Below are 281,879 nucleotides of genomic sequence, written 5' to 3' on the forward strand. Positions count from 1 at the left end.
CTCTAAGGCGTCGGCTAATCTAAGGCTGCACTCAACAACATTCTAGCTATAAGGCGTCAGCTAGTCTAAGGCTGCACGCAGCAACATTCTAGCTATAAGGCGTCGGCTAGTCTAAGGCTGCACGCAGCAACATTCTAGCTATAAGGCGTCAGCTAGTCTAAGGCTGCACTCAACAACATTCTAGCTATATGGCGTCAGCTAGTCTAAGGCTGCACGCAGCAACATTCTAGCTATATGGCGTTGGCTAGTCTAAGGCTGCACTCAACAACATTCTAGCTATAAGGCGTCTGCTAGTCTAAGGCTGCACGCAGTAACATTCTAGCTATAAGGCGTCGGCTAGTCTAAGGCTGCACTCAGCAATATTCTAGCTATAAGGCGTCGGCTAGTCTAAGGCTGCACGCAGCAATATTCTAGCTATACGGCGTCGGCTAGTCTGAGGCTGCACGCAGCAATATTCTAGCTATAAGGCGTCAGCTAGTCTAAGGCTGCACTCAGTAACATTCTAGCTATAAGGCGTTGGGTAGTCTAAGGCTGCACTCAGCAATATTCCAGTCACATGGCGTCGGCTAGTGTAACCGCTGTCAGCAATATTCTAGCTATAAGGCGTCGGCTAGTGTCAGGCTGCACGCAGCAATATTCCCGTCATATGGCTTCGCCTAGTCTAGAGCTGCCCTCAGCAATATTCCAGCTATAAGGCGTCGGCTAGTGTAACCGCTCTCAGCAATATTCTAGCTATAAGGCGTCGGCTAGTTTAAGGCTGCACGCAGCAACATTCTAGCTATAAGGCGTCGATAGTCTAAGGCTGCACTCAATTACATTCTAGCTATAAGGCGTCAGCTAGTCTAAGGCTGCACGCAGCAATATTCTAGCTATACGGCGTCGCCTAGTGTAAGGCTGCCCTCAGCAATATTCCAGCTATACGGCGTCGGCTAGTGTAGCCGCTGTCAGCAATATTCTAGCTATACGGCGTCGGCTAGTCTAATGCTGCACTCAGCAGCATTCTAGCTATAAGGCGTCGGCTAGTCTAAGGCTGCCGCAGCAATATTCTAGCTATACAGCATTGGGTAGTGTAAGGCTGTACGCAGCAATATTCTAGCTATAAGGCGTCTGCTAGTCTAAGGCTGCACGTAGCAATATTCTAGCTATAAGGCGTCGGCTAGTCTAAGGCTGCACGCAGCAGTATTCTAGCTATAAGGCGTCGGCTAGTCTAAGGCTGCACGCAGCAACATTCTAGCTATAAGGTGTCGGCTAGTCTAAGGCGGCACGCAGCAACATTCTAGCTATTCGGCGTCGGCTAGTGTAAGGCTGCACTCAGCAGTATTCTAGCTATATAGCGTCGGCTAGTGTCAGGCTGCACTCAGCAATATTCCAGTCATATGGCGTCGGCTAGTGTAGCCGCTCTCAGCAATATTCTAGCTATAAGGCGTCGGCTAGTGTAAGGCTGCACTCAGCAATATTCCAGCTATACGGCGTCAGCTAGTGTAGCCGCTCTCAGCAATATTCTAGCTAAACGGCGTCGGCTAGTCTAAGGCTGCACGCAGCAATATTCCAGTCAAATGGCTTCGGCTAGTCTAAGGCTGCACGCAGCAATATTCTAGCTATACGGCGTCGGCTAGTGTAAGGCTGCACTCAGCAACATTCTAGCTATACGGCGTCGGCTGGTGTAAGGCTGCACGCAGCAATATTCTAGCTATATGGCTTCGCCTAGTATAAAGCTGCACTCAGCAATATTCAAGCTATGCGGCGTCGGCTAGTCTTAGGCAGCACTCAGCAATATTCCAGCTATATGGCGTGAGCTAGTGTAAGGCTGCACGCAGCAATATTCCAGTCATATGGCGTCGGCTAGTCTAAGGCTGCACGCAGCAATATTCTAGCTATATGTCCTCGCCTAGTATAAAGCTGCACTCAGCAATATTCCAGCTATACGGCGTCGGCTAGTGTAACCGCTCTCAGCAATATTCTAGCTATAAGGCGTCGGCTAGTCTAAGGCTGCACTCAGCAATATTCCAGCTATATGGCGTGAGCTAGTGTATGGCTGCACGCAGCAATATTCTATATGGCGTCGGTTAGTCTAAGGCTGCACGCAGCAATATTCCAGTCATATGGCGTCGGCTAGTGTAAGGTTGCACGCAGCAATATTCCAGTTATATTCCCATCTACAGGCGTATATGGTTATATCGTGCTTCGAGTTGATGGCAGCGTGAGCAAAGGCACTGATTTCGAAAAATACAGGGGACGTTTCTGATCGTCAGAGCAGTACTGACGGGACGTTTCTGATCGTCAGAGCAGTACTGACGGGACGTTTCTGATCGTCAGAGCAGTACTGACGGGACGTTTCTGATCGTCAGAGCAGTACTGACGGGACGTTTCTGATCGTCAGAGCAGTACTGACGGGACGTTTCTGATCGTCAGAGCAGTACTGACGGGACGTTTCTGATCGTCAGAGCAGAACTGACGGGACGTTTCTGATCGTCAAAGCTATACTGACGGGACGTTTCTGATCGTCAGAGCAGAACTAACGGGACGTTTCTGATCGTCAGAGCAGTACTGACGGGACGTTTCTGATCGTCAGAGACGTACTGACGGAACTTTTCTATTTCTGTTTCTTATCTTCAAGACGTAACCTGCTAACATCCTATGGTGATTTTTCACTTTTACACAGTAACATGCGACTTGAAAGTAAGTTTCTGTTTCAAATATTGTTCCTTTCAGCGAGACGTACATGTAGACAATGCCTGGACACTTCACATCCTTTCTTCTCCTCCTCAACACCATAACGAGGCTGTTCTACCCATCAGTCAGCCTGACAGTCATCGCGGACTATGCCGTACGTCAGGACAGCTTCAGAGACCGGCTGGTGTCCCGTTTCCTACTGTCAAGCTCCGTGCAGCGAAGTAAGGCGTTCTGTCTGCTGTACTGTGTCCTAGACCAGCGCTGTGTCAGCTTCACGTTCAACATGGCAGACAGCAAATGTCGTCTTCTCGGGGTTAGTTTCTCCAGCCCGAGCGCAGCCCCAGTATCATCTGGAACAGAATTGTTCTATATTTCCAAGGGTGAGTTTTTGAACGATCAGCAGTTCGAATTTGTACAATTTAGTTATCGGTGATGTTAGAGAAATGTGTTAATCTGTGCTTTATATGCATTTTGAAAGGACGGTGTTGGGTAACTCAATTGACAACCAAGGCATGTTTCGTCAAATCAGAGACTATAATTGATTATATTATATCTATTATATGGTCTCTGGTAAAGTCATACAGGATACCCTTTCTTTGCCTGATATTGAGATACTGCTTGCTCCAACTGCACAGAAACAAGTTTTTTAAAGTACACGGGGGCCATTAACACTGTTAAGGCTTAAACTGGAAGTGAACAAACAATGATGAATGATGAATGATGAATGTTGAATGATGAAACAGGGCCTGAATGTGTGAATACGGTCTTCTACACTCTTAAATAAAATATTTCAGAATTAGCGGTTATCTACGCTAACCTTCCATTAAATGTTTGTTTCTTGTTTAACGCTGCATTCGAGATATGTGAGGGTGTAAATAATTAAGAACTGAATGTCAGTTTGTGTGTTTGCACTGAAAAATGAACGATGTCAAAGCGTTGTTCAAAGTCGTGTGAACGAGCGAGTATATGAGCGAGTTCACACGAGAGTTTGAACAACCCTCGTTGTTGTATTCTATTTATTTGTGATTGTTTACTGTGAAATTTAATGAGCAGTGTTTAAACAGATCACGGGGCAGAACCCACAAACCGCGAGAGATTAAACTTTTGTGATAAGGAACAATGCTCGGCAATTGGAAATCCGTTTGGTCGTGAAGAAGTGACAGTGCCAAAATTTGGGTGACTTGAAACAGGATCGCTCGCTAAATTGGCATCACCAAATGCAGCAAGATCATTGGGGTTCCTTGAAACTGTAGCGGAAATTTGAAAATTAGGTCGCAACGGCTGGGACTTGCAAAAGATTTTGCAAAACTGTGCTCAGTTGGTGCTTTTGTTATATACAAAAACAAGTAAGTGATATGTATAAATTAAAAGGAGTGTGAATGCAAATGACTTATTTTACGTCAAGCTGGACAGCGAGTATCCTGGGGAAACCCGGGAAGTAGTTCCGGCAAAAGTTCACATGACCCAGATCGGCTCGAAAACGTTCACACACGTATGAACTATGTTTACACACGCATGAACGATTTGAAGGGTTCAAGGGAAATGAACCTTGAAATTTAGATCACATGATCGCTCTCTCAACCAACCAACGTTCAGGAATCTGTGTAAACTTCAAAGTACGAAATTATTGTTGTTTGTACAGTATCGACTTGTTGGTTTTACGAATTCGACCTAGATGAGTGAGTGAGTGAGTTTGTTTTACAACGCTTTTAGCAATATTCCAGCAATATCACGGCGGGAGACACTAGATATGGGCTTCACATATTATGCCCATTTGGGAATCGAACTCAGGTCTTCAGCGTGACGAGCGGACGCTTTAACCACTAGACTACCCCACCGCCCACGGCCTACATGGATTTTGTCTCTCAGTCAATTGGACTCGCCCGCATGTATGCGATACACGGTTCCAGTGACCTCAACACTCACTCACTCACTCACTAGCAAGTCTATACTTAATCGCAAAAGAAACTCCACACTGACAGAGGTTTCTTCAAGCACACACTTTAATTTGGTCTAATTAAGAATCAAAACGGAGGATTGATTTCAAACTTGACAATTATGGTTAACACATCTTCGGGAACCACATTTAGTGTTCACACAAACAAAATCACACAACAAAGGGTACCATTAGGAAGCCTCAAAGTCAGTATCGTGTGTGGCCTCCATGGACATCGATGACGGAGTTGCATCGTCTGTACATGGAATGAATTATCCGGTTGATGAAGGCTATAGGCATTTGGGTCCATACTCTGCCTGAGTTCATACAAATGCCTGTTTGAGTCCAGCCGCAGTTGTCTACCTGGGTTGGTGCACATTCAGTCTTCTTTGAATCTCGTCCCAAAGTCTATTGGACTTAAATCCAGACTTAGTGCAAGCTATTGTAAGGTTTGGATGCTATGTTGTCTTAGGAAGTCCAATGTTGCTCTGGCAGTGTGGGCACGAGCATTGTCTTGCTGGAGTATGTGATTTCTGTGATGTCCAAAATGTGGTACAGCGTGGATTCTTATGACTTGGTCAATTAGCGAGCAGCTGTCACGCTATGTCCTCGACCTGGACCGAGATTTCGGAACACCACGGGGCCAACGTTCTGGTTCAGACCGATTGCACCGCATACCATGATGCTTGGACACCCCACGATTCTCTTTCAACAATACACTCATTGGAAAACCGATTTACCACGCCTTCGTCATACTCTCACTTTGCCGTCGGCTGTCGAAACACAATATCTGCTTTCATCAGAAAAAAGCACCGTTCCCCATTGTCGATAACTCCAATATCGATGCTGAGTTGCCCATTGCATTCAGTTTGGGCGGTGACGAGCGGTGAGGACAGGACCACGATATGGTCTGTGACAGCAGAGGTTTCTTCTGCACAAATGTCGACGCACTGTATTGGCACTAATGGGTCTGTTATGAGTCCTAATAGGGCCCTGTTTCACAAAGCTCTAGTAAGTTTAAGATCTCGTAACTTTCCTCGTAGCGTTCGTACCTCCTATACCGTAACATAGGAGGTACGACGCTACGAGAAAAGTTACGAGAACTAAGGCTTACGAGAGCTTCGTGAAACGGGGCCCTGGCCTGCTGTTTCCGTCGCTCTGGTGAAGCGATCCTGCAGATGGTTGCGCACAATCTCTCGGCATTGACGTTGTGGTGTTACTGAAGGTCATCAACTGCGTGGATGCCGTTAGTTGTCTGATCCCTCTCCTGCAGTCAGTAGACTGTCCTAACCTAAACATTAAACTGATTGGCTACCCTCCGTGTAGTCTGGCCAACTTTCAATCGTCCCAAGGCTTGGTTCCTCTGATCTCTAGACGTGGCATGGCGATTGTGTCAAAAAGGAATGATTTCAGGCGAGCTTTGGGACCGCTTTCATATGTGGGGTTGTCACGGTATGCACGTACATTTTCAATTTCAATAATGTCATACGGAACCGTTTACCACGTCTGGCTTTTTTAGTTGCGTTCGGTCAATATGGTAATAACTGTCAATTTGGATTGAAAAAACATGTTAACAAAACAGTACTATCATGATAAAAACACCTCCACGAAATTTTGCATCCAATTTTGAAAAGTGGCGTTTCTTTTGCGGTTCAGTATATTTGTAAACTCTCTTCTACTCTTCAGCCTTCGGATACATCGGCTACCCATGTGTCACCGACGCTGATTGTAAAACACCCATTAGCGCCTGCAACGCTGGTGTCTGTGACTGCATGATTGGCTACAGCTTCTCCGTCAACGACAGAGGCTGCGTCCGACGTAAGCATCGAAAATATTCCACTACCCGTTTTATCACATCAGAACTAAAAAGTTATTTTTAGAAAACCATTAACATCTGCACCACCGATAACCGTTCACAAACACACGCAAAGGCCAGTCGATTGTTCAGAATGGTGCCATCCTTTTCTGTACCGATAGGGCAACGAATATCATTTTCGTAATGCGCTACACATGTCTTCCATAAAACCTTTTGAATTTCTTACTGAGGTCTCTATGTTGTTTCCTTTATAAACAATTTATGAGAAAAATCGCATAAAGTTCTCCTTTGGTGAAAGATCTTAGGTGAAACTTGGGGATAGGTGACTTTTGGAAAGTTGAAGTCATCCCTCGTGTGAAACAACCTTGCATTTATTTAAACATAAAACAAACGATGCGGTCATTTATTTGAAACATTTAGCATTATAAAACTGATAAAATAACAATAAGTAACAAGGAATACTTGTCCATTAACGCTAACCACAGTTAGAAAGAACATACAAAGTATTGCTATTCAAAATACTTGGTAACATACCACAGTATGGTATCATACAATGGGAGGTTCTGGGAAGTACTGAACACATGTTATTGTGTACGACCGTTCAAATATGCATAAAGAACATTGGACCCGTGAAGATCCGGGTTAGAATTGATCTTCAGTAACCCGTGATTGCCGTAAGAGGCGACTAACGAGATCGGGTGGTCAGGCTTGTTGACTTGATTGTCATCGTATCCCAATTGCGTAGATCGATGCTCATGATGTTGATCACTGGATTGTCTTGTACAGACTCGATTATTTACAGACCACCGCCTTATAGCTGGAATATTGCTGAGTGCGGCGTAAAAGTAAACTCCCTCATTCACACACCAGGGCCCAGTACACACACAGTACTAATGTGTATATCGTCTTACATAATATATTTAAGTTAACTACATGAAAAGCATAGACCATCATATATAATGATACAAAACTGTGCAGGTGATGGGCTACTACAGCTTGTTCAGCTTGACCTGATCAAGTGAATACTAATGCATTACGTGACCGTGTCACAACTGGTTGGGTCTATTATTGTGAAGGGGTGCACCTCTGTCAGTTGATTGTCAAATAAAATAAAAAAAACATGTCCGAACAGCCGAGACAAGGTCGCCCTTTAACATTCTCTGCTCCCCTATTTATTGAGGCTAACTCGAACTGCCGTTGTGCCATTTGACCTCCTTGGTCATGCATATGTAGAATAGCTCAGGTCAAGCTCAACAAGCTTTTGTACAGCGCTGTGTCACTTTCACGTCCAACATGGCCGACAGCTAATGTCGCTTGCGTACTGACCATTCGTGTTAATCAACGATTTCAAAACCCCAATGACTAAATGTAAACTGAAAGTAAAATTCCTACATGGATGAAATCTTGTAATAGTTATGCTTTGTGATGGGAAACACATCCACACAGCCAAGCAGGGCATGTTTGCCTGACTGATTCTTTCATTACAAGTGATACATTAAGGAGTACTGAGAAGAAGAAATAAAGGAACACAGGAGAAATTCAAATGTTCCTTTAATATTTTCCACTTTCCACCACCAGCCTTGAATAGCGCTGTGGGAGGAAATCTGAGACTAGATAGAGGAACACTTCCATGACGTGGTGTTCCCTTATTTGTTTCCTACGGTATATTTACCCGAGTGTATCGTGAATGGCCAATACAGGCTTAAAATGACCACCCAGGTAGGTTTGATTTACTACTTGGGTGTCTCACTTCTCACATCCCTCACGTAAGATCTAACCACGGGTTTATAATCATTGTACGGGGTGAGACTTGTGGAGTGCAGCTTTTGGAGCAAAAGCAGCAGCCATTGTGTTACAAGGTATTCCACGAGTAAGGTGATCAGACAAGAATATGTTTAAGTTCAATTGAAACAGGGCCGTTTAATTGTCTGAAGACAAGATACTGAGTCTGGAAACAACTAATTCCATATATTTGGATTGTTGACTAATGTACTTTAGTGCCTTTTATTCCACCGTTATCTGGTAATCGTGAAGATATAGTCCTGAATCCAATGGCTGTGGCACTGGCAACATCGTCACCATCTTTGGGTCCATCGGCAAACACAGATTTATGTGTAACATGTGTATGACTTAAATTATTATATTCTTGCTGATAATTGAATGGATTTTTCTCTGAATTCCTACATTTACTTATTGTTAAGTCAACCCTGGCTTTACTAATCGCCATGGTGGTGAAGACAAAAGTTGGGTGGGGACTGTATTTTCAAGATCTATTTTAGCAGCAGATATTTGAGATTGCATTGGAATTCCAAGGGTTGGCGGAAGAGATTTTTTTGTTTCTTCATAGTGAGTGAGTTTAGTTTTACTCAGCAATAGACCAGCTATATGGCGGCGGTCTGTAAATAATCCAGTCGGGCCAGACAATCCAGTGGTCAACGGCATGAGCATCGATCTACGCATTTGGGATACGATAGCGTGTGTCAGCCAAGTCAACAAGCCGGACCACCCGATCCCGCCTTTTTACGACAAGCATGAGTTACTGAAGATCAAATCTTCACGGGTCGCTTGATGATGAACTGAATCTGGTTTGTGTGCATTACCTTTACACGTCTCACCACAAATAATGAAGCTGTAAAGAGTTTTTAACCCCCTTTGTTGGTCTTAGCTTTTGAAAATGTCACCATTTTTATTAATATTATTTAAACCTTCCAATAGTAGTTTACCGCGACAAGAAATATTAAAATCATCCCTAAGTATATTATCCATCAGTGGAATCATTTAAAATGATGAATTATTCATCCTAACCCTAAACAATACGACAGACAAAACAGTACCTTGTGCAACACCCTGATCCTGATTGTAATGGTTAGACAGGGTAGATCCCACCCGAAGTAGCAGTGTTCTCAAAACGCAGCAATATATTTGAGCAACGGACTCTCAAACCAAAGTGAGGAAGATCTTTTAATTTTCCACACTTTTTTGTGATATCACGTGCCTTTTCGAGATCGAATAAGATCAACTTAGCCTGTGGTATATTTATAACAGGTTTGCCATGACTGGTGCATATTTACCTTAAAGTAGGACGAGATTTGGCATTTAAAATTTGAAACTGATTTAACTTATGGACTGTTGGAGAGCGACGCAAATATTTCGTTGCTTTCATCCAAGCCTTTCTGTTTAACCATGGTTCACATATTTGTATAACTGTAGAGGACTTTTGAATACATTCATCAGCAATTATATTAAAGGCACTATATCACACTATACTTCTCAAAAAAATAAATACGGAAGGAAACAAAACATTTTCATGAAAATCTGAATGCTAAACCAGAACCAAATAACATAGCTTTAGATAAATTGTTTAAAAATCAAGATATACCCAAACTAAAAGAAAAAAAAGTTAATCAAATCACTCAATTTAGGGTATTCCAGAGGTGAGCTTTCATCTAGCCAACAGCAAGGATTAATTACATGTTTCCCAAAACCATGTAAATCTAAATAATATTTATAAAACTGGAGACCAGTAACTCTGTTAAATGTTTCATATATAATTGCGTCAGCAGCGATCGCAAATAGAATTAAACCAATGCCACACGTTACTATCACTGAAGATCAATAGGGCTTTGTGCCAAACAGATATTTTGGTGCGTGTACATATCTCATATCCGACATCATTTATTACACAGATTGCATGGAAATACCAGTAATCTCACTTTAAATTGATTTCAAAAAGGCATTCTTCATTGAATGGGGCTTTATTTCGAAAGTACTGGATTTTTTTAATTTCGGAAGTTCATTCAAACATTGGATACATCAAGCGTATTAGTAAATGAATTTGTAACTAACTATTATAACCTGAATAGAGGCTGCAGACAGGGAGATCCCTTATCCCCGTATATCTTTCTTTTATGTGCAGACATACTAGCAAACATGTGAAGGACTAACCCAAAAATGAATTACCTTTGGAAATGCGGAATTTCTTGTATCTCAATTTGCAGATGACACAACACTGATATTAGATGGGACATATATTTGCCTTAAGAACAATCTGCAAATCTTACGACACTATGCATCATTTTCCGTTTAAAAATCAACAGGAACAAAACGCAAGTAGTAAAAACAGGATCCCAGACAAATTCAAAAGAATTTAAATCTTGTCCAAAAATGGAAATTAAATGGGAATGAAACTGAATCTACACTCCTTGGCATCATCTTCACCATTCTCTTCCCACTGAGGTTACTTAAGTCGTAGGAAGATATGACTTGAGTAACCGCTATTGGATTTATGCATTTTCACTCGTAATTTGGCAGAAATGGTGGAAAGAAACTACAAACCTAAATTGAAATAACTACGACTGTTGATGAAGAAATGGTCAGCAAGAGCCCTTTCACCTGTCTGAAAAGACTTATACTACTTAAACTGAATCATTTATTTTCATCTCTCCCCAATTCAAATAAAACCTTTATAAGAGAATTAAATTCAGACTTCTTTAAATTTATTTGGCAAAAAACCCCAGATAAGATAAATAGAAAAACACTTCAAATCAATCGAAAATGGGGGACTGAGAGTACCAAACATAGAAAATACAATCAAATCTAAAAAAATTGCATGGATTAACAGGTTGTTCAAAATCGATTCAAACCTAAAAACATTATTTTAAAATAACATTAAAACAAGCAATATGAATTGAATTTTGTACCAAAGTCAAAGAAAATGTACTGACGAAGCGAACCAATGACTTTTGGACATATGTTTTATTCTCATGGGGAAATAACATCAATAGAAAAAGACAAAGCATTAAGGATGAAGATGATATTCTCACACAACCACTCTGGCACAATGACAACTTACGTATGGGCAACAAGCCAATATGCTATAGACACTATGAAAAGGCAGGAATATATACTATAAACGATTTGGTAGACGACAAGGGAAACATTAGAACAGTTTAAAAATATGTATAACTGCAAAACAAACTTTTTGGAATATGTCTGAATTTCAAAAACGATAAAAATAATATTATATCTTAACAAATACCACAGTACATAAAAATCTTGAATGCAGAATATTTTATGATACACTACAGGTAACTGGAAATCCAAATAATAGCAATACATAAAAAAGCAAGTGGGATTTAGAAGTAAACGAATATCTATCTGATAATGATTGGAAATATGTCCATAAAATACCTTTCAGGGCGCTTTTTGATGTAAAACATCAATGGTTTCATACAGTATCGTCACAGGTGTATATCAACTAACGAAATGCTATCAAAAATGAATTTGATTGAAACCAGCACTTGTACTTTCTGTAAAGCGAGTGTTGAAACCGTTATACACATATTCAATGAATGTGATCTTGTCAAAGAGATTTAATGTTGCGTGGATTCAACATAACTTCCGAGAAAAGACATGATGTGCTCAATCGCATCATAATTATCAAAAAATGCAATATTTTCACATAAAGATTAGCAAATAGACATTCTAACATTTGACATATCAGAAAAGATGTCGAAATTTCACATAATTAGATCAATACAACGCGAAGATAAATTGTAGTGTTCCATCATTTCCACAATTTGTGTCTTCATCCAAGATGTCTTTGTAGTTGAAGATGTTATCTATTTAGCTTATATCGTATTCTCTGTACATCTGGAAGATCATTATCAAAATCCCAGGAAATGTCTGGAAATAGTGGACTATTCACTGTATGTAAACTTTGTACGAAAATAATATTAAAAAAATCAAGATGGATGGTCATGGTCATTAGGAAAGTCCTCCCCTCTGAACTGACGGCGACAGATAAATTTTTATGTCAAGAGATTCATAGCTGTTATGAACCTCCACAGGGCATGTCAGTGGGGAAGGCAGCTCTACATGACACTTTGATTCTCTCCCCTTTATTGTTTCCATTCATTACTGGTACGTTTTGCAGTTGCTTGTGATTTCTTTACTGTCATTTTCAGTTTCAAACCTAGTGGTGGTTGCTCCTTCAAAGTGAAGAAAGTGACTGCATGCGAGACCCAGCAGATGTCTGTCTGACATGCTCGGTTAACTTTGCAGTTTGAAGACAAACCTACTGTAGAGTCAGAGATTGAGGATGGAACCTATCAACATGCGATTGATTAGCCAGTAATTGAAATGTTTTAGTGTACTTAATTTTGATCAGAAACAGTCACGAACTGGCAGAACTGTGAAGAAGACACGTGTTAAAGCAAGTGAATGGGAATGGTTTTACGCCGCTTTTAGCAATATTCCAGCAATATCACGGCAGGGGACACACATCGTACCCATGTGGGGAATCGAACCCATCACTTCGGCGTGACGAGCGAACGCTTTAACCAAGCGTTGAAGTTTGCACATCCTTATTGTAACGGGAGCTTAACAAGGAGTTCCTTTTTTCCTTTTGAATCTTTTCACAGGTGTGAGTCTTCGGAATTAAGATATTTGTGAACAGAGGCAGCAATTTCAGAATTTCCATAATGATGAGCTTTAAATAGATTAATTGACTGTTGTCAACGTGATTGATTGTTTGTTTAACGCCGCACTCAGCAATATTCCAGCTATATAGGTCAATATGAGCTGTTGGTACCTTGAGTTGAGTTGAAAGGAACAGGACGAGAAGTGCATAGGGAAACATTGTTATTTTCAAAGACAGCTGAGATTGCACTTATCAGAAACATAAGTTCTTGAGTTTAACAAGATGAAGTGAGCATGTCAATCATGATTTCTGTTTATTGCTTCGTATTTGTCATGTATAATGGCAGTTATTTGCTGAATACTGTGTGTCATGTCATGTGGTTGTATAAGAAAGGGAGAAAGTTATATGGGAAATAAGGTGGTAGAGTTGGTCTTTTAAATCTGATGATTGCAGCATTTCTTTGGAAAATAAAAAAGGTGCATTCACTGAGTGTCTGATGTAAGAATTTTGTTTCATGCTACGAACATTACTTTGGAATCCAAACATGATGGAAGATGTTCTGAAGGTATGTCTCATGCGGCTGAAACCAACTCACTCATACAAAGTTAACTGACAGTGATGGCGATACGAAATCATGGCTTTGTTACCACATTGATGTGTTCAGAAACAACTTACATTGTCAGGTGTGGTTATGTTGGAAAGTATGGAGATCACCTATTAAAAAAATTGGACACGTTTAGATTTTCTTGGTGATGAAAAGGTCATGTGTGGAACTAATGTTTTTACGCGTTTGACTGTTTCAATAAGCGTTGACGTGACATCCGTATGAATGGAAAGGGGAGGTGCGTCTATACTATTCGAGGCGGTGTGTGTTCCACTCAGCATGACATTTTATTTTGAATGGCCAGTTCAAACGTATATGGAATAAAAGTTGTACACGTCTAGCGTCGCGACATCAAGGAACTTTTATCAACTGCGATAAGATCTGTCCAAGAAGAACTAGACCAAGCACATACCAAGCTGACACAACAAGAACTGCAACAAGAACAGAACATCTGCACAAGCAACTAAAAAGGGAAAATAACTACAACTCAAGCAGCCTTAACAGCCAACCAAATACAAAGGAGACCTATCCGTATCAATATGACTCCATTACTTGCCCTGCAGACACTGTCCGAATTATATGGCGAGAAACAAGACAGTGGCACAACCTGGCCCAACACCTTCAATCAGTTGGCCGTGCCACAGCTTGGCCCAACAGCTTCCATCAGTGGGTCGTGCCACAACCTGGCCCAAAAGCTTCCATCAGTTGGTCGTGCCACAACCTTGCCCAACAGCTTCCATCAGTTGGTCGTGCCACAACCTGGCCCAACAGCTTCCATCAGTGGGTTGTACCAAAACCTGGCCCAACAGCCATCAGTTGGTCGTGCCACAACCTGGCCAAATAGTTTCCATCCGTTGGTTGTGCCACAACCTGGCCCAACCGAGTGGGCTTCCATCAGCGGGCCGTGCCACAACCTGGCCCAACACCTTCCATCAGTTGGTCGTACCACAACCTGGCCCAACAGCTTCCATCTGCGGATTGTGCCACAACCTGGCCCAACAGCTTCCATCTGCGGGTTGTACCACAACCTGGCCCAACAGCTTCCATCTGCGGGTTGTGCCCCAACCTGGCCCAACAGCTTCCATCTGCGGGTTGTTCCACAACCTGTCCCAACAGCTTCCATCAGCGGGTCGTGCCACAACCTGGCCCAACAGCTTCCATTTGCGGGTTGTTCCACAACCTGTCCCAACAGCTTCCATCAGCGGGTTGTGCCACAACCTGGCCCAACAGCTTCCATCTGCGGGTTGTTCCACAACCTGTCCCAACAGCTTCCATCAGCGGGTCGTGCCACAACCTGGCCCAACAGCTTCCATCTGCGGGTTGTTCCACAACCTGTCCCAACAGCTTCCATCTGCGGGTTGTGCCACAACCTGGCCCAACAGCTTCCATCTGCGGGTTGTTCCACAACCTGTCCCAACAGCTTCCATCAGCGGGTCGTGCCACAACCTGGCCCAACAGCTTCCATCAGTTGGTGATGCCACAACCTAAGTAGGACGAAACCTCTTAGACGGGTTCCAACCACTCATCACGGAGATTGTTTTGATGCATGACTCCCAGTAGCCCGGATGATTCAGATGCAAAGAGTCAAATGGAAGAAGCAATCATAAGCAATAAACAGCACAACACCAAAGGTCAACAAGACCCAGAACATGCATCAAAAACTAAAGGGAAGAACTAAAACATTTTCGACACGTAAGCATATGCTCCATCAATATATTACAAAAGAGTCCTATTCATAATAATATGGCCAGTATCCTAGCCCTGCAAACACTACCCAAACACTATTCTAAGGAACAAGACTGTGCCACGACCTGCCTCAACAGATCTGTTCAGTTGGCCCTGCTAAATAGTGTGGATGATGTCTAAAATACAGATAATTGCCGTTAGGTTGTGCATATATGTGAATGAGTTTAGTTTTACCCCGCACTCAGCAATACTCCAGTTATTTGTAAATAATCGAGTCTGGAACAGACAATCCAGTGATCAACAGCATGCACATCGATCTAAGCAGCTGGAATACTATGAAATGTGTCAACCAAGTCAGCAAGCCTGACCACCCGATTCTGTTAGTAAGCCTCTTACGACAAGCATAGGTTGCTGAAGACCAAATCTAACCCGGATCTTCACGGGTACTCCCCTAATTAATGATACCAGCTATGTGTGTTTTATTGCGCCTCACGAACGTCTGGCCTTCTCTTGGTGTTACTACGAGAATAACTATAGAGCTTCCAACCCCGAGAGAGTTAAAAGCTTGAGATGCCGGGATCCAAAAGCCGCATCCTGAAGCCCCGCTGAAGCCAACTCATAACCGCATATGAACCGCAAGAAAAGTCACTGAAAACGATTTATTCAGACCTATTTGTGTGGTTTCTAACGGGGTGTTTTTTGCATTTTTCACATGAACCCAGTTCGGCTCGAGATTTATCAGTCTTGTCGTGATTCACTCTTTCTTAGCTGCAGTGTAAGACCATATACCGAAATGTCAAATCATAATATACTGAGTCAAAAAAGAAACTTCACAAAATGTAATTTGAAAAATAATGAATAATTTTTTCTTCATATGCACGTGTTTGCATTGGCCTCAAGAATTGAAAAAACACTTTTAAACCACAGTTCTAACGGTACTTGAAATGCCACGATTGTCAAAAGAAAGAATGTGAAGTTTCTGTTTTTGACTCAGTATATAATAAAGAATTGGCACCCATAAAGTGCTAATCAGGCGTCGTCTAACTGCGGCCAGGCATGCTAAATGACGCACTAACGATGACTAATTGTTACTGACCTCAGTTACAAACAACCCGTGAGGTGACAAAAGCGCAGTGTTACTGTGCAACGCCAACCGACAGGACCTGACAAGACTATTCATTCTCTTCACAAAAGAAGCATGGACGAATACAATGGACTGACGGTAATGGATCTTTACTGTGGTGTCCACTGCAATGAGAACACTGAAAATGAAACGGAAGTTAAACCTAAAAAGAGGACAAATATGCCCAGGAAGACAAGCAAGGTCCTGGAGGTCAAGAGGACTTCCAACACTGAGGAACTCAATCCAAAATCAAGAAGTGTAAGGAAGCTGTCTCCTGCCAACGGCTCTAACTGTAAGTATGTACAGCACCAAAGACCACGTCGTTACAGCGCTGTCGGATTGTCTGCCTTGGCCAACAAGGGACAGAACAGGAGGAAATCGTCCCTTACAGAAGCCGTCCGGGGTCTATCACTTGTCCAACAAGAAACGCTTGTCAAAGTCGAGCGAGATGGTACGTTCAACAAGCCTATGTAGGTACAGTGAGCACAGGAAGAACTTATTGTGCAGCTATTTCCCCTGGATGGCTTGCAGCTTACTGCTTTCTCAGGTGACATTTTCACAGATTGCACGATCTCTGGGCGCAACACATGCTCTGGGCGCTACGGAAGTTGCGAACCAGTCAGGAATTCTGTGATCAGCCGCGTACGAAAAAAACAAAAACAAAAGCACATTGCTCTTGATCAACGAATCTTTAAATGCACAGTGATGCATATTTCACTGTGACTATGTTCTTGTTAATGCACGTGTGTTTTTTCCTTGTTGCGTGCTGCTTCAACACATTTAGATCAGGCACCTTGAGTGAGTGAGTGAGCATGTTCAATGTTCAGGTTTTACAACTTTTGATGATAGAATTTAAAATGTTTTATTGTCGGACTGAAGACAGTGAGTCTACAATGTGTTAAGTCGGAGAAGTCGTGTTTTTTATGTTTATAGTTGTTAAGGGACGTTCATTATTTATGGCTGGGGGGTGATGATGACGTATGGAGAAGCACGTACAATGTGAATGACCCCCATAAGAGGTATATATATACACAGTAAGTGACCCCCACTGCTTGTCATGTTGAAAGTCAATTAACAGTCAATTTTGCAATCGTGGCTGTTCATGTTTTTCTTTCTCCATAAAAGTTTGAACCATGTCTGTATTTTCCCTGGATCAAGTAAAGAATTCACAGAGAGGTTAGCAAAGTCCCTTCCCAAAACGATCTTATGAGTCATGTCTGTGTACTGCTTACAGGAATAAATGGTAATAAATGTCACTGTTATATTTTCACTTCTGAGTTTGATTCTTTGTCATCTGCCTTCAGAAGAATGGTAAAAACTGTAAAACAATTAGGGCCTTTTCAGTTTACGTTTGAAATCGAAATAGATTCAAACTTGTATCATCAATCCTGTCGCTTTCTAATGTTTGTTGAATATGTACTAGTCAGTCTGATATATGCCTGGTCAAAATGGACAAGCAGCTGCTTCTAGTTCTGGTTCTGACCAAGGTATAGTTTCAGACTGTGGGGTCAAAATTGACTTGTATCTTCTGTGCGTCCGAATACGGGTTAATGTTACTTACTTATCCCTGTTACACCCATCGGCGTGTAGAGCAGCAACAAATTAGGATCGCCGCTCTTGTCTGTTCTGAGCTAGGTGCTGTATTGTACCCCAGATGTGGGTTAGGGTCTTCAGTTCGCTCTCCACTGTGCGTGTTCCTTCCTTGCTTCCGTCGTCCTTCTGGGGTCCAGTGTAAAGCAGTGCGTGTAGTATTGCCGGTCTCCATCCTGGGAATATGGCCAATCCATCTCCACCTTCTGGTAAAGATGGTATTTATGCTTTCCATTTTGCAGGATGTTAGCAGTTGCTGATTTGAGATTTTGTTGGACAGGAAGACTTTTAGGATCTTTCGTAGGCTTTTGGTGTGAAATGTAGCCCATGTAATAAATGCAAAACCATTCGGAGATAAAAACAGCAGTTTATTAAGGTAATATGCATTTAATATCACACTGAGGTGTACGCAGTTAACATTATCACAGTCAATAATCAACAGTTGGACAAAATAGGTAGACGTTCTGATAACAAAATACCACCAATGTACACAAACAAACCAAATGTTGTAATTTGGTTCATTTTGGGGTCATCAGTTCCACTTACCAAAATATTTACATCGAAAGATTATTTGCTCAACTTTAACACTTATGTACATTTTGTAGAAAGATGACCATCAACACAGAAGAACACTGGCAGTGACATGTTTGTGTTGTCTCCATTGTTTCCTTGTGCATTGTGTGGATGGGTCTTCTTAACCAGCATGAATCTATTGTTCTGTGCCTAACACAGAAGTAGAGAATACAATGCCGTAGTTTTAGTTGAACAATCGATTCCTCATAGTTCGTTTGTTTTAGTTCTTGTTGTTGTTTTGTTTTTTGTTTATTAATTTTTATTTTTTTTAATTTATTTTTTAATTTTTTATTGGGGGTGGGGGTGTGTTTCTTTTTCGGTTTTATTTTGGGGTTTTGTGGTTTTATTGTAGCGGGTACCAAAACGTAGTGGGTTTGATAGTGCCGTTACCATGGTTATTTCACAGCAATTCATATGTAAGTAGAATTGTGCAATTGGCAGTGTTATGAGCTGAGATTCAGTAGGACTATTTTATCACTCTGCTTTTGCAACGTGTTGTGTAAATCATATGTTATACCACTGATATACTACAAAAACCTTATTTTATGTTTGTATTGTATAAACTGAACACCTAATTCTTTCTGAGGAGTGACAGAGTGTTCATTGTTCAACACCGCGTGAGCATGTCCTCCAGACATAATGGTTCTGAATCTTAATGAGTAAAATGAAGATTGGTTATCTTGTTCTCTCCATTGGTGAAATGTAGCACACCTTCGTGTATTTTTCATTAAAAAAATTATAATGCTTACACTGTAAGCTGATCAACACATATTTATGATACTATTTAAGTGCTTGATTTTATGCAGTGTTGAGAAGCTACCATAATGTTTTCCTGTAACGCGTGTGTGAGCACTAATGCAATGTGCAGGTCCATGTACGTTGGAGGCGGCGGTTAAAGCGTTCGCTCGTCACGCCGAAGCCCCGGGTTCAATTCCCCCCATGGGTACATTGTGTGAAGCCCGTTTCTGGTGCCCCCCTCCGTGATATTGCTGGAATTTTGTTAAAAGCGGCGTTAAACCATACTCAATCTCATGTGCGATGTGCAAGTCTGATATCTTATTTAGCATTATATTTTTCAATTATCCATGGGGTAAGGATAGGAGAGGAAGTATCTGTGCAAGGTTTTAATGCAGTAAAACATGTCCAGACCTCAAAAACTGAATAATCGAAAAGTAGAACACGCTGTGCGTAAGTACCTATAACTAATGAAGCTTTTAACAAGTTGCTAACACAAATAGTTCAACAGATATTTTGTTATTAACTGGTCATGAATGTAGCAATTATGTATAGAAAATTCTTAGATCGTCTTGTTTTAGTACTAAATAGTAATATGCACATGTGAAAACTATCCAAATACACACCCTTGACATCCAGCATGATGCTTTGGTTTCTAAGGCATGAAGCCATATGCAAATTTACAAATGTGTGTGCACCTGAGGAAACATTCATGCTTCCAACCCTAGAAAACTTAGAAAAGATTAGGAAATTTCCGCACCTATATATTAATATTGGAAGGAATGTGTTGGAAATACAGTGAGACCCCGCATAACGGGACACATTCGTTTTTGCGTAAATCGTCCGGATAACTGAATATCCGGATATCTGGACTTCTGTCTTCCAGTCTTAGGTGTTGAATATAAAGTGGACTCTGTGCGGATAAGTGAGTCAATTTTGTGTTGATTTAGCCGGTTGGTTTGAAAAACTTACCGACCGGGAACGGAAAGCGCATATCCGTTAAAGACAGTCACTTTTATAACATAAGAGATGGGGTGTTTTTTTTGAAAATTGACCGGAAGGCGAGGTTTCCGGATATTTGGGGTACCCGGGGTCTCACTGTACTCTATGATTTCATGAGCATTTCATGAGGTATCAAGCTTTTTAATTCATATTTGGAAACGATGAGAGCATGAACAGGAACGACATGCATGCATAGACAACTTCTTAACTACAATAGATGCGACATTTCAGTGTAGATGCCGACAGCGTCAAGCAAGTGATACAGACAACAATGGACTTGGAGAATATATGTGTGAAGGATAACAATTGTATTTGCGAGGAAAATAACGTTTGAATAACTATTATATTGTATTTCTTTCTCTCAACCACAGAAACGTAATTTATGGTAACTATCCACATAATTGTAGTAATTGAAATAAATCTGAACTCATCACCAAACTGTCGATCGGGGTGCAGAGTTACCCCCCTTTCCTTACACGTCCCTTACTCTCTTACTGTTTTGATTGGTCCATGGGATTGGTTTTCTTCCTCCTGATTGGAGGGTACGGGTGGCAAGGCTGTCTAAAGTTGCATCTGCCATATCAGAACCCATGATCGTGTGTTCGAATCCCAGATGCGCAATGATAATGGTTTGCGAGTGTCATAGCTATGTTCGTGGGTTTTGCCAAGGTATTAAAAATCTGCAAACGTCTGGTAATCCCACGCGAACTTTAGTGTCTTAAACTTGGAATCATATGCGGAACCTAATCATTAACCGCACATGTGTGCATATCGTAAATGTATACATTATTAGAGATACGACAAATGTATTACGTTCCAATAATTGATAAAAGAATTACATGAAATGCATAATTTTGCAATACTGAAACACTTTCGGGAAATATTTTCTGTAGAAGTGCATCACTGCATCAGGTTTTCATCCAACATCAAGTTGACAACCCGCGATGAGTGAAAAGACTGAACAGGGATAAACCCATCTTACTCACTCATTCCAGATTGTTCTAGCTACGGCACCGACTTCACCGGCTACATCGAACGTGGTCTGCAGAACAACAACAACTTCCGCGACTGGGGCTACAGCGAGGAGGACTGTTTGGGTTTGTGTACGTCCCAGACTGAGTATCTGTGTCTCACCGTGGAGCGCTACCCAGCCGACGGCTTCTGCACCCTCACCACCGCAACGTGGTTCGACGTCGCCGCCACCGACCGCGACACTGCAGCATACGGCTACGTAATGTACCACAGGAACTGCGCCCTTTAAAACCTCATACCAGTACTGGGAGCACAAGGTCCATCTTGATGCCACGTCGTGGAGGGAATGTTCCCTATCCTGCGGAGTAGTGCTCTGGATGCCATGAAATGTTAAACTGGCACCTAGATGCCAGTGCTAAAATACATTCTTCATGTAAAGATTTCCATGTAAAGAATGGCAAATCAATAAAATAATTGGCATTCTTATGAACACACATGTTCATGGATTCTACTTGAAATCAAAATCTAAGTTACATATACCAGTGTGTTAAATAAGGCACGTCCGACCGCCCGAGACGTTTTGAAGTTACCAGCCCTGGCTGGAGTTTTGGCTTATACCAGCTGAGAAACTGACTCGGAAACATTTTAGTTAGATTCAAAGGCAAACTAGGTGGTATGCTGGACCCCGAGTTTGTTTGTTTGCTCGTTGGTTGGTAAGTTGGTTGGTTGGTTGGTTGGTCAACGCTGCACTCAGCAATATTCCAGCCATATAGCGGTTGTCTGTTAATAGAAAATCCACCCGATCCCGTTATCTCGCCTCTTACGAGAAGCATCGGTTGGTTAAGACCAATTCTAACCCGGATCTTCATGGGTTATTCTGGATGAAAAGCAGGAGAAAGTTCACCTAAATTTTGCATAGATGGGTTTCACTGTAATATTTGACGGCCCAAATGTCCCGAAGATGTCTGTTATATCAAGATCTGGAAAAGGATCAGGATTGACACTTTGACGTATGCATTCCACAACGGCTAAGCTAGTGGTCTGTGAGGTCTAGTTTGATCCTCGTCGATGACCAGAGGTCAGGATACCGTTGTCCAAAGCAAGCCCTGCGCTGAGGTGGTTTCAACTCCTGGGTCCCGATACACGAAACTTTCGTAACGTTACGGCCTGTCGTAACTCTATAGTTTATCATAGGCTTACGTTACGGCTTGTCGTAACTCTATAGTTTATCATAGGCTTACGTTACGGCTTGTCGTAACTCTATAGTTTATCATAGGCTTACGTTACGGCTTGTCGTAACTCTATAGTTTATCATAGGCTTACATTACGGCTTGTCGTAACTCTATAGTTTATCATAGGCTTACGTTACGGCTTGTCGTAACTCTATAGTTTATCATAGGCTTACGTTACGGCTTGTCGTAACTCTATAGTTTATCATTGGCTTACGTTACGGCTTGTCGTAACTCTATAGTTTATCATAGGCTTACGAATGTCGTAGCGCTACGTAGGCTTTGTGGATCGGGACCCTGGGCCTGGATTTTCGAAGCTCACTTAGCGCTGAGATTGTCGTACGTTAATGTATGGACCTTAACATGGACTAAGGCAGCCGGAGCGCTTTGATTGTTCTGTACTTCGTCACCAAGGTGTAGAAACTGATTATCAACTTGGTGGATGGCGGTCTTCTCTAGATGTCATAACTTATACCAACTAACAGTGTTAGTGTATCGGTAAAATCAGGAGGGATAGATCCGACCCGACCATCGAAAATAATCACTTTCTGTCTTGTTTCGGTTTTTTAATGTAAAATTCATTAAAAGTAGATCATATGGAACAAAGGTTCACAACCATCTACTGGAGCACATTATTTTTTTTTTAAAAAGCCGCTGGCTCCGCCTCTGTTTTGATGTGTAAACCGGTATAGCCTTACAAACCTCTGGAAGTGAAACTCGCGACTTGAGAAGGGGCGAAACATTGTCCTAGATTATGGTAAACTGCACTTGAATTCAAGGCTTGGTCGTTTTGACATTTTTATCAGCCTTTGACGATCTCAGTAAATTGGAACACGAACGGTTCCTTGACATGCTGAAGAAGGACATACTCCTGGGTTCAAACGACCAGCAGATGATGTATTTTCTTGGTATCCTTGTATTTTCCTCTTCATTTACCTACATTAAGTTAATCATGATTTTACTTGTTAGCCATTCATTACAATGTAGTTACAAAAACTGGCTACAGAATGAAAGGATTTATTGGGTAAAATATGTAAAATATGCATCACGACTCCCTGTATTCGAAGACTTTCCAGAGATAATTTGCCTTCCTCTCAACTCTAAGTAAATCGAGATTCTGGTTAAATTTGTTGTTTTAAAGCCTCTCTCATTCAGATGGCTAATAGTTACAAAGTTGCCATGAGACAGTAAGTGTGAACATCTACATTTTAAGAGAATTCATAACACATTCCCTCGTCATGAATATTGGTTTAAAATCAGTATTGAAGATTGTACAAATTGTGGTAAAAGTAATACAGTAGACACATTGAACCATTACATGTTCTTCTGCCCTAGTCTAGTGGTTAAAGCGTTCGCTCGTCACGCCTTGACTCGGGTTCGATTCCCCACATGGGTACAATGTGTGAAGCCAATTTCTGGTGTCCCCCGCCGGATATTGCTGGAATATTGCTAAAAGCGGCGTAAAACCATACTCACTCTCATGGATACTGCATTATAAATCCACGGGGTGGGGAAACGAGAGGAGGTATCTGTGCAAGGTTTTAATGCGGTAAAACATGTCGAGGCCTCAGAAACTGAATAATCGAAAAGTAGGACACGCTGTGCGTAAGTACCATGATTAATGTAGCTTTTAACAAGTTGCTGACACAAATAGTTCAACACATATTCTATTGTTAACGGAATGCAGCAATCATGTATAAAAGATTATGTGATCATCTTGTTTTAGTACTAAAGAGTAATATGCTCATGTAAAAACTATCCAAATACATACACATGACATCCAGCATGATGCTTTAGTTTCTAAGGCATGAAACCATATGCAAATTTACAAACGTTACGAAGTTGCCACGAGACAGTAAGTGTGAACAACTACATTATAAGAGAATTCATAACACATTCCCTCGTCATGAATATTGGTTTAAAATCAGTATTGAAGATTGTACAAATTGTGGTAAAAGTAATACAGTAGACACATTGAACCATTACATGTTCTACTGCCTTAGTCTAGTGGTTAAAGCGTTCGCTCGTCACGCCGAAGGCCCGGGTTCGAATCCCCGCATGGGTACACCGTGTGAAGCCAATTTCTGGTGTCCCCCGCCGTGACATTGCTGGAATATTGCTAAAAGCGGCGTAAAACTAAACTCACCCACTCGACTGCCGTAAAGTACTAGCTTTCCGTTTAATATCAATAAAATGCATATAAAGTTCATTAACGCCAAAGAGTTAGAGTGAGTGAGTGAGTGAGTGAGTGAGTGAGTTTAGTTTTACGCCGCTTTTAGCAATATTCCAACAATATCGGCGGGGGACACCAGAAATGAGCTTCACACATTGTACCCATGGGGAATCGAAGCCGGGGCTAAACCACCTCAAACCACACCCCCACCCCACCCCCACCCCCACACACACAGAGAGAAATGCTTAGATGTAACTAATGGTGCTGAGGCCATAAGTCTTAGTTTTGTCTTCACTGTAGCTGGATTTTATGTTTACAAATGTAATGTAAATTAGAACCTATACTTATTGTTTTTAAAAGTGAATTTGATTAAGTAATGAAAACTAAAGACAAAGACGTGATAAGAACTATAGAACTAAAAAACTATATAAGTTGACTAATGCTGAACACGGGGCTACTCCCAACCCGGATCAGTCTGCCTTGTATTGCTATTAGCACCACTAACAGCTGCACCTCGGCCCACTAGACCATCCTTGTTCAGAACTGGTTGACTGATTATTGCTATCAGCACCACTAATAGCTGCACCTTGGCCCACTAGACCATCCTTGTTCAGAACTGGTTGACTGATTATTGCTTAGTGCCATGGTCAGCAACATTCCCACTTTACTGCAGGTTTAAAAATAATCAAGTCTGTGGCAGCATTATTATATTTTGTGTTTCTCATCGCCGGACCGACCCTTATTCATTTTATTGCCGACCCTTCAAAAAACTTTATTTTTTTCATTCCAACATCGCCGACTCGAACCTAAAACGCACCGCCTCGTCATATAAAATGTTTATCTTTTAATCAGTCGCTGCCACAAGTCCAAAGAACGAAAGAAATTGTAATAAGAATTACAATAAATGATTATTCAGATAATTTTGTCTTAATTGAGATTTTTTTCCACCGACCGACCGACCCATGTTCAGAATTTGGTGGCTACGTGAATCACATAAAAAAATTATGTCTCATGATCAAACCATTGGTTGATATTGATTAAGAGTAACGGATATGATCGATTGAGTACCGTCTCACACTCTCTAGATGCGAGTGAGTGAGCTTAGTTTTACGCCGCTTTTTAGCAATATTCCCGCAATATCACGGCGAGGGACACCAGAAATGGGCCCTACACATTGTACCCATGTGGGGAATCGAAGCCGGGTCTTCGGCGTGACTAGCGAACGCTTTAACCACTAGGCTACCCCACCGCCCCTATAGACGCGAGGACAGTCATCTTTCCTCTGATTGGTCTCACCATCACCACTTCTCCCATCCACCCAAGACAGACTGAGAACAACAACAACAACAACAGAGAACAACAATATGGATCAACAAACTTTATTACAAGTGTCCTATAGTAGCACTGTAGCAGCAATCACAGGTCAAGGTCACGCAACAATCCTCTATACACAATTTAACAAGTCACATGGCCTGAAAGATTACCTACATCTTATCAAGTTGGATATATTCCAATAGTTCAAGTTAGGCAGGCTGGAAATTTGCTTTCCCAGGCTGAAAAAACCCCCAGGAGAGTTAATAATATTGTAGACTGCTTTAGTCAATCTTATTCTAGGCTGCATTCAATCAATAATATTTCAGACTGCGTTTAGTCAATTATATTTCAAACTGCTTTTCCTCAATCATATTTCAGACTGCTTTAGTCAATCATATTCTCGACAGCTTTTTCCAGAGAGAGTCAATCCTATTCTGGACTGCTGTAGGCGACACTGTTACTTATGCTTGTCCCAACTTCTGCTACCTGAACACGATCACTGTAAGCAGGGTACGCTGGACTACACATCCATAATTAGGTATCAACACGCCCATATGTCGCCACTCAATCCCACTCAGTGTCAGTCTCAAACCTCTATTAACATTGACACTCAGAGGCATTTTCAGCAAAAGAAACCCCAAAACCAACAGAGACGACTTCATATTTGATACCGAACTGGTAACTGGTTCATTGGTTTTGATGGTATAATGTATATTCCTGGTAGCCTATGTAAAATACACTAAGGAACCAATAACAAAATGAAATAAAAAAGAAAACATTCGGCTCATAACAGAACAGAGACATACATCCTTCTCCGGTCAGGTAACAGCCTCCGTGGTGTAGTGGTTAGAGCGTCCGCCCAGAGAGCGGAAGGTCGCGGGTTCTATCCCCGACCACGTCATACCAAAAGACGTTAAAATATGGTACTTGTTGGTCCCTGCCTGGCGCTTGGCATTAATGGGTACAAGAAGGACTGGTCGGCTCGGAGTCAGTATAATGTGTCTGAGTGGGGTATTCATGCTTCACTGCGGCATGGTATCTCAGTGGGCTAGCACTATAAAACCAGCTTAAGTCTGGGCTAGTACAAGCAGCCGCACATACACATACACACGCATGCACGTCGTCATATCAGCGAAATATTCTCAAGCACAACGTAAAACCCAATTTCACCTCACCTCACCTCACCTTTGGTCAGGTTTGGAAATAGCCACCGGCCCGCTAGCCAGTGGCTAGTAACACTCCAGTCAGGCCAGTAAATCTCCAGTCACTGGACCGAATGGCTAATTAATTTTCATGGGGTCATTTTGTAAATACATGTATATCACTCTCTCCGACTGTTAAGTTATAATACACTTTTAAACCATGCAATATTTTGGCCTAATAAAAATGTTAATCATAGTAGCAGTGTAATGACGGAACCCGTGTCTACATTCAAATTTCGGGCCAGTGAATAATTTTGTGGGCTAGTAACTTTCAGGCATTGCTAGCCTGTTTGGCTAGCAAAATTTGAAAACTATTTCGCACACTGTCCATACATGGTGATGACTGTAACATCAGGAGCAGGTCAAGCGGTCAAGTTGCTGGTCTGCTAGGGACATACGCCCTGCCTAGGTCCAGAAGTTGAAGTAATGACTGAAATATTGTATAGTAAGAATAACAGTCTCTGACTCGAGTCAAACTACTGATTGTTATGAGAATAGAATTTTTCATAAGGAACCTATACCTCCTGTTCTCCTTTTAATATATAGGTAGGAAGCTGTTTAATGTTCGGGCCGTATGCTATCTTTTTAAGGTCGGCGACCCGAGCTGTCCATTAAGGTGGAGCCTCTAATAATGCTCTTCCTTTGAGATGATGTTGTCACTGGGTTTAAACATTTCTTGTGTCAGCAGTTTTACCTGACAGAGGCATCTACTCCTTCACAGAAATTTCAATGAACGGTCAGTTTATTCAGGTCTTGACTGGACAGATGCATACTGATAATGAACCATTACATTTTGGTCAAATTAACTTGTTACATAGCAATAAAAATGAAGTGGATCGTATCTTTTACTCATCTTGAGACAGGACCAGTTGATTAATTAAAGCATGGAGGAAATTTGATCATTAGGGCTTACTTGCGGGTCTCTTAGAGTTATCTCCCTTCTAAAACACCATTTCTTCTACCTGGTACAGTCAACAGTTATACCTGTTGGAAGAGCCACAGCCCTGAGTCCATGGGAATAACTCTTAGAATCAGCAGCTTTCACAATAAATGTAGTTGACATGCAGACCTTCAAATTAGTTCTGTGCGACTGGTTGGGGCACCTCTTGAATCTATCATTGTGATGTATGCCGCCAACTAGCTGGAATATTGCTGAGTGCGGTGTGAAACTAAACCACTCACTCACTATGATGAATAAAAGTAGTTGGAAATCTAAGCAATTAAACTTTTTTCTAACTGACAATATCCAAAACTAGTCAGTACCCTCTCTGATCCTGCAAACAAGAATGGAAGTTTGTAGTTATTACAGTTGTATTCATTCATTGTTTAACTAAAAGTGTTGTTTCTTAAAGCCAAACATTTCAAGCATGTCCAAGTTTCCACCTTGCAATTAGTCAAAAACATGAGCAAAATGTGTATATATTATTCATGTCTTGCAGGTTAGAGCTCCATCAATTTATGATACAATCTTGGATACATGTGCTTGTTTCCTGACAACAATTCTTATCTTGTATTAACATTCATTACAAGATTTACATACATGTGCTTGTTTCCTGACAACAATTCTTATCTTGTATTAACATTCACTACAAGATTTACATACATGTGCTTGTTTCCTGACAACAATTCTTATCTTGTATTAACATTCATTACAAGATTTACATACATGTGCTTGTTTCCTGACAACAATTCTTATCTTGTATTAACATTCACTACAAGATTTACATACATGTGCTTGTTTCCTGACAACAATTCTTATCTTGTATTAATATTCATTACAAGATTTACATACATGTGCTTGTTTCCTGACAACAATTCTTATCTTGTATTAACATTCATTACAAGAGTTACATACATGTGCTTGTTGCCTGACAACAATTCTTATCCTGTAGTGACATTCATGCCAAACTTTACATACATGTGCTTGTTTCCGGACAACAATTCTTATCTTGTATTAATATTCATAACGAAACTTACATACATGTGCTTGTTTCCTGACAACAATTCTTATCTTATAGCGATATTCATAACAAGACTTACATACATGTGCTTGTTTCCTGACAACAATTCTTATCTTGTATTAACATTCATTACAAGAGTTACATACATGTGCTTGTTGCCTGACAACAATTCTTATCCTGTAGTGACATTCATGCCAAACTTTACATACATGTGCTTGTTTCCGGACAACAATTCTTATCTTGTATTAATATTCATAACGAAACTTACATACATGTGCTTGTTTCCTGACAACAATTCTTATCTTATAGCGATATTCATAACAAGACTTACATACATGTGCTTGTTTCCTGACAATTCTTATCCTGTAGTGACATTCATACCAAACTCTACATACATGTGCTTGTTTCCTGACGACAATTCTTATCTTGTAGCGATATTCACAACAAGACTTACATATATGTGCTTGTTTCCTGACAACAATTCTTATCTTGTATTAATATTCATAACAAGACTTTTACATACATGTGCTTGTTTCCTGACAACAATTCTGTATCTTATATTCATATTCATAACAAGACTTGCATACATGTGCTTGTTTCCTGACAACAATTCTTATCTTGTAGCGATATTCATACTTGAGACTTACATACATGTGCTTGAGCCTGACAACAATTCTTATCTTGTATTAACTTTACATAATTGTGCTTGTTTCCTGACAACAATTCTTATCTTGTATTGTTTCCTGAGACAACATGTGCTTGTTTCCTGATCAATTCTTATCTTGCTTAGATATTCATAAAGAAACTTACATACGTGCTTGTTTCCTGACAACAATTTTATCCTGTAGCGATATTCATAACAAGACTTACATACATGTGCTCTCGTTTCTGACCCATCATCACACGGCTGTCTACTAACTATGAATTCCACATCATATAATTTAATGGTTATTCCCAAGCAGTACACACTTTATTCTATGGTTATGTATACAGGCAAACTACTTGGGGGCAAACAATGTCCTCTTCATGAAAAGTGAGCTGAAGTCATTGAGGCTTGGTTTGGGGGCTAGTCCCAGCATACTGGACAGTCTGGCCGCCAGGCTGGCTGGCTTGGCTACCTGCAGCTCCTCGTCTGTCATAACCTGGGGGAAAAAACAACACCTGGATATGGAGTCCACAGTTTTTGAGTGAGCTTGGTTTTATGCCACTTTCAGCAACATTCCAGCCATATCACGGCGGGGGACACCACAAATGGGCTGCGTATGGAGACAACAGTTGGAACTGTAGCTCACCTGGATATGGAGACAACAGTTTAATCTGTAGCTCACAGGGACAAACAAAGGCAAAAAACTTCAATATCACAAAAATTGATGTGTTGAAAACTACGCACCTTCCAAATTTGAAAAATATATGACCGAGTAAAGAAAAAAATAAGAATCAATTTCAAATATGGTTGAAATGTTTAATTTATCTGTAATGATGGGGGCTAGCCACTGGGTTCACTCCCAAAAGACAGACCTCCCATAAGACAGACTCAATGAGTACACTAATTAGCTGAGCCATGCTGCCCACCCCTATTTAATTAATGAGCTGACCCAGAGTCACTACAGGGTAAGTATAGTAACAACACCTCTATCTCCTGTGCCCTTCACAAAACATATTACAAATCCTTTTACTGAACAGAACAGAATAGAACAGAAATTTTATTCTAAAAAAATCACATATAGTGACACAGAGAACATACAGCATATTGACACATATTACAACATTGAACAAAGTCCAGTTTTGATTAACCACTTTTCATTAGATAAGCAATTTTTTCAATAGTAGGATGTTTACACAACTAATAAAAAATGAAGTTCATCACAGACATCTAACTTCACGCTATGCATAAGCTCACCTCAATAAGCTTATGTTCGAGGCCAGTTACATCATGTTCATAAAGACTGACTGAGTTTGGTTTTACGCCGCTTTAGCAATATTCCAGCAACATCACGGCGGGGGACACCAGAAATGGGCTTCACACGTTGTGCCCATGTGGGGATTCGAACCTGGGTCTTCGGCGTGATGTTCATAAAGAAAACACTCAAGATCATACAAGTATAAATATCTGGGGATAGGACGTTTTTAGTACTTAAGATTATTTGAAGATGAAAGTGAAATAGTATTTATAAAATTCAGTGTAAAACAAAGTATATAACTGGAGAACAGGATGTTTTCTAATAGTTATTTTTCACATGACTTTTTTTCCGATCACCCTTCTAGATGGCTTCCTGTATGCCAAGAACAAGGTGAAAGGAAAAAATGATGATGTTAAAGTGACTTTCTAATAAGTCTTATCTGTGCACTGACAAACATGTGTTGTTAAATAATATGGTGCTTGGTATCATATGTTTGATAGGTACATAGAGAATCTCACCCAAGTGTCTTCTGATATCAATTATATCAACACGAGTTGTTAAAGTTACAAATATCCGAGGCTTGCCGAGGATATTTTTACTTTATCAACGAGTGTTGATATATTTGATATCAGAAGACACGAGGGTGAGATTCTATTTATCATCCAAAATCACTCTTCATTAATTTTCAATGAAAAATGTACATCTCTGAGCATGGTACTGCCATTAGACTTGCAGTGCAGCGATGTCATAGCATTGTGGCGCCATCAAGTACATGACGCCATAGCATTGTCAGGGCATTGTACAAAATATACTGTCAAAGCGATATCTCCTAGAGATATCGTTTGATCTCACACAAGCGATATCTCCTGTGGAACACAGTTTTGGATGATAAATGTATATAAATGATTATGTTTTGATAATATTCACAAATAAATGTGATCTGGCAAATATATGTGTACATATATGTTGATGCAATATGTCTTAATTTAAAAATCATAATTGATTACATGAATTGATAAAACTATAGTTAATGCCTAATGTTGTGTTTTTTATCTGGGCACATACCATTATTATCAAGGGTACAGCTTATTTAAGCCTTATGCAACCAACCATAAAATGTTTTGTTTTAAGCGGTCTGTCTTTTGGGAGGTCTGTCTTTTGGGAGGTCTGTCTTTTGGGAGGTCTGTCTTTTGGGAAGATACCCTAGCCACATTGAATTCCTGTTTTGACTGACTGAAAAAGCTTGAACCACATTAAAATAGTAAATATCCTAGTAAAGTTATATCATTCCATGTTTTACTTCTGTTGTCAGTTGTTTCAATACAATCCTGCAATGGACTGCCCTCATTTGTGACATCAATATTTGGCTACAATTAAGGGTATCTCCCTTGATATACGCTTCACTGACAACGTTAACGTAATTCTTTTCAGTGACATGGTGCAGCTACTATTCCCTCTTCATAACATGGCCGAGAACAATACAGTTAAAACATTGTAGTTCTTTTTTTTATTTAAAAAAGCATATTTTACATGTTTAACTTCTTGCCAAATATTCAGATAGAAACAATTGATGTTGAGTGAGTGAATGAGTTGTGTTTTACGCCGCTTTTAACAATATTCAAGCAATATCACGGCGGGGGACACCAGAAATGGGCTTCACACATTGTACCCATGTGGGGAATCGAACCTGGGCCTTCGCATGACGTAATTAAAGCTTTAACCACGCAGGCTACCCCACTGCCCCAAAATATATATTTATCAATCTGAAGGAGTATTTAAATATAAAGAGTATTTAAAAGTTAACAATGGTATACTATAGCAAAAACCAATAAGAAAACACATGTAGTGTGAGCGGAAAAAAGGCTGTCTCTAATTTGTTGTCCCAGAGGACTATGATTTAAGTTTCTTAACTGAAAATGTTTCTTCAATCATAAACCAAAATACAAGTTTATGTCATGAACAAAACGACTGACTTGAACTTGACCAAATCTTTAATACTACCATGGTTATTCTGCAGGGGTTCAAAAATCCCATCGCCCGACACCCGGGACAAGTCAGTTTTCATTTCGGGCAATCAAATAATGATATCTTACTTGTCCGTGGGCTACTAGATAATTTCCACTTATGGTTTCAAACTGCAAAAAAACTTGGATTTAATTTCATATCTGCTCAAAATGTAGCTTTTAAATTTCACAATGATGATAAAGTAGAGTTATCTTACTTTGCTATTTATCACTTTTCAATAAATAGTCCAGTAAACATTAACATCAAATACCATGTTGATTTATTCTTTCATAATTACATCATCATGATTATGTCATAAAATCAGGGCAAGTGGAAAATTAGTCAGGACAAGTTACTTTCTTAAAGTCACTTGCCCTGTGGCAAATGGCTTTTTAAAATAATTTTGAACCCCTGTATTCTGTCATGTTGTTTGAGTAGAACATATGACACACATTTAGCCATTCTTCTCTATATATCACAGCCAACATTGCTATGGGTACTTGGATCAACAACAGCTTTTCAATCAACTCACCCTGTCAACTCGTGTTTATGTAACTGCCGTCAGAACCAACAGTAAATATGGAAAATCCATCAAATTGCCACCTGTAACCATGGAAACAACACTTTTGTGAATATCATCAACGAAACAAAATACTGTTAAAAACAAGTGAAATCATGAAGCTACTACATACGGGTGTTCCACTAGTGTTGGAAATTGGTTCAAATCTCACTATTGATGACTGTTTCATTACAACTGATCAATCATCGAAAATAATTGGTTAGCGTCATTTGTCAAATTCTCCTGGTCAGGTTTGTTAATGCACAAAAAATATAGAAAAAACATGTTGTTCTTTTGGGCTTTTGCAAATTTCACATCTTAAAGGATGACTAGTATGTTAGGAACATACATTTCCTGGAATCTTAAAGATAAATTCAATCATGACAAGGAACGAGCTTGTAGTGCTTATGAAATGTAACAGACAAAACCAACCTTGTGAAAAATATTGTTAAAGCAAACAAGTGGTCCAAAATTGTTTGTGTTCGATCATGAGAAAACATGATCGATCACTTGGTCGTCTGGTCATTCCGACCAATCTGCGATTATTTCAATTAATCGGACCACCACTATTAATTACAATGATCTCATTGATTTAACATGTCTTACTCCCAAACAATGCTTCTGAATGAAGATCTGACAACAGCTACATAGCATGTTGAAGCAGGTCAACCATGTGCATATTTTCACAGCTAGTTCTAAAATGAGCGACCGCGTAGGCTCTTGAGTCAAATTTGCCTGATGCAACAGTCTATGGACATGACAGAGTTGTACTTACATCTTCCAACAAACAGCTATTAAATACTATAATTCTAGGATAAAGATTAATTCACTCCTAATCTTAACAGTCCCATTTTAAAAAATCCTATATTCAATTGATGTAAAGATCTGACGACTCATACATGGAATGTAGCCTAAGGCGAACCCCAGTTCTGAATGAAGGCTGAGTAGGTTATGGCAGTGTATGAAATAAGGCCCATCTGACCTCCCAACACGGGCTAGATTTCTGACGGATCGTCTAAATTTACAGCTAGCCAGCCCGATGGTCTGGTAAAAATTGTAGATGTTCCATACACAGGGATGGCAACAGGAAAATCTATTTTCAGCGGAAAACTTTATATTGTGTCATCAAATGGGGGTTTCTCAATGGATTTCGATGATTCACAATTGAACAATTTGAAATAAAATCCGTGGATCATCCCTGCGTAAATTCACGATATCTTGGTGTCTGGTCAGGTTAAATTCAATTTGAGTTGGTAAGATTTTGCAGTTACCAGCCCTGATGTTGACCTGGGTTTGGGGCTTATTTCATACAGTGGTTATGGTCCCAAACCAACCTGATGCAGTAGCAGAGCTGGCTCGAAAGATTGATAATCAGAAATGTCGTTGATAAGAAAATATTTAATGCTTAGCAATGAAAATAGTGTCAACAATAGCATCAAACATAAACAAAGAAAGAATAAACAGGGCTCCAGATAACATTTGGGAGTGTGAGTGTACTTACACATCATATTGCAAGTGGAGGTGTACTGAGAATTTTGAAGGAGTACTGACATGTTTTTGTGAGTGAGTTGGTGATGTGGTCTGTCTGGACGATTCATCGATCACTTTTTCCAACCATGTATTTGTATTTGAACATGCGTGAGAAATAACTGAGCGACAGTGTGATGCGCGAAATGTCAGATCCGACTGGATATAAATAGCAAAATTGTAGTTTTTAGCCAATCGAAAAATGGTGGCGCATATCGTTGCATGGCAACGCAAATGATTCCTACTGTCGGGGTTTCCTCATGTGTCAAATTGTGTTTCGCAAAAGAAACTTGACAAGTATTTATCCAAAATATATTTCCATTTGCACGATACGCACGGAAATTAAATGTTTGACGTACAAAGGTATTTATGTGCGTACACGATACGCTTGAAATCTTATATTATGTCGTACTTAATTGATTTTGAGGCGTACATTACGCCCGTCACCCCTTATCTGTAGCCCTGGAATAAAGTATTAATTTATTAACACACAGTACACAAAGAAAATATATTATTTTCTTTCTCAAGTTCTTTTGCATTTTGCTCTAAATTGCAATATTCATAGATAAACAATCGATGTTCAATTAACGATTATCAGTCTCTATTATCTCTATCGGTGGCCAGACACTTAAAATATTCTGCCAGTTCCTTAAAACATTAACTGGACACAGAAAACATTTAATCAGACGAGTTCCCACGGGGTCATTTATAAACAACAATTCTACCACGACTTCAGTAAATACTGGATTGTGATTGGTTAAGTAAAGTTATTCAGAGGTATATAATCATAATCACATTATATACCTCTGATTTTACAATACAGAGTATGTATTTTTTTTAAAATCTTAATAACGTGGTTATGGTAGAATGAGATAAACATATTGAGTTTTGAAAATGACAGGTATATAACAAAATGTTTTAATAGCTCTAAATTTGATCAGTGAAAGCATTTGCTGTCACTGCTCCACCTACTCGGAGTTAGCATCTCGGTTTTTCCGATAGTTCCACGGCATGAACTTCCAGATGAGGAGAGTCTTGAGCTGTGGAAGACCGCTGATCCGCCATCGGATGCGGACTGTCCCGTCCTCTGGGTGACGAGTAATCTTCAGCACATTGAACTGAGCATGTGCGTACATGAAGTGGGTCATGATCCGGATCTTCGTCACCTGGGTTACGTACGCCGTTATTCCCCTAAAGAAATGTACACAAGAAAACGCTCATTCCACACAATGACATGTCATTCTTGAATAAACACTTCAGGTAAAAAGTGTGAACATGGTTTTATCCCAATTTGTGTACTATGCCAGAATTATCATGATGGAATCAAACTCGGACCTTCAACCTGATTAACACAGAACAGAGTAAGACACTTGTTTTTTTCACTGAGTCCTTTAATTAAGGTGTAAACATATTTAAGGGCACACACAAATTCAGCTGCCCTACTTCTTCATCAGCCGTTGCAAAAGACAAAAGATAAAGGCATCTGGATTTATGTTAGTTTTGAAAAGATTTCCTAGAAACTGCATTTGACCATTGTTGGCTGCGTGATTAGCTCAAGATACCATGGTTACCGATGTTACAAAACAATATCATAAATAAAATATTTTTTTCAGTTACTATGGCTACTAGAAAGAAACAGTTTTTCCTCGTTGATTGTTACACCAAATATCATCAAAATGAGTAACTGACAGTGACACCACTTACCGAGTTGAAACATTTTTCCCAAAGTAATTGTTCTCGAATATTATGTCTTTGTGATAAATCCTGTAGTCCTGCTTTGATTTCAAGAAATCTGGCAACTGAAAAACAGAGGAAGATCATTATCCTATACATTCAAAACAGCAGTAAGCATGGTTCTCAGTTGGCTGTTTAAAGCTATGTGACAACAGTAATTGGTTGGTTGTTGTTTAATGCCGCACTCAGCAATATTTTAGCTATATGGCAGCAGTTTGTAAATAATTGAGTCTGGACTAGACAATCCAGTGATCAACAGCATGAGCATCGATCTGCGTAATTGGGAGTGAGTGAGTGAGTTTAGTTATACGCCGCACTCAGCAGTATTTTAGCTATATGGCAGCAGTTTATAAATAATTGAGTCTGGACTAGACAATCCAGTGATCAACAGCATGAGCATCGATCTGCGCAATTGGGAGTGAGTGAGTGAGTTTAGTTATACGCCGCACTCAGCAATATTCCAGCTATATAGCGGCGGTCTGTAAATAATTGAGTCTGGACCAGACAATCCAGTGATCAACAGCATGATCATCGTTCTACACAACTGGGAGTGAGTGAGTGAGTTTAGTTATACGCCGCACTCAGCAATATTCCAGCTATATAGCGGCGGTCTGTAAATAATTGAGTCTGGACCAGACAATCCAGTGATCAACAGCATGAGCATCGTTCTACACAGCTGGGAGTGATTGAGTGAGTGAGTTTAGCTATACGCCGCACTCAGCAACATTCCAGCTATATGGCGGCGGTCTGTAAATAATCGAGTCTGGACCAGACAATCCAGTGATCAACAACATGAGCATCGGGCTGCGCAATTGGGAGTGAGTGAGTTTAGTTATACGCCGCACTCAGCAATATTCCAGCTATGTGGCAGCAGTTTGTAAATAATTGAGTCTGGACCAGACAATCCAGTGATCAACAGCATGAGCATCAATCTACGCAACTGGGAGTGAGGGAGTGAGTGAGTTTAGTTATACGCCGCACTCAGCAATATTCCAGCTATATGGCAGCGGTCTGTAAATAATCGAGTCTGGACCAGACAATCCAGTGATCAACAGCATGAGCATCGGGCTGCGCAACTTAAACTGATGACATGTGTCAACCAAGCCAGCGAGCCTGACCACCTGACCCCTTCAGTTGCCTCTTACGACAATCATGGTAGCAATATCAACATGGATCATACGAAGCCACACTACCAACCATGCTAACAAGCCTTGTCTCCCTTCGCAGGTTATTACAATGTTTGAAATATGCTAACCTACAAAAATATTCAGCAACTCATAAACATGAAAAACATTTGGTAAATTCACCTTGAGTGCATTAATGATAATGTTGAGTGTGTGAACTTGATATGACAAACGAGTGAAGCCCATTTCTGGTGTCCCCTGCCGTGGTATTGCTGGAAAATTGCTAAAAGCGGCGTAAGACCGTACTCAGAGCTCCAGATAAGCCTTTGGCCATGTGGGTATGATCAGGGGTGGAAATAACTTTAAAATTGCTAGTGTACTCCGGTACAGTGGCACATGTAAAATCACTTGCCCTGATAATTTGTCCACTATACCGGACGATTTTCTTGTTGATTCTTAAAATAAACAACATAATTAACATTGGAACGTCAACTGGACAACGGTACAGCGTGATATACAAATTTTCTTGCCTGACAGAAAAAAACACTGGACTGGGACGTCGGGCAATGGGTTATTTCCACCCCTGATGATACCAATACTTTAAAAAATAAGTCTGTATTTCCAATTTCAAGTGGGTATCCAGTGTTCGAGGTAGGAAAAAAGCTTTGCGATCCTAAAACACATTGCCCCACGAATCTTACGTGTGCATGCACCGCAGGTGTATGCCCGAGCCAGACAGCGGCGATGTCTCTAGGGGGGTGCAGGATCCCCCTCTAAAATATTTGAAATTAAGGCATGTTGTCATCATTCGCAAGTCAGATTAGCTGAGAGAAACTCTATTTTATGTTGTTGTTTCCTTGGGCAAAAGATGTTTTTCGGTTACTTGTTCCCAGAACACAAAATGCTTTGCCTGCAGAACACGCAGGTAGAAAATATCGTTTGTGAAATGTAGATTTATTTGTGTGAAACACGCAGGTTTTTGCATCAACGCGAACACTGGTATCTGTACTTTTTGATACCCACCATATTTTTAAGATCTGAGTATTCAATCAAATAACAAATGTAAGAGGTGTGACTGACACAAACCAGAACATGACCTCATAAGACAAAATTCAAAGCCTCATATTCAAAATTAACCATGGATATGTTTCCACGTAGCAAATGGGTTTTTTCAAAACCTTGTTCCCATCATGTTGTTTCACTTCCACGCCGCGAATAGCTAATGTTACAAGTTTATTTAAGATATCACCGGCAATTGATCCTGATTGTGAAACACAGCATAATATTAATTCATCTAGCAGGCCTCTAATGAAATTGTTTTCTGTTTGTAGCGCAAAGAAAACCTAAAGTACTGTCGGAAATGCTAGAAAAATGCTTTTTGACCTATATTTAAAATTCAGAGGTATTACAGTTACTTAAATAACAAATATCACTTCAAGAAACATCTACCTAATGTAGACCGAGGGAATAAATTTTGAGACATGCTCTAAAATGTGTTTTTACTGATTAAAATACCAAAAACTTAGAAAAATAAGGGGTAGTGGGACGTTATTTGATACAAACATTAACTGCCTGTGTTACGTCATCAGCATCCACGGTATCGACAGGTGAAATCGACACCTGAGCACACGCTTGGGCCAGGGGTCATATCAATAGGTGTTTTCTGCAAATTGTTGAATATGTGTAATGCATTATAGCATACATGATCGGTTATGTAAGGGATAATTTGTGTATGTGTGTTTGTTTTGAAATAAGCATACTTAATTACTGTACATTGGAAAGAATCCTATCACTTGTGTTATCTTATCGATTGATTGTAGAAATGTGCAGCGTTTTAATGAATGTTTTGCATGTCAACAGTATATTTCATTGAAAAATATGGATGTAATTAGGTCAGTTTAATCTAGTTGTGAACATTGGCCAAAGATTTAACGAAGTCACTGGTGTAGCTTCTTTAGAATATATATATTTTTCTTCTCATAAAGTTTGTAGACTGCCCGTCTAAGTACTCCCTTGTCAAAGTTGTCAAGGATGGTTTTACGTCGCGGTTTTGCATTTGAGACGGTCCCTGTCTTGTCTGATTTGTTTACAATATTGTAAACTTGTTGGTAAGACATGCCAACAGCTCTACAAGTTCTGTAATAAACCCTTTCTAAACTAATGAAAGGTTTACCTCTGTCTTTTTTAAGCAGAAAAAACTATAAACCTTTGCAACAATCGACTACAAATCGTTGGCCATAGTGGACGGCTGTGATAAAGATGTGCATGCATGACGGAAACTTATTTATCAAGACTTAACATTTATATTATATTTCTTCAATAAAGAAACGATAATTAAGTAAAGTAACACAAACATTCAACATTTATTTGTTTAAAAACACTTTAATTCATATTTTTACACCACCTGTATTAGCATAAATGTAAAGACTATTTCAGATTTCTGTTGTTGAACTCTGAAAAAATCTTAAGTTGCTGTTTTGGTACCAAATTCTCTCCTGTAAACTGCCCTTTAAATGCATGGGAATGATAAATCAGTTGCAATAAATATTAGGTAGACAATAGGCGAGTTGATATATTGACAACATAGTACATTTATCACCTTTATAAAGATATTAAGGCTAAAAAGCATTTTTCTAGCATTTCCGACAGTACTTTAGATCTTTTACTTTGAGCATGTGGAAGCTTTCGACCATGCTTGGTTTGTTCACAGGACATGTACATTGGTCACTATTGATAGACTGCCCAATCAGTGAAGGGTTAACAAACCATGACTGGTACTTCTATCTGCCTTGCGCATCTTAATTGCGTTTAGAATCATTCAAGAATATTTTAATCGCGAATATTTGGAGATGGAAAAGTTTGTTTTAATTGACTTGAACTGATACGATACCAACATAATTTTGATGTATTGGGTAAATAGGCATTCTTATTTTGACTCAGCGTAAATGTAAATATTTAGTGTGTTTTCATACGCTGGAAAAAAAAAAAAAATTCTTGCATATTTCAATTTTTCTATAGCGTATTATACGCAAATACGCAGCTCATCTGGAGCTCTGCATACTCACTCTCTCACTCACTAACAACACAAACCAGTGACTGACATCATGAGCAACAGCCAAGCTGCATGCATTTCATTACAAGCAATGATCAAAGCTACCCAGCCTGATCACCCAATCAGGGGTTCAAAAATCCCATCGCCCGACGCCTGGGACAAGTCAGTTTTCATTTTGGGCAATCAAATAATTTTATCTTACTTGTCTGTGGGCTACTAGATAATTTCCACTTATGGTTTCAAACTGCAAATAAACTTTGATTTAATTTCATGTCTGCTCAAAAGGTAGCTATTAAATTTCGCAATGATGATAAAGTAGAGTTACCTTTCTTCGCTATTTATCACTTTTCAATAAATAGTCCAGTGAACATTGACATCAAATACCATGTTGATTTCTTCTTTCATAATTACATCATCATAATTATGTCATAAAATCAGGGCAAGTGGAAAATTAGTCAGGACAAGTTACTTTCTTATAGTCACCTGACCTGTGGCAAGTAGCTTTTTAAAAAAAATTTGAACCCCTGCCCAATCCACAGGTTACCGGGCATGCTTCCCTCTCCTTAATCCAGGGAGTGGTGGGGTAGCCTAGTGGTTAAAGCGTTTGCTCATCACGCCGAAGACTCTGGTTCGATTCTCCACATGGATACAATGTGTGAAGCCCATTTCTGGTATCCTCTGCTTTGATATTGCTGGAATATTGCTAAAAGCGGATTAAAACAATATTCACTCACTCTTTAATCGAGACACCCAGTCAGGATTTACTTATCAAGATTTACTGACTAAATAAATATGATCAACTCTGTTATTGGTTTGGTTTGAGTTGTTGTTTAAGGCTGCACTAAGCAATAAATAACTGTAAATAACGAAGTCTGGACAACTCTGTTTTTTATCACCTGTATGTCCGTCTACAAGTGGTGGTCCGATTAATTGAAATTATCGAAGATTGGTCGCAATGACTAAACGACCAAGCAATCAATCATGTTTTCTCATAATTGAACACAAACAATTTTGGACCACTTGTTTGCTTTAACAATATTTTTCACAACGTTGGTTTTGTCTGTTACATTTCATAAGCACTAGCAGCTCGTTCCAATTCAGGATTGAGTTTATCTTAAAGACTCCAGGAAATGTATGTTCCTAACATACTAGTCATCCTTTAAAGATGTCAAATTTGCAAATGCATTTTGTTGAATTTGCAAAAAACTCACCAGAACTACTTGTTTCTTCTTTATTTTTTTGTGCATTAACAAACATAACCAGGAAAATTTGATAAATGATGCTAACCCATTATTTTCTATAATTGATCGGTTGTAATGAACCAATCATCAATTATGAGATTTTAACTTATTCCCAACACTACCATGTACACAAATCAGAGATTAGAAACCCAAATTGAAGAACATGATTAAATATTAACAAAATACTCACAGTTCGTTCAAAGAAGTTATGAACAACAAGAAGCTGTTCCTCTGATGGCCCTTGACCTTGACCTTTGTTTGCCTCCTGACCAGCTCCATCACAAAACACTGTGTGGACATCAGACATTGACCTACAACTAACTTTGTCCTGAAGAACTGTTACATCATGATTTTCATGACTAATAATGTCCCTGGTCATTCCTTGTGACCTGTTCCGGTGGTTTTCGAAAGCAAGAATGTCATCCGCGGAGTATGAAACAGCTTTGACAAAATCGGTGATGCACTGATTTTCCGCTTTTTCAACATCACTGCTCTTGCTATGACCCTGAAACAGGTTTTGAAGGTCAGTCAAGGTCATAGGCAAAAGAAACTCTTTTCTAGACTTACTTCAGGCAAACAAGCCTTTCGTCCTTCAAGTGACCTTGCTCCTTGATCTGAAGGACAAGGAAATGACCTTGACCCACATTGACAACTTTGGCTGAACTTTTCACCATCTTGAAAACCAATGTGATAAACTGATAGCAACAAGCTTGACAATGTGTCACTATGAAGTGACCTTGCTTTGTCTTCTGATGACTTCGAGCTCATTGTATCATGTTGAGGTCTTGTCATATACAGGTGTTTGTGACGCAGTGAGGCACCTTTACGTACAGATGCTGGACATGTTTTCTGAAAGGAACAAGAAGCAGTTATCAGTTTGAAACCTAACTCAAATTTGATATCATGTCCATTCATACTTCCAATCTGCCCACTTGAACAATAAATCAAATGTCGCCCATGCGTATTTAAACGCTTATTTTTTTAAACATTTAACCTTTGATGAAGAAGTGAAACAACATTAAATTATAAATCACTTGACATTATTTAACTTGTATTAATATTTTGTCTAACTGCTTTAATACATTGGAGTCTTTGGCTGGGACTCAAACTACACCTGATCTGATGTCAGACATCTTGTCTACAGAAAGGACGTCTTCAGTGGTGTGACTTTGTGCCAAGAAAAATGATACAGTTAGACAATTTAGCCCTTCTTTTAAAAGCATTTAAGTTATACCATGGTATTGTATGGTCACATGTTTTTGCTTGACATGTTTCTGCTCTGGCATTTTGAATCGTGTTTTTTCTGATATTTTACACGATGTAACTTCACTGGCAGGTTGTTTGTCAACAAGCACTTCACTTCTATCGCTCCAGTGATACATTACTGACAAGCAAGCTACAAAACATACATTTTTATTAAATCTGAGAAACACATCAGTTGAAACACAGATGACTAAGACATATATAACAGCTCACGAAAACATGGTATTATGAAATGTTTTAAGAAATATTAAAACCGAGTGATGGATGGTCAACTTGGTGTTGATATCTGCTATCAGAAAATTACATTGAAGCAAGAAAAACATATGAGTGAGTGAGTGTAGTTTTACGCCGCACTCAGCAATGTTCCAACTATATGGTGGCAGTCTGTAAATAATAGAGTCTGGACCAGACAATCCAGTGATCAACAGCATGAGCATCGATCTGCGCAATTGGGAACCGATGACATGTGTCAACCAAGTCAGCAAGCCTGACCACCCGATCCCGCTAGTCGCCTTTTACGACAAGCATAGTCGCCTTTTACGACAAGCATAGTCGCCTCTTTTGACAAGAATGGATCTTCACGGGTCAGAAAAACATATGTCAATCAAAAGTTTTATGGCCAATCTCTGAAATTCAGAAGAGATCGATACAGACTTTCATATTAAACATCCAATAACTATATCAACATGTAGATAGTACCATAATATAACTATATAAATATTTGTTCGCATTTCATGAGCATGTGTGTCTTATAGGAGCAAAATGATGCCAGAATATGTCAAGTGAATGTGCATGGAATCCTTAAGTGTTGCAGGAATTAAACATTGAGTATTATTAGAGCGAATCAGCAAGCTGGATGATTATAAACAAACACTGGAAACTTCGAAATTCAAACCCCGATCACGTGTGCGAAATAAGTAAAGAATAAACAAGTGAATATGACAACATATTGTCTTTAAAAGCACGAATTACTTCAGTGTCCTAATTGCTTTGACGATGTTAACAGACAACGATGTTGTCAAAAACACCACGAAATAACAAATGTGTAAATAACAAATTAGAAGTGCTGGGCTTGACGTGGGCTTGATCTGACAAGGTAACCTGTCGACACCTTTATTAACACGCCCCGAAATTAACACCTCGTGCAAATAGTACTTGTAGTGTGCAAAATGTAATGTCACCGTTGATCTGTATTTAAAATATAAGCCAAAGATCGATGTTGAAAGGAAACACGAGAGGTCAGCGCGCTGCAAAGTCAACGGCTAAGATTCCGATAAATTTTGATCGACTCTTACATAAACATGCTCTGTAGAAGGATCGGCTTGTCTTCGTTCGAACACTTTGTCATCTGCCTGTGTTGAAAAGGGTAAGGCCCTGATTTTGGACAGTTTCAACAGATTATGATTTGAAAGTCGAACGTGAAATGCCATTTTTCGAACACACTTGCATGCTCTTCCCGAAAGCAGACAAACCGGATATCAAAGTCACCCAGGTTTACATGCGCACAACTGATGTAGACTGGTCCTTTGCTTTATCAAGCTTTGTGCGTAAAAAGGCAGGGACCAGTCTAAGTACTGATTCCATTTCCTTAACAACATATCCTAATAAAGTGAAATTCTAAGGTACTGAACTGAATCTTTAAAATAATCTTCCGCAAAATATTACGAATATGTCAAATTTCTCTTACGGGTTAAATTTACGCGGCACCAGGTGATATTACATCCCAAATAAAACGGACCGGACTAAAACGACTCCGCGATAAAACGGGTACTTATACCGTATTTCCTCTAATAAGCGCCGGGGTAAAGCAGCGGTTTAAGAAATAAGCGCCAGGTCTCTAATGAGCGCCGGGTACGTATTCCCTATTTCATTCATGTATTTTCCCTTGATCCCAAAATAGATCTATTGAATACAGAGTTATTGCTGTTTCTTTGATTATGTTGTAGTTTTCACATAAAACATATAAATTTCAGAAATTGTTTCGGGAATTGTTTTTCGATTGAGTAACTTTAACTTTAGCGCTTATAAAAAAACATGCATTGACACTTGTCTGCTGCTCCCCTAACGCTAACTTCGACGTAACGCTCACTATAGTACTGTCGGAAATAGAAAAAAACTGTATTTTCTCATTTATCCCTACAATTTATGTAGTTGATATGTGAAAGTGTCAAATATCTGTTAAACTAAGTTCAGCCTAACTACAGTCCAAAAAGACGTATTTGGAACAGACCATGGCTTTATGCAAATTAGTGTGCGACGATATTGTATTACAAAGGACACTTTTTAAATGCCCAACTTGAAATTAGACGTAGATTCATTATAAACGATAGCTGACGTAAAAAATAATAACTGTTATGCCGAAACTATTAAGGATGTAGCTACCATGCAGTCTCACTGTCACTATAAAAAGAAACATATAGGAGGGGTCGCCTCAAAAGCAAAACCTGGGGTCGGGCTTGGGGATAGAGATATCAGCTAAGATAAGATAATCCTTTAGGGCAATTATACTGGGGAGGTACACGGCACGTCATAACAATTTACAAATAATATCCAGTCCTGTCGATCTTCGGGTGGTCATGCCACCTATATACTACGATGCGTTTCTATGGTTTTCGGGTATCATACTCTCTTACATATCTCAACATAAACTTTATGAAAGAAAGACACGTAAGATGTTAATCAGTAGATGAGACATAGTCAACACACATGAAAAAGCACAAAATATCTTTGAGATGACCCCTTGCACATGCATTTCATACCAGGTGAGTCGGCGGTCACTAACAATTAATTACTCCCAGTAAGCGCAATAAGTGCCAGGTGTCCAATAAGCGCCGGGTCTGGAAGTCTGTTGAAATAATAAGCGCCCAGGCGCTTATCAGAGAAATACGATACTCCTGTGTGTAAATCGAAAACAACACCCGACCATGAGATTACAGAAATACAAAGCGGTATCGCGTGATGACGATGTATGGATACCAGAAAAAGGAAGGACTATCAATATAACAGGACAACAGAGACCGTACAATTAAATTTAATGAAATTTAAGTGAGTTTGTCGACTTCCCTTGGCACAGTCCCAGTTCGGTTGACACAGCGGGTACCACTTGCTGGGGTGTACACCTCTCTACCATGTAAACTATTCCAAGAGATCACCTTTCACACATACTTTTAGAAAATTCATGAGGTTTAACATTTAATTTGGAGTGAGTGAGTGAGTTTAGTTTTACTCCGTTTTTAAGCAATATTCCAGCAATATCACGGCGGGGGACACCAGGAATGTTTAATTTGGATGAGATAAATGTATTTGTACACATAGTTTACAGGAGAGACTTATCAAGGAATAGTTAAAGTTTTTTACCCCATACACAGTCTCTCTCTCTCTCTCTCTCTCTCTCTCTCTCTCTCTCTCTCTCTCTCTCTCTCTCTCTCTCTCTCTCTCTCTCTCTCTCTCTCTCTCTCTCTCTCTCTCTCTCTCTCTCTCTCTCTCTCTCTCTCTCTCATCTGGACTTAGCTGAGAAACAAACAAACATATTATGACACATCTGACCACTTTATTTTATGTACTGAAAAAGTTTAATATCTAGAATAGGCGGTGTTTCGGCTTTAAATGATCTGTTAGATCTGTTTCGGTTAGAATTGATCTTCAGTAACCCATGCTTGTCATAAGAGGCGACTGACGGCTCGCTGACTTTGTTGACACATGCCAACGGTTCCCCATTGAGCAGATCGATGCTCATGCTTTTGATCACTGGATTGTCTGGTCCAGACTCGAGATTATTTACAGACCGCCGCCATATAGCTGGAAGATCGCTGCGTGCGGCGTAAAACTAAACTCACTCATTCAAATTATCCATGCTTCCTGTAATATTTATGGAATCTTCGGCATTATTGCGTAAATTTAGTTACATTTTGAACATTAATATGTCATATCTTATAATTGTCCATGAAAAGATCAACATTTTTATTCTCAGAGATTAAAAGTTCTAATTTCCCATCTTTGTGCATGAAAAATAATCATTTATAACATTCATAGCATCAAAACATGATACAATTGCAAAATGTAAACGATACATAAACATATTTACACCGATACTTTCAAAACTAAATATCGATACAGCTTTGAATGTATCGATAATTGTATCGTCTTAGAAAAATGTATCCATGTATCCATGTATCGTGGCATCCATACTAAAAGTACTTTAATAAGTCGTCTTAAGCATGAACAACTATCAGGAAACATGTCCCCGAATCTGACCATCCGATTTCCATTTATCTGCTGTTTACATTGGCTCTTACAACAATCGCATCAGGCACTATTGCCAAAATAACTTTCATTTCACACAGCGAATATCCTTGGGATACTTGCCCTGTCCTTAAATCGTTCGTTTAAGATCTGGTATAAATTGTAATGATTGCGAGTAGGCGTAAGAATATAGTACGGGAGAACATGCCACGTACTTTCTCGCGAGACCTGTTTCACTTCTGACATGGCAGGCCAGAATGAAAACATTGAAATGACAGCCTCAAAGTAATTGAGCATACAGTCTTCCATTAATAAGGACCGGTATTCCCACGACCCGGTCGGTTAGGAGAAACATGGATCGACAACATACAGTCATGTTTCTGATGTTTATGGCTGTTGTAATTATTTTACTGGATGATTCTGCTTTGGCTTTATCATCGACAGAAAAGAACAGTGTGAAGTAAGTCCCAATAGTTATGAATATTGTTCGCAATGATTTTGTATTCATTATTATTATTTAATGTAGCATAACGTGATTGGTTTGGAAAGCGTCACTTGAAGCCACTTAGTATCGTAAAGTGGATCTCTTGTGGTCTCCTTAAATAGGTTTTGTGACAAATTCAAAACATGTATTTGATTAGCATGATAACTCAGATAAGATACCTTGCAGCTACCGTTTTGTCATAAACTGGTTATCTAACCTAACATGGTTCTCGTCATCAACGACAAACTGTGGAGATCCAGTAGTGCCACACAGAGTTTATTTCGGTTTAAAGGCCAACGGCCCATGTTAAAAAATAACATACATTAACTTAATAACAATGACAAGATAACAAGAAATTCATTTTAACCAGTAATTACCCATTCAAGAACATTTTCCTTTTACATAGTGATTCGCGAATCAGTTTTGCACAATTGTTGAGTAAGGTTCAAGTAAGAACACTCGTTTTTAAAATATTGGTGAATATTCAGTTCCAGTGATCACGAATAATGTGAAGTGAGCATGTTGAGGGGTTCTGGCTTCTTGTTAATGTCAAGTTGAGGAGTAGTGGTGTGTTGTCATCATGATCATTAAAACGTAATTTTGTGAACATGGTGAATATTCTTGTTTACTTGATTTAGGAAATGAAGTCTATCTGCACCTGGTGCAACCTTTAGGCAATAACCTTGTTGCAATTGACAAACACATTTTGCACCTGCTGCTTAATATAGCATTACACAGTGTAGGAACACATTTATCCCACGTCTACAGTGAGATTTTGTAAAAATATCTAGTCCGTCCTCATGTCAGTCAACCAATTATATATATAATTAATATCTTTTGAATATTTACTGCGAATGTGTTTTATTTATATTTGGAAGACAGGCTAGTTTGGCAGAACACAAAATTTGACCTGCCAGTCCTGTGGTAGACACTCTCCTACACTGATTACATGAGCATCATTTTATTCATACATTAGCCATTTTGATACAATGCCAATTTTTTGTTAATTATTCATTTGTCATTTATGTTATGTGAAGCTGTCTGGGTTAGAATGACACCTCTCAATAGTCAAACTCTCATGAGAAGGGGCTTGTCCGTTTTCATGTTAAGGACAGGGTAGGTTGGGTTTGTTTTGTTTTTCTTTTTTTTTTTTTTGGGGGTGGGGTGGTGAAGGAGGGATTTGTCCTTGAACATAATGGTATCAGGTGGTCAGGCTTGCTGGCTTGGTTGACACATGTCATCGGTTCCCAATTGTGCAGATTGATGCTCATGCTGTTGATCACTGGATTGTCTGGTCAGACTTCGATTATTTACAGACCACCGCCATATAGCTGGAATATTGCTGAGCTGGCGGGTTAACAGTTAAAACTAAACTCACTCACTCACTCAGTTCCTCATCATTCTGTTTCCCATCTGTAGTCTGTGTTCTTTGAACAGCAACATATTAACATGCACTAGGTGCAAGTTGGTAAAAGTATGACGTTGCATTTTGCAGTTTCTGGTTGCACCAGTGTAAGTTCTAAATATTTTAAATTGAGCCCTGACTTATGATGATATTTTCTTCTCTTACAGATTAAAAGTATTAGAGATGTTCGACCATGCTTATGGATCATATATGGTAAGTGGCATTCTTTCAGTATCCATTAACATTTATGGTCATTGATTAACCAAATAATCTTAAGCAGATCTTTGACAATATATACATTTTAGGATTTCCATACATCTACAGGAGACAAGTATGTGTTACTGGGGTCTTATTCTAACCAGGAAGCGTGTGTCAGTCCAAGCAGATTCTGCCTAAAATAACTATGAATTATTACTATATGCACAGCCCAATTGATTATAAATTATAATCTCATGTAAAATTCTTGTTTTTACATGCTTACAAATTAAATAGGAATGAAACAATACAGCCAGGTCATGATAAGATGCATATTACAATACACAGGTCATGATCCATGGCTTGTTGTGATACATATATGTACATCAAATGGTTCATTTCCCTAGCCTCGTCATACCAAATCCTCTGATTAGATGGCACATCTTACCTGTCTAGCATTCTGCATCAAGGAAATGAAAGAAGGATTGGTCAGTTCAGAGCCTGTATACTCTCTCAGTTGGGTACCCGCGAAGAACCGAGTTAGAATTTCAATAACTCATTCTTATCGTAAGAGGTGACTAACGGGATTGGGTGGTCACTGGCCAGGCTCGCTGACTTGGTTCACACATGTCATCGTATCCCAATTGTGTAGATTAGTGCTCATGCTGTTGAACCCTTGATTGACTGGTCCAGATTCGATTATATACGGACCGCCATATAGCTGAAATATTGCTGAGGAGGTGTAAAACTAAACTCACTCACTCAATGGGTTTCCATGTTAATTCTTTCATGGGTTTGCACCATGAAACAAGTGGTCATCATGGCACATGTCATCATCACATCTTTTCAAAACATTTATATGAAGACAAAATTATGTTTTACATTATGATGTATGTTATAGGAAGACATTGATCCAAATTTTAAGAGAAGCTAATCTGTGCAAAGATTTAGAATTAACATATTAAGCATGTTAAACATGTTTAACATAATGTTTAAGGTGCAGAATAATTCTTGAAATAATTTCAAAAATTGATTAGCATTCGAAATACCTGGTGTTATCAGCGGGTTATTTTGAAATACCTGCCTGATTCATCTGGTTAAAATTTAGACATGTACATTAGTATTTATTTGTGGGCAGGTAAGTTTTGGTCAGGGCTGGCAAGTTTTTACATCTAACCAGCCCTGTGGTCTGGCTGAAATTTTGGGACTTTCATACCCTGGTGTTAATCAGTCTATGTAAAAGTGTTAGATTACCATGATTATACCACTAATACATTAATAATCATGATTATCATATACACATGACCTTCAATTGGATTTGGAATGGGGGAGTGGGGTAGCCTAGTGGTGGTTAAAGCGTTTGCTCTCATGCGCCAAAGGCCCGGGTTCGATTCCCCACATTGGTACAATGAGTGAAGCCCATTTCTGGTGTCCCCAGCCATGATATTGCTGGAATATTGCTAAATACGAGGAGTAAAACCATACTCAGTCAGTCAGTTCAATTGGAATGAACAGAGATCAGATTTCTTCTTGGTGAATGCTAAAGTTAAATTCCCACTCTTAAAAATAAACACATTTCTATATCTGTGAGATACTTTTGTTGATGATGTTATTCTTAATTCTTGACTTGAGTCTTTGTTTTCTAAAACAGTTAAATATTTTAGAAAATTCCTGAAGTTTAACATTAAATTTGGGTGAGATAAATGTAGTTGTACACATGGTTTTACAGGAAGCGCTTGCTTATAGAGGAGTTAACATGTACAAAGGTTGACCCAATATACACAGTCCATACTCCTGTCCATACTCCTGTCCATGTCCGGGCTCTAAGTCATCACAGATTAACTCAATCATGTGGATAGAAAAACTACACTTTCCACTCAGGTTTGCGCTCTGAACCTCCCTAGCATTTAAACTATTTCCCATGACACATGCATGAACACACTCTCTCTGATTTGAAGAGAGCTCTGAATTTATGTGAAAACACCTACCATGCTATATTAAAACATTTAAAAGTTTCATGCCATATGCCTGTGCACACAAACACAAGTACATACATAGTTATGTTCAGATATACTCAGTGCCAATACAGTACAACACTGCAATACAGTCAGGTGATAATTATGTAGTCAACATTCTCACTCAGTGTTAGTAGTTATAGATAGCAGAGCTGTGAAAAATCTAATGTAAATGTCGCGGTATTAGTTGTTGGAGTGGCAACAGCTGTTGAGGGTGAGGCAAACTTGGTCAAATTAGTTCCGAAGATCAATATCTGTACACAGTGTAGTATAGCTGAGTTATTGCATCAGCAATGAACCTGAACAACATTTTGATTCTCTGTGGTACAAATTTACCAGAAATGTCTTCTGAATATTGCTAGGGCCACCCCTAAAATGACCCTGCACATAATCATGCTATCATATTTAGTCAACACTGCTATGTCAAACTGTGATGTCTCAAACTTAGGCAAGCCGTAAAGATCCGTACTTGAATTGATCTTCAGTAACCAATGCTTGCCGTAAGAGGCGACTATCGGGATCGGGTGGTCAGGCTCGCTGACTTGGTTGACACATGTCATCGGTTCCCAATTGTGCAGATCGATGCTCATGCTGTTGATCACTGGATTGTCTGATCCAAACTCGATTATTTACAGACCGCTGCCATATAGCTTGAATATTGCTGAGTGCAACTAAACTAAACTCACGAGTCACGAGTCACTCACACATTGGATAACTTGAAGTACTTGTGTAGGTTCCTTCAGCTTTGGTACAACTGTGTTTGACTGTATGTATTCAGCTTACCATGTCATAATGACACTCACTATTTGTAACATGCTAGATCCACCCACTCACATGTTGAACAGCATTTCATTATTAATGCATGTTCAGGAGATCAGCGTGCACTCAAATTTCATTTTCTGCTCCATAGAGCAAATTTTCAACAAAGAATTTTCCATATATAGAAATTATTATGTATTTCAGATTTAGTTCAGATAAAAACTTTGAATTGCTTGTTTTTTAATTTGATTAAATTTGTATAAAAACTGATCCATCAAACAAATAGGATGTTCAATATTTAGGCCAATCTCACTAACTTATTTAGATAATGAAAGATGATAAATAAAGAGAACAACAGTTAAAACAAAAGGACAACTAGTTTTACTTCAGAATTGCCGTGTTAGTTATTTCTTCTGTCAGGCATTAAATTATGGGGGCGGTGGGGTAGCCTAATGGTTAAAGCGTTGGCTCGTCACGCTGAAGATCCAGGTTCGAATCCCCACATGGGCACAATGTGTGAAGCCTATTTCTGGTGTCCCCCGCCGTGATGTTGCTGGAATATTGCTAAAAGCGGCGTAAAACCAAACTCAGTCAGTCAGTCATTAAATTATGAGACCATGGTGTGCAACAAAATAACAAAATTGTTCACTGCATCACATATATTATCTTGAACATAACGAAGTAAATACAGCCATACACATTTACACACAGTTGCTTGCCACTAATGAAGAAAACTGTTATTTTCCTTCAAACAGTGGTTGAAATAATGCTGTTAGGATTTCTCCTGTATTTGGTGAATCAAAAGTAATACCTTCTTTTCTTCAGTTTGCAATTCATTGTCACTAGAATCAAATATCTATGAATCTTTTTAGAAAGAATGTTTTATTACATGGAACTTGTCTATTATTTATCAAAATAAGATATGCGAATTGAATGTTTACAAGCCATGCAGTAGTGTATCTTCTTTTTGAGCCGACCTACCACAGTAGGCTAAAAGTAACTTTGTCACAATGTATAGCTTGTTTGCTTAACAAAACACATCCCTGAAATGTTTCAACGTAAGCAGTTACATGGCATGTTATTTTAATGCCTTCATAGCAAACAAAGTATTCATGAATAAATGTTATTCATTACCTTTTATTCGTGATGCCTCATAGCATGTTTGATTCAGCCCCAGGTTGAAAGATAGATCAGATTTAGAGTTGTCACAATTTTATAATGTCAATTAATCTAGTTTGCTGAAATGCCAACTCATACAATTTTATCATATTCATTACGAATAAACAACACGAAGTATGCGACTACGATGGCAGTAAAAATATACACATTTTCAAAAATAATACATTAAATTAAATTATCAATAGCATACGTACCATACACAATAAATTGCAACCCCATTTTATTCAGTATCAAGCTATATGTGGTAACTTACTACTGATTTAGATGAGTACAATGTTAATAACAAGTTCTTAGATAAGTTAGAATATCTATATATTTTTTTATTAAATATGAAAATTCTTGAGGAAAGGTTAATACTAAGTTTTTGCATCAGTTTTTTCCCAAATTCTAATTGGGCGAAATTAGGGTTGGCATCTCTGAGTTTATCACTTGACTTTATTTCTTTATTTGTACGTTGAGAACAGCCATACAGTGCTGCAGAAGGTTTCATTGGCTCATTACTTACACATGAGCAGCTCTGGGATTAGTCTGTCTCAAGTTCCGACGACCGCAATAATTTCCCTTTCTCCCAACCCATTCTGTAACAGAAACATCCTAAATTAAGCATGCCTAGATTTCTTCAGGTTCAGTTTCCGCACCCATTAGGACTCTTTTTTCATTATTCCAGACGAGTGCTGCATTAAACATCAACCAAAAGAATACTCAATGTCTTTTCGAGAGTGGTCAATGTAACAAATTTTATGTTTGAGATTCTAAGATGCTTCACTAAAAGATCAAGGATTTATCAGGCGATAAAGTACACTTTTTGCTTTACATCACACTGTATTGACGTCACTACTCTATTATATCGTCTGCCCCCTCGTAATGAAACGTACACTTGGTAACCGACGTCACGATGAATGTCATCACCTTGTACAGTCTCATACAATAAACTACTCCGTAGCGCCCATTTCTTGGTTTACAGTTGCTTCACTCGGCTACCATCACAGGTGGAACATTACGTTTAATGTTTTCGATGGAACAAATGTCTTTTGGGTTGAGACAAATTTCATGTTTGGGATTGCATTTTGTGAGTGAAGTACAAATTCTAGTACTTTTCTATTTACTGAATGATGAAATTCATATTTTTTTAAGAAAGTGTAATTGCAGTTATACCACTTGTTTCAAAATTTGAACATATCATTTTGCCTCGTAGACTTTGGCACAGATTGCATGCGGTAATCAAAATGAACATTCATACCTAATGGTCCCTGTACATTAGACATACACCACCACACAAGACTGCACCATAAATAAAATATGAGTTTCTTTGATGCACCCAACACTCTGCTGCATCTCAAGTTGCAGATGACTTACGAGTGATTAAAAGTTTCATAAGAGCAAGCTGTAAGTGCCAGCTGATCTAGAAGTGGCACAGCTCATGATGAAGCAAAGCTGAATGTGCTTGAGTCGTTGAAATTGCTGACATTATTACCCCCATCATTGGATCAGTGAGCACAACAACCCAAGCTGCCTGTGAGGCACTAAAGAAGGTTAACCGTCACATGACCATCTCATCCCACCGGGTACCCTTTCAATGCTGGGTGATCAGAAGTATTAAATGATTTATGATTGAACTCACTTGCCTACGGTGAGACTACATGTGTTACATGTGTTTCGTTGTGGGGCAGGACTGAAGTCCTAGAAACACACAGGAGTCAAGCTGCCAAACACGGTCACCCATCCAAGGACTCTCCGTGACCAACGTTGCTTAACTTCACAGGACCAATCACAACCAGAACTCTTAAAGCATGTTATTACCAATTCATCAATGAATCTGATGCATGAAATACCAGAAACTGCTTCAAGATTTTTCAAACTGATGTACCTAAAATCAAGTATTTTAGGGCCACATGCCATAATGTAACTGAAATACCATTAAAAATGGCAGACTTTTGATGTTAAACAATGGAGACATCAATGTACAAATCTGGATTCTACAAATTTCCCTAGACTGAATGACATGGCTTTGATCATAGTTAACCACTTCTGTTGTCTGAAGTGCCTGCCCAATGGCTGGAAGGTCAATAGTTCAATGGCTGGAAGGTTCAAGGTGTGTCGTACCAAAGGACATAAAAGTAAGCTGTTTTTGTTTTCCTGGGACTTGGCATTAATGAACAGGCCAGCTTAGTGAGTGAGTGAGTTTAGTTTTACACCACACTCAGCACTATTCCAGCTATATGGCAGCAATCTGTAAATAATCGAGTCTGGACCAGACATCCAGTGATCAACAGCATGAGCATCAATCTGCGAAATTGGGAACCGATGACATGTGTCAACCAAGTCAGCAAGCCTGACCACCCGATCCTGTTAGTCGCCCTACGACAAGCATAGTTGCCTTTTTTGGCAAGCATGGGTTGCTGAAGACCTCTTCTACCCCGGATCTTCACGGGTCAGTCAAGGTGAGAGTCAGTAAACTGTAACTGAGTGGTGAATTCAACATGCTCCAGCAGGGTTTTACCTTGACTCACAAACATGGGTGTACAGGAACCCCCAATTGTTAGTCTTAAGGGTAATAGCGGGCCAAGTGAGGGGCCTGTGAAGGAACAGTGTCGAGAACTGTATGCTCTGGTATTATCTTTAGAGCCTGGAATAAATAATTGAAAATGAGGACTGATGGATGAAATGTACGTAACTGCTCTGAAAGACTCAACCTGAGTGATGTATTCAACATGTTCCAGTAAACTTGGAGGATTGCTTTATCAAACCAGTATTAGACTGATAGAGTTCCAGAAGGAACACATTCATGCATGCACAAGGTATACATACAAGTGCAATTACCTTTCACCAGCATCTTACCACTTTTCATTGGCACATCAATGCGCAGATTGTCATTTTGCTATCATACATTATTGAAAACAAAAAAATCACATATCTTATTCATTCTGTGTTAGAAATATAGAATCAATGACATAGGGTTTGTTACCATGATTACCATTAAAACTTAATGGAATCGTACTTAGTTACAGGAAAAATTCTAATCCCAGATCACTCAGCTTATGTTCCAGGTTTGTCAGCTCCTTACCCTGTTGTTGTCTGGAGTGGTAAACATCTGAGACACATCAACATTAGGCTTTGTTCCCATGTTCAGCTGACTGGCCATCATGTAACCAGTGTGTGAAATAGTTTCCAAATTTTGCTAGCCTGTCCGGCTAGCTGTGCCTGAAAGTTACTAGCCCACAAAATAATAATTATTCACAAGCCCGAAATTTGAATGTAGAAGCTAAGCAAAATATTACAAAAATAGATGAGAATAAGATATTGTCGGCATGAGACGGGTTACATCATTAAGCTGCTAATATGATGAACATTTTAATCAGGCCATAATTTTGCAGGTTTTAAAAGTGTATTGTAACTTAACAAGTCGGAAAGTGATATATTTACAAAATGACACCATGAAAATTCACTAGCCAGTCGGGTCAGTGATTGGAGATTTACTGGCCGACTGAATTTTTGCTAGTCATGGGCTAGCGGGCCAGTGACTTTCACACACTTCATATTATAACTTGAATACTGTTGAAAGAAGCATTAGGTGAGGTGAGGTGAAATTGGGTTTTACGTCGTGCTTGAGAATATTTCGCTCATATGACGACGTGCATGCGCGTGTATGTGTATGTGCGTCTGCTTGACCTAGCCCAGACTTAAGCTGGTTTTATAGTGCTAGCCCACTGAGATACCATGCCGCAGTGAAGCATGAATACCCCACTCAGACACATTATACTGACTCCGAGCCGACCAGTCCTTCTTGTACCCATTAATGCCGAGCGCCAGGCAGGGACCAACAAGTACCATATTTTAACGTCTTTTGGTATGACGCGGTCGGGGATCGAACCCCCGACCTTCCGCTCTCCGGGCGGACACTCTAACCACTACACCACGGAGGCGGTCGAAAGAAGCATTAAAACCAACTAACTCACTGGTATTGGTTGCTGTTAGTTAGATTGAACAGTAATAATGTTTCTTTTTCATCGTTTTCATCTTTTTGTATTCGTTAAGAAAGAATAAACTGCTTTTAATGCAAAAGAACTGATATTTGTACAGTAGAGTGCAACAAACTTACACATGTGTACTACAGGCAATACTGTGATGGTGATTCACTGTGTGGTGCAACCGAAGGTGGATCGTTTAGGGTTTGAATCTCAAGGTTTTGGAGAGGATTGAAACCTGAAATATGCATTTTATTTGACCGGATGGAAGTTTGTGGAAGAGCATGATTGCGATGATGTTTCCTGTTGCAGAACCATGCCTACCCCGGGGATGAGTTGATGCCTCTGAGTTGTAAAGGCCGATATCGGGGAACCCAGCCCAGCAGGGGTGACATCGACGACTCCCTTGGCAAGTAAGTAGAAATCTATGGTGCCTGACATGTAGTTGGTGTGGTCGTATCTTTATACGTATATCCTCAAGCATTTTCATATTTGCCCTGTGACAAAAGAACATGCGTGCATAGCATAGTAAGTAGGATTTTAGAGTTCAGAATGTTTGTTGGGATTTAGGAAAAATCCAGCTTTGTATATGATTTAACTTTCAAGTCTCTAGCTAGTAAAATGTTTTTCTGTCCAGTAAGTCAGTTCCAAGAAACCCATATATTAACTTTGTAATGTTGCCAGTAGACACCAAATGGATATGTATGAGCTAGTTAAAACAAAGATGGGTACAGACTCTGAATTAATTCAAGAAACAGGGGACATAGATATCCCCCATCATCTCAGGCTCATTTCGATGAGACCCAAACACATGATGTCATCTTAACATCAACAATGTTGTACTTGTCATGTTTGAATAAATGTGTGTCTTTATTATGTGATCAGTAGGAGGGGAAAATGATATTTGAGATCTTTGTACATCTATCAAAATATGCTGTTTGTTTTTTTCAGTTTCACCCTGACCCTCATTGACAGTCTGGACACTTTGGCGGTGAGTACAACAGGCAACATGTTCATTGTGTGTACATGTACAAGCGACCACCTCCGTGGTGTAGTGGTTAGAGCGCCCGCCCGGAGAGCGGAAGGTCGGGGGTTTGATCCCCGACCGCGTCATACCAAAAGACGTTAAAATATGGTACTTGTTGGTCCCTGCCTGGCGCTCGGCATTAATGGGTACAAGAAGGACTGGTCGGCTCGGAGTCAGTATAATGTGTCTGAGTGGGGTATCCATGCTTCACTGCGGCATGGTATCTCAGTGGGCTAGCACTATAAAACCAGCTTAAGTCTGGGCTAGTACAAGCAGCCGCACATACACATACATATGCATGCACGTCGTCATATGAGTGAAATATTCTCAAGCACGACGTAAAACCCAATTTCACCCCACCTCACCTCACATGTACAACCACCTTCAACACATGGTGTCCACATGTACCCTTTGGTTGTTGCAGTATCACAAGGTTGGTTGGCTGGTTCATGTTTAACACCACACTCAGCAATATTCCAGCAATATGGTGGCGGGTCGTAAATAATCGCGTGTGGACCAGACAATTCAGTGATCAACATCATGACCATAGATCTATGCAATTGGGATACGATGAGATGTATCAACCAAGTCAGTAAGCCTGACTACCCGATCTTCTTAATAACCTATACGACAAGCATGGATTGTATCACAAGGGTATAGGTGTTCTCAGGTTTATATAAACCTGCAACTGGAATGCCCTTCATAACCATGATAACACCATCATCATCATCATCATCATCATCATCATCATCATCACCATCATCATCATTGTGCAGGTCCTCTATTGTTGCCCTATGTACAGGTCCTTTATTGTTTCTATTCTACAGGTACTGGGCAAGATAGAGGAGTTTGAGCAGGCTGTCAGACTAGTTATTCAAGATTCTCGCTTTGATGCTGATGTTGTTGTCTCGGTCTTGAAACCAACATCCGGGTTCTCGGGTAAGCCTTGGTTATTCATGCCCCATCACACGATGCCCCTGGTACTAGTGCAGTAAGCAAGTACATCGTCTGAAAATAGAACAGCTTTGTAACAGTTATTCAAACATAAGAAAGGCATTTCATGAATAAATACTTTCGTCTTTTACATGTAACTTTGGCTATGGTTTATTGTGTTGAAAATATATGTGTGTTTGGTCATGAAATCATGTCTGATAATAATTTTGAATACCATTTCAACACATGCTAAATTGTATCACTATCAGCAGGGATTGGTTGATTGTTGTTTTACGCCGCACTCAGCAGTATTCCAGCTATATGGTGGCTGTCTGTAAAAAATCCAGCCTGGACCACACAATCCAGTGATCAACATAAGCATTGATCTACACAACTGGGATACAATGACATGTGTCAACCAAATCAGCGCGTCTGACCAACCAATCCCGTTAGTTGCCCCTCACGACCAGTATGGGTTGCTGAAGATCAATTCTAACCCAGATCTACATGGATCTTATCAGCAGGGGAAGCCAGAGATGTCAGAATAGGTCACAGAAGCACAGAACTGCAAAATCTCAATGTTCAATGGATTATTTTATTCAACACATATTTTCTGCATTTAATCTGACCATGCTGTCTCACAAAAAAATGATAATTCTACACTTGTACATGTAATCTGATCATTATGATTTGTAGAAAATCACCTAAAATTCACTTGAAGAATTATCCGGGTCTAAAATGAATTATGTCTAATTGTATTGAAGCAGAACATGCTAGCTGGCGAAGGTGTTGAGCCATTGAACTGATTATACTAAGCCACTGTTAAATATTGATATATCATCCATCTCCACTGGGAGCGGCTATTGATAACTACCTGATGCTGTAGCGTTTAATGCTAAATAAAACAGTCCACTGAAAAGAATAACAATCTTGTTTCCTACACTGATTCCAAACCTTGTGTTGCCAACAACAAGAGTGTGAAAGCTTATACTGGAAGACTGGCAAGCCTTCAGGGACACACAACATATTCAAAAGAGAATTTTAAAAATAAAAAGACAATAGTTTGAAATGTCATTTAAAAAAAAAAAAGACAATGCTGAACAACCAAGACTTGATCCATTATATATTTAAGCCAAGAAATATAAGAGAGTGGCCTGACCTGATTACGACAGACGGTAGTTAATAGTTAATGACGAGGCAGGTGTGATGAGGCTGGCACTCCTTCAGATCAGGATGCTGAAACAGGATGTTGTGTTAGGATGAGGAAATGGTGTACTGTCAGGCAATGTGGAGTCATGGGTAGAACGGTGAAAGGCCCTGTTCATGGTCATACTTTGAGATGTGTAGGTGTGGGGCTTGTTTATAATCTGATCATGATGAGGTTTGCTGGGATTGTTTTGAAAACAATATTTTGTTCCAGGAAGTGTGGGAAATTATCATTTGGCCTCCACTTTTAGACACATTCACAAATAATTTATCACTGAACAAATTTTTGGAAAATATATGGAATACCAGGTGGAATTGTTTTTATGATATTGCACACTCTTAAGGAAAATAGTTATGTGACTGCTAGCAGAAAAAGGGGGGTCTCTCAGCAGAACCCACACATCTAGCAGATTATTCAATGGTTTCTGCATCAGACGTGAATTTTAGGAATTGCATTAAAATTTAAGTGTATTCTAGTAATATGATTCAGATGAAAAATATATAATTGAATAAATCATTGATACTTGTTTCCGTGATATGTGTTGGCATGAAGAGAGTGGTGAGAGTACTTTGCTAAACATTCATCTTGTTAGTATGACTGGTTACTATAACAGTGATAATCTAAGAATATATGAAAATATATGAATAGTGTTGAAAAATAATATGGATCAGCTGGAACACACTCTAATAGAAGCAAGTTACCTATCCACTAGCTTTGTGTCAGCACGACTAGTTGCCCAACGTAGTGCCTCTCTGGCCATCAGACCAAGATCTCTGAAGATAGCAACACAATGTCACAGTCAGTTCTTCAGAAAAAATATATATTTTGACGTGCATGTGTATGTGTGTGTTGCAGAGGGCTGCTTGGTGGCCATGTTGTGGCCTCCTACCTCTTGAAGAAGGGGAAGGCCTTGTTGTGGTACAACAATGAACTCCTAGAGATGGCCAAGGAAGTCGGCGATCGTCTGCTACCTGCCTTCAATACCACCACTGGCATTCCATACCCCAGGGTAGGTACACACGAAATGAATACCTCCAGTGTAGGTACACAGGTACACAGGCATTTTGAATATCCCCAGGGTAGGTACACAGGCATTGAATACACCCAGGGTAAGTACACAGGCATTTTAAATACCCCCAGGGTAGGTACACAGGCATTGAATACACCCAGGGTAGTACACACACACCACACACACACACAACACAGGCATTTTGAATACCCCAGGGTAGGTACACAGGCATTGAATACCCCCAGGGTAGGTACACAGGCATTGAATACCCCTAGGGTAGGTACACAGGCATTGAATACACCCAGGGTAGGTACACAGGCATTGAATACCCCAGGGTAGGTACACAGGCATTGTATACCCCTAGGGTAGGTACACAGGCATTGAATACCCCTAGGGTAGGTACACAGGCATTGTATACCCCTAGGGTAGGTACACAGGCATTGAATACCCCTAGGGTAGGTACACAGGCATTGAATGCCCCTAGGTATGCAACCCCTAGGTAGGTACACAGGCATTGTATACCCCTAGGGTAGGTACACAGGCATTGAATACCCCTAGGGTAGGTACACAGGCATTGTATACCCCCAGTTACACAATCATCAGTGTAATGTACTGTGACATGTGTTCCAGGTGAACCTGCTGCGTGGAATGGAAGGCAACATCCTGTCACAGCACAAGGACACGTGTACTGCTTGTGCTGGCACTATGCTGTTGGAGTTCGCTACGCTCAGTCGTCTAACAGGAGAACGCATATATGAGGTGGGAAATCATTTTTGCCTATGAACAGGCTACATTGTATACAGAAAGGCTCAGTGGGAAAGGACCAGGGAGATGGGACTGTGATGAAGCCAGGGGCTGGACTAGGATGCAAGGGACAAGGGCCAGAGGGCAGGGACAATGATCAGAGGGCATGGACAAGGGCCAGTGAGCAGGGACTGATTGGTGGTAGGACTTGGATCAGGGGCAGTGACACGGAACAGGGGTGCAGACAAGGATCAGGGGTGGGGACTAATGACAGGGAAAAGGACCCAAGGTGAGAGGCAGGGGCCAGGCCAGGTGGGAGGGGCCAGGCCAGGTGGGAGGGGACAGGACAGGTGGGAGGAGACTGGCCAGATGGGAGGGGACAGGACAGATGGGAGGGGACAGGACAGGTGGGAGGGGACAGGACAGGTGGGAGGAGACTGGACAGGTGGGAGGGGACAGGACAGATGGGAGGAGACAGGACAGATGGGAGGGGACGGGCCAGATGGGAGGGACAGGACAGATGGGAGGGACTGGCCAGATGGAGAGGGACAGGACAGATGGGAGGAGACTGGACAGATGGGAGGGACAGGACAGATGGGAGGGGACTGGCCAGATGGGAGGGGACAGGACAGGTGGGAGGGGAGAGGACAGGTGGGAGGAGACTGGACAGGTGGGTGGAGACTGGACAGGTGGGAGGGGACAGGACATATGGGAGGGGACAGGACAGGTGGGAGGAGACTGGACAGGTGGAAGGAGACTGGACAGGTGGGAGGGGACAGGACAGATGGGAGGGGACAGGACAGATGGGAGGAGACAGGACAGGTGGTAGTTATAATTTTTCCTTATCCTGACTCATGATTATTGCTTATCTCCCTTCTTCTTCGACGGTTGAGTGAAAACCTTGAATCCTATTCAAATTTACTGAAACGCTCGTACAATCACTCGACCAGAGTTACCTCCCTTGTTCCCGCCAAAACCGGTCCCACGTGACCTAAGCCAGTCTCTTTCCACTCGCTCCTTCATCGCCCTAGTCGACGGTCGGGCGGTCCTTACGAGTCCTAATTGCGGCATATATCCTTCATTTTTCGTCCTTACATTACAAATTGTGGCCGCAGATTGTATTTTGATCCATATTGGATGCTTCTAGATGTATAATATCATGTAAATTTCTACTAAAATTCCGTTGTTTTCACTCCGTTGCTGGTGGGGTTTGCTCAATGGTGGCATGTCAACAATGCAGATTGAGACTATCTGCGTTTGATCCACATCCTGTTTGCTCCTCTTGTCGCCTTCATACGTTTTCTTTTGTATCACGATGTAATATTGTAATAATTTATCACCACAATTGTTTACTAAATATTTATCAGCCTGCTTACGCAGGTCAATAGATAAACAGCATCGTGTCAACAAGTCAGCAGTAAGGGGTTGCTCTGATATAACAAATAGTAATATGTCACAACGCGATATGGAGAAAATTCCAAGAATTTCTGCTGTTTCTATCACGCTTTCAGAAACAGCTGCGCAGTCGACCTCCAAGAAAAAGTCACCTCAGATAGAGGAGACTGAACTACAACTTTTAGCAAGGAAGAAACGATCGTCTAGATTGTCTGCAAAATCTACATCTACAAAATCTACATCATCTATGTCTACTAGATCATCTGATACAACTATGACATGCGCTAATGCCATATCTCTCGACTTGATAGATCACCACCGGTTTTAGAACCCAAGAGATCATCTTGACTTCATCTCAGAGAACATCTACTAGTACTCCTAGAGAGTTAGCGAAGCTCAGGTTCGCAACAACATTCATCAAAAATCGCCATCGTCGAGAAAGAAACATTCGCCCCAGCGTGATCATCCACCACCTCATCAGGGTTCGCGAACCCTCGGACAGACAATCAACATAGATCGCCACAAGCCGCCTCTCACACTACGAAAACATCTACTGACCATTCAACCTCTATGAGGTTGGCGGAAGGCTCGTCAAACCAAGCAACTGTTGCACTTGAGACAGACAGAGCTTTTACATCGGACGGAAGGTTCACGAACCCTCAACAACAGAGATACAAATCAACCTTTCGCGAACTCGTCACGCTCAACAAATCCATCAGTCGATCAAGATTTTGTAGCCAGTATTACACGCCAAGTAGTTTTAGCTATGCAACAACGATCATCATCAGATAATCAACAGACAACTACACATGTTACATCAATGGATGATAACATTCAGGAAGAGACACACACACTTCAGAAACGAGTTTTCAAGAAACAGAGGAGTCTACAATCTATCCAGACGCGGAAGTATTATCTTGGATAACAGATGGGTTACCAATCGCATCACCAATGCACAACGAGAATTCAGAAGAGACTTATCGCATTATAGATGGCGATCTTGAAACTTTAACTATACCACCTTTTAAACCTGTATCGCAGGTTTCATCGAACCTCAAGTTAGCATTTGCGAATGCTACAAGACATCAAGGTCAACACAAACCAGCATTTAATGCGAGCTTGTAATCCACATGAAATAAGAGCATTAGCATCAACGCTCGCATTACATGGAAATTGCTTGTTATCATCTATCATGGAAGGCTGTTTTTGGAGATCTGACACGGTGTTTGCGAATCACTATCTACGAGATATTGCTACAGAGGATGTATCAGGCATTGACCAGTTCGGGACCACTGATAGTGGCTCAACAGCTCACAAATCCAACCAGACATTGAGAACCCTAAATATCACGCTGACTTGTAGACGCTAGGCAACTCTTCAATTGCCACCAGCAGAAAGTCCATGTCAATTGTCTTATTTCATAAGTCAAAACATGAGTGATATAAACCTTGTTAAGTAATAGTCCTTACTTAACGTATGGGTTGCGATTCCAGTTTAGATAATAGTCCTTACGTTTACATATGGTTCGTTCCGAAATATCTGGAATACTAGATGATCTAAAACCACAAAATCTATAAGATTACTTCTCTTAATCACTTAAGAGTAGGTGGTCCCCCTATATGATAAATTGACAACTGAATGCGGCAACAGGAGTTATCAGGGGTTAAACAATCAGACTGTATATAGACAGCCACAGTGAATCCCGTAGGTGGCTGACCCACCACCTATTACGTGGGATTTCATAAGCAATAATCATGAGTCAGGATAAGGATAAATAGGTTATTTTTATGATAAAATTAATATATTTTTCCTTATCCTGACTCATGCTCTTTTGCTTGTCTTCTTCTTCTTGCGAACATAGTGGAACACTTGTATCTCCTTATTTGAAGCTCCCTTCAAAATAAAATCACTAATTGGTACTCACCACGAGTTGCTCCCCTTTGTCTCCCCTGGCGGGAAAAGGTGTCGCCACCCTCTGGCCATGTGCTCCACTCTCTCCTTCTTCGCCCAGTGAGCAGGATGTGAGAGCGCCTTGTGTCTCCTTACACACATATCCTTTGATAATCTCTTAGTTTTACCTCTCATAGGTTACTATAGAGGTATAGCTAGTATCCTTTACTATTTGTATTGATTAATTATCGTGATTTCTACCGTTTATTCACACGTGTATTCGTGATTGTTCAGCTAGCTTTACGCTCATGAAAATCTGTACGATTTGTAGATTACGCTTTTTCTGCCTCCCATCCACATGTAATATGCCCTAGTTGTTCTCGCCCGGTGTGCGTTTAATTCACGCGTTGCAGTTACTGCATTAATTTATCTCATTCTGCATTTAATAAATATCATCTTTATGCCTTTAAGACGTGCTGCAGATAGATCACGCAAAACAAGGGCAAAACATGGCAGAGAGTCCAGATATTCCTTCCAGTCAGCTGCTATGATCGACCCTCTCCGCCTGGTGTTCTGCTAGAGACCCCTGCGCAGAGGAACGTGGACGCAGTCCGTTACTCGAAGAAACGACCGCCTCCCCAGACATCCCTGGCCATTGCAGACTAAGTCTAAGAGGGCCTCATCGCCGCCTCAACGCAGATTGAGGATTACCCAGGGCAGCGCCAGACTTCCAAAGGAAATCTACGAAGACAGCAAGAACTTTTCAGCCGAGATCGCTCCAGCAGCAGAGTTGGGCCTCTACGATGATCAGCCGATAATCATCCCCGACTTACGCAGAAGAAGCGACCGTGTCAGCGACTGTGACTTCTGCAGAGATCTCCATGCAGCCTGATGCCTCTACACCGACGCCAGACGCCATTGATGTGAACCCATCGCAGAAAAGACGACGACGACTTCGCCACAGATCATCCCAGAAGACATGATGCGGCAGATTATGAACATCATGGAGGACCACTACAAACTGCGCCAAGCAGGGTCCGAAGCCAAGGCTCCAACGTAGACAGCACCCCAGAGGCACCCCCGTCAACGTAGCAGCCAAGACGATGTCACCTTCGCTCAAGGAAGTCCCGCACCACCTTGACGAAGCGACCTAGATGTACAGCCTTCAAGGGCTAAGGCTGGCACGGGAGAGATCATCACCATCTTCGATTTCATCTCTAGATATGGACTCAGACCATCAGACATCACGGAAGCTTCGAAGGTCATATCATCGATCCCCGGACCGACGCTAAATGAAGCCGAAGGCATTCGCGAAAGACATATGATTCCAGATCTTCATCGTCTAGAAGAACATCGAGGGATCGCCGAAGAGCTTCGGGCTAAGCTATCAACATTCACCTCACAAGTCTCCAGAAGATCATCCCATAGACGATCTCCACACGCTCATCACCAGGTCGATCACCCATCAGATCTCCACATAGAGCGGCGCGACAAGTCAACTAGATCGCCACAAACCTCATCAGATATTCAGATAGCTACACGCAGTCCCTAAGAGCATCTACAATTTATTAATGATGATGGTTTTGAGGATGATGGAGGAATCATATTTTCTGATGCAGAGATACGGTATTGATGGTCAATAACCTAGATCTCACATCACCATCTAAAAGTGGCAATACAGCTCAGACATTATTTGATGAAGGAAGATGATCCAGATGCAATCACTCTACCCCGACGAATCCGACATGCGGCAGTGCCACAGAATCTAGATGCAGCTTTCCAGAAAGCTCACGAAAGTTCAGATACCACATCTACCCAACTTTCAAGCCAAGAAGTTCTCCACGATAACATGGACTCCTTCTACAAGGCCCAGGACATCGATGAGAACTATAAGATCATCAGCGTATGTAAAGAACAAGATTTACAAGATGGATGATCGCAAGTTGGCTCATATAGAAACCATGAATCAGGACATTATGTTCTTTGGGTTAAATAGATCTAGGACGCATCAATGAGACTCTTATTACTAGATTCGGGATTCCACGACGGAAGATGATAGAATGATTTATTCTGCCTTACTTATGCAAAAAGAAAGATCAGCAGTTTTTAACGGATCATCTTACATCTGTTTCAGCAGCATTCGACCTTAGCTTCGTCGCCGCCAAGGCCTCCTCGCCTCCTGTAATTGGGGGAGAACTTTACAGTCCCCACTTTATACAGCCCCGTGGTCGACAACATCCATCTTTGACGGAGAAATCGACAAGGTCGCCAAGGAAGTCTCTAAGGATTCCAGGGAAGTCCTTATGATTAGATCGATGGACACACTAACCAGCGCCATTCGTCCAGACTTCACAAAGATACTCAGGCAGATCTAAGTTCACGGGCCTACAAAGAGCAAGAGACAGGAAGATAGCCAGCTCTAGAGGTAAGATTCTTTTCGTCAGCCCATATGGCAACTATAGAGGAGGATCAGGAAGAGGCAGGACACCCAGAGGTTCCCGCAATTATAGACGCTGAAACACAGGTTCGAACGACTGGAGTCTTCCACCCCAGCCGCTCCAGTACAACCAGCTCAAGTGGGTGGACGCCTTCAACTACACTGGGAAAACTGGGGAATACTGCAAGATCCTTACGTCTCCAACATTATTCAACACGGATTTCAGGGATCCTCTACAGGACAAGCTCCGCTGACAATCAAACCCCCAAGTTAGGTTACAAAGCGCCAACAACTACCAAAGATAAAGAGGCTGTCTCATCACTCCCTATCCAAACAGGCCATAGAAGTAATAGATCAAGCAAACATTCGAACCAGGTTTCTACTCCCCAGTTTTCCTAGTTCCCAAGAAAAACTCCACGAGAAATACAGACTCATCTACAACATGAGCTTTTTCAACAAGAACTATCTCACCAAACCACCGAGAGTTTTAGCATGATACATTTACCTCAGTTACGCCAGATGATTCGGCCCTATGGACTACATGGGCAGCATAGATCTACAGGATGCCTTACTTGCACATCCCCATTCATCCCGATTCCAGGAAATACCTCCACGATTTACTCTAGAAGGGCTACATTACCAGTGGAAAGTACTCCCATTCGAATATCATCAGCCCCTGGCTATTCAACGAGGATAACGAAACCGACATCAAATTTCTACATCGTCCATTAAGGGCTACGAGTGCGTTTTACCTCGACGACGGGATACAAGTAGATCAAGATCCACTCGCGTCTCAAACTACAGTTAAATTACATCATAAAGCTACTAACACAACTAGGTTGGTTAGTAAACTTACGCAAGTCGGACCTAGTACCATCGCAGAAGACCTACAGTTCCCTAGGTATTCGATTCATCACAAATCGCGAACCGTATTATGGTACCAGAAGACCGCTGGCTCAAGATACAACAGACCATTCCACCAGCTCTCTACTCTCCGCTACCACCGCGACAATGGCAGAGCCTACTAGGTCTTCTCACATCAGCCCAAGACATGACTGTCACAGGCAGATTACAGTTACGCCCCCCTACAGGTCCTCATCAAAGCGCACATCTCAACGATGTACAACCATTCAGTCTACCGAAACAGCTCAGACCACATCTACTATGGTGGACCAAGAAATCGAATGTCTGCGAAGGATTTGTTTAGCAGAGCAGGAATACAAAACCCATCTGTATGTAGATCGCCAAGTTACTCCAAGGTTGGGGAGCTCATCTCACCAACCACACGATATCAGGGTTATGGAATCAGCAAGAATGCAAACTCCATATAAACAGTCTAGAAATGAAAGCTGTAATCAACAGCCATTCTACATTGGAGCACATTTCTACAAAATGCGCCTAATGATCCATACAGACAATTCGACAGTGGCGTTTCTAATATAAACAAGCAAGCTGCTCAACGAGATCGATGAACCTTTTGAACCTAAGCTTTTCAACTGTTCGATTTAATACAAGATCTAAATCTACATGTCAAAGCAGTGCACATTCCCGAGCCAGAAATATACCACTTGAAGACGCCTCTCGGCCTCATCTACCATCACCCCATAGAGTGGATGATCAACCGGGAAATTTTTGCACAGATAATCAAGCAATTAGAGCTACCGCTAATAGACCTATTCGCCACGCCGATTCAACAATCAGCTACCTACATTCGCGGTCACCAGTCCCAGACCCCCGCTTGGGCAACGGACGCTTTTAAGTCTATCATGGAAGGCCTCACGCGCATCGCCAAGCTCACCACCAGCAATAATACCTCAAGTATTACAGAAAATCCAGACAAACACAGAGCTCTACTAACTCACTTTGGTCGCTTCTACTGGCCGTACAGAACGTGGTTTCTATACTAATTCAAGAATCGGGTCAACCAACACTGGAGCTACCCAAGCTGCAAGAAACCTGTTAATTCATCCTCACACCAAACAAGTGCACGGAACCCAGCAATGTTCCAACTACACGCATGGACTGTATACAAATGTGTTTAAACAAGAGGATATTTCTGCCAGGGCGCAAAAGCAGCTCACGCTTTGCTTTACGCTACTCAACTCAGAACTTGTAATGACGATAAGTGGCACAGTTTCAAAATTATGCAACAAAGAAAGGGTTTTACAGCAAGAGAGGCTTCACAACCTCAAGTGGTGACTATTTGTGTTACCTACGCCAAAACAAACATTTAAAAGGTTCAACGATATCAACATATCTTGCCGCTGCTTAGCTCTGTAATCACCATGAGAACGGGTGTCAAATTGACAAGATCTCCAGAGTTACTGGCCTTACTACGAAGCTTCCATTGAGGACCAAAAGCGAAGTTCCACTTCCAGCTTGGGATCTGAATGTAGTGTTACAACACCTCACGAAAGTGAGGTCTTATGAACCCTTGAATCGCATACAAACTTTGAATTTCTCTCACAGAAAACATTGTTTCTGCTATCGCTAGCCACAGCAGCAAGAATGTCTGAAATTCACGCTTGGATTACGAGGATACAGTTTGATGACAATCATAACACAGCTAATTCCTCGATTAAGATGGGATTTCATTGTAAAGAATCAACTGCCAGGTCAACCAGACAGATTATTCCACATCCCGGCGCTATCCTCTATTCTCGATCACAAGATACACAAGACCTATCACTGTGTCCGTAAGAGCCCCCAAAGTTTATTTTACGACGCATCCAAAACAAGGAGAAGATTTTCAAACGCTTATTCATCCCATTATCTACTACCTAATCAAACAGAAGTGTCACATGACCACACATCTATTTGATAAGGATCATGGCCTCCTGCGCTCACAAGGCAAGCAGGCTTGGACCCACCAACAGCATCAAACCACATGAGATCAGGGCACTGGCCTCACTCCCGGCCTCCCATAACTGCAACTGTTCCTTGAACACGATTATGGAAGGATGCTATTGGAAATCTAACATGGTATTTGCTATTACCACTACTTAAGAGACATCACTACAGAAGATGTCTCTGGCATTCACCATTTCGACCACTGGTCCTCGCTTCAGCAACTGACAGTCCCTGTGAGGTGTTAAAATATTAGCCTCACAAGATTAATATGTATTTTATACATACTCATCTAGCTTATAAACTCTAAGGAGTTTTAGGGCTATGTATATATGTTCAGCTTTAAGCATTCTACCTTAAGCATATACTTGATATAGTCAATTTCAGTGCCTCTATCAGAGTCAGTATATATATATATATATATATAATTTATATGTATTGTTCAATATATTCATAATGTAATTCCCCTTTAATGGCTTTATATAACCTATATGTTTTCTTTATACAGGATACACATCCTAAATCTAAGACTTCATGAAGTTCCCTGTAGGGGATATTACAGTATATCTATACAAAAATCACTAATGCTATAACCAAAGTATTCTGTTTACCCACCTCCGTCCTCGTAGGATGCTACAAGTAAAAGATATAGTATATATATGAGTCAGGATAAGGAAAAAATATGTAACAATTTTAGAGTAAAATTGATATTTTATACTTATCCTGACTCATGAGGTTATCCTCCCATCCTCCCCACATAACACTTTGGATTTCCCTGTAAGGGTCAAGTGTTGGGCCTGCTAAATCAGGAGAGAGTGGAGCACATGGCCAGAGGGTGGCTTACACCTTTTCCTCGCCAGGAGACAAAGGGAACAACTCGCGGTGAGCACTCACTAGTGATTTTATTTTGAAGGAGCTTCAAATAAGGAGATACAAGTTCCACCATGTTCCAAGAAGAAGAAGACAAGCAAAAGAGCATGAGTCAGGATAAGTATAAAATATCAATTTTACTCTAAAAATTACATTTTTATACTTATCCTGACTCATGAGGTAAGCCCTCCCGACCGTCCCCACTCTCAGCATTACGGTCTTCACTGTAAGTCGCAATGCGGGCATATTCGGAGAGAGTGATAAGAGACAGGCTTAGGTCGATGGGATCAGTTTGCGTAGCGAGGGAACAAGTTTGCAGGGAACTCTGGGTGATTGATTCTACGAGTGTTTCAGTGAATTTAAATAGGATTCAAGGTTTCCGCTCAACCGTCGAATGGAGAAAGGAGATAAGCAATAATCATGAGTCAGGATAAGTATAAAAATAATAATTTTATCATAAAAATTACATGTTTTAGATAACATATTTGTGGAAGATGTTTTGCCATTAACATTATTATGTTATTGTTTTTGCTTTTGTGGATGCAGGATAAGGCTCGAAAAGCAATGGACTATTTGTGGAAACAGCGCCATCGAACAAGCGATCTCATGGGGCTTGTTATTAACATACACAATGGAGACTGGATCCGCCGAGGTCAGTGTAATGGACACATCATCATATCATTTTGTCTCATAGCATACTTACCATTTCAATTTTCCAGATTTTACAAACAAAACAAAAGCAATACTTGGATTTAGTTATGATGTAAAATAATGTTTGCTCTTAGTTTGATTTATATGGATATTTTTGTGCGACTGGAGTGGACAGTAAGTGAAAATATGTTTTTTCCCTCCACACAGAGAGTGGCGTAGGTGCTGGCATCGACTCGTACTATGAGTATGTGTTGAAGTCCTACATTCTGCTTGGGGACGAAACCTACCTGGATCGTTTCAATAAGGTGAGCTGCCTCACTGTCCAAAGCCTTTGTATTTTCCCATGAAGGTCCGGGTTAGAATTGGCCTTCAGCAACACATGCTTGTCGCAAGGAGTGGTCAGGATCAGGTGGTCAGGTTCGCTGACTTGTTTGACACATGTTATCGGTGCAGATCGATGCTCGTGCTGTTGATCAGTGGGTTGTCAGGTCCATACTCAATTATTTACAGACCTCCGTCATATAGCTGGAATATTGCTGAGTCCGGTGTAAAACTAAATTCACTCACTCACTTGTGGCCAAGGCTTGATTATTTACAGGCAGTTGTCATACAGCTAAAAAAGAGCTGAGTTAAACAACAACAAAACATATGTATGTGACGTGGTTTAATACAGTGTAGCTGTCCTCATCATTACAGGGGATTTATATACACTTGTTCAAAAGAACATATTTTGCCCCAAATTAGAATTTATCATTTTTCAGTCTATTTTGGTATATGCAATGAAAATATGATTTATGGCTTTGTATAGATAACGTGTATTCATTGATAACTGGAGTACAACAGAGGAAGAAGTTACTGGATTGAATACCATCTGAAAATGTGTGGTAAAATAGCTCTCAATTAAATAAATTGTAAATTTTAACTGGTTATACTCTGTGTACCTGTGAGGAAAACTTAGGACAGGATCCTGACTTCTTTAAAAACATTTCACTCTCCAGTGGGAGACCATCCTTTGGACATGCATATCAATATACCTTGGGCCTTGAATTCAAGACCATTCAACTCGGAAAGACCTGTTAAGCCCTGTCAACTCACAAGTCATGTTTGACGATAGAATCTGGTCTGCAGGAGACTAGAAAAGACTTTGGGTTGGAGTTTTGGTTGTTGTTGGTGTTGGAGTTGGTTTAGCTTTCATTGATGTAGCTATTGTCATATGTAGACGATGTGCAGAGTTTATAGCTGTTCCATAAACATGTGATGAGGTACTGTCATATATAGACAATGTGTAGAGTTTATAGCTGTTCTGTATACCTGCAGCATTACAGTGCCGCGATGAGGTACTGCCGTATATGGACGATGTGTAGGGTTTATAGCTGTTCTGTATACCTGCAACTCTACAGGGCCTCGATGAGGTACTGTCGTATATAGACGATGTGTAGAGTTTATAGCTGTTCCGTATACCTGCAGCTCTACAGTGCCGTGATGAGGTACTGTCGTATATAGACGATGTGTAGAGTTTATAGCTGTTCTGTATACCTGCAGCATTACAGTGCCGTGATGAGGTACTGTCATATATAGACGATGTGTAGGGTTTATAGCTGTTCCGTATACCTGCAGCACTACAGTGCCGTGATATGAGGTGCTGTCGTGTATATGAGACGATGTGTAGAGTTCATAGCTTGCATACCTGCAGCACACAGTCGTAATGAGGTACTGTCCTATAGAGCGATGTGTAGAGTTTATAGCTGTTCGATATACCTGCAGCATTACAGTGCCGTGATGAGGTACTGTCGTATATAGACGATGTGTAGAGTTTATAGCTTTTCTGTATACCTGCAGCATTACAGTGCCGTGATGAGGTACTGTCGTATATAGACGATGTGTAGGGTTTATAGCTGTTCTGTATACCTGCAGCATTACAGTGCCGTGATGAGGTACCGTATAGCATAGACGATGTGTAGAGTTTATAGCTGTTCTGTATACCTGCAGCACTACAGTGCCGTTATGAGGTACTGTCGTATATAGACGATGTGTAGAGTTTATAGCTGTTCTGTATACCTGCAGCATTACAGTGCCGTGATGAGGTACTATGCATTATATAGGCGATGTGTAGGGTTTATAGCGGTTCTGTATACCTGCAGCATTACAGTGCCGTTATGAGGTACTGTCAGTATATAGGCGATGTGTGTAGAGTTTATAGCTGTTCTGTATACCTGCAGCACTACAGTGCCGTTATGAGGTGCTGTCGTATATGAAGCGATGTGTAGAGTTTATAGCTTTTCTGTATACCTGCAGCACTACAGTGTCGTAATGAGGTACTGTATGCATTATAGAGGCGATGTGTAGAGTTTATAGCTGTTCTGTATACCTGCAGCACTACAGTGCCGTGATGAGGTGCTGTCATGATATGAGGCGATGTGTAGAGTTCATAGCTGTTCTGTATACCTGCAGCACTAATGAGGTACTGTCCCGTAGACGATGTAGAGTTTATAGCTGTTCCGTGATATATTGCGCAGCATTACAGTGCCGTGATGAGGTACTGTCGCGATATAGACGATGTGTAGAGTTTATAGCTTTTCTGTATACCTGCAGCATTACAGTGCCGTGATGAGGTACTGTCGTATATAGACGATGTGTAGGGTTTATAGCTGTTCTGTATACCTGCAGCATTACAGTGCCGTGATGAGGTACTGTCGTATATAGACGATGTGTAGAGTTTATAGCTGTTCTGTATACCTGCAGCACTACAGTGCCGTGATGAGGTACTGTCTTATATAGACGATGTGTAGAGTTTATAGCTGTTCTGTATACCTGCAGCACTACAGTGCCGTGATGAGGTACTGTCGTATATAGACGATGTGTAGGGTTTATAGCGGTTCTGTATACCTGCAGCACTACAGTGCCGTTATGAGGTACTGTCGTATATAGACGATGTGTAGAGTTTATAGCTGTTCTGTATACCTGCAGCACTACAGTGCCGTTATGAGGTGCTGTCGTATATAGACGATGTGTAGAGTTTATAGCTTTTCTGTATACCTGCAGCACTACAGTGTCGTAATGAGGTACTGTCGTATATAGACGATGTGCGGTAAGTTTATAGCCGTTCTGTATACCCGCAGCATTACAGTGCCGCGGATGAGGTACTGTCGTGATATGGATCGATGTGTAGAGTTTATAGCTGTTCCCATACCTGCAGCATTACAGTGCCGGATGAGGTACCGTCGTATTATGACGAGACAGCGTAGGTTTATAGCTGTTCTGTATACCCGCAGCATTACAGTGCCGCGATGAGGTACCGTCGTGATATAGACGATGCGTAGGGTTTATAGCTGTTCAGGTATACCTGCAGCACTACAGTGCCGTTATGAGGTACTGTCGTATATAGACGATGTGTAGAGTTTATAGCTGTTCTGTATACCTGCAGCACTACAGTGCCGTTATGAGGTACTGTCGTATATAGACGATGTGTAGAGTTTATAGCTTTTCTGTATACCTGCAGCACTACAGTGCCGTGATGAGGTACTGTCGTATATAGACGATGTGTAGAGTTTATAGCTGTTCTGTATACCTGCAGCACTACAGTGCCGTGATGAGGTACTGTCGTATATAGACGATGTGTAGAGTTTATAGCTGTTCCGTATACCTACAGCTGTTCTGTATACCTGCAGCACTACAGTGCCGTGATGAGGTACTGTCGTATATAGACGATGTGTAGGGTTTATAGCTGTTCTGTATACCTGCAGCATTACAGTACCGCGATGAGGTACTGTCATATATAGACGATGTGTAGAGTTTTTAGCTGTTCTGTATACCTGCAGCACTACAGTGCCGTGATGAGGTACTGTCGTATATAGACGATGTGTAGAGTTTATAGCTGTTCTGTATACCTGCAGCATTACAGTGCCGTGATGAGGTACTGTCGTATATAGACGATGTGTAGAGTTTATAGCTGTTCCATATACCTGCAGCACTACAGTGCCGTGATGAGGTATGTGAGTCAGGGCCCCCTGCTGGTGGATGTCCACATGCACAAGCCAATGGCAGCCTCCCGGAACTTCATGGATGCTCTGCTGGCCTTCTGGCCGGGACTTCAGGTGGGTACAGTGTATGACAGGCTCTGATCCCTTCCACAAAGTGATCTTATCAGTTGGACAATCGTAAGTCACATATGGTTGTTGTACCACTAAGATTGCCTTGTTAAACCAGCTCTGCATTGCGTCCTTTAGGTCTTCAGTTGTCTGGAATTATGGAAAGAGTCAAATTATACTGTATAATCAGTATTGAGTCAGCATGTTGAAACAGTTGTAATCATGAAAGGGTAACATATGTTATTTTTGGGATTACACTTTCTTAGTAAAGGACAGATTCTAAGACTTTTGTTGGGTTAAGTCCCATCCTGGATTCGAACCCACACCCTCAGAGTCAGGCACCTAATAGTCAGCACACAAAGCCAGACGCCTAACCCACTCAGCCACCGTGAACACAAGTCTGACGTCTGGTAGCTGAGACCACATACTTTGTGTACACTACCAGTTGTCCGACTTCCATTTTTGCGGAAGAAGCCACTGTGACTGACGGGATCGGGTGGTCAGGCTCGCTGACTTAGTTGATACATGTCATCGTATCCCCATTGCGTAGATTGATGCTCATGCTGTTAATCACTTGATTGTCTGATCCAGACTTGATTATTTACAGACCGCCGCCATATTGCGGAAATATTGCTGTGTGCGGCGTAAAACTAAACTCACTCACTATTTCATATACATTCCTGCTTTTGTATGTCTCCTATCATGATAACGAGTAAGTTATATCTTGTAGCTGATTCCTTGAATTAAAAGTTTTCTATTAAATAATGGAATTGCTTTGTGGGATTGTAGTTACCTTTAATTTGACTACCAGTGCCTTGAAAAAGTCTAGACATGTCCTTGGAAGCAGTGTGGGTGTTTTCTAGGTGCTGAAGGGAGACATCCGGCCGGCCATCGAGACACACGAGATGCTGTACCAGGTCATACAGAGACACAACTTCCTGCCTGAGGTATGGAATACTGCTGGTAGCACAACTAACATTAAACTTAGCCAGCAGACAGCCAGTAGAAGTCTAAGTTTGTTTTACAGTTTGCATTTTTAGAATGACAATTACTACATCATCAAGTTTATTTTTAACCTTTTGTATACATATCAAGTATTGTCTTTCCCTAATAAATCAATTCTCAGTCTTGCCTACTTGTATTCAGTTGAAATCATGATACAGATTTGGATAATAAATAGAGGAGGAGAAATTCCAAAAGAAACACCGACCTGTAGATCCATGTTAGAATTGGTCTTCAGCAACCAATGTTTGTCGTAAGAGGCAACTTACGGGATCAGGTGGTCAGGTCAGCCGACTTGCATGATGCATGTCATTGTATCCAAATTGCTTAGATCGATGCTCATGATGTCAATCACTGGATTGTCTGACCCAACTTGATCATTTACAGACTGCTGCCATATAGCTAGACAATTGCTCTATGTGACATTAAACCACAAACAAAAGCATTTTTGGATTTCGAATCATATGATTTCAGTACGTTCACATTAACATTTATATACTTTCTAGGAATATTACCAACATCTTTTCTTGGAAATTTACTTTATGTATGTTGGAACATTGATTCTGTTTATGTATTGCACGTTACTGCTGCTTGCTGTTACTAACTGGAAATGAATGACAATCTAAGCCCTTCCCCTATAAAATATGCCTTCCTCTCTGATGTACCATCTGCTTGCACTTTAAGTCTTTGATAACTGTATATGCACAAAAGGGAAATGTATGAACACCCAGGATGTTATTTCTTTCAGGCTTTCACAACAGATTTTCGAGTTCACTGGAGCCATCATCCTTTGAGGCCTGAATTTGTGGAGTCCACCTACTTCCTGTACAAGGTAGGCTCGGCAGCTTTGCCTGAAAATCTACCCCAGTACCTCTCTGTGTACAGAAATATACCCCAGTACCTCCCTGTGTACAGAAATATACCCCAGTACCTCCTGTGTACAGAAATATACCCCAGTACCCCTGTGTGTACAGAAATATACCCCAGTACCTCTGTGAGGTCAAACACTGTGGTATCTGTGATGAAGACCCACACTTCAATCACATTTAGTGTTTGAAAGTCTCGATATGAAAATTTACAATGCTATGTCTGGTTGAGAATTGCTTTGTGATGCGTTTAAAGAAATATATACCCCAGTACCTCTCTGTGTACATAAATATACCCCAGTACCTCTCTGTGTACAGTAAATATACCCCAGTACCTCTCTGTGTACATAAATATACCCCAGTGTCTCTCTGTGTACAGAAATATACCCCAGTACCTCCTGTGTACAGAAGTATACCCCGGTACCTCTCTGTGAACAGAAATATACCCCAGTACCTCTATGTGTACAGAAATATACCCCAAGTACCTCTATGTGTACAGAAATATACCCCAGTACCTCTCTGTGAGAACAGAAATATACCCCATAGTACCTCTCTGTGTACAGAAATATACCCCAGTACCTCTCTGTGAACAGAAATATACCCCGGTACCTCTCTGTGTACAGAAATATACCCTAGTACCTCTCTGTGAACAGAAATATACCAGAGTACCTCTCTGTGTACAGAAATATACCCCAGTACCTCTCTGTGAACAGAAATATACCACAGTACCTCTCTGTGTACAGAAATATACCCCAGTACCTCTGTGTGTACAGAAATACTCTCTGTGTACAGAAATATACCCCAGTACCTTTCTGTGTACAGAAATATACCCCAGTACCTCTATGTGTACAAAAGATACCCCAGTACCTCTCTGTGTACAGAAATGTACCCCAGTACCTCTCTGTGTAGAGAAAAATACCCCAGTACCTCTGTGTACAGAAATATACCCCAGTACCTCTCTGTGTACAGAAATATAACCCTAATTACCACTCTGTGTACAAAATATTCCCCAAGTACCTCTCTGTGTACAGAAATATAACCCAGTACCTCTCAGTGTACAGGAATATACCCCAGTACCTCTATGTGTATAGAAATATAACCCAGTTCCCTCTATGTGTCTAGAAATATATCCAGTACCCTGTGTGTACAGAAATATACATGTTAATAATCAGTGTGCAAAATAGCAGTGGACTATGGACATACAGCTGGGATATTGCTGGGTACAGTTGAACCATAACAGACAACCATTATTGTTATGATGTGTGTTCTTACGTGTTTGTTTGCAGGCCACAGGTGACCCCCACTACCTTGAGGTCGGCAAACAGGTGGTGGAGAATCTGGACAAGATGGCACGAGTACCCTGTGGATTTGCTGCAATCAAGGATGTCACCACACTTGACATGAGGACCAGTAAGTCTGGATACAGCTACAACTATTACTCATCTAGGCCTCAACTACAACTCAACTACTACTATACTACTGCTGCCACCAACACCGTCCTCCTCCACCTTTTCCTTTTTCTTCTCCTTTTCTCATTTTTTTTCATGTAATTCTTCTTTTCTTCTCCTTTTTTCTTTTCTGCTTTTTCATAATCCTCACTTTTTTTTTTTTCTTCTTCTTTTTCTTTTTCTGTTCCTACTCTTCCTCCTACCACCTCCTAGACATTCAAAGTATCTGTACTGTTGTTGTATGTGATAGAATGGACTTGTATGTGTTTGCGAAGACGTTCAAGTATCTGTACCTGTTGTATGTGATAGAATGGACTTGTATGTGTTTGCGGAGAAGTTCAAGTATCCTTACTGTTGTTGTATGTGATAGAATGGACTCGTATGTGTTTGCGAAGACGTTCAAGTATCTGTACCTGTTGTTGTATGTGATAGAATGGACTCGTACGTGTTGGCGGAGATGTTCAACTACCTGCATAGATCTGCCTTTCTTGTTTGTGGGGTAGCCTAGTGGTTAAAGCATTCGCTTGTCACGCCGAAGACCCGGGTTCAGGTGTCCCCTGCCGTGATACTGCTGCAATATTGCTAAAAGCGTAAAACTAAACTCACTCACTGTTCTTGTTTGTAATAGAATGGACTCGTACGTGTTGGCGGAGACATTCAAGTATCTGTACCTGCTATTTGCCGAGAAGGAGGAGATGACTCTGGACATTGATGACTACATCTTCACCACCGAAGCCCACCTCTTGCCCCTTACATTGTCTGTACAGAACACGTCCAGTGTCCCCAAGGTGAGTGAATAGAGATCTAGCATTATGACATCTGGCAGTCTTTGATCTCAAACTATTGTCCCATTCAGCATTAACAGATGCCAACAGAGACCGTCCATAATCAGAAAAATAATTACCTTGAGCAATTTCTTACTTCTAGGCATCATGTTATGAGGTAGATGTATATTTAGAGAGGCTGGTCTTGAGACAGTCAATTCTTTGACCAACAGCGTACTTTAACTTCTGACATGTGACAGATCAATCCTGAGGCATATCGCAATCTGGAGAAGACATTTCGCACAGAGCAGACCACTGAGCTTGACCCAGCCCAGGTAGTGAGTGAGACAGATGACGAGGATGATGAGTACAACACGTGCCCCAACTTCCAGGTGCAGATCCCGGGTGGCATCACGTATGCCCACTCTCTGCGCAGTCAGATGAAGAACCTGGTTGACAGAGTCAGCCCCAGACCACGCAGGTATGTCTGGACACAGACCCCGCTCCATGTAGTCTTATAGCTGTGTTTACAACACAATCTTTCTACTCCCGACATTGTTCTTGACACCACTCCTGACACTACTCCTAACAGTACTCCCAACACTACTACTGACACTACTCCTGGCACTACTCCCAACACTACTACTGGCACTACTCCTGACACTACTCCAGACACTACTACTGGCACTACTCCTGACACTACTCCTAACACTACTCCACACACTACTCCTGACACTACTCCTAACAGTACTCCCAACACTACTCCAGACACTACTCCCAACACTTCAACACTACTCCAGACACTACTCCCAACACTACTCCTGACACTACTCCCAACACTTCAACACTACTCCAGACACTACTCCTGGCACTACTCCAGACACTACCCTAGACACTACTCCAGACACTACTCCTGGCACTACTCCAGATACAACTCCAGACACTACCCTAGACACTACTCCAGACACTACTCACACTACTCCTGACACTACTCCAGACACTATTCTCCTACACTACTCTCGACACTACTCCTGACACTGCTCCTGACACTGCTCCTGACACTACTCTCGACACTACTCCTGACACTTCTCCAGACACTGCTCCTGACACTACTCCTGACACTACTTTTGGACACTACTTTTGACACTGCTCGACACTGCTCCTGACACTGCTCCTGACACTGCTCCAGACACTGCTCCTGACACTACTCCTGACACTGCTCCTGACACTACTCCTGACACTGCTCCTGACACTACTCCTGACACTACTCCTAGCTACTCTCGACACTACACCAGACACTGCTCCTGACACTCCACCTGACACTGCTCCTGACACTACTCTCGACACTACTCTCGACACTACACCTGACACTGCTCCTGACACTGCTCCAGACACTGCTCCTGACACTGCTCCTGACACTACTCCTGACACTGCTCCTAACACTACTCCTGACACTACTCTCGACACTTCTCCCAACACTTCAACACTACTACTGGCACTACTTCCAACACTATTCCAAACACAACTCCCAACACTACTCCAGACACTGCTCCTGGCACTACTCCAGACACAACTGCCAACACTTCAACACTACTCCAGACACTACTCCAGTCACTACTGCTGGCACTACTCCAGGCACTACTCCGGCACTACTCCAGACACAACTCCCAACACCCCTCCCAACACTTCAACACTACTCCAGACACTACTCCAGTCACTACTGCTGGCACTACTCCAGGCACTACTCCGGCACTACTCCAGACACAACTCCCAACACCCCTCCCAACACTTCAACACTACTCCAGACACTACTACTGGCACTGTGCCAAACACAACTCCCAACACTACTGCAGATACTACTCCTGGCACTACTCCATATTCTGCTCCAGACACTACTCCCAACACTACTACCTTCACTACTCCCAACACTACTTTTGGCACTTCTCCAGACACTACTCATGACACTACTGTTGCCTGGGTTTGTCCCTCATCTCGAACTCTTCCACTTCCACAACTTTCTTCTCTCCTCTAAACCAGTATGTGACTGTTTGTGATTACCCTGATTAATATGTCCCTTGTAGCTGTTTGTAACAGAGAGGATGCTGAGGAATATTTGCTATTTCCTGGGATAGTGTTGAAGACTAGTTGCCAGGATAATGTTGATGACTGTATTTGCAAGGTTAGTGTTGGTGACCGTTTGCCACTATAACGTTGATGAATGTTCATATAATAGCAGGAACCAGCCTAGGCTGCAGGCGTCCGAGTTCATCGCAGGTAACAAAGCTCACCTTGACGTCCTCCACAAGATGGGCATCCGCATCGCCACCATGTCAGATGGACGCATACAGCTGCTGCACACAGCATCTGAGGTAGGAGGCAGCAGGGGCACTAGGCAGGGTCCTGAACCTATCCACAGAGCATTCGCAGCTCCTTTACTGTTGTTAGGTGATGTTAAAGTATCAGGATCTCAAATAACTTTGGTGCTGGGAGTACCAACACCACACTTAAAACAATTTATTGTGTAACTCCATGTTATGTGTGTTTTTCCCGGAGGAAAGATATGGATCTGCTTGATGATTTGGTTCATTGCTTGCCATATATGATCACTAGATTGTGTGGTCAAAATTTGATTGTTTACATGTGCCCTCATATGGCTTGATTATTGTTAAACTACATAAACATAACTGCAACCACATCTTGAGGTTGTAAATTGCTACATATCTGGAACTGTTGCATTCTCTCTTTATCAGGATGGTGATGATATACAGTATAGAGTTTGAGTAGGCAGATGTTCATTTTGTAGAAGTTGAAACCATCTTCATGTTGTGTTTCTCCAGGCCGCCACCCCTGAAGATGCTGAGGATGGGATGAAGTTTATGCAGGAGATGATTGAACTCTCGAAGACACAGTCACCAGAGGGTAAGCGTTGGAAGAGCCGTGTGATAAGTGTGCTGGTATATACAGGGGGTACAGCATTGTTACAGCTGTGGTACATACAGGGTACAGCATTGTTACAGCTGTGGTACATACAGGGGTACAGCATTATTTTACAGCTGTGGTACATACAGGGTACAGCATTGTTACAGCTGTGGTATACCGATATATGACCGTCCTATAAGCCCGAATTTTGAGGACCAAAAAAAGCAGTCTGTAGAAGGGGTGCGTCTTATCCATGGGTTACGCTTTCGTCAAACTTTTTCCAGGGGTAAGAAAACAACATCGTATCACTTCAGCGTGAACAAACAACAGAAGGCGACTTTGTCAGTAGAGGCGTCAAATTTGCAATTAAACATCACTAGACAAGATTATTTACCTTTTAAGTTATAAGTTGTTTTGCTGGGCATTGTATTATTTGCAGGGATTAAGATTACCGTGCGTATTTGTCTAGTACACAAAGCCGGAAATAGCAATCAGCTGTGCACACGTTCCGGTGAACAAGTTCAAACAGGCACAATAATATAGCGTGGATCGAATTCTGGACGCAGTCTTCAGTAAAATATAGTACAGAATACTATTATTTAACCCAAAGAAATATATCCTAGCATTGTGTAATTTTATTTACAGTTTTATGTAAAATATATATAATCAACACTAAGGTTATAATGGACCCTCATGAGCGTGGTAAGCACATGGAATGGGGGTAAAATACGGAAGCCATTTAAATTCACACATTTTACCGATGTTACTGAAAACTCGCAGTCAATGGAAAGCGAGGCGATAATCAGTTCGTGATTGTTGAATGGGGTAAAATAAAGCAAGCCAGTTTGTTGCTACAATAAATATGATATTTAGAGAAGCAAAATATATTATGCATTTTCTGTCAACTACATTCGTTTCGATCCATTGAGTAGACAAAATATATATGACAGTGAATTCTTTGAATAATGTGGACCAAATTTATAATTATTGGTAACTGCCAGTTGTCTGTGGTCTGTGTTTGCCGCGATTAGGACCCCATGGCGGGGATCGACTTATGCACGAAACATACCATTTTGACACTGATTTTAAGGGTCAAGTTTGGGGTCATCTTATCCATGGGGTCGATCTTATAGGCGGTCATATCACGGTATATACATGATACAGCATTGGTAGAGCCGTGGGATATACATGGTATATACATGGTACATCACTAATATATACATGGTACTGCAGTGGTACAGCTGTGGTATATATACAAAGGTACAGCATTGGAAGAGCAAATTGGGATATATGTGGTATATACATAGTACATCACTAATATATACATGGTACTGCAGTGGTACAGCTGTGGGATATACATGGTACTGCAGTGGTACAGCTGTGGAATATACATGGTACTGCAGTGAGTGCGGCTGTGGAATATACATGGGACATCACTAATATATACATGGTACCGCAGTGAATGCGGCTGTGGAATATACATGGTACTGCAGTGGTACAGCTGTGGAATATACATGGTACTGCAGTGGTACGGCTGTGGAATATACATGGTACTGCAGTGGTACGGCTGTGGAATATACATGGTACATCACTAATATATACATGGTACTGCAGTGGTACAGCTGTGGTATATATACATGGTACAGCATTGGAAGAGCCGTGAGATATATGTGGTATATACATAGTACATCACTAATATATACATGGTACTGCAGTGGTACAGCTGTGGTATATATACGCGTGGTAATTACTTGATTGGGACAGCTGTGGAATATACATGGTACTGCAGTGGTACAGCTGTGGAATATACATAGTACTGCAGTGGTACAGCTGTGGAATATACATGGGACATCACTAATATATACATGGTACTGCAGTGGTACAGCTGTGGTATATACATGGTACTACAGTGGTACAGCTGTGGAATATACATGGTACTGCAGTGGTACAGCTGTGGAATATACATGGTACTGCAGTGGTACAGCTGTGGAATATACATGGTACTGCAGTGGTACAGCTGTGGAATATACATGGTACTGCAGTGGTACAGCTGTGGAATATACATGGTACTGCAGTGGTACAGCTGTGGTATATACATGGTACTGCAGTGGTACAGCTGTGGAATATACATAGTACTGCAGTGGTACAGCTGTGGAATATACATGGGACATCACTAATATATACATGGTACTGCAGTGGTACAGCTGTGGTATATACATGGTACTGCAGTGGTACAGCTGTGGAATATACATAGTACTGCAGTGGTACAGCTGTGGTATATACATGGTACTGCAGTGGTACAGCTGTGGAATATACATGGTACTGCAGTGGTACAGCTGTGGAATATACATGGTACTGCAGTGGTACAGCTGTGGAATATACATGGTACTGCAGTGGTACAGCTGTGGAATATACATGGTGGATGTGGCCATGGTTACTCCTCATCCTCATACTGCTAGTGAAGACATCAACATGTGATTATACTGATGGTCACAGTTGTAAAGGCTAAAATGCATTGTAAAACCTCACTGACTTATGGTTGTAATTAACTGTAAGGGCACCATGACAAGTTGTGGAGATGCTGAAGCTGTCAAACTGGTTGACCTACTGTCCTATTATAACTTCATTTCATCAGAGTCCGTGAAGATCCGGGTTAGAATTGATCTTCAGTAACCCATGCTTGTCGAAGAGGCGACTAAGAGGATCGGGCGGTCAGGCTTGCTGACTCGGTTGACACATGTCATCGTATCCCAATTGCGTAGATCGATGCTCACACTGTGGATCACTGCATTGTCTGGTTCAGACTCGATTATTTACAGACCGCCACCATATAGCTGGAATATTGCTGAGCATGACATAACTAAACTCACTCTCTCGCTCCTTCCATCAGAAATTTGAACACTTAATATTTATACCCAACTTGACAGTTGTATCATGTACATGATGTGAACGTATATATCTTGTTGCCATGGTTACAGCTCAACATGACCCGATGTTCGTGCAGCTGGTGTCGGCACCATACTACGGATCTGTGTACTATAGAGCAGGGCCAGCACAGTTTGGATATGATCTCAAAGTCTCGCCACCTGTAAGTTGCCATGTTACTGTGTTATTCAATGGAAACTGTTAGAGTTAGGTTCCTTATCCGGTTACTCACAGTTCATTTTGGGAAGGAAACCATTGTACCTGATTGTATTCTTGGTAATCATCTTTGTTCCATTACCTCACTTTGTGGGTGCTGTGTTGACATCCAATGGATGTTCGTGCTTGAATGTAGATAAACAATGCAGAACTGCTACTGCCCAGTTATTCCAATCACAAGGATGACAATAGAGTAAATATTTCTATTAGTTATTTTAATGACAACATAATAATGCTTGCCTTTTTTCAGATTCAGGGCAAGCTTGCTATAGCATCTCCGTTCAAGGCTTGCAGCCCCATGGTGAACCCACAGGCAGTGCAGGGGAAGATTGTCCTACTGGAGCGGGGAGACTGTATGTTTGTGGACAAGGTACAAGATTCCCATACATTGTAGACCGCCTCCGTGGTGTAGTGGTTAGAGCGTCCGCCCGGAGAGCGGAAGGTTGCGGGTTCAATCCCCGACCGCGTCATACCAAAAGACGTTAAAATATGGTACTTGTTGGTCCCTGCCTGGCGCTTGGCATTAATGGGTACAACAAGGACTGGTCGGCCTGGAGTCAGTATAATGTGTCTGAGTGGGGTATTCATGCTTCACTGCGGCATGGTATCTCAGTGGGCTAGCACTTTAAAACCAGCTTCAGTCTGGGCTAGTACAAGCAGCCGCACATACACATACACACGCATGCACGTCATCATATGAGCGAAATATTCTCAAGCACGACGTTAAACCCAATTTCACCTCACCTCACATTGTAGCATCAAGTCAATGTGTTCACTGACCTGTCATTTGTTATATTTGATATGTCTTAATCAGGATGATTTTCTTTGAAACGGTACCTTCCCATTGCACTTTTTCAAAGGGACAAATGCTTTTCTCATCATTGACTCACAACTAGGGCTGCAACGAATACACTATGTGGCGAATATGATACGTATCATGAATAGTGGGTAACGAATACGAATAATTATTCACGAATACAATATTGTACTTAAGTGATTGATGTACAATATGGTACGCCCATGTTGACAGTTTTGATTTGTCACAGCAATAACCAGTGATCTCATGACACTCAAATTTGGTATGTAATAGTTATAATCGACAGTACCATGTGCAGTCTTGGCAAACTAACATGACTTGCGCTACTCAAGACTAGTACATATTAAATTCTTGCATATCTCACTTTCCAAAAGTACACAAGGGTTCAAGTAAAACATGCTCCCTTAAAAAACCCGTAAATATTCGTTAATATTCAGTTCTGGTAACCACGAATAACGAATTGAATTCATGAAGGGCTACGGTTCGATTCACCGAATATGCGAGTGCATCGTTTCAGCCTTACTCACAACCCCTTTGGAAATTTTGGTTTAGAATTTGTCCCCAGCTGCATTGCTTGTCAACAGAGATAACTTATTGGATGGTCATTCACGGGAAGTTTGTCCATTTCGATATGATATAGATTACAGAGATCGATAATCGTTAACCGAATGGTGAGCAGTTATCAAAATATATTGGAGAAGTAACAGATGATATTACTGATTATTGATCTTTTTAGCCAGCATTACACTGCATGTCATGGTAGCCCGACTGGGTGGAATGGTGCCTGTAATATCAGTCACTGGGTTGTCTGGTGCAGATTGAAATATCTACAGGTTGCGATTGTACAGGTAGAATTTTGCTGAATGTTTCATTTCTGATAAGTTTTTTCATTTCTCTTGCCAGGCTAGAAATTTGCAAAAGGCTGGAGCTGTTGGAGGAATTGTTCTGGGTAAGATCTTGACAAATTTTGCTTTCAGTGGACATGTAGGGTTGTGTGATAAAATCAGCTTTGACAGATCTCAAAGATATTGCTAGAGTATTGCTAAAAGCGGCGTAAAACTAAAACTCACTCACTCAGGGTGCAGTGACATTGCCGGAATGATGCTGACTGAGACATGAAACATCACTTGCTCCTCAACAAGCAATCATTATGAACATGGTAGTGGGTGAAGAATTCTGTTTCATTATTTACAGACCAGAATGAAGGCAGTACCAGTGAGAGCCAGACTCTGTTTGCCATGTCTGGGGACGGACAGACCGACATCACCATCCCCATGGTATTTCTCTTCAGGAAGGAAGGCAATGCAATCATCTCAGTGCTGTCTCAGGACAATGATCTGCAGGTGCTGCTGACCAAAGAAGCTAAGTCTACAGGTAAGCCTGTTCACCCTTTTGGCTTCCATGTCAGAATTGGTCACTACTTATGCTTGTCATATGAGGCGAGTTAGAATAGGTCCCTGGTCCCCAGTTGGAATTGCACCAACTGCAGCATAAAAGTGTTTTTTTTCACATGATGTTGAAGCTCCTGTTCTTGTTCCAGAGACGTTCAATCCACCCCCAAGAAGACCCCTGCTGGACCACAGATGACCCAGGGAGGCGTACACCCTGAGAAAGTTCCAGATCAGACACCCCCACCATACACCGCCCCTCACCACACCCCCTCCCAGGGAGCCCGGGTAGGACTGGACGAGGTGTACACTTACCAGTCGTCCTCCAGGAAAGTACGCATGGAGATAAAGGTTTCGGGAGAGACTGATACTGATGTGTTTCATAATGCTGAAGAAGACAAAACAGAAACAACGGAATCTGTTACTGCAGAGGAAAATGTGTTACAGTTTGACACCTTACCTGATGGTTCCAAACAGTTGTCATTCAAGGTCGACAAGAACCAGCAGGAGGATAAAACACAACCTCAGTTGAATCAGATTTATGTCAACCTGGTTCAGGCTTTACAAGAAAAAACTAATTTTGAAAAATTAAGCAATCAGGGAGATTACCTTATTGCGATAGCTCGGTTTTTAGAATCAGCCTATTTTGGGATGGATCGGGTGGATAACAAAGCTCAAGAATTGATAGAAAGGTTAGCAGTAGAGTTAAAGTTTCTAACTGAGAAATCCACAAAATCTGCAGAGACACAAAGTGTGAAAAACGAGCATATGGATTTTGAAACTGCCAAACAGCTTCACTATGCAACTGTTGATGAATTATATGAAACTAACTCAGGAAAAAGGACAGAAGATAGTCCCAAACACAATCCATACATTCAGACCAAATCTGCCAAAGAATCTTCTAAACACTTTGGTGCCAAAGTGGACGATCAAGGTGTGCTTACATTTACTGTAGAACAAGGGGAGGCAAATGCTGCAGGATTAGCACAGTCACAGAAATCAGATTCAGACAACAGGGACTATTCTCAACATTCTAAAGACAAAGGGACTATAGGTGACGAGGAGGCTAGTACATTAGAAGTTATAACAAAGGATGGTGTAGTGAAAGTTATAGAGAGGAATTCCCAGGGAGAAACAATAAGGACTACAGAAACAATGGCCGACATTCCTTCAGATGCTCAGGAGTCCTTCACCTCACAAGATGCCCATGATTCTGCAGCTGCTTCCAGAGATCACAAAGATGAACTATGAGTGACATGGTGTTTGTCCAACTTGTCTATGGGCCTTGTCAAAAGATCATTTAGCTTAATCATGTTATTTTTTTCAAACTGGTGCCAGTACAGAAGGTTTAGTCAATTTTGACAATCAATGTAACAAACCACAAGTAATTTAGCATCTTATCTTTTGAAGTCAAATCTAAAGATTTACAGTTAAAATGGGGAAACAAGTGAAATCGTCCACTTAGAGGACATACTTAATGCATGTGCCACAGCAAATTCATTTTGGGACTTTCCTTAGTAAACAAATTTCAATCTTTTAAAATTATCATTTAAAGGGCACTTGGGTTTTAACTGACATGTTTATCTGACAATCCAACAGTTTGTTTTTTTTAAGTGATGTAGCCACATGCAAAAGTGGCAACTTCATGAGCGAATGATTTTTGCTCAACTCTGAAGATCCGGGTTAGAATTGATCTTCAGCTTGTCTCAAGAGGCGTTAAACGAGATCAGATGGTCAGATTCGCTGACTTGGTAGATGCATGTCATTGTATCCTAGTTCCATAGATCTGTGCACATGTCAATCGCTGGATTGTCTGGTCCAGACTCGATTATTTACAGACCGCTGTCATATAGGCTAGAATATTGCTGAGTGATGCGTTAAAAAATGCACAAACAAACTTTCAGGAACATAACTTTTGTGGTCATAAGAAGAAAGATTTGGATTTTTAGCCCCCTGACAGATAAGGCTTGTTTGTCCAGCATCCGGCATATCCTCTTCTTTGAAACCACTGAAGCTAGACTTCCCACCAATGATGAGACTCAAATTGTTTAAGACATCCAAGTAGAACTCTCAACATGTGCCATATATTAAAAAACAAGATATGTCGACAACTCTGTCTTCTGTTTGTTAAATGAACATTGAAGTGTTTACTATGTAACCAAGTGAGCTACAGTGTGTGTGGCTGGAAAGGGGGGGCATTGTCATCATCCTGCTTGTTGACTTTTGACATGGCCCATTAGGTTAGCCAAGTTATTTAGTTGTGCATTAAGTCGAAAAGCAAGTGCTTCCTTATTTCATTAGTCAGATGTATAAATTTGAGAATCATTTTAAAGTTATGTTTGTAATGGAGAGAGTGTATCAGTTTCACTCAGACGTGTATGCCGACGGATGTATTTTGTTACAATTGTTGACATTTGTTGGTTTGTGGTGTTTTGTTGTCTGTTCTTTATTTTAATCTTATTCCTTGTGTTCTTCCCTCAACGCCACACAGTGGCTGGCCCAGACTCTGTACAGTAGGTGGTGGCGGCAATGATGATGATAGTGGCGAATGCTGACAGTGACGTAACAGAACACTGTCATTACTTGTACTGTCTAAGCATGAGTTGGTATGGGTATTTAATGCACTTTTAGGTTTTTATCAGGGTCGATTTTCAAATCCAGTTGTTTTCTTTGAGTAACTTGGTAGGGTCCAGAAGTATGAGCATGTAGCCCCAGGCTTCATTGCGGACACCTGTGGTAAATGCAGAATTCCTGAACCCTGTTTTCTGATAGTTTGACTATTTCAAGTCATAGTGGAATTACCCCCCTTACTTTCTTTGTAATTTACCATTTTCAGTAAGGACCCTCAAAACATACCAGATAGAACTTGTATTCTTCTATATTCTAGGGACTGATAAAATTACAGTTGTAAGCACCTGAAGTTTTGCCAAACAGAATGTCTAGCAACAGAAGAGCAATGTTAGTGTGACACTGTTTGACACTCGCTTCCTGTGGACTGCCAACATTTTCTGAAAGGAAAGAGGTTGTCAGTCCTACTAAGTGAGATCTGTAGGTGGATGTTTCAATATTCTTTGTTGTCATTTATCATATCACAATGTCATTAAAATCAGATCTGCTGGGTTTGTCAGAGATCTGATTTCATTGATATTGTACCACTGCCTCAGTCACGGCCAGTAAACAATCCTTGGCTGAATGGTGTTGAGATTCCTGGTGATTGTACAAGTATTTCTTTCCTGAAGGAGAAGTCTTTTGCGGGAGGTGTTAATAGTTGAGTTTGTCTTCGTTTTCAAGTAATGTTGCCTTTGTTTATGATTATGTTGCAGAACATGTGGGCATTATTGAATGTTTGTTGACTGGTCTGGCACAAACAGCCAGGTTTCACATTTCATGGCATCAATGACCTTTTGCAAATCAGGATGATTGGGAAGATGTTAAGAAACAAGGGGAACAGGTTTTGTATGAATGGACCATATTGCAAAGTCAGAAAAGACCCCATTTCTCAGCAATCTCCAAATTCATGATATATTGAGGGTTTTGAGCAGTGTTGTCTGTTTCCTTGCCTCATTTCTGATTGTTTTCCTCCCAATGAGCTTTATGATTGATCTTGTAAATTTCAGGTGCAATATAATCCATAACGCCCCCAACCTTGTTTTTAGCCTACGATCTTTCATTGAAAATCAAATGTTTCATGTGACTGTTTAACTATGTCACGAGTCAATTCATGCTTTTCTTATGACTTTTGATAAATGGTGAAGACCTGTTTTCTCTGCAATACAAAAAGTTGTGTGTAGAATACATTATGGATACAATACAAGTAGTTGGAGTTATCTCCCTTTATGATGAGTAATATGAGTTATCTCACTTTCATAAATTGCCACTAACCCATGTGTTGGATCTAGATTTATAGGGTGAAATCCATATGGTCGATCCATGTCTTGCGTGTCTTTCTGTATGTTGAGATGTATCTACACAGATAATGTTGTGATATTCATTTTGTACAGAAGTACACAGACATCTAAATGCTGTAATTATTGTGTACATAAATTATACTGTCATTGTTGTAAAATATTCACGTGAATCAAATGTCATGACATGCATCCATCTTCGTCGCCTTTGTCAGCCCACAAGTTAAAACGTTGATTTCCCCCATTTTTTTCATTTCTAAGAGTGACATAAAATACTACTCACTCAGCATGAGTGAAGGAAGTTTGTAAACTAGTTTATCCACACTCTAATGAAACAATTTATTTTTTTAATAAAAAAATACTTCAAAGGGCTTTCATTTTCTTACATAATAGTTCAAATATATCCAGATTATAGGTTTTTTAAAAGATTTCTCATTTCATGGCCACAAAAATCTAGCGGAGATGGACACCTTAGTCATGCTCTCTCATTGTATATGTCATTTTAAAACAGAAGAGGAGAGAGGAATAAAAGTCTACATCTAACAAATCAGTGTTGACTTATCTTCTTTGTCATGTGTATTTATTGTTCACAGCACGACAACAAGGACAGTGAGTTTATCATTTCCTTGGTCACGATATCCAAGGAGACATCTTTGAAGAGTGCAACAAATGAATTCACCAAAAGTGGCTTGAGTGAGTATGGTTTTACGCCGCTTTTAGCAATATTCCAGCAATATCATAGCAGGGGACACCAGAAATGGACTTCACACATAGTACCCATGTGGGGAATCAAGCCCAGCGTGACGACCGAACACTTTTACCTCTAGGCTACCCCACCACCCTGAATGTGGCTTGAGACCTCTTGTTCCAAGGGGGCGGTGGAGTAGCCTAGTTCACTCGTCACGCCGAAGGCCTGGGTTCCATTCCCCACATGGGTAAAAAGTGTGAAGCCCATTTCTGGTGTCCCCTGCCATGATATTGCTGGAACTTTTCTAAAAGCAGCGTAAAACCAAACTCATTCATTCATTCTTGTTCCGCTATATCAGAATTCATACCTTCTTATCAACAAATTTCAGACTTAAACCATGGTTGATATCATTTCTGTATTATTTTCCCTAAAGAAAACTCAGAATGGTGTAAAAGCATGATTAGCCAATGTTCTCGAAGTCCTGTACACCATACAGTGATTTCATGTCACACCCTGCGAACATGAAGGAACAGTACAGATTATGGCTGGAACAAGTTCCTGGCATCTTATCCCAGTCCAAGCACTGTGATCCGTGAGAGAGTTGGGAACTGCTGGTCCAGCTGTTTGAATCGATGGGCACACTTGTTCCTCTCTGAGTGGTATCCCAGGTCGTTGTACAGCCTGGCCTGGTAGTACAGGGCATCCTTCATGCGGTGCTGGGCCTCCATGACCTGGTACAGGGCAACCACCTTGTTCATCAGGTCCACGCCAGACAACAATGCTGTAACACAGGCACAGGTCACTTCTATTTGCTTCCAAAAATATCCACATAAATATGTAGGTCCCTATCAAGACATATATATGAAGGTTCTTTACCGTGATGCATAAAGAGGTAGTCCTCTAGTGTGATGCATAAATTGGTAGGCCCCTGCCATGATAGGCTCCTACCATGATGCAGTGATATGTATTTGCTTCTAATGTTTTTATAATAATCACAAATTAACAGAACATGGTATTCATCTTCCAAGACATTCATTTTACAGTATCTGCACACAGTAGATTTCTTATGAAATTTTCCCTTATAACAACTTAAATCATAATAAACGGAACTAAACTGTGATAAGGCTAGTCTTACTTTCTTGTTATTGATACAAGCGTACATATGGTTCACACAAGAAGTCTTCTTTAACAGGGAATATAAGTAAATGTACAGGGACTATTTTGGAGTTTTGCATGCCACTCCTGTATAAAAGCAATCTTTGCTTCTTCTTACAAGTAAATTTAAGAATTGGTGCTTATTTCCAACTCCCTGCCATATCCACGATAACCTAGTCCAAATCTAAATAAAACTCTTTTTACATGTGGAGCCCAATTAAACCTATTATCACTCGGTAGCTGCGTTTAAATCTAGATTACGTAACATTTTGTAAGATTTAGATGGGTAGCGTGAAGAGGGCATGGAGAGGAGACTTACCCAGTAAGCAATAAATCGCTTTTAATGGTGAACACATGGATAGGATACCTACCAGTTTCTCAAAAGGACAATTGTATTTGGTGTAGACATTAAGCGACACCAAGGAATTGTTTACATGCATAAAGCAATACCCTTTCCAGACAATCATGTTTGTGAAAGCCCCATAATTCTGACCCATACAATAATATGGGTAGTATCTTACTGATCAAATATTTTGAAATAGACATCATATGACAAGTCTTTAAAGCTACAAAGGCATTTTTTGTAATAGACACTAAAGCTTTTGCCTTAAGTGAAATGTTTTGGCAGAGAGGGACCAATTTAGAGTTATATTAAATGATACTCACAGGCACACAGGCACAGGTCACTTCTATTTGCTTCCAAAAATATCCACATAAATATGTAGGTCCCTATCAAGACATATATATGAAGGTTCTTTACCGTGATGCATAAAGAGGTAGTCCTCTAGTGTGATGCATAAATTGGTAGGCCCCTGCCATGATAGGCTCCTACCATGATGCAGTGATATGTATTTCTTGTGACACCATGAAGGGACAAACAAACATAAATGTTTCTTTATAATAAATGCATGATAGTTTCTGTATGTCTGTAATGATCATGAGAGTGTGATCAGTGATGAAAACGCGTCTATCACTACAGGTATGTAGTAACCATTAGGACTCACCTGCCTTCCGGGGCCCCTCCCCGTCCTTAGCTGCAGCCGCAACCCGACACTTGGCATAGACGTACAGCGTCTTGGCCTGGTCCAGACAGCTGCCATTGGTCAGCACCGTCAGCATGTTGACCTCCAGTAGGCTCAGGGCTTGCTTCGGAAGTTTCATGTGAAACTATAAGGCCAAAATCAGGAACAGAATGTGAGATTATTTGATATACCAGCGACCACATATATAGTTCACTGTAAAGTTGCTTGTGGTCTACAACTTGTAGACTTTCAAATGGTGACAGAACAAAAAGATATGACCATTTAAGGACGAACTTAATGGATGAACCACTCCTTTATTTATCATTAAATTTTATCCTTATGACTCTCCAACTTCAAATGCCACTCAAAGAAGATGTGGCCAATATTACCTGTATATATGACAGGTGTACTGTTGCTATAGCAACCAGGTACTGTAGATGATGTTGTTTGGCCCGAGTGATGCAGTCAGTAACATGAGTCAAGGCTGTGGTGTGACTTCCAGTCTGAATGTACAGATCAGAGAGAGCCAACAGAACCCTGAAACAATAATACAGAATTCACTATGTGCATGGCACGATTATTTCATAGGCGTGACTATTCAGGGGGGAAACAACTATTGTCATAGCGATAGACTATTCAGCCATAGCGATAGCCTATTGCAACATGCTATTGCCATAGCGATAGCCTATTGCGACCAACTATTGCAATAGTTTCTTTCGACTTGAATTGTCTCATTTGAAGTCATTTCCCAAATGAATGTATAGTTTATATGAAATAAAACAAGATGAAGTCGTTTCTGTCTCTTTTAATAGCTGACAAGAAACTTGAAACCCAGATCAAGTAAACAGTTAAAATATAAACTCAATGAAGTTGCAAGTCTGCACCCAAACATCCTGTATTTTGCGCTGTGCATTTATCAACTAAAGTCAACTACTAAACTATCGATAGTCACACATACTATCGATGTATCAATGGTTTTTCCTGTCTACCAGCAATTAACTGCTATCTGAGACTCAACAATTGCAACCTTCTGTAGTTCGATGCATCGTTACCGCCCTATTATTTCATAATTTCACAACCTTGAGTACCCTATAGATCACAAAAATATTTGGTTGTTTTTCACAAGTTTTTGTATCCAATAGCTGACTAAAGGGATCCAGTATTCTGAATCAAAATGATTAAAAAAAAACATATTTGACATCAAGTGTTGAGCTGCACAAACAGTTTAATTAAGGAATCCCTTATTAAGGAATCCCATTGATGTGTGTTTTACTGAAGTAGTCGCCCTCTACGAAGAATTTTTGTGACATCACTACATTGTTTGAACCACAAAATAGGTGAACCCAGTCGACATGAACTATTCTATTTTCAATCATTCACCATGTGGATAACATTTTGTAGCCACACCTGACTGTATGAGCTGCTGCTTGTCTCTGATGCAGGTGTGGTTGTGTTTGTTTGTGGACACTTCATCAGCACTGATTATGTATTCCAAAGGAATACCTCAAAAGGGTGTATTCATTTTTTCTCATCAATATACTCATTTCTTTCTTCTTCATGACCATACCATTGCAATATCACTGAAATAATTTTCAAGGAAGCTTTATAAAATCAAGCTCACTAACTCCGTAATATAAGTGGAGAATTTGCATTCATTAGAATAAAAATTAGCTACTGAAATTCATATTGATTTCACACCTAGTTAGAAAGCTGCAGAAAGGATTTACTAGGTCGTGTGTTACATGATAGCAATGTCTGTCACTGACCTGCAAGGAAAGTCTGGTGTAGGCTCCTCACACTGATCTGCCTTGGACGCCAGCAGCGTGTGGAGTTGAGTAAATGCTGCAGTTACCTCCCCTTGCTCTTTCAACAAGATTGCATTCCTGAGATAGAAAATATCTTTTAAGAACAGAAATCTTTGAATAATCACCAACATGCCATTTAGTGGAAGTGCTTGTACCAGGCCACCATATCCATTTCTCTGGCCCTAACCCTGCGCTGAACATGGATACCCCCCTCCAGAACATAATACTGGACCCAAGCCGGCCTGTCCTGGTGTCATCCCCTTAGCGTTCAACACAAGGCAGGGTAACAAGTACCACCGCTGAACTTTGTTTGGTATGACACAGCAGGGGACTGAACCAGCAAACTTCCATGTTTCTAACCACTACATCACTTGACAAGCAGATGCTCTATCCACTAGACCCTCGATCCACTAGACTCTCTATACACTAGACCACTAGACTCTCTATACACTAGACCACTAGACTCTCTATACACTAGACCACTAAACACTATCCAGTAGAACCAATAGCAACTCTACCCAACAAATTCTTATACACTAGAGCACTAAACACTATCCAGTAGAACCAATAGCAGCTCTACCCAATAAACTCTCTATACACTAGACACTAAAGCACAATAGCAGCTCTACCCAATAACAAACTCTCTATACACTAGGAGCACTAAACACTATCCAGTAGAACCAATAAAATAGCAGCTCTACCCAATAGCAAAACTCTATACACTAGAGCACTAAACACTATCCAGTAGAACCAATAGCAGCTCTACCCAATAAAAACTCTATACACTAGAGCACTAAACACTATCCAGTAGAACCAATAGCAGCTCTACCCAATAAACTCTATACACTAGAGCACTAAACACTATCCAGTAGAACCAATAGCAGCTCTACCCAATAAACTCTCTATACACTAGAGCACTAAACACTATCCAGTCGGACCAATAGAACTCTATACACTAGAGCACTAAAGTAGTAGAACCAATAGCAGCGCTATACACTAGAGCACTAAACACTATACACTAGAGCACTAAACAATATCCACCCGACCCTATATCCACCAAACCACTAGATAGCTGGAAATTTCAGTCAAATAAAAATTTAAATAAAGGAAATTTGCAAATTTACCATCCTTTCAGTAACCAGTCTAAAATGTACTGAAATATATATCAGTTCCTGATTACCAAAGTGGTAGTGCTTGTAATGCTTGTCGTCTCTGCTACATGCACCACCTACCTTAGATTAGCTTCATTCTGGTTGACTGCTCGTAAGTTCAACACAGCTTGTTCTGCAGCTTTGTGGCGATGGTTGAGGATGGCTCGATCAAACAGTACCATTTGTTCACAGCCCATCCAGATGTGTGCATGCTGTGTGTGGCTCGGGAAACGCTGCTTGGCGTTACCCACTACGTCTAAAGCAGCAGTGTACAGACCCTAGAACAGACACAGACATATAACTGTGTAATTGTTGACACTGGTTACCAGGATGACCAAGAATCCTTCTCAACCTACTCATGGAGATCGAATTGATCTTCAGTAACCCATGCTTGTCGTAAGAGACGACTAACAGGATTGGGTGGTCAGGCTCGCTGACTAGGTTGACACATATCATTGTATCCCAATTGTGTAGATCGATGCTTATGCTTTTGATCACTGGACTGTCTTCCAGACTTAGGTGCAGCATTACACAAGCAACCAACCAGCTAACCAACCTTCTCAACCTACCTTGTCAGCCATCTGTTGAGCTAGGTTACACAGTGCTATACACAGGGACTCTCCGTTGTGGAACACCCCGCTCTCAGATGTGTCCAGATTCAACACCAGCTGGCTGCACATTGATGAGCTCTCCCTGAAACACAAGTATCACACCAACATCACTCACACCGAGGAGCCCACACAAGTATCACACCAACATCACTCACACTGAGAGAAACCCACACAAGTATCACACCAACATCACTCACACTGAGGAAGCCCACACAAGTATCACACCAACATCACTCACACAGAGAGAAGCCCACATGAGTATCACACCAACATCACTCACACAGAGAAGCCCACACAAGTATCACACCAACATCACTCACACAGAGAGAGAAGCCCACACATCACTCACAGAGAAGCCCACGCGGTATCACACCAACATCACTCACACACAGAGAAGCCCACCCACAAGTATCACACCAACATCACTCACACAGAGAGAAGCCCACCACAAGTATCACATCAACATCACTCACACACCAACATCAACATCACACACGAGAAGCCCACACAAATACCACACCAACATCACTCACACAGAGAGAAGCCCACACAAGTATCACACCAACATCACTCACACTGAGAGAGAAGCCCACACGAGTATCACACCAACATCACTCACACAGAGAAGCCCACACAAATATCACACCAACATCACTCTCACACAGAGAAGCCCACACGACTAGTATCACACCAACATCACTCACACAGAGAGAAGCCCACACGAGTATCACACCAACATCACTCACACTGAGAGAAGCCCACACGAGTATCACACCAACATCACTCACACAGAGAGAAGCCCACACGAGTATCACACCAACATCACTCACACAGAGAAGCCCACACAAGTATCACACCAACATCACTCACACAGAGAGAGCCCACACGAGTATCACACCAACATCACTCACACAGAGAGAAGCCCACACAAATATCACACCAACATCACTCACACACAGAGAGAAGCCCACACAAGTATCACACCAACATCACTCACACTGAGAAGCACCACACCAACATCATCACACACAGAGAAGCCCACACGAAAAGTATCAACATCACTCACACAGAGGAAGCCACACACAAAGTATCACACCAACATCACTCACACAGAGAAGCCCACAGCCCACACCAACATCATCACACCAACATCACTCACTCACTGAGAGGAGCCCCACACAAGTATCACACCAACATCACTCACACAGAGAGCCCACACGAAGTATCACACCAACATCACTCACACAGAGAAGCCCACACAAGTATCAACATCACTCACACATCACGAGTATCACACCAACATCACACAGAGAAGCCCACACAAGTATCACACCAACATCACTCACACAGAGAGAAGCCCACACAAGTATCACACCAACATCACTCACACTGAGAGTCCACACAAGTATCACACCAACATCACTCACAGAGAGGAGCCCACACAAGTATCACACCAACATCACTCACACAGAGAGAAGCCCACACGAGTATCACACCAACATCACTCACACAGAGAAGCCCACACAAGTATCACACCAACATCACTCACACAGAGAGAAGCCCACACAAGTATCACACCAACATCACTCACACTGAGAGAAGCCCACAAGTATCACACCAACATCACTCACACAGAGAGAAGCCCACACGAGTATCACACCAACATCACTCACACAGAGAGAAGCCCACACGAGTATCAAGGTATCACACCAACATCACTCCACACTGAGAAACCCACACGAAGTAGCACACAACAACATCACTCACACAGAGAGAAGCCCACACCAACATCACTATCACACCACACATCAACATCACTCACACAGAGAAGCCCCACAGAGAAGCCCACACGGTATCACACACACACAGAACACACATCACACCAACATCACTCACACGAGCATCACACCAACATCACTCACACAGAGAGAAGCCCACTGCATGTACATCTTATTATACCGGCTTAGCTTGCATAGAATAACCTCCAGGCAGGCATTCTTCAGAATATTCTGATATTACATGGAAATTCTTTCAACACCTTTTGGCATAATGCAGTCAGGGATAAGCAGATGCTGTGTCATAGAAAACGTTGTGATTAGGACAGAATGAATGACATGTCTTACCGCTTGCCGTACATGTGCCAGAGAGCAGCCTTCTGGGAGTAGCTGACACACATGAGCCCAGCCACAGAGTGTTGGCAGTTTAAGATGTCACTCTTCAACAGGTACTCAAAAATACTGCAAACAGATACATCATGATAGAGAACTCAGATCCATTCAGAAAAACTGACTTAGACGAGCTTATGGTGGTTTCCAGTCTCCTCTCTAATCTGAATATGTTTTAACTTCAGTAAACTTATGGCACCATGGTGCAAACTGGTTCTGTCGGGTGCAACTGGGATTCAGACGAACACACTAATGGTGCAAGTTGAAGCAAGTTGTTTTAATCTACAATATCTGCAAAAGGATCCATATGGAATCATAGCTGGTGCAGGATGTTATACAGAGGAGACCGTCTTCATGTCAGGCAGGGCGGTGGAGTAGCCTGATGGTTAAAGCATCCGCCCGTGATGCTGAAGACCCAGGTTCGATTCCCTACATAGGTTAAATGTGTGAAGCCCATTTCTGATGTACCCTGCTGTGATATTGCTGGAATATTGCTAAAAGCGGAGTAAAACCAAACTCACCCACTCGCTCCTGTCAGGCCATCCCTGTACCTGACTAACCAGTAACCCAACACAAAACCGTCAGTAGAACCACGTGCTCAAGATGACCTTACCTAGAAGATTCTGCACTGCTGAATGCATGATCTTGGATTGTCCAACCTGGTAGGTTTTCCATTTGCAGATGCATTATCTGGGATTCACTTACCTCCCACCACCCTGGGTTTTCCATTTGCATTTGCAGATGCATGATCTTACCTCCCAGGGATTGTCCAACCTGGACTTACCCCAGGTTTTCCATTTGCAGATACATTATCTGGGATTGACTTACCTCCCAGGTTTTGCATTTGAATACATTATCTGGGATTGACCTACCTGCCAGGTTTTGCATTTGCAGAAGCATTATCTGGGTTTGACTTACCTGGCAGGTTTTGCATTTGCAGATACATTATCTGGGATTGACTTACCTGCTAGGTTTTCCATTTGCAGATGCATTATCTGGGATTCACTTACCTGCCAGGTTTTGCATTGGAATGCATTATCTGGGATAGTCCTACCTGCTAAGTTTTGCATTTGCATTGCATTATCTGGGTTTGACTTACCTGGCAGGTTTTGCATTTGCGAATGCATTGTGTTTGGCCAGAGCCTGGACTCCGAGAGACATCAGGTACTGAAAATATCAACAGTGATATATATGTATGTCCTAAGTTATACAAATGTCTGCATGACCAATGGCTTGTGTTTGTAAAGCTTGATCTATATCCACAGTATTTCAACTATATCACAACATGTGTTGACAAACCTAGATATATCCTGCCTCATCTCAGATTCGAACCACAGATGACTTTTACAGGATCAAGGTTCATATAGATGATGTGCCATTACATTTAAGGTCATTTAAGCGCTTTTCAAGGCTCAATTAACAATCTTTTCAACGATCTACAGAAACACTTTTAACACATATGTAGTTGAATACACACAAGGTTTGTGAAATGTGGGACCGACCATCAGAGGGAAACTACTAGCTACATGTTGCACTGGGAAAGTTTTGCTTTTTGTTTCAAATTAATGAACATCCATGCAAGGTATTTTTATTATGCATTAGTTTCCTGTAAAATCATAACCTGACAAGTTTTGCTAAATATAGGGCCTTTGTAGGGCAAATCACTGGCAAGTAGGACCTTATGGAGGCAAAATCAAATTTAAGGTCTTTGATGGGTAAAATTTCCAAATTTCAGTTTTTTTCAAGCCCATGCAAACCCTTAGAAGGGGCATGGTAATTTACATGACTGGGGCCAGCTGTGAGAGAATAGAGACAGTTAAACAAAGAAAGCTTGACTTACAGGCAGAGAGAGTTCCCCACTCTTGGACACGGACCTCTCCATGAGGTTGGCGGCCTGGCTCACGCCCTTCTCCCCCAAGCGATGAAGCCATGACTGGTGAAACAACAGATCATCAACAGGTGAACAACAGATCAACAACAGGTGAACAACAGATCATCAACAGGTGAACAACAGATCATCAACAGGTGAACAACAGATCAACAACAGGTGAACAACAGATCAACAACAGGTGAACAACAGATCATCAACAGGTGAACAACAGATCAACAACAGGTGAACAACAGATCAACAACAGGTGAACAACAGATCAACAACAGGTGAACAACAGATCAACAACAGGTGAACAACAGATCAACAACAGGTGAACAACAGGGAAAAGAGAACAACAGATTCAACAGGTGAACAACAGATCAACAACAGGTGAACAACAGATCAAACCCAACAGAAGACTTAAACCTGACCCTAAACCTGACCCTAAACCTAACTTAAATTTTGGACTTTTAGTCATTTTTGTGAGTTCTCTAGTAATTGTTATGTTAAGTTTTGTTAATAATTTGAGTATATATAAATTTATAAATAATATTTGGGATGGGGAAACGGGAGGAACTCTTACCTCAACATGAAGCTGTTAAAATTAGTTGCTCAAGATTTGTTCACAAAGTCCTTTCTTAGGTACTTGTAATCATGTCATGGCAAACTGTCCCATTGATACAGCAGAACAAGTAACTATCATGCAAATGTGTTATAAAATAGACAACAAAGTTTAAATTATTCCATGTTACAAGTGGATCCACTATATGGGCTCACACAACAGTTTAAGAACAGATCAATTCCACCAGACAAGCTATATATTTCCTGTCACAATAATAACAAGCAAGTATCAGTAAAAAAGAGTTAAAAAGTCTCACTTCTTGATAAAATCATCTTCTATGCCCCACAAGATCCACTGAACATCAACACATAAATCCATCCTATGAAATGTGAAGCACAAAGTACTTCTTTCACATAATGCTGATGTGGCATATTCAGTTAAAGCTTCATGCCCTACCAACATGGCACATCTCCCAACCTGGGAACTGAACACATTGTGTTCAACTAGCTTGACAAAAGACAAATAGCCAAGCTACCATTAGGTAACTCCTTTTGTTGTCAGCCAACACACAGACAATGGAAAGTTGTGTGGCCGGTACACAGAGCATCACTCAGTGTTAATCACTAACAACCTCCACACATGTAACTCTATACATATATATATATATAGAGAGAGAGAGAGAGAAAGGATGAATATAGCTTTTTTATATTCACTTCCTGGTAGGTAGGTATTTAGTTAGGTAGGAATGAATGACTGAATGAATGTCTGAATGTCTGAATGAATGAATGAATTAATTTAGGTAGGTAGGTAGGTATTTAGGTAGAAAGTTAGGTGGGTAGGTAGGTAGGTAGAGGTGAGGTGAAAGTGGGTTTAACGTCGCGCTTGAGAATATTTCGCTCATATGACGATGTGCATGCATGTGTATGTGTATGTGCGGCTGCTTGTACTAGCCCAGACTGAAGCTGGTTTTATAGTGCTAGCTCACTGAGATACCAAGCCGCAGTGAAACATGAATACCCCACTCAGACACATTATACTGACTCCGAGCAGACCAGTCCTTGTTGTACCCATTAATGCCGAGCGCCAGGTAGGGACCAACAAGTACCATATTTTAATGTCTTTTGGTATGATGCGGTCGGGGATCGAACCCGCGACCTTCCGCTCTCCGGGTAGGTAGGTAGGAATGAATGAATGAATTTAGGTAGGTAGGTAGGTAGATAGAAAGTTAGGTAGTTAGGTGGGTAGGTGGGTAGATAGAAAGTTAGGTAGTTAGGTGGGTAGGTGGGTAGGTAGAAAGTTAGGTAGTTAGGTGGGTAGGTGGGTAGATAGAAAGTTAGGTAGTTAGGTGGGTAGGTGGGTAGGTAGGTAGGTAGGTCATCTCAACATATTGTATATAAATAAGAAGCAATGATTTGACCCGTTGTTGGTGTAATTCAAGTCATGTTTATTTTCAAGGATTTTTCATGGCATATCCCAGTTAAGGACTGTTGAGACAAACTCTGAAATTCCAAGCCATTTCAAGACATGTGCATACACAAGAGCATAAGTGACTAACTTCTAGGTATGAACACGGCAGGATGAACACAGCAGGATGAACATGGCTGGATGAACACGACGGATGAAAAGAGGCCAGGGTGCCTATTCTCGAAAGTGTCCCAGCTAAGACAGATCCTAACTAGTTAGGACAGAAGTTAGGACATCCTACCGTTAGGATAAGACCCATTCTCGAAACGATCCTATGTCTGTCCTAACTTGAGGTACCAGTCCTAGCTAGGATAGCGAGCTCTTCAGTACCGGTAGGTGAGATAGAAAACATTCATTAAGTTGGGGATTCCCCTAAATATGATTCATTCCCTAAATAACACATATACAAATAACATATTTACTTCAGAGTTTGAAAGTCTGCCAAAAATTCAATAAGATATGTGCAAAAATATTTTCATTTTATTTGTTTTTTTATGAAAATCATGGCTTGAACTCTCATTATGCGTCATCTCACAAACTCAAAATTCACCTAGGAAATAAACAGGAGTTACTTCCCCTATTGACATTGACATTTCATGGCAATGTGACAGAAAAGAACAATGTTGTGAATAAAATGGGATAGAATAGGTAAGAATTGAACAAATCACCTCTGTAGTTCTAAAGAATATGTGCATTGCAACAAGTGTGACTATTCATTACCGATTGATAATATAAATACAAAAAATTCTTCTTAACTCATCAAAACTTTTGGCTGTTGTAAATTCAATTGTAATTTAGGCGAGTTATTTTGTTTGACAACGTCAAAATTGGTGAACAAACAAGAACCACACCATGTTGACTTCCACTAAGATAGACATAGGACAAGTCAGAACCTATCCTAGTATTTGTCCTAAGTTAGGATATCCTAGCGCTAGGATACTTTTCGAGAATAAGGTAGGACACCTGTCCTAGACCCTAGGATCAAAGTTAGGACATCCTAGGGCTAGGATCCTTTCGAGAATAGGGGCCCAGTGTTATCACATGGCTGAAAGTGGCTCACAGCACTTTACCAAGTTCAAGAAACCCATGGCTTGCAGGGTAGAGCAGACAGATTAAGATCTTAATCAGAGCATATATGGCATTCAACATAAGACCAGAAGATCCAGCTGTCTAAGAGGCATAACCATAACTCTTAATATCACGTCATATCACACTAAGCATGCCACACCATGTCAGATCACATCATACCGCATCAACACCCATCACACCACATAACATGAGTGAGTGAGTGAGTGAGTTTAGTCTTACGCCACACTTAGCAATATTCCAGCTATATGGTGGCGGTCTGTAAATAATCGAGTCTGGACCAGACAATCCAGTGATCAACAGCATGAGCATCGATCTGCGCAATTGGGAACCCATGTGTCAACCAAGCCAGCGAGCCTCTTACCTCTAGTCGCCTCTTACGACAAGCATGGGTTACTGAAGGCTCATTCTAACCCGGACCTTCATGGGTCCCAAATGTATGGCACCACTGAACAATGCACTGCAAGGCATCACCGTGAAACACCACGCCACGCCACGCCACGACACGCTACACCACCACGAACAATGCACTGCATGCATCGCCCGCGCCCACGCCATCGCCATCGCCCGCCCGCCCATGCATACCACGCATGCGCCCACGCTCCACATTACACGAAAGCACGGTGCCACTGACCAGAGCATGCTGCAGACAGATGTGATCATTTGTCTCCTGGGCCATCCGTATCGCTTCATTCAGGGCTGCCATTGACTCATCTCTGGAAACAGATTTGTATGAGTTATCTCCCATACTTAATCAATCATTTCAAGCGACATTTTCAGGGACATGCTTCATGGTCTGGCACCCACTCAAACAAGGTCCCAGTGTAAAACTGAGACACAGTCAAATAATTATTAACCAATTCTGAACAGACAAGAAAAATTGTTTTCAGTTACTCAATAATTGAACGGCCTGTATGGCAAAGCCTGGTGCTGGTCAATGTGGTTTCAAACTGAATTGTCTCCCCTTGATCTTATCCTCCAATTGATAGCAATATTTGGCGGGGACACCAGAAATGAGCTTCACACATTACCCTAAAGGTGGTGAAGCTTTAACCAATACCCCACTGTCTCCACTCAGAGATGGATGAGGACTGACTGAGTTTGGTTTTACGCCGCTTTTAGCAATAATCCAGCAACATCATGGCAGGGGACACCAGAAATGGGCTTCACACATTTTACCCATGTGGGGATTCGAACCCGGGTCGGCGTGACGAGCCAACGCTTTAACCACTAGGCTACCCCACCGCCCCCGATGGATGAGAAGCCCTCCTCACTGAGAGAACAAAGTGAACAAAAACCCAAGACAGGGACTGAAAGAGGATTACATCTGGTATCTGAAGAAAATACTGCTGTGAGACAAGGACGGAGATATGTTGCTACCGCGTGTCGGCAGAAACACTCCTGAAATACTTGTTGGTAAGGATGCTATTCCTTTCTCCTCCCCACCACTCCCATGTCGCTGAACCTGTATTAGTCTACTGGTTAAAACTATCCTAAAATACTTGCTGGTATGAATGCCATTCCTTTCTCCTCCCATTACTCACCTGTTCCTGAAGCCATATTAGCCAACTGGTTAAACTTTATCATGAAATACTTGCTTGTAGGAATGCCATTCCTTTCTCCTCCCATTACTCATTTGTTGTTGAATCCACATTAGTCTACTGGTTTAACGTTACCCTGAAATACCTGCTTTAAGGAATGCTATTCCTTTCTCCTCCCTGTTACTCACTTGTGGCCAAATCTATACTGCAGTGCTGCGAGGTTGAGGGCAGCATATCTGCGACACACATCTTCCTCACGGTTCTTGTTTGCCTGGCCAGTTGTCTCCCCTGTGAGGTTGGCGTTGCGGTCGAAGTAGTGGTACAGGTTGTGTACCGCTGTGCAGTACTCCTTCACCCTCAGGCTGTTCAGGTAACTCAGGAAGTGCTGTCGTGAGAATATGTCACTTACAACAAATTTTACCATTTACCCCTGTCTTCACTAAAAGAAATATTTAGTGTAAAAGAGGAAGGTACCAACATATTTTATTGTCACACAACAGGAGTAATTATTTTATCTTTCAAAGATAAATGAAATATATCTGATGAAATATCTATCTTAAAGCAGACCAAATACTCACAATGAAGCAGTATATTCTGTTGTTGCATTACTTTATTATACAACATATTTCATGTTTGTGATAAGTAGTAAACAAGCTTACAGCTTCTGCCAGGTCGGGTTTTGCTTTCAGCATGCTGGTGATCTTCTCCTGGAGCCGAGTTGGCGGAAGGGCCTTTCCCTCATTGTGCAGCAGCAGGAACGCCTAGGACCAAACATGGACTGATTGTAGGACCAAACATGGACTGATTGCAGGACCAAACATGGACTGATTGTAGGACCAAACATGGACTGATTGTAGGACTGATTGTAGGACTGATTGTAGGACCAAACATGGACTGATTGCAGGACCAAACATGGACTGATTGCAGGACCAGACATGGACTGATTGTAGGACCAAACATGGACTGATTGTAGGACCAAACATGGACTGATTGTAGGACCAAACATGGAATGATTGTAGGACCAGACATGGACTAATTGTAGGACCAGACATGGACTGATTGTAGGACCAACCATGAACTGATTGTAGGACCAGACATGGACTGATTGCAGGACCAGACATGGACTGATTGTAGGACCAGACATGGAATGATTGCAGGACCAGACATGGACTAATTGTAGGACCAGACATGGACTGATTGTAGGACCAACCATGAACTGATTGTAGGACCAGACATGGACTGATTGCAGGACCAGACATGGACTGATTGTAGGACCAACCATGAACTGATAGTAGGACCAGACATGGACTGATTGCAGGACCAGACATGGACTGATTGTAGGACCAACCATTGACTGATTGTAGGACTGATTGTAGGACCAGACATGGACTGATTGTAGGACCAACCATTGACTGATTGTAGGAACATGGACTGATTGTAGGACCAAACATGGACTGATCTTGGACCAAACATGGACTGATTGTAGGACCAAACATGGACTGATTGTAGGACCAAACATGGACTGATTGTAGGATCTGACATGGACTGATTGTAGGACCAAACATGGACTGATTGTAGGACCAGACATGGACTGATTGTAGGACCAAACATGGACTGATTGTAGGACCAAACATGGACTGATTGTAGGACCAGACATGGACTGATTGCAGGACCAGACATGGACTGATTGTAGGACCAACCATTGACTGATTGTAGGAACATGGACTGATTGTAGGACCAAACATGGACTGATTGTTAGGCCAAACATGGATTGATTGTAGGATCTGACATGGACTGATTGTAAGGCCAAACATGGATTGATTGTAAGGCCAAACATGGACTGATTGTAGGATCTGACATGGACTGATTGTAAGGCCAAACATGGACTGATTGTAGGATCTGACATGGACTGATTGTAAGGCCAAACATGGACTGATTGTAGGATCTGACATGGACTGATTGTAAGGCCAAACATGGATTGATTGTAAGGGCAAACATGGACTGATTGTAAGGCCAAATATGGATTGATTGTAAGGGCAAACATGCACTGAGTAATAATCTTTTGACAACCACAATGGTGATAGCAGACACACTGACATTAAGGGTTCGTTAACAACCAATTTAACATCACCTTTGTGGCCTATGATTATATATCTCAAACCAATTTGAAACAGCAACACACAAGGTTTGTAAGAAAAAAGAACTGACAGTTTGTTCGTTTGTTGTTTACCGCCCTATACTAAAATACAATTTCTGTAGAAAAGTTTGCACCAGACAACCCAGTGATTGACACCATGTTTATCTGTCTACAACTGAGATGACGACATCCATCAACCAAGTCAGCGAGCCACACCTTCAGATCCTGTTAATACAGGCCTACCAAAGAAAACTTTCCCACTGTGCAGAAAAACGCAGAAAAGCCCACATTAATCGTGGAAATAGCAACATAAACATAATACCTCGCTACTGAAACAGTAAAAACGGCAACTTTAAATCGCTAACACTGCATCATAAAACGAGTAGCCCGCAACTTTGATTTTGCGCATGCGCACATGGAAGAGGAAGTCTCGACTGCATGTTGACATTTTCCAGCTTGGACAAAAGTTACATTCCTGTTGTATTATTTGGCATTTATCATCATGATACTTGTGTGCACACTTGTTTAGTTTACTTTCCATTCGTATGAAACGAATGACAGTGTCTATTTCGACATATTTAATACTTTTTCTACGCGAGGTGATTCACGGTTGCTGGGAAATTGGAAAAAAACGCAGGTAGTAATGTGCATGCGCAGTAGAGGTCAAAGTTCGCTGATACAAAACTGTTGCAGTTTCATAGTTTTTCGTTGCAATTTTTACTGTTTCAGTACCGAGGTAATGTGTTTATGTTGCTATTTCCACGATTAATGTGGGCTTTTCTGCGTTTTTCTGCACAGTGGGAAAGTTTTCTTTGGTTGGCCTGTAATAGCCACTTATAATGCAAATAGCATGGGTTGCTGAAGACCAAATCTGAATCAAGATCTTCACAAATTAACACAACTCTGATCTTTTAAGCATATAACCACAACTTACCTGCTGTGCTATGAAATACTCGGCCTGCTTCTGTGAATAGAATCCCCCGGACAAACCACCGCCGCTGACGAGGAAAATAAGACACAAATCTTTATAATACTCCATCACTTGAGGTTTGTTCCTCATCAAAACATCTCCTATGTACATGATCAAATATGTCATATAGCCCAAGGCAAGAAGCCTCCAAATAAAGATCATATTTTTCCGTTGACTTCAACATGTTCCAATATTGTATTGGGTTGGTAACGAGATAACAAACATGTAGTTTGATAAGTAAATGGAAATTGTAACATATGTTATACTTGGGGTTACACTTTCTTTGTAAAGTACAAATTCTAGTACTTTTGGGGGTTGAGTCCCATTCGGGATTCGAACCCACACCCTCAGATTCAGGCACCTAATCGCCAGCACACAAAGTCAGCCGCCTAACCCGCTCAGCCACTACGACTTCCATAAAAAAAGGAAGTCGGACAACTGGTAGTCTACACTGCAGACTTTGCGTACCCCACTGAAAAGTGTGAGTGAGTTCAGGTTCACGCCGCTTTTAACCATATTCCAGCAATATCACGGCGGGGGACGCCAGAAATGGGCTTCACACTTTGTACCCATGTGCTGAAAAGTGTGAATTGGCACGGCTCCCACGGCATTGTGTAATCATAAATGGAAATTCTAAGATTTACAATAGGGTAATATCTAGACATTTTTCAGTTTATGGATTGAACCTCTGTTACCTTGTGATGAGTGAGTGAGTGAGTGAGTTTAGTTGTACGCCGCACTCAGCAATATTCCAGCTATATGGCGGCGGTCTGTAAATAATCGAGTCTGGACCCGACAATCCAGTGATCAACAGCATGAGCATCGATCTGCGCAATTGGGAACCGATGACATGTGTCAACCAAGTCAGCAAGCCTGACCACCCGATCCCGTTAGTCGCCTCGTACGGCAAGCATGGGTTACTGAAGACCAATTCTAACCCGGGACCTTCACGGGTCACCTTGTGATGTGCATACTGATATCTACTTAGTTCCGTCTGAAGTGGTTTAATGTCCTATAGACTGTACAGTGGTGAGTCTTAAGGTACAGTTTGATGTCTACTCAGGTATATGGTTCCTTCCTTGAATAACAGCAATGGACACACTCAGTGAGAATGAGTGAGTAAGTTTAGTTTCCCAGCACTTTCAGCAATATTCCAGCAACATCATGTGGGGGACACCAGAAATGGGTTTCACAATTGTACAGATGTGGGGAATCGAACCCAAGTCTACGTCGAGACGAGTGAATGCTTTAACAAGAGGCTACCCAGACACCCTACTATAACAACGAGATGCTTTGAAGGGAGCACTGGCAGTGGTGGACTTCAGAGAGCAATAGACCCTCTCATGGTGATAACTTTATGTATAGTTACAGCACTAATCACAGTAGAGGACCTACTCATTGAGGTTCATGGCCTCGAAGGACTTGGCCAGTCCACTGCGTGTAAGAGGAGGCCCAGCACCGGACAGACTCATCACCGAGTCCGTGAGAGACTTGGCAAGGTCAGGGTCATCTCCGTATCTGGCGGCCATGATGTCGTAGTAAGCCTTGATCTTCCTGTGGAATGATGTCACCTGACTGAAGGACAGCTTGTTGAAGGCCAGAACCATCCTCCGGATGAAGAGACCTGTGGGGGAAGAAGCATAAAGATTCAAGTCCTGGGGTAAAAATGCTTTCTGAGAAGATTTTGGGGTGAGAATGAGTACAAGAAGGAACCATTACTGTTGGACTGTCTCACTGTAGGAAGGCAATGATAAGTTGTACTGGTGTCTGAAGCTCATGTTCAAGCATGCAAGTCAGGTCTTCTGTCAGTCAGGTCTTCTGTAAGTCAGGTCTTCTGTCAGGTCTTCTGTCAGTCAGGTCTTCTGTTAGAGGAGAAGGCTGGTAGGGCTGGGACGATTCACCCATGCACCGATACATCACGATACATTTAAGTTTGATGAAACTATCGTATCGTCGACTGGTGTATCGATACAAAACAATACATGACTATTTTCAAAACAGTATTATCTTAATCATGTTAAAGTACCGTATATTACCGTAGATAAGCCGACCCCATAGATAAGTCGACACCTAAACTTGACCCTTAAAGTCAGTGTCAAAATGGTATGCTTCGTACATAAGCCGATCCCCCGCAATGGGGTCCTAATCGCGGCAAACACAGACCACAGACAACTGGCAGTTACCGATAATTATAACTTTGGTCCACATTATTCAAAGAATTCACAATCATATGGCATCTACTCACGCATCAAAATGAAGTGTAGTTGACAGAAAATGGATAATATATTTTGTTTCGCTAAATATCATACTTATTGTAGCTGGACGATCACATGTCAACAAACTGGCATGCTTATTTTACCCCATTCTATGTGCATACAACTTGCTACCACTTTATTTTAGGCTCCAACCGTGATAGCCAATTTCACATCATATTATCAACAATCATGAACTGATTACCGCCTCGTTTTCCATGGACTGCTAGTTTACAGTAACATCGATAAAATTGTGTGAATTTTAATGGCTTGCTTATTTTATTCCATTCCATTGCTTCATGAGGGTCCACAAAACCTTAGTGTTGATTATATTTTACATTTATAGAGCAAAAACTGTAATTAAATTCACACAATGCTAGGATATATTTCTTTGGGTTAAATAATAGTATTCTGTATTATATTTTACTGATGACTGCGTCAGAATTCATCCCGTTATATTATTGTGCATGTTTGAACTTGATCGCCAGGAAACGTGTGCACAGCTGATTGCTATTTCTGGCTCAAATACACACGGTAATCTTAATTCCTGCAAATAATACAATGCCCAGCAAACTTAAAAAGAACTTAAAAGGTAAATAATCTTGTCTAGTGATGTTTTATTGCAAATCTGACATCTTTACTGACAAAGTCGTCTTCTGTTGTTTTTCATGCAAAGTGATACGATGTTGTTTTCTTACCCCTGGCAAAAAGTTTGACGATAGCGTAACCCATGGATAAGACGACCCCCTTCTACAGACTGCTTTTTTGGTCCTCAAAATTTGGCTTATAGACGGTCATATTCGGTACTTATTTAGGGAAAAATACGCAAGTGTGATAGAGTTACTTGTTTGTTTATTACAATAGTGTTACTGTCATACACAAATACCTTGAAATAAATCATTCTGAATCTTAATACTCTGTCATTCTTTCAAGGTGTATGTATCATGATACATATCGTATCGCAGGTAAAATATTGCGATACGTATCGTATCGTGACATAGCGTATCATCCCAGCCCTAAAGGCTGGTGCCCTCCATTGTCTCTGAGATGTTCCTCACCCCACACCATGACCTTATGCTCCATCTCCAACCCATTCATCAACCAGCATTTATTGACACAAGGATGACTTCAAGCATGAAGAATATTCAACATACAATCTGTCACTTTTATTCAACATGAAGAATATTCAACATACAATCTGTCACTTTTATTCAACAAAATAAGGAACTGGTCCTGTTTTAATATTGGAACCCTGTGTGGAATTAAGCAGATCGACGTGTTAAACAAAGCTGGTTTTGGTAACACTTTGTGGGATGGAATCTGAATTCAGAAATGAAACTTTAATGTTTGCAGAACAATATACCAAAACATCAGCTAGTGTATACCTTTTTTTTCACAAAAGAAGAAAGCACAAAAATAAACACTAAACAGAGATAATCTCACATTTGTCAATGAAAATCTAATAATTATTTTCCCATGGCTCAACAGATTCCTATTCTGCAGCTCAAGTCTTATAAGAACCAAAGCATTTGTACAATATTCATGAAAACTGTAACAGTGAGTAGTCACAGTATGGTGAGATCAAAGAAAGTGATACTGGTCACGAGACACAAATGAGATCTGTTGTTTCACAGTCCAGTAACTGACTTACTGAGTTTAGGTACAGCTGTCAGCAATATTAGGGTGAGGGGACACTAGAAATGGGCTTCACACATTGTGCCCTTGTGGGGAGTCAACTCAGGTCTTTACAGCGCTTTAACCACTAAAGAGGTCATCAGTCCAGTAACATGTAATTGTCTTACAAGGAGAGTGAGGTCAGAGTAGGGTGAGGTGACAGTAGGGTGAGATCACAGTAGGGTGAGGTGAGGACAGTAGAGTGAGGTCACAGTAAGGTGAGGTTACAGTAGGGTGAGGTGAGGTTACAGTAGAGTACAGAGGGTGAGGTCAGAGTAGGGGTGAGGGTGACAATAAGGTGAGGGTTACAGTAGGGTGAGGTCACAGTAGGGTGAGGTCACAGTAGGGTGAGTAGGGTGAGGCCACAATAAGGTGAGTAGGTTACAGTAGGGTGAGGTCATAGTAGGGTGAGGTCACAGTAGGGTGAGGTCACAGTAGGGTGAGGGTGAGTGAGGGTTACAGTAGGTCACACATAGAGACAGAGGACACAGTAGGGTGAGGTCACAGTAGGGTGAGGATACAGTAGAGTGAGGTCACAGTAGGGGTGAGGTTACAGTAGGGAGTGAGGTCAGAGTAGAGTGAGGTCAGAGTAGGGTGAGGTTACAGTAGGGTGAGGTTACAGTAAAGTGAGGTCAGAGAGGGGTGAGGCCACAATAAGGTGAGGTTACAGTAGGGTGAGGTCACAGTAGGGTGAGGTCAGAGTAGGGTGAGGTCACAGTAAGGTGAGGGTTACAGTGAGGGATACAGTAGAGGAGGTCATAGTAGGGTACAGTGAGTGAGGTCACAGTAGGGTGAGGATACAGTAGGGTGAGGTCACAGTGGGGTGAGGTCACAGTAGGGTGAGGTCACAGTAGAGTGAGGATACAATAGGATGAGATCACAGTAGGGTGAGGTTACAGTAGGGTGAGGATACAGTAGGGTGAGGTCACTGTAGAGTGAGGATACACAGTAGGGTGAGATCACAGTAGGGTGAGGGGATTACAGTAGGGTACAGTAGAGTGAGGATACAGTAGGGTGAGGTTACAGTAGGGTGAGGTCACAGTAGGGTGAGGTCACAGTAGGGTGAGGTCACAGTAGGGTGAGGTCACAGTAGGGTGAGATCACAGTAGGGTGAGGTCACAGTAGGGTGAGGTTACAGTAGGGTGAGGTCACAGTAGGGTGAAGTCACAAGTCAGCAATTCTGCACTTACCCATGACACTGCTCTTGCTGATCCTGGCCTCGCCAGGATTCTCCGGACATACCAGGCCATTGGCAGCGTCGAAGAAGTCCATAAGTGGTTTGACGCCATCTGTGTAGAACTGCTTCAGTCTGAAACAAACAAAGGCTCCATTAGTTGTCATAGAGCATAAAAAATGTGGCTTTAACTGCAAAATACATGCATGGATTTGTTTCTGTTTTATCTTCTGCAGCTGGCTAAAATGTTCCAGGTGTGGCCTGAAATCTACACAAGATATTACAGTGACTAACTGGGCAAATATCCATGCCATCAGGGTGACACACAATCAGCCAATATGGGAGAAGTGAGTGAGTGAGTGAGTGAGTATGGTTTTACGCCTTTTTAACAATATTCCAGCAATTTCACGGCAAGGAACACCAGAAGCGGGCTTCACACATTGTACGCGTGTGCTGAACCAAACCCGGGTTTTCAGCATGACGAACGAACGTTTTAACCACTAGGCTACTCCACTGCCCCTACCGGTATGGAAGGAAGCATAGCACGCTCATCACATGTAGTATCACAGAATCCCCACATTGAGAAAAAACAGACAGAGGTTTGTAAAGGTGAAAGGTGCTTAACTAGAATATCAAACGGTCAACTGTGTTTAATGTTGCAAAGCATTTCCGAGTCTCATGCTGGAATTCGAACCACAAACATTCTGATCCAACACCTCCTCTGCATGACCAAAGAGTTTAACCTATCAACAAGCTGACAAGGTAAAGATGTCATCTGTGGGATGAATCCTTGCTCTGCTACACACACTCCATCAACAGAGGCCATGTCATGGGGCGCAACAGCAGGCTACTGAGACTAATTCTGCTCAAATGAGTGAGTTAGTTTAGCTTTACGCCACTTTTAGCAATATTCCAACAATATCATGGCAGGGGACACCAGAAATGATTTTTTCTGCTCAAATTTATCATGAGCATGCCCAAACTCAATGTAGCTGCCAAAACATTTTCAAGTTCTGTGCAGGAAGTCTGACCAAAGAGGTTAATCTATGTAAATATCTGTCTGTCCGTCCGTGCATCTGTCTGTCTGTCTGTCTGTCTGTCTGGCAAAACTATACTTCATGACACAACATATTTGGCTACAACAAACTATACTTCTAAAACAGATATATATATATAAATATGTTTTAATTTTTCAAAATGACCCTTCTGTTCCAGATTCAGAGCATCACACATGAATCAGAATGTCACATACAGCTGTGAAACATTTTGGCAAATGGAACACAAGAACTAGAAACAGACAGGTCTGCTAGCTTAGTAAATACCCGACAGTCATTACCTTACTGTCAGAGGATGTCACTTGATAACAACATGTCTCATGATGTATATTTGATGATGTCCCACATCTCCAGCTACCTTCAATAACAGATACTTGAATACTGACATAATGGCCTTGACCTTCAGTCCCCAAATATTTCTAATCACAAGCCTAAATGGTGTTACAACTGTGAAGTACTTCAAGATTACTGTAAAACGGGGAATAAATTAATCAGTCATCAAACATGTGAATAACCATGCCAACACGACATGGAAACATATCATCAAATAACTGAAACAGATTTAGGTTGATCACAAATTTAATACCAAGTATACATGATGTTAGCACCATTTCAATATGAGGCACCATTTCACTATTATTTATTTTTATGTTTTTAATTATCTTTTTTTTAACCTACCTACCTACGTACCTACCTACCTACACGTGCCTACCTACCTACTTACTTACTTACTTTACTTATTTATTATTCATTTATTCATCATACTTACTTACTTACTTACTTTACTTATTTATTATTCATTTATTCATCCTTCTTACTTACCTTACATTTATTATTCATTTACTTACTTCTTACTTACTTTACTTATTTATTATTCATTTATTCATCACTTACTTACTTACTTACTTACTTACTTTATCTTATTTATTATTCATTTATTCATCATACATTTATTCTTACTTACTTACTTTACTTATTTATTATTCATTTATTCATCACTTACTTTACTTACTTACATTTTTACTTACTTATTTATTATTCATTTATTCATCATACTTACTTACTTACTTACTTTACTTATTTATTATTCATTTATTCATCATACTTACTTACTTACTTTACTTATTTATTATTCATTTATTCATCATACTTACTTACTTACTTATTTTAATTATTTATTATTCATTTATTCATCTTATTCATTACTTACTTACTTACTTTACTTATTTATTATTCATTTATTCATCATACTTACTTACTTACTTACTTTACTTATTTATTATTCATTTATTCATCATACTTACTTACTTACTTTACTTATTTATTATTCATTTATTCATCATACTTACTTACTTACTTACTTTACTTATTTATTATTCATTTATTCATCATGTCCTGTACAACGCATATACATCATTAGTTACATCATGCATACGTCATGTATTATCTGTACAAGAATAAAAAATATGGGAAAAAAAAGATTTCGATTGATCACAAATTAATACCATGTACACCTGATTAATACCATGTAATCCTGCCTGAATTGTCAAGGACACATACCAGGAACAAGTGTTATGACTTAATGCCATCATGTTGCATGTGTCTGTGATAACTACCAATGAACCCACTGTTCAAATTATCATCATATTCAATACATACAAGTCAGAAGAACATGGAATAGGAAAACAGGTTTGTTGAATCTTCAGAACATTCGCAGGCCTCAACCTCGTGAGTCTCAATCACCTTCACCTTCATGATGAGCCAATCAAAATCAACGTACCATTCAGCCTGAGCACTTTTATGCCAATCAAAATCTATTTATTTATATTCCCACAAATAACCTTAGGATTGGCAAATCAGACAAACATACCTTTTATGACCAAGCGAGAGTCTTTTCCAATGCCATTTTCTGTAAATGATCTATATGGGGCATACAATCATGAAGAGACAAGATCGGTTTCCTGTGTAATGCCTCAGTTTTCCAGCTATGTCACAGCAACACGTAAGAGAGGGCATGCCGATGTCATTCAACTCATACCTGAGCAATACTAAAAGCATCTAACAAGGCAGATAGAGTTTCCACTTCCTTGTTGAATCAATGCATAGTTTGCATATCAGAAACAGGTCTTAATGTCACATTGGTTAGGTGGGCAGGTCAATGTCACATTGTCACATTGGGTGGGTGTGTACGTGCGTGCGTGCATGCATGGCGTGAGTGAGTTTTTATATAACGTATTTACTGTTTTGATTACTACTATTTGCAGGTTGGTGAATGGTTACTGCCCAAGAGACCAACTGCCTTTGATGGAATTGGATCATGTTGCAAACTGACAGAAACAGAACAGTTACCGTTCTACTGACTCCAGTCACAGAGAGGAGGTACCGTCCTACTGACTCCAGCCATAGAGAAGAGGTACCGTCCTACTGACTCCAGACCTAGAGAAGAGGTACTGTCCTACTGACTCCAGCCATAAAGAAGAGGTACCGTCCTACTGACTCTACTGACTCCAGCCATAGAGAAGAGGTACCTCTCAACTGACTCCAGCCATAAAGAAGAAGTACCGTCCTACTGACTCCAGCCATAGAGAAGAGGTACCGTCCTACTGACTCCAGCCATAAAGAAGAAGTACCTATCCTACTGACTCCAGCCATAAAGAAGAGGTACCGTCCTACTGACTCCAGACCTAGAGAAGAGGTACCGTCCTACTGACTCCAGCCATAAAGAAGAGGTACCGTCCTACTGACTCCAGCCATTAAGAAGAGGTACGATCCTACTGACTCCAGCCATAGAGAAGAGCAAAGAAAAGAGTGAACATGAGCTATCAACCTTATAGCCATATGTGTTACACAACATGGTTCTGGAGGAAAGGATTTAGCAAAGAAACAGGAGATTATGAAATAGGATAAATTTCAAACTGACCACAATGGCTGACGGTTCTCAGGGAAGGGATGCCCAGGACCAGCCTGTGATGGACAGTGGTTCTGCAGAGCAAGCTAACAGGGCAAACTCTGTGTCAAATGATGGGAACAACTGCAGGCAAAACAAATCTACTGAACCTGAACAAGTGACTGTTGAACCTGTTCTAATACATAATTCCATTTCGAGAAGTATCAGTTATGACTACACTGATTCCACACTCTTCCCAACAAACACTTTGACTCCTAATCATGGTCAGCATGATGAAAATCACAGAAGGAATGAAGGGTTGCCAAAAATTCTGTCCTTAAGACGAGGGAACGTGGGCACCACAGTCTTGGGGCCTGATCTTCCATCCACAAGAGGAGGGAATGAGAGCACCACAGTCCTGGGCCCTGACCAAGGGTTCCCTGATCTTCCATCTACAAGACAAGGGAACACAGGCACTGTAGCAAAGGGCCCTGACCAAGTGTTTCCTGATCTTCCATCCACAAGACGAGGGAACACAGGCACTGTAGCACAGGGTCCTGGCCAAGGGTTTCCTGATCTTCCATCTACAAGGCGAGGAACGTGAGCACTGTAGCAAAGGGCCCTGACCAAGTGTTTCCTGATCTTCCATCCACAAGACGAGGGAACACAGGCACTGTAGCACAGGGCCCTGGCCAAGGGTTCCCTGATCTTCCATCTACAAGACGAGGGAACATGAGCACTGTAGCAAAGGGCCCTGACCAAGCGTTTCCTGATCTTCCATCCACAAGACGAGGGAACGTGAGCACTGTAGCACAGGGCCCTGGCCAAGGGTTCCCTGATCTTCCATCCACAAGACGAGGGAATGCAGCCACTGTAGCAAAGGGCCCTGACCAAGGGTTCCCTGATCTTCCATCCACAAGACGAGAGAATGCAGCCACTGGGAATGCAGACCAGGGTTCCCTGATCTTCCATCCGCAAGACGAGGGAATGCAGCCACTGTAGCAAAGGGCCCTGACCAAGGGTTCCCTGATCTTCCATCTACAAGACGAGGGAGCGTGAGCACTGTAGCAAAGGGCCCTGACCAAGTGTTTCCTGATCTTCCATCCACAAGACGAGGGAACGTGAGCACTGTAGCAAAGGGCCCTGACCAAGTGTTTCCTGATCTTCCATCTACAAGACGAGGGAACATGAGCACTGTAGCAAAGGGCCCTGACCAAGTGTTTCCTGATCTTCCATCTACAAGACGAGGGAACGTGAGCACTGTAGCAAAGGGTCCTGGCCAAGGGTTCCCTGATCTTCCATCTACAAGGCGAGGGAATGCAGCCACTGTAGCAAAGGGCCCTGGCCAAGGGTTCCCTGATCTTCCATCTACAAGGCGAGGGAACACAGGCACTGTAGCACAGGGCCCTGGCCAAGGGTTCCCTGATCTTCCATCTACAAGGCGAGGGAACACAGGCACAGTAGCACAGGGCCCTGGCCAAGGGTTCCCTGATCTTCCTTCTGCAAGACGAGGGAATGCAGGCACTGAAGCACAGGGCCCTGGCCAAGGGTTCCCTGATCTTCCATCCACAAGACGAGTGAACATGGGGAACACAGGCATTGTAACACAGGGCCCTGACCAAGGGTTTTCTGATCTTCCATCTGCAAGACGAGGGAACACAGGCACTGTAGCACAGGGCCCTGGCCAAGGGTTCCCTGATCTTCCATCTACAAGACGAGGGAACACAGGCACTGTAGCACAGGGCCCTGGCCAAGGGTTCTGTGATCTTCCATCCCCCACACAAAGTAACTATATCCCAATAGACATTTCAGATTTCTATTACAAAGAAATCTTTTGGATGATTTTGCATGATTCAGGTAGCAATCAAGAAAATGCAGAAGGAAGTCAGGGCAATCAAAGTCCTACACTTGATTACAATGTGGCAATATCCTACGATGACACTGTGTCAGTACTGAGCCAGATATATCAAGGGAAAAGGAAAATGTCAAACAAAAGAGACACCAGTAGGAGAATTCATGAACTGTTCAGAAAAATGCTTACAAAATACATCTCAACTAAAACACTTGTCCTAGAATGGATACTCAGGAAGATCAAAATGGATAAAAGCATGCTTGTTAAACTGACAGAAGCTCTTCAAGGTCTGCAAAAAGGTGATCTTAGGAGGATTCATCACCTGATCAAATTTGCAAGTTTGATGTTTGAGAACATCATAGAAGTTGTCCAACTCCTCCTACTAATGACAGAGTTGGCTGCTGACGCTAAAGCCACCCTCATCCAGCCACTAAAACTCCTCATGATCAGTGGCCACACCACTGACCCTGACGACAGCACAAGAGGAACTGATATCATTCCAAAGTCAGTTCCCACCGAACTACCTACATCACAGCCCCTTATACCAGAAAACCCATTGCAGCCTCTATACGAAAAATGTTCACTAGAGCCTGTCTTACCCAGAACTTCAACACTGCAGCCTCTCCTACCCGGAACCTCTACACTGCAGCCTCTTCCATCAGAAACTGATGATGAAGAGCTGGATGACCATCTATCCCAACAGCAATTCCCAGGTTCATTTCCAGTAGGTGAAAAAGAGATACAGCACCTGGAGGGATCTGTTGGCTGCACTGACCCCCGACTTCAATGTGCGCCAAGCTTTTACGTCATAGGAGCAGCACAGGGATCTGCATTTGAACCCCCTCAAACAGGTTCAATCGAATCTGGAGATGTAGATAATGTGGAAGCGTCTCCCCATGGAAAGCCAGCATCTGTAACTGACCACCCTCAGTCTGCATCACTTGATGGCTCCAGATACAGAAACAGACTAAAGTCCGATGCAGCAGCAAGAAGAGAAGTCAGTCGGTTAACGGTGGACCAAAGAACTCACAGGATTGTTGATGCAAGAATATCCCAACAGATTCAAATCTTGAAAACAGAACAGGTAAGAGTGAGTGAGTTTAGTTTTACGCTGCACTCAGCAATATTCCAGCTATATGGCGGCGGTCTGTAAATAATCGAGTCTGGACCAGACAATCCAGTGATCAACAGCATGAGCATCGATCTGCGCAACTGGGAACCGAATACATGTGTCAACCGAGTCAGCGAGCCTGACCACCCAATCCTGTTAGTCGCCTCTTACGACAAGCATGGGTTACTGAAGGCCAATATTCTAACCCGGACCTTCAAGGGTGAAATGAAAAGAGAGTGAATAATTGAATGTTGTGTTTAACAGCTTAGATAAGGATTTACGATATAGTAATTAGGTTAGGGAATGTTGAGTTTCACAGTGTGGAACATCCAACGATAAGGATTTACATACTTAGATGAGGGTTGATGTGTTTCACAGCTTGGAAACATCGATAAGGATTTATAGTAATTAGGTAAGGGAATGTAGTGTTTCACAATTTGCTAATTTTATGGGTAAGAAATAAGCTTATGAGTGATTAAAATGTGTTCACATCTGGTTATAGAAGCTCTGTATTTCAAAACCATTCAATAAACTGCTTTGGGTGATAACCTATTTGAATTTACTGAAAATGTTTTGCAATTTATGGAAGTACTTGTATCTTGTTTCTCCAGACATACACCTTGATACGGTATGAAGACTCCACTCTACAGGGTTTGATACAGGACAATGTGCATGGTGGTACAGAGGATATCAAAGAGAATGTGCATGGTGGTACAGAGGATATAAAAGAGAATGTGCATGGTGGTACAGAGGATATCAAAGAGAATGTGCATGGTGGTACAGAGGATATCAAAGAGAATGTGCATGGTGGTACAGAGGATATCAAAGAGAATGTGCATGGTGGTACAAAGGATATCAAAGAGAATGTGCATGGTGGTACAGAGGATATCAAAGAGAATGTGCATGGTGGTACAAAGGATATCAAAGAGAATCAAGAGAAACGATCGTCAGATTCACAATGACAAACAACAGCGATGATCTTCAGGATGTGAATAAAAATCAAAGTCAAGACCTTGAGGGTGTGAATTCTTTTACAGCCTAAACCTCTGCAGTCGGTTTCCCGAGCATTCTCTAAGAAATCCCAGAGATTTCTTAATGCCCTAGGCTTTCTTGTGGAATAGCCATTGAGTTTGAAATATTTTACTTGTACAAGTGTTGAAGATTGATATGACCTTGTGTTGCTATTACTGAATACGATCATAAAATATCACTGTATTGAAAACTTTGAAATACATTGTGTCGCTGCCTGTCTTCGAACCTGCAACTTGTTGCTTACTCGTTTTGTGGTTTTATCCACTAGGCTACGAATGACCTCTGTGAAAATAGTGATTGTTTGTCAATACCATGTGTTCTTCACAAGACGGGTAGAGCGGGCAGCGCACATGCCTTACAAGGGTAGCGTGTGCATGGGTAGTCCCGTAAGCCCGACCTTTTAGTCGAGGTTAAAATCCTTTGATGTTGTGACAACAGTGTTGTTTTAAGGGATTAAGACACTGGCATTCTACAAAATGTGAAATGTGTTCACTCAGGAAATGAAATATGGCATGACAGATGGATAGATAGATAGATATTCTCTATTTCCTCCAAGTGAATGAAGATTACTATGTGCAGTGATACTATATTTTACGGATTATTTTAATGATTAAGGTGGATTAGTGATATAGTCCCAAATGTTCACATACAGTGGAAGCTGTCAAAACCGGCAGTTGTCAAATCCGGCAGTTGCCCAATCCAATTATCATAATTTAAATGCAACCCGCAGCTGTCAATTCACGGATATCGGCATGAAAATCTCATATGGGTTTATCATAATTTAAATGCTTTGCAATTCAGCCTGATGGTATTGCAATTAATCTTGCGATGATTCTACATGGATATCAGCATCAGAAATGACTGGTGAGTTGAATATGGGTGTAAACTTGTTAATCAGTCATCTAATCTGTGCTGTCTGGGGATTATTCAGCCTGAGTGCCGGTATTGTCACCAATTAATCAAGTGTTTTAGTTGAAGCGATTTGGTTCCTTACAAAGACATTTTAATCTTAGTTCAGCATTGGACATATGCAAGAATTGTATCATCATGTAACTTAACAAAAGTTTGACATATGTTATTGAATTCAAGCGGTTATTCATATTAATCATACATGACATAAACACATGCTTTACAATATCATTGGCGACAGTTTTACAATAACATTCTCTTGAAACAATTTCAGCTGATCCATAGAAAAAATGTCTTGTAATATCAGTTAACTGGTCATTCTTCTCTGCGGCTAGTAACTAGAGATAGTGTTCATTACTGGATCTTATATTGATATATCTTCACAGACTAAATCTTGAATTAAGAGTAACATAAAATAGATTGTCTCGATGAGATTTAATAGCCTCATTTATGGCATTGGACCAGCATTTCTTACTGATAAATCCCACTATTCAGTTTGTTACATAAACTTGCATGCTACAAGAATGTTGGAAATGACAGTTGTGTTCCTCATTTCCACAACTTCAGTTATGGCAAATGCACAAGACTGCAAGCATCCCAACTTGTTCGAGATCACCAAGTTCTTGGCAGATGAACAAGGACTGAACAAGGCTGTCAAATAATGACCTGACATTGATCCAGTACTGCCCCATTGAATGCAAAAATAAGAGTGACATTTTACAGCGTGATCTTTGTTCAGTTATTTTCCGGTGAACCTTTTAGCATTAACTGTGGTGTTGTAAAAACATTGAGTGCCCATTGTCTGAAACTAGTCGCCCTAAATGACATACCCCTCCAAACCGACTAGTTTGTTTTTACACCCGTCTAAAGGTCGGACTTACGGGACTTAACCGTATGCATGGTGCCTACTAGGCAAGGTATTGGCTGCCATTCGCCTAACAGTTGATTTCAACAGTATAAACAATTGAAGCCTTGTTTTTGTTGTCAATGAAATGCTTTAATGTAAATTGTGCATGTCATCAGTATTGTAATTAGGAGGGGTGGTGGGGTAGCCTAGTGGTTACGGCGTTCGCTCGTCACGCCGAAGACACGGGTTCGATTCCCCACATGGGTACAATGTGTGAAGCTCATTTCTGGTGTTCCCCCGCCGTGATATTGCTGGAATATTGCTAAAAGCGGCGTAAAACTAAACTCACTCACTCACTCACTCACTGTAATTAGGATCAAAACCGACTCCGAGGTTTTGATCCTTTGTTAAAAAGTGAAGTGATGACCTTCAGGGTATCAATTACAGTAAAATGTTATGACCTTGAGGGTGTGAATTACAATAAAAAGTGATGACCGTGACTTACTGTGCATCAAGTTTCATGAATGTACCCTAAATAACAGTAATGGCGGATTAACTCACTCAACCACAGCACAACAACAGTTTAACAATAAAACAATAATCATTTTCCACTCAACATGAGATCACAGTTCATCACAGAACAACGGACCTGCATGCCTCATTTAACATCCCTAACTGCCATTTAGACACTGAGTGGTTTCATATTGCTCAGGCTGCGCAGTCATGCAGGCATGCAGTGCAACAAGCAATGCAAATCGCATAAACAGCATAGGGGTCTGATAACATGCTATTATGTTGAATGAATATTAACACCTCTTACAATTTTCCTTTCATACGTTAAGTGTAATTCACGTAGGCATATAATTTTGACACCAATGACTCAGAGAAAAAAAAAATTCAGAGATGAAAAATATCAAGTTTAGATACGTAATGTTGGTCAATAAATGAACCTATTTTGCCAGTGATTAAAAACTGGAATTTACATTTGTATGCTCGGCAGCTGAAAGGTTTGACGCAGGGCACATGGCATACGCGCATAGTGTGTGCATGGCGTGTACTAGGCAAGGTATCGGCTGCCATTCTCCTTCCAGTTGAGATCAACAGTATAAACAATTGAAGCCTTGTTTTTGTTGTCAATTAAATGTTTTAATGTAAATTGTGTATGTCGTCAGTATTGTAAGTAGGATCAAAACCTTGGAGTGGATTATGATCCTTTAGTGATGACCTTCAGGGTATCAATTACGGTGAAATGTTGTAACCTTCAGGTAATGTGCGTCCGGTATACACAACTAGAAAGGATACAGAAAATATGTATTGCAACCTATTACCACCATAATATTCTCTGAACCAAATCCATGACCAAAAGGTCCTATTATGAATGTAATTATCATTACACCTTACAGTAAACTGCATAGTTCACTTAAAGTAAACTACAAAGTAAAATACACAGAACACTTACAGCACAGCACAGTATCGCCACTGAAACTATCGAAGACATGCATGACAAGGAAGTAGAAACTATACTAGGAGTCTATTGTAAAATTCGTCTCAGGTAGAGTTACATTCCCTTGATGACATAGATCACATGTACACAAGTATGAATGACAAAGAACACATTCTTTTTCCTACGCCGGGTAGTCTACAACACAGTGAGAAGGCCTGATCACCTTTTACCTAAAGATACCTGAAGAATATCAAATTTAATTAGCATTTTCTTTTCAGAGGACCAACTGAAGGTTTAACAAAGTGCCCAGACAGGTACGTTTTCAAATTTTGATGAACTTACCATGTGTTCTACATTTACTGAGATTATTTTTGTCGGCCATTTTATCTCAATCGCCTCTTTCAAGATTATTTACAGCAAGCACAAAAAGGACAATCTATGATATATTTACAGCCCCTTTTGGTCCATAATGTCTGCATAATATAAGGAAGTAGCAACACTTTTAGATATTGTAACGGCAGTTATCAGATCTGACATTCATAGGAATGAGAACTCAACATTCATTTAAACATGTACTTGTTTGGGGCTGGAGTTATATCAACACTATTGAACTGAACAAAAGCCTACAGGTGAACATATAAACAAAAAGGGTATCTTGTTTCCCCTCCTCATAATAAAAACAATGTTTGAACTCTTCCCACAAATTATTATCACAACAAAACATGGTACCAATGTAAAACATAACAAACTGAAGATGGGGGTGAACAAGCTCCTTAATTTTATTTCAATTGACACAAGAGTTTTAGTCTGAAGAAAATCTTTAGGTTAAAAAAAGGTTGGCTAATACCAACTGATTGATTGATACTTATATTTGAATCAATATTATTTGTTGGTTTTGGAAATTCTGCAGTCTTTTATATTTTAAGTGCACCTCTTCAAAAGATCCTGTCTACCCCTTTTCAGAAAAAAGATTCACATTTGACTCATAATCATAAAAAGATTACTTTTAGAAGAAAGAAGCGGCAAGCCAATAATGTTCCCCATATTGCCACCTGCTTGACGGCTCCATCACTTGCCTCGCAGCACATAGCACATCCACAACACAAATCATGGAATCTGTACTGGCTAGCCAACAGTTATCGCCATATTTGTGTGGTATTTACAAAATTACTCCGCCGTTTGTTAAATTAATGAAACAGAATTAATTATGATACTTAATTAGCAGGGCTCCAGATAGTTTTTCAACATCAGGAGTACGTACTCCTTATTTGTTCAATACAGGTGTACTTGAAATAGTTAGGAGTACATTTAGAGTACTGCATGGAATTTAATGGAGTATCAGCAATTCATATATGCACCAAAACATTGCTACTCTTGTGTAAACAGGTCAATAAACAATAAAACAATACTTTTTCAGATAATATGTCTGTTAATGATTCTAAGACCGTACACCATTGCTGTGGTGCATATCTGCTACGTTTTCAAAATTATTTCCTACCGTATCATGCACATTTTATATCCGTACATACGCCAATACGGCCCTTATCTGGAGCCCTGATTAGCTATTCACTGATGTGTCCAGCCCATTCACTGCCACTGAACATGTTTTTATATAACGCGGCGGAAGTGAATCATGGCAGTACAAATGGACGTTTTCTCACAACTACCTGTAACAGTTATCGCCATTCAGATTGTCTCATGCCATTCGTGAAATAATACATATTTATATCATACAGTAACCTCGAATAATTGATTGTATGACTATTTGAGTGTTTCTTTTACAGTAGATTGATAGGGAATGAAACAATTAACGACTTGTGAACTTGAACTTGCTATTATATAGGTCGTGGGGCATCCCCCCGACTAAGTTGATTTTTTTCATAGGGTTCATAACTTTATCTTTAATTTTTCTCTTATGTTACTTGCCGTGAATAATTTTCTTTTGCTGTCTAGTATTGTTGTCAAATACCGTTGGAAAAAATACTAGATTTGTAATTGACAGGAACTGCACACATGCGATACTGATGTATTGGCGATAACTGTTATGCGGCGATAACTGGTAGCTAGCCAGTACAGGTTATCATAGAAACATGGGCACTTGTTGACAAGTATGGGTTACTGGACACCAGTTATTAAAACCTGGATTTAACGAAGGGGCTTGACCAGGACAGGCTATCAGCATAGATCACAGAGATTTGATTATTTATAAATATCGGAGATGTTACCTCTAGATAACATGCCAAAGAAGTCTGAAAGAAATGAATACACGTCATATCACTGGTGACTGGTGACAGGTGTATGCATGGATTACAAACAAAACAGCATCCTGAACATATGTTTGTTGCCAGATTAATTTAAAACATTTTTTACCACAAAAGTTAATGTAAGCTATCATTGATAACACATGTTTCATATCGATAATCATTCATGATTTTGCTATCGAGGATATTTAGGATTGTGGATTGTTTTAGCCAGCCCTTGGCTTGACCTTTAATTCTTTGCTAATATGCAGATGCTGACTCAATGTCTGTTACCTTTCAGTCATCATGAGACGCAGAGATTTCACCAACTTTGTGAGCAGCCTTGCAATGCTGTACCTGCTATGGGTTCTCTACACCATTTGCAGACTCACCTCCTATCTGATTCACTGTGTCTTTCGCATCTACCATCACCTTTGCCACGGACAGGAGTCAGGTAAACCCTTGCACCAGTGAAGGACAATGTCATGGGATGACTTCCATTATTTTCCCTACTGTCGAGCCCTCTCTGCAGTGCTAAAGCCCTAAATGAAGCAAGTCTAGATTTCCTCAGGTTCTTTGAATCTCTGGTCTGCCTCGGGCTCCTTTTCAATTTAAATGGGTTTGTTCGTTAGTATCAAAATTATATATATTCAGAGACTAAGTGTTAGTCTTGGGTTATCAATACATGTCAACAACTTAATTCATGTGAGTCTGAAAAGGTTATCATTGTATGTCCACAACTCAAGACATGTGAATCTGTAGAGTTTATCACAAAACACCCAACGCTCATACCCAAGGTATACTCATGTCATGGGTTTCCGGATGATTATCACAAGAACTGTAAAACATGTCACAAACTTCTTAAAGTCACCACTATCTTACACAAGCCCTCGACCAAACATTTACAATGTCTAAGTGATGCACCCCTTCATTAGGGTAACAGTAAACACTGCCGGTGAAAATGTATACGCTGTCTACAAACATAGAATCAGTCAATATTGATAACATCCATCTATAGAGTTTTCCTCTGTTTCGCACATCATGTTTGTGACAGCAGTGACGTCATGATAATGACGTCACGTGCAAGCGCGACCAAAAAAAGTATGGCTGATTAAATAATGAAGGTCAGGTTCGTCTCTGTCATTCTTGGCATGCTTCCTACAAATATCGATCACGGTCGAAGCAGGAAATACATAACACATATGATGACATACAAGAAACCAAGGCCACGGCCAGACAACCTAATCCATGTGGGCACTTGTGGTCTAGTATTGTTGTCAAATACCGTTGGAAAAAATACTAGATTTGTAATTGACCGGAACTGCGCACATGCGATACTGATGTATTGGCGATAACTGTTACGCGGCGATAACTGGTAGCTAGCCAGTACAGGTTATCATAGAAACATGGGCACTTGTTGACAAGTAAACCTGGACACCAGTTATTAAAACCTGGATTTAATGAAGGGGCTTGACAAGGACTGGCTATCAGTATAGATCACAGAGATTGATTATTGATAAATATCGGAGATGTTACCTCTAGATAACATGCCAAAGAAGTCTGAAAGAAATGAATACACATCATATCACTGGTGACTGGTGACAGGTGTATGCATGGATTACAAACAAAACAGCGTCCTGAACATATGTTTGTTGCCAGATTAAATTAAAACATTTTTTTACCACAAAAGTTAATGTAAGCTATCATTGATAACACATTTTTCATATTGATAATCATTCATGATTTTTCTATCGAGGATATTTCTGATTATGGATTGTTTTAGCCAGCCCTTGGCTTGATCTTTAATTCTTTGCTAATATGCAGATGCTGACTACATTGTCTGTTACCTTTCAGTCATCATGAGATGCAGAGACTTTGTGAGCAGCCTTGCAATGCTGTACCTGCTATGGGGTCTCTACACCATCTGCAGCCTCACCGTCTATCTGATTCTCTGCATCTTCGTCATCTACCATCTCAACCGCCACGGACAGGAGTCAGGTAAACCCTTACATCAGTCAAAGACAATGACAGGAGTCAGGTAAACACTTACATCAGTCAAGGACAATGACAGGAGTCAGGTAAACCCTTACATCAGTCAAGGACAATGACAGGAGTCAGGTAAACACTTACATCAGTCAAGGACAATGACAGGAGTCAGGTAAACACTTACATCAGTCAAGGACAATGACAGGAGTCAGGTAAACACTTACATCAGTCAAGGACAATGAAGGACAGGTAAAATGACATCAGTCAGGACAAACAGGAGTCAGGTTACATCAGTCAAGGACAATGACAGGAGTCAGGTAAACACTTACATCAGTCAAGGACAATGACAGGAGTCAGGTAAAACACAGTTACATCAGTCAAGGACAATGACAGGAGTCAGGTAAACCCTTACATCAGTCAAGGACAATGACAGGAGTCAGGTAAACACTTACATCAGTCAAGGACAATGACAGGAGTCAGGTAAACACTTACATCAGTCAAGGACAATGACAGGAGTCAGGTAAACCCTTACATCAGTCAAGGACAATGACAGGAGTCAGGTAAACCCTTACATCAGTCAAGGACAATGACAGGAGTCAGGTAAACACATCAGTCAAGGACAATGACATCAGTAAAACCTTACATCACAATGACAGGAGTCAGGTAAACCCTTACATCAGTCAAGGACAATGACAGGAGTCAGGTAAACACAGGTAAACAACTTACAGTCAGTCATCAGTGAAGGACAATGACAGGAGTCAGGTAAATCTTTTGGTCTTTACTTGACATCAGTCAAGGATCTTTTGGTCTTGACAGTTGCGGTTGTCAGGTAACCCACTTACATCAGTGAAGGACAATGACAGCAGTCAAAAGAGTCAAAACAAGCACCACATCAGTCAGCATTTGTGTTAAAACATATTGACAGGATGTCTCATCAGGTAAACACTTACATCAGTCAAATTATCATTGTATGTCCACAACTCAAGACATGTGAATCTGTAGAGTTTATCACAAACACCCAACGCTCATACCCAAGGTATACTCATGTCATGGGTTTCCGGATGATTATCACAAGAACTGTAAAACATGTCACAAACTTCTTAAAGTCACCACTATCTTACACAAGCCCTCGACCAAACATTTACAATGTCTAAGTGATGCAACCCCTTCATTAGGGTAACAGTAAACACTGCCGGTGAAAATGTATGCCGTCTACAAACATAGAATCAGTCAATATTGTTACGTCCATCTATAGAGTTTTCCTCTGTTTCGCGCCATCATGTTTGTGACAGCAGTGACGTCATGATAATGACGTCACGCGTGCAAGTGCGACCAAAAAAAGTATGGCTGATTAAATAATGAAGGTCAGGTTCGTCTCTGTCATTCTTGGCATGCTTCCTACAAATATCGATTACAGGTCGAAGCAGGAAATACATAACACATATGATGACATACAAGAAACCAAGGCCACGGCCAGACAACCTAATCCATGTGGGCACTTGTTGACAAGTATGGGTTACTGAACACCAGTTATTAAAACCTGGATTTAATGAAGGGGCTTGACAAGGACTGGCTATCAGTATAGATCACAGAGATTGATTATTTATAAATATCGGAGATGTTACCTCTAGATAACATGCCAAAGAAGTCTGAAAGAAATGAATACACGTCATATCACTGGTGACTGGTGACAGGTGTATGCATGGATTACAAACAAAACAGCGTCCTGAACATATGTTTGTTGCCAGATTAGATTAAAACATTTTTTTACCACAAAAGTTAATGTAAGCTATCATTGATAACACATTTTTCATATCGATAATCATTCATGATTTTTCTATCGAGGATATTTCTAATTGTGGATCGTTTTAGCCAGCCCTTGGCTTGATCTTTAATTCTTTGCTAATATGCAGATGCTGACTACATTGTCTGTTACCTTTCAGTCATCATGAGATGCAGAGACTTTGTGAGCAGCCTTGCAATGCTGTACCTGCTATGGGGTCTCTACACCATCAGCAGCCTCACAAAGACGTCTATATGATTCTCTGCAGACAATGACAGGAGTCAGTAAATTTACACCAGTCTCAACAGGAGTCAGGTAAACCCTTACATCAGGACAGGAGTCAGGTAAACCCTTACATCAGTCAAGGACAATGACAGGAGTCAGGTAAACACTTACATCAGTCAAGGACAATGACAGGAGTCAGGTAAACACTTACATCAGTCAAGGACAATGACAGGAGTCAGGTAAACACTTACATCAGTCAAGGACAATGACAGGAGTCAGGTAAACAGGAGTCAGGTAAACACTTACATCAGTCAAGGACAATGACAGGAGTCAGGTAAAGTCAGGTAAACACTTACATCAGTCAAGGACAATGTCAGTCAAGGGGATGATTACACCAGTCTCAAGTCAGGTATGTTAGGACAAAAATGTTCTTGAAATGGATGGCTTTGTTGAAATTTTGCAACCCAGTTTGAATTAATTGTGAAGGAATCAGATGACAGCATCAAAAGAAACCAATCTAACAAGCACCACATCATCTGCAGCACAAATGATTTGTGTTAAAAGGTATATTCCATTTACGATTCTACTGATGTCTCATCATGACAGTAGGTTTGTCCGTTTAACTCTGCAGTCAGCAAAATTCCAGTGACATCATATCCATCATATATCATAGTGGCCAAAAACTCAGTGATTGATATAATGAACAATTTCCCATACCAGGTCACCAAACCTGGCCACCTAATAACGTTAGTACAGTTACTGCGGACCAATTATCCAAACCTGAATTCTGCATCAGTTCATCAGCTTATGACCTACTCCTCTATTCATGAACAGGTGCTGACTACATCTCTGAAAATTTCAACATGGATCGTCTGTATGAGGAAAGGCCTGATTTCTTCATTGAACTGATTGAGACTTTGATCCGACTGAACTGCAGACAACTAAACAAACGAATCATACAATCATTGCACAATGATGGAGCTATTCCAAATGGATGTGCCACTGCAGCAGTAAATACTGAGAGACCTGTATCTAATCTAACTAGGCTGCCTGAAGGTGGTTCTCAGCAACTGCCAAGAAGCCCTGGAAATACTGCCATAGATCTGGAAGCAAGCATGATCGACCAGGAGACAGGGAAGTCTCAACTGACCACCCACATACAGAATCTGAACACAGTGACCATGATCTAAGCTGTTCTGATATGGAGGAGGATAGTGAAGCTGGTGCTGGTGCTGGTGCTGCTACTGATGCTACTGCCTGTGCTTCTGCTACTGAAACTGTTCCAAAGACTGTGATCATTGTAGACAAAGCTTTTGCTGCTGAAACTGAAGGCTCTGTCGACACAAATACTGCTGATGAATCCAAGACTTTGGAAGACAATCTGGAAACCGTTCCCAGTACTGTGATCAGAGTAAACAAAGCTTTGGCTGCTGAAACCAAAGCAAATGATTTTGATTTGGAGGAGGACAGTGAAGCACACAGCCACAATGGACATACTACTTCTGCCACTGATGCTCAACCTAAAAAACACCATGGTTGCTGAAACTGAGATCTTGGTCGACACAAATACTGATGATGAATCCACTGTTTTGGGAGGCAATAGTGAAACCATTGCAAGCAGCAACATTGCAGCCACAAAACTTGAAGAGAATGACCGAACCATTGCACAGTCAACCAATGATACAGATAATGCTATGGAATGTTCTGTGGAAAATTCCATCCTTCCAGAAGATTCAGATAATCAAACTTTGGCTGACACTAATGAAAGCGTAAAAATGGATGACAAGCTTTCAATAAAAACCGAAGAGAAAGATGTGGAGGTGTCACTTAGTAGAAGCAACAGTCCATCTTGCCTGGGAGAAGAAGAGGAACTGACTGAGGATACAGGTATATGTGGAAAATCTGCATTAGAAAATAGAGGCATACTTCCAACTCAGCCTGCAGCTCCACACACAGTTAACACTGTATCCTCGAGAACAGAGGAGGCAACACCTGCTCTGAGCCCTCCGAGAGAAAACAATCAGGAGTCAGGGCCCGAACAAGTGGAATTTTACAAACCACAAGAATCTTGTGAGTCGATAAGACATGAAGGGAATCAAGAGCAAGGATCTTCTACATGCGTATTCTCCCCCACTGATGACCCTGGGAAATTGCATAAGAATGGACTTGACCTGTCACCCACATATCCCTTAGAGGACAGACATGACAACAACACTGTTCCTGTGAATCTCCAAAAGGATCAAACCTGTGCTGATCAAAACCCTCCATCAACCCCAACAGATCTTACAGATGAACATGAGAAATGTTCTGATCAAGACAAAGGTGACAAACAGATGAACCTAAACTGGCACTGAATCTCCAACATGATCACTCCAGTTATTTAGACGAGGCAAACTATACAAGCCAATCTGATCCCAAGGCTCAACCAAACAGACATCCTGATCAAGACAATGGCTGTGTGGATGGCCTGTCTCCATCAAGTCATGAGGTAAATATTGTCCATGTTACAAGAAATTTTCAGCTTGACAATTTTAACCCTGACATGCTGTATCCTGGAGAAGTTTGATCTATCTAAATTGCACAACATATCATCAATAGCATTAAATACATGGTGAATCCAGTGAAGCGAAACAGTCTTAAGTTATGGACAGTTCTTCATGGAATAATGATGCCTCTCCCTCATCCTAGTCTTGCTGAGTACACACATTCCTGCAAACATGCACATACACGTCACCATGTTAGTGAATCTAAGTCTGGACTAGTACACACATTCCTGCAAACATGCACATACACGTCACCATGTTAGTGAATCTAAGTCTGGACTAGTACACACATTCCTGCAAACATGCACACATATATCATCACCATGTTAGTGAATCTAAGTCTGGACTAGTACACGCAGCCCTGCACACATGCACATACACATCACCATGTTAGTGAATCTAAGTCTGGACTAGTACACACAGCCCTGCAAACATGCACATACACGTCACCATGTTAGTGAATCTAAGTCTGGACTAGTACACGCAGCCCTGCAAACATGCACATACACGTCACCATGTTAGTGAATTAGTGAATCTAAGTCTGGACTAGTACACACAGCCCTGCAAACATGCACATACACGTCACCATGTTAGTGAATCTAAGTCTGGACTAGTACACACATTCCTGCAAACATGCACATATACGTCACCATGTTAGTGAATCTAAGTCTGGACTAGTACACACATTCCTGCAAACATGCACATACACGTCACCATGTTAGTGAATCTAAGTCTGGACTAGTACACACATTCCTGCAAACATGCACATATATACGTCACCATGTTAGTGAATCTAAGTCTGGACTAGGTACACACATTCCTGCAAACATGCACATACACGTCACCATGTTAGTGAATCTAAGTCTGGACTAGTACACACAGCCCTGCACATGCACACATGTTAGTGAATCTAAGTCTGGACTAGTACACACAGCCCTGCACACATGCACATACACGTCACCATGTTAGTGAATCTAAGTCTGGACTAGTACACACATTAGTCACCATGTTAGTGAATCTAAGTCTGGACTAGTACACACAGCCCTGCACACATGCACATACACGTCACCAGTGAATTAAGTGAATCTAGTGAATCTAAGTCTGGACTAGTACACACAGCCCTGCACACATGCACATACACGTCACCATGTTAGTGAATCTAAGTCTGGACTAGTACACACAGCCCTGCACACATGCACATACACATCACCATGTTAGTGAATCTAAGTCTGGACTAGTACACACATTCCTGCACACATGCACACATACACATCACCATGTTAGTGAGATGATCTGGAATGTCATGTCAAACCCCATTCACTTTTCTTGCCAGGCTTCAGCTGACATGCAGGCAGCCAATCTTAAGGATCAGAAAAAACAGAGAGGGATGGTTGTTGCCAAGGAAGAAGGTGCAAACCCAGATGGAAGACCATCAGCGAAGGTCTGTCAACTTTCTCTCTTGTTCTCAAGAAATAGTTTAATTAAGCTAAAGGTGATCAGTAAAACTTTAACCTGACTGTTGACCCATATGAATATTCACCAGTGGGAACTTTCCATATGCTCCAGGGGTTTAGGGCATAAATCAATTTATTACCCACGTGGACAATGTATGGGTAGTTGCATACTAATCTTGTACGTCATAACGAGTGTCGTATCGCGTTGACCTGTATCGCAACGACTTGACCTGAGATTCTAACGATTTGATTGGATAACCAATGACCTCTCAATTAGGTCACATTCTGACGTAACTATTTGTTCATTCATAACAAACACGTAAATTCATTCACTCTACAACTTAAATGCATTGTGGGAATGTAAACATCGCGAATGTTGCCGTGTCGCTGTTTAATTGTGAGTCGAACTAAGACATTATATCCGTCGAAAAACATAAACGCAATGTTTCCACCAGTGATGTTAGCCGAATGAAGCAACTGCAAACCAAGAAACGGGGTGCTACGGAGTAGTTTACTGTAGGAGGCTGTACGAGGCGATGGCAACTGACATGCATCGAGACGTCGGTTACCAGGGCAGTGACGTCATTACAGTGTGACGTCATGCATATATTGTACTCTTCCGCAACCTCTTTATGAAACCGGTTTCGGTTTGAAACCAAAATATGAACAAAAATACGCTATTTTGTCAATTTAATGCATGTAAGACGTGGGTAATAAATAAAATACCACACTCGGTCTCATTACATAGGAATTATACGAAACTCGTGACCTTCCTATGGTATCTGACCGAGCGAAAGCGAGGTCAGATACCATAGGAAGGACACTCGTTTCACATAATTTGTATGTAATGAGACCTTGTGTAGTATTCTCTATATATTCTGTGCAAGTTAGCTTTATCTGTACCACACCAACAAACACATAGACACTATATTGAAATACATAGTAAGTAATATTTTTAGGTTAGGTCTTCATTAGGAGTCTTGGCAGTTTTGTTTAACACCACTCTCAGCAATATTCCAACTTTACCACTGCTGCCTGTAAATAAATGTAATATAATATGGACAAGAAAACCAGAGGCTGATATTATGAGCAAAATGCCTTGTAACGTCAGCAACCAAGTAACTAAGTCTCACTACCCAATACATTATGTAGCATCTTACGGCCAGTATAGGTTGCTGGAGATCAAGTCTCAACCAGAATACTTACAACAATATTACAACATAGCATTAATAATAAGATTTAAGTATCTGGGACCCCCATTTTGTAGTCCAGGACCCCTGAAAATTAAGAGTATGAGTCCCAGGGACCCTCAAATATAGGACTCATGGTAAATCCCTGATATCTTGGATTTTCCAGACACCAAGGACAGAAGAAGATTTGAAAGAGACTCAGTCAACCTCTGAGCAGCCGGAGGTTTCCATGTCTCAGTCTGCTAGATTTTTTTATCAGGTAAACATATTTTATAGGAACTGGTAAAATAGTTAACAGCATTATGTAGGGTGTATAATTCCTTAACTGGAACTGAAACCTATACCTTTATTTACCATCAACAGAAACACACAGATCAACACCCAAGCAACGTCAGACAAGACCTACTGTGTACATCCCATGTCTTACTACCTTCTATATGTCATGCTCCAATAACTGTTTGTTTGTTGCTGAATGTTGTCAGCAATATTCCAGCTACTCCATATGATGGTTATTTGTAGACGGGTTTATTGTTTCTTTGTAGTTGAGTAAGATGGCCAGGTTTAATGTTTTGTAATAGAGTAAGATGGCCAGGTTTAATGTTTTGTAGTTGAGTAAGATGGCCAGATTTAATGTTTCCTTGTAGTTGAGTAAGATGGCCGGGTTTAATGTTTTTGTAGTTGAGTAAGATGGTTTAATGTTTTGGGGTTTAGCAAGATGGCCAGGTTTAATGTTTTGTAGTTGAGTAAGATGGCCGGGTTTAATGTTTTGTAGTTGAGTAAGATGGCCGGGTTTAATGTTTTGTAGTTGAGTAAGATGGCCGGGTTTAATGTTTTTGTAGCTGAGTAAGATGGCCGGGTTTAATGTTTTGTAGTTGAGTAAGATGGCCGGGTTTAATGTTTTGTAGTTGAGTAAGATGGTCGGGTTTAATGTTTCTTTGTACAGTATTACAACTGTGTCACCTTGATGTGGGTGATGCAGGTCACAGGTGTTTACCAGTGAAACCCAAAAGTTTAGATATGGTGCTGACCAACCTACGTATCATTAGTTCCTGGCTCTGCCAAGGGACACAACTCTGCACAACTAACCACCTGTACATTATCAAGACTAGTCCTGACAATCTTGTGACTGACACAAGAACGTGAGTGAGTGAGTGAGTATGGTTTTATGCCACTTATAGCAATATTCCAGCAATATCAAGGCAGGGGACACCAGAAATGGGCTTAACACATTGTACACATGTGAGGAATCGAACCTGGGTCTTCGGCGTGATGAGTGAACGCTTTAACCACTAGGCTACCCCACCATAGGTTGTTTGGAACCTGATCTAACCTAGAGTGTCCACATAATAACAATGAATATCTCTCTTCCATTTTCTGATTTTGAATGAAAGCCACTGCTCCAACATTTTACACAAACACTTACTTTATTTTGATTATAGACTGGAAATCAGCCACTCGCCATTCAACGAAATCATCATGAGAAATGGCCGACAGAAAGTTCCTCTGACAGTGAGAATGAAAGCAAGGGAGACCACTCAGCGGTAACTACTGCATACCTATAGACTTCAGATGTAAATTATTGAAACAAGAACAACAATTTTACTGACTCAATGAGAAAAACTGGTGTAAACCGAAAATGACTCATGCTATACTTGTGTGTAAAGCTTATTCAACTTCATTAATCAATTCAATTTCAACTTGATGCAGATGTAATATAAATTAAGGCGGCTAAAAAGATCAATAGTTAATAATGTTGTAAATGAGCTATTGTCTTATCATTTTACAATTTAATCAGAATATCCAGAATGTTACGTCTATATTCATGGGATGCTATGAGCTATGTTCAGGACAGCGTTTTACTGGCAATTACAGTCCGTTTGAGTCAGAAACGGACCGATGAATTGCAAATTTTACCATTGTACAAACTTTTGACATAGTTCACTATTTCTTACGAGGGAGGAGTGCAGAGAAAGGGACAGCCAGGTGTTAGAGAAGCACGTGCACAAGTGCCCACCAAGTTATTAATTCATTAGCCTGTGCTGTGCCGTCTCCATCCTTTCTCGCACACCTGGCTGTCCCTTTCTCTGCACTCCTCCCTCATAACAAATAGTGAACTGTGTCAAAATTTTAATGATAGTTTCTTAAAGAACTTTTTTGGTGGAGTCCGGAAAATTTTCAAATATAAGAAAGCTGTTGGGTATTAGTAAATGATAAACATGTGTACTATTTATATTTAGGTGGCAATTTTGTACAATGATAAAATTTGCAATTCATCGTTCCGTTTCTGACTCAAACGGACTGTAAAGCTTAATATCTTACCACTCACCACTGTTGTGACATTTTTCTTTCATATATTTTAGTCATTGCTCACTGTTACTTTGATATTTATGAATATTCCACCTCTATAATCTCTATATGTATATGATAGCAAGCCCTAATAAAAAGACATTTGGTGTGAAGTAATTGTGTGTATAGCTCTGGCACTTCAGTCATCTTGAAACAAGGTCTTTTTATATATCAATGAAAGCATTGCAAACATAACCGTGAAATACTATTTTCTACCTGTTATTTAGAATAGGCCTTAAAAATATGGAATACATTTTGGTTGAGTTTCTAGGGGTTGCTAGCATAAAAACTTTTAAGTTCTTGTATGTTATATCTCTAAACAAGGTATTAATATATACAAGCCAACTCATTAAAACACTGAAATTTTCCATTTGCTAATTGCCAATTGTCTCATTTCAGAAAGTTCCATGAGAGTTGCCAAGATGTCAATGATCCTGTTATCATCTTGCTACTTATAAACACTGCATAATACAGCAAAATCTTTTAAGGCTTTAAACTTGCTTTATATATAATATGTTACAGTGAAACCCTGTTGATCTTCGCAGCAGAATTCTATGTAAACTGTCAGACTGAACAAATTTCAAGGTTAAAGAACCATAGATACAGAGTAATGTCCCTTTGTTTATTATCTACGGAGTAGTGTCCCTTTATTCAAATGTAGGCATCCCAAGGTGTGCCGGTCACTGGACGGAGCTTCCACATTAGGGGGGTCTAAACCAACAGGGTTTCACTGCATGTAGCTTTATGGCACAGCTTTTCATAAAAATATGTTATTCATTTGCTTTGGGAATTTCCTATTCTTTACAAATTCATCATTCTCAGTGCTTGTTTTTGTTTGGTATGTGTTCAGGAGTTGCTCCTTCTGTTTTGCATCTTTGTGTATAGTGAACTACTGTTATAACCAACAGAAAGATAGCACTAATTTCAGTTTGCTATTACCATGGTGATTTTTATGCATTTCAACCAGGATTGAAAAGGTTATATCAGTCAGTTTGTCATAAGCTTGTTCTTAATCAATGTAATTTTCTGTATTTGGTATTTTATTTATGATTAGCTTTGCATATGTTTACGCTTTATTGAAACCCTAGATTTGTACTTATTTTTAGATTATGCCAGCCAAACATCTTGTCTAAACTAACAAGATGATTGTGCCAGCACCAGTTGGGTGTGACGGCATTGTGTAATCACAGCCTTCGGCCATGGGAACCCTGCCAATTTATACTTATCATAGGGGTTCACAAAGTCAGTGGTCAAGACAGTGGCTAAGTGGGTTATTTTGTGTGCTACTGAAACATATTAGATGCAATAATTTATGTCAGGTCATTGGCTGGAAAATGTTAGATTATGTTTTAGTCTTCTTCATTTAATAAATTCACAACTGGTTTTGTGTTCTGCGTCCTTGATGTCTGTGTCTGTGTTGCCTCATCTGTGGACCTGTGGTGCCTGACTGCATGTGTCTGTGTACCAGTGGTGCCTGACTGCATGTGTCTGTGGACATGAGGTGCCTGCCTGCATGTATCTGTGGACATGTGGAGCCTGACTGCATGTGTGTGTGGACATGTGGTGCCTGACTGCATGTGTGTGTGGACATGTGGTGCCTGACTGCATGTATCTGTGGACATGTGGAGCCTGACTGCATGTGTGTGTGGACATGTGGTGCCTGACTGCATGTGTCTGTGGACATGTGGTGCCTGACTGCATGTGTCTGTGGACATGTGGAGCCTGACTGCATGTGTCTGTGGACATGTGGAGCCTGACTGCATGTGTGTGTGGACATGTGGAGCCTGACTGCACGTGTCTGTGGACATGTGGAGCCTGACTGCATGTATCTGTGGACATGTGGAGCCTGACTGCATGTGTCTGTGGACATGTGGAGCCTGACTGCATGTGTCTGTGGACATGTGGAGCCTGACTGCATGTGTCTGTGGACAAGTGGAGCCTGACTGCATGTGTCTGTGGACATGTGGAGTCTGACTGCATGTATCTGTGGACATGTGGTGCCTGACTGCATGTATCTGTGGACAAGTGGAGCCTGACTGCATGTGTCTGTGGACATGTGGAGCCTGACTGCATGTGTCTGTGGACATGTGGAGCCTGACTGCATGTATCTGTGGACATGTGGAGCCTGACTGCATGTGTCTGTGGACATGTGGAGCCTGACTGCATGTGTCTGTGTGGACATGTGGTGCCTGACTGCATGTGTCTGTGGACATGTGGTGCCTGACTGCATGTGTCTGTGACATGTGGAGCCTGACTGCATGTGTCTGTGGACATGTGGAGCCTGACTGCATGTGTCTGTGGACATGTGGTGCCTGACTGCATGTGTCTGTGGACATGTGGAGCCTGACTGCATGTGTCTGTGGACATGTGGAGCCTGACTGCATGTGTCTGTGGACATGTGGTGCCTGACTGCATGTGTCTGTGGACATGTGGTGCCTGACTGCATGTGTCTGTGACATGTGGAGCCTGACTGCATTTGTCTGTGGACATGTGGAGCCTGACTGCATGTGTCTGTGGACATGTGGAGCCTGACTGCATGTGTCTGTGGACATGTGGAGCCTGACTGCATGTGTCTGTGGACATGTGGTGCCTGACTGCATGTGTCTGTGGACATGTGGAACCTGACTGCATGTATCTGTGACATGTTGTGCCTGACTGCATGTGTCTGTGGACATGTGGTGCCTGACTGCATGTGTCTGTGGACATGTGGAGCCTGACTGCATGTGTCTGTGGACATATGGTGCCTGACTGCATGTGTCTGTGGACATGTGGAGCCTGACTGCATGTGTCTGTGGACATGTGGTGCCTGACTGCATGTATCTAGACATGTGGAGCCTGACTGCATGTATCTGTGACATGTGGTGCCTGACTGCATGTATCTGTGGACATGTGGAGCCTGACTGCATGTGTCTGTGGACATGTGGAGCCTGACTGCATGTGTCTGTGGACATGTGGAGCCTGACTGCATGTGTCTGTGGACATGTGGAACCTGACTGCATGTGTGTGTGGACATGTGGAACCTGACTGCATGTGTCTGTGGACATGTGGAACCTGACTGCATGTGTCTGTGTACCTGTGGTGCCTGACTGCATGTGTCTGTGGACATGTGGAGCCTGACTGCATGTGTCTGTGGACATGTGGAGCCCTGACTGCATGTGTTCCTGTGGACTGTGGAGCCTGACTGCATGTCTGTGGACATGTGGAGCCTGACTGCATGTGTGTGTGGACATGTGGAACCTGACTGCATGTGTCTGTGGACATGTGGAGCCTGACTGCATGTGTCTGTGGACATGTGGAGGCCCTGACTGCATGTGTCTGTGGACATGTGGAGCCTGACTGCATGTGTGTGTGGACATATGGAGCCTGACTGCATGTGTCTGTGGACATGTGGAGCCTGACTGCATGTGTCTGTGCGCTGACCAGTGGAGCCTGACTGCATGTGTCTGTGGACAAGTCGTGAAAACCTCACTGCATGCATCTGTGGACATGTGGAGCCTGACTTGGCTGGTGTCTGTGGACATGTGGAGCCCTGCGGCTGGTGTGTGTGGACAAGTGGAGCCTGACTGCTGAGGCTGGGTGTGTGTGGACAAGTGGAACCTGCGACTGCATGTGTGTGTGGACAAGTGGAACCTACTGGCTGGTGTGTGTGGACAAGTGGAGCCTGCGGCTGGTGTGTGTGGACAAGTGGGAGCCTTACCGGCTGACATGTGGTGTGTGTTCCTGTGGACAAAGTGGAGCCTGCGGCTGGTGTGTGTGGACAACGTGGAGCCTGCGGCTGGTGTGTGTGGACAAGTGGAGCCTGCGGCTGGTGTGTGCATGTATGGAAATGCAAGCCTTCACTGTGTGATTCAATGTACAGTCAATGTACAGTCAATGTACAGTCAATGTACTGCAATTCATAATACAATGTATTCAATGATATTATACAAAATCTTGTGTATTAACACAAACACACTTTTCAGGAATTGCAGAGCAAAGACTTCACTGAGGAAACAAGGTGGGTGGGTGTTATAGAAATGAGTGAGAGTGAGTGTTATAGAATAAATGAAAACAATCGAGAAACATGTAGAAATGGATTTGTTGGTGTGAGACGGTGAGTGAGTGAGTGAGTGAATGAGTGAGTGAGGTATTATACATATTTTAAACAATATTCAAGTTATGCATCTCAGTTTGAACTTGGACACCATGGGCTTATGATGTTGATAAAGCAAAACTATAATCAGGTCAAATCAGAATGATACTCAACAAACCCAGGGTTTTGCACAACAAATGGCAAAACCTAACACAACTGGTACCATTGCCCCCTGACTCTGAACAGTATTACACTTATATCGCAACAGAAATGAAAAGAGTCGATAAATGCAGGTCCTATGGACAATGTCCACTTTATTCCTTGACATTATGGGCACAGTTATTACAGAGGCAAGTCATATCCTGTCACAGGTAAGAGGGGGACAACTCAATAAAGCCAATATATAATGCTACAGGTTGGATGCAGCTTACCTCAGAATGTTTGGTAGTCAGATGCACCAAACAATATCCGAGCTTTACTAGCACATCATCATCTACTGAGAAGTGGTTTTATCAATGCAGAGATCACCTTCTACATGTTTAGACAGAATGTAATTGAGTAGAATAAGGATGTCCTCCATTCCAAGTCAATTGAATGAGTAAATGAGTTTAGTTTTATCGCGCCTTTTTAGCAATATTCCGACAATATCACGCTGGGGGCACCAGAAATTGGCTTCACATAGTACCCATGTGGGAAATTAAACCTCGGTCTTTGGCATGTCAAGAGAATGCACTTGCCACTAGGCTACCCTAGCACCCCAAGTCAGCTAATTAAGATGACATTTCAGCCACATCACAGAAGGGAAAGCCTACAGTGTTGTTCCTAATGATCCTGAGCAGATAGACTAAAATGTCCTGTCTGTTAATAATATGGGAGAGCAGGACAGACTGTAGAGTAAGTCACAGACTAAAGTGAGGATGCTACCTTGACTGTACCTTGGATTCTCAAACAATCTGTAGACAATCCAGGTGAAATTAGTCTGAACCGATTGGTGAAGTCGTGGTCTGACCAATTTTTTGACACTCCTTGGGTCCTCAACTGTAAAATGCAATTATACAGTGACCAGTGCAACTCAACCAAAAAGCACTGAACTACAATGAACAATGTAAATGTAACTTCTTTGAGAGCCATTTTAGAATTAGAATAAAGATGACCAAGTTCTATGGATAGTCAACTACTTTTATTGCAATGAGTGCGATGTTTCGGTGTAGGTACTAACACCGCTATCAAGCAAGTGATCACTTCATCCATAGAACTTGGTTTTCCTTAATGTAAATCTAATTAATCACAGGGCTGAAACTGACAGCCATCTGACAAGAGTTATCTCCCTTTAACTGACACTGAATGCAGCGAACATAAGGAAAAGTACAGAATCTGAGACAATATATAGGCATATGGCAGAATGATATCACATCTAAGCACTTATTTCCATGTCAATGGATCAATTAAACATGTACATTAGTGGACTAAACCTGCGCGTCAGCTAGTCAAACTTTGTTTAGGGAGCCCTTAAGTGACTGAACCATTACACCGACAGCAGCAGAAAGGACACCAATGATTGTGATTGACGGGAAGTGCTTGAATGGCGTGAGATACGGCGAGACAAGATTGGGCAACAGCCCTGGAATGGCGATTCAACATGATAACGCGCCAGGACGGCAGTATCTTTCCACCTTCTTATTTCCTTGAGTATATATGGATGTGGAATAATATAATTTATATGGCTCGTTTTATATAGAACAGTTGCCCTCCATTGAAACACTTGTCTTTCCATGAAATAACATATCATTCATGACAGCAAAAGTTTAACACTGATTTTGTTTGACATGTGTCCCAATAACTATTTCCTTGAGTATATATGGATGTGGAATAATATAATTTACATGTTTACCACCCATTCTGATTCTAAGATATAAAATAATTGATCTAAATTACATATTTATTAATTATAAGCATTGACAACATTGCCAGCATATCAGTACTACTAGTACCAAAACCAATTGTCTGCATATCATGCAAATACTTCTGATTAATAAAATCTTTTATGGTGCATAAGTCGTATTTTGCATAATTTCTGACAAAACCAGCTAGACTTTGTTCTTTTTCACTAGACTGTTCTTTAAGTAACAAAATACATTTAGGCCAGACCAATTTTATTTCTTGTTTACATCAACAGATTTTTGTCCTCAAGGAAAACCCTAATGGCAGGAGGAAAAAATAAATGAAAAAGATCACCAGTCAAGGCAAAAACCCACATGAGTTTCCATGTTAACTCTTTTGGTTTGTTTGAAAAACCTAGAGAGTGTGACAATTCATGTAAACCACTTGTTGGCTAAGCAGATTGGGGCATGCATGACCACATTCTGAGACATTCACCATGATTTGATGGACCAATAGTGACAGATATATAAACAAGCATTGCCACTAAGGTGACATAATCCCCTGCTTCAAATTATCAAATCAAACTTTAAAAATAATGAAAGTTTAAGATGCAGTTAAATGTCAACAAAAACATGACCAGTCAACCTGTCTTGTTATCTTTTCTCTTTAGTTGTTCAAACACACAAATATTTTTTAACATGCAGGTAAACATACTAAAATCTTCAAAGTGTCACCATGACCTTGAAAATTATGTGAAGGTCACCGTAATCGGCTGGGCCCTGCGCCTTTTCTAGATAAAGCTTGATGTTGAATATGAAGAAAATCTAGTGAACGGTTCCTGAGATATCTTGCTGACAAGAGTAAAACGTTAAAGTCCCCGTGTGACCTTGAAATGAAGGTTTATGAAAGGTTATAAATAGAACTGATGTGTATAACAAAAATAGCACCTGTCCGAGTGAACGACATCGGCCATTTTTGTTTCACAACATCCACCTGCTTCGTACTAAACGTCATTGCATGGTAAGATGATGTTTCTGTTTCCTTGTAGAAATAGCCTTAGATTTCTTTCACTACACAGGAACTTCTCATTGTATACAGAAATGGTTTCCTTTTCACAGAGCGACAGCAAAGATGACATCAGTGACTGCAACGGAAGTAAAGTCATGTGATCTTATACAAATGAATGCACTGGGCCTGCTTGTCTCTCTCTCTACCCATTTTGTGCTTGATATTTAAGTTACATCTAAAATTATGATTTTCAATAATTTCAAGGTGGATGTATAGACTGCAACAGTTCAGTGACCAGATCAGTATCTCATGCACAATCAGTACAAAGTGATACAAATTCACCATATATGACCTACTAACATTTTCCACTGATGTCCATAATTGTCCGGACATAAATTGTTAGGTATTATTTTCTGCTTTTGAGTTTAAAAAAACCATGTCATGGTGCTAGTTAATTTATTGCCTCAAATTTACTAAATGTTTGAACTTATCACTTTCTTGATGATTGGATGGTTAAACATAGGGCAATCTATGGTGCTGCAACCAAACTATTGATAATGCTGAGCTTCTGTATCCAGACTGATGGTAACAGCAGCCAGACCTTCCGTCATGCAAGATTCTTGTCTCATGAATCACTGTCTTATACATATCTATGATCACCTCGGAATGAGGAGTAATCTAGGGTCACTGAAAACATTTCAAAACCTTCCCTATCAGATTGATTGCATTGATTATATCTATTTTTAGGTGGCCATGAAAAAGGAGGAACATACTTAACCAACAACTGCAACCATAAGTTCAAACAAAAAATAGCTGCCAGAGCCCCATCATCTGGAGCTGTGCATGAAGAACCTCAGATGTCTGCTCTACAGTTTAACTCAAGACCAGAAACTGTTTCCAATCAAGATACACAAAATCACAGGAAACATGTTGATATTTTCAAACCAACCAGCTCAGGGTCATCAAATTCTGGCAGTATAGCACGCCAAAGAAACATATTTCAAAAAGAAAAGAGAAATTTGATCAAGAATGATGAGCCTGACGAGGCTTATGGTTTTGCTGAATTGCCCCTTGACTCAATATTTCGTACATTTTGTCCAACAACACAGACATGGATGTAGGTCAACAATGTCCAGAAATCAAGTCCAACACAAGGGCCACATCCTCTGATGTATCCTCGCATGGATCAATGCGTCACAACAACACAGACATGGATGTAGGTCAACAATGTCCAGAAATCAAGTCCAACACAAGGGCCACATCCTCTGATGTATCCTCGCATGGATCAATGAGTCACAACAGTACAGACATGGATGTAGGTCAACAATGTCCAGAAATCAAGTCCAACACAAGGGCCACATCCTCTGATGTATCCTCGCATGGATCAATGAGTCACAACAGTACAGACATGGATGTAGGTCAACAATGTCCAGAAATCAAGTCCAACACAAGGGCCACATCCTCTGATGTATCCTCGCATGGATCAATGAGTCACAACAGCATACAGCAAAACAGGAGGTCTGCTTCAGATGATATCCCCACTATTTGCGTGGTGAAAAATACAGATTTCTGACAAACTCACACAAGCACTGTCACCGCATGATCAAGTCACAGGCCAAGGTAGTTTCTCTCAACCACCACGTTATAAGTATGATGATCCTACTATCAACTTCAAAGATCTGACTGGTGATACAGGATTTAGTTTCCTTCCTGACAACTCCAAAGAGCAGCTTCTTCTCTCCCCACTTTAGGGCCAGCGATGCATGAGAATGTAATTGTGTATCGTGCCCAAACACTATCGACACAAGGCCAGCATGGATCTGTTTACCATCCCAAAACACTACCGACACAAGGCCAGCATGGAACTGTTTACATTCCCCAAAACAGTACCGACACAAGGCCAGGATGGAACTGTTTACCATCCCAAAACACTACCGACACAAGGCCAGCAAGGAACTGTTTACCATCCCAAAACACTACCGACACAAGGCCAGGATGGAACTGTTTACCATCCCAAAACACTACCGACACAAGGCCAGCAAGGAACTGTTTACCATTCCAAAACACTACTGACACAAGGCCAGGATGGAACTGTTTACCATCCCAAAACACTACCGACACAAGGCCAGCAAGGAACTGTTTACCATCCCAAAACACTACCGGACACAAGGCCAGCATGGAACTGTTTACCATCCCAAAACACTACCGACACAAGGCCAGGATGGAACTGTTTACCATCCCAAAACACTACCGACACAAGGCCAGCATGGAACTGTTTACCATCCCAAAACACTACCGACACAAGGCCAGCATGGAACTGTTTACCATCCCAAAACACTACCGACACAAGGCCAGCAAGGAACTGTTTACCATCCCAAAACACTACCGACACAAGGCCAGGATGGAACTGTTTACCATCCCAAAACACTACCGACACAAGGCCAGCAAGGAACTGTTTACCATCCCAAAACACTACTGACACAAGGCCAGGATGGAACTGTTTACCATCCCAAAACACTACCGACACAAGGCCAGCAAGGAACTGTTTACCATCCCAAAACACTACCGACACAAGGCCAGGATGGAACTGTTTACCATCCCAAAACACTACCGACACAAGGCCAGGATGGAACTGTTTACCATCCCAAAACACTACCGACACAAGGCCAGCATGGAACTGTTTACCATCCCAAAACACTACCGACACAAGGCCAGGATGGAACTGTTTACCATCCCAAAACACTACCGACACAAGGCCAGCAAGGAACTGTTTACCATCCCAAAACACTACCGACACAAGGCCAGCATGGAACTGTTTACCATCCCAAAACACTACCGACACAAGGCCAGCAAGGAACTGTTTACCATCCCAAAACACTACCGACACAAGGCCAGGATGGAACTGTTTACCATCCCAAAACACTACCGACACAAGGCCAGCATGGAACTGTTTACCATCCCAAAACACTACCGACACAAGGCCAGCATGGAACTGTTTACCATCCCAAAACACTACCGACACAAGGCCAGGATGGAACTGTTTACCATCCCAAAACACTACCGACACAAGGCCAGCAAGGAACTGTTTACCATCCCAAAACACTACCGACACAAGGCCAGCATGGAACTGTTTACCATCCCAAAACACTACCGACACAAGGCCAGCAAGGAACTGTTTACCATCCCAAAACACTACTACGGACACAAGGCCAGGATGGAACTGTTTACCATCCCAAAACACTACCGACACAAGGCCAGGATGGAACTGTTTACCATCCCAAAACACTACCGACACAAGGCCAGCATGGAACTGTTTACCATCCCAAAACACTACCGACACAAGGCCAGCAAGGAACTGTTTACCATCCCAAAACACTACCGACACAAGGCCAGCATGGAACTGTTTACCATCCCAAAACACTACCGACACAAGGCCAGGATGGAACTGTTTACCATCCCAAAACACTACCGACACAAGGCCAGCATGGAACTGTTTACCATCCCAAAACACTACCGACACAAGGCCAGGATGGAACTGTTTACCATCCCAAAACACTACCGACACAAGGCCAGCAAGGAACTGTTTACCATCCCAAAACACTACCGACACAAGGCCAGCATGGAACTGTTTACCATCCCAAAACACTACCGACACAAGGCCAGGATGGAACTGTTTACCATCCCAAAACACTACTGACACAAGGCCAGGATGGAACTACCATCCCAAAACACTACCGACACAAGGCCAGCAATGGAACTGTTTACCATCCCAAAACACTCGACCGAAGGCCAGCATGGAACTGTTTACCCAGCAAAGGCCAGCAAGGAACTGTTTACCATCCCAAAACACTATCTGACACAAGGCCAGCATGGATCTGTTTACCATCCCAAACACTACCGACACAAGGCCAGAAAGGAACTGTTTACCATCCCAAAACACTACCGACACAAGGCCAGCATGGATCTGTTTACCATCCCAACACACTACCGACACAAGGCCAGAATGGAACTGTTTACCATCCCAAAACACTACCGACACAAGGCCAGCATGGATCTGTTTACCATCCCCTGGCACTTAAGACACAAGGCCAGCATGGAACAGAAGATCAGCTGACTACATCACATGGAGCATCAAGCCCTTATGGACAGTCACCTGGTCCATCAAACAAAAGTGATGAAGACCAAGATTTGTGCATTCCATCAAAGATCATTGACAATGCAAACAGTACATGGAGGGTTCGCAATATCTTGAATGGACAAACAACGGCTGCCTCGGAAACATGTTGCATTGGCAACACACTACTCACGAGTCCAATGGTGAGTTATGTATGAGCCACTTGTTATTCGGAGGTCTGGGAAAGGGCAGTTAATAATAATAATATAATAATAATGGCACTTATATTGCGCTATATCCACGCCATGAAGGTATGCTCAAAGCGCATTGCCTCAAACGATGGAAACAGAGGCAGTTGAGTTCTCCACAGTGGTATGAGTTATGTATCTTTTAGGTATAGTGCTTGAAAAGGTAGGATTTAAGACTGGATTTAAAAGTTTCAAGAGATGGAATCAACTTCAGTGATTCGGGTAGAGAGTTCCACAGAGTAGCGGCTGAGACAGAAAAGGATCTGGAGCCGAAAGTTTTAAGTTTGGTGACAGGCACCCAAAGGAGCTGTTGTTGACTAGAGCGTAGAGTTCTTCAGTTGGGTTATGGAATTCTCATTCAGTCAGTACATACAACTGACTCACAACTCATTAGTTTCACAATATCAAGTATTTCCAGAGAAAATTTCTTTTTAAACCAAGAGGGGGAACAAATAATATGTTGCATAATCTTTCAAATCACATCCAGAATATCAGACAGTTCACTCTTTACACAACCCTGGTTGACATAGGGCAAGACATTGCTTTCAATCTGAGTCACATGCTATCAAAATTTAACCATCCAAAAATTAAATTAGATTGCTGTGGCTGAATGTCATATTGCTTACTCTTTCATCAAAGGAAAGAGATTCATCTGGAGTGAGTGAGTGAGTATGATTTTACGCCACTTTTAGCAATACACCAGAAATGGGCTTCACATATTGAACCAATGAGGAGAATCGAACCCGGGTCTATGATGTGACAAGCCAACACTTTAACCACTAGGCCACCTAAACGCCCCTAATTCATCTGGAGGAGAAAGCATATATTCCAAGATGATATGTTCCTCATAATGAAGCAGTTGACATCCATAACTTCTCATAATTGTGTGTGATAATTCTAACTGCCATTTAAAGACTTGCTTGTACACCAGTTTGTCAAATAGTGTTCGATCCCTTCAGATTCTGCTTGCCAAAGTAAATATTACTTCTTGCTTTTCCAGGATCAAGGACAGAAGATGGAACTTTTCAAGGACATTATTCCTGAAAAGACAGCAAGGAGGAAGAAGAGGAAGAAGAGGAAGAAGAGGAAGAATATAACAATTAGGAGACAACCAGAAACCTGGCAATCTGAAATTGAGAAAATGAGATGTGGTTTATCAGTGCTCCAGAAACCAAGAAAGAAAATTGTCAATTTTCTCAAGCATCAGGTTTCAAAAGGACAAAATAGTATAAACTGTAAATATTGTACTGCAAAAACTTAAAGATCATCTGATTCTTTCAAATTACTATACTACATGTATATCAGACTTTCATGTGTTTCATTGTGGCATAAATATCACGTACACATATGTGCTGTGTACTAAAGTTAATAAAGAAAGATTATTAACCGAGTCTGTTTCCGTATCATTAATATCATATATTAGGAATAAAAATAGTATTATGCAAGCCTTTGGCTCAAGGTTAATTTGTTTTGATAAGGGTGTAGGCGAAATGGGATATAGGCGAAATGGGAACAAGCCTATAGAACAGTTGCCCTACATTGAAACACTTGTCTTTCCATGAAATAACATATCATTCATGACAGCAAAAGTTTAACACTGATTTTGTTTGATATGTGTCACAAAAACTTTTCCTTTGATTATATATGGATGTGGAATAACGTAATCTACATGTTTACCACCCATTTCTGTGACATAACTAAGGCCAGACCAATTTTATTTCTTGTTTTACGGATCCGCCGGCTGTATTTTTTAAAGAAAAAGAAAACAAAAATTAATTTTCCCCGCTCAAAAATTAAAATCCTTTTCTTAATGTGATATTAATGAAATACTCTTCTTAAAATCAGTGTGAAACCTAAACTCACTCAACTTATTTTTGTTGATATAAACAAACTAAAAGAGTTAACAAAAATTGGAAACTCATGTGGGTTTTTGCTTTGACTGGTGATTTTTTTTCATTTATTTTTTCCCTCCTGCCTTTAGGTTTTCTGAGGACAAAACTCTGTAAAACATTGATCTGGCCTAAATGTATTTCGTTACGAAAGAACAGTTTAGTGAAAACTGTGATTTTGTTTTGTGCCAACAGGTCTTTCTTTATAGAAACTGTAAACATGAAACAGATCAGACATGAAATATCAATGCAGATATATTATCATTTAAAACCCTGAACGGGTTTTAAAACGGTGAAACCCTGTTGATCTTCGCAGCAGAATTCTATGTAAACTGTCAGACTGAACAAATTTCAAGGTTAAAGAACCATAGATACAGAGTAATGTCCCTTTGTTTATTATCTACGGAGTAGTGTCCCTTTATTCAAATGTTGGCATTCCAAGGTGTGCCGGTCACTGGACGGAGCTTCCACATTAGGGGGGTCTAAACCAACAGGGTTTCACTGCATGTAGCTTTATGGCACAGCTTTTCATAAAAATATGTTATTTATTTGCTTTGGGAATTTCCTATTCTTTACAAATTCATCATTCTCAGTGCTTGTTTTTGTTTGGTATGTGTTCAGGATTTGCTCCTTCTGTTATGCATCTTTGTGTATAGTGAACTACTGTTATAACCAACAGAAAGATAGCACTAATTTCAGTTTGCTATTACCATGGAGATTTTTATGCATTTCAACCAGGATTGAAAAGGTTATATCAGTCAGTTTGTCATAATTTTCTGTATTTGGTATTTTTTTATGATTAGCTTTGCATATGTTTACGCTTTATAGAAACCCTAGATTTGTACTTATTTTTAGTTTATGCCAGCAAAACATCTTGTCAAAACTAACAAGATGATATTATCAAAAAAAGAAATGCAAATTTTATTTGATTGAAAATATCCTTAACTTGTATTTAGAACATTTTGTATGAATTTGGATTGATAAATCTCAAAATAGTTTTTAAGTATAATACTAAAAAAATAAACATGGAATCATTTTATATTCCATGTATTTGGCTTTCTTCCTTTAGACAGCTTCAACCAAAACAGAATTTGAAAAAGAGCAAAATAACTTGGGTAGCTGTATTATGGGGCTTTTTTTAATCTTGTTCTTTGGTAAGAGGAGTTGCAGTTAGTTGGACCAGTCAGAAATATTTCAAAACCAAACAGCCAGCACCAGTTGGGTGTGACGGCATTGTGTAATCACAGCCTTCGGCCATGGGAACCCTGCCAATTTATACTTGTCATAGGGGTTCACAAAGTCAGTGGTCAAGACTTCCTTTCATTGGAAGCCACAGTGGCTGAGCTGTGTGTGCTACTGAAACATATTAGATGCAATAATTTATGTCAGGTCATTGGCTGGAAAATGTATTATGTTTTAGTCTTCTTCATTTAATAAATTGGTTTTGTGTTTGTGTTTGTGTTCTGTGTCCTTGCTGTCTGTGTCTGTGTTGCCTCATCTGTGGACATGTGGAGCCTGATTGCATGTGTCTGTGGACATGTGGAGCCTGACTGCATGTGTCTGTGGACATGTGGAGCCTGACTGCATGTGTCTGTGGACATGTGGAGCCTGACTGCATGTGTCTGTGGACATGTGGAGCCTGACTGCATGTGTCTGTGGACATGTGGAGCCTGACTGCATGTGTCTGTGGACCCATGGTGCCTGACTGCATGTGTCTGTGGACAAGTGGAGCCTGACTGCATGTGTCTGTGAACATGTGGAGCCTGACTGCATGTGTCTGTGAACATGTGGAGCCTGACTGCATGTGTCTGTGGACCCATGGTGCCTGACTGCATGTGTCTATGGACATGTGGAGCCTGACTGCATGTGTCTGTGGACATGTGGAGCCTGACTGCATGCATCTGTGGACAAGTGGAGCCTGACTGCATGTGTCTGTGGACATGTGGAGCCTGACTGCATGTGTCTGTGGACAAGTGGAGCCTGACTGCATTTGTCTGTGGACATGTGGAGCCTGACTGCATGTGTCTGTGGACAAGTGGAGCCTGACTGCATTTGTCTGTGGACATGTGGTGCCTGACTGCATGTATCTGTGGACATGTGGTGCCTGACTGCATTTGTCTGTGGACATGTGGAGCCTGACTGCATGTATCTGTGGACAAGTGGAGCCTGACTGCATTGTGTCTGTGGACATGTGGTGCCTGACAGCATGTGTCTGTGGACATGTGGAGCCTGACTGCATGTGTCTGTGGACATGTGGAGCCTGACTGCATTTGTCTGTGGACATGTGGAGCCTGACTGCATGTATCTGTGGACAAGTGGAGCCTGACTGCATTTGTCTGTGGACATGTGGAGCCTGACTGCATGTGTCTGTGGACATGTGGAGCCTGACAGCATGTGTCTGTGGACATGTGGAGCCTGACTGCATTTGTCTGTGGACATGTGGAGCCTGACTGCATGTGTCTGTGGACATGTGGAGTCTGACTGCATTTGTCTGTGGACATGTGGAGCCTGACTGCATGTATCTGTGGACATGTGGAGCCTGATTACATGTATCTGTGGACATGTGGAGCCTGACTGCATGTGTCTGTGGACATGTGGAGCCTGACTACATGTGTCTGTGGACATGTGGAGCCTGACTGCATGTGCCTGTGGACATGTGGAGCCTGACTGCATGTGTCTGTGGACATGTGGAGCCTGACTGCATGTGTGTGTGGACATGTGGAACCTGACTGCATGTGTCTGTGGACATATGGTGCCTGACTGCAAGTGTCTGTGGACATGTGGAGCCTGACTGCATGTATCTGTGGACAAGTGGAGCCTGACTGCATGTGTCTGTGGACAAGTCGAAACCTCACTGCATGCATCTCTGGACAAGTGGAACCTGCGGCTGGTGTGTGTGGACAAGTGGAACCTGCGGCTTGTGTGTGTGGACATGTGGAACCTGCGGCTGGTGTGTGTGGACAAGTGGAACCTGCGGCTGGTGTGTGTGGACAAGTGGAACCTGCGGCTGGTGTGTGTGGACAAGTGGAACCTGCGGCTGGTGTGTGTGGACAAGTGGAGCCTGCGGCTGGTGTGTGTGGACAAGTGGAGCCTGCGGCTGGTGTGTGTGGACAAGTGGACGCTGGAGCCGCGGCTGGTGCGCCCGCGGCTGGGACAAGTGGAGCCTGCGGCTGGTGTGTGTGGACAAGTGGAGCCTGCGGCTGGTGCGTGTGGACAAGTGGAGCCTGCGGCTGGTGTGTGTGGACAAGTGGAACCTGCGGCTGGTGTGTGTGGACAAGTGGAACCTGCGGCTGGTGTCGTGTGGACAAGTGGATGGAGCCTGCGGCTGGTGTGTGTGGACAAGTGGAAGCCTGGGCGGCTGGTGTGTGGACAAGTGGAGCCTGCGGCTGGTGTGTGTGGACAAGTGGAGCCTGCGGCTGGTGTGTGTGGACAAGTGGAACCTGCGGCTGGTGCGTGTGGACAAGTGGAGCCTGCGGCTGGTGTGTGTGGACAAGTGGAACCTGCGGCTGGTGTGTGTGGACAAGTGGAACCTGCGGCTGTGTGTGACAGAGTGGAGCGGCTGGTATGGAAATGCAAGCCTTCCGCGGCTGGATTCAATGTACAGTCACTGTGTGATTCAATGTACAGTCAATGTACAGTCAATGTACAGTCAATGTACAGTCAATGTACAGTCAATGTACTGTTCATAATACAATGTATCCTTGATATTATACAAAATCTTGTGTATTAACACAAACAAATTTCAGGAATTGCAGAGCAAGACTTCACTGAGGGAGTGGGTGGGTGGGTGTTATAGAAATGAGTGAGTGAGTGTTATAGAATAAATGAAAACAATCGAGAAACATGTAGAAATGGATTTGTTGGTGTGACGCGGTGGGTGAGTGAGTGAGTGAGGTACATCGAATGCATCTTTTAAACAATATTCAAGTTATGCATCTCAGTTTTTAACTCGGACACTATGGGCTTATGATGCTGATAAAGCAAACACCACAATCAGGTCAAATCAGAATGATACTCAACAAACATAGGTTTCTGGCGTATCCAGGGGTAACACAACTGGTACCATTGCCCCCTGACTCTGATCAGTATTACACTTATATCGCAACAGAAATGACAAGAGTCGATAAATGCAGGTCCTATGGACAATGTCCACTTTATTCCTTGACATTATGGGCACGGTTATTACAGAGGCAAGTCATATCCTGTCTCAGGTAAGGGGGGCAACTCAATATATATATAATGCTACAGGTTGGATGCAGATCACCTCAGTATGTTTGGTAGTCAGATGCACCAAACAATATCCGAGCTTTCCTAGCACATCATCAGCTACTAGAGAAGTGGTTTATCAATGCAGAGATCACCTTCTACATATTTAGACAAAATGTAATTGAGTAGAATAAGGATGTCCTCCATTCCAAGTCAATTGAATGAGTAAATGAGTTTAGTTTTACGCCCTTTTTAGCAATATTCCGAAAATACCACGGCTGGGGGGCACCGGAAATTGGCTTCACACATAGTACCCATGTGGGGAATTAAACCCGAATCTTTGGCATAACAAGAGAATGCACTTGCCACTAGGCTACCCTAGCACCCCCAAGTCAGTTAATTAAGATGACATTTCAGCCACATCACAGAAGGAAATCCTAAAGTGTTGTTCTAATGATCCTGAGCAGATCGGCTAAAATGTCCTGTCTTTTGATAATATGGGAGAACAGAACGGATGCTACCTTGACTGTACCTTGGATTCTCCAACAATCTGTAGAGGTGAAATTAGTCTGCTTGGTGAACGTGGCTTAATTTTTGACACTCCTTGGGAAGTAAATGCAATTATACAAGTGACCAGTGCAACTCAACCAAAAGCATGAACTACAATGAACAATGTAAATGTAACTTCTTTGAGAGGCACATTAGAATATAAAGATGACCAAGTTCTATGGATAGTCAACTACTTTATTGCAATGAGTGAGATGTTTCGGTGTAGGTACTAACACCGCTATCAAGCAAATGATCACTTCATCCATAGAACTTGGTTTTCCTTAATGTAAATCTAATTAATCACAGGGCTGAAACTGACAGCCATCTGACAAGAGTTATCTCTCTTTAACTGACACTGAATGCAGCGAACATAAGGAAAAGTACAGAATCTGAGACAATATATAGGCATATGGCAGAATGATATCACATCTAAGCACTTATTTCCATGTCAACGGATCAATTAAACGTGTACATTAGTGGACTAAACCTGCGTGTCAGCTGATCAAACTTTGTTTTGGGAGCCTAGTGACTGAACCATTACACCAACAGCAGCAGAAAGGACACCAATGATTGTGATTGACGGGCAAGTGCTTGAATGACGTGAGATACCGAGACAAGATTAGGCAACAGCCCTGGAATGACGATTCAACATGATAACGCCAGACGGCAGTATCTTCCCCACCCTTCTTCGGCATGTGGCTCGTTTTTATAGAACAGTTGCTCTACATTGAAACACTTGTCTTTCCATGAAATAACATATCATTCATGACAGCAAAAGTTTAACACTGATTTTGTTTGACATGTGTCCCAATAACTATTTCCTTGAGTATATATGGATGTGGAATAATATAATTTCCATGTTTGACATGTGTCCCAATAACTATTTCCTTGAGTATATATGGATGTGGAATAATATAATTTACATGTTTGACATGTGTCCCAATAACTATTTCCTTGAGTATATATGGATGTGGAATAATATAATTTCCATGTTTGACATGTGTCCCAATAACTATTTCCTTTGAGTATATATGGATGTGGAATAATATAATCTACATGTTTACCACCCATTCTGATTCCAAGATATAACATAATTGATCTCTAATACAATATGATTAGTTATAAGCATTGATAACATTGCAAGCATATCAGTACTACTATTACCACAAACCAATTTGTCTCCATGTCAGGCATATACTTCTGTTTAATAAAATCTTTCATGGTGCATAAGTGTGTATTTTGCATAATTTCTGACAAGACCAGTTTTCACTAGACTGTTCTTTCGTAACAAAATACATTTAGGCCAGACCAATTTTATGTCATGTTTTACAGATTTTTGTCCTCAGAAAACCTAATGGCAGGAGGGAAAAAATAAATGAAAAAGATCACCAGTCAAGGCAAAAACCCACATGAGTTTCCATGTTAACTCTTTTGGTTTGTTTACATCAACAAAAGTAAGTTGAGTGAGGTTTAGGTTTCACACTGATTTTAAGAGTATTTCACTTATATCACATTAACATTAGGATTTTAATTTTTGAACTAGGAAAATTTTTTTTTCTTATTCTTTAAAAAATACGAAGGATGGATCCATAAAGCAAGAGGACAAAAATCTGTAAAACAAGAAATATAATTGGTCTGGCCTTTCATTACGAAAGAACAGTTTAGTGAAAACTGTGATTTTGTTTCGTGCCAACAGGTCTTTCTTTAAAGAAACTGTAAACATGAAACAGATCAGACATGAATTATTTAGCAGTACACCAGAAATGGGCTTCACATATTGTACCAATGAGGGGAATCAAACCCGAGTCTATGACATGACAAGCCAACACTTTAACCACTAGGCCACCTAAACGCCCCTAATTCATCTGGAGGAGAAAGCATACATTCCAAGATGATATGTTCCTCATAATGAAGCAGCTGACATCCATAACTTCTCATAATTGTGTGTGATAATTCTTAATGCCATTCAAAGACTTGCTTGTACACCAGTTTGTCAAATAGTTTTCGATCCCTTCAGATTTTGCTTGCCAAAGTAAATCTTACTTCTTGCTTTCCCAGGATCCAGGACAGAAGATGGAACTTTTCAAGGACATTATTCCTAGAAAAGACAGCAAGGAGGAAGAAGAGGAAGAAGAGGAAGAAGAGGAAGAATATAACAATTAGGAGACAACCAGAAACCTGGCAATCTGAAATTGAGAAAATGAGATGTGGTTTATCAGTGCTCAACCTTTAGAATACAGCACCACAACTTCTCGTGAGGTCGATCGCTGCCGTAGGTCACGTGTCATTAAGACAAGCAACCAGTTTGTGAGAACCCGTCGGACGCGAACCCGCGACTTTCGGATTGTTAGCTCGACAGCTAACTGACTGAGCTACGTCCCACACTGTTGCACAATGTGCAAATTTATCGAGTCATTCCTGTGATGTCACGGAAATGAACGGAAAGAGTCGAATAGGTCACGGACAATTACAAAGGCTACGGGTAGACTTGGGCCGAATGGATCCGATGCCATTTGGCACACTCGTCCCATTCCGTAATCTACAAATTAACGTGTGGCGTGGAATGAGCCGATATGCCTCAAACTGAAAAGGGTTGTTGACATCAGGCGTCATACGTAAATTTCACGGTGCATGCATGAATGACGCTCTTTTATATAAATTGGTGATTTTGTCACAGAAAAGTGATGTAGGGAACACTGTAAGGATAATGTGGATCGCACTAAGGAACGAGGGAGACATGAGCATGTGCAGTGACGGCACGAGGGTGAGTTAGCCTTCGAATCATTACTTTACAAAATTTATGTTGCGCGTGAAAGAGGCTTGAGTGCAAATTCCAGGCCAATTTCCATTAGCCCAAAATTTCTACATTAACCCATTTCATAATGTACTTTCGACGTTTTTGGTTTCCCGTTTTTGTGTGAAAAAAAAAGTATTAAAATGCAAAAAAGGAAAAACAACAAATGGTACTCATGTATTACACCGGACATGTACCTGCTATATTGGATTAGGTCCCTAACTCTAACTCTAACCCTAACCCTAATCCCTAAACCCTGACCCTAGCCCTAGCCCTAGCCCTAGCCCTAGCCCTAGCCCTAGCCCTAGCCCTAGCCCTAGCCCAAGCCCTAACCCCAATCCCTTGAATTAATCCTAATAAATAGAATGCATTGACCGAACCACCGGACATGACTAAATTGGATTAGGTCCCCAATCCCAACCCCAACCCCTAAACCATAAACCCTGACCCTAACCCTAGCCCTAGCCCTAGCCCTCACCCCAATCCCTTGAATTAATCCTAATAAATAGAATGCATTGACCGAACCGGCACGAAACACGACTGACGTGTCTAGTGTAATGCATTATTACCGCTTCGAAAAATAAAATACTAATAAAACACTTTTCTGTGTAATGGTGCAAATTACTGAATGACAAAAATACATATGTAAATTTAAAAAATTACAAAATACACAAAACATAACACTTCAGCACCCCGCAATACAAATAAATATGAGCGTATTAGTGAAAAAAGAAAAATATTTCAAACTGGTGCTTGTAAAATATTGCGCATCCGCCGGTATACAACTACTGGAAACTCTCAACATCGTTGGGCTTATGCAATGACATAGCTCGTAGAGATGAAACACCAGTGAGCAGAGCTTATACGCACTCGCTGAGCCAGACAACCGTGTTGCCATGCAGGCGTCATAGGGCATTGTTTCGAGAACGTGCTTTCGAACAAAATCACATTACATTACGTAAAAGGGAATTATGACGTATTTTTAAAGTTTGTGGTGCTGTATTCTAAAGGTAGGCCGAGGAAGAAAATAACAATTAGGAGACAACCAGAAACCTGGCAATCTGAAATTGAGAAAATGAGATGTGGTTTATCAGTGCTCCAGAAACCAAGAAAGAAAATTGTCAATTTTCTCAAGCATCAGGTTTCAAAAGGACAAAATAGTATAAACTGTAAATATTGTACTGCAAAAACTTAAAGATCATCTGATTCTTTCAAATTACTATACTACATGTATATCAGACATTCATGTGTTGTCATTGTGGCATAAATATCACGTACACATATGTGCTGTGTACTAAAGTTAATAAAGAGAGATTATTAACCGAGTGTGTTTCCATATCATTAATATCATATATTAGAAATAAAATAGTATTATGCGAGCCTTAGGCTCAAGTGTAAATTTGTTTTGATAAGGGTGTAGGCAAAATGGGATATAGGGGAAGTGGGAACAAGCCTATGGAACAGTTGCCCTACATTGAAACACTTGTCTTTCCATGAAATCATTCATGACAGCAAAAGTTTAACACTGATTTTGTTTGATATGACAAAAACTTTTCCTTTGATTATATATGGATGTGGAATAACGTAATCTACATGTTTACCACCCATTTCTGTGACATAACTAAGGCCAGACCAATTTTATATCTTGTTTTACGGAACCGCCGACTATATTTTTTAAAGAATAAGAAAACAAAAATTAATTTTCCCCGCTCAAAAATTAAAAATTATAAACAAACTAAAAGAGTTAACAAAAATATACTACTCATGTAGGTTTTTGCTTTGGTGATATTTTTCATTTATTTTTTCCCTCTTGCCTTTAGGTTTTCTGAGGACAAAAATCTGTAAAACAAGAAATAAAATTGATCTGGCCTAAATGTATTTCATTACGAAAGAACAGTTTAGTGAAAACTGTGATTTTGTTTTGTGCCAACAGGTCTTTCTTTAAAGAAACTGAAAACGTGAAACAGATCAGACATGAATTATCAATGCAGATATATTATCATTTGAAAAGTCACAATTTAGAGTGTTAAAACAACTAGAGTATATTTGACTGAAACCAGGAATAGGAACATGTATGTACACAATGACATACAGTAGACTTAACCGTGTACCACACTAAATATCACTTAAAATCTGAGAAATCCATGTAAACACTCTTGGCTAAGCAGATTGGGACATGCATGACCACATTCTGAGACATTCACCATGATTTGATGGACAAATTGTGACGGATATATAAACAATGCACCAGAGTCCGCGTCTGTGGAAACTAAACATCTCCTCTGAGGATTTCCTTAGATTTTATTCAGATAGGGTCAGATGATAAACGTGATAGCTGTGAATAGACAAAACATGTCATGATACTAGATTATTTCCTGCATAGAATTTACTAAATGTTTTCATTAGGCAACTGTTGAGGTTCTTGATGATGCAATGTTTAAAAATATGGGCCAATCATACTTAGCTACATAAGGCTATATGTTATAAATACACATGATGTGGATTAGACCTATCTGAATGAACGACACCTACTGTTTTCAGATGACAATATACCACTGCATCTGCTTCGGACAAAAGTCATTTCATAGTGAGTTCAAGTTTCTGTTTCCTTGTAGAAGTAACCATAGTTCCGTTCAATATCTATACTAGGGGTGGTCTCTGTATTGAAAACATTGTTGAAAACAGATTCTAGTTTCTTTTTCACAATGCAACAATGGCGACACCAGTATATCCAGTCACTGCAATGGCAGCAACAAGACATGGTCATCAACATCACTGCCATACAGTTTCAGGACGACATTCATGCCCTGAAAGTACATACCACAGTTGGTTTCCGTTCTATAACAGTTACTGGGAAAATCTGTTCCCATTGGAGATATGTGCACTAAGTCAAGCAACGCATGACAAGGGCCAGAACGTGAACGAATCTGAACAGTTTCCATTTTGTAACTCCATCAAGGCATTTGTGTTCTAAAATTACATACCCAATTTGGTTTCCGTTCTATAACAGTTTCTGAGAAAATCTGTCCCAAATGGGAATACCATGCACTAAGTCCAGAAAAGCATGACAAGGGCCATAACTCTGTAACAAATTGTGACCTGTTTCCATTTGCGAACACCATCAAGGCATTCATATCGTGACAACACATATCACATCTGGTTTCTCTTTCTATAACATTTTCTGAGAAAATCTGTCCCCATTGGGAATACCATGCACTAAGTCAAGCAACACATGACAAGGGCCATAACTCTGTTCAAACCTATATCGCCCTCCCATTCCTGCCTGGAGATGATTTATTCATGAGATCTTATACAAATACATAGACAATGGGCTTGCTTGCCTCTGTGGGGTATTGACTGTATCCATTATGAGCTAGATGATAAAGTTGCGAAAATTATGTTTTTCAAAACTTCAAGGTCGAAGTAAGGATTGAAACGATTCAGCAATCAGATCAATATTTCATGCATACAAAAGATACAAGTTAATCGCTTTATATGAACTTGTATAATTTTATAATGATACTAAATGAGTTAAAATGATATTCAAATTTTCCATTAAAGACAGGTCGCATGATCGTAAAACTGACATTCATCAGCCCAAATTTTAATGTGAAGTTCTCAATAACTTCTTCTTTGAGTGGCATTTTCGAAGTTGGGCTCAAAATATAGAGCAAACTTTATGGATAACAACTTCGTTATGCTTGACAACAGTACAAGAATCTGTATCGAAACGTCGCACTCACAAATAAAAGAAGTTGTTATCCATAAGTTTGTTCAATATTGTTCTCAATAAGGATTTTCCCTTGGATGTTCATAAGAGTACTAATAACATCATTTTATACAGAAGCATTGTTTCAATGATTAATTAGGCAAACAATTAACCCTTGAACTCAATTTGTTGTATTCCAGTGCATCAGAAAGGTCAGAGAGTAAGCAATCAATCAATCAAACAATCAATCAATCAGCAGTTGATTCTTTCATCGATGTATTTCAGAACTCAACTGATAATCCACCCCTGCTGTGCTTCAATGAGCATATTTCATTATACCTGGATTTATAGGGTGGAATAATTTAACCAGACACGAGAAATGCCAAATGAGAAATGTTGTAAAGTTACCACTGATAATGCTTGTTATAAATTATATTTGTCTTCTTGACTAAATTTAAACATAAAACATTTAATCTCAGTCAGCATACGATCCACGCAGCAGAAATCTGAAAATGCGTGCATTTCCATGATACTTTATCACAAATAGATCAGAACCTTTGGGACATTTCCAAATTATATTCTGCTGAGCATCCACTGTCCTCCTTGTCTGCTTGTTTAGTTGTAGAAATCAATTAACACATGCTTCCTTGGTATGCAAAATTGTGTGTAAACATTGTCCTCACAGATGGTATCTTCACATTAGACAGACCTCCCACAAGACAGACCGCTTAAAACAACACATTTTATGGTTGGTTGCATAAGGCTTAATTAAGCTGTACCCTTGATAATAATGGTATGTGCCCAGATAAAAAAAGACAACATAAGGTATTAACTATTGATTCATGTAATGAATTATGATTTTTAAATTGAGACATATTGCATCAACATATATGTACATATATATTTGCCAGATTACATTTACTTGTGAATATTATCAAAAACAATAATTTATATACATGTACCTGTCAAACATATCAGACCAAGCGCCATATTATTTTACATCACACGTTTGTCATTGCACAGATAACACTTATTAGAAAGTCACTGAAACATCATCACTTTCTCCTTTCACCTTGTTCTTGGCATACAGGTAGCCATCTAGAAGGGTGATCGGAAAAAGTCATGTGAAAAAATAACTATTATAAAACATCCTGTTCTCTAGTTATATACTTTGGCTCAGCTAATTAGTGTACTCAACGAGTCTGTCTTATGGGTGGTCTGTCTTTTGGGAGGTCTGACTTTTGGGAGTGAACCTCACAGACAGTAGCACAGTCTCATTTCACACTCAGTTGCTTCCACCAGCAAAATATCCTACCTCAGTTAATGAGACCTTGGTGGCAGTGTTGAAGACATATGTCAGTGCCACAATAAGTGTCCACCTTTGTTATCTGAACACTTTTGTTGTTCTCTCATGTACATATATTATCTCTCTTTGCTTCCACACTTTCATTCCAATGGTGACGGAGTTCAAACATACTCCACAACAACATATTCTTCATACCTGTGAAGATCTGGATTGTCTGGGCCAGACTCGATTAAGACCACTGCCATATAGCTGGAATATTACTCAGTGCAGCGTTAAACATAGTGTTAGGAATTGGTTGAAATTTCACAATTGATGATTGCTTCATCACCAACGAACAATCACCGAAAAAAAGTGGTTAGCGTTATTTTTCAGATTTTCATATCCAGGTTGTTATTGCTGATATGTATAACATGATGCAACTTGCTACTTTAAAATGATGACTAATATATCATGAATATACACTTCCTGGAGTCTTAGAGAAATATTCAGTCATGACTTTTCAGTTAGTGAAGTGAGTTTTCTAAGAATTCAACATGTTTTCAGGCCCTGACAACTTCTAAGATATGTTCCATTGTCAAGTGTTGCAAAGACTAAAACTGTAGTTCCAAAATCGCTTATGTTCGATTATGAGAAAATGCGATCGATTGCTTGGTCGTTTGGTCACGACCAATCTTCGATCATTTCAATTAATCGGAACACCACTAGTTAAACAACCAACCAATTACCATCATATTACAGAAGTTGAAGGCCATATTGTCCCCCACACCCATCCCACTCCCACACATTTCAATCAAATATTTGTTTGCAAACATGCTTGATAACGGTGTTAGTACCTAATCAAACATCGCGCTCATTGCAATAAAGAAGTTGACTATCCATACAAATCAGTTTTCCTTCAACATGTAAATGAATCAACATGACATTTATTTGTGTATATTCTTGTGTACACAACTCCCACAAGCACTATTATGTGTTGTCTTGTGTCGTCTGCCAGGACACTTGAGTAACAAAAGCACACAGCTAGCTGTTACAAAAAGTAGGTCAGTTAGTTCTTATTATAACACATTCCCGAGGAATCCAAAGTTCGCATGAAATTAAAAATATCCTGGAAATCCCAGATATCTATCGGTGGCTCCACGTCAGAGATATGCACACAGAAGGTACAGAAGATCAGTGTCAAACTGTGTGGTAGGTTCAGCTTCCAATTACAATTACAGCTGTTGTTTACACGTTTGATTCAAAGGAATGTTTAACTGTGTCCCATCAAGAAACCTGTCCAAACGTGCCAAACATGGCATCATTATCAAACTGCCATGTTAAATTTCATCTTATATCATTGTGAAGACTAATGCCTTAGTGCCTTAACATATACGAGGGTCGGTCAAAAAGTACGTAGCCTAACTATATTCTCGATGTCCAATGTTTGAAAAGCTTCCATTTTAGTTTGTAGGAATCATTAGCAAAGTGGTATAAAAAAATTCACATATGTGGGTAATGTGATTAACGAGATATTAGTCATCACAACACATTGGGGTATAATATTTCTCGAAAAAATGCAGAAAATGAAAAACGATCCGTCATTTAGTACCTCTTCGATAATGGTATGCCCTCAGATAATGTCATATAAAATATGTTAGCATAGTATTGGATGACTACCCATCATAATCAACATTCAAAGATTTGGATTGCTTGATTTATGTTTAGACAGGGCTGTTTTTTTAAGGACACACTCATTTTAGTCTTTCAAAAACATTGTGTCCAGATATTCAAGCTGGCCCTGTTTATAATATACTGAGAGTTGACACTTGTGTGACCATTCAGTATTTACTTTGAACCTTTAGCATCATGTGTGAAAAAGTGAAAACATTAGAATAAGTTTTGTCCTTATGAATTCATCATCTGAACGGGGGTGGGTAGTGTCTCCAAAACAAGCTGTTTCAGTAAACATGAAAGGGGAATCACTTTAACAAGCGATTGTACTTTCAAATTGCTTTTTTATCCACTTTAATATCTAAGTTTGATTCTAGCGGACGTCTACCTATCTCAAACACACAAAATGTTTCTTGCATATTTTGTTACCTGAAGTTTGTGGTGCATTTATTGCAGATTTTGCGCTTTTGGGGGGTACCAAGATAAAATTTCAAACAAAATGGGGATCGTAAGGCTGGAACATAGCAAAACCAATTTGCTTGAGGTTGACAGATAATATGTAGAAAAATAAAACATAAAAACAGCTGCATTTGTATCATTTACTAGGTCAGGCTCACTACTTTTTGACTGTCCCTCGTATAATTTTAGTAACAAATAAACCCATTTAAATTGAAGAGGAGAGTTGGGACACTCAGGACCTGGGGAAATCTAGACTTGCTTCATTTAGGGCTTTAGCATCGCAGGGAGGGCTAGGCTGTAGGGTTGATTGATTGATTGAGTTTAGTTTTATGCCGCACTCAGCAATATTCCAGCTATATGGCGGCGGTCCATAAATAATCGAGTCTGAACCAGATAATCCTGTGATCAACAGCATGAGCACTGATCTACACGATTAGGATATGATAACATGTTTCAACCAAGTCAGCAAGCCTGACCACCCGATCCCGTTAGTTGCCTCTGACGACAAGCATGGGTTACTGAAGATCAATTCTAACCCGGATCTTCCCGGGTCTAGGCAGTAGGGAAATAATGTGGTTCAGGGATTGTGACACAGACTTATCAGTGGGGTTCTTACAACACAGGGAGCAGTGCTGTAGCCTTGTGGCCTTGTGGCTACACACCTATTCTCATGAAATGAGCACCATTTATAATTTTATGTGTCTCCGCATTAATAAACACCTTTTTTTACTGATTTCACCTTTCATTTCATGTTTTTATTAGGCGACAGGTTAGATATCCGAGACATAGAAATTGTTAATGATCTGTTCTTCATGTGTGTGACTCAAGGTAAAATCACCAAAGTGTCTCCAATGATAGTATTACATATTGAGTGAATATTTCAAAGTGAATAGTCATCTAGTGTAAACAAAACAGATCACAGACATAAAGTACTATCCCTTTCATCCATACCCAGAACATATCTTCATTTGGTTCATTTTTTTTAGAATTTATGTTTAATATGATGTCTCCATAAAAGTGTAATCCAAGTTGCCCCATGAAAATGAAAATAACCATATAATTATTTTACAAAAGTATATGTATTCATTAGATAGTATTCCTTATTTACTTGTTTATATTGGCACAATACAACATCAATCTCATAGCCACTAAATTTCAGCTGATTTGTCACACTGCTTCATAAGTTTAAAGTTGTAGAGATTTTTTAAGGATGTTATCTATGTGACTTTAAACAATGAATGAAACAAAGTAACAGTTATTCATTTTTGTATCTTTTAATGTAACTCAGCGTAATAGTATTACTAAGCAACATTTCACTAGTAATTTTTCTAAGTTTCTATACAGATACGGTAGTGTTACGGTAACGTAGATTACAAGATTTGTATTCAAGTTGTATAATGGCCAGGTTCTGTTGTTTATCAGAATATATTACAGATCAAACTTATGTCAAATATATTTCCAGTAAAACTAAGCTAAAAAAACCCTGTATAATAAGTTTGATGATCAATGTATGCAAATTAGTTTACCCAATCATGGGTACCCAATCATGATTGGCGATCTCCGTGTTCTCCTTGACTTCTGACTTTTGAGTTTGAATTTCATGAACAATAAATGATGTTCTAACAATAAAATGACTTATCATTTAAAAAAAATAACTTTAATTTTTTATCAGTTACAGTTATCAGTTAGTGCACATTTCGTGAGAATAAATGTAAAGCATTTTCTCGTCATGCCAAAAGCCTGGTTTTGATTCCCCAGAGGGGTAATGTGGATCCTATGTCTGATGTCCTCTGTCGTGATGTTGCTGGAATATTGCTAAAAGCAGTGTAAAACCCATCTTATTCACTGTTACATCAAAGGATTAGAAATAGGATTTTATATATATTGTCAGTTTTCCCTATAGGGCAATGAAGTACTACTGGCTTTCAGCTAGACAAGAGGACAAACTCATTCATATGCACCATATTGGAAAATAAACGTTGTTACAACGTCAACCAGCTATATCAAATGCATATCAAATGTAATGGTATTTCATTCTTCCATAAAGAAAAATTACATGAAAGTTTGAAATCATTATTTTTCATAAACCACATTACTTCATTATTTTCCACATATTTTCAATCTTTATTAGGCCAGACCAATTTTATTTCTTGTTTTACGGATTTTTGTCATCAGAAAACCTAAAGGAAGGAGTAAAAAATTAAAAACAAAAATAGCCAGTCAGAGTAATATTCCTTTTAAATACTAAAAGCATTTTACTTTTGGCAATTTATGAAGTGTATATGGGGCAAAAAACAATCTAAAAACATTTTCTTGCACATTTACATTTTGGGCCAATAAAAATATTAAAAATTTATTTTTGGAGGGGGGAAAATCACATTTTTTCCCCCTTATTGTTGAAAAAATATGACCAGAAATAAACTTGGTTTGGCATTATCTGTGTATTCCAATGAGGTACTCATTGGTTTTAGATATAAGTTATACTCGGTTTAACTATTTATAAACCTTATCATTTATATATTAGATTCATTGTTGAGACTTCTCATTAATTAAATGTATAAGTATTAGTTCTGTTTTACATAAACCTCATTGCTTCTGCACTGCCCAGTACGAGTACTGACTCAATTCAATATCCTTCAGCGATGTCAATAATGAGGTTACATCATTACAACACAATGCAAAGGATTTTTCTGGATTTTACGAAGTCTCATTTGAGACAGTCATATAAAATTCCCTTTGACCTGAAATCATCAGCTGTTAATGCTTCTGTTTTAACAGGTTCTTGGTTTGTGAGGAGTAAGAATCGCTGGTCATCTCCTGTCATAAAAGTTCATGAAAATAATGAAAGACACCAAGTTCTGCCAACTTCAACCAAATATGAAAGAGGACATTTTGCTCGGCAGTGGCTTTTGGTCTTGTTTTCATCCCACCAGATTTGACCACCGAGAATCACCACAACTTGCTCCCACATCAGTGCAACTGCAGTATAATGGTCCTCTGCGATGGTTCTGTAACTATTGAGCATAATGTAGCAGAGTTACCTTCTGTTGAGCAATGGCGAACCCAGCATAATGAATGTCCATGCATGTTCTGATCTAAGCAATGAAACCCCCGATACAAGTGACAGGGAAGGTGAAAGCTGTTCGACAAGTCCTGAATCCAGCACAAGTTCAGTGGATGATGTCCATGCATGTTCTGATCTAAGCAATGAAACCCAAGATACAGGTGACGGGGAAGGTGAAAGTGCCTGGAAAACTACATTCTCCGTGACTTCAGACACAGAAGACATTCCCAACACTGGCAACAACCAACAGCTTAAGTGCAAAAGCATAAGAAATGAAAACCTGATTGTTTCTGAATGTGGCCAGGTTCCAAGTGAAATACTGAAGGAACATGGCCAGAATCAAGTGACCACACCCAGTGTTGGTTTTTGTGATCTTCCTTCAGGAGCAAAAGAGGATGAGCAGTCTAGACAATACAGAGACAGTAACAGCAAGAGAGATTCTTGTGATGCAAACAAAACAACAAAAGTCCTCGGTTCAGAGTGTAGCCAGTGTAACCAAGCCACATTCAAGGAAGGTGGGGATAAGTATGGACATGGGAATGAAAACCTAAGGAAACCTGCAGATCCAGATGTAACACACCCCAAAACACATGCATCAGTCACAGACCCAGATATAACATGCCCTAAGACACCTGCACCACCATCAGTCACAGATCCTGAAATAACCTACCCTAAGACACCTGCACCACCATCAGTCACAGATCCCGAAATAACCTACCCAAAGACACCTGCACCACCATCAGTCACAGATCCTGAAATAACACATCCTAAGACACCTGCACCACCATTCCTGAAATAACCATCAAGATGCTTCACAGATCCAGAAATAACCTACCCTAAGACACCTGCACCACCATCAGTCACAGATCCTGAAATAACACATTAAGACACCTGTTCCAGTCACAGATCCTGACACCTGACCACCATTAGTCACAGATCCTGAAAAAACCTACCCTATGACACCTGCACCACCATCAGTCACAGATCCTGAAATAACACACCCAAAGACACCTGCACCACCATCAGTCACAGATCCTGAAATAACATACCCTAAGACACCTGCACCACCATCAGTCACAGATCCTGAAATAACCCACCCTAAGACACCTGCACCACCATCAGTCACAGATCCTGAAATAACTTACCCGAAGATGCTTGCACCACCATTAGACACAGATCCTGAAAAAAACTACCCAAAGACACCTGTACCACCATCAGTCACAGATCCAGAAATAACCTACCCTAAGACACCTGCACCACCATCAGTCACAGATCCTGAAATAACCTACCCAAAGACACCTGCACCACCATCAGTCACAGATCCTGAAATAACCTACCCTAAGACACCTGCACCACCATCAGTCACAGATCCTGAAATAACCTACCCAAAGACACCTGCACCACCATTAGTCACAGATCCTGAAAAAACCTACCCTATGACACCTGCACCACCATTAGTCACAGATCCTGAAATAACACACCCTAAGACACCTGTTCCACCATCAGTCACAGATCCTGAAATAATCTACCCAAAGACACCTGCACCACCATTAGTCACAGATCCTGAAAAAACCTACCCTATGACACCTGCACCACCATCAGTCACAGATCCTGAAATAACACACCCAAAGACACCTGCACCACCTGCACCACCATCTAACAGTCACAGATCCTGAAATAACCTGCACCACCCAGTCACAGACCCTAACACACCTGCACCACCATCAGTCACAGATCCTGCACCACCATCAGTCAAGATCCCACCCTAAGACACCTGCACCACCATCAGTCACAGATCCGAGATAACACACCCTAAGACACCTGCACAGTCACAGACCATCAGTCAGTCACAGATCCTGAAATAACCCACCCTAAGACACCTGCACCACCATCAGTCACAGATCCTGAAATAACCCACCCTAAGACACCTGCACCACCATCAGTCACAGATCCTGAGATAACCCACTCGAAGACACCTGTACCACCATCAGTCACAGATCCAGATATAACACACCCGAAGACACCTGCATCAGACACAGATAGTGGTACCAAAACTGAAACTGATACAAATAGAACATCTCTAGCCGATTTAACCAGCATTTCTGAGGCCATCAAACATCTGCTCTGGTTCATCACACAGAACACAGAATATGACCAATCAAGCCCTCTTCTGCACTGTAACCCTGACAAATATGATACAAGTCTAAGCAGTAAAGACAGTGGGATAGGAGATAGCAGTGATGAAGAATCTGTAAATAGTGTTCCCCATCCAGATGAAACCTACCCAAAAGAAGCCATTGCCAGTGACCATGCAGACATTGACAAAAGTGTAGAAAACTTATCTGGACAAAACAGTTATAGTATATTGAATTATCCTGACAATACCTTCCTACAACTGCTACTTCAACCTGACTTGAAGGACAATGCAGCCAAGAGCCAGCACATGACATCAAGAAAACACTCTGTGGTTGGACAAGCTGACACAGCTGATAAAGATTGTGATGGTGAACTAGATGCCACTGTACAAAGAGAACAAGCTGACAATCAAGATGAAACACATCCCAAAAAAGTCACTGGTGACAATGACTCAGAATCAATGAGTGAATTAGAGTCATCTGAAATAGAAACAATAACACAACACAGAATCAACCAGATATGGATTGATGAAAAAAAACCAGAATGTGCTAGTGTTAAATATATTTTCAATTCCCCTAATGATGCACCAGTGTCATCTGGTAGCGAAATAGCAAACCTGACTGACAGTTTGAAGCAGGATCTTGACAACACAGATGTTACAGCAGTGACACCAGAGAATAAAGAGCACAGCCCATGTTCATATCCTCATCCCAATGAAACCATTCCAAAGACTGCTGTACAGCAGCTATCACCTAAACAACATAGTGATTCTGAAGACATAGACTATTCAAGAGAGATCCTCTCCCCAGAGTTCTCACAAGACAAATCCATCATCACGTCTGATCATTCATCATCTGATAGTGATACCACAGCCCTTCCAGGAACCAATGGGTACACTTGTATATACATGTCAAACAGACCATTGGACATGCTTACCTCACCTAGACCGACACATGAAAGTAGCAATAACACATGCAATTATGAGCACAGACGTAAGATACTTCTTCACAATCTGCAAAGAACACTTCCATACTTTAACTTGAAAACTACAGAATCCTTGTCAACAGTCTTTAAAAACCTCATTCTGACTGACTTATCTGTCATTAGACAATTCGAGCGACAGCTGGCTGACTTAATCAATATTAAGTTTGATAGAAACCAAGTCCAGGAGTCATATGAAAGAGGAATAGATGCTACAGAAGCAAGACCAGATGCATCATTGAATGAAGAGAAGAAGCCTGGTTTTGACACACCTTTGCCATCAAGCTCCCACATTGATCAAAACATCAACAATAACTTGAAGCAAGGGAACAAATTAGGCAACTTTAGAACACATAGTAGTTACTTCAATCAGAAAGAAAAAGATTGGCATGATCCATTAAGCAACACAAGATCTGATGACAAGACCAGGGTTGATATTAAAAAATACATTCCTGGCATGAATGATGTTTATGGAAAAGTCATAAAAGATTTAGGACCGACTCTGATAAGTGAACAGATATCTGAAGAGATAAAGGATGATCAATCCAGTGTAATTCCTGGAGAAGGACCAGATAGCCAATTTGATCCTCATGCTGACTTTAGCAAAGAAAGCATCAGAGAACCAGTGCATCAAACTGAGTTAGGTCTACAACCATCAAGCCAATCTTTTGATCAAGAAGCCATATACAACCAACGCCAAAACACCTTGTCCCCACCCCATACACATGGTAGGCCTGATCTTTCCTTGGGTGTAGAGCAGCAACATTCAGATGGTTCTGATGCCGGACTTGGTAAAGATCAAACTACAGAAATGACTGGTTCTTCCCAAGTAAGCCAACAACATGTACAAACAGGACAATCGTACAGTTTACCTGCCAAACTGCAGGACTACCATGGAAGACCTACAACTGTGGAAATGTCTGAATGTCAACAAACTGCAAATGACTCACCTCCTCAGGGTAGTGAGCAAGATTTCCCACAACAAGACAGTTACCACATACCATCAAAACTACAAGAATATGGTTCTTCAGAAGGGTCTGTGAGTGATTCTGATACTGATGAAATCACAGATATTCCACACACACCCTCAATAGGTAGACTTGTACCATACAACCAGGATGGCCTACCTAATCTAACTCATAAAGACAGTCAACAGCATGGTAGGTCTCACTCCACACAACCTGATCCAACTTTAGATGATGCGTAAACTAGTGAGCAAACTATCAAACAAGCAGTTATGTCTGGTCAGAGTTTCCTAGCAGGAGTACCAGTACATGATTACACTGCTGCAGTAAGGATGTCTGACAATCCATTCCAAATACCTGAAAGAAAGGCAGCATCAAACACCGTGAAACTAATTTTCAATGAATATATGGACGTACCACAAACCAAAGAAAAACAACAATGTCTTATTGTAAAGACTCCAGATAGTTTGAAAAGGCAAAGTGACAGCGAGCGACCATCATTTGACCAGGAAAGACAGAACACCTTCGACAACAGCCTAGCTATAGCCTCTGGAACAAAAAGGGACATTATCTGGAATAACCAATGTGAAGGTTATTTACGGGTACCGGTAAGTGGTTCATATTTTCATGCATTTCTAATAAGAAACTTCTAATCATAGTAAAATACATGCCCATATTGTGAAAGAAGTAAGAAAGCAAAGGGGTATTAGTCATGGGCCAAATGTTAACAAGTAAAGATTTAGAGTGTCCCTCGATTTCAATAATATAGATGTTAACTTCAACGATCTCAAGAACTCCTGTTACTATGAGTATCATGCTCCCAACAGTGGTTGTCTTCCATATGGAGTATAATCTGACAAAGTATTAAAGTCCCACTTGACCATCTCATGTCTTGCACTTGTCAACCGGCAACAACTGAAGCTGCTCTAAACTTACTTTCCTTATTACTCCAGGATGAACTGAACTTGATACAAGGCTCAGAGTTTGTCATCGTTAAGGAAGGGGAAGCAGAAGGCCAGGAAGATGAAGATGGTGAAGACGATGATGCGGATGAAGAGGAGAATGTTTAACCCAACCAGGAGTACTTGGTGTCATGAAAGTTACAGCAGCATCTCCTGAGACATGACACTGAGCTCAGCAGCTGTGAAAATCTCTGTACTGTGTCACAGAGTACCAAGATTCATACTGAACTCCATGTTGACCAACAGTTCTGTCAGCATTTGTGGAGTCAGTGACTCAAGGTCTGTTAGTGTAAAACCTTGGATGAGGTGAGGCCATGCCTGGTTTTACACCACAATATTCCAGTCTTGGTGCCACATAAGTAGCAAAGTCCCACTTGACCATCTCCTGAGTAGCACTTTATATGGTCCTTGCTCTAAACTTACTTTCCTTATTCCTCCAGGATGAAAAGAAAATGATACAAGGCTCAGAGCTTGTCCTCGTTATGGAAGCATTTGGTAGAGAAGGGGAAGCAGGAGGCCAGGAAGATGAAGATGATGATGCGGACGAAGAGAAGAATGTTTAACACAACCAGGAATACTAAGGGACAACTTGGCGTCATGTGAAAATCTCTGTACTGTGTCATTAAGTACCAAAATTCATACCGAACTCCATGTTGACAAACTGTTGAAGAATCACTGTGAAAATCTCTGTACTGTATCACGGAATACCAAGATTCATACTGAACTCCATGTTGACAAACAGTTATGACATCGTTTGTGGAATCAGTGTCCCAAGGTCTATAAATACATTGGATGAGTAAGTGGCTGGATAATACTTCACAATATTCCAGCCTTGGCGCCTCAAGGTCTGTAAATACATTGGATGAGTGAGTGGCTGGATATACACCACAATAGTCCAGCCTTGGCGCCTCAAGGTCTGTGAATACATTGGATGAGTGAGTGGCTGGATATACACCACAATATTCCAGCCTTGGCGCCTCAAGGTCTGTTAATACATTGGATGAGTGAGTGGCTGGATATACACAATATTCCAGCCTTGGCGCCTCAAGGTCTGTAAATACATTGGATGAGTGAGTGGCTGGATATACACCACAATATTCCAGCCTTGGTGCCTCAAGGTCTGTAAATACATTGGATGAGTGAGTGGCTGGATATACACCACAATATTCCAGCCTTCGCAATGCAAGGTCTGTAAATACACTGGATGAGTGAGTGGCTGGATATACACCACAATATTCCAGCAATATCACTGCAGTGTATAACAAACACGGTGGTCAAATATTCCAGCCAGAAAGTGCCTTTCATTGATTCAGGGATTATACATGGACAAATGAGACTTGTAACAAAGAAACTTTCTGACAATCTGTGTGTGGTTATTAGGGCTCCATGCCCCAGGATAGGAGACCTATAGTAATTGTCCAGATTATTATTTATTATTCCGCAGTATTTTGTTCCAATAATAGCTCAAAAACCAAAGCTCAAAATCTGTTAAAAAATAATTCCACCAACTCAAGACTCAAGGATCAATAGGAAAGGGCAGATATTTCAATTTCAAAAGCAAAAATCTCCAAAACTAAATTTCTTGAACATGTGCGGAATCATATTCCCTTCAATTTCAAGTGCAGGGCCCACATGGCTAAAAGGCACCATCTGGGAACTATATTGTACTTAAATTTTTAGCTATTTCTTAAAATATTTTTCCGAGTACTTTGTCTCCCAAAATGTGCTGAGCTCTAGATCCTCCAAAATTTCCATACTTTAAGCCTAGGAACTACTCTGAACATTGAGCACAAAAAGTGCTGACATGTGCTTTCAATGGCTGCATTTCGGTGATCTGTTCATATGTCAAAAACCTTTCATGGTTGTTTTCTTACGATTTCACATGTAACTCTAAAACCAGTCTTCCAATCTTGACTAAAATTTGCATTTAAGCTATTATTGCCGATTTTGCCTACATATTGCAGCAACACAGTTCCTGAGACAAGGACAAGTAAAAGTCTATTTTGCTCACTGTAGTTGCTATCTTCATCAGTTCTCTACAGATCACATTGAAAATTGGCAGTATGTATAGACATAGTTTGCTGATCATTCTGAGGTTCTATGCTGCATGTTTAAAGTATCACCATGGAGATGAAGTAAAAGAGTAAATTGAAAAAGTTCTAAATGGCTAATCTAGTACTTTGGGGGATAAAGCCAAAAAAGATCATGGAGCCCTTTACAGCTGCTTGAAACTAGATTTTTCTTTTTAGTTTTCCTTGTAACCATGAGAACCAAACAAAATAGTCAGAGATGAGGAGAAGTACAGTGTGTGTGACTCTGCATTAGTCATCCATCACAAAAGATGGAAAATGTAACAAATTGTGCTGAATGTGCCAAATCATTGAAATGCATCTATTTTTATTTCATTAATTCTTGCTTTGTTACTCTTTCCATGCATATTCATTAACACTAAGTAGGCACAATATATTTCTCACAACATGAGACAAGTCATCAGAATATGATCAAATACCCCAGCCTGAACATTATTCGAAAAAACAAACCATCTGACAGTTATTTAAAGTCCAACTTGATGAGAGATTTTCTGTCTAATCTGTCGGTCCACATAAAAGAGTAGTTATTGGGCTATCAAAACAATAACATGGAATCTGCATTCGTAACTTTGTACTTCTATGTCAGGTACACACTAATATCAAAGTCAAAGGAAAAAATACAAATTTTAAAAATCCCTAATAGCGAAAACCAGCAGTTGACAACCTGTTTTTTTGTTTGTGCAAGAAACCTGGTACTCTTCTAAGATATGGTCATGACAAACACAACACTATGACAGAGTCAAAATCATGGAAATGGACAAAACATAAATTCTTAACAACCGAAGTAGCACAAGGCACCACTTGACAACCTTATCTTTGTGTGTGCAGTTTCATGAAAGAATACCTATTAGTTTTAGAAATATCGTCCAGACAAACACACCACTATGAACAGAGTCAAGTCAAATTGTTGCCATGGAAACAGGAAACGATCGAACCTGCTCTGCTAGCTTGATGTAAAGCTTGGTTAATGAGACAGTCTAAATGCCAACAATTTACCAGCCTTGCTGTCTACAAAACACTTATTTACCAAGAGATTAGATGATCATCCATCACATGACGTTTATCAACATTGTAAACACAAAAGTAAACCAAAAGGTCCACACACGTTTTTGTGTCTGCACTCATTGACATAGAGTACGGGTACAGCAGTGCAATGTCATCAGCCGGCCGTTTCGGCTGTCTCCCATGGTAGCATCTGGAACTGCTCATTTGTGACGTCATTCGGAATTTACGTCACAATATGATTTTAATGACGTCATCACAGCTGACGACGTAACAATACAATGGTGTGAGCGATGTTTGTATGTATTAATACGCAGCGAATTTCCGGGAATCGAATACCATTTGATCACGGTTTTCAACCAATCAGATTAAAGAACACAGTGACTTTTGGTTTACAATATATGAAAGTCTCCCCCTAAATTGCATTGGATGATGTCTCTAGGAGGTGAGTGAACAGCAGCAAAATAACTCACAAGCAACCATGAGGACATAAAGGTTTACCTGCCTCTCAGTCTTAATCACTTCTGAAAGGGTGTTTGAATAGGGTGAGGTACCCTATTCTAATGATGGGTTTAGTTGTTGTTTACCGCCGCACTCAGCAATATTCCAGCTATATGGCGGCGATCTGTAAATAATCGAGTCAAGACCACACAATCCAGTGATCAACATCATGAGCATTGATCTACACAACTGGGATACGATGACATGTGTCACTCAAGTCAGCAAGCCTGATCACCCAATCCCGTTAGTGGCCTCTTACAACAAGCATGGGTTGCTGAAGATCAATTCTAACCCAGATCTTCATAGGGTTTCAGTTCTAATGAATTTATAATGGGAATCTGGGCTAACGGTCGGAGTAGGGGTAACCTACCCAAACCTAACACAGCTAAACTCAAACTTCAAAAACTAAGGTAAACCATGCTAAACTTCATATCACATCATATCAAGCATCCCAAATCTGAATCACAGTCCCTGAACCACAACCTTTCCCCTTCTTCCTGACATTTCCTGGCATACAAAAGCCCTACATGAAGCCTTTTCATGAGCCCAAGACATCATACTAACTGAAAATAGTGTCAAACAAAATCAGTACTGGGGAGGCTACAATTTCAAATTTTTCAGCTGCCTCCTCCTGGACTATATGTCTAAATTTCCCTCAGGTTCTGAATCACACAGGCTTCTTTTCATGTAAATGATGTAGCCTCTAAAACTACATATATCGAGACACTAAATACTAGCCTATCAGTGTCAGTATAATAATAAACACACGTCATCTGTCACTCGTCGCGAAAGAAAGAATTTCCATTCCCAAACGTCCTTCTGCCAATCAAAAGGTAAGTGTAGACCCTTCTACAACTAGTGCACCTCTTTCCTCAAACTCCTTAAAGAAATTGTCAGCAAAAGGCAGAAGGAAATCTGCATAAACAGTTTCCTTGTTACATGTCCTTAACAGGTGAAACTACACACAATGTTCACAAACTGAAATCAGTTGACCGATCGGATCTAATCTAGACATTGTTGTATTGTTGTAAAATTTGATGCACGGACATGTAACTACTTCCTCCTGGTGTATTCAATTTTCGAGAATATTAATATCACTGTCGGATAAGGACTTATGACAAGTTGCACAACCACCGGGATAGTGACCATGCTGGAATAGTAGCCGCCATTTTGTTTTCTGTGGAAGAATGTTACAACGAGATTATAAACTGTTGATAATGTCTTCAGGTATTTTATAGTTGTAATCCAGGTTAAGGTTTCATGATGAAACTTGTTTTCCACATGGTTTTATCATGGCTTCAAGAAACTGAACATTTCAATTTGAACAATGGCCTCCATGACAGTGACAACCGATCTCAAGGTTTGGGCAGAAAAATTTCCTGTTTTACATCCCAGCCCTTCACTTGTTAGGAAAACTTAAAGAAACTATTTTAGAGGACTTATTCAAATTAGTTTATAAATAACCTTGGAGTTCTGATCAACTGGAATTCTTTCTCAGGGCTTCAAGCACTATATTAATAATAATAATAATAATAAGTCATCTTCTATAGCGCACAGTCTCCAAACACCAAGTGATGGCTCGCGGAGCTTAATCAGAATCTGATTCTTATTGCCCCGGATAACTCAAGCTACCTCCTAGGCGCTAGAAGGTTATAGTCACATGACTTCATCCACCGGGTACCCATTTTCTGCTGGGTGAACAAAGGTAATTTGGAACAAACTCACTTGCCTAAGGTGAGACCATGTGCTTCGTTGTGGGCAGGACTCAAGTCCTAGAAACTCTCAGGAGTCAGGCTGCCAACCACGGTCACCCATCCAAGGTGAGCTCAACCCATCTGAGCTCGGCGTTGCTTAACTTCAACTGATTCATGACCTGACCTCTGTGCACAGGACCACACACCACCACCCATATTGCAACATATAGCAATAAGTTCTAAAGTACTGTCGGAAAAGAAAAAAACTGTTTTTAGGCTGTTACTCTGTATCCCTAAAATTTACACAACTGCAAATAGCATATGTCGAAATAACCCACTGCGGCCTAACTGGGCATTCAGTGGGATGCGTAATAGGATATCCAGAAAAGCATGTTTATTCGTAAAATTAAGCAAAACTTAGAAAAAATACGAATTGCTGCTGAAAACAATAGATCAGACTATAGATGGCAATTAGGTCGCTCAGACAGGTATGATAACGGACCGTCGACTCACCTGGCATGAAATGCATGTGCTGCCTACAGGCACAATTGGTCATCTCAAAGATATTTTGTGCTTTTTCATGTGTGTTGACTATGCCTCATCTATTGATTAACATCTTACGTGTCTTTCTTTCATAAAGTTTATGTTGAGATATGTAAAAGACACTATTGACCACAGCCTCCTGTTTTCTCGACTGAAATGCGATTTTGGTATCTCTGGAATTGCTTTAATGTGGATCAAGTCGTACCTCTCACAACGATACCAGTGTGTGCTTGTTGATGGCGCCCTGTCGTACCTCTCACAACGATACCAGTGTGTGCTTGTTGATGGCGCCCTGTCATACCTCTCACAACGATACCAGTGTGTGCTTGTTGATGGCGCCCTGTCGTACCTCTCACAACGATACCAGTGTGTGCTTGTTGATGGTGCCCTGTCGTACCTCTCACAACGATACCAGTGTGTGCTTGTTGATGGCGCCCTGTCTGATCCCGTCCTGTTGACATGTGGCATTCCTCAAGGTTCAGTCCTTGGTCCAGTGTTGTTTACTTTATATACAACTCAGCTTGGTCAAGTGATTGATGCTCACCAGATAAAGCGGCATCAATACGCAGATGATTTACAGTTAATCAGCATCTTTGATCCTGAACCAAGTCAACATCTGCAGCAACCAAGACAACACAGTGTTGCCAAGACAACAAGACATGGAGACATGGAGGCTCCAAAACAGACTCAAGCTCAATGACGACAAAACAGAATGTATGCTCGTTGGTTCAAAGCTCAACCGGTAACGAAGTAATTTACACTCTCTTCAGGTTGGAAGCAGTCTCATTTCGCTGTCATCATCAGTGAAAGACTTATGAGTCATACTTGATCCTCAGCTGGATCTTGAGGAACAAGTCATTCATCTCGTGCGACTCTGTTCCCTTCAACTGAGAAATATAGGAGCAATAAGAAATTCTCTGACCAAAGAATCAACGCTAATCCTTGTTTTGTCTCTTGTAATGTCTAGATTAGACTATTGTAACAGTTTACTTGCCGGGGCTCCGCAAGTGCTAGTTTCAAAACTTCAACGGATCCAGAATAATTGCGCAAGAGTAGTTACTCTATGTCCAAAGTGTAGCCATATCACACCTGTGCACTGGCTACCTGTCCGTCAGAGAATTGCTTTCAAAGTTCTGTGCACCACCTAGGAGTGTGTAACAGGTGCTGCTCCTGATTATCTCTGTGAACTACTCCAGCTGGACACACCAGCAAGATCTCTCAGATCTGCTTCACAGAACTACTCCAGCTGGACACACCAGCAAGATCTCTCAGATCTGCTTCACAGAACTACTCCAGCTGGACACACCAGCAAGATCTCTCAGATCTGCTTCACAGAACTACTCCAGCTGTACACATCAGCAAGATCTCTCAGATCTGCTTCACAGAACTACTCCAGCTGTACACACCAGCAAGATCTCTCAGATCTGCTTCACAGAACTACTTCAGCTGTACACACCAGCAAGATCTCTCAGATCTGCTTCACAGAACTACTCCAGCTGTACACACCAGCAAGATCTCTCAGATCTGCTTCACAGAACTACTCCAGCTGTACACACCAGCAAGATCTCTCAGATCTGCTTCACAGAACTACTTCAGCTGTACACACCAGCAAGATCTCTCAGATCTGCTTCACAGAACTACTCCAGCTGTACACACCAGCAAGATCTCTCAGATCTGCTTCACAGAACTACTCCAGCTGTACACACCAGCAAGATCTCTCAGATCTGTTTCACAAAACCTCTTGTGTTTACCCAGAGTCAGAACCATCAGGTTTGGCCAAAGATCCTTTGTGTTCTATGAAGCCCACGGAATGGAATAGCCTTCCCACACTCTTAGAACTGCACCATCATACTCAGCATTCAGATGAAATCTGAAAACTTATCTGTTCCAAAACGCCTACCCTACATCCTGAAGTGTATCAAATGAACTTATTTCAGTCCTGTGCTGTGTACTTTGAACATTGGGCGCTTCGAGCATGCATTATGCGTGGAGAAATGCGCATTACAAATGGACTATTATTATTATTATGATACCTGATAACCATAGAAACCCATCATATCAATGTCTCAAAATACATAGGAGGCATGACCACCCAATCGCGATTCAATCGACAGGACTGGATATTATTTATAAATTGTTATGACATGCCGTGTACTTCCCCAGTATAATTGCCCTAAAGGATTATCTTATCTCAGCTGATATCTCTTTCCCCAAGCCCGACCCCAACGATCGTCTGCAGCACCCGTCCAGGTTTTGCATTTGAGACGAACCTTTCTATCTGTTTCTTTTTATAGTGACAGTGAGACGCCATGGTAGCTACATCCTTAATAGTTTCAGCATGAAAGTTATTATTTTTTACGCCAGCTATCATTTATAATGAAGCTACGTCCTTTGTAATATAATATCGTCACACACTAATTTGCATAAAGCCATGGTCTGTTCCAAATAAATCGTTTTGGACTTAGAAAAAAACCGTATTGCTCTTTTCTGCACTAATCTCTCCTCAGTAAAGTCCTTTTTCTACGTTTCCTATCTCCCTACCACTGAGACTGTAGTTAGGCCGAACTTACTTTAACAGTTATTTGCACCTATCAACTACATAAATTGTAAAGATAAATGAGAAAATACAGTTTTTACTATTTCAGACAGTACTTTAGTGACCCTGCTCATTCTGTCACCTCAATCACAGTGCCTGATTAATGTAGTCACGGGTCAAAATTAACGGATGCTAATATGCTAAATGCATTTAACAATTCATAATAGCATTCAAGTTTTTAATAAAAAAATTTTTGTGTTCCATGTTTTTGTTGATTTAAATCAGAAAAATTATGAAAATGGTTGAATAAAAACATCGTCAGTCATACTCAGTTTGGAGTTACTTCCCTTTATTTACTGACGACAATTAACTAAGGATTCGAATATGAAATCTTCAGAACTTACAGCCAATCACATGCTTAGTATAACCTCAGGATTTTCCGATTCAATGATGGTGGACCTTAGCAACCGCGTGCATTTGTCAAATTTGACATTTATGATCAAACATTATTACAACTAATATGGTAACAAACTAATTAAAACGGAAATGTGAAGGGGAAAGTGTTGTGGAATCAGGGATAAGTCCTGACTAAAAGAAAACTGACGGCGGGCACGTTAAGAAATCTACTAAAGCAGTTGCAGGTGTTTGAAGACGTGATTTTGGAATTATTTTTACGTTTTTGCTTATTGAAATTACATTTAGATTGTAACTTAAAACGTCACAAGCAGTCTATCGCTTGTGCTTTTAAATGTTAATTTATAGCCCTGGTAATGAGTTCAGGTTCAGTATGTTCCTCTGTTTGCACCAAGATGCTGACTAAATTGCAGATATCACATACTCTTCTGCAGTATTCATGAAAAAAGCTTAACATCTCACTAACTGTAAAATAGACATATTGTGAGTGACAGTGAGCGTGTTGGGTTCAATGCTAATACCACAATCATCCAGTAAATGTGTCAAGAAGATTAGGCTCAGTTCAAGGATTAGCATGATCAAGTACTCCAATCTGTCTGGGCATTTCATTTATAATAGGGTACTATAGGGCACACCCCATTTTGTATCATTAACCAACCATAATAATTTTATTGTTTCAATTTTGAAATAAATAGTTAGAAAATATAAATGCTCGGCACTTAGGCTTAGAGTCATCAACCCATTTAAGTTCTAGCCCTCAGCCCAGAGGGGTGTACCAACTCTCTGTGGCCACCCAATGTTATTCCATTCTTGTAAATAAAACAGTAATTAGCTTCTTTCTGGGTCACCTGGGATTCGGAACTATGACTGTATGAGTGAGTGAGTGAGTGAGTATAGTTTTACGCCGCTCTTAGCAATATTCCAGCAATTGCGATTGCATAAGTGAGTGAGTTTAGTTTTCCGACACTTTTAACAATATTCCAGAAATTATCATTGTATGAGTGAGTTAGTTTAGTCTTACGCCACTTATAGCAATATGACTGAGTGAGATTAGTTTTACGCTGCTTTTAGCAATATTCCAGCAATTCTTTGCTGTTGGCCCATCATGTACAGTACACAACCCTGTGCACTTAAAAGAACCCACGAATCCGTTAGTATATGACCAGATGGTGGCCACATGAATACGTGCAAACACCCAGTTGCGGGTACAGCAACGTGCAGTAAACTTGGACAAAGTACTGTGACTATGTGTCCCAGTCCACCCAGCTGTGAATGGGTACCTCGTAAGGATGGAATGCCCCATTAACTCGGTGCACCTAGTGGCTGCAAGAGTTGTATGCTCCCCCAGGGAGTTGAGATTGACAATACGATGTGCCGTTGAGATTGACATCCAGTGAACGAGGGAAAAACAAAGCGCCTTTGAGCAGCTGAGCTGAGATGGATATCGGCGCTATACAAATGTTAGTATGTATGTATGTATGTATGTATGCGTTAAATCTTCCATGTCTTTACAAATTCGTCTATACATGTATAATGTCTGCTGAAATAAAACAGCAATGGATTTCAAACACCACATGTAATATTTCCCTTTACTAAGTCACAAGCTCTGAAGATAAGTCTGATACTACTTACCCAACACATACTTACATAATGCACAAAGTTATCAAACAAATTAACATTTTCATTCAATCTAAAACATTGAAACAAACATTGGTATCAAATTGAGATAATCAATGTTCACATAGCCAACCTAAACCTGCCTGTATTAGAGGTTTTTAATAATCCTGACTCAGGTTTGTTCTCAAGTTCACTACGTAATTTAAGAGCTGTATGTAAGCAAACCAAACTTTCAACTTTCAACTTTCATTGAGATGATTCACCGAGTTGGGGATAAGACAGGTATATGCATGTACATGTAATAAGGGAAAGCATTCAGACTGACTGACTGACTGAGTTTGGTTTTAGCAATATTCCAGCAACATCACGGCGGGGGGAAACCAGAAATGAGTTTCACACATTGTACCCATGTGGGGATTCGAACCCGGGTCTTCAGCGTGACGAGCCAACGCTTTAACCATTAGGCTACCCCACCGCCCGAAAGCATTCAGATATGTCAAGGAGTCACAACAAGGTATACATTTATAATTTAGGTCAGACTTTGACACAAAGTACAGTTCTTTGTACAGATAGGGCAGAGTTCACTCCCTGACTGCATATCTCATGTCAAGGTTTTATTTCGAATCAGTCTTATCACTTCCTGGTTGGTGATGAAAAATGTGAAGATAGTTTCACACCCTGGTGCAAATCTTTTATACTAAAAAGGCTCTTAGGCAGACACCTGCCTTCCAATGATTACATCCCCCCTCCAACAACACCTTACCACAACTACCAACATCTTACCCCCTCCAACAACACCTTACCACAACTACCAACATATTACCCCCTCCAACAACACCTTACCACAACTACCAACATCTTACCCCCTCCAACAACACCTTACCACAACTACCTACATCTCACCCTCCAGCACATCACCTTACCACAACTACCAACATCTTACCCCCTCCAACAACACCTTACCACAACTAACAACATCTTACCCCCTCCAACAACACCTTACCACAACTAACAACATCTTACCCCCTCCAACAACACCTTACCACAACTACCAACATCTTACCCCCTCCAACAACACCTTACCTCACAAGTCAACACCTTACCCCACCAGTCAAAAAAAAAATCTTTACAATTGCATTTCATGAAACATAACATAGCCAATTGACTTACACGCCTACAGTTTTCAGGAAAATAGTACTTTAGGGTATTCCCCAGCTGGGGAATTATGACTGAGTGATCAAACAGTAACAACAGGGCTTCACAAAGATCACCAAAACATCCATCATGTGAGTTAAATGTTGAAACATTTTGACATGTCACTAACAGATTGCAATGTCAACCACAAAGAATGTTTTCACGGCAGGTTTGTCTCCAACATGGAAAAACTTCACTTTATTTTCACTTTCACTCGTCAGTAGAAAAACTCCTTAAACCAATGAACTTACAAGTATACTAACAAGCCTGAAAATGGTTGATATTCTGTCCATACTCAATGTGGATACATGTACAGCTAAAGATTTAATTGGCACTAGTATATGATTACAAATAGAAAGGTTTTACCGTAGCATACTCAATAAGCAGCTCTGGCAGTTTTTGTTGGTTTAAGTCTTCACCTTCGCGTATCAATCTCAACAACTAAGTGGCTGGGGTCAATTCCGTTTTGAATAATATTTCAATTTATCAGGAAGTCTCAGATTAATGTGGGCAGCAGACGTCTTAGATCTGATCACTGATAGTGTACTTCTACACTGCAGTTGTAATTTATTTATTTATAAGTTATTTAACCAGATTTTCTGGTCTATTGATCACTTGATTGTCTGGTTTGTGTACGAGACACACTTGCATGGCAGGAGTAGTGCTGTACAGCATCAAGAAAAAATACTTTCATATTTAGGCACATTTTGTGAATGGCGTGTGCTACAGGTAGGGTGGAACATGCTTACCCCTTTCATCTATTATTATTGCTGACCCTCCCTGTTCCAGTCGTATCATTTTCACAGCCGTTTTTCCCTTTTAACTAAACAGTTTTGTTTCTGAGGATAGTAATGTTTTATATTTATGTTTATTACCCACGTGGTCAATGTATGGGTAGTTGCATACACAATCTCGTACGTCACACGAGTGTCGTATAGCGTTGACCTATGTCGTAACAACATGACCTGAGATTCTAACGATTTGATTGGATAACCGATGACCTCACAATTAGGTCACATTCTGACGTAACTATTTTTTCATTCATAACAAACACATGAATTCATTCATTCTACAACTTAAATTCATTGTGGGAATGTAAAACATTGCTAACGTTGCCGTGTTGCTGTTTAATTGTGAGTCGAACTGGGACATTATATACGTCGAAAAACATAAACGCACTGTTTCCACCAGTGATGTTAGCCGAATGAAGCAACTGCAAACCAAGAAACGAGGTGCAACGGGGTAGTTTACTGTAGGAGGCTGTACGAGGCGATGACAACTGACATACATCGTGACGACCGTTACCAAGGCAGTGACGTCATTACAGTGTGACGTCATGCAAATATTGTACTACAGTTCAAAACTCTTCCGCAACTTCTTTATGAAACCGGTTTCAGTTGAAACCAAAAACATAACAAAAATACGCTATTTTGTCAATTTAATGCATGTAATATGTGGGTAATAAATCAAATACCACACTCGGTCTCATTACATACAAATTATACGAAACGAGTGACCTTCCTATGATATCCTCGCTTTCGCTCGGTCAGATACCATAGGAAGGACACTCGTTTCGTATAATTCGTTTCTAATGAGACCTCGTGTAGTATTCTCTATTTATCTATCATACAAACCAATCTGATACCAAAACTTGATCTTTCAAACAGATAAGCAGGCAAGTAAGGTCAGATAAGTAGGGAAATGAATATACAAATGAGGAGATGATATGCGATTTAATTTTGAAAAGCAATTCCTACTTTCTTTAGTATTATTTGTAATATATTGAACACAAAAAGTAGTGATTACTAAATATTTGTGGAATGTTTGTTTTTTGCACCATTTTATAACATCATCCCCCCAAAAAGATATTTTTCAGACTCTGCAATACAAAAATATTCAGAAAATATTTTATAGATTTTCAAATGTAATCCATAATTTTACTCTCCTTTTTTTTCCTGGAGCAGAAATATGGACGGAGAACAGGCACCAAATCGATTGATCATCAATCTTGGCAAATTACGTGATTTCCTTACAAAATGTCTCCTGTGTGTTGCTGCAGCCTGGAACCTCTGTTTCAGATGCTGTCAAGAATCAGGTTTGTTTATTTATTTGTTTGTTTATTTGTTTGTTTGCTTGCTTGTTTGATGCTGCAAACAGCATTATAACACCAATATGACGGAAGTCTTTAAATAGTCATGTCTTGACCTGACAATCCAGTGATTGACGTCATGAGCATCAGTTTATGAAAGTATAACCACTGAAGTCGCCTGTTACAAGCATGAGTAGCTGATGACCAAAGGTGGGCTGGACCTTTACAACATCAGTTTACTAACTATATGCAGGATGAGGGTTGTCTGCTAACACTTCTTCCAAAACATTTGATTTAATCCTACTTTCAACATTATCTAAGAAGTGGGATGATACTGGGGGTATTGTCTACTGGACAAAATATGTTAGGGATATTGGTATTTTTATGGTGCTATTTTCTCCTTGTGTCAATGAATACATAGATCATTATTCATAATTTACATATATCCCTAACTATTTTTGTCCACTATGTATTGTAAGATCATCTTATTTCAAAATACCAAGTAGAGGTGGAAACACCGAGGGCAGCACTCTCCTCTGAGGACATGTGGGCATGTTGTACAAATACAGATACCTTGACTTGATCAATCAACATAGTGAAATGAGCGAGTATGGTTTTACGCCGCTTTTAGCAATATTCTAGCAACATCACAGCGGGGGACACCAGAAATAGGCTACACACATTGTACTTATGTGGGGAATCAAACCTGGTCTTAGGCATGATTAGCGACTGCTTTAACCACTACGCCACCTCACTGCCCCTAGTTAAATGAAAGACACCAGGGCTCACTTGCACAGAATGTTCTTAGCGCTACAATTATTATAAATCCTTAAGATCACGATCTTAGGCTTCGGCTACAATCGCCATCCAAAGCGATTGTAGGCTAAGACCATTGTAAGTTACAATTGAAACTTACAATAGCTCCGGACCATTTGTAAGGAGCTAAGATCATTGTAGTCTGTGACAAAATGGCCTTCACGATAGTGTCTGTTTCACGCAGATAATCAGCTTTATGTTTGGAGACTGCTTTTATATTGCATAAAACTCTGTGGTTTGCCTCGACACTTCAACAACACGGAGAATGGACAACCAAGTTAACGTCGGATACATTGTTATTTACTGTAGTGAACCACAGAACTATCGAGTCGATATCACAAAGTACTATTCCCACCCGATTCAATGCTGGAAAAGGGTGCAACAACATACCTTTTTGATAATCAAGGAAAGGATACTAGCGAATGGTGTCCGCGTGCGATCAACAATGGCCGTGACCTTTTCATTAACTCAAGAGCAGATAATTTTAGTTTATACGCAAGGTGGGAGTGGTTTCCCTTGGCATATGCCGTTGCTGTAGTCTGTCATGCCCAATCTCCGAGCTCATGAAATATATATTTCTTTATGGTCATGGAGTAATTTTGTCTTACGTTTATCTTGAAAGTAATCTACAATTAGATGCATGTTAACTTGCAAAATGAAGTTTCTTTCTCATCCATAAATCTGAAATTGAGTACGCATTTTAAATATATACTATTTATTAATGAAATAGGGATATACACATGCTGAGGCATTAAAATTATTTATCAACGCAATAGGGTTATATCATTAATATACTGTGAATAAGTATTTAACAACTGCTCTCTCGAAATATTATTTAATATTCGCATTCCCCTGTCATGCATTCTTTACAACACTTCTGTAGCAATATCACATTTTCTTTTTGTAAGAAAACTATCCTTCTAGGATATATTTAGGATAGTCACTTCTACCAAAACCCTGAACAAGAACCATTGGCTAATATAGCTCTAGGTGTTAAGGAAATAAAATATTGTTTCTATTTGATGTTTTAATTTTCATAATTATTAAGTCACTAAATCTATACCCAAATATATTAATGTATTTTTTTAGATGCGATCTTAAATACATGCCGCCTTACAATCGCTTCTAAGATCGGCTTTGTGCAAGTGGATTAGGGCAATTGTATGGTGATTGTAAAGTTGATTGTAGGAGCCTAAGATTGATTGTAACTAAGACTGCTCTGTGCAAGTGGGCCCTGGCCATGATAATGCTTTCATTGTTTCATAATCTACTTGCAGCACCTAATCAAACAAATTAACAGTAAGATATTCAATGCCATGTTAATTTCCAAGACAGTCATTTCAATCACATGCAAATATCTTTACTTCTGGATTTGTTCAGGGGAAGACGAGCCTTCTGAAAACTACAACAAGGACAAGTTTTCACAGGAGTGCGGGGAGTACCTTGATAGGTTCTGTCACTGGAGAACTTTAAGGGAAAGACGATTCAAGTTCCTGCAGCTGATTTACAGGTTTTTCCATAGAAGAAACTCGGAAGAAGAAAATGAAAATGAAAATAAAAGGGAATCTGAAACAGAAAATAACCAACCCGTGCAGAATGAAACAGGTGTCATCCACGATATGGGCTTGAGGCTGAGAATCAGAAAGGGAGAACAAGCCAGTGAATCAAGACCAAGCACAGGTGTGATGGTTGACCATTCTGGTTGTGATGCTGAAGCAGATGGACTGAGCCAAGGAAGCAACACTCCAGCTGCATCAACTACAGATGCTGCAGTAACTCCACCATCCAACTCCTCCAGTGTTCCTCCTCTTCTTGATGATGATGATGATGATGCTGATGGAGAGAGGGCCATACTTGGCACATCCGTGATGCCCAGTCCTAAAACAAGGCCAACTGAAACAACCAGTCCGCTGACTCCAATCAACAAGTCAGCTACTTCAGCACTGGCTGTTTTAGACCAGAACAACAGCCCATCCCAACTCATCAAACCCCCAGCTTCACAGCCTACGTCAGATTCTTGCAGCAGCTTCAGTCCCACCATGCATGTTCCAACGAGCAACACAAGTCCCCATTTGGACAGCCCTGTCCATTCAACAGCATCAGTAGCCACAGAGTGCTTAAGGTGAACATCGAAAAGGATCCACCTAGCCAAACTACAGAACCCAGAGATAACTCAGGTCCATCAGCTTTAGTTCTACATTCAGAGGACAAAAAAGACCTCAGACACACAACCTCCTCTACCTCCAACTGGCTTGATGGAAGAGGCAGGAGCTGAAGGTATCGTTGCTTCAGACACATCTCACTCTTTGCAGCAATCCAGAGACAAGCTTATACATACCTTAAGTCTGGACGATGCTGTTGAAAAGGAATATCCCAAGCAAGGTCCTACTGCTGCCTGGAAAGACAACCCAGTCAGTGGCAGGACCTTCACTCATATGCCTCCTGTTGTGGCTGCTCAGGCTGAAGTACAGATTCTCAAGACCAAACCTGGAGGACCTGACAGACTGGGTAAAGCTGCATCCTCCAGACTCCAGACACCTGTGTCAGACAGAAGCAGCCCTGAAGGCCTGACACCATGGACAAATGAAGCAAGGGAAACAGACAAAGATGTCCACAATCCAAACTCCTCATCCAGCAATGGTCCTCACGACACCTCCACACAACCTCCTTTGGCCTGCGCTGAGTCTGATCTGACTTCATCTGCAGCTTCTGAAGAAGCAAGCCGACAGGTAAGACTGATCTTCTTCCTCTACCTGCTTCTGAAACAGCAAGCTCACAGGTAAGACTGATCTTCTCTCTCTACCTGCTTCTGAAGTATGAACCCATTCACGACATTCTTCAACCTCAGGAAATTTCTCCACCAGACGAGCAGCAAACATTTAAAATTGTATGGCAAATATCCTTTGAAACTTAAAACATACTTATGAGAATGCTATGAATGACAGACACTTGTCATTAACCCTGCTCTAACAATAATTTCTTCCTCTTAGGTGGATTTATCCTCTGAGCTGTCCGAAGAAGACGACGTCCATAGTAAGCCAGAGAGCCTTCCTTCAGATAAAGTAGACTGAACCTGGTATGTAAAAGATATGTTCTTCAGCGCTAATCTTTTGATGACCACTCTATTTGCTGAGCTCTTTGGATAATATACTACCCATCAAAACTTTAGACTCACTAGTATAAATGTAGCCACTTACTTCAGTCAACTGTTCTAAACTAGATTTTGCAAAATATTCCATACTGTTTAAAGGCACTGTTTACACATGAACTGAAGTACTGTAAACCAAATTCATAACGTTGAAAAGATTATTGTCATGAATTCAATAAATGATGAAACTCAGTGAAAATTTATGATTTCAGAGCAAAACTTTACACCAAAACGCAGCTGTTCACATACAGGATATTTGCACATGCTTTTCAGCAATTTGATGCTTGATCCTCATGCAATTCATCTGCATAAAATTTGCAGTTGGTTCCACCTCAAGTTAGTGGAGAAATTCATCTTCGATGTAACCACATATATATACATAACGTGATAGTGAGTGCTTTAAGTGAGTCTAAACTTTGAAGGGCAGTATTCTTATCACCTGATTCCTATAACTCTATCATATCCTACACAAAAACAAGTCTATTTTGTTTTAGGGAATTAGGACAATATGTTTGAAATTCTAAGGAACAGAAAATACAATATTCTGTTGTAGTAAATCTTATTTACTTTTCATTTCACTTTGACCTGCCTCAAGACTTTATATTTTAGGAAACATTACTTTGCTAGCAAACTACATGCATATAGTATACTGGGGCTCTTTCTTGAGATACTTTTATTAAACTGCCACTGTGGCAGTAGCTACATTGGAGAGATATCACACCCCTTTGATATAAGACTCAAAGAACACAAAACATCTGCTGTAAAAGCCGACCACAAATCAGCCCTTTCAGAGCATATAATCAACAACCCCACCCACTCCATTGACTGGCAACAGACTAGCATCTTGTCTAGTACTGTTCTCGACAAGCAAAACGGAAAATACTAGAAGCCATCAACATCAGGAGATTAACCCCAGAGATTAATAGAGTTCATTTGTAACAGTCGTGGTGGCCGTAGTCTAGTATTTCAAGGTTTTAAGTATAGAGTTAAGAGAACGCGACCGAACAGTGGGTAGAGAATGCTTGCACATCCACATGGAACCACTTCAACACCAGTGGTGCCAGAACAACGAATCATGTGGAAGGCTGGCATGCAAAGATGAACAAGAGTGGGCATCCTCATCCAAACCTGTTTAAGTTTATTAACATTCTGCAGAGAGAACAAGCCCACACTGAAATCATCATTGGCCAGATCTTGTCAGGTGGACACATGCCTCCTCGAAAAAAGAAGTATGGACAACTAGACGACTGCCGTCAACATGAGAAAGACGACCTCATCGCCAACATCAAGAGGCAAGTGGAGTATACCAATTCGGTATCTCACCTCATTGGACTTTAATTATTTATAACTGTGAAAGTGTGTAATCTGTGTAATAATTTCTTAATATTCTTATTTTGCACTGTATTAATAGTTCATGTAATTTGTGTAAATGCATTAAAAATACTATGCAAATCTTGTGCAATTAAGAACCTGTGTAATATATTTTTTTAACATTGTTATATTTCTTATTTTGTACTGTATTAAAATTTCATGTAATTTGTGTAAATGCATTAAATACTTGAGATGACCCTCCACCTCCTATTCTTCTTCCAATCAACATGCATGACTGCTTCTGGCCACCCCTTAACAATAGGGTGGTGGCAAAACGAGGAGACCCCCTTTAGATATGATGGATAACTATCATTGACAGTACTAATCATGATTCATGTAGCTGTATCTTGAATTAGACATACAGTGGTTGCACAAACACATTTATTTACACCATATTTATTATACTTTCTGATTAAGTCTACTGTCCCTGTTTTGTTGCATCTAGAAGCAGGAAATTTTGATGTTACCACTCTGATTAATATAGACTGAGACGGAAGTAACAAGTCAACAGCAAAATGATTTCTAGGGAACAGCCAAGAGATGCTGCAACCGGCGCTTGGGATGGGAGATAGAAAATAGCCTGATCTTTGGTCCCATCATTCAGACAATTCTATTGTCACATGCATCAGTAGCAATGCATAAACTGATCTACCTCGCGGCTAACAAGCATGATCAATGTCTCAGGGCATTGAGGTAAACGACACAATCAGACAAGACATCATCAGTAGACATTTGCTGACCAGTATCCGTATTGGGACCTAATGATGGTCCAGAATACTGCAAGGTGATGCATGTAAAGTAATATCTAGCTCGTGTCAACAACATGATCAACATACCAGGATGCCACAGTAAGACAACTCACAATCAGTCAAGACAGTAGACATATTTTCACCAACATTAGGTATTGGGACTTATGATGACCAACAAACTGCAAGTTGAAAAATCCTTAGCATTCAATAGTCAACCAAAAGTCTCACCTTCAGTAAATTCTGGTTGGCTTGAAAGGTATCCAAAATACAAATCCTTCTACTTGTACTTTCCATATTATATCTCAGTCAAACAGTAAATGCGCTTTGTCTGTCTCCTGTTCAGTATTTCAGATTCATAATGCACACTGTTCAAAACTTATTTTTTCACGCTTGACAAAAACACACATGCATGTGTTAACTCTACATTCGCTCAAGAATAATTCTTTGTTGCAAAACACATGCAGTTTATTTATTTATGCACGCTTGTATCCATTAGTGGGTTTGGTCATTTGTTTTTGGTTGGTCAGTTAAGCATCACTTAAGAATATTCCACTCATATGATGGTGGTCTGTAAATATTCCTGTCTGTCAGTCAGACAATCCAGTGATCGATATCATGACCACTGATCAACACTGTCAGGTTACAAAGACACAGAGCAGCATCAGCACCACTCACAATCAGATCCCGTGGAAGTCACGAAACCAACCAGCTTTGCCAGGAACAGTCATAATCTGGGATGTTCATCATTTGCAGGAACCGCACTTGTATATAAATCCATATTCTTCATGCATTCTGTTAAATGCTCCTAAACAGGCATATGCACATTTTGCCCAGTGCAAACACTTACGTATCCACCAGCCATACAGTCTCCTTCAAGATACCAGTCAGCTCAAACAGGAAGACATTGACATGCAACCTTGATATGCAACAGGATATTGACTGGTGCAGGTAGTCAGGTGTAAAGCTTTCCAAGAATGCTCAAATTTGTCCTTAGTTTTATTTCTCGGAAGTGTAGGCCACGTGTACAGTATTAGTACTGTGTCCTGGTTACAGTGAGAGACTAGTGTACTTTCTCCGTAAGCAAAGATATAATGATATTACACAATGGCTCTCCAGTTACAACAGTAGTGCTTTTGACTTCGGGTACATTTGCACCAGTAGTATTTGTCAATCAGTTCTTTCCACAAATCAATCAAAGTCAACATGTTCCTCAGAGATGCCGAACCCTGAATCAGATGAAAGCAGAGTCATGCCTTGCTTAAAGTAATTCCCGAGCCCGGAGTTGTCAGTTGGGGGTGAGCGTGAGAGGGGGTTCGGGCCCCTTTTGACGATGGGAGTCTTGGCGGTGTCCCCAATGAAAATCTTTAGATTTAGCTTGGAAATATGCAATTTCTGAACATACTTAACCAGCTAATACTTATAGAACTCAAATGAACATATTTAAATGGCTATTTACTCAAATTCTTTCAAACATTCTAAATTTATAAACATATTTGTATTTTCTAAAAAAATCGCAGTATAATTTATTGACAAATCGGAGAGTGGATTTGGTATTTGAAAATCGGAGTAACATCTCCAAAATCAGAGTAACTCTTCCAGAATCGGGGTGGTTGGCATCACTGTGTTCCTGTGTATCAGTTTCATGCACAACGGTGAGCAGGCAATAATCTGACATCATGTATGTCCTGGTGCATGAAAACTGTTGCATTCCTTAACCTTGCAACACTTCAACCTAATGAAGAAAGTCTCACATGACCCAGGACACAACAACCCTCCAATATCACAGTGTCCAAGCAACTAAAGTGCTTTGCTTAGGTAAACTCTGTTATTCAGCACAGTGAATGTAGTGCTCATCCCCTGATTCAGCACGGTGAGTGTAGTGCTCATCCTGTGATTCAGCACGGTGAGTGTAGTGCTCATCCTGTGATTCAGCACGGTGAGTGTAGTGTGATTCAGCTGAGTGTAGTGCTCATCCTGTGATTCAGCACGGTGAGTGTAGAGCTCATCCTGTGATTCAGCACAGTGAGTGTAGTGCTCATCCTGTGATTCAGCACAGTGAGTGTAGTGCTCATCCTGTGATTCAGCACGGTGAGTAGTGCTCATCCTGTGATTCAGCATGGTGAGTGTAGTGCTCATCCTGTGATTCAGCACAGGGCATGTAGTTTTAGTCCTGTGATTCAGTTATGTGCGAGTAGGGCTGTAACGATTCGGTTCCGCTCATCAAATCAAATATGACATCTTAGTTTCTATTTTTGATAACCATTATCACAATTCTGATTCGATATTTGAGTGTTGTTTTGTGTTTAAACATCATAGTTTATTTCTTTGTAAAGGTTACATCACTTAAATTCCTGATTTCTAGTCAAATCTTGGAAAAGGTTTTTCTATATGATATGTTTTGTTTAAGAAACTCTGAAAGATAAATGAAATCTGATGTGTCTGCTTGTATGAATCGAGTCGAGGGTCCAACATCGAATCGAATCGAATCGAATCGAGGTCTAGGTGACTTGTTGCAGCCCTATGTGCAAGTACTTCTCACCTTGTGATTCAGTTGAGAGAAAAATGCTTTAACAACTTGGCTACACCCTTATGACAAAATAATGAGGAAAATACTTTACTGATAGATCTGGCTGGACTACTCACGTAAACCATCCTTGCAATCTCTCACATCAACAAACTTTTTACACCTTTGCAGTGAATAACATTCAGGTACAACGACTGTGAGTCTCAATTTGAAACTGAATTTGATGTTGCGATAGCATAGTTTCCTGTATTAAGTGACAAGCCAGCTAACAATGGTGAAGGAAGGAAACACTGCAATCAATCTCTGCCAAGTTTCATAATGACTCACAGCTGAAATAATATTTTAGTCATGTTAGTGCAATGTTCATGCCATGTCTGTGCAATATTTTTGCAATGTCTGTGCAATATTTGTGCAATGTCTGAGTAATGTTTGTGCAATATTTGTGCAATGTCTGACTACTGTCTGAGCAATATTTTTGCAATGTCTGTGCAATGTTTGTGCAATGTCTATGCAATATATGTGTAATGTCTGCAATATTTGTGCACTGTCAGAGTAATGTCTGTGCAATATCTGCAATGTCTGTGCAATGTTTGAGTAATGTCTGTGCAATGTCTATGCAATATTTGTGTAATGTCTGTGCAATGTTTGTTCAATGTTGTGCAACATCTGTGCAATATTTGTGCAATGTTTGTATGTTACTGCAATAAGCAATAGTCCAGTTATATGACAGAAGTTTGTAAATACTCAAGTGATTCATACTCTGAGCAACTTCCCGCGACACCTGGATATGATTACACAGCATCCCGCGACACCTCGGTATGATTACACATCATCCCACGACACCTGGTATGATTACACAGCATCCTGTCATCCCGCGACACCTCGGTATGATTACACAGCATCCCATGACACCTGGTATGATTACACAGCATCCTGCGACACCTGGGTATGATTACACAGCATCCCATGACACCTGGTATGATTACACAGCATCAACCAAGTCACACTCTGAGCAACATCCCACGACACCTGGGTATGATTACACAGCATCCCGCAATACCTGGGTATGATTACACAGCATCCCGCAACATTTGGGTACGATTACACTGCATCCCACAACACCCGGGTACGATTACACAGCATCCTGCGACACATGGGTACGATCACACAGCATCCCGCGACATCTGGGTATGATTACACAGCATCCCGCAACACCTGGTATGATTACACAACATCCCGCGACATCTGGGTATGATTACACAGCATCCCACAACACCTGGTATGATTACACAACATCCCGCGACATCTGGGTATGATTACACAGCATCCTCCGACACCTGGGTACGTTGACACAGCATCCCGCAACACCTGGGTATAATTACACAGCATCCCGTGACATCTGGGTACGATTACACAGCATCCCGCGACACCTCGGTACGATTACACAGCATCCCACGACACCTGGGTACGATAACACAGCATCCCGCGACACCTGGGTACGATAACACAGCATCCCGCAACACCTGGGTACGATTACACAGCATCCCGTGACACATGGGTACGATTACACAGCATCCCGCGACATCTGGGTACGATTACACAGCATCCCGCAACACCTCGGTATGATTACACAGCATCCCGTGACACATGGGTACGATTACACAGCATCCCGCGACATCTGGGTATGATTACACTGCATCCCACAACACCCGGGTACGATATCACAGCATCCTGCGACACATGGGTAAGATTACACAGCATCCCGCAACACCTCGGTATGATTACACAGCATCCCGTGACACATGGGTACGATTACACAGCATCCCGCGACACCTGGGTACGTTGACACAGCATCCCGCAACATCTGGGTATGATTACACAGCATCCCGTGACACCTGGGTACGATTACACAGCATCCCGCGACACCTCGGTACGATTACACAGCATCCCACGACACCTGGGTACGATAACACAGCATCCCGCGACACCTGGGTACGATAACACAGCATCCCGCAACACCTGGGTACGATTGAACAGCATCCCGCAACACCTGGGTACGATTACACAGCATCCCGTGACACATGGGTACGATTACACAGCATCCCGCGACATCTGGGTATGATTACACAGCATCCCACAACACCTCGGTATGATTACACAGCATCCCGTGACACCTGGTATGATTACATAGCATCCCGCGACACCTGGTAGGATTACACAGCATCCCGCGACACCTGGTAGGATTACACAGCATCCCGCAACACCTGGTATGATTACACAGCATTCCGCAACATCTGGGTATGATGACACAGCATGCTGTGACACCTGGGTATGATTGCACAGCATCCTGCAACACCTGGGTATGATTACACAGCATCCCGTGACACCTCGGTATGATTGCACAGCATCCTGCAACACCTGGTATGATTACACAGCATCCCACGACACCTGGGTTCGATTACAAAGCATCCCGCAACACCTGGGTATGATTACACAGCATCCCGCAACACCTTGGTAGGATTACACAGCATCCCGTGACACCTCGGTATGATTGCACAGCATCCTGCAACACCTGGTATGATTACACAGCATCCCACGACACCTGGGTTGATTACAAAGCATCCCGCAACAACTGGTATGATTACACAGCATCCCGCAACACCTTGGTAGGATTACACAGCATCCCACCCACACCTGGGTAGGGATTACAAAGCATCCCGTGACATCTGGGTATGATTACACAGCATCCCGCGACACCTGGGTTCGACACATAGCATCCTGCGACACCTGGGTATGATTACACAGCATCCTGCAACACCTGGGTATGATTGCACAGCATCCCCCAACACCTGGGTATGATTGCACAGCATCCTGCAACACCTTGGTAGGATTACACAGCATCCCACTCGACACCTGGGTAGGATTACAAAGCATCCCGTGACATCTGGGTATGATTACATAGCATCCTGCGACACCTGGGTATGATTACACAGCATCCCCCAACACCTGGGTATGATTGCACAGCATCCTGCAACACCTGGGTAGGATTACAAAGCATCCCGTGACATCTGGGTATGATTACATAGCATCCTGCGACACCTGGGTATGATTACACAGCATCCCCCAACACCTGGGTATGATTGCACAGCATCCCACGACACCTGGGTAGGATTACAAAGCATCCCGTGACATCTGGGTATGATTACATCAGCATCCTCGCGACACCTGGGTATGATTACACAGCATCCCCCAACACCTGGGTATGATTGCACAGCATCCCGCGACACCTGGGTATGATTACACAGCATCCCGCAACACCTGGTATGATTGCACAGCATCCCCCGACACCTGGGTATGATTACACAGCATCCCGCAACACCTGGTATGATTGCACAGCATCCCGACACCTGGGTATGATTACACAGCATCCCCCAACACCTGGGTATGATTGCACAGCATCCTGCGACACCTGGGTATGATTACACAGCATCCCTTTTAACACCTGGTATGATTGCACAGCATCCCGCGACACCTGGGTATGATTACACAGCATCCCCCAACACCTGGGTATGATTGCACAGCATCCCGCGACATCTGGGTATGATTACACAGCATCCCCCAACACCTGGTATGATTGCACAGCATCCTGCGACACCTGGGTATGATTACACAGCATCCCCCAACACCTGGGTATGATTACACAGCATCCTGCAACACCTGGGTATGATTGCACAGCATCCCCCAACACCTGGGTATGATTGCACAGCATCCTGCAACACCTTGGTAGGATTACACAGCATCCCACGACACCTGGGTAGGATTACAAAGCATCCCGTGACATCTGGGTATGATTACATAGCATCCTGCAACACCTGGGTATGATTACACAGCATCCCCCAACACCTGGGTATGATTGCACAGCATCCTGCAACACCTGGGTAGGATTACAAAGCATCCCGTGACATCTGGGTATGATTACATAGCATCCTGCGACACCTGGGTATGATTACACAGCATCCCCCAACACCTGGGTATGATTGCACAGCATCCTGCAACACCTGGGTATGATTACACAGCATCCCGCAACACCTGGTATGATTACACAGTATCCCACGACACCTGGTATGATTACACAGCATCAACGAAGTCACACTCTGACCACCGATCAAGTACTTGCTGCTAATCAAACATAATTTAACCTATACCAGTTAACTAGTGTTGTAAGTGAGTGTTTTGTTTGATGAAACTTCCAACAATATTCCTTTTAAATAATAACCATAATTGCAAGGTATGCCATGCCAACTATGACAGATTTTCAACAGAATCTGGTTGTACAATCTTTAAAATGCCACCTCCCAATACATTTCACGGTTTACTGCTGTACAAATACCCTTTCTAACTGCTGTAATTGCTGTCAAGTGAAACTAAAACACGTTAAAACATGGTACATTCATAACATAATGGGATTAACTCCACAGTGGACCGACTTTGAACATGATCCGTCAACTCCGGTTTTCAGTTGTAGAAAAGTGAGACATGAAGTCTATTACCAAAACTGATGGGGCTGAGAAACTGTATCATAGCAAAGGCTGTTTTCAAGGTACAAAATTACAAAAATCTTGATTTTCTAGTGGTACGTTGTGCCACATGATGAGTTGGGAGTGATCTCCCTTGACTGTACTTTTGAAAGCGTCGTCAATTAAACATCGTGTCCTTGGAATTCAACATCTGTAATTGAAATTCAAGAGGGTCACAAGGTCTCTGAAATTTGCTCTTTAGTATTTGACATGACCAAGACATCACGACACTGACCCACCAAAATACATATAGGAAGTAAATAAAAAAAACATGACGTATATTAAATGAAAACGATGAAATACACACTAATTCCTCTGACATATTTACTTTGAAATTAGAAGTTATTTAATTATGTATTGACGTGAATATTGAAATGTCATACCTGTCAGGTGTGAGATTGCAACAGGATCTGTAAGAGGTTGTGTGATGGTATGTGGGATTGGCTGTAACAGGTTGTGTGATGGTATGTGGGATTGGCTTTATTATTATAGTAGTCAAAAGATTCAACACAAAAGGAGGGGATTCTTGCACAAGGAAAGTTTCTGACTGAATGCTACAAATACATTGTGTACGTTGAAATACTTTTTCTGTATCCTGTCTTCATGGTCTTTTCAAGCAAATTCTTGAATTAAAAAGGTGTCACAATAACCCTGATTTACGCAGCTATTCATGTAATTACTGATGTCGCAGTGTTTAAAACTCCCAAAATTCCAACCCAGACAGCTTGACTGGTAACTTTGATAAAATTACCAGTCCGAAACAAACTTGACTGTCCGTTTCCAACAATGAAAACAAAAATGAGGTTTCTGAATACTTTACTATTTGCAAGCATCGCAATGAACAACATATATCGCTAACACTGAGTTTAGGTAAACTGAAAGTACATGTGCTGTGATTGGTTATTGTAAAATGAACTGTCCAATCAGAAATAGTTTAACATTATACCTTAAACACCTCAAACTGACGACAAGAAAACCTGTCTGTTATTATGAAATATTTACTGTTAGGTGTAAAACGCCTACCAGACCAGCTGACAGGCTACTTTTGAAATTTGACCGCCCGAGATGAAGTAGACTGTTCCGAGGGTCGGCAGGCGGGAGTTTTAACGCTGGATGTCGTTGGATACAACCCTATATTACATTACAACAGAATGGAAAAAGGTTCTAACAATGCTGTAAAATACATTTTGAAGAGTGAAACGCATGAATTGTAGCTTTGATAATTTATTTTCATTTTCATCCTCCACACGCAGAGGTTGGTCTCAATCAGGTTGAAGTCACTTCACACTGAGCCGATGTGTACAAAGCGTCTTATATCCATTTTGTGTGAAAACATTTTCATAATTCACCGTTTTTAGTGCAACAGTAATAGAGAGTTATCACTCTACTTGGTGGCATCACCCCTATCATGGACAACATGGACAGGGGTTCAAATTTTTTTTAAAAAGCCTCTTGCCACAGGGCAAGTGACTTTAAGAAAGTAACTTGTCATGATTAATTTTCCACTTGCTCTGATTTTATGACATAATTATGATGATGTAATTATGAAAGAAGAAATCAACATGGTATTTGATGTTAATGTTTACTGGACTATTTATTGGAAAGTGATAAATAGCAAAGAAAGATAACTCTACTTTATTACCATTGCAAAATTTAATAGCTACATTTTGAGCAGATATGAAATTAAATCCAAGTTTATTGCAGTTTGAAACCATAAGCAGAAATTATCTAGTAGCCCACGGACAAGTAAGATACCATTATTTGATTGCCCGAAATGAAAACTGACTTGTCCCGGGCATCAGGCGATGGGATTTTTGGACCCCTGATGGACATCGACATTGTGCAATGTTTGTATGTTACTGCAATAAGCAATAGTCCAGTTATATGACAGAAGTTTGTAAATACTCAAGTGATTCATACTCTGAGCAACTTCCCGCGACACCTGGATATGATTACACAGCATCCCGCGACACCTCGGTATGATTACACAGCATCCCACGACACCTGGTATGATTACACAGCATCCTGTCATCCCGCGACACCTCGGTATGATTACACAGCATCCCATGACACCTGGTATGATTACACAGCATCCCGCGACACCTGGGTATGATTACACAGCATCCCATGACACCTGGTATGATTACACAGCATCAACCAAGTCACACTCTGAGCAACATCCCACGACACCTGGGTATGATTACACAGCATCCCGCAATACCTGGGTATGATTACACAGCATCCCGCAACATTTGGGTACGATTACACTGCATCCCACAACACCCGGGTACGATTACACAGCATCCTGCGACACATGGGTACGATTACACAGCATCCCGCGACATCTGGGTATGATTACACAGCATCCCACAACACCTGGTATGATTACACAACATCCCGCGACATCTGGGTATGATTACACAGCATCCTCCGACACCTGGGTACGTTGACACAGCATCCCGCAACACCTGGGTATGATTACACAGCATCCCGTGACATCTGGGTACGATTACACTGCATCCCGCGACACCTCGGTACGATTACACAGCATCCCACGACACCTGGGTACGATAACACAGCATCCCGCGACACCTGGGTACGATAACACAGCATCCCGCAACACCTGGGTACGATTACACAGCATCCCGTGACACATGGGTACGATTACACAGCATCCCGCGACATCTGGGTACGATTACACAGCATCCCGCAACACCTCGGTATGATTACACAGCATCCCGTGACACATGGGTACGATTACACAGCATCCCGCGACATCTGGGTATGATTACACTGCATCCCACAACACCCGGGTACGATTACACAGCATCCTGCGACACATGGGTACGATTACACAGCATCCCGCAACACCTCGGTATGATTACACAGCATCCCGTGACACATGGGTACGATTACACAGCATCCCGCGACATCTGGGTATGATTACACTGCATCCCACAACACCCGGGTACGATTACACAGCATCCTGCGACACATGGGTATGATTACACTGCATCCCACAACACCTGGTATGATTACACAGCATCCCACAACACCTCGGTATGATTACACTGCATCCTGCAACATCTGGGTATGATTACACAGCATCCTCCGACACCTGGGTACGTTGACACAGCATCCCGCAACACCTGGGTATGATTACACAGCATCCCGTGACATCTGGGTACGATTACACAGCATCCTCCGACACCTGGGTACGTTGACACAGCATCCCGCAACATCTGGGTATGATTACACAGCATCCCGTGACACCTGGGTACGATTACACAGCATCCCGCGACACCTCGGTACGATTACACAGCATCCCACGACACCTGGGTACGATAACACAGCATCCCGCGACACCTGGGTACGATAACACAGCATCCCGCAACACCTGGGTACGATTGAACAGCATCCCGCAACACCTGGGTACGATTACACAGCATCCCGTGACACATGGGTACGATTACACAGCATCCCGCGACATCTGGGTATGATTACACAGCATCCCACAACACCTCGGTATGATTACACAGCATCCCGTGACACCTGGTATGATTACATAGCATCCCGCGACACCTGGTATGATTACACAGCATCCCGCGACACCTGGTAGGATTACACAGCATCCCGCAACACCTGGTATGATTACACAGCATTCCGCAACATCTGGGTATGATGACACAGCATGCTGTGACACCTGGGTATGATTGCACAGCATCCTGCAACACCTGGGTATGATTACACAGCATCCCGTGACACCTCGGTATGATTGCACAGCATCCTGCAACACCTGGTATGATTACACAGCATCCCACGACACCTGGGTTCGATTACAAAGCATCCCGCAACACCTGGGTATGATTACACACTATCCCGCAACACCTTGGTAGGATTACACAGCATCCCGTGACACCTCGGTATGATTGCACAGCATCCTGCAACACCTGGTATGATTACACAGCATCCCACGACACCTGGGTTCGATTACAAAGCATCCCGCAACAACTGGTATGATTACACAGCATCCCGCAACACCTTGGTAGGATTACACAGCATCCCACGACACCTGGGTAGGATTACAAAGCATCCCGTGACATCTGGGTATGATTACACAGCATCCCGCGACACCTGGGTTCGATTACATAGCATCCTGCGACACCTGGGTATGATTACACAGCATCCTGCAACACCTGGGTATGATTGCACAGCATCCCCCAACACCTGGGTATGATTGCACAGCATCCTGCAACACCTTGGTAGGATTACACAGCATCCCACGACACCTGGGTAGGATTACAAAGCATCCCGTGACATCTGGGTATGATTACATAGCATCCTGCGACACCTGGGTATGATTACACAGCATCCCCCAACACCTGGGTATGATTGCACAGCATCCTGCAACACCTGGGTAGGATTACAAAGCATCCCATGACATCTGGGTATGATTCCATAGCATCCTGCGACACCTGGGTATGATTACACAGCATCCCCCAACACCTGGGTATGATTGCACAGCATCCCACGACACCTGGGTAGGATTACAAAGCATCCCGTGACATCTGGGTATGATTACATAGCATCCTGCGACACCTGGGTATGATTACACAGCATCCCCCAACACCTGGGTATGATTGCACAGCATCCTGCGACACCTGGGTATGATTACACAGCATCCCGCAACACCTGGTATGATTGCACAGCATCCCGCTGACATCTGGGTATGATTACACAGCATCCCCCAACACCTGGGTATGATTGCACAGCATCCCGCGACATCTGGGTATGATTACACAGCATCCCGCAACACCTGGTATGATTGCACAGCATCCCGCGACACCTGGGTATGATTACACAGCATCCCCCAACACCTGGGTATGATTGCACAGCATCCTGCGACACCTGGGTATGATTACACAGCATCCCCCAACACCTGGTATGATTGCACAGCATCCCGCGACACCTGGGTATGATTACACAGCATCCCCCAACACCTGGGTATGATTGCACAGCATCCCGCGACATCTGGGTATGATTACACAGCATCCCCCAACACCTGGTATGATTGCACAGCATCCTGCGACACCAGGGTATGATTACACAGCATCCCCCAACACCTGGGTATGATTACACAGCATCCTGCAACACCTGGGTATGATTGCACAGCATCCCCCAACACCTGGGTATGATTGCACAGCATCCTGCAACACCTTGGTAGGATTACACAGCATCCCACGACACCTGGGTAGGATTACAAAGCATCCCGTGACATCTGGGTATGATTACATAGCATCCTGCAACACCTGGGTATGATTACACAGCATCCCCCAACACCTGGGTATGATTGCACAGCATCCTGCAACACCTGGGTAGGATTACAAAGCATCCCGTGACATCTGGGTATGATTACATAGCATCCTGCGACACCTGGGTATGATTACACAGCATCCCCCAACACCTGGGTATGATTGCACAGCATCCTGCAACACCTGGGTATGATTACACAGCATCCCGCAACACCTGGTATGATTACACAGTATCCCACGACACCTGGTATGATTACACAGCATCAACGAAGTCACACTCTGACCACCGATCAAGTACTTGCTGCTAATCAAACATAATTTAACCTATACCAGTTAACTAGTGTTGTAAGTGAGTGTTTTGTTTGATGAAACTTCCAACAATATTCCTTTTAAATAATAACCATAATTGCAAGGTATGCCATGCCAACTATGACAGATTTTCAACAGAATCTGGTTGTACAATCTTTAAAATGCCACCTCCCAATACATTTCACGGTTTACTGCTGTACAAATACCCTTTCTAACTGCTGTAATTGCTGTCAAGTGAAACTAAAACACGTTAAAACATGGTACATTCATAACATAATGGGATTAACTCCACAGTGGACCGACTTTGAACATGATCACGTCAACTCCGGGTTTTCAGTTGTAGAAAAGTGAGACATGAAGTCTATTACCAAAACTGATGGGGCTGAGAAACTGTATCATAGCAAAGGCTGTTTTCAAGGTACAAAATTACAAAAATCTTGATTTTCTAGCGGTACGTTGTGCCACATGATGAGTTGGGAGTGATCTCCCTTGACTGTACTTTTGAAAGCGTCGTCAATTAAACATCGTGTCCTTGGAATTCAACATCTGTAATTGAAATTCAAGAGGGTCACAAGGTCTCTGAAATTTGCTCTTTAGTATTTGACATGACCAAGACATCACGACACTGACCCACCAAAAATACATATAGGAAGTAAATAAAAAAACATGACGTGTATATTAAATGAAAAACGCATGAAATACACACGAATTCCTCTGACATATTTACTTTGAAATTAGAAGTTATTTAATTATGTATTGACGTGAATATTGAAATGTCATACCTGTCAGGTGTGAGATTGCAACAGGATCTGTAAGAGGTTGTGTGATGGTATGTGGGATTGGCTGTAACAGGCTGTGTGATGGTATGTGGGATTGGCTTTATTATTATAGTAGTCAAAAGATTCAACACAAAAGGAGGGGATTCTTGCACAAGGAAAGTTTCTGACTGAATGCTACAAATACATCGTGTACGTTGAAATACTTTTTCTGTATCCTGTCTTCATGGTCTTTTCAAGCAAATTCTTGAATTAAAAAGGTGTCACAATAACCCTGATTTACGCAGCTATTCATGTAATTACTGATGTCGCAGTGTTTAAAACTCCCAAAATTCCAACCCAGACAGCTTGACTGGTAACTTTGATAAAATTACCAGTCCGGAAACAAACTTGACTGTCCGGTTTCCAACAATGAAAACAAAAATGAGGTTTCTGAATACTTTACTATTTGCAAGCATCGCAATGAACAACATATCGCTAACACTGAGTTTAGGTAAACTGAAAGTACATGTGCTGTGATTGGTTATTGTAAAATGAACTGTCCAATCGTAAATAGTTTAACATTATACCTTAAACACCTCAAACTGACGACAAGAAAACCTGTCTGTTATTATGAAATATTTACTGTTAGGTGTAAAAACGTCTACCAGACCAGCTGACAGGCTACTTTGGAAATTTGACCGCCCGAGATGAAGTCGACTGTTCCGGAGGGTCGGGCAGGCGGGAGTTTTAACGCTGGATGTCGTTGGATACAACCCTATATTCGTACAACAGAATGGAAAAAAAGGTTCTAACAATGCTGTAAAATACATTTTGAAGAGTGAAACGCATGAATTGTAGCTTTGATAATTTATTTTTCATTTTCATCCTCCACACGCAGAGGTTGGTCTCAATCAGGTTGAAGTCACTTCACACTGAGCCGTGTGTACAAAACGTCTTATATCCATTTTGTGTGAAAACATTTTCATAATTCACCGTTTTTAGTGCAACAGTAATAGAGAGTTATCACTCTACTTGGTGGCATCACCCCTATTGTGGACAACATGGACAGGGGTTCAAATTTTTTTTAAAAAGCCTCTTGCCACAGGGCAAGTGACTTTAAGAAAGTAACTTGTCATGATTAATTTTCCACTTGCTCTGATTTTATGACATAATTATGATGATGTAATTATGAAAGAAGAAATCAACATGGTATTTGATGTTAATGTTTACTGGACTATTTATTGGAAAGTGATAAATAGCAAAGAAAGATAACTCTACTTTATTACCATTGCAAAATTTAATAGCTACATTTTGAGCAGATATGAAATTAAATCCAAGTTTATTGCAGTTTGAAACCATAAGCAGAAATTATCTAGTAGCCCACGGACAAGTAAGATACCATTATTTGATTGCCCAAAATGAAAACTGACTTGTCCCGGGCATCGGGCGATGGGATTTTTGGACCCCTGATGGACATCGACATGTGGGCCCAGTTCATTGACATTGTACAGACTGAGTATGGTTTTACGACGCTTTTAGCAATATTCCAGCAATATCACGGCAGGGACACCAGAAATGGGCTTCACACATTGTACCCATGTGGGGATTCAAACCCGGGTCCTCGGCGTGACGAGCCAACGATTTAAACATTCGGCTACCCCACCGCCCCCATTGACATTGTAGCCAGGAACATTAGTTCGTGGAACCTACAGAGCAGGATCTACCTATGATACATATTCCATTCAGTGACGCCCCAATGTATTATATATACATATGCTTAACTTTCTTTCCTATTGTAATATGATTTGTACATAATCATGTACAGTGTATTTTGTATTCATGTCAGAATTCACTGTACTCTCCGACATTATAGGAGGAAATAAATACAATTCATTCACACTGACTCATGTCTACACTGATAAAAAATTATATGTTAGGCCGTGGGAGTCATGTCAATTTACACTTATCACAGGGGTACAAAAAGTCCAAGGTCTTGCCTACCAGTCGTCAGACTTCCATTTTTGTGGAAGCTGAGTTGCTGAGCGGTTTAAACGGCTGATTTTGAGTGCTGGCAATTAGGTGCCTGACTCTGAGAATGCGGGTGTGAATCCCAGATGAGACTCAACCAAAGAAAAGCACTAGAATCGGTACTTTACTGAGAAAGTGTAATCCCAACCATAACATGTCATATACCCAGAAGTATTCCACAAAATACCTAACTTAATTGTAACTAACTTAATCAATCGGTTCCATTTGCTTTTGTGTCTTTATTACATAATAAAACAATTGAAACCTTTTTAGAGATAATACCTCTTTTTATGAATTTGAAAAAAGCAATACTAGTATGTGAAATTTGACACATTGGCCCTTTATTAATGGAGTACTGGAGTATTAACTTGTCTTATGAACAAATGTCTTGAAATGACTTGTTTTTGTCTTTGACATCAGAAAACAATATCATTGCTACATTGATAAAGATATAGCCACCCTAATATTTATTCATAGAATAAAACTCTTTATTTATAAAACATAATTTTAGTACTAATACCATGTTAGTTGAACGGCTGTACAATAGATACACATTACCTACAACTTGTGTTACACTAGAACTGATTGCACCTCTTGGGATAACAAAATATTTTATGAATTAACGCTGGCTATTGATATAAATCACAGAGGCTGATAATCATAACTAAATATTGATAAATTATCAACATAAATTGGAGACATTTTGACCTAAAATATACAACAACCCCCAGGAAGAAATCAAGTTATTCCATGTCACGGTGAGAGGTCATACAGTTATGCATGGATTACTAACCAAACTAAGCATTGTGAACATAATTTAGATGTGGGCCATGAATAAAGACTTTGTATATTGTGTGAGTACATTCCTCACAATTGTTAATGTAAGATATTATGGATGACAGTGTTATATCAATTATTGTACATAATTCTTCTCATCGATGAAGAAGAATCTTCAGAACAATATGTATTTGCCATGGTAGTTGAGAAGTGAGCTGCCTCAAAATAAAGAGTCTTCATCACCATCTTGATCAGCCACAAGAATGAACAACTCGTTCTTATCTGATGAAAAAGACTTGATTGCAATCAATAATTCTTGCAGTGATTGAAAACAATAATAATAAGAATAATAAGAATAATAATAGTCCATTTATGATGTACATTGCGCCAAGCACAATGCATGCACGAAGCTCCCAAACAATCTGATCATTATTACCCCGGCTAATCCAAGCTACCTGCTGTCATTTTGGATTCTCTCAAAATACAACATACATGTATATATAACAGGTAAGAACCTCTGAAAACACAAAGTATTTTACAGTTCACATTGTCTGACAACTCAATAGTTCTGACAGTCAGATTGTCTAACAACACAATAGATCTGACAGTCAGATTGTCTGAAAATACAAGTATCTTACACAGATTGTCTGACAACACAATAGATCTGACAGTTGAGATTGTCTGACAACACAATAGATCTGACAGTTCAGATCGTCTGACAACACAATAGATCTGACAGTTCAGATTGTCTGACAACACAATAGATCTGACAGTTCAGATCGTCTGACAACACAATAGATCTGACAGTTCAGATTGTCTGACAACACAATAGATCTGACAGTTCAGATTGTCTGACAACACAATAGATCTGACAGTTCAGATTGTCTGACAACACAATAGATCTGACCATTCAGATTGTCTGACAACACAATAGATCTGACAGTTGAGACATTGAGACAAGTGTGCCATGAGTAGATATGGTTGGTTTGTTATTTAATGCCACACCCAGCAATACTCATGCCATAAGGCAGCGGTCTGTGAGTAATTGAGTCTGAACTGACAATCAAGTGATCAACAGCATGAGCATCAATCTACACGATTGGGATACGATTTCATGTGTCAACCAAGTCAGCGGGCCTGACCACCTGATCTCGTTAATCGTCTCTGTTGCTGAAGATTAATTCTAACCCGGATCTTCACAAGAGTTAATTAGGAGAGCCTTTCAGTCACTCTATTCTTTAATGTGTCCTGGTCAATTCCCTGATCAACAAACCTGACACTTCAGACTTCCTCACAACACAACAAATAAGATATATTAAACTTTCTCATGGCCAGTCTAAGTAAACTTAGACTCAGTATTATTCGTTACACTGCTATACTGAGTCTAACAAAACCTTGTGGAAGGTCGCGTCAGGTAACCTTTCCAATTGACCAATCAGAACACAGCTTACCAAATCGCGAAAGTGGACATTCACACATACCTTTTGAACTTTCACCTCGAAAAAGCTTGTACCCGAACGATTCCGAATGCTATTTTCCGTACGATTGGTTCCTAGTGATGCACGCCTGGCAGTGAGTAAACATTCGCTGAAAATAGCATTTTGTCAGTATTCAAGCATGTCAACTTGCGGAAATATTAGCTAATGATAACCATGTCAACAGAAACCCAAAAGCATATGTTCTGCAGGTCATATATCTGTGTTTTATGCGGATTTTCAATTGTTGGGAGATCAGTGTTGGCGACCGGGGATGAGAAAATCCCGCCGAACCCTAAATAGTAGACGTTGTCTGATTGGTTACATCCGTTCGGCCGTCTCGCCTTTGATTGGACGGTCATAGGTCGCTCAAAGGTTACCTGACGCGACCTTCCACAAGGTTTTGTTAGACTCAGCATAGCAGTGTAACGAATAAAACTGAGTCTAAGTTTACTTAGACTGTCTAATGACACAACAAATCAGATATTCTAGACTTTCTCATGACACAGCAAATCAGATATTCCAGACTTTCTCACAACACAACAAATCAGATATTCCAGACTTTCTCAATGGCACAATAAATCAAATATTCCAGACTTTCTCACAATGCTACAAATCAGATATTCCAGACTTTCTCATGACACAACAAATATGACAGAAAGCAGCACCAACATTCTGGAAAACAATTGCATAAAGACATACGTCTCTTACACATCAGATCAGAATGTTACAACACCTACCAGACTCTACAGAGAGGACAAGGAACAAACAGACTAAGATAGCAACCAACAGCAGGAGGATATGTCTGTGTTTACTGTTAATGTAATCTTAATCCTGTTTCACATTTCCTTCCTGGCTTAAGTCTCAATCCTAACATTGGCTGTATCCAGGTACTATTTCTTAGGAATATCACGCAAGAAGACACGCCCACCCACACAAGCACCCGCACGCTCCACTCACCATCCAACCACCCACACGAGCACCCGCACGCTCCACTCACCATCCAACCACCCACACGAGCACCCGCACGCTCCACTCACCATCCAACCACCCACCCACCCACCTGCTCACCCACTCAGCCATCCACCTAATCAACCGACCACTCACTCACGCACCTTCTTCACCTCACTCACTCACCTCACTCACCTAACTCACTCCAGGCTAAGGACTAAATCATGAAATGAATTTGCACTGAATTATCCTACATTAAAACACCAGGTTCTGATTGGTTAGACAGGCACTTATTCCCCTAGTAGCCAACTCAGAAACCCCATATCAGAGACGTTTCTTAGATAACTTGGCCATCTTGCATAATTGACTTTCTGATATGAATCTGTGTTCATCCAGATGCATGATTAAAGGGAAGTAACTCAGTGCATTTTTGTTTCTGTTTCGCAACTAAGTGACACATATGAACCAATGTGCATCCAGATACATGGTGAAAGGGAAGTAACCCAGTTCATTTTTGTTTCTGTTTCGCAACTAAGTGACACATATGAACCAATGTGCATCCAGATACATGGTGAAAGGGAAGTAACCCAGTTCATTTTTGTTTCGGTTTTGCAACCTGAAGACACATATTTGAGACATGTAAGAACGACTGTCAGTGAGACACACTTGTTCACAACCAATCTCTCAGGGCATGGAGTGTGATGGGTGCACTGACTTGGGTTGCACCTGCCGACACTATGTCACGATACAATACATATCGCGATATTTTACCTGTGATATGATACGTATCACGATACATACATCTTGAAAGAATGACACAGTATTAAGATTTAAAATGATTTATTTCAAAGTATTTGCGTATAACACTATTGTAATAAACAAACAAGTAACTCTATCACACTTGCGTATTTTTCTCTAATATGTACTTTATCATGTTTAAGATATGTACTGTTTTGAAAAAAAGTTGTGTATCGTTTTGTATCAATACACCAGTCGACGATACGATAGCTGTATCAAACTTTAATGTATTGCGATTTGTCGGTGCATCGGTGAATACTCCCAGCCATAAGCAATATCATGGTGAGGGACACCTGAAATGGTCTTCACACATTTTCCCATGGGGGAATAGAACCTGGGTCTTCAGCGTGATGAGCCAATGCTGTAACCATTATGCTGCCTCAACTACCAGTCTCTTGAAATTGGTTGACAACTTATAATGCACTCACATATTCAGGCTTCTGCTATAACATGTACTATGTACCCATGCTTCTCAGGACTATATGTTTGTGACAATCCACAACACCATTTTATAACTTGTCATCCAATAGCACTGTGCATGTTGTCGATATAAAGTCATTACAGTGTATATTCATGATATAACATGTACCATGTACACTATAGTGTATATTCATGATATAACATGTATCATGTACACTATAATCTACATTCATGGTATAACATGTACCATGTACACTATAGTGTATATTCATGATATAACATGTACCATGTACACTATAGTCTAGTCATGATATAACATGTACCATGTACACTATAATCTACATTCATGATATAACATGTATCATGTACACTATAGTGTATATTCACGATATAACGTGTACCATGTACACTATAATCTACATTCATGATATAACATGTATCATGCACATTAGTTTAGTCATGATATAACATGTACCATGTACACTATAGTCTATAGTCATGATATAGCATGTACCATGTACACTATAGCCTACTTCCATGATATAACATGTATCATGCACTTAAGGATTGACTGTGTATTTCTTTCGTTGCATTGAGGTATGAAACTAAAAACCAATGTGCAAACTGTATGAATCCGCGTAGCGGATTCTTACAAAAAGTTTGCACATTGGTTTTAGTTTCATACCTCAATGCAAACGAAAAGAAATACACAGTCAATCCTAATTAAATTCAACAACAAATACTATAGGCTTTCAACAATATTTTATTTAAACACAATCAAATTCATCGAAACATATCTTTGTTACCACCGATTAACATTTTCGTGTAAGAATTCGGTAATGGCGTGACATGACTCAGGTGACTCATTTACATAAAATGACACGCCTACCAAACCATTAGCCAATCAGCATAGAGCACCCCCAAACAGCTGTCAATCAACCAAGCTAACATCGGGTTGCGAATCAGAAGCTGAACAACACAGCGTGGACGCGTTCGATAACGGCAAAGTTTCTAGTTCAAACATTTGAATTATTACCAGCGAACTGAAAGACACAGTTTGAAAAGTGAGAATTGGAAATGAAGCCCGATGACATGAAGTTAGTGGAACTGAGATTGTTAGTGGCAGCAGTATTTCGCGCAAGTGGAAAGGGGCTGTGATGTGACTGGGATTGCGATGCCATGAACTGATGTTCCAACGGCGCATGCTCTCTTCGTCGGCGTTACAATGGCGGAAAGGGTCTCGCTAATTCTTAGTTTTGAGTAGTCGTTTGTGTGGCGACTATAACTACATATCGAACTTTCATTCCTATGGCCACTCATAAACATTATGTGACAAAGTTCAAAGCCAGCGTCACTCATGGCTTGGATTGCTGTGGCCGAAGACAATGAGCAGTGTATGACTGACTACATTGGGCATTGCGACATATGTCAGACATGAAACGAGTGAACTGGTATTTTTGACTGGGGTTGCTGTATACCAAATGTTGTGTGCGTCTGGAGAACTAAGTGCATCTTTATTACAGTGCGAAAAAAGTGATCCGGCGTTTGGGTCACTTTTGTCAAGGAGCTGGCGAAGTGCATTGACGGGACATTGGTTTATATCATTAAATTCGGCATACATTCGTTTTGTCGCTTATGCGCTTCATCGCTGCTGAGACCACCCTGGATGTTTTTGTTTCGTTTCGTGGGACAGTGTGACATATTCAACATTGCTATCATCTACCGCAAATTCAAAGGATGTGGGCGTAAGCTGCTGGTGAAATTCAAGACCACCGACTTACAAAATGGATGGCCAAGTCGCATTACCATACTTTGTACCGGAGGATAACAGGATTGGATGCCGAATGTAGATAAGTGCTAATTTTCATCAGATCACTTGTTTCAATGATTGATTTATGTTGTGTGGGACGTGACAAGCCATGTTGTACATTGTACTTTAATTTAGCATCAAGCATATCATTTGCAGACTTAAACTGCTTGTCTCTTACAATGTCAATATCTCTCCGATATCATTTAAGTGTCTTTTCAGGGCAGAACGAACATTTTTAAAGTGTTCTTGTGATACTTTCGCAGCATGTGCAGCCGCATATTTTCACATCTTGTTTCCTGGTTTTAGGCTGTGCCTCAGTGTAGAAAAATCTCAACTTTGTGTTAAGTTCCTCTGGTGTAATTGTTGAAAAATCCACAGTCCTCCCCTCGCTCTCGAACGACCAATCTAAATAAACAGACGAAAACAATATCTAGAAACCTGACTATGACAGACCCAACTATGTAAACTTTGAACTAAGTAACTTTATAGCAAATCATTTTTCTCGGTTAGATCTACAAAATTTAATCTCATTCTGATAATTGTTCCATTTTAAAAATACAACTTTGTGCTGATGAACTGTGTTTCGCTTTTTGAGAAAATATCGTAAGATGGAATTTGAAAATAATATTTATATGAATTGTGTATATCTACCTTGGAATAGTTTAACACCCCATTTTGTGTTTCTTTTTGTGGATGTTGATTGTCTGTAGTCGTCCATTCGAAGTAAATCATTACTTGATAAGCGTTTGAAACGATGTGTTTGGGATGGCTTATCATCGACTTGCATTGCACACGTCATCTCGTGATTTGCCGATGTTTTTGTAGATCTGGTTGATGCTGTTATCTCTAACAAACTTTCAATTTCTTCCAGGTCTAAATCATCCGGAAAATCAATGTTATCCGTGCTAAGAGTTGCAACGCTTCCGGTAGATTGATCTTCGAAAATCGACTCAAAATTCCCCAGATCAAAACTTCCGTTACCTGGAATCGGCCATCTTGTTGGAATGTAAACAAGACAAGTTGCAGACGACTGTTAAGCTGACTGCACGTGGTAACCTCAGTAACCAGTCAAATAATGTATTATGACAAACACTTTTTATTAAATAAACACTTTATTAACGTTCACGGATAATTTTGAGTTGTTTGTTTATGTTAACCACAATGTATCACTTCAATGTTTATCCAAAGTTCATTAAGGTACCCGAGTGCAAGGGAATTCCCTCGCTGTGTAAAGGTATTCCCCGACATTCCTCAGGTCCGAAAGTAGTCCAGTTCGGTGGGCGTGGCTTATTTTTTTAGATTCATTGGGAAATGAAATCAAAAGAAATGTTCCCAGTTAACCAATCAGATTGCCAGAATTTTAATGAACACAATAAAAATTTAATTATATTAGTTTATAGTCATGATATAACATGTACCATGTATACTATAGTCTATAGTTTTTATGATATAACTTGTACCATGTACACTATAGTCTACATTCATGATATAACAAGTACCATGCACATTAGTTTATAGTCATGATATAACATGTACCATGTACACTATAGTCATGATATAACATGCATCATGTACACTATAGTCTACATTCATGATATAACATGTACCATGTACACTATAGTCTATAGTCATGATATAACATGTACCATGTACACTATAGTCTACATTCATGATAAACATTTACCATGTACATTAAAGTGTACATTCATGATATAACATGTATTATGTACCTTATAGTGTATATTCATGATATAACATGTACCATGTGCACTATATTCTACATTCATGACATAACATGTAACATACATTACAGTGTGTATTCATTATATAACATGCACCATGTACACTATAGTCTACATTGATGATAAAACATGTAACGTACATTATAGTGTATATTCATGATAAAATGTGAGTGAGTGAGTGAGTTTAGTTTTATGCCACACTCAGCAATATTCCAGCTATATGGCATCAGTCTGTAAATAATCGAGTCAGGACCAGACAATCCAGTGATCGATAGGATAAGCATCGATCGGCGCAATTGGGAACCGATGACATGTGTCAACCAAGTCAGCGAGCCTGACCACCCGATCCCGTTAGTCGCCTCTTACGACAAGCATAGTCGCCTTTTATAGCAAGCATGGATTGCTGAAGGCCTATTCTACCCCGGATGATATAATTTGTACCATGTACACTATAGTCTACATTTATGATATAGCATTTACCATGTACACTATAGTCTACATTCATGATATAACATGTACCATGTACACTATAGTCTGCATTCATGATATACCATGTGCCATTTATATTACAGTGCATACTCATGATATAACATGTACCATATATATTAGTGCATATTCATGATATAGCATGTTCCATGTACAATGTAGTCTACATTCATGATATAACATGTACCATTTATATCATAGTGCATATTCATATCAGGTCTGCCATGTACACTATAGTCTACATTCATGATATAACATATACCATTTATATTATAGTGCATATTCATGATATAAGGTCTGCCATGTACACTATAGTCTACATTCATGATATAACATGTACCATTTATATTATAGTGTATAGTCATGATATAAGGTCTGCCATGTACACTATAGTCTACATTCATGATATAACATGTACCATGTACACTATAGTCTACATTCATGATATAACATGTACCATTTATATTATAGTGCATATTCATGATATAAGGTCTGCCATGTACACTATGGTCAACATTCATGATATAACATGTACCATTTATATTATAGTGTATATTCATGATATAAGGTCTGCCATGTTCACTAGTCTACATTCATGATATAACATGTACACTATAGTCTACATTCATGATATAACATGTACCATTTATATTATAGTGCATATTCATGATAGAACATGTGCCATGCACACTATAGTCTACATTCATGATATAACATGTACCATTTATATTATAGTGTATATTCATGATATAAGGTCTGCCATGTACACTATAATCTACATTATCGATATAACATGTACCATGTACACTATAGTCTACATTCATGATATAACATGTACCATTTATATCCTATTGCATATTCATGATATAAGGTCTGCCATGTACACTATAGTCTACATTCATGATATAACATGTACCATTTATATCATAGTGTATATTCATGATATAATATGTACCATTTATATCATAGTGCATATTCATGATATCAGGTCCGCCATGTACACTATAGTGTATATTCATGATATAACATGTACCATTTATATTATAGTGTATATTCATGATATATGTACCATTTATATCATAGTGCATATTCATGATATAATGTCTTCCATGTACACTATAGTCTACATTCATGATATAACATGTGCGATTTACATTATAGTACATATTCATGATATAACATGGACCATTTTTATCATAGTGCATATTAATGATATAACATGTGCCATGTACAATATAGTCTACATTCATGATATAACATGTACCATTTATATTGTAGTGCATATTCATGATATAACATGTGCCATGTACACTATAGTCTACATTCATGATATAACATGTACCATTTATATTATAGTGTATATTCATGATATAAGGTCTGCCATATACAATTTAGTACCTATTCATGATATACAGTGTATTTTCAAGACACAATTTGTGTGTGCACCTGTGTCTGTTTGTGTTACCCACTATACCAAGGCAGCAGCCACGTCATCTAGCAGATGAATCCCTACGTGAGGCATGGTAACAATACGAAGTGAATTTTATTTAATTAACCTTTCATCATGTTCATGAATCATATATTCTCAGCCAGAGTTTGTTCTTGTGTGTAGAAATTTCTATCATCATGATTGTACTGTATAACTGTCAAAGGACAGCTGAAGAGTTACCTGTCAAAGAAGCAGTCCAGCAGCACCGGCTTCAGAATCCCCTCTAGTCGCTGCTTCAGTTCCAGGAGCTCCAGGTCTGGACTCTGGAAACACACCATCAATCGACATGCTATTCCAGCTACAGAAACATACAAACATGTTATGCTTTACAATAAATTGATAAATCATAAACGCCTTCCAGCAATATAGAACAAAAATGCTATGTAAATCCTATACCTGTAGAAGGTCAAGTATGGAGGTCATGAAGTCCCTCTTTTCCCTCTCAGTGAAAACAACGGCATCCATTTCATCCTGCGACTCCTTCAGCATCTGCTGGTACCCATACACCAACACCAGCAGTGACAGTTTGTGTGGCGTCACCTGCTCCTTGAGTGGTTTCCGCCCATGTGGATCAAAAATAAATAAATCCTGCTGGGTCGTCATCATGAGATGTCAGGCACTCTGTAACGAAACAATGCAGGCATCATTTGTACATTTACACAAAACAGTTTTTAACCCAGTAAATTTTCTATTTAAGAGGAAAATAGAGAGCAATAACCATACAGGCAAACTCTCTGCTTTAGCTATTTGTGGAACATTACTGTTGGTAATAATGTGCTGTGCTATTCATTGTTAGCGCTATGAGCATACCTAGTGTGGATTTTGGCGCTATTTAAAATGACACATCATTATTATAATTATCATTAGATAGTTGTATTCTTGTGATTTTACACCATTAAATTTTAATGTAATATATCCCCATTTTACCATGATACTGGGGCTGTAAATCAATGTATTGTATCGATACAGTCAAGCACTACCTTATACTTACAACAGTCATTTGTGTTTGTGCATGCAAACTTTCTGTTTCAGTTGTGGCACAAGTAGCCACATTTCCACGAAAATGCTCTTGTTTCACTATGTTTCGGCTAATGACATATTTACAACCAATTTCAGAATTCTGTGAAATTAGAAAAATTATGAAATATATTTTCACTTTTCATTACGACACTGCTGTGTAAACGTATGAGTTATTGCATGGTTTAATATTTCAATCACAGTGAGTGTCCAGTGTTCAAGATTCAGAAAAAAAGCGAAAATAGAGAGTTGCCTCCCCTAAAAGTTTGAATTCATGGCCGGGGTAAAACTGAAATATTACTTAGTATTTACGATGAGGCTATTTAAACTGTACATAAAGCATCATTCAGGTTTAACATAATTACCACGTGATAAAAGTAGGTGACTATCGTGTGTTAACGGTGTGTGTCTAATCACTATTTTTGGAGTTCAATCGATTTCACGTGTCACCTAAATTCGTGGTACTGATACAAACGGAAATAATGTTGTTACTTTGTCATTACCAAACGTTGTCGTTAGCTATATAACATCTAAATATTTCCGTCACTTCGTGCAGACCTCAAATGATAACAGGTCATTTACCTAGATAAATAGTCTACTCACATGCATGAAATTTCAATTGTCAAATGTTGTGACTTTGAAATTACCCGCCATTTTGGTTTGCAATGTCGCAGCGAATGACATTTAATAGATTATGCTATATTTTGAATTGAAATCTACACTGTCACCAAGTACTACACGGGAACTCTAACCCTTGATACAGATATGGACCCCCAGTTATTTACGCGTACAATATTATATAAATAAAATTGAAAACGTAGGACAGACAGAGTAGCCTCCCTTGGGGACACCAACTCGACTAGTGTGTTTGTTACTAGTTCTAGTTCGACTAGTTCCAATCTGGAATGCGAACATATTTTCCCATGTATCGTTTGTCATTTTTACGAGCAAATATATGAACCAGATTCCATTCTGCACGCGAATAATGATTATGTTAAAGTGTCCCCGAATATTTCAAAGTTTACACACAAAAAACACGGTCGATGGGCAATGGCTAAGGCTTCCATATAAATTCGCTCAGGATGGGCAAATTAATCATTCCGGTCCTAACGGGTACACAAGCCGAATAGGCTGTGCTAGAACATTCACATTGTACGTGCACCTCGATAAAAATCATCATAAAATTCCTTTATGAACGGTCCTGTTGACTACGGTGGATCTGACAAATGCTGAACACTGGAGAAAATGAATACGAAGTGTCATTTGTGTGCCCATTTTCATCCTCTATCGCCCGGAATCGCTTGTCGGAGAAACACAAGCGTCAGGATACAGAAATGCCAGCCCTGGCGATATATGCATGGCCCATTTCGGAAATCGGAAGAAAGCCACTAATTAACGCATTTAACAAATCAATAATAGTTTAATGGTTAACTAACGCTACTCGATCAAGTGGGAAGTGAAGAAATAAAAAAACGAATAACCCATTCTTTGTTTGATTGGCATTTTGGAAGCTGATGAATAATAAGAAAGGCGTAACACTTTCTGGATGACAACTTCTGTATTATATTATGATCCGACATTTCGGTATATAGTCCAGGAGGAGAATCTCAAAAGGGGCCTAGAAATAGGATTTCGTAGCCTCCCCAGTACTGATTTTGTTTGACACTATTTTCAGTTACTATGATGTCTTGGGCTCATGAAAAGGCCTGTAATACTCTCAGATTGTGGTTTCAGTTTTTTTACAGGTCATTATAGGTGGTGGGGGTCTGCGAGTATTTTCGTCACGTTTGGTTTGCTGCCCGACAACACCTAAAAGTTAATAATTAATAGTTTTGCCACTATCAATCTGATCAATTTCTTTTTGACTTCTGTGTACTGCTGAAGGATGTAGAAATTATTTGACACAATTTTATTTTGAAACAAAAATCAAAATGGCCGCTATTTTGTTTTGTCGTGTTTTGCCTTCCAAGCACTTAAATTTACATAAACATGAACACCAAATGTTTCCATTTACATCCAAAGTTGATACTTTTGATGTTTTTTGACACTTGTTTCTCCTAGAGTGATGGCTTGGGCACACAACAAGTCATTTGGTATGGTCATATCGTGGGAATTTAAGTTTTTACAGCTTATTCTTTGAGACAGTGGTATTTTAACGATTCTCCGACTTTTCATGGAAATGTGTGAGGGTGATTTATATAATGGCAGTTAACAATATTTCTGTTACTAAAACAAGTTTTTGTTTTCTCTGTACTTCTAGAGTGACGGCATGTTATTAGGAATGTTTATATATTACCAAAATGGCCGCCATTGTAGTTTAATTACATATACTTAGTGGAGGACTAAATTTGTACTGATATGAAATCCAAACAACTCATTTGGTGTCTAATGTTTAATACAGTATAGGAATAGAGCTAAATTTCAATGATGTGGTCAATCAAAGCTTCAAAGTCCTAAAATATTTGATGAAATAACATATCCAAAAGTGTTTGAAAACTGTGCTTCATGGCCGATAACTACGTCTAAGCTTTGGTTGTAGGTATTCAAATTGTTCTATCAGATAACTCTTAATCACTTTTGATACATCCACAAGCTTGGGTAATGGATGCCAATTTGGATGTTGGAGAAACACTCATTACATCTTGTGGCCAGTTTGTGAGCTCTATGCTGTACCAAATAATCCAGTGATGTCTGTAGATGACACAAGATATTGAATGAAAACCTCCCACCAACATCCTACGGTCTAAAACATCACATTGAGCGAGTAAACTACCAAGTCCATGTTTGGAAACAGTCTCTGCAACGAACCATGAACATTCCTTCACCAGTTGACCATGGTTGGAGCATTTGTGATGGTCAGCTTATCCCTATTCTGATGTCGAGAGATCCTGTTCCCCGGGGATTGGTTGAACAAACATCGTGTAAATGCAAAAAGTCAGCATGCCAGCAGAAAGAATGATATAGTGTGTACAGAGGCATGTTCATTTGTATGGCAGATGATTGTTGCCCGAACACCTTTGACTGGTTGCCAGTAGATGACTCCGATTCTGACATGAGTGAGTGAGTGAGTGAGTTTAGTTTTACACCGCACTCAGCAATATTCCAACTATATGGCGTCGATCTGTAAATTATCGTGTCTGGACCAGACAATCCAGGGATCAACAGCATGAACATCGATCTACGCAATTGGGATACCATGACATGTGTCAACCCAGTCAGCGAACCTGACAACCAGATCCCGTTAGTCGTCTCTTACGACAAGCATGGATTATTGAAGATCAATTCTAACCCGGATCTTCACAGGTCCGATTCTGACATGAAGTAACATATGAAATGAAAGAAAGTGAAAAGGAGGGTTAATTGCAAGCTTATGGATGTATTACGGAGAGTATTACAGGCCTTTTCATGAGCCCAAGACATCATACTAACTGAAAATAGCATCAAACAAAATCAGTACTGGGTAGGCTACAATTTGAAATTTTTCAGCTGCCTCCTCCTGGACTAATAGGTTCTTATACGGTTGTCAAGCAAGAGTGATTTTTTCATTATACAAATAAATGAATATTCGTGGAAGGTTTGGAATAGCACATTAATGAAATGTATGATATCCCAGAAGCTTTTGAAATGAAATGTCCAGAAATATGGCCAAAATGACAATTGTGTTGACGGTGAATGAAAAATAATGATTGGGTTTTTATGGAGAATACACGCGCGTCAAGTGTTTGTTAAGGTGCAAATACATATATTGTTTAATAGTGCTAGGTAAATAAATACATTACTGTTCATGTTCCATGTCATTCAAGGTCTTGCTGTCGTATGCGAAATACTTGTAGTTGTTCCCAACCATTACTCTAACGTATCCCCGACCGCGACATACCAAAAGACGTTAAAATTTGGTACTTGTTGGTCCCTGTCTGGCGCTCGGCATTAATGGGTACAACAAGGACTGGTCGGCTCGGAGTCAGTATAATGTGTCTGAGTGGGGTATTCATGCTTCACTGTGGCATGGTATCTCAGTGAGCTAGCACTATAAAACCAGCTTAAGTCTGGGCTAGTACAAGGAGCCGCACATACACATACACACGCATGCACGTCGTCATATATGAGCGAAATATTCTCAAGCACGACGTAAAACCCAATTTCACCTCACCTCTAACGTATCAGTACAGTTACTGTGTGATCAGACTTAAGTAACCTATCAAATATTCATCTGGCCAGTATTTTATCCTTTATATCATTAACGGAGCGGTGGGATAGCCTAGTGGTTAAAGCGTCCGTTTGTCACGCTGAACACCCGGGTTCGATTCCCCACTTGAGTACAATATGTGAAGCCCATTTCTGGTGCCCCCGTCTTGATATTGCTGGAATATTGCTGAATGGGACGTAAAGCCATAATCACTCTCTATCTCATAAATATTTTGAGTTGTTTTCGAGATTTTGCATTTAAATAGTGAAAAACTTCACGTGCGTCTTGCAGGGATACCGGACATGCGTACAGGTCGTGAAATTGTTCGGCCTTTGTTGCCATGTAAGGTACGGGCTGTAAGATGTACTGGCTGGAACTTGTGTTGGAGGTGCGTGGTTCGACGTGGTCTTGACGTGGTGTCACAAATGTTGTCTGCTCCAGTGGAGACTTCGTCGTGGGTGTCGTCAGAAATGACAGTCTCCGTGGGCGTCTTGCAGGGATACCAAACAGGCGTAAACGTCGTCGAACTGTTCCGATAGATGCACTTTTGTTGCCATATAAGGTACGGGCTGTAAGAGGTACTGGCTGGAGCCTGTGTCGGGGGTGCATGGTTCGATTCCGTCGGTCTCTCGGCATAGGGTCGTTACAGGCTGGAGGCCGGCTGTCGGTTTCTTGCCAGTTCTCAGTTAATCTGTCCCTATGTGTGAGCTGTCAAACAAGTTTGTCAAGTACCTACCCGATAACGAAATTTATCTGGTCCAATGAAGGTAAAAATATTTATGCTGACAATTATAACTCGAGATTAGCATCAGAAATGATTGGCAAATTCCTAGAGTGTATGGATGTGAATGTAATGTAATGTAATGTAATGTAATGTAATGTAATGTAATGTAATGTAATGTAATGTAATGTAATGTAATGTAATGTAATGTAATGTAATGGAATGGAATGGAATGGAATGGAATGGAATGGAATGGAATGGAATGGAATAATACTTTAATGCCTTTCCAGGAATTTGTTACATCAGCAGAGCTACTGAAACATTTGATTTAGGTATCTTCACATTTGTTTAAGAGAGATATGGTACTTGGAATAAAGGATGTACGGGCTCTCTTAGTTTTCACAATTGGAACTTTGTAGCGGCGGCCTGAAGGGAGGAGGTTGTATTCCGAATTTAAGCAGTGGGTACGGTCAGATATGATTTTGACAGCTTGATTCACGATTTGCCGCTCATATATTGATGATAAACATTCAAATCTGACTCCAGCGATTTTACTTGCAGTGTTAACAATTTTGTCTATTTTAGATTTGAGATGAACTGAGAGAGACCCGTACCAATAATGGAAGGAAAATGTTAAAATACTCTGAATAAATGCTACATAAAAAGATGACATCACAGATGGGTTAACATTAAAAGATCTCAGTTTATGCATGAGATGAAGGCGTTGTTGACACTTTTTGTATAGGGCTTCAGTGTTAGAGTTCCAGTTCAACCAGCTAACCACCTAGTTGAACTTATTCAAATGTAGGGAGCGCACTTTCAGAAAATTGATAAACACCATCATCGCAGGAATTCTATCAATGAACAACCTAAGTGGTTTGAAGAAGAATGTTCCATACTGAAAAAACTGAAATATGTTAAATTGCAGCTCCTCGGAATAAATAACTATAAAGAAAACCTTGATATGTTTCTTCAGAGTAAAAGGAAGCTTAGGAAAATGCGTAAGGAGAAAAAAAAAGTGTCTTTGAAAGGGAGGAAACTGATCGTGTAAATTTTAATTTCAATGATTGTAAATCCTTCTGGCACTCGGTAAAATCCTTATTGAAAACTAAACACAGAGCAAGTAGCATCACGCCAGAGGATTGGTACCAGTATTTTAAGGATCTGCTAAATCCTGAAACACAAATCAGTGAATTTGACCAGTCTGTAGAACATTTTATTAAAGAACATGATCATATGAATTGTGAAGATTGTAAAGTTCCCTCTGAAGCACAGGCCGGTTTCCGGCAAGCATATTCTACCACGGATAATAGTTTTGTACTTCAGTCATTAGCATAAATATATCTCAGAAGACCTAAACAACCGTTTTTACACTGCATTTATTGACTTCCGCAAGGCATTCGATCCGGTTGATAGAATAAATTGCTTTGTCAACTACTCCAAAATGGTATTAATGTAAAGCATTATACCCTTCTAGAAAGCATGTACAAGAATGTTTGTGACTGTGTTAACATTGGCGATTCTATCACCGATATGTTTGACACATCAAGTGGAGTTAGACAAGGCTGTATGCCAATTCCTATCATGTTCGTCTTCTTTATAAACCAGCTAGTTGTTGATCTACAAAATGGCGATCCTAGAGGCATATGTGTGGATGATGATGTTGACGTTGACGACATTGTATTAGTTGCAGATTTTGTTGCTGACCTGCAGAGGAAGTTGAATACTTTAGAATTATTTTGCAATAAATGGGGATTAACTGTAAATATGGCAAATTCTAAAATCATTGTTTTTCGTAATTGCTTAGACTGACTGACTGACTGTGTTTGGTTTTACGCCGCTTTTAGCAATATTCCAGCAACATTACGGCGGGGGACACCAGAAATGGGCTTCACACATTGTGCCCGTGTGGGGATTCGAACCCGGGTCTTCGGCGTGACGAGCCAACGCTTTAACCATTAGGCTACCCCACCGCCCCGTAAGGTTGAGAAGTGGTATTGTAAGGGCAACCAACTGAAAACTGTTGCCTAATATACGTATTTAGGTGTGATCTTTTCATCACGACTGTGTTGGTCAACAGCATGTGAAACTCTTGCAAACCATGCATCAAAAGCTTTTTTCCCTATTTACCAGTCAATGAAATGTTATATAGATCTATCGCTGAAGATTATTTTGTCCATATTTGATACTAAAATTGCACCAATTGCATGTAGTAGCAGTGAAATATGGGGTTTTACGTTTCGTAAAAGTCCAGTAAAAGTCCAGAGTAACTTCTTCAAACAATATCTGGGTTAAAGTAAAAGATCTTCATCAAAGGCGGTTCTGGGTGAACATTACTTTTGCCGCTGTATAAGATACTGGTGTAGGTTGACTCATATGGATTCGGCACCAAGTCCTCATGCCTGTTATAACATGTGTAAAGCGCAGGACGAAGCTGGCAATGTAAACTGGGCTTCACATGTCAGAATGTTGTTATTTCAAATTGGCTTTTCATATGCTTGGATTTATCAAGAATGTGGAAATGTATCACAATTTATGACTTTGTTTAAACAGACATGTATTGATTTAGATATTCAGTCTTGGTATGGGAAAGTGGAGTAATCTTCATTTCTCTAAACGTATTCTTCTTATGAAACTGTTTTTGAACAAGAAAAGTATTTAAGTGCTGATATTGATAGGGATTTGACTAAAGCACCTGCCAAGTTTAGATGTCTGTCACATAGTCTGAAAATTAAAAAAACTGCGTTTAATAAATACACTGCTCATTCTGATTTAGTATATATGTGAACGCTGTAATTTAGGAGCTATTAAAGATGAGTTCCATTTTGTTGTTTGTCCTTTCTATAAGGAAAGTCCGACAAAACTCATACCAAATGTTTTTCGTCATTATCCAACACAGCAAAAGTTTGTTCAACTCATGTCTTGCACAAATGTAAACATAATCAAAGGTCTAGCCATTTACTTGAAAAGAAACATGTATGTTTGTAGTTCAGCTCCCAACCGTTAGGCATCATGTATTTACCAGAATAGAACAGACATCATGTATTCACACAAACAGACATAATGTATTTACCAGAATAGAACAGACATCATGTATTCACGCAAACAGACATCATGTATTTACCAGAATAGAACAGACATCATGTATTCACACAGACATTGTTTTCACGTGAATATACATCCTGCATTTACATAGATAAAATGTCTTCACACAAACATCACATATTCACACAAATATACAGCACCTATTCACATAAATACACACTATGTATTCACACAAATAGACACCATGTATCCAGAAAAATACACACTGTGTATCCATACAAATACACACCATGTATCCACACAAATACATACCGTGTATCCACACAAATACACTGTGAATCAACACAAATACACACGGTGTATTTACACAAATACACACCATGTATCCACACAAATACTGTGAATCCACACAAATACACACTATGTATCCACACAAATACACACTGTGACTCCACACAAATACACACCATGTATCCACACAAATACACACAGTGTATCCACACAAATACACAGTGAATCCACACAAATACACCGTGAATCCACACAAATACACACCGTGTATCCACACAAATAAACACTGTGTATCCACACAAATACACACTGTGAATCAACACAAATACACACCATGAATCCACACAAATACACAGTGAATCCGCAAAATACACACTGTGCATCCACACAAATACACACGGTGTATTCATACAAATACACACCATGTATCCACATAAATACATACCGTGTATCCACACAAATACATTGTGAATCAACACAAATACACACGGTGTATTTACACAAATAGACACCATGTATCCAGAAAAATACACACTGTGTATCCATACAAATACACACCATGTATCCACACAAATACATACCGTGTATCCACACAAATACACTGTGAATCAACACAAATACACACGGTGTATTTACACAAATACACACCATGTATCCACACAAATACTGTGAATCCACACAAACACACACTATGTATCCACACAAATACACACTGTGACTCCACACAAATACACACCATGTATCCACACAAATACACACAGTGTATCCACACAAATACACAGTGAATCAACACAAATACACCGTGAATCCACACAAATACACACCGTGTATCCACACAAATAAACACTGTGTATCCACACAAATACACACTGTGAATCAACACAAATACACACCATGAATCCACACAAATACACAGTGAATCCGCAAAATACACACTGTGCATCCACACAAATACACACGGTGTATTCATACAAATACACACCGTGTATTCACACAAATACACACCATGAATCCACACAAATACACACTGTGTATCCACACAAATACACACCGTGTATCCACACAAATGCACACTGTGTATCCACACAAATACACACTGTGAATCCGCACAAATACACACCATGTATCCACACAAATACACAGTGAATCCACACAAATAGACACTTTGTATCCACACAAAAACACACCGTGTATCCAGACAAGTACACACTGTGAATCCACACAAATACACACCATGTATCCACACAAATACACACCATGTATCCACACAAATAGACACCATGTATCCACACAAATACACACCGTCTATCCACACAAATACACACCGTGTATCCACACAAATACACACCATGTATCCACACAAATGGACGTGTTCCTGAAAAGAGACATCATGAATCCACACAACCAGACCTGTATTTACACTTCAAGAATGGTATAAACAAACAGATGTGGATGATCTCCTGAAACAATCAGTCTGTCCAATGATATTGCTAAACACCGAGGTGACTCCAGATTATCACTCAACGTTGAATGGATGCAAAGCTGTTCACCCCCTTGGCCAAACACATGGATTTGATTCTGTCTCGAATTGGCAACATACAAGTTGTTCCACCTGTCCATACAGGTGCCCTCTGGGAACCAATCTGAGATATTTGGAGGTCTGAAGACTTGAGTTACGTTACCATACTTCTGGATCTGTGACACAGCTCCTGGACAACTAAACAGGATATCCTCATCATTGGTCAGAGACATGGCTGTTATTGGGCCAGGAACAGGAGCCCGTCTCGTGGACATCAGTTGACCATTAATACTGTACACCCGCACCAGGTTCTCAGGAAGATTCCCGACCATAAACGATGTATCTGTGTATTTGCACAGAATCAGCCCACGACAGGCTGATTTATCAATTTTCAGCTGTATTACCAACTGGGTTCGTAGAGATTTATCAGCAATGTAGATACAAGAGCCACAAATATAAACAACCACATGCCCAAGATGGACAAGGGCATGAGCAGGTATGTTGTCCTTCAATATATTCTTGGTCATGTTTGCTGAATGTCCCTTCTTGTCAATCAGCCGAATCTTCTTGTTCCCGTTGTCTGCAATGGTTGTATTACCTGAGGCAACTGCCAAACCTTTGATCTCCGGATCTGTTTTATCATTCACCACCCTCAAATGATAGTGGTTCGTCTTTTGAAGTTGGAGAGCTCTGACATTGCGTTGACCTGGGCTTCTAGAGTTGTCAGGATTGTCAGATTGGGCATTATGTCCATCCTGAGGTGACCGCTTCTCCACAAGAACTGGATTAGCCGCAAGGACACTGTATCCTTGAGAGGTCAGCTCTTCATATTTTTCCAATCTGGACCCAATGCCAGAACCAGACTCTTTGCTTCTGACAGTGGTTTGAGATCCTGGAAGACTGTTTGTCAACTGCGTTCCTCCTTTACCGACTATCACCACAGACTTGGTCAGTTGGAATCCATCCTCAGATTCCTCAAGTGATGTATCATCATGTGTGGAATAACCTGACATGCCTTCAGTATCATTACTATGCACTGTGTCAGTCAAGATTCCATTACTACAGATAACCATCTGATCCTTTGTAGGCAGGTGTTGCTTGTTGGCTCCGACTTTACCTTGTGGTCTGGTGGGCCGAGCTTGTTTCTGGGTGGAAGTGTCTTCAGCATTGCATGACTTGACTGACTGCTTGCCACCTGGATGAGCTGAAGTGATCTGACCTCCATTTGCATCATCTGACAAGATAACTCTTTCCTTGCTCTCTTCTTGCACCAGATGTGGACTGACAAATGACTGTTTTATACCGATAACAGAGCTATTTGGAAAATCACACTTCACATTGAACCTGGGTATCTTCCATTTGTTTTCAAAAGCTAGCATCGAATCCTGTAATTGTTGACTTTCTTTGAAACATTTCTCAAGATCATTGCAAAGAAGAAGCAAGTGGAGATCCTCTCTGGCTTCAAGAACTGAGTGAGTAAGCGACAACACTTTTGGGCATAGTTTTGTAATTTGATCCAATTTGTAGTTCATCGTACTGACAAGGAGGAGCTGACTCTCACACAAGCGTGTCACCTTATCTACAGCCTTTTGCTCCTGTTCGTGAATCAAACCTACTATAGCCTGAGTCTTCTCCCGCAGTATTTTTAGAGTGTCTTCTCGGGATGCAATAATACTCTCACGCCGACTGCTGTTCATTTCAAGCACTGATGTTATCTCAGTGAGGTAAGTTTCAAGTTTTACCGATTGTTCTTCCAGCTGTTTCCCACACTGTCTGGCAGCTTCTTGTAACGGTAGGATCTCATGACCTTTGTGTTCAAACAGAAGACACAATTCACACATCAGTTTGCCACAAGTCTGGCAGAAGTAAGTACACGTGGCTCCCTTGTGTGTCGTGTTACTACAGGGCAGGGCTGCCTGTGCCTCAGCTACCACAAACTTCCCACTCCTCACATCTTCAATAGGTACCACCCTATGATCATGTGTGATCCTTGATGCACAGTGTCCTTTCTGGCAGACATCACACAGAACATCGCCACAGTCGAGACACTGGTGGGTCACTTCGTTGTGCAGGTTTCGTAAACAACAAATGCTACAGGAGCTTGTTTCCGTCTTCAATACATTTTTTCCAAAATATTGAAAGGCTTGACTCATACACGTATTCAGTTGTGATCGAAGATCATCATTTACTTCTGATGAGGTGACTTGCGTGTTACAAACTGGACACAACGTGACTGATTTCCCATCCTTTGTTCGATCACCAGCTTTGAGACAGGTTTTGCAGATACCATGGTAACAGGATAATACCACAAGCTCCTGCAGTTCGTCACAGTTGCTGCAACACAGGTTTTTTCAAAACGAAGTTTGATGCCATCGTTTCCGCCCTTACTGTTTGTGTTGTGGTACACTGAATTCTGAAATAAGTAACAGCAATGTAGCATTAAAATAATGTATATCAGTACAATATCTGTTTGAGACCAATATATGAAATATCTATTGCTCTAGGCGAAAAATTGAAATGTGCAAACTGGTCCCATAAAGTTGAATTATGCACATCATCTTGAAGAGCCCCTACTTTCTTCATGTTTGTTGATGATTGTTTGCATGACTGATTACATGTAACACAGGGATTATTAATGTACGATGGTAAAGAGTTAGCAGGGAGGTATTGGGTGTGGAAAGATTTGTACATGCTGTTTGTGAATGTAGACATAAATATTAGGTTGTAAAACTGGGGCCATTATGGATCACCATCAATGAAATAAAGAAATACATTCTGATCTGGAGATACGGGAGATATTGACAGAGATTTTAAAATATTTGTTCTTAAATGCTGCCAATTAGAGACGCAAGTGTTATGTTTGTACGATGGCTTAAACGACAGATGCCGTTTTCGTTGGGTACCGTTTTCGCTGGGTACCGCTTTCGTTTTCACCTGTCACAGTTCAGAGCGAAAGGTGTCAAGAGAGTGTACTGACATTAAAGTAATTCACCCATGTAAGATAGCAGTGCCACCATAGAAATTATGTGGTGGTAAATGAAACTTTTAAAATGTTTCAAATACACACCATGACCAGATATAAAGCGTTTTCTTAAGTTTCGAATTTCTGAAACAGCGGCGTTGTGGTGTAAGTTTGTTGGGGCACATTGGGCATAAATACATCTCTCTCTTAAAACATTTTGAAATGTGTCCATTCTTACATCTCGGAAGGTAACCTCGCGTAGATCATATCCAACTGGTACAACCGGCGGGATGACTTAATATTTAACGTCCTATTTTCGTTTTAACAACTTCCTGAAATCGTTGTAAGCGAGATGAGCCGGGCCGATCTAACTTTATCAATGTAACAATCGTTGTCAGTCATTCATATTCGGCTATATCTTGTATTCTTATGACAATGATCTATCGTAGAAAGTAAACTTCATGAAAAAGCTGACATACCTGTGTCAAATATGTGAAATGTGAGACGGCTTACTCGCTAACGTTCGCGACGTAACGGATCGCACTGGTCTAAGCGGAAAACGGCCATTGTAGAAAATGGCCAAATGGACTTTGACAAAACGGCCACAAGTTTTGTTTATTCTGTTAGCCTACGGGTCCAACTTGAAAAACTTGAGGTATCGATCATTTGGTGAGACAGTCTCAAATTTTATAACAGTAGGCTTGTCTTCAAACTCTAGCACGACTTTGGAAACTACACGATATTGGTTAATCGGTGGTCTCAAATCAGAATGATAACAAGGAATGAATGATAACTAGGAATAATAATTAGGAGAGAAACTAATTCGAGGATAAAACCGCAGCATTACTGACGTGATTACTGTATCTGCTGTTTACAGGACCTGATAACTTTTCTACAATCTTCCAAAAGACATTTTTTAACAGTATAGGTTTCACTTCCTGACGTTACCCGTGAAGATCCGGGTTAGAATTGATGTTCAGCAACCCAAGCTTAATTGTTGTATTAGGCGACCTACGGTATCGGGTGTCTGACTCGAACGCTTGGTTGACACATGTAATTGTATCCCAGTTGCGTAGATCGATGCTCATGGTGTTGATCACTGGTTTGTCTGGTCCAGACTCGATTATTTACAGACCACCACCACATAGGTGGAATGTTGGCAAGTCTTGCATTAAGCAACCAACAAACAAACACATGTTATCATTCCTGATTATCATTCCTACTTATCATTCCTAGTTATCATTCCTGATTATCATACCTTGTTATCATTTCTGATGATCATTCCTAATTATCATTCCTTGTTATCATTCCTAATTATCATTCCTTGTTATCTTTCCTGATTATCATTCATTCCTAGTTATCATTCCTTGTTATCATTCCTAGTTATCATTCCTTGTTATCATTCCTAATTATCATTCCGTGTTATCATTCCTGATAATCATTCATTCCTAGTTATCATTCCTTGTTATCATTCCTAATTATCATTCCTTGTTATCATTCCTAATTATCATTCCGTGTTATCATTCCTGATTATCATTCATTCCTAATTATCAATTCTTGTTATCATTCCTAATTATCATTCCGTGTTATCATTCATTCTTATCATTCCTTGTTATGATTCCTAATTATCATTCATTCCTTGTTATCATTCCAAATTATCATTCATTCGTTGTTATCATTCCTAGTTATCATTCTTAATTATCATTCATTCCTTGCTATCATTCCTGATTATCATTCATTCTTAGTTATCATTCCTTGTTATCATTCCTAAGTATCATTCCTTGCTATCATTCCTAGTTATCATTCCTAGTTATCATTCCTTGTTATCATTCCTAGTTATCATTCCTAATTATCATTCCGTGTTATCATTCCTGATTATCATTCCGTGTTATCATTCCTAATTATCCATTCCGGGTTATCATTCCTAATTATCATTCATTCCTAATTATCATTCATTCCTTGTTATCATTCCTGATTATCATTCATTCTTAGTTATCATTCCTTGTTATCACTCCTAAGTATCATTCCTTGCTATCATTCCTAGTTATCATTCCTAGTTATCATTCCTTGTTATCATTCCTAGTTATCATTCCTTGTTATAATTCCTAATTATCATTCATCTCTTGTTATCATTCCTAATTATCATTCATTCCTTGTTATCATTTCTTGTTATCATTCCTGATTATCATTCATTCCTAGTTATCATTCCTTGTTATCATTCCTAATTATCATTCGGTGTTATTCCTGATTATCATTCCGTGTTATCATTCCTAAATATTCATTCCGTGTTATCATTCCTAATTATCATTCATTCCTTGTTATCATTCCAAATTATCATTCCTTGTTATCATTCCTGATTATCATTCCTAGTTATCATTCCTAATTATCATTCCTTGCGATCATTCCTAATTATCATTCCGTGTTATCATTCCTGATTATCATTCATTCCTAGTTATCATTCTTGTTAACATTCCTTATTATTATTCCGCCGTGTTATCATTTCTGATTATCATTCTTTCCTAGTTATCATTCCTTGTTATTATTCCTATTATCATTTCGCCGTGTTATCATTCCTGATTATCATTCATTCCTAGTTATCATTCCTTGTTATCATTCCTAATTATTATTCATTCCTTGTTATCATTCCTAATTATCATTCATTCCTTGTTGTCATTCCTCATTATCATTCATTCCTAATTATAATTCCTTGTTATCATTTCTGATTATCATTCATTCCTAGTTATCATTCCTAATTATCATTCATTCCTTGTTATTCCTAATTATCATTCATTCTATGTTATCATTCCTAATTATCATTCATTCCTTGTTATCATTCCTAATTATGATTCATTCCTTGTTATCATTCCAAGTTGTGCATATGATTTTTAAAAAATTCTCAAATGGTTATTATGTCAGACAAAAAGGTCCTTAGCATGCACATTGAAAGCAATTGAAGTTTGACTTGTTGTGTCCCGCAACCCGTCTTTCCCCGGCTCGAGCCTTTTCTGGCCGTATTATTGCCCCAGCTATCCCCCTCCCAGTCTATGATACATTTATCGAACTATCGTTTTGTGACTGTTTTTGTTCCACCTGGTGACAGGACATCAGTGGCACTTCGTGCATCAACTTGCAGATTACTTGGCTCTACTGATTACCAACATGTCATGAACATGAAGTATCTAGGTTGACAAGGCTACGATAGGCCTGATGTTATGAGTTCGAGCCTCAATGGAGTACAGCCAAAAATTGCAGCACTGTATCCAAATGCCGTCGTCGTACATTGTAGATCACATGTCTTGAATCTTGCCCTGTCAACAGGGTGCAGATCTGTGCCATGTATCAGGAACTTGTTCGATAGTGTCACAAAACTGACTTGGTTTCTCAGTGGCAGTGCTAAGATGAGGTGAGGTGAAATTGGGTTTAACGTCGTGCTTGAGACTATTTCGCTCATATGACGACGTACATGCGTGTGTATGTGTATGTGCAGCTGCTTGTACTAGCCCAGACTTAAGCTGGTTTTATAGTGCTAGCCCACTGAGATACCATGCCGCAGTGAAGCATGAATACCCCACTCAGACACATTATACTGACTCCGAGCCGACCAGTCCTTGTTGTACCCATTAATGCCGAGCGACACACACACACACACACACACACACACACACGTCTTGTTCAGGTGGATGTATCCAGGTCGAGGTGAGCGTTTCGTCGACAACAAGCTCGTTTCAGAAAGAGATCGCAGTTTAACTCAAAATCAAGGAGATCTTAACTCTTAACCTCTAACACTGACTTACGATCATCGCTGAGTTCGCTTTGTGGAAGAGGAGCCACACTCCTTGAACATCACTTTGGTGGTTGGGTATCAGCAGTCGTTTGATTGTGATTGAGGTACCTCACCGTTAACGTTCAGTCTTATAGAGATGAGACATTCAGCGTGTTGCCACCACCTTCCTAAATAAACGTCTCCGTGAGTAACGTATCAAGACAACTGCAGAACATGTGACATATATTGTCAGACATTATCCGGTGCAGAATGAAATGAATGATGTGCATAGCCTGATGGTCTCCTATTCCTCTCCCAACAGTGAATGCATCAGAACAAAATTTCTCGACGTCTGCCACGATAGCTAGTGAGTGAGTGAGTTTGATTTCCCCCGCTTTTACCAAAGTTCGGTGCCCTTACTCTCCAAAGCAAAAACAAACTGCAAAAAGTTGTAACCATCTGTTCAAAAACTATAGGCATGTATTTTAACCCCCTTTGTTATATGTATGAGAATCGTGTTTTAATGTCTGCGAACAAAATTTTATCCGACCCATCTCATGATTTACATTCTTGTTTTAAACTTTTACCATCTGGACGTAGATTCCTCGTCCCTAAAGTTCGCACAAAAGGGTCCCAAACATCTTTTATACCTGTTAGCATTAGACGTTTAAATGAATGTTAGACCCAGCCATAATTTTAAATGCATTTGACTACTAGTCTCTTACAGTATACACTAGTTATCCTTCTCATCCTGTTTATCTGTGTGTTTAAGGTGATCGTTGTTCTTTGCTTAATTTGTTTTAACCATGCTGTATGCCTCACTGTTGTAAAAAGAATTCTTTTCTCGGGCAAATAAAGTATTATTATTATAAACATAGACACCAGAAATGGGCTTCACACATTGTACCTATGTGGGGAATCGAACCGTGCCTTTGGCCTGATAAGCGAATAATTTAACTCCCACAAGCACTAGAACATCCCCAGGACATCAGGTGAAGAATTCGAATCCAGGTCATTTCACAGGTTCAATCAAATGATTATGATATCCCTAAATCAGTTACCAGATGAACCTTCTCTAAATATAGATTGGTCTTCCCAATTATTTTAGCCTAACATTTCCACAGCTTCACATCTTAGTTTTGAAATAGGCTGGCGCTTAACTTTTTATTATTGGTATATATAAAAGCTTGTCCCCTTTATGTATTCAGCTTGATCTTGAAACATGATTTCTCACACAACCACTAACAAACCGAGTTGGGGCCACAGTAGGCACATTCTCTTCTCACAGAGGTTACTTGTCATATCTTCCTACGAACCTCTGTTCTAATACGGCCATATTTCCCGGTTCTTGTAAAATCCCCTAGCGGCAAAAGATCGCAACACGAATTATCTCCCTTCTTTCTATCCAATCAGAACACGTGTTACATCGACTTAGATTCAACTTGACTAACACAAGCAAATGTGGGGCCACAAATATCCCCCATCTGCCGGGGACTTGTGTTGATATTACACACAAGACGTTTAATGGCTAGCTTGTCCGTTGTCAACGAGGGCGATCGAGACGTCACTGATGCGCCATAACATGACTGAGTTCTGTCTAGAAGAAACGTTTGCGCATCGCGCAGGGGAAGAGGTTTAGTTTTCTCGAAGCATACGGAAATTACCGAGGCCTTGCGAATGATCACTTTTGAAACAACGTCGTTGATTGCACAACTAAATCTGATTGCCTCCAATCACGAGTCTTGAACGCTCACACCATGAAAGGGCCGTATTAGAACAGAGGTTACGTAGGAAGATATGACAGGAGTAACCTCTGTGGGAAGAGAATGCAGTAGGCAGTATTGCAGCAATATAATGGACAAGACTCAGTTCACACAACACAGATGGGATCTGCCAGGGAGAAGTCGAGAACTGCCCTTCTCAGACAAAAAGCACGCCTCACATTATTGCCACCAAGTCTTCCTTAGTCTGCCAATCTTCATTCCAAAAAGCATGTGGTACTGGAATCTTATCGTACCCACCATTCACCAAAAGGAGTACGTGATATTAATAGTTAAATACCGTTCTGTCAAACTTTGAAGTGTCAAACTTACAGATCTCTTGAAGTAAAAGCTTCGTCCCTTTGTACGTTTTCAATATTCATCATGTTTCAGTTCTGTCGAAACTTTGATAACTTGAATAATTACTCATAATTATTTACATAGGTCTCTTCAACTCACGACACAAAACTGTGTCTCAACAGTCTTGAACATACAACAAACAGCGAAGGTTAAGATGATGTATCTGGAAATATATTTGACATAATATATTACATAACAATATAAATATGCATCCATTATTTCATTCTTTAGTACATATTCCCAACCTTGCATGCATAAATAAATAAAATACATAATAACCAGTGTCAGCAATACTGATCCAGGTTTGGAACTAAAAATGAGCAATGAATTTGTAAAAAACACTGACAGAAACAGTCCACATGGAGAGCAGCAATTTTAAGTCTAAACACTGTTACGTGGAAATACATGTACCTTATATCAGTTGATAAAAGGAACAAGCGAAGAGGTTATAACAAGTGTCTTAAAGCCCACAATAACATATCTTTTCCACAAATGCAGTTTAAGGAATTTAACAGTCAGTGGGTTGCTAGTTTTATCAGCTACCGGTATATCACAGCAAGTCTGATTAAAGTGGGAAGAAGGACCAAGTGACATAGGATTTAGTTGTTTACCACGATGGTGAAACCCAAGGTCTGGGTACCAACGTTGGTGAAACCCAAGGTCTGGGTACCAACGTTGGTGAAACCCAAGGTCTGGGTAACAACGTTGGTGAAACCCAAGGTTTGGGTACCAACGTTGGTGAAACCCAAGGCCTGGGTACTAGCAAACCCAGAAACATGATGGAGCCCAGCTGGGATATCGGCACTGATCACTGGGTCACCCTCAAGGAAGACTGACTGACTGAGTTTGGTTTTACGCCGCTTTTAGCAATATTCCAGCAACATCACGGCGGGGGACACCAGAAATGGGCTTCACACATTGTACCCATGTGGGGATTCGAACCCGGGTCTTCGGCGTGACGAGCCAACGCTTGAACCATTAGGCTACCCCACCGCCCCCCTCAAGGAAGAAGCCCAACAGTGTTCATTTACCATAAATTATGAATGCAACTACTGGAGGAATAAAAGTAATGCGATATTGAATAAGAGTAACTCAGGCCTGATTCAAACTAGCCCATGATGCCCAAAAAAGTCCATGTTGATATTTACGGACAAATCTTCCACCCGACAGGCTGATGAACCATATAACCTGCATGCTTGAACTGGATGTCTGAAATACCTGGTGACGCAGCACCAAAACAGTGACATCTCTACATCAATGCAATCACATCAATACTTCATAAGACTGTTATGTCATGTTTTAAAATGTCAGCATTACAATATTATCCAAAGGTTTGACAGGTATGAAAATATATGTTAAGACAAAAGGCAGTTTGAGACAGAAGTAACTACAAATTTACTGGTTAATTCACAGAAAAACATTTCCATTATGGTTGGAAACAATACTTCAACAAACATCTTGTGCATTCAAATTAGAAAATAAAATGAGAACAAGTTCAGGACAAACTGATTAACAAGCCATTACCTGTACCCTGCACTGCCTTCAAGCATGTAGACTCAGGCTTTACCTTCACAAAGAAGATACCACAGTGGAACTATAAACAAAACCCATGAAAACATCCCTTTCACCACTACTACATCAGCAAAACAAAAGAAACATCCCAAAATAATACAAACTTCAAGCCATGATCACACATTGGTCAGGGGAAAAAATTTGGCATACTGAACACAAAATATCGAAAGTGCCAAATTTCACCCACTTGAAGAAACTACCTTTCATATACTTTAGAATGTTTTTGGCATGAGTACAAGTGATTGAGTGAGTGAGTGAGTGAGTGAGTGGATACTTAAACTGCATTATACCATTACTGCTGGCAGAATGACATGAAGATTATTTGTAAGACAGATAATCAATATTTAGTTGATGGTTTATCATCATCATCATCATCATCATCATCATCATCATCAAAACACGAAAGGAACAGTGCTGTCAGCTAAGATGAATATGAACAAGAAGCTTAGTACATTGCAAAGGGGTTTGAAAAGCACTATTGGTACATCTTATTTATTGAAATTGAGAATCACATTCTCGGGAAGAGATCAAATATGAGGATAGGTAACTGTATGTTAGTGAATCTAGTGATACTTGTGTAAGTAAGCATGTATACAGCATACAGTGGCTGCCATGTGGTCACACTTGGCTAATACTCTGCTCCAACCAACATTTCGGAACCATGGCATCCATTATGTCTTCAAGTAAAGAATTCCTCTCCTTCACAGGTTCATTTTCAGTTTTTCACAGAAGTTGTCTTATGCAGCAGCAGCAAACTGAACGGTTTGTGGAAACATATCTACAATTTTGTTTAGATTCCAGTTCTAGTGGGCTTTCTTATGCAGTCCGACTAACAAAGAAAAATTACTACAAACACAAAATAATCTACAGATCACAGACGAGTGGAGTTCTTCTCCAACAGGCTCCATTATCAGCTCACAGCCTTTCACTCAAGCAGCAGTATTCAATACTGTGTGCTGGGCCCAGCAGCACCAGATCAACCTCACACTACAATACACTCACACACTGTAGGCCAGCCCATGTCGTGGAACCTGGGGGCACAACAGAGGCATTGAGTGTTAGGGTGTTGTCCTCCTAGCTGCAGCTTCTCCCTGTGCTATACCATGCACTGTCTTAGTAACTCCCATGTTCCCCTGAGGTGCTGACTTGGGGAGGGGTTTGGATGCCTGTGGGGATGGGGGTTGGGGATGACAGAATGTCAAGTAGGTTAGGGTGGAAGCATTCACAAGACCTCTCAGTGGGGGAGATAGATCTGGTGACTATTTGATCACACCAAACCTAATGTTTAGGTGAAGATGAAATTTCAGCATGATACAATTACCAAAGTGGACATTTCAACTCCAAGTGTACAATGTACATCAAAGAATCAGATTTCGACAGATCTGGTTCAGACTTTAACAACAGCATCACAGAAGGGTCAGCAATGATATTTGACTTTAAGAAACTACCATCCCCACAAAACATTGTAGTGTCATCTACTACATGCGGCAACAAGACATGAAAAGCAGCTCTGTCACCATGTTCTCAACAAATGGCTGTTTAATCTGTGATCAAACTGAAATAAGAAAAACCAAGTTGGCCACAATGAGATTATGAATCAGTAACCATGTTTACACCCTACTGGCTGTTATCCATACTATGTCTTGCTGGTTGCCATGGCAGTGCTCAACATTAAGAGCTGTGGAATAATGGTGTTTTGTATAGAAAACCTTAACATCAGGGTTGACACTGCATCATTTCAGAAACATAAGAGATTACAGAAAGGATCCCTACTGCAAAATTAGTTACAGATGAGCTGACACGATCATCCTTACAGACTGAACAATTAAAGGAAATATGTTGTTTCAGGCATTTCTACATCCCACAGAGACTGTGCAACTGCAAGTGATGATGGCAGAACACAGATGCACTGATACAGTGAGGTGTTGGGTAAATGCAACTTGGAACATTTCTCAGTGATATAAGGGCGTATCCACGTAATGGGTCAGGAACTGATGCAGCTCTGAGACACCACAGGTGTTGCAACAAAGCAAGAACTGTAAAAAGGCTAAATTAGAATTACAACGAACGATTGTGGCATGCCAGTGGGATGCAACTGCACAATGAACTGCATCATCAGATGAACCAGCTTCTTTTCAATGACAGCTACAATGTCTCCCTTTTGTTCATGCCATCAAATGAAGAATGTACAAGGTGCACAGGTTACACTGTAACTAGATGGTAGATGAACAATGACATAATTGCTTGCAACCCTGACCACCAAGTACTGTGGATACATGGACAACAGCTTCTGAATACATCCATCATAGGACAAAAAGTTCAAGTTCTTCAAAATGAGAAAGTAGGTATTTGATTTCTAGACGTTGCATCTACATTGAGAATCATTCTGTGAAGATCGAGTTAAGCCCTTTAGGAAAACGAGGAGCTAATTAAAACTATAATTGAGTTTATGTCTTTCCAGAGATTTTGCAGTACAGTGAAATCTGTCTAAACCGGCACCCCACGGGACCGAAATAAAATGCCGGTTTAGACAGGGTGCCGGATTAGACAGTGACTATCATGGCTGCCATTTGCACTCGCTAATCTCTTTATTCCTGATTATCTAGCGTGCCGAGAGGAGTGTATTGGATTAAGGGACCTTAATTGGACTGCTCATACCCATGCCGGCTTAGAGTGTTTGATTCACCGCCCAATCACTACTTTACTGATTAATTTGCGTGACAAGAGGATTAATTAGTGTATTGGATTATGGGTCCTTGATTGGACTGCTCATACCCATGCTGGTTTAGACAATGTTAATTACAGTTAAAATTGCTTGTTGGGACCGGAAAGTCGTGCCGGAATACGGAATAGACAGGTGCCGGATTAGACAATGGTTTAATGATCATAGTATCGTCGTAAAATGGCGGGACCAACATTTTATGCCAGTTTTGACATTGTGCCGGATTAGACAGGTGCCGGTGTTGGCAGGTTTCACTGTACTGAACATACAGTCCAAATTATCCATAGAAAGTAAACTTTTTTTTAATTATGAGTGCCTTCTGCACAGCTAATTTACTTGTAAAAATGTCTGTAAAATACACAAGAACATGCTGGCTGTCTCATCACTTGTCTTTCAGTGTACTTATTTGATCAGGCCACATAATGCAGGGATTGGGAAAGGAAGGGGCCATGGGCCATTTTGCACATTAGAATAAAATATGGCCCATTAAAATTTTGAGGTTTACTATTCATACAAGGGCAGTGGTCCATTCTAAATTCAGAAAATGGCTAATAATCATGAAAATGGCCCATTGTCAAAGTTCTCTATCCCAAACCCTGTTAATGTAGCAAATCTCGTAGTCCTAACAATGGGGATTAAACTGAAGAAAGCAACTTACACAGAAACAGACAGTAAGGACAATTTCGGGGACTATGTGAAATTATTTACCCGCTTTGATAATCATGAACATTTGGCCAGATAAGTTTAACATATTCCAATGCAATCAATCTTGGAAAAATTACACCTATATATTCATTATAATAATTTATGATTTTCGGTAGGAGTGTCTCATTTACAGCTATCTGAGGACTTAAAATCGACTGACATCTGATACAGAAGTCTGTCAAAATGATTTGTATTTGTGGCCTAAAAGTATCCTTCAAAATAACAACTTCTTGTTTAAAATGGACAGTTCAAGGACAATAACAACTTCAAAGCAATTACATTTTAAGCCATGAGCCCTCCCAAGCAAATCTATGACACACCCAATATTTTATGACATATAATTGTGTCCCTAACTTGACAAGGACGAGAGAACAGGGCAATCTGAGGATCACACTTCAGAATGATGTCGCTCCAAGCTGGGTCACGGTCAGAGTCACATACAACCCTGGCAAAACTGTAACTTTACTCGCAAGTCATCCGTCAAACATCTTCACTGAGTTAAAGTCTGCATCAGTACATTCTGTTTTTAAACAGACACTCCTAGAAGTAACATATTTACAGCATGTTGTATTGCAGTATATTACACACGATTATTCAGATTTAATACAAGACTTCTAATACTCAGTCCATCCTAAATCCGGAAGATCACCACCACACACATTCACATGCTGCTCCTCAGACCATTCCCAGAGATTTCTGTAGTCTGGTCCGACATTCGGACAACGCTGAGATGGTCAGTTTGTTAGTCAAGGCATGGTTATTGAGTCTGCTCCTCACAAACAAAGCAGGTAGTTTAGTGGCGTGGGTTTCCAGCATACCCCAACCCAGTCGTCGTGTCTATACAATATCATTCAGTTTATGTACATATCTACATAGATTGTACATCTGTTAAACAATATGGATTGGCCCTTGGCAGAACTTGCATGGTAGGAAGTTCCTTTCCGTGAAAGGCGCCTTCTCCACCAAATTGGAATGGCCGATTTCTGACAGTAAATGAAGAATTCGGTGTGCGGTTTGGTCCTCCTCTGGAAGAGTTCGATGCATATGTTTGGTGACATGTGCATGATGTTCCTCATGAATATTCATGTCTGTGTTCTCTGCGGATAGTGATTGGTCAGGGGATGGAGTATCAGTTAACATTGGCTGGTTGATTTCTTCAGTGGGTGTGGCTGAGTCGGTGTCATGGGTTCCACCCACTATGGGTTCCACTTCACTCTCACTGTCGCTCTCTGAACTTGTGTAGTCGGGCCACTCTAACAGAAAGAACAGAAAATGATGGAATTGAAGACTATATAACAGCCCGTAACTTTAGACATTTCTCATGCCAGTGAACATCTTTTCATTTCTAATGAGAACAGTTAATTCTTGTCCAAACATAAACACAAAAATCTACATAAAATTATACAAAACCACTCATTCCAACTCCAATCAAGAAGTTTCTGGCACAAACTGATGATGCAACACTCAAGTACTCCTTGAATCTAAGGCATTTATATCATGAAGACAGAAAAAATTCACATGGAATCACGACTTGTTTGTTCAATACCGCACTCCACAACTATCCACCTATTGCCGTCTGGACTGACAGGAGGGCATCAATCAATGAAATCAGGACATCATATTTATCAACCATGTCAATGAGTCTAACCTGTTTGTCTCCTCTAATGACAAGTATGGATTGCTGATGATCAGTTAGAATCTGGATCTTCACACTTCAGAATCAAATGAAACCTAGCGATGTAGATCTTTTCAAATACAGGGGATAAGCAAAGGTTTGCAGTATGAAAAGTTTAGATTCAGTATAACAAAATAATTGTGCGATTGCAGTCCATCTTAATTACTCTTGAGACAGAGTAAGGAAAATATCCAAGGACAGCTTATTAACTTACTAACTTTTAAGACTCCCAGCTTACCATAGTTATTGTTGACGCCATTCGTCATCGCACTCCTATGATGATGGTGATGTTTGTGGCCCTGTTTGTGTGAAATGGAGGAGTTGAGATGCTGCTCGAGGTCGGAGTTGTCGGCGGGTCGCGAGGCCTCCTCGGTGTAGCTGTGCAGCATGTTCCTCTCCCCCAGAAGCTGCATCACCAAGGCCTGGAGCTGGCCGAGCTTACCCTGCAACACAGGTCAGATGTATACAGTCAAATACATACATGAGCTGGTCCAGCAATACATGTACCAAACATACAGTCAAATACATGCTCAGTGGCCTCTGCTGATTTTCCCATCCATGTGCTCCAGTAAAGTCAACCTGTGAATAACTCATACCTGCATCTCCTCTCTGTCCCTGGCCAGCTGGGTGATGTAATCATTCTTTTGATGTTCCCGCTGCTGGAGCAGTGCCCTCTGGTGGTGGTACAGGGAGATGTATTCGCCTACAAACACAGAACATCACTGAGCTCACAGCAGACAAGCACCTTCTGGAGGCCAAATACTGAAGCAGTATATCTACATTTTCTACAAAGTGTTTACCTCACAGCAGCTGAAAGTTTCATTACATACACTGTACTTAGCCATTGTTCTCACAGCTTATTATTACACACTTACAACTTCTATCAATGATGACACCTATTAAATGTACACATGAGTGAGTGAGTGAGTGAGTGAGTGAGTGAGTGAGTGAAGATTTACATGATTTACGTACTTTCATGTGTTCCCTTATTCGTTTCCATGAGTATATATGGTTCTTATACATAGATGAATCGATGAGTGTTTTAGTATTTATCTTTCAATGCAAAGGACTGTCAAGTTTGTCCTTGCAGCATATCCCGATATTAAGGCCCTTCAACAACCGAACCTGTTCTAGCAGTACAACAAACTGTCTGCACTGTTCATCTGAGGGGTGCATGTATGCTCACCTATAGTGTCCGTCTCCCCTTGTAGCTGAGTCACCATGTGCTCCAACATGTCTGCCTTGTCCGTCAACTCCGCCTTGTCTCTCATCACACGAGAATACTTATCCTGAAACACCACAAATACACTTTCAACTATCCGAACAAACCATCAGTAGCTTCTCATTCTAGAAAACATAATTTGTTGCAGAAAGATGTTTTGGTTCAGAGAAATATCCTGAAGATACAAATCCATGTGTACAATATGCATCAGAGTGAGTGAGTATGGTTTACGCCGCTTATAGCAACATTCCATCAACATCACGGCAGGGGACACCAGAATGTAATTTTCTGAGTAAAATTGATATTTTATACTTATCCTGACTCATGCTTTTTTGCTTGTCTTCTTCTTCTTTGCGAACATAGTGGAACACTTGTATCTCCCAATTGAAGTTCCCTTCAATGTAAAATCACTAATTAGTACTCACCCTGAGTTATCTTTCCCCTCGTAAGCGCGGGAACGAGGGCGCCACCTCCCACCATGTGCCTCACTCTCTCCTTTGTAGCGAGCCCAACACTTGAATTTACAGGGAAATCCAAAGTGTTATGTGGGGAGGACGGGAGGGCTTACCTCATGAGTCAGGATAAGTATAAAATATCAATTTTACTCAGAAAATTACATATTTTTCCTTATCCTGACTCATGCCTTTTGCTTGTAGAATCCAACGGCTATGGAGGTGGGATTATATAATACTTTGGATTTGGATAATTAGTGATTTGAATTGTAATGACTGTAATAACCCTATGGGAACTTCATAAAGGCACTGAACTGATGAATTCCTGCTGCTAAGTTATCAGCTGCCATATATGGGTTATTACAATATAACTATTACAATATACTTATTATGATAAAGTATATACAACATTAGTACAAAACTTAAGACTAGTAGACTTAAGTTGTTAATGTGATAGCATAAACTCCTTGACTTTATAGTTAATATACTTTTATGAAGTAACCAAAGTACTAAGCTTAAGATATGCATAAACTTAAGCTATATGAGTATAGTACTGAGCTTAAGATATAATTTAACTTTAGCTATATAATAGCAAAAACTCCGTAGAGTTTGTTAGCTAATGTATATATAAATTGTGACCATATTACTGAGCTTAAGATATGATGAAACTTAAGCTAAATATAGTAGCAAAACTTCTAGAGTTGTTAGCTAATATATTGTATGATATAATAAACATAGTACTGAGCTTAAGATAATAGATTGAACTTAAGCAAAATATATATATAGCATGTAGCTATTTAGTACTGATATCTGATAAGTATAAATCTGTAAGATTGACTTATCTTCTCCTGGGAACTGTCAACTGTTGAGCGAGGACCATGGGACCGAAATGGTGGATACCTGAGACGTCCTTGGTGGTAATATCTCTCAGATAGTGGTTGGCAAACACCATATCGGATCTCCAGAAACAGCCCTCCATTATGGTATTCAAAGAGCAGTTGCCGTGTAGAGCAAGTGTTGATGCTAGTGCTCTAATTTCATGGGGATTAGAAGCTCTTGGAGGGTCGAGTCCTGCAGCCTTGTAGGCACGTAGTATGACAGTTCTGATCCAAATTGAGATAGTAGTACGTGAGACTTCCGTCTGCGTAGCTGTAGATAGAGGGATAAATAATCTCTTGAATTTTCCTCTCCTCTGTTTGGATCGGTGGAGATATATTTTCAGTGCTCTTACTGGGCATAGTGATAGATCCATCGTATCATGAGGTCCAAGAATGGATGAGAGAGCTGGGACGTGGAATAATCTGTCTGGTTGACCTGGCAATTGGTTCTTAGCTATAACATCCCAGCGTAGTCCCAGATGTGCGATGTTATGAATATCATCAAAGCGTGTTCTCTTGTAATCCAAAGCGTGAATCTCCGACATCCTGGCAGCCGTAGTTAGGGCTAACAGGAAAAAAGTTTTCTGGGTCAGTGATTCAAACGATGTAGATTCTAACGGTTCATAAACCTCATTTATGAGGTGTTGGAGCACTATATTTAGATCCCAAGCTGGAGCTTGAAACTTCCGCTTGTGATCCTCCAATCGGAATGCTCGTAGCAAAGCGAGTAACTCTGGGGTCTTTGTTAACTTGACGCCCGTTCTCATAGTTATGACAGAGCTTAATGCTGCAAGATAAGTGGACAAAGTTGAGCCTTTTAGATTCTTAGTTTGTCGTAGATAACATAAGTAGTCCGCCACTTGAGGATGAGTAGCATATCTGGCTGTAAATCCTTTCTTTGCAGCATAAATGGCAAAACTGTGCCATTTGTCATCGTATAAGTTGCGAGTTGAATTACTGCTTTTGCCGCTCTGGCTGAATAACCTCTCTTATTCAGGAATGCCTTGATACAATCCATACGTGAAGTTGGAATACTTCTGGTTTCCCGTGCACTTGTTTGGTGTGCGGATGTATCAATAGATTCGAGCGTTCTGGAAGTTGTAGAATTGGTTGACCGATTTCTTGAATAAGATTTGGAAACCACGTTTCGCTGGCCAGTAGGGCGCGACCAAAATCAGATGGAGGCTCTGCGTTTGACTGATTTTCCGTAAGACTTGTGGGATTAACGCTGGTGGCGGGAAAGCGTACGCGTTGAGTCCCTCCCACGATATGCTTAGTGCGTCCGTTGCCCATGCTAGTGGGTCTGGAACTGGCGATACGAAGGTTGTCAGTTGTTTGTTGAATCGAGTGGCGAATAGGTCTACTAGTGGAGATCCTATTTCCATGATTATTTGAGTGAATATCTCTGTGTGGAGCATCCATTCTGTCGGCGACGGTAGGTGTGGCCGAGAGAGAGCGTCTGCTAATACATTCTTTGCTCCTGGAATGTGGCAAGCTCTGACATGTATGTTTAGATTGTCTATTAGCTTGAATAGTTGGAAACAAAGGGACAGTAGGTTCGGTGACCTTGTTGAGCCTTGTTTGTTCACATAAAACGCCACTGTCGAATTGTCTGTGTGAATCATCAACTGAGTGTTCTGTAGTAGGTTGCTCCAGTGATTTATGGCGTTTATGACTGCTTGCATCTCTAGCAGATTTATGTGATATTTGCTCTCTTGATTGCTCCATAGGCCTGACGCTGTCTTGTAGGCGAGGTGGGCTCCCCAACCTTGTAGTGACGCGTCTACGTAGAGACGTGTTTCCGATTCCGGCTCTAATAAGGAGACGCCTACGCAAACATTCAATCTCTTGGTCCACCAGAGTAGATGAGGTTTGACGTGATCTGGTAGACTGAACGGTAGAGGGTCCTCGAGATGCGCATTGATGAGGACTTGTAACGGACGTAATTGAAGCCTGCCTCTGACTGTCAAGTCTTGGGCTGATGTGAGTAGTCCCAATAGGATCTGCCACTGTCGTAGTGGTAGCGGAGAGAGTAAGGCTTGTGGGATTAACTGTTGGATCTTGATCCATCTGTCCTCCGGGACTACTATACGATTCTGGGCTGTTAGAAATCATATACCTAGAAATTGCAGATCTTGCGTTGGTTCTAGGTCCGACTTGAGTAGATTTACTAACCATCCTAGTTGTGTTAGTAACTTGATTATAAAGTTCAGCTGTAGTCTGAGACGCTGTGGATCTGGATCCACTTGTATCCCGTCGTCTAGGTAAAATGCGCTGCGAAGACCTTGACGATGTAGGTATGCGACAATAGGCTTCGTCACTCTTGTGAATACCCAAGGGGCCGATGAGATTCCGAAGGGAAGTACTTTCCATTGGTAGTGTTTCCCGTCTAGGATAAATCTTAGATATTTCCTTGAATTGGGATGAATCGGAATGTGTAGATATGCATCTTGCAAATCTATGCTGGCCATGTAATCTTTGGGACGAATTAAGTGCCGAAGTTGCGGTAAGTGTATCATGCGAAACGCTGGCGGTTTGCTTAGATAGTCTTTGTTGAAGATGCTCATGTTGTATATGAGACGAAACTTTTCCTTGGAATTTTTCTTGGGCACTAGGAAAACTGGGGAGTAGAAACCTGGTACGATGTTTCGCTGATCCAGAACTTCTAAGGCCTGTTTGCTTAGCAGAGTAGCTACTGTTTCTCTTAACATAGGTAGTTGAGCCGGTTGAAAGTCGAACCTTGGAGGGGTGACTGTTAACAGAGGTGTGGCCTTGAGTTGTATTTGATATCCGTGCTGTAGGATGTTGGATACATAAGGATCTTGTAGTAGTCCCCAGTTTTCCCAGTGCAGCTGAAGGCGTCCACCCACTTGGGAAGGTTGTACTGGAACGGCTGGGGGTGGAAGACTCCAGTCGTTCCGAACCTGAATATCATCGTCTAAATCCGCGGAAACCTCTGGATGATCTGCCTCTTGCTGATCCTCCTCTGAAATTGCTGTATGGGCGACGAAAAGATTCCCTGGGACCTTTTGCTGTAGCCAATTTCTTGTCCCGTGCTTTCTGTAGTCCAGAGAATTTAGACTTGCCAGAGTATCTCAAGGATGATTGTTTAATGACGTTCGCTAACGTATCCATGGACTTGATCATAAGCACCTCTCTAGAGTCCTTAGACACCTCTTTGGAGACCTTGTCTATGTTACCACCAAAGAGTAGGGGCGATGACCATGGGGCAGCGTAGAGTGATTCCGTAAATTGATTATCCCAATTGCAGGAGGCTAGTAGACCCTGCCGACGAGCCATGGTAGTGGCTTCCGTAAGTGCTGACAAGTGATCAGTAAGGAACTGATGGTCTCTTTTCTGCATGAGTAGAGCCGAGTAGATCATTCTATCTTCCTCCTCTGTAGAATCTTTGAACTTGGTGATGAGAGTTTCATTAACCGTTCTAGATCTATTCAATCCAAAAAACATTCTCCTAGAAATGGTATCCAACTGGGCTAGTTTGCGATCGTCTATTCTGTAATTTCTGGACTTGGAATCACTGATTAACTTGAAGTTGTCATCAATCTCTTGGGCCTTGAAAAAGGAGTCCATATTGTGACCTGCAAATTTCTTGGCGTTGAAAACCGGGAAATGTGTTGATTGAAATTTTGTAGATTTGGTAAAGGCTGTATCCAGATTAGCTGGAACCGCTGCTATCGGGTCAATAGGAGGTAAAGTGATAGTGTCCGCATCATCTTCCTTCATCAAATAAGTATGAGCTGAGTTCTCGTTCTTAGACGGGGAAGCAAGTTCTAATCCATTCACCATCCAGTATCTAATTTCTGCATCTGAGAATATGATACCTTCTTCCTCTTCTGACGTAGGATCACATGTAATAGAGTGAGGTGGAGTCCTAGATCTGTTAGAAGATCGACGAGAAGATTGTGGTGAACGGACTGACGAGTGGCTAGTATAGGGAGACCTTGGAGGAGACTTCCTCGGCTGAACGCTGGTGGCTTCGTGAAGTTCTCGATGAATCCCTTCTAGATCTTCTGGGTGAAGATGCCTTTGAGCCACTTAACCTTCGTGAAGGCGTTCGGGAAGGTATCGAGTCAGAGTCCGAATCATTATATGAGAGCCTGCTTCGTGAACGACCTCTGTGTTCTACAGGGTGTGAGCTCGGTGAAGCACTCCTCCTCCGCGAAGCCCTTCGCAACTGTTGAGGCTCTGGATCCTTCGTGGAGGCGGCCTGGGTTGTTCTTCGCGAAGGCTTCGCTACGGGCTGGGTTGCCCTTCGTGGAGGCGCGTTTGTGGGCTCTAGGGCCCTACATGAAGTCAAGGCGGGCTCTAGGGCCCTGTATGACTTATTATGGGTTGGGCTCTGGGGCCCGCGGCTCTGGGGCCTCTGTAAACCGTATCGGTCTTCCATCAACTTCATGATTTGGTTAACCAGGTCGTCTGGGACGGTCTGCGCTGGTGTAGAGGGTGTCCTCTCTGTGATAGTGACGGGACCCTCAGTTATAATCTCCGGCGACAGCGTAGGCATCTCTGGTTGCGTGTTGATCTGCACTGAAGTGACGGTAGCCGATACTGGTCGCTTCCTATGGAGTGCGCAGCATATCGTCCTGTTCCGCCCGGGATAAAGGTTTTTGTTTGGATAAATGGAACATAAGTCGATCTAGACGGCAGCTCCAGGTAGCGACATCCTCATCTTCTGCCTGACAGGCACTATAAAATTCTGACATAAGAGCAGAACTTCGCCGTAGTGTTCTGAAAGCACTCTTCAGCTTGTGAAGTAATTCTTGGAAATCTGCATGTGGCCCAAGCTTCATAGATATGATAGCTGCTTCTCCTTTGAGTGACTTCCGAATGGCTTGAAGAATGACGTCATGACTATGAGTCTTGGTTGCGATGAGGCATTCTACCTCGTAGATCCAGTGGTCATAGTCTGTGTCCTTTCCCGATTCGCCACTAAATACCGGAAGTTTAGGAAAGTGTTGATACATAACATCACGGTGTGATGCTGGTATTTGACCTCCATGTTTCTCCTCCTGTTTAATAGGATGTTCCTTTTGTGAGATACCTTGTATCCAGGTTTTAAGATCTTCGGGTGATTCCACTTTAGGATGGAGACCCATCTTCTTAAATGCAGTTAGCATGCTTTCCATTTCTTCCTGGCTTAACTCCATAGTGTTAATTGACACAATGCCAGAGGAAGAACTAAGAAAAGAAATAAAGAAGAAGCAAAAACAAACTAATGGAATATATCCATTTGAGAAGTTGGCGTTATTGCTGATAACGTAAGAGCAATAGTTCATTGCAGAATGGTAGGGCATACCAGGTTAATACACACGTGACCATTGAAGGTCATGTGGCGAATAAGAAGATGAGGACCTGATTGAAAAATGTTAGACAATCAAGTACGTATGTAAAGCGAGAATGTGCCGCAAGTGGTTCGAACGGCCGTACGTTAACACACGATAAAGGCAAATAGGTCGGTCAAAACAAGCGTTTGAAGTACACAACGGCAACCTCGAAATTCAGAACAGACACCTGAACAAAATGTATACTGAAAGCAACGTAAGCCTAATCTGAATGATATCCTTAAGACTGGTCACATATGTGAGCAGGACAATCAAGCAAATTGTATATACAACCACAATTATATTTTTAAAAAACAACAATCCATACATCACCAGGCCGGTAGATAACAAATGTGAGCGAAGTGCAAGTGAGTTGTTAAAGGTATACTGAGGTGAGCAGTACCGTCCGTCACTCAGTCCAAACAATAACCAAGTTGAATAACTATACCTGTAAATGCTTACACTAGATTAGCTTTATCAGATTTTAGTTAATCAATTAGTTATTGGTTTTTATTTAGGTTGTTTGATTTTGTGTATTTTTTAACTACATGTTTGGTTCATTCACCCAATCATGCAAAAGAACTGAACAAAGAATAACTAAAGTATATCTAAGGCTAAGTAAATCAAACAATAAGAAGCTGTGACGGGGATAAACACCACGTGGTTTGGTAAGTCAAAATAAATATATGGTACCATAAAATAAACTAAGGCATGATGTACAAATAAATGTCTGTGTGTAAATATATGAGACTTGACAACTACAACTTTATTGTAATACTAAGTAACTTAAGGCATTTAACTAAGGTTGCATGTTAATGACTAACTCAAATATCGAATGCCTAATGAGCAGGGCAAGTACAATGAACTAGTGAATAACTAACATTTTACATATTGTAAATTACAGATGTAAAGTTTGAGGATGAAATAAGAAAAATCAGTTTACAGGTACACAGAAAACAATGGAGTAATAATCTTACATGGTGGGAGAACAATCAGCTGCAACTGGTAATGTCCATGTCCATGAAGGAAGCTTCCGTAAAGTTTGGTTTTGTTTATCAAAGCTTAGAATGTCAATCGCAATCACAAGCAATGACGTCACAACAATTCACAACATGGTGAAAGTTCAATGTCACTGCTGACTGCACACTTGTATAGCTGGGGAGGAAATCATAGCATCAAGGAATGCACAACTCACAGTGGATATGATCCATGAATCATCACAAGTTGTGGGTGTCCTGTATAGCACGTCAGTTCCTCACTGGGGGCTCCATTGTTAAAGCGCAGGACGAAGCTGGCAATGTAAACTGGGCTTCACATGTCAGAATGTTGTTATTTCAAATTGGCTTTTCATATGCTTGGATTTATCAAGAATGTGGAAATGTATCGCAATTTATGACTTTGTTTAAACAGACATGCATTGATTTAGATATTCAATCTTGGTATGGGAAAGTGGAGTAATCTTCATTTCTCTAAACGTATTCTTCTCATAAAACTGTTTTTGAACAAGAAAAGTATTTAAGTGCTGATATTGATAGGGATTTGACTAAAGCACCTGCAAAGTTTAGATGTCGGTCACATAGTCTGAAAATTCAAAAACTGCTTTTTAATAAATACACTGCTCATTCTGATTTAGCATGTCAGCGCTGTAATTTAGGAGCTATTAAAGATGAGTTCCATTTTGTTCTTGTTTGTCCTTTCTATAAGGAAAGTCGAACAAAACTCATACCAAATGTTTTTCGTCATTATCCAACACAGCAGAAGTTTGTTCAACTCATGTCTTGCACAAATGTAAACATAATCAAAGGTCTAGCCATTTACTTGAAAAGAAACATGTATGTTTGTAGTTCAGCTCCATACCGTTAGGCATCATGTATTTACCAGAATAGAACAGACATCATGTATTCACACAAACAGACATCATGTATTTACCAGAATAGAACAGACATCATGTATTCACACAAACAGACATCATGTATTTACCAGAATAGAACAGACATCATGTATTCACACAGACATTGTTTTCACGTGAATATACATCCTGCATTTACATAGATAAAATATCTTCACACAAATGTTACAGGGGTGAGTCAATAATGACAAGCTGCGGGTGTGTTTGTGAGGTGACGTTTATTCCATCATCATATGTATATATCAATTATTCAATTGATCAGTCATTCAATTGATCAGTCAATCAATTGATCAGTCAATCAATTAATCAGTCAATCACCCTGTAATATAAGAAAGAATGCTATACATAAATCTAAACATGCAACAAGTACAGTTACACATAACTAGTTCATAATAAGTTATTCTTATTACCACTGATGTATAAAACACTACATTATGGTTGTAATTTAACATGCAAATGATCAACTTAAATGATCATAGAGGTGATATTTAAATCACACATAGATAATTACATACATGATAAAAGATAATATGTACATACCCTGTGGGTGATACCGCGCTGTGCCTAAATACCCACACAAGTATTCTGTGTTAATGCATTCCTAAAACAAATAATAAGTACAATATTTTACTATGCCTACAATTAATAATGTAGTGTGGTAGTTATAACATGGGTTATTAGTGTGTTCTCGGCTATGCTGATTACATAGCCACAACACACCCGGCAGGTTGTGCCTGGCATGTGCAGCACATGCACTGCCTGCCTTTAGCCCTATAAAGGGAGTAGCTTCACAGCACTCCTTGTCTTTGGTCCACTGGTTCCCCAGAGGTGAGGACATTTATTTTAGTTGCTTGAGTCCTGGTAATCCAGACCAAGTATATAGGCTTTTTGGTTACATAGGAAATTAAGATATTTATTTGTTTTGGACATAGGCTCTGAAATCAGAGCCATGTCTCGTTAGGGTTTGGGGTTAAGTTAGACTGTTAGGAGTAGATTAGGTTAGGTTAGGTATTTAGGTTAGGATAGGTTTAGGTTTTTGTTAATAAATTATTGAGTTTCTCTTGTCCCTTTGTTATGTTTTTACCAGCAATGAGGCCTGATTCATAGAGCCTATTTGAAGTTGGCTGCTTTACCATCACCACATAAAAAAAGTACACAACGCAAGGTCCTAAACCCTATTATAGCCAACTTCAACTGTCACTGGGCAGGGAAGCCTATTACAGATTTGGTGCCGTGACCCGGATCAGGTTTCTCGTTGCTGGTAGGAATTTAATTTTATTCAGTTTCATTGTTGTGTCTGATAGTTGTTGATATGGATGTGTTAAGTCAAGAAGAGTTACTGGCCTTGGCTGATAATGGTATCCATAATCGGTTTGATGAGTCCGATGTTGGTTTAAGAGCTCAGTCCATCTTCTTGACATCTACACCTTTTGTTTCTTCGTCCAATAGAAATAGTATACTTGGGTTAGGAGTAGAGATGGAAGAAAGGCTGCAACAGAACTCCAGGACATCTGCAGGTGATTTGCGAACTGACCACTCAGTTCCATTTCAACCCCTGCGTGCCCATAGAGTTGTAGATAGGGTGTTGACAGATAGGGAGGTTGACGGGTTGAACTTGAATCGAACAGGAACCGGAAACCCGTCTGTTCGATTTTCAAGTCAAGTTGATGATGGTTCTAGTGTAGGGAATAGCAGGTTTCTATCCAGAACAGCGTATTTCCCTGAAGGCTTAACTGCAGATGATACCTTAAATCGTACCTATGTTAGCGATCCCAGTGAAACCATGCTCAAACATAGTTCACTTGCTAGGTCTCCTCATTCGGACTGTACGTCCAGATTGTTTTGATGGTGCATCCTGTGATTGGCAGGACTTCATAGTTCATTTTGAACAGGTCTCTGCATGGAACAAATGGACAAATGTAGAGAAGGCACAACAGCTAACAATGTGTTTAAGGGGTACTGCTCAAATGTTGTTAAGTAATCTTACAATTGGACAGTTGAATGATTACAATGCAGTCAAGAATGTTTTAGGTCAAAGGTTTAATCCTAGAGGTAGAAGTTTAGCCTTCAGATCAGAATTTAGAAACAGAAAACAAGGAAAGGATGAGTCCATAACTGAATTTGGGTACAAGCTCCGACGTTTAGGTTTGCTTGCTTATCCTGAGGCTTCTTACACATCCTTAGAACCACATCTGATTGACCAGTTTTTGAATGGTTTGACTAGTTTTAATATGAGAAAACATGTGTCCTTCTCACATCCTATCACGCTTGATGAAGCAATGTCCCATGCTGTTGAATATGAAGCCATAGAAGGTAGTCGAGCCAGAAAACCAGAGAATTATGATAGAGTAGGGGTTGTTGGTCACACATCTGAAGCTAGGATAGAAACTCAGAGTAACGTCAAGGAACCCTTAACTCTAGAGGCTATAGGAAAGTTGATCGACAAAAAGTTGGATCTTTTCAAAAAAGAAAGTCAGAGAAGGGAACCCCCTCGTTGCTATGTTTGTCATGACAAAGGTCATCTGAGAAATTCTTGTCCATATCTTGAAAAGTTAGGATTACCAACAAGTGCTGATAAGTCTGGAAATAGGTCGGGAAACTAGTAGATGCTGAGATTGAGGCCGCTATTTCAGCTCAGTTAGATAGGCCAGTTCCGACAAATAGAGATAGCATTGAGAATGATACCTTGTTAATACAGAATGAGCAGTCTGCATCCAGAGAGAAAATAGTTTTGCGCCCTTTAACACCTGAAAAGTGTCTCTATGCGCATGCTAAAGTTGAAGGAGGAAACTTTAGAGTTCTTGTTGATACAGGGTCCCCAGTTTCCATTATGTCACATGATGATTTCTGTATGCTTGGTTTGGAAGGAACACCTTTGGAGGTAGTCAACAAAGATTTTCATACAGCAAATGATACCCCCATGGTGGTACATGGTTCTGTTGGGTTGAAGTTTGTGATTGATTGTGTGGAATTTGAGCAAAACTTTGTAGTAGCAGATCTTGGATCACTTAGCAGTATTGTTGGAATGGATTTCCTGGAGCAGTATGATGGGGTAGTGTATGTAAAGAGGAAAGTTCTAGATACCTCACAGGGTGAACTATCACTTACCAAGCAGAAAACGCACAGTTGTTCAAGAATAAGAGTGCTTGAAACAGTGACTGTACCTGGGAATTCAGAAATGCTAGTTGAATGCAAGGTCGACAACCCTATCTCTTCTCAGAATGGTATAATTGAGCCAAATAAATATTGGCGTAGCAAAGGTCTCTTTGTAGCTAGAAGCTTAGTCCAGGGAAAGGACAACACTGTTGTTGTTTCTTTACTGAATATGAGCAATAAGAAGACTAAGATGGAAAGTAGCTCTGTAGTGGGAACGTTAAGCACAGTGGAACAGGTAGTCATGTGTGATGAAACTAGAAGCCCCAATGTAGGTTCTTCAGAGTTACCCTCACATTTGAAACCATTAGTTGACAAGAGTTCAGATGAGCTTTCTGTAGTACAGAAAACAGCAGTTGGGAACCTAGTGAAGGAGTTTGAAGATATATTTGTCAGTGAAGATGGTATCTTAGGTCAAACAGATGTTATTACACATAGCATTGACACAGGAGAGTCAAAGCCCATCAAATTACCGGCTAGGAGAGTACCCTTAGCTAGGAAGGAAGTGGTAGAGGAGGAAGTCGAGAAAATGCTGAAACAGAATATCATAGAACCTAGTGATAGTCCTTGGTCGGCTCCAGTGTGTTTAGTTACTAAACCAGATGGGTCAGTTAGGTTCTGTGTAGATTTTAGAAAAATCAATCAGGTCACACGTAAAGATGCATATCCTCTACCTAGAATTGATGAAACTCTAGAAACTTTGGGAGGGTCCAGATGGTTTTGTACCCTTGATTTAGCTTCAGGTTATTGGCAGGTCAAAATGGATCCAAAACATAAACATAAAACTGCTTTTTCCACACATATGGGTCTCCATCATTTTAATGTCATGCCTTTTGGACTTACCAATGCTCCAGCAACATTCGAGAGGCTAATGGATAATGTCTTAGGCAAACTTAGATGGAAAAAGTGCCTGTGCTATTTGGATGATGTTATTGTCTTTGGATCAACCTTTGACACTGCCCTCAGCAATCTAAGATCTGTGTTTGTTACATTTCGCCAAGCAAACTTGAAGTTGAAATCAAAGAAGTGTACCTTATTCCAAACAGAAGTTAAGTTCTTAGGGCATATAGTTTCCGCCAAGGGAATAACATGTACCCCAGACAAAGTAAGCTCTGTAGAATCATGGCCCCAGCCCAGAAGTAGGTCAGAGGTTCGAAGCTTTTTAGGTCTTGTTGGCTATTATAGGCACTTCATTCCTAACTTCTCTGAAAAAGCATTTCCTCTGGTTAGACTCACTAGAAAAGGTGTCCCCTATAAGTGGTGTGATGGCTGTGAGTCAGCTTTTCTCCAGTTAAAGCACTGTCTTACTCAAGCACCAATACTTTCATTTCCTGAGAACGATGGGTTGTTCATTTTAGACACAGATGCCAGTGCTTTTGGTATGGGCGCCGTTTTGTCGCAAGTTCAAAATGGGGAAGAACGTGTTTTGTCGTACGCAAGTAAAACTCTTGATCCTGCCCAAAGAAACTATTGTACAACCAAGCGAGAACTCTTAGCAGTTGTGAATTTCTTGAAGCACTATAGGCACTACCTTTATGGTAGGAACTTCCTGTTACGCACTGATCATGCTCCCCTAGTCTGGCTAAAGAATTTCAAAGATCCAGAAGGCATTCTTGCTAGGTGGTTGAGCGTTATTGAAACGTATCAGTTTGAAATTCAGTACAGGTCAGGTTCAAAACACAGGAATGCAGACGCCATGTCTCGCAAGCCAGTTAGAAAGTGTAAAAATGAGGAATGTCCTGATTGCAGTATCAGTTCCTGCAGAAACCAGTCAAGTTCTGAGCATGTTTGTCCCATACAAGTAGCTTCAGGAGACAATAGTTCTGATGGTAGGGATAGTTCATCAAGGTCATTGGGGTCAAATGTCTCAAACTGGTTACCAGTTTGGACAAGAGATGAACTACTTGAAGCCCAGAACAAGGATGTTGGGATAGGTCCCATACTGAAGTGTCTTTCTGAAAGTAAAGAACAGCCATCTAGAGAGCAAATTGTCAATTTTAGCTCCGATGCTAGAACTTTATGGGGTCAGTGGAATGTGTTACAGATTGAAAATGGCCTACTTTACAGAAAGGTAGAATCTGATTTCTTTGGTCCACGTCTACAGCTAGTAGCTCCAGGTCTTGTACGAGAGGACATATTTCAGCATTTGCACACAAGTCGTACCGGTGGTCATTTCGGTAGAGACAGAACTCTTAAGTCCTTAAAAATGAGGTTTTACTGGCCCTGTATGTCTAGTGATGTCAAACGCTGGTGCAGGAGTTGTGATTGGTGTGCTCGTTGTAAACCAGGCCCTGGCCGTGGTAAAGCACCATTGAAACAATTTGTTGCTCGGGCTCCAATGGAATGTTTAGCTATTGATATTGTTGGCCCTTTGCCAATCAGTAGGAATGGGAACGAATATATCATGGTGGTAGGTGATTATTACACCAAGTGGAAGGAGGCATTCGCTCTCAGTGATCATACCGCTCAGACAGTAGCTGATAAGCTGGTAACAGAGGTTATTAGTCGTTTTGGATGTCCACAACAAATCCATACTGATCAGGGAAGGGAGTTTGAATCCAATCTGTTTGCTTGTTTATGCCGCTTGCTTGGAATAGAGAAAACTAGAACGACTCCATATTGCCCGCAATCAGATGGTCTTGTAGAGCGTTTCAACAGAACTCTTAAGCAAATGTTGTCCATTTACTCAAACAATGAGCCACTAGATTAGGACGATCACCTTCCATACATTGTAATGGCATATCGTGCTACAGAGCATAAAAGCACAAGCTGCTCGCCTAACCTCATGATGTTGGGCAGGGAAATTAGGTTACCAATAGATGTTATGGTTGGCAATCCTCCTCAAACACAACGGAATAGATGCCCAGTAGAGTATGTGGAGTGGGTGAGGGAAACAATGCAGGATATTTTCCAGTATGCAAATGAGCAACTAGGTAAAGCAGCAGTTGCACAAAAGAAGAATTATGACCAGGGGTTGAAAACCAGATCTTTTGACATAGGCACATTTGTCTGGAGGTGGTATCCACCAAAGGCAAATAAAAAGTTAGGATTAGGTTGGGACGGCCCATATTTAGTTGTTGACAAGCTGTCAGATTTGGTTTTACGGGTCCAGAAGTCTCAAACCAGTCCTGTGGTCAGTGTCCACATTGACCATTTGAAAGCCTATGAAGGAGTCTCAGCTCCTCCCAATTGGTTAAAGGGAGTAGAAAACCCCTCACACAATGAAAGTGATATGCCACAAACTTACCCTGATTCAGACCAAGACACTTTTGTAGATACTGTAAATATGGATGCAGATGTTCACAATGATGATATGAGTCAAACACCAGCACTTAGAACTCGTGTGGGGAGGCTTGTAAAACCTAGAATAAGGTATTCCCCTTAGCCTAGTGTAACGTCTTATCGGTTCAGATGTAACAAGTGTTGTTCTGGGGGAAGAGGATCTTGGTAATGTGATGTTCAACTTGTAGCACATTGACCCACCTGTTGTCCATATGTTTGTCTCAGCCTGAGGGAATCAATGGTTTGGGGCAGTAGTTAGGTGCTGCATGGTTTGATTACTTGGGTGCGAGGCAACAATGGGGTATATAGGGGCCTGTTGTTCATTTCTTTTATTGGGGTTTTCTTCTCATGAATAGGGCTGGTTAAATCTTTACCTTTAGTTTTTTTCAGAAACACGAACCATTTGTGCAGTAAAAGCTACCCCTACGGTTGTAATATAGGAAACTTAAACGCATTTTATTTTAAGATCTCCATTTTGGTTCTCGGTTTTGAAAACTGATAACTTTTATATTCAGATGGAGATATTGGTAAAGGAAAGGAAGAATTAGAGTTGTTTTTGGAGGGTGAGAGGCCACTGTGGCCAGATAAGGGGATGGCTTGTCCTGTGGAAATGTGTTCGACCCTGCACTTCCGTGCCTTTGGGAGACTATTGGATCATTGGATTGACCGACACAAACCTAAGCGAGTCCATGCCAAATGTCCGTCATGTGGACACATCTTCACGGAGTGAAAAGGGCAAGGAAGCATGCCCAAAGGTACAACCCGCCTGTCACACTTGAGAAAGTGGAGGTAGAAAACTTTCGTTACATCGATCCTGGCGATGCCCTTCTTCCAAGACGGGTGCGGATGCTACCCCCTGGACGGGAGTCCCTCAAGAAAGAAGAGGCCGCCAGACGTCACAGCCTCCCTTTCAGAGACATCCCTGCAGAGGACCTTCAGACAGAAATGGATGCCATTCTTGAGAGCCTTCCGGATCCTCCTACCGACTGACCTCAAGTTCGCGTTTGTGATTCGCGATTGTCGCATTTGATGTGTATTTGTATAAATGAAATAATTGTTATGTTGTGTTCATATGTGGGGTTATAATTGGGAAGTAGTTTGGTGTAACTGGGAGTAAAGTTATTAGTTAATAACTTTGTTTAAGGGGGGAGGAATGTGGTAGTTTAGGATATTTCGGGTAAAGTTTGAGTTCTATTTTGGGGTTGGGTTAATATAACATGGGTTATTAGTGTGTTCTCGGCTATGCTGATTACATAGCCACAACACACCCGGCAGGTTGTGCCTGGCATGTGCAGCACATGCACTGCCTGCCTTTAGCCCTATAAAGGGAGTAGCTTCACAGCACTCCTTGTCTTTGGTCCACTGGTTCCCCAGAGGTGAGGACATTTATTTTAGTTGCTTGAGTCCTGGTAATCCAGACCAAGTATATAGGCTTTTTGGTTACATAGGAAATTAAGATATTTATTTGTTTTGGACATAGGCTCTGAAATCAGAGCCATGTCTCGTTAGGGTTTGGGGTTAAGTTAGACTGTTAGGAGTAGATTAGGTTAGGTTAGGTATTTAGGTTAGGATAGGTTTAGGTTTTTGTTAATAAATTATTGAGTTTCTCTTGTCCCTTTGTTATGTTTTTACCAGCAATGAGGCCTGATTCATAGAGCCTATTTGAAGTTGGCTGCTTTACCATCACCACATAAAAAAAGTACACAACGCAAGGTCCTAAACCCTATTATAGCCAACTTCAACTGTCACTGGGCAGGGAAGCCTATTACAGTAGAAAGAAACTTCTTGTTCAACATTACATTCAAACTACCAATCAAATCATGCTCTCACACATTCATACATTTAGACACTTCATATTGATAAATTAAAAGGTACATTGGCTACTTGATATAAAATAGTAATATTTACAACAGTTTATATTATTTATAACATATTTAATGGATAGTTGAGATTCTATTTAGGTTAATATAAAGTAAATGTCTAACCTGAGCTGTGCTGAGTTGCTTGTCCTGTGCAGAGCTGTTAGCAGTGTGACTAAAAAGTGTGCAAGTGCTAAGGAGGAAAGCTGTAGTTACATAATATTAATCAAATTGGAAGCTGAGGGCTATTGTATTGAAAGCTAGACTGTTGAGGCCCTTAACAGACCAACTGCTTGGATAAGTATCCCAAGCACATAAACTAATGAACACAAAAACAATTTGAAGTGATAAATATAAAACTTTATTGCTAAAACTATAAACACAATCTCCTGTTACACAAACATCACATATTCACACAAAAATACAGGACCTATTCACATAAATACACACCATGCATTCACACAAATAGACACCATGAATCCAAACAAATACACACTGTGTATCCACACAAATACACACCATGTATCCACACAAATACATACCGTGTATCCACACAAATACACACTGTGAATCCACACAGATACACACCATGTATCCACACAGATACACACCATGTATCCACACAAATACACACTGTGCATCCACACAAATACACAATATGTATCCACACAAATACACACCATGTATCCACACAAATACACAGTGTATCCACACAAATTGACACCATGTATCCACACAAATACACACCATGTATCCACACAAATTGACACCATGTATCCACACAAATACACACCGTCTATCCACACAAATACACACCATGTATCCACACAAATACACACCGTGTATCCACACAAATACACACCGTGTATCCACACAAATATATGTATTCCTGAAAAGAGACATCATGAATCCACACAACCAGACCTGTATTTACACTTTAAGAATGGTATAAACAAACAGATGTGGATGATCTCCTGAAACAATCAGTCTGTCCAATGACATTGCTAAACACCGAGGTGACTCCAGATTATCACTCAACGTTGAATGGACACAAAGCTGTTCACCCCCTTGGCCAAACACATGGATTTGATTCTGTCTCGAATTGGCAACATACAAGTTGTTCCACCTGTCCATACAGGTGCCCTCTGGGAACCAATCTGCGATATCTGGAGGTCTGAAGACTTGAGTTACGTTACCATACTTCTGGATCTGTGACACGGCTCCTGGACAACTGTACAGGATATCCTCATCAGTGGTCAGAGACATGGCTGTTATTGGGCCAGGAACAGGAGCCCGTCTCGTGGACATCAGTTCACCATAGATACTGTACACCAGCACCAGGTTCTCAGGAAGATTCCCGACCATAAACGATGAATCTGTGTATTTGCACAGAATCAGTCCACGATAGGCTGATTTATCAATAGTCAGCTCTACTACCATCTGGGTTCGTAGAGATTTATCAGCAATGTAGATACAAGAGCCACAAATATAAACAACCACATGCCCAAGATGGACAAGGGCATGAGCAGGTATGTTGTCCTTCAATACATTCTTGGTCATATTTGTTGAATGTCCTTTCTTGTCAATCAGCCGAATCTTCTTGTTGCCGTTGTCTGCAATGGTTGTATTACCTGAGGCAACTGCCAAACCTTTAATCTCCGGATCTGTTTTATCATTCACCACCCTCAAATGATAGTGGTTTGTCTTTTGGAGTCTGAGAGCTCTGACATTGCTTTGACCTGGGCCTCTAGTGTTTTCAGGGGGAGCAGATTGGGCATAATGTCCATCCTGAGGTGACCGCTTCTCCGCAAGAACTGTGTCAGCCACAAGGACACTGCATCCTTGAGAGGCTGGCTCTTCATATTTTGCCAATCTGGACCCAATGCCAGAACCAGACTCTTTGCTTCTGACAGTGGTTTGAGATCCTGGAAGACTGTTTGTCAACTGCGTTCCTCCTTTACCGACTATCACCACAGATTTGGTCAGTTGGAATCCATCCTCAGATTCCTCAAGTGATGTATCATCATGTGTGGAATAACCTGACGTGCCTTCAGTATCATTATTATGCACTGTGTCAGTCAAGATTCCATCACCACAGATATTCATCTGATCCTTTGTAGGCAGGTGTTGCTTGTTGGCTCCGACTTTACCTTGTGGTCTGGTGGGCCGAGCTTGTTTCTGGGTGGAAGTGTCTTCAGCATTGCATGACCTGACTGACTGCTTGCCACCTGGATGAGCTGAAGTGATCTGACCTCCATTTGCATAATCTGACAAGACAACTCTTTCCTTGCTCTCTTCTTGCACCAGATGTGGACTGACAAATGACTGTTTTATACCGATAACAGAGCTATTTGGAAAATCACACTTCACATTGAACCTGGGTATCTTCCATTTGTTTTCAAAAGCTAGCATCGAATCCTGTAATTGTTGACTTTCTTTGAAACATTTCTCAAGATCATTGCAAAGAAGAAGCAAGTGGAGATTCTCTCTGGCTTCAAGAACTGAGTGTGTAAGCGACAACACTTTTGGGCATAGTTTTGTAATTTGATCCAATTTGTAGTTCATCGTACTGACAAGGAGGAGCTGATTCTCACACAAGCGTGTCACCTTATCTACAGCCTTTTGCTCCTGTTCGTGAATCAAACCTACTATAGCCTGAGTCTTCTCCCGCAGTATTTTTAGAGTGTCTTCTCGGGATGCAATAATACTCTCATGCCGACTGCTGCTCATTTCAAGCACTGATGTGATCTCAGTGAGGTAAGTTTCAAGTTTTACCGATTGTTCTTCCAGCTGTTTCCCACACTGTCTGGCAGCTTCTTGTAACGGTAGGATCTCATGACATTTGTGTTCAAACAGAAGACACAATTCGCACACCAGTTTGCCACAAGTCTGGCAGAAGTAAGTACACGTGGCTCCCTTGTGTGTCGTGTTACTACAGGGCAGGGGTGCCTGTGCCTCAGCTACCACAAACTTCCCACTCCTCACATCTTCAATAGGTACCACCCTATGATCATGTGTGATCCTTGATGCACAGTGTCCTTTCTGGCAGACATAACACAGAACATCGCCACAGTCGAGACACTGGTGGGTCGCTTCATTGTGCAGGTTTCGTAAACAACAAATGCTACAGGAGCTTGTTTCCGTCTTCGATACATTTTTTCCAAAATATTGAAAGGCTTGACTCATACACGTATTCAGTTGTAATCGAAGATCATCATGTACTTCTGATGAAGTGACTTGTGTGTTACAAACTGGACACAACGTGACTGATTTCCCATCCTTTGTTCGATCACCAGCTTTGAGACAGGTTTTGCAGATACCATGGTAACAGGATAATATCACAAGCTCCTGCAGTTCGTCACAGTTGCTGCAACACAGGTTTTTCAAAACGAAGTTTGATGCCATCGTTTCCGCCCTTACTGTTTGTGTTGTGGTACACTGAATTCTGAAATAAGTAAAAGCAATGTAGCATTAAAATAATGTATATCAGTACAATATCTGTTTGAGACCAATATATGAAATATCTATTGCTCTAGGCGAAAAATTGAAATGTGCAAACTGGTCCCATAAAGTTGAATTATGCACATCATCTTGTAGAGCCCCTACTTTGTTCATGTTTGTTGATGATTGTTTGCATGACTGATTACATGTAACACAGGGATTATTAATGTACGATGGTAAAGAGTTAGCAGGGAGGTATTGGGTGTGGAAAGATTTGTACATGCTGTTTGTGAATGTAGACATAAATATTAGGTTGTAAAACTGGGGCCATTATGGATCACCATCAATGAAATAAAGAAATACATTCTGATCTGGAGATACGGGAGATATTGACAGAGATTTTAAAATATTTGTTCTTAAATGCTGCCAATTAGAGACGTAAGAGTTATGTTTGTACGATGGCTTAAAACGACAGAGGCCGTTTTCGTTGGGTACCGTTTTCGCTGGGTACCGCTTTCGTTTTCACCTTTCACAGTTCAGAGCAAAAGGTGTCAAGAGAGTGTACTGACATTAAAGTAATTCACCCATGTAAGATAGCAGTGCCACCATAGAAATTATGTGGTGGTAAATGAAACTTTTAAAATGTTTCAAATACACACCATGACCAGATATAAAGCGTTTTCTTAAGTTTCGAATTTCTGAAACAGCGGCGTTGTGGTGTAAGTTTGTTGGGGCACATTGGGCTTTTTAAAATGTGTCCATTCTTACATCTCGGAAGGTAACCTCGCGTAGATCATATCCAACTGGTACAACCGGCGGGATGACTTAATATTTAACGTCCTATTTTCGTTTTAACAACTTCCTGAAATCGTTGTAAGCGAGATGAGCCGGGCCGATCTAACTTTATCAATGTAACAATCGTTGTCAGTCATTCATATTCGGCTATATCTTGTATTCTTATGACAATGATCTATCGTAGAAAGTAAACTTCATGAAAAAGCTGACATACCTGTGTCAAATATGTGAAATGTGAGACGGCTTACTCGCTAACGTTCGCGATGTAACGGATCGCACTGGTCTAAGCGGAAAACGGCCATTGTAGAAAATGGCCAAATGGACTTTGACAAAACGGCCACAAGTTTTGTTTATTCTGTTAGCCTACGGGTCCAACTTGAAAAACTTGAGGTATCGATCATTTGGTGAGACAGTCTCAAATTTTATAACAGTAGGTTTGTCTTCAAACTCTAGCACGACTTTGGAAACTACACGATATTGGTTAATCGGTGGTCTCAAATCAGAATGATAACAAGGAATGAATGATAACTAGGAATAATAATTAGGAGAGTAACTAATTCGAGGATAAAACCGCAGCATTACTGTGTTTTCGTAAACTAATATTTGATAAATTCTTATTTGGAAGTTTAAGGGATTTCCAGTGACGTGATTACTGTATCTGCTGTTTACAGGACCTGATAACTTTTCTACAATCTTCCAAAAGACATTTTTTAACAGTATAGGTTTCACTTCCTGACGTTACCCGTGAAGATCCGGGTTAGAATTGATGTTCAGCAACCCAAGCTTAATTGTTGTATGAGGCGACCTACGGTATCGGGTGTCTGACTCGAACGCTTGGTTGACACATGTAATTGTATCCCAGTTGCGTAGATCGATGCTCATGGTGTTGATCACTGGTTTGTCTGGTCCAGACTCGATTATTTACAGACCACCACCACATAGGTGGAATGTTGGCAAGTCTTGCATTAAGCAACAAACAAACAAACACAATTTTCTGAGATTACTCGGTTTTTGAGGTGAGGTGAAATTGGGTTTAACGTCGTGCTTGAGAATATTTATGACGACATGCATGCGTGTGTATGTGTATGTGCGGCTGCTTGTACTAGCCCAGACTTAAGCTGGTTTTATAGTGCTAGCCCACTGAGATACCATGCCGCAGTGAAGCATGAATACCCCACTCAGACACATTATACTGACTCCGAGCCGACCAGTCCTTGTTGTACCCATTAATGCCGAGCGCCAGGCAGGTACCAACAAGTACCATATTTTAACGTCTTTTGGGGATCGAACCCGTGACCTTCCGCTCTCCGGGCGGACGCTCTAACCACTACACCACGGATGCGGTCCAGCAGTGCTAAGAGGAAGGCCATCCACCTTGAGGCAGACTCTGAGCTACTTGGCACACTGACTGGAGACACAGGATGGAAGCATCAACAATTGAATTGAATTGATGAAAGGATCAAAGCGAAAAGCAGTATCAAAGTTCTGTGCTACACGGTGGACAGGCAAGGTATCAACACTGTCTGCACTGATGGCAAAATACCAGACTCTACTGCAAAGTCTGGATCAGATTGCAGATTCAACCTCTAGAGATTATTTGTCATACATTCGCCTGATGACCGATTCTCAGTTCATCGTTGCCCTGGTTGTTGCCCAGTTTGTACTCAGTTTCTGCAGTACTGTTTCTCTTTCCTTGCAGGCTGTCATGTGACTTGGGTTCTGCATACCGTGAAGTTGCTGTCTCCCGTGAATGCATTGCAAACTCGCGCACAAAAGAGATATGGTCAAAAGTCTGGGATGGAATTGTCAACATTGGACAAACTGCTGGTATTGACACCGCGAGGCCACGAGTTACTGGATCTCAATGACATCGTGCCAATGCTGCTACCCATCTAATGACTGTCAGTGATTACTACAGGACCAATGTGTTCAATGCATTTACAGATCATGTACTAACAGAACTTGACGCAAGCTTTGACAATTCTCACCAGTCAATCATAGCCGTACAGAATCTCATCCCATGCTACCATGATCGAATTGAAAACATAATATTAAACACAAAATTGGAGATTACATAAATCGAGTCATTTAACCTTCAGAAAGGAGGAAATTGCACCTGAGAACACCCGGGACCCCCCTAGATCGCGGCATGTGGGTAGTGATTACCCTCCTCGCCGTCGGGTGCATTTCGAGTTGTTGGCGACGACTGAACTCAAGTGGAAACATAATGATCACAGATGAACCTTGAGTTCACCTGTACTGTTCAGGTGGATGTATCTAGGGTGAGCGTCTCGTCGACAACATGCTCGTTTCAGAAAAAGATCGCAGTTTAACCCAAAATCAAGGAGATCGTAACTCTTAACCTTTAACACTGACTTACGATCATCGCTGAGTTCGCTTTGTGGAACAGGAGCCACACTCCTTGAACATCACTTTGGTGGTTGGGTATCAGCAGTCGTTTGATTGTGATTGAGGTACCTCACCGTTAACGTTCAGTCTTATAGTGATTAGACATTCAGCCTGTTACCACCACCTTCCTAAATAAACGTCTCCGTGAGTAACGTATCAAGACAACTGCAGAACATGTGACATATAGTCAGACATTATCCGGTGCAGAATGACATGAATGCATAGCCTGATGGTCTCCCATTCCTCTCCCACAGTGCATGCATCAGAACAAAATTTCTGGACGTCTGCCACGATAGCTAGTGAGTGAGTGAGTTTGATTTTCCCCTGCTTTTACCAAAATTCCAGCAACATAGACACCAGAAATGGGCTTTAAACATTGTACCTATGTGGGGAAGCGAATAATTGAACCCCCACATGCACTAGAACATCCCCAGGACATCAGGTGAAGAATTGGGATCCAGGTCATTACACAGGTTCAATCTGTTTTAGTTGTCTGGTGGCATACAACCAAGATGTTTAGCTGGCAATCAAGCTGAAAGGTACACACCCCGAGTACTTTCACCACACCGCCTAACATGTTCAATCAGTTTAATTTCTTTCGTAAATCCGAAAATGGTAGTTCCACATAGTCGGATCCAGAAGGGGGTGCATGGGTGCGCACCCCCACTTTTGTCCTGAAAGTTTATTAAATGACCATTGAAACTCGGGTGAAAATGAAGTGTGCACCCTCCCTTTTCTCAATAGTGTGCACCCCCACCCCCTTTCTCAAAAAGCTGTATCCACCCCTGTTCCATCCTTTTGATAAGTTTTCATAGATGTAGTACAAAAAACATATGATGATAACTTTTGTTGTTGACTATGTCAGGATTATGAGGATAAAGAAACCCCCTTAAGCTTGATCTTAAAACATGATTTCTCACACAACCACTAACAAACTGAGTTGGGGCCACAGTTTACACAACACAGAGATCTGCCAGGGAGAAGTCGAGAAACTGCCCTTCCCCGAGAAACATGCACATCTCACATTGCTGCCACCATGTCTTCCTCAGTCTGCCGACCGCCTCCGTGGTGTAGTGGTTAGAGCGTCCGCCCGGAGAGCGGAAGGCAGCGGGTTCGATCCGGTCATACCAAAAGACGTTGTCGGCATTAATGGATACAACAAGGACTGGTCGGCTCGGAGTCAGTATAATGTGTCTGAGTGGGGTATTCATGCTTCACTGCGGCATGGTATCTCAGTGGGATAGCACTATAAAACCAGCTTAAGTCTGGGCTAGTACAAGCAGCCGCACATGCACATACACACGCATGCACGTCGTCATATGAGCAAAATATTCTCAAGCACGACGTTAAACCCAATTTCACCTCACCTCACCTCCTTGGTCTGCCAATCTTCATTCCAAGGAATATGTGGTACTGGAATCTTATTGTACCCACCATTCACCAAAAGGAGTACGTGGTATTAATAGTTAAATACCGTTCTGTCAAACGTTGAAGTGTCAAACTTACAGATCTCTTAAACTAAAAGCTTCGTCCCTTTGTACTTTTTCAATATTCATCATGTTTCAGTTCTGTCGAAACTTTGATAACTTGAATAATTACTGATAATTATTTACATAGGTCTCTTCAACTCACGAAACAAAACTGTGTCTCAACAGTCTTGAACATACAACAAACAGCGAAGTTAAGATGATGTATCTGGAAATATATTTGACATAATATATTACATAACAATATAAATATGCATCCATTATTTCATTCTTTAGTACATATTCCCAACCTTGCATGCATAAATAAATAAAATACATAATAACCAGTGTCAGCAATACTGATCCAGGTTTGGAACTAAAAATGAGCAATGAATTTGTACAAAACACTGACAGAAATGAAACAGTCCACATGGAGAGCAGCAATTTTAAGTCTAAACACTGTTACGTGGAAATACATGTACCTTATATCAGTTGATACAAGGAACAAGCGAAGAGGTTATAACAAGTGTCTTAAAGCCCACAATAACATATCTTTTCCACAAATGCAGTTTAAGGAATTTAACAGTGAGTGGGTTGCTAGTTTTATCAGCTACCGGTATATCACAGCAAGTCTGATTAAAGTGGGAGGAAGGACCAAGTGACATAGGATTTAGTTGTTTACCACGATGGTGAAACCCAAGGTCTGGGTACCAATGTTGGTGAAACCCAAGGTCTGGGTACCAACGTTGGTGAAACCCAAGGTCTGGGTACCAACGTTGGTGAAACTCAAGGTCTGGGTACCAACGTTGGTGAAACCCAAGGTCTGGGTACCAACGTTGGTGAAACCCAAGGTCTGGGTACCAACGTTGGTGAAACCCAAAGCCTGGGTACTAACGTTGGTGAAACCCACAATAACATATCTTTTCCAGAAATGCAATTTAAGGAATTTAACAGTCAGTGGGTTGCTAGTTTTATCAGCTACCGGTATATCACAGCAAGTCTGATTAAAGTGGGAGGAAGGACCAAGTGACATAGGATTTAGTTGTTTACCACGATGGTGAAACCCAAGGTCTGGGTACCAACGATGGTGAAACCCAAGGCCTGGGTACCAACGTTGGTGAAACCCAAGGCCTGGGTACCAACGTTGGTGAAACCCAAGGCCTGGGTACCAACGTTGGTGAAACCCAAGGCCTGGGTACTAACGTTGGTGAAACCCAAGGTCTGGGTACTAGCAAACCCAGAAACATGATGGAGCCCAGCTGGGATATCGGCACTGATCACTGGGTCACCCTCAAGGAAGACTGACTGACTGAGTTTGGTTTTACGCCGCTTTTAGCAATATTCCAGGAACATCACGGCGGGGGACACCAGAAATGGGCTTCACACATTGTACCCATGTGGGGATTCGAACCCGGGTCTTCGGCGTGATGAGCCAACGCTTTAACCATTAGGCTACCCCACCGCCCCCCTCAAGGAAGAAGCCCAACAGTGTTCGTTTACCATAAATTATGAATGCAACTACTGGAGGAATAAAAGTAATGTGATATTGAATAAGAGTAACTCAGACCTGATTCAAACTAGCCCATAATGCCCAAATAAAGTCCATGTTGATATTTACGGACAAATCTTCCACTCGACAGGCTGATGAACCATATAACCTGCATGCTTGAACTGGATGTCTGAAATACCTGGTGACGCAGCACCAAAACAGTGACATCTCTACATCAATGCAATCACATCAATATTTCATAAGACTGTTATGTCATGTTTTAAAATGTCAGCATTACAATATTATCCAAAGGTTTGACAGGTATGAAAATATATGTTAAGACAAAAGGCAGTTTGAGACAGAAGTAACTACAAATTTACTGGTTAATTCACAGAAAAACATTTCCATTATGTTTACTTCAAACATCTGATAGCAATGGTGGTTGTTTCATGGAAACAATACACTTCAGCCCAACAGCCAACATTTGGAATAACTCCTTGTATTCATATGTGCATTCAAATTAGAAAATAATTGAAATGTGACGAAATGACCAAAATAGTGTGTACATGAGATGAACCTGTGCAAATCTATTGCACAGCCCTACGTTAAAAAACAAACAAAATTACTGTGGGACCTTTTTTGTTGAATTCAAAATGAGTGAGTATGGTTTAATGTTGCTTTTAGCAATATAATGGTGGGGACACAATGAATTATGGGCTTCACACATTGTATCCATATTATGTTCAGAAAAAACGTTTTAACATTGACATAACGAGAAAATGACTAAATGCATGTTTTATCAACCACACTTTAACCTTGCTTGCATGGTGTTTAATTTAATCATGGACAGAAGAATATATGACCATTTGTGAGAATCAGGGGAAAAGTGATGAGCAATAAAGTGCTGAGGTGGAGGTTGTGCCAAATGAGAACAAGTTCAGGACAAACTGATTAACAAGCCATTACCTGTACCCTGCACTGCCTTCAAGCATGTAGACTCGGGCTTTACCTTCACAAAGAAGATACCACTGTGGAACTAAAAACAAAACCCATGAAAACATCCCTTTCACCACTACTACACCAGCAAAACAAAAGAAACATCCCAAAATAAAACAAACTTCAAGCCACGATCACACATTGGTCAGGGGAAAAAATTTGGCATACTGAACACAAAATATCGAAAGTGCCAAATTTCACCCACTTGAAGAAACTACCTTTCATATACTTTAGAATGTTTTTGGCATGAGTACAAGTGATTGAGTGAGTGAGTGAGTGAGTGGATACTTAAACTGCATTATACCATTACTGCTGGCAGAATGACATGAAGATTATTTGTAAGACAGATAATCAATATTTAGTTGATGGTTTATCATCATCATCATCATCATCATCATCAAAACATGAAAGGAACAGTGCTGTCAGCTAAGATGAATATGAACAAGAAGCTTAGTACATTGCAAAGGGGTTTGAAAAGCACTATTGGTACATCTTATTTATTGAAATTGAGAATCACATTCTCAGGAAGAGATCAAATATGAGGATAGGTAACTGTATGTTAGTGAATCTAGTGATACTTGTGTAAGTAAGCATGTATACAGCATACAGTGGCTGCCATGTAATGGTCACACTTGGCTAATACTCTGCTCCAACCAACATTTGAACCATAGCATCCATTATGTCTTCAAGTAAAGAATTCCTCTCCTTCACAGGAGTCATTTTCAGTTTTTCACAGAAGTTGTCTTATGCAGCAGCAGCAAACTGAGCGGTTTGTGGAAACATATCTACAATTTTGTTTAGATTCCAGTTCTAGTGGGCTTTCTTCATGCAGTCCGACTAACAAAGAAAAATGACTACAAACACAAAATAATCTACAGATCACAGACGAAAGTGGAGTTCCTCTCCAACAGGCTCCATTATCAGCTCACAGCCTTTCACTCAAGCAGCAGTATTCAATACTGTGTGCAGGGCCCAGCAGCACCAGATCAACCTCACACTACAATACACTCACACACTGTAGGCCAGCCCATGTAGTGGAACCTGGGGGCACAACAGAGGCATTGAGTGTTAGGGTGTTGTCCTCCTAGCTGCAGCTTCTCCCTGTGCTATACCATGCACTGTCTTAGTAAATCCCTTCTACCCTTGAGGTGCTGATTTGGGGAGGGGTTTGGATGCCTGTGGGGATGGGGGTTCGGGATGACAGATGTCAAGTAGGTTAGGGTGGAAGTATTCACAAGACCTCAGTGGGGGAGATAGATCTGGTGACTATTTGATCACACCAAACCTAATGTTTAGGTGAAGATGAAATTTCAGCATGATACAATTACCAAAGTGGACATTTCAACTCCAAGTGTACAATGTACATCAAAGAATCAGATTTCAACAGATCTGGTTCAGACTTTAACAACAGCATCACAGAAGTGTCAGCAATGATATTTGACTTTAAGAAACTACCATCCCCACAAAACATTGTAGTGTCATCTACTACATGCGGCAAAAAGACATGAAAAGCAGCTCTGTCAGCATGGATACACTGTCACCATGTTCTCAACAAATGGCTGTTTAATCTGTGATCAAACTGAAAAAAGAAAAACCAAGTTGGCCACAATGAGATTATGAATCAGTAACCATGTTTACACCCTACTGGCTGTTATCCATACCATGTCTTGCTGGTTGCCATGGCAGTGCTCAACATTAAGAGCTGTGGAACAATGGTGTTTTGTATAGAAAACCTTAACATCAGGGTTGACACTGCATCACTTCAGAAACATAAGAGATTACAGAAAGGATCCCTATTGCAAAATTAGTTACAGATGAGCTGACACAATCATCCTTACAGACTGAACAATTAAAGGAAATATGTTGTTTCAGGCATTTCTACATCCCACAGAGACTGTGCAACTGCAAGTCATGATGGCAGAACACAGATGCACTGATACAGTGAGGTGTTGGGTAAATGCAACTTTGAACATTTCTCAGTGATATAAGGATGTATCCACGTAATGGGTCAGGACCTGATGCAGCTCTGAGACACCACAGGTGTTGCAACAAAGCAAGAACTGTATAAAGGCTAAATTAGAATTACAACGAACGATTGTGGCATGCCAGTGGGATGCAACTGCACAATGAACTGCATCATCACATGAACCATCTTCTTTGAATGAGTGAGTGAGTGAGTGAGTGAGTGAGTTTAGTTTTACGCTGCTCTCAGCAATATTCCAGCTATATGGCGGCAGTCTGTAAATAATCGAGTCTGGACCAGACAATCCAGTGATCAACAGCATGAACATCAATCTGCGCAATTGGGAACTGACGGCATGTGTCAACCAAGTCAGTGAGCCTGACCACCCGATCCCGTTAATTAAGCCTCTTACGACAAGCATGAGTAAGCCTTTGTGGCAAGCATGGGTTGCTGGAGACCTATTCTACCCGGATCTCTTTGAATGACAGCAACAACATCCCCTTCTTGTTCATGACAGCACATGAAGAATGTACAAGGTGCACAGGTTACACTGTAACTAGATGGTAGATGAACAATGACATAATTGCTTGCAACCCTGACCACCAAGTACTGTGGAGATACATGGACAACAGCTTCTGAATACATCCATCATAGGACAAAATGTTCAAGTTCTTCCAAATGAGAAAGTAGGTATTTGATTTCTAGGCGTTGCATCTACACTGAGAATCATTCTGTGAAGATCGAGTTAAGAAAACAATAATAAGTTATGATTTTTTGGAAGAAGTGTCTCATTCATAGCTATCTGAAGATGTAAAATCAACTGACACCTGATACAGAAGTCTGTCGAAATGATTTGTATTTGTTGCCTAAAAGTATCCTTCAAAATAACAACTTCTTGTCTAAAATGGACAGTTCAAGGACAATAACAACTTCAAAGCAATTACATTTTAAGCCATGAGCCCTCCCAAGCAAATCTATGACACACCCAATATTTTATGACATATAATTGTGTCCCTAACTTGACAAGGACGAGAGAACAGGGCAGTCAGAGGATCATACTTCAGAATGATGTCACTCCAAGCAGGGTCACGGACAGAGGCAACCAGGGCAAAACTGTAACTTTACTCACCAAGTCATCCGTCAAACATCTTCACTGAGCTAAAAGTCTGCATCAGTACATTCTGTTTTTAAACAGACACTCCTAGTAGTAACATATTTACAACATGTTGTATTGCAGTATATTACACACGATTATTCAGATTTAATAACAAGACTTCTAATACTCAGTCCATCCTAAATCCGGAAGATCACCACCACACACATTCACATGCTGCTCCTCAGACCATTCCCAGAGATTCCTGTAGTCTGGTCCGACACTCGGACAACGCTGAGATGGTCAGTTTGTTAGTCAAGGCATGGTTATTGAGTCTGCTCCTCACAAACAAAGCAGGTAGTTTAGTGGCGTGGGTTTCCAGCATACCCCAACCCAGTCGTGCGTGTCTATACAATATCATTCAGTTTATGTACATATCTACATAGATTGTACATCTGTTAAACAATATGGATTGGCCCTTGGCAGAACTTGCATGGTAGGAAGTTCCTTTCCGTGAAAGGCGCCTTCTCCACCAAATTGGAATGGCCGATTTCTGACAGTAAATGAAGAATTGATAATGTGCGGTTTGGTCCTCCTCAGGAAGAGTTCGATGCATATGTTTGGTGACATGTGCATGATGTTCCTCATGAATATTCATGTCTGTGTTCTCTGCGGATAGTGATTGGTCGGGGGATGGAGTATCAGTTAACATTGGTTGGTTGATTTCTTCAGTGGGTGTGACCGAGTCGGTGTCATGGGTTCCACCCACTATGGGTTCCACTTCACTCTCACTGTCAGGCTCTCTGAACTTGTGTAGTCGGGCCACTCTAACAGAAAGAACAGAAAAATGATGAAAATGAAGTCCATACAACTGCCTATAACCATAGCCATTTCTCATGCCAGTGAACATCTTTTCATTTCTAATGAGAATAGTTAATTCTTATCCAAACATTAACACCAAAATCTACATAAAATGATACAAAACCACTAATTTCAACTCCAAGCAAATAAGTTTCTGGCACAAACTGATGCTGCAACACTCAAGTACTCCTTGAAGTCATGGCATTCTCATGAAGACAGAAAATTAAGACAGAATCAAATGATTTGTCTGTATAATACCGCACTCTGCGATAATCCACCTATTGCTGCCTGGACAGTTTATCTGGTGACTGATATCATGAGCATCGATCTATGAAATCGGAACATGACATGCATCAACCAAGCCAGTGAGCCCAACCTGTTTGTCTCCTCTAATGACAAGTATGGATTGCTGAAGATCAGTTAGAATCTGGATCTTCACACTTCAGAATCAAATGAAACCTAGCGATGTAGATCTTTTCAATATCAAAGCTTCAAATACAGGGGATAAGCAAAGGTTTGC

General features: G+C 40.8%; 10 protein-coding genes and 10 long non-coding RNA genes across 41 annotated transcripts; 11 read left to right on the forward strand and 9 right to left on the reverse strand.

The window, feature by feature from the left end:
- Positions 1–28,457: 28,457 nt before the first annotated feature.
- LOC124278461 lies at positions 28,458–29,536 on the reverse strand. Its single transcript, XR_006899098.1, has 2 exons — positions 29,461–29,536; positions 28,458–29,397 (listed from the first exon to the last, which is right to left on the reverse strand). It is a non-coding gene; the product is annotated as an uncharacterized LOC124278461 (long non-coding RNA).
- Positions 29,537–35,865: 6,329 nt separating this feature from the next.
- On the reverse strand, positions 35,866–44,946 carry LOC124278452 (uncharacterized protein C6orf136-like). The gene is made up of 4 exons (XM_046714160.1): positions 44,711–44,946; positions 42,343–43,001; positions 36,706–36,800; positions 35,866–36,192 (listed from the first exon to the last, which is right to left on the reverse strand). Exons 2-4 carry the CDS (start codon positions 42,688–42,690, stop codon positions 35,970–35,972), a joined length of 666 nt encoding a protein of 221 aa, XP_046570116.1. The 5' UTR covers positions 42,691–43,001; positions 44,711–44,946; the 3' UTR covers positions 35,866–35,969.
- Positions 44,947–47,893: 2,947 nt separating this feature from the next.
- Positions 47,894–93,554, forward strand: LOC124278487 (ER degradation-enhancing alpha-mannosidase-like protein 3). Its single transcript, XM_046714194.1, is given in 24 exon segments — positions 47,894–48,117; positions 49,714–49,759; positions 57,972–58,072; positions 58,611–58,650; positions 59,514–59,598; positions 59,601–59,625; positions 61,682–61,835; positions 62,466–62,594; positions 72,565–72,670; positions 72,877–72,974; positions 76,638–76,763; positions 77,621–77,704; positions 78,508–78,591; positions 79,912–80,017; positions 80,020–80,035; positions 80,702–80,861; positions 81,098–81,318; positions 83,074–83,206; positions 83,675–83,756; positions 86,735–86,844; positions 87,148–87,267; positions 88,618–88,663; positions 88,909–89,088; positions 89,255–93,554. Coding segments are annotated over 24 exon segments (2,406 nt in total). The 5' UTR covers positions 47,894–48,010; the 3' UTR covers positions 89,302–93,554.
- LOC124278646 lies at positions 73,195–91,763 on the reverse strand. The gene is made up of 3 exons (XR_006899144.1): positions 91,659–91,763; positions 83,132–83,134; positions 73,195–73,235 (listed from the first exon to the last, which is right to left on the reverse strand). It is a non-coding gene; the product is annotated as an uncharacterized LOC124278646 (long non-coding RNA).
- Positions 93,555–93,570: 16 nt separating the features above from the next.
- On the reverse strand, positions 93,571–224,147 carry LOC124278500 (anaphase-promoting complex subunit 5-like). Of its 10 annotated transcripts, none has more exons than XM_046714204.1 (18): positions 224,072–224,147; positions 222,848–223,072; positions 222,632–222,714; positions 116,351–116,469; positions 112,630–112,858; positions 111,199–111,262; positions 108,787–108,888; positions 108,316–108,512; positions 107,221–107,302; positions 103,445–103,537; positions 102,704–102,771; positions 101,563–101,676; positions 99,398–99,521; positions 98,910–99,106; positions 97,639–97,755; positions 96,262–96,409; positions 95,855–96,017; positions 93,571–94,476 (listed from the first exon to the last, which is right to left on the reverse strand). In XM_046714204.1, the coding sequence occupies exons 2-18, from the start codon at positions 223,055–223,057 to the stop codon at positions 94,262–94,264; spliced, it is 2,325 nt and encodes a 774-aa protein (XP_046570160.1). In that variant the 5' UTR covers positions 223,058–223,072; positions 224,072–224,147; the 3' UTR covers positions 93,571–94,261. The 10 variants fall into 10 exon arrangements, with proteins under 10 accessions (XP_046570160.1, XP_046570167.1, XP_046570204.1 ...); XM_046714211.1 differs by having other exon boundaries at positions 224,116–224,139; XM_046714248.1 differs by lacking the exons at positions 222,632–222,714; positions 222,848–223,072; positions 224,072–224,147 and adding exons at positions 200,527–200,548; positions 200,888–201,024.
- Positions 119,654–121,127, forward strand: LOC124278609. Its single transcript, XR_006899130.1, has 3 exons — positions 119,654–119,870; positions 119,982–120,711; positions 121,040–121,127. It is a non-coding gene; the product is annotated as an uncharacterized LOC124278609 (long non-coding RNA).
- On the forward strand, positions 121,440–124,490 carry LOC124278555. 3 transcript variants are annotated; one of them, XM_046714292.1, is made up of 5 exons: positions 121,440–121,467; positions 121,657–121,872; positions 121,939–123,212; positions 123,851–124,233; positions 124,267–124,490. In XM_046714292.1, the coding sequence occupies exons 1-4, from the start codon at positions 121,464–121,466 to the stop codon at positions 124,199–124,201; spliced, it is 1,845 nt and encodes a 614-aa protein (XP_046570248.1). In that variant the 5' UTR covers positions 121,440–121,463; the 3' UTR covers positions 124,202–124,233; positions 124,267–124,490. The 3 variants fall into 3 exon arrangements, with proteins under 3 accessions (XP_046570248.1, XP_046570258.1, XP_046570241.1); XM_046714302.1 differs by having other exon boundaries at positions 123,851–124,226; positions 124,260–124,490; XM_046714285.1 differs by having other exon boundaries at positions 123,851–124,490.
- On the forward strand, positions 127,637–134,924 carry LOC124278613. Its single transcript, XR_006899132.1, has 3 exons — positions 127,637–127,785; positions 131,566–131,709; positions 134,540–134,924. It is a non-coding gene; the product is annotated as an uncharacterized LOC124278613 (long non-coding RNA).
- On the forward strand, positions 134,934–142,269 carry LOC124278599. 2 transcript variants are annotated; one of them, XM_046714350.1, is made up of 5 exons: positions 134,934–136,193; positions 137,582–137,689; positions 139,059–139,151; positions 140,332–140,433; positions 141,638–142,269. In XM_046714350.1, exons 2-5 carry the CDS (start codon positions 137,594–137,596, stop codon positions 141,647–141,649), a joined length of 303 nt encoding a protein of 100 aa, XP_046570306.1. In that variant the 5' UTR covers positions 134,934–136,193; positions 137,582–137,593; the 3' UTR covers positions 141,650–142,269. Both variants share the same exon structure in this region; 1 of them encodes a protein (XP_046570306.1).
- Positions 148,148–150,465, forward strand: LOC124278626. The gene is made up of 3 exons (XR_006899138.1): positions 148,148–148,211; positions 148,947–149,320; positions 149,420–150,465. It is a non-coding gene; the product is annotated as an uncharacterized LOC124278626 (long non-coding RNA).
- On the forward strand, positions 162,934–179,636 carry LOC124278640. The gene is made up of 2 exons (XR_006899142.1): positions 162,934–163,273; positions 179,529–179,636. It is a non-coding gene; the product is annotated as an uncharacterized LOC124278640 (long non-coding RNA).
- LOC124278468 lies at positions 168,180–177,606 on the forward strand. 3 transcript variants are annotated; one of them, XR_006899099.1, is made up of 3 exons: positions 168,180–168,187; positions 174,231–176,877; positions 177,223–177,606. XR_006899099.1 is itself a non-coding variant. In XM_046714183.1 (3 exons), the coding sequence occupies exons 1-3, from the start codon at positions 176,542–176,544 to the stop codon at positions 177,337–177,339; spliced, it is 420 nt and encodes a 139-aa protein (XP_046570139.1). In that variant the 5' UTR covers positions 176,507–176,541; the 3' UTR covers positions 177,340–177,606. The 3 variants fall into 3 exon arrangements, 2 of the variants coding, with proteins under 2 accessions (XP_046570139.1, XP_046570132.1); XM_046714183.1 differs by lacking the exon at positions 168,180–168,187 and having other exon boundaries at positions 176,507–176,650; positions 176,684–176,877; XM_046714176.1 differs by lacking the exon at positions 168,180–168,187 and having other exon boundaries at positions 176,507–176,877.
- Positions 173,386–174,241, reverse strand: LOC124278616. Of its 3 annotated transcripts, none has more exons than XR_006899134.1 (3): positions 174,164–174,186; positions 174,068–174,115; positions 173,386–173,582 (listed from the first exon to the last, which is right to left on the reverse strand). It is a non-coding gene; the product is annotated as an uncharacterized LOC124278616 (long non-coding RNA). The 3 variants fall into 3 exon arrangements; XR_006899135.1 differs by lacking the exon at positions 174,164–174,186 and adding an exon at positions 173,775–173,831 and having other exon boundaries at positions 174,077–174,135; XR_006899133.1 differs by lacking the exon at positions 174,068–174,115 and adding an exon at positions 173,775–173,831 and having other exon boundaries at positions 173,388–173,582; positions 174,173–174,241.
- LOC124278574 lies at positions 188,821–196,415 on the forward strand. Of its 4 annotated transcripts, none has more exons than XM_046714324.1 (5): positions 188,821–188,914; positions 190,787–190,917; positions 193,108–194,456; positions 194,718–194,803; positions 196,031–196,415. In XM_046714324.1, exons 2-3 carry the CDS (start codon positions 190,791–190,793, stop codon positions 193,851–193,853), a joined length of 873 nt encoding a protein of 290 aa, XP_046570280.1. In that variant the 5' UTR covers positions 188,821–188,914; positions 190,787–190,790; the 3' UTR covers positions 193,854–194,456; positions 194,718–194,803; positions 196,031–196,415. The 4 variants fall into 4 exon arrangements, with proteins under 4 accessions (XP_046570280.1, XP_046570292.1, XP_046570284.1 ...); XM_046714336.1 differs by having other exon boundaries at positions 195,455–196,094; XM_046714328.1 differs by having other exon boundaries at positions 188,877–188,962.
- LOC124278632 lies at positions 202,301–207,482 on the reverse strand. The gene is made up of 4 exons (XR_006899139.1): positions 207,246–207,482; positions 203,052–203,638; positions 202,743–202,837; positions 202,301–202,328 (listed from the first exon to the last, which is right to left on the reverse strand). It is a non-coding gene; the product is annotated as an uncharacterized LOC124278632 (long non-coding RNA).
- An 8,247-nt stretch (positions 224,148–232,394) lies between the features above and the next one.
- Positions 232,395–236,745, reverse strand: LOC124278652. Of its 2 annotated transcripts, XR_006899147.1 has the most exons (3): positions 236,672–236,745; positions 232,694–235,643; positions 232,395–232,580 (listed from the first exon to the last, which is right to left on the reverse strand). XR_006899147.1 is itself a non-coding variant. In XM_046714424.1 (2 exons), exon 2 carries the CDS (start codon positions 235,381–235,383, stop codon positions 233,128–233,130), a length of 2,256 nt encoding a protein of 751 aa, XP_046570380.1. In that variant the 5' UTR covers positions 235,384–235,643; positions 236,672–236,745; the 3' UTR covers positions 232,395–233,127. The 2 variants fall into 2 exon arrangements, 1 of the variants encoding a protein (XP_046570380.1); XM_046714424.1 differs by having other exon boundaries at positions 232,395–235,643.
- A 5,777-nt stretch (positions 236,746–242,522) lies between these two features.
- Positions 242,523–243,157, forward strand: LOC124278714. 2 transcript variants are annotated; one of them, XR_006899160.1, is made up of 2 exons: positions 242,523–242,795; positions 242,826–243,157. It is a non-coding gene; the product is annotated as an uncharacterized LOC124278714 (long non-coding RNA). The 2 variants fall into 2 exon arrangements; XR_006899159.1 differs by having other exon boundaries at positions 242,523–242,765.
- A 4,540-nt stretch (positions 243,158–247,697) lies between these two features.
- Positions 247,698–250,044, reverse strand: LOC124278724. The gene is made up of 4 exons (XM_046714495.1): positions 249,936–250,044; positions 249,346–249,452; positions 248,988–249,192; positions 247,698–248,327 (listed from the first exon to the last, which is right to left on the reverse strand). Exons 1-4 carry the CDS (start codon positions 250,018–250,020, stop codon positions 247,963–247,965), a joined length of 762 nt encoding a protein of 253 aa, XP_046570451.1. The 5' UTR covers positions 250,021–250,044; the 3' UTR covers positions 247,698–247,962.
- A 9,081-nt stretch (positions 250,045–259,125) lies between these two features.
- Positions 259,126–267,096, forward strand: LOC124278673. Its single transcript, XR_006899148.1, has 3 exons — positions 259,126–259,205; positions 259,574–259,578; positions 266,766–267,096. It is a non-coding gene; the product is annotated as an uncharacterized LOC124278673 (long non-coding RNA).
- Positions 267,097–267,191: 95 nt separating this feature from the next.
- On the reverse strand, positions 267,192–271,361 carry LOC124278662. Its single transcript, XM_046714437.1, has 2 exons — positions 271,297–271,361; positions 267,192–270,291 (listed from the first exon to the last, which is right to left on the reverse strand). Exon 2 carries the CDS (start codon positions 270,249–270,251, stop codon positions 267,777–267,779), a length of 2,475 nt encoding a protein of 824 aa, XP_046570393.1. The 5' UTR covers positions 270,252–270,291; positions 271,297–271,361; the 3' UTR covers positions 267,192–267,776.
- Positions 271,362–281,879: the final 10,518 nt, after the last annotated feature.

Source organism: Haliotis rubra, unplaced genomic scaffold (genome assembly GCF_003918875.1).
Source record: "Haliotis rubra isolate DU_JTF1 unplaced genomic scaffold, ASM391887v1 Scf1062, whole genome shotgun sequence".
Classification (NCBI taxonomy): domain Eukaryota; kingdom Metazoa; phylum Mollusca; class Gastropoda; order Lepetellida; family Haliotidae; genus Haliotis; species Haliotis rubra.

Excerpts from the sequence above, each read along its gene's own strand:
- LOC124278452 (XM_046714160.1), bottom strand. The coding sequence starts at position 42,690 with ATGACCTTGACTGACCTTCAAAACCTGTTTCAGGGTCATAGCAAGAGC. Across the intron at positions 36,801-42,342 it reads ATAACTTCTTTGAACGAACT|TTGCCAGATTTCTTGAAATC; the intron begins GTGAGTATTTTG and ends TCTGTTTTTCAG. Across the intron at positions 36,193-36,705 it reads GGGAAAAATGTTTCAACTCG|GGGAATAACGGCGTACGTAA; the intron begins GTAAGTGGTGTC and ends ACATTTCTTTAG.
- LOC124278555 (XM_046714285.1), top strand. Across the intron at positions 121,873-121,938 it reads AGTGAACATGGGGAACACAG|GCACTGTAGCACAGGGCCCT; the intron begins GCATTGTAACAC and ends GAGGGAACACAG. Across the intron at positions 123,213-123,850 it reads AAATCTTGAAAACAGAACAG|ACATACACCTTGATACGGTA; the intron begins GTAAGAGTGAGT and ends TTGTTTCTCCAG.
- LOC124278599 (XM_046714350.1), top strand. The coding sequence starts at position 137,594 with ATGCAGGCAGCCAATCTTAAGGATCAGAAAAAACAGAGAGGGATGGTT. Across the intron at positions 137,690-139,058 it reads ATGGAAGACCATCAGCGAAG|ACACCAAGGACAGAAGAAGA; the intron begins GTCTGTCAACTT and ends TGGATTTTCCAG. Across the intron at positions 139,152-140,331 it reads CTGCTAGATTTTTTTATCAG|ACTGGAAATCAGCCACTCGC; the intron begins GTAAACATATTT and ends TTTTGATTATAG.
- LOC124278468 (XM_046714176.1), top strand. The coding sequence starts at position 176,542 with ATGTCTGGTCAGAGTTTCCTAGCAGGAGTACCAGTACATGATTACACT. Across the intron at positions 176,878-177,222 it reads AAGGTTATTTACGGGTACCG|GATGAACTGAACTTGATACA; the intron begins GTAAGTGGTTCA and ends TTATTACTCCAG.
- LOC124278574 (XM_046714314.1), top strand. The coding sequence starts at position 188,924 with ATGTTGAAACATTTTGACATGTCACTAACAGATTGCAATGTCAACCAC. Across the intron at positions 188,992-190,786 it reads AAAGAATGTTTTCACGGCAG|AAATATGGACGGAGAACAGG; the intron begins GTTTGTCTCCAA and ends TTCCTGGAGCAG. Across the intron at positions 190,918-193,107 it reads CAGATGCTGTCAAGAATCAG|GGGAAGACGAGCCTTCTGAA; the intron begins GTTTGTTTATTT and ends GGATTTGTTCAG.
- LOC124278500 (XM_046714204.1), bottom strand. The coding sequence starts at position 223,057 with ATGATGACGACCCAGCAGGATTTATTTATTTTTGATCCACATGGGCGG. Across the intron at positions 99,107-99,397 it reads CTCAACAGATGGCTGACAAG|GGTCTGTACACTGCTGCTTT; the intron begins GTAGGTTGAGAA and ends TGTCTGTTCTAG. Across the intron at positions 97,756-98,909 it reads CAGAATGAAGCTAATCTAAG|GAATGCAATCTTGTTGAAAG; the intron begins GTAGGTGGTGCA and ends TTTCTATCTCAG.
- LOC124278652 (XM_046714424.1), bottom strand. The coding sequence starts at position 235,383 with ATGAGTCAAGCCTTTCAATATTTTGGAAAAAATGTATTGAAGACGGAA.
- LOC124278724 (XM_046714495.1), bottom strand. The coding sequence starts at position 250,020 with ATGAGAGACAAGGCGGAGTTGACGGACAAGGCAGACATGTTGGAGCAC. Across the intron at positions 249,193-249,345 it reads GGGACAGAGAGGAGATGCAG|GGTAAGCTCGGCCAGCTCCA; the intron begins GTATGAGTTATT and ends CCTGTGTTGCAG. Across the intron at positions 248,328-248,987 it reads TGGCGTCAACAATAACTATG|AGTGGCCCGACTACACAAGT; the intron begins GTAAGCTGGGAG and ends TCTTTCTGTTAG.
- LOC124278662 (XM_046714437.1), bottom strand. The coding sequence starts at position 270,251 with ATGGCATCAAACTTCGTTTTGAAAAACCTGTGTTGCAGCAACTGTGAC.